Source organism: Rhinoderma darwinii, unplaced genomic scaffold (genome assembly GCF_050947455.1).
Source record: "Rhinoderma darwinii isolate aRhiDar2 unplaced genomic scaffold, aRhiDar2.hap1 Scaffold_55, whole genome shotgun sequence".
Lineage (NCBI taxonomy): Eukaryota > Metazoa > Chordata > Amphibia > Anura > Rhinodermatidae > Rhinoderma > Rhinoderma darwinii.
The window spans coordinates 239,562-527,919 of NW_027464100.1; the positions used below are offsets into that span (position 1 = coordinate 239,562).

General features: G+C 44.9%; 1 protein-coding gene and 2 long non-coding RNA genes across 5 annotated transcripts; 1 reads left to right on the forward strand and 2 right to left on the reverse strand.

Annotated features, from left to right (window-relative positions):
- Positions 1–8,569: 8,569 nt before the first annotated feature.
- On the reverse strand, positions 8,570–20,513 carry LOC142723479 (uncharacterized). Of its 2 annotated transcripts, none has more exons than XR_012875673.1 (4): positions 20,138–20,513; positions 16,703–17,162; positions 15,543–15,636; positions 8,570–9,077 (listed from the first exon to the last, which is right to left on the reverse strand). It is a non-coding gene; the product is annotated as an uncharacterized LOC142723479 (long non-coding RNA). The 2 variants fall into 2 exon arrangements; XR_012875672.1 differs by having other exon boundaries at positions 16,703–17,165.
- Positions 20,514–33,402: 12,889 nt separating this feature from the next.
- LOC142723481 (uncharacterized) lies at positions 33,403–155,678 on the reverse strand. The gene is made up of 3 exons (XR_012875674.1): positions 155,626–155,678; positions 153,979–154,090; positions 33,403–33,492 (listed from the first exon to the last, which is right to left on the reverse strand). It is a non-coding gene; the product is annotated as an uncharacterized LOC142723481 (long non-coding RNA).
- A 77-nt stretch (positions 155,679–155,755) lies between these two features.
- Positions 155,756–176,170, forward strand: LOC142723480 (EGF domain-specific O-linked N-acetylglucosamine transferase-like). 2 transcript variants are annotated; one of them, XM_075848927.1, is made up of 12 exons: positions 155,756–155,823; positions 157,369–157,473; positions 163,218–163,324; positions 165,725–165,828; positions 167,335–167,427; positions 168,497–168,556; positions 168,666–168,752; positions 169,477–169,552; positions 169,725–169,779; positions 173,041–173,160; positions 174,707–174,809; positions 175,941–176,170. In XM_075848927.1, the coding sequence occupies exons 1-12, from the start codon at positions 155,771–155,773 to the stop codon at positions 176,085–176,087; spliced, it is 1,110 nt and encodes a 369-aa protein (XP_075705042.1). In that variant the 5' UTR covers positions 155,756–155,770; the 3' UTR covers positions 176,088–176,170. The 2 variants fall into 2 exon arrangements, with proteins under 2 accessions (XP_075705042.1, XP_075705041.1); XM_075848926.1 differs by lacking the exons at positions 155,756–155,823; positions 174,707–174,809; positions 175,941–176,170 and adding an exon at positions 156,177–156,490 and having other exon boundaries at positions 169,477–169,545; positions 169,737–169,779; positions 173,041–173,153.
- Positions 176,171–288,358: the final 112,188 nt, after the last annotated feature.

Genomic DNA, 288,358 nt, shown 5'->3' on the forward strand with positions numbered 1-288,358 from the left:
ACTCACACAAAGGACACATGCTGTACAGGCCACTGACACATAGGATACATGATGTACATGCCACTCACACATAGGATACATGCTGTACATGCCACTCACACATAGGATACATGCTGCACATGCCACTCACACATAGGATACATGCTGCACACGAAACTCACACATAGGATACACGCAGCACACGCCACTCACACATAGGATACATGCTGCATGCGCCACTCACACATATAATACATGCTGTACACGCCACTCACACATAGGATACATGCTGCACATGCCACTCACACATAGGATACATGCTGCACGCGCCACTCACACATAGGATACATGCTGTACACGCCACTCACACATAGGATACATGCTGTACACGCCACTCACACATAGGATACATGCTGTACACGCCACTCACACATAGGATACATGCTGCACACACCACTCACACATAGGATACATGCTGTGAATAGAAGTGTATGACGCTGACAAATCAGCATACACTTCTCATCGTTCCCACCCAGCTTCTTTCACTGCAGAAATACAGCGTGACATCACCCACAGATCCTTCAACCTTGTCATCGGACAAAGAAGATACATCGGCTCCAGGCGTCCAAAAGGTTAATATGCTCGTCTCTAGGGAGTTTGCTATGCTTACCTGCACATGGTGATGCTGCTGCAAATTCAACTGTACTCTGACACCTGGAGCGGATGTGTCTTCTCTCTTCCGACGCCAAGGTTGAAGGACCTGCGGGTGACGTCACACTGTCTGCAGTGAAAGAAGCTAGCTGGGAATGATGACGTCACCCACAGGTCCTTCAACCTTGGCGTCGGAAGAGAGAAGACACATCAGCACCAGGCGTCAGGGAGTACAGTGCAGGGTATGTGCAGGTAAGCATAGCAAACTCCCTAGAGGCGAGCATATTAACCTTTTGGACGCCTGGAGCCGATGTATCTTCTTTGTCCGACGACAAGGTTGAAGGACCTGTGGGTAACGTCACGCTGTATTTCTGCAGTGAAAGAAGCTGGGTGGGAACGATGAGAAGTGTATGATGCTGATTTGTCAGCGTCATACACTTCTATTCACAACGCCCAGTTGGTAAATCAAGTAAACACGCCCAGTTGGTAAAAACACAATACACACCCAGTTGGAAATACGAGAAAACACGCCCAGTTGTCCATTTAAATGCTCATTTGCATAAATATAAAATTGCTCATAACTTGGGCAAAAATTATTGTTTTTTTTAAAAAAAAAACAACGTTACTGTTTTCTACATTGCAGCGCTGATCACATGCATAGGGATTTGATAATCTGGTGACAGAGCCTTTTTAAGTTGTGAAGTGGCTTTGAGGGCCTTATATATTAGAAACCCCCAAAAAGTCACCCCATTTTAAAAACTTCACCCCTCAAAGTATTCAAAACAGCATTTAGAAAATGTCTTAACCCCTTAGTGACCAACAATACGCCTTTTTACGTTTGTCACTAAGGGGCCTTAGGCTAGGCTGACACCTTTTCACGTGAGCCTAGCCTAAGTCCTGCACGGGTCTCCCGTGCAGGCTGGAGCCGGGGCTCAGCTGTGTGATGACAGCTGAGCTCCTACTCCAACACCCGCGATCGAAGTTTACTTCGATCGCGGCCGTTTAACCCGTTAAATGCCGCCGTCAATAGCGACCGCGGCATCTAACTTTGTTTACAGAGGGAGTGAGCTCCCCGTCAGCCATTGGCGGCTTGATAAAAGCTCCCAGGTCTGCCCTGGACACATGCCTGTTAGGACGTGCCGGAGGCACGTCCTAACAGATTGCCTGTCAGATTTACACTGACAGGCAATAATGCTCTGGTATACGAAGTATACCAAAGCATTATAGCAGCGATCTGAAGATCGCACAGTAAAGTCCCCTAGTGGGACTAATAAAAGAAGTAATCAATGTGAAAAAAAGATTATTAATAAAAAGTACAGTAAAAAAATAAATAAAACCATTTTTTTCCATAAAAAGTGGTTTTATTTAGTAAAAGTGTAAAAAAATAATAACAGTACACATATATGGTATCACCGCGACCGTAATGACTCAATTAATAAAGTTAATATGTAATTTAAACCGCAAAGTGAACACCGTAAAAAAAAAATGCAAAAAACAATGGCGAAATTGCATTTTTTTTCCATTGCCCCCCCAAAAAGTCATAATAAAAATGAATCAATAAGTCCCATGCACCCCAAAACAAAACCAATCAAAACCACGTCTCGTCCCGCAGAAAACAAGCCCAAACAATCAATACATTGATGAAAAAATTAAAAAGTTATGGCCCTTGGAAAGCGACGATGCAAAACAAATAATTTTAGTTCAAAAGTGTTTTTATTGTGCAAAAGTCGTAAAACTTAAGAAACCTCTACATATGTGGTATCGGTGTAATCGTACCGACCCATAGAATAAAGGTAACATGTTATTTACGTCGCACAGTGAACGGCGTCAATTTAAAAACGCATAGAACAATGGCGGAATTTCAGTTTTTTTTTATAAACCCCCCAAAAAAAGTTAATAAAAAAATTATATGTACCCAAAAATGGTGCTATTAAAAAGTACAACTAATCCCGCAAAAAAACAAGTCCTCATACAGCTATGTAGACGAAAAAATAAAAAAGTTATAGCTCTTTGAATGCGACTATGGAAAAACAAATAAAATAGCTTGGTCATTAGGGCTTAAAATGGGCTGGTCACTAAGGGGTTAACCCTTTAGACATTTCACAGGAATTAAAGCAAAGTAGAGGTGAAATTTACAAATTACATATTTTTTAAAATACATTTTTAATACAATTTTTTTTATAACACAGAAGGTTTTATCAGAGAAATGCAACTCAATATTTATTGCCCAGGTTCTGCAGTTTTTGGAAATATCCCACATGTGGCCGTAGCGTGCTACTGGAATGAAGCACTGGCCTCAGAAGCAAAGGACCACCTAGAGGATGTTGGGGCCTTACTTTTATTAGAATATATTTTAGGCACCATGTCAGGTTTGAAGGGCTCTTGAGGTGCCAAAACAGTGAAAATCCCCCAAAAGTGACCCCATTTGGGAAACTACACACCTCAAGGAAATTATCTAGGGGTATAGTGAGCATTTTGACCGCACAGGTTTTTTACAGAAATTATTGGAATTAGGCCGTGAAAATTAAAATCTAAATTCTTTCAAAGAAAATGTAGGTTTCCACAAGGACTAAAGGAGAAAAACCACTGCAAAATTTGTAAAGCAATTTCTCCCGAGTAAAACAATACCCCACATGTGGTAATAATTGGCTGTATTGAGACACGGCAGGGCTTAGAAGGGATGGAACGCCATTTGGCTTTTGGAGCTCAAATTTAGCAGGAATAGTTTGCAGAGGCCATGTCACAATTACAAAGCCCCTGAGGGGATAAAACAGTGGAAACCCCCCCCACAAGTGACCCCATTTTGGAGACTACACCCATTGAGGAAATTATCTAGGGGTATAATGAGCGTTTGGACCCCACAGGTCTTTGCTGAAATTATTGGAACTAGGCCCTGAAAATAAAAATCTATATTTTTTCAAAGAAAATGTAGGTTTAGCTAATTTTTTCTCATTTCCACAAGGACTGAAGGAGAAAAAGCACTGCAAAATTTGTAAAGCAATTTCTCCCGAGTAAAACAATACCCCACATGTGGTAATAAGTGGCTGTTTAGACACACAGCAGGGCTTAGAAGGGAAAGAGCGCTATTTGGCTTTTGGAGATCACATTTAGCAGGAATGGTTTGCAGAGGCCATGTCACATTTGCAAAGCTCCTGAGGGGACAAAACAATGAAAACGCCCAAAAGAAACTACACCTCTTGAGGAATTCATCTAGGGGTGTAGTAAGCATTTTGACCCCACAGATGTTTCATAGAATTTATTAGAATTGGGCAGTGAAAATAAAAACAATCCTTTTTCTTCAATAAGACGTAGCTTTAGCGCAAAATTTTTCATTTTCCCAACAAATAAAGGAAAAAAAGAACACATTTGTAAAGAAATTTCTCCCGAGCACGGCAATACCCCATATGTGGTCATAAACTGCTGTTTGGGCACACGGCAGGGCTCAGAAGGGAAGGAGCGCCATTTGGAGTGCAAATGTTGCTGGATTGGTTTCTGGGCGCCTATGGGCCCAAAACAGTGGAAACCCCCCGGAAGTGACTCAATTTTGGAAACTACACCCCTCAATGCATTTACCTAGGGGTGTAGTAAGCATTTTAACCCTGCAGGTGTTTTGTAGAATTTAGTGTGCACTCGATGTTGCAGAGTGAAAATGGGAGTTTTTCCATAGATATGCCAATATGTGGTGCCAAGCTTGTGCCACCATAACAAGACAGCTCTCTAATTATTATGCAGTGTTTCCCGGTTTTAGAAACACCCTACATGGGGCCCTAATCTTTTGCCCTGACATTCGACCAGGCTCAGGAGTGAAAGTGTACCATGTAAAATTGAGGCCTAATTTGTCGATTTACAAAGTATTGGTTCACAACTGCAGAGGCTCAGATGTGGAATAATAAAAAGAAACCCCTGAGAAATGACCCCATTTGGAAACTACACCCCTCAAGGCATTTATTAAGGGGTGTAGTGAGCATTTTCACTCCACAGGTCTTTTCCATAAATGATTGCAATGCGGATGGTGCAAATTAAAAATTAATATTTTTCCCTAGATATGCCATTTCAGTGACAAATATGTCATGCCCAGCTTATGCCACTGGAGACACACACCCCAAAAATTGTTAAAAGGGTCTCCCGGGTATGAAGATGCCATATATGTGGAAGTAAACTGCTGTTTGGGCACATTGTAGGGTTCAGAGCGGAGGGAGCGCCATTTGGCTTTTTGAGAGCGGATTTTGCTTGGTAGTAGATTTGTTTGATTATTGCTGGTGTTTCCATTTATAATGTGGGGCATATGTAAGCTGGGCAGAGTACATCAGGGACATAGTCAGGTGGCATAATAATGGGGTAAAAAAGCAATAAAATGATCCATAGATGTGTGTTACGCTGTGAAGCAATCCTTTCTGCACAGGCCGGTGTCGCACTGATATATGGCATCCTTTCTTATCCCCCTTTTGGTCCACACTCTGCACCTTTGCAGTTTGGGGAATTTTGCTGGGAAAGTGTTGTCCTGGTATAATACGGGCACCCTCGCTTCCAGCAGATATGTTTGGGCCCTGCCCTTCCTGGTTCCCTAATTTTAGGTCCTTGGTAAATCGCCTCTTGAAACAGAAGAAATGTTCCCCTCGGGCCGGCACAACTGCATATTTTTTCTTTCCTGACTTATTGGAGCATTAACTACTTTTATTTTTTCATAGACGTATTGGTATGAGGGCTGTTTTTTTGCTGGACGAGCTGTAGTTATTATTGGTACCATTTTGAGGTACATGTGACTTTTTGATCACCTTTTATCCTATTTTTTGGGAGGCCAGGTAAACAAAAAAATACAATTCTGCCATAGTTTTTTTTTAGGTTTTTTTTACACAGCGTTCACCAAGCATTATAAATTACATGTTAACTTTATTCTGCGGGTCCGTACGATTCTGGCGATACCTAATTTCTAGCACTTTTTTATGTTTTACATTTTTTTGCACAATAAAATTACTTTTGTAAAAAGAATGTATTTTTTCTGTCGCCAAGTTGTGAGAACCATAACTTTTTTACTTTTTTGTCGACGGAGCTGTATGAGGGCTTGTATTTTGCGAGACGAGCTATAGTTTTTATAGGTACCATTTTTGGATACGTGCGACTTTTGATCACTTTTTATTCCAATATATGTAGGTCAAAGTGACCAAAAAACATAAACTCTGGTACGTTTTTTTTTTACGTTGTTCACCGTGTGCAATAAATAATATTATATTTTGATACCTCAGGTCGTTACAGTCCCGGCGATACCAAATACGTATGGTTTATTATTATTTTTCAATAATAAAGGACTTGATAAGTGAAAAAGGGCGATTGTGTTTTATTTTATTACTTGAAACTTTTATTGTTTTCAAACTTTTATTTTTTTCACTTTTTTTAGACACTTTTTTTTACACTTTTTCTCAAGTCCCACTAGGGGACTTGACGGTCCAACTGTCAGCTTTAGTTTTTTTCTAATACATTGCACTACCTACGTAGTGAAATGTATTAGATCTGTCAGTTATTCACTGACAGCAAGCCGATTAGGCTTCGCCTCCCGGCGGGGCCTAATCAGCTTCCGTAATGGCAGAGCAGGAGGTCATTGTGTCTCCTGTTGCCATAGCAGCAGTCGCAAGTCCTGATTGCCTGTCAGGGCTGGCGATCTGCTAGCAACCGCTAAGATGCAGCAATCGCTTTCGATTGCTGCATCAAAGGGGTTAATGGCAGGGATCGGATCCTACCATTTCATGTGGATGTCAGCTGTAATATACAGCTGACCTCCACCGCTGATGACGCTGGATCAGCTCCTGAGTCGGCGCCATCTTGCCGGCGGCTACGGAAGCCGATCAGGCTCCGCCGCTGTACGGATCTTGACCGGCTTCCGTGCTAGGCAGACTGGGAGGCCAGTATTAGGCCTCCGGTTGCTATTGCAGCCACCGGAACCCCGGCAATTTCATTGCTGTGGTTCCAATGAGCTGCAAACAGGTTAAATGTAGCGATCACGTTTGAACGCTGCATTGAAGGGGTTAATGGCGGGGATCGAAGCTAATTTTGGTCCCCGCCATTACAGCCGGATGTCAGCTGTCAGATACAGCTGAGATCCGGCGATGATGGCACCGACTCAGCTTCTGAGCCGGTGCCAATTATTTGGCGTAAGTATATGACATTTTGCGGGAAGCACTGGCTTTCCATGTCGTATACTTACGACAAATGTCGGGAAGGGGTTAAGCTTTCTATGCATTTAAACGTCTTTTCTCCTATCCATATGGGACTGTTAATCAGTGGATACAACAACTGGGGTAATACTATCATTTTAATTACGGCTATTCGATCTGCCATAGAAAGGGGTAACCTATTCCATATCTTAATTTTTGGGTGAGAATTTTGTAGCGGGTGTCGATCCACGTAGGGTAGTCTCTTCAATCAACCCATCGGGTTGACCACCAGATCATGGGTGCAGGGGATTTAACAGGTGAGTAATGGCTGTTTTTTTCATTTCAAAACATTCCATGCAACTAGTTTAATTTCTCGGACATTCCTTTTAAGGAAATATTTATCGGGGCACAATGCACCATTTCTGGGCGCTGTATCCAATGTTTATCTGGACAGTCGCCTGGTTATATTTCTGGACTTTGTATGCACTATTTACCTGGATGCTGGGTAATAATTATGTGAGTTAGAAACAGGAGGACCTGCAATCTCATCAACATTGTCCTTTTCTCATAAAATGTTCTTCTTGAGACATCTGATGGATTACTCTGAAAATATGGCGTAGATGCCAATCAAGGTCCAAAGGTTGACATACTCAATGGCCTCCAGGATCTGAATTTTACCTTTTTCTTTCACTAACCCATTTCTCTAGGAGTCATATATAAAGGTTGGGTCTATGGAGCCCAGATGAGCTACATTAGCAACTTTGAAAGAGCAGCCTCAGAGACATTCAGCTCCAGGATGGTCTGTGCCAGATAAGTAGTGGTTCAGAATGCACTGGACGATGTAGGTGCACGAATAGGGTCCCAACCCAATCGTAGTCAAAATAAGTATTTGGCACACAAAGCTGAAGTTTAAAGAAGAAATCTTGATTTTTTTCAAGTGGTTGTAGATGCCAGAGGCTTAGTGCGACGCTTCGGTCATTACATGACCTTCATCAGGCACTGTGCCGTTCTGGTTGCTGGTACATCCAGTAGTTGGCGCTTCGTTCCGAATGGCGGCTGACCGCTGTAGTTGGCGCACTTGAGATTTCTTAAAACTTTGGCTTTGAGTGCCGAATACTTATTTTGGTCTGTGTCAGATGTTAGGGATGAAGTCTACAACTGGCCAGACCACCTATCTTTCCTTCGCTCTGGAAATATAGGACAGTCCACGAGGCAGCACATCATGTCTGGTCAATTCCCCTACTACTCTGTACACTAACATCTTCAAAAGAGAAGAGGAAGGTGCAGATGTGACGTTCAGGTTAGGTATTTGCAGTATTGAAGTTGTATTGTGCTCCCCTTGGAGCGCTGTGCAAAGGCAAAACTCCTTTATTGGAATGATGTGTAGATGGTTGGTACTCTATTTGGGTGCGCAGGCTTAGTTTGTTGTGTGCTCACTTGGCTAGGTCGGCATTAATGAGTGAAATGTATACAGTACCTTAGGAAAATACAGTGTGAGACAAAGATGATAACAGGAGCGCTCCCTAGAGTAATACCTTGAAAAAAAATGTCAATTAGTCTTCTCACCTTTTAAACCTCTATGTTGATAAGAACATCGACTGGATGCAGTTGTCTCTCTTTTTGTAGCTTCTTGTTCTTCTGACACGGAGTACAGTATGTCTCAGGCTGGGGGATTTCTTTGCTGGACTTCAATGAATCAGTGACCATGTCCACAATTGATTACACAGGTATAATATAGATTTTATGAAAGTTCTTTGGAATTAAAACAAATTATTTTTATGTATTTGTCTATCCATTTTTATTAGAAATACAATAAATACATTGAGGTATGTTTTTATTGACATGTGTTGCTATCAGCCAGACAGGAAAAAAATATGGATGGCCTTGGGAATCTGTAGAGGCAGCTGTTCTACAGGAAAGGGAGTGCAGAGACCCTACCAAACAGGACGAGGGGAGGAAGTCCATTGCCGGGCATCTGAAGAGACTTGCCATTAAACACCCAAAACCATTGTACTTCACCGCAGCCCTGCGAATCATGGACAAGGCTTCATTTTCAAAGACTTCTGGACAGTTGTCTTTTAATTGGATGGATCTTAAAAACCCCTTCTGGACAGTGGGGGATGGGAAGGAGGAGGTGTGGACGGATGACGTTCCGGCATTCTTAGATGGACATTAGTGGTTCATATCTGCTGCCTCTTTAGCGTAGAGACCTTGATCTGGCACATCCCTTTCCATGGCTGACGTTCTCGACACCAGGGCTTCCTCCTGCTGATGTTGTACGGTACATTCCCTTCAGTTCTGAAACAAGAATAAATAAAATGTCCTAGTGAAGAGTTGCTCTCTTGAAGATATTCCCCGTGACCCACACCAAGACCCTTTATCTGCCAGGTAGGTAGATAGTGTGTTCTATGTTCAACTAAGATACAAAATTCACAAGTAAATCTGCTCAACTAAGATGCGGTTAACACAAAGGTTTCAAAACGGGGACAGATAGGGCGCCAAGCGATGGTAGAATTTTATTTAAATACGCGTTTCTGGCACGACTTGTCCCTTTATCTGATCTTGGGATAAAGAGAGAAAAAGCACGGCGCCACCTTGTGCAGATCAGTCGGTAAAGGTGAGACAAAAGATGCCGTACTGCAGGTAATATGCTCACCTAGGTACGGGGTTAATAGGCGTGTAAATTAAAACCACAGTGCTGCTGCCAGATCCGTATCGGCATCCAAAAGGACCGCTTAGGAGGAGAAATATGCAGGAGAAAAGAGGATCATTCCAGGGGCGCTGCTGTGTGGTGATAATGATAGGATCAAAGTCCGGAGATAATAATAATAATAAAATGAATTTATTCGAATGAGTGGCTACGCGTTTCGACGATGAACAATCGTCTTCATCAGGCCATATGCATAATACATTAGACACGTCTTATATAACATCATGGTTCACAAATGACACGAGTGAAAAAAACCGCCAAATCTGTAGAGGTCAGGGTGCGTTCGTGACGTCACACCCGGCTTTTTACCATTGTCACCAATCACACCGTGGATCAGTGAATAGATAAATGTGTTCAGTACATCAATCATACACAATGAGAATGTTACATAACATAAGAATAAAAAGGGATTTAGGATATTCATAAAAGTGGTGTCGACGTATAGGATAATAAAAACCAGGCATAAAACAAATGGTTAAAATGGACACAATAAGTGGAAGTAAAAGGGACTGCGCTACAGACCAGTGGGTTGTTAGGTAACAACGAGGGACGCCAGGACGCGAACTTGGTAACCAGGGCAACCAGGCCGAGAACAGCGCAGCAGAGCATAGGGGGATATGCGTCTGCTGTGGATACTTTGTAAAAGTTAAATTCTTTATTGAGAATACGTATAAAATATAATGCTCTTTATTGCCTAGGTAGATTTTTCGGGATTTTGTGCGGCTCTAACAAAAGCGTTGCCAGGCAACAAAAAAACACACAGGACGGGAACAGCGAACAGACAGAAATATCAGCGCTCGCTGTGAATAGACCAAAAGAAGACCGCTTCGGGACAGGTTTGGTAAACATATGTATAATATTAGTTATATAGTATTCTTTACACACAGATAAAATATAGTTTGCAATAATCTGTGCCGTTGTGATTTGAGGAGGGAAAGTCGATGTATTTTTGTATATTGTCATTGAATGCACAGCGTATTTTTTGGCTCTGGTATTATATTGTATCAGCGGAATATTCACTTTACAGAAGATGATTTATAAGGAATGTTGGTTCTGACATGTATGAAATTATGTTAATAGACAACCAGTACGTGGCAAGTGGCATAGGGGGATCAAGGAGATCGGGGACTGCATATACCACGGGAGAGTTAATGAAAATTCATTACGTATACAATAATTGGACTAAAAGGGAAAAGTCACAACCTGTTGGACTTTATAAATAGAAAGAAATCGAATTGTCGGATCCTACTCATTGTTTATTATTTATTATTTATTATTTCGAGTAGTACTTTCACATTTGGAAAATTAAGGCTTATGGTTAATCAAGTGTTGATTCAGAGATATCATTTAAGCCCCCTGGGTATAAAGTCTGTAATTTGAAGATCCAATAGTTTTCCCTCTGTTTAAGTTTATTGTATCTGTTGGGGACATCGTGGTGTATGTCTTCGATGGGTGTAACTGTGATTTGGTTAAATTGACATTTGTGTGCATAGGTGAAGTGTCGAGACACACTATGCTTCAAAAAACCTGTGTTCACATTGGATCTGTGTTTATTAATTCTGGATCTCAAAAGTTGTGTGGTTCGGCCGACGTATTGGAGTTGACATGTACATTCCATTAGGTAGATAACGTAGGAACTGCTGCAACTTAGGGATGACTTAATTGGGAAGGATTCTTTTGTCACAGTTGATGTGTATGTATATTTTTTGTTGCTGATACTATTGCAGCATAGACATCTTGGGTGGCCACATTTGTACGAACCATTGGGTCTGGATAAGAAAGTAGTAGTTGGTAATGTTTTCAGTTTTCGGATTCTGCTAGGGGCCAGAATAGTGCAATATTTTAGAGAAAAGATTCAGAGAGAAGAATTTTCCATTAAAACTAATCCAAGATGCTAGATCTAAAGCCTCAGAATTATCTCAAAACTCCTGTCTAAACCCGGTACAGAAGAATAAACTAGAACAAAATAAATACCACACTAATTTTATAACCACTTACAATCAAGGGAACAAGACAGTTAGAGCAATTTTGAACAAACATTGGCACATTATAAAAAGCGACCCCTACCTTAAAGATGCGATACCATCCCATCCGAGCATCACCTTTCGCCGCTCCTTAACTCTGAGAAATATTCTGGCCCCTAGCAGAATCCGAAAACTGAAAACATTACCAACTACTACTTTCTTATCCAGACCCAATGGTTCGTACAAATGTGGCCACCCAAGATGTCTATGCTGCAATAGTATCAGCAACAAAAAATATACATATACATCAACTGTGACAAAAGAATCCTTCCCAATTAAGTCATCCCTAAGTTGCAGCAGTTCCTACGTTATCTACCTAATGGAATGTACATGTCAACTCCAATACGTCGGCCGAACCACACAACTTTTGAGATCCAGAATTAATAAACACAGATCCAATGTGAACACAGGTTTTTTGAAGCATAGTGTGTCTCGACACTTCACCTATGCACACAAATGTCAGTTTAACCAAATCACAGTTACACCCATCGAAGACATACACCACGATGTCCCCAACAGATACAATAAACTTAAACAGAAGGAAAACTATTGGATCTTCAAATTACAGACTTTATACCCAGGGGGCTTGAATGATATCTCTGAATCAACACTTGATTAACCATAAGCCTTAATTTTCCAAATGTGAAAGTACTACTCGAAATAATAAATAATAAATAATAAACAATGAGTAGGATCCGACAATTCGATTTCTTTCTATTTATAAAGTCCAACAGGTTGTGACTTTTCCCTTTTAGTCCAATTATTGTATACGTAATGAATTTTCATTAACTCTCCCGTGGTATATGCAGTCCCCGATCTCCTTGATCCCCCTATGCCACTTGCCACGTACTGGTTGTCTATTAACATAATTTCATACATGTCAGAACCAACATTCCTTATAAATCATCTTCTGTAAAGTGAATATTCCGCTGATACAATATAATACCAGAGCCAAAAAATACGCTGTGCATTCAATGACAATATACAAAAATACATCGACTTTCCCTCCTCAAATCACAACGGCACAGATTATTGCAAACTATATTTTATCTGTGTGTAAAGAATACTATATAACTAATATTATACATATGTTTACCAAACCTGTCCCGAAGCGGTCTTCTTTTGGTCTATTCACAGCGAGCGCTGATATTTCTGTCTGTTCGCTGTTCCCGTCCTGTGTGTTTTTTTGTTGCCTGGCAACGCTTTTGTTAGAGCCGCACAAAATCCCGAAAAATCTACCTAGGCAATAAAGAGCATTATATTTTATACGTATTCTCAATAAAGAATTTAACTTTTACAAAGTATCCACAGCAGACGCATATCCCCCTATGCTCTGCTGCGCTGTTCTCGGCCTGGTTGCCCTGGTTACCAAGTTCGCGTCCTGGCGTCCCTCGTTGTTACCTAACAACCCACTGGTCTGTAGCGCAGTCCCTTTTACTTCCACTTATTGTGTCCATTTTAACCATTTGTTTTATGCCTGGTTTTTATTATCCTATACGTCGACACCACTTTTATGAATATCCTAAATCCCTTTTTATTCTTATGTTATGTAACATTCTCATTGTGTATGATTGATGTACTGAACACATTTATCTATTCACTGATCCACGGTGTGATTGGTGAAAATGGTAAAAAGCCGGGTGTGACGTCACGAACGCACCCTGACCTCTACAGATTTGGCGGTTTTTTTCACTCGTGTCATTTGTGAACCATGATGTTATATAAGACGTGTCTAATGTATTATGCATATGGCCTGATGAAGACGATTGTTCATCGTCGAAACGCGTAGCCACTCATTCGAATAAATTCATTTTATTATTATTATTATCTCCGGACTTTGATCCTATCATTATCACCACACAGCAGCGCCCCTGGAATGATCCTCTTTTCTCCTGCATATTTCTCCTTTATCTGATCTTAACCTGACGAAGGGATCAGTCAAGTTTAGTCCCGGACCAGTCCGGTCCAGAAATACAGTCAAAATAAAATGGGTTTTACTTTACTGTCCACGTGTGAAGTATTTGTGTTACCCGCCGCTTACCAATTTTTAAAGGGGAACTCCAAGAAAAATTTGTCATGCAATCAAAGGCGCAGTGCCCACCCAAACTACATCGCAGGATTTTATTAAAATAATTGGCTGTTATCTATTGGATTACTCCAATATGTAAAGGCCAATATCACTAACAGCTCCTGGCTCAGCCAGCAGAGGTGGGGTCCGGAGCCGAATGGGACCCAGAGCTGCTGAAGGAGCGGGAAGTACATAAAGGGGATTTGTCTGGGGGTCTGAATACATTTTAGGGTTTTCCAGGCTTTATAAAAATTGTAATTCAAACTGAAAATTGCACCATTTAGCAAATACCCACCTTCTAATTCTCTGCGGCTCCAGTGCCGGCGGTTCACAATCCCCTGCCGGCCTGTTTACATAGGCTGGACCAGTGATGTCCCGTATCGGCACATGATCGAACTAGTCAATCACTGGCCACAGTGGTCACGTGCCATACTTACTTAGATCACTTCTGCAGGCGATACCCTCCCTCTATACTGTCCTTACTGCAATGTTTTTATAGTGAGGACAGAATACAGGGAATATCTGGTACACAAAGTGTATTCTCACTAACCCTGCCCCATGACAAGCCATGCCCAATGAACCACGTTCTGTCAAAGGTAGGCCCTGTCAAGTCCTGTCTCAAGCCATCTGAAACCGAAGTGTCCCTAGAAAGAAATTCCAAATATTGTCAACTATGCTCTATTAGGGTATAGTATGAAGAATCAGTGCAGTAGGGTCTATATACTACTATATACACAAAGCTGCCATGTGCTGAACATTGCAAAACACACTTTTCATAAAAGAGCGTTAATTCCAGTCCTGCAGTCACCCTGATGACCTTATACTGTGCCAGTACTTGAGGTAGGTGTGCCCCTTTATATATTACTTGCAGCCAGAATTGGCACCGGGATTATCAGCTCATTGACGAATTCTTGAGGTCACATTTGTGTCTTGATGTCACCAGTCTGAACCAATCCTACGCCACTTGCTCTTTATAGAATTTGCAGAAAAAAAAATACCCCTAGCAATAAATACTGCATGTAAATAATATTCTCATTACAGTACAACAACAAATAAATGGAAAAAGCGCCATATCCCTATTAGGTCCCGCGGACATCATAGAGGTGGTCCTTGACTTCCAGTCCTGCAGTCACCATGAAGACTTTGTGCTGTCAGTGCAGGCAGAATAAAGCTGACATGGTGACAATGTAATGTTTTATATGTACTACTACTCCCTGTACTGACTGATAGTAGAGAGAATGGACTAAGCTGAAGGATTCCCGACTCTTATCAATTCTTTAAATAGGGAATATGCCCTGAATACTAACCCCAAATTTATATTACATTTATAGTAGGACAGATTTACTATTCAAATTGAGCCAGAATTATGGCGTACATGTTGTGCGCCATATTTATTAATTGTTTTAGACACATTTTGCGGCGTGCTTGACAAGGGGCGTGGCCTAGAATAAAGGGGCGTGTCTTAAACTAAGCCAACCAAGAGGTGGTATAAGGAAGAGAAAAGTGTCTAACATGTCTAGCAAAATCTATCATACATCGTGCACCACTGTGATGAATTTGGCGCAATTTCTGACTTCCTTGTATCAGTTTACACTGTGTAAAACTCAGATAGTTTTAGGCCCCATGCACACGAACGTATTTTTGCGGCCGCAATTCACCCGCAAATCTGCAGGTGAATTGCGACCCCATTCATTTCAATGGGCCCATGCACACGACCTTGGTTTCCACGGTCCATGCATTGCCCAGGAACCTGGACCGCAAAAACAACGGACATGTCTTATTACGGTCGTGTTTTGCGGTACAGGCTCATAGAAAATAATGCACGCGGTCATATGCACGGCCCGTGATTTGAGGGTGGCCGCGGGTGACACTCCGCGGACGTACGAGCCGTAAGTCACGGTCAATGCACCTCACTATGGTCGTGTGCATGAGGCCTTAGTAAATCTGCCCCATGGTAATACCAGTGACAGCCGCTCTTTCCCGGGGGGGTACAGTCCTCCGCACATCTTCATCCACGTCTCATCTTGTATGTGCCGGATACTTTTCTCCTTATACCTGAGAAGTAACAAAAATAACATCAGAAACTAAAAAAACACAATTCCAAGTATTTCTCCCCATTTCTAAAAATAACATTTCCTGCAAGTGAATAATGGAAAATATAAAGATATAAATATATTCAGGCCTATGTGTCTGTCCAGGGGGTCAGTGAGGGTCCTGCCTGTTATATGTGGGGAGGTCGTGCTGCACAATAACGGAGGGGAAAATGTCTGTACATCAATATATATCTGTCTCTAGGAGCCCCTACAAAGTCTCAGTGAGGGCCCTGTCTGTTATACGTGGGGAGCTTGTATACAGCGTTAGTAACAGGCATGTCACTCCAGTATAGATATTTTGGGTGCGGGTTCTTCGACCCCACTGTCCATAGTTTAATTAAACACCTTAAGAAAATGGATCATCACTAAGAAGTTTTATTTAAAGGGGTACTCCCATCTTACTATTTCTCTGGGACTCACACCTATGTGGAAAACGGAGGTCTCTCCCTGACCCTGTCCTGCTTTGTTCCCACATCCCTGTCCTGTCTAATGGCTGCTGATTCCAGGTGGAGAATGACTTGGGAAAGGCCTCGCACGTCCCTCTCTCTATTCTGTTCTATGGAAGTTTCGGAAACAGCTGAGCGCTGTTGAACTATTTGTGTAACTCCCATAGTACAGAACGGAGAGAGCTGTGTGCATGAGCATAGGTGGATATCACATAAACGTCTGAGATGGAGAAAACCCTCTAAAGAGATTATTTCATTAAAGGGGTTGTACATAATTAGAAAAATAGAGCTGCTGTCTTCCAAAAACAGAGCCACACCTGTCCACAGGTGATGTGCGATGTGTGGACAGCTTAGCCCTATACATTTCAATACAGAAAAGCTGCAATACCACACACAGCCTCTGGACAGAGGTGGCGCAGAGCTTCCATTTGGGTCATAGAGAGGGTCTCCAGCGTGATACCCCCCTCTATGATATCTAAATACCCTTATAGGGCATTTCAGGTGTAACCAGAAGTTAAGGTGATACAAAAAAATATTCCATACATGAGATTTCCTTAATGGAGATATTGTAACAATAATTACTGAAAATATGTAATTGACTTTTTCCTCCATTGTAGGAATAGAACCCGAGAAGTGACGTTTTGGACTACGGAACAGTCGATCCTCCGGATGAAATGCTGTGTGGTTGGAGCGCAGTCCCAGGAGCGCTGGTGTTGTTGTGCTGATCCATGTTCTTCTTATCTGGAGCTTGTATACAGAACACGCGATCCTTCTGGTCCGACCTACTAACATATATAAGCACAGCCTAAACACACACGTAATGATATATAATAACATAACATTAACATAACATTACTATGTATCAGCCCTGATACGTCAGTGTCATCATATTTCTGGGGTCCCCGCACACAGGATATACGTTACCTCCTGTGATGATGTCACTTCCCTGTATTTCCTGTATGACATGGCTGCTCTTCCTCTTCCTGTTTCCATTTCTGATGTATTTCCTCTTCCTGTGTGATAAGACGTGTGCTGTTGCCTCCTGCTGTGTATAACACAAGATGCAACATGTCTTATAAAACATGTAAATAATAATCGCAGAAAGCGAAAAAGATTTTGTTCATTTCCATTCACATCAATGGTTATTTGTTTGCAGCCGTTTTTCTGAGCCATACTTGTCTGTTTTTAGAATCAACTACAGGGAGATTTGAGATGTGGTTTGAGAATTTCTTTCCTATGTAAACCCCACCGATAAGGACAGCTAAGAAGCCTCAGTTATCAGCGAGCAACCCCATAATTAGACTAAGCAGAGTGCCCCCATACAGTGCCAGCAGAGTATTGTCCCTTAAACAGTGCCAGTATACTGCCCCCTCATAAACAACACTACCAGCAGAGACCCCCTAAATAAACCATATTGCCAGCAAAGTGCCTCCAATAATTAGTGCCAGCAGACTGCCCCCAATAACCACTACAAGCAGAGTTCCCCCTCACAAATAGTCCCAGCAGAGTGCCTTCCTTTATGCAGCTACATCATGTAAGATCTTCCCTAGTTTGGAAGTCTCCAGGACAATCTGGGAGAGAAGACAAGTGTGATGTAACCTGGTTGCAGTGTGTAAATGTAGCCTGAAACATCACGTGTAGCCCCTAAGTCTATGTTCACATGTTACATATTTATTGCAGATTTCCATGGTCAAATTGACACATAAAGTATGAATGTGAATAGGGTTCTAGAAAACTGCATAAACTTGCAGCAGTAACAATCTGCAGTAGATTGTAATGCAAAGGATGCACAGCCAAATATGCTGCAAAAGCCACATGTAATATATGGAGAAATATTAGGCCTAGTTCACACAGAGTTTTTTTGGAGCGTTTTTTTAAGTGGAAAACGCATCGAAAACCGCACCAAAAAACGTCCGAAAACTAATCTTATTGATTTCAATGGGATGCAGAGGCGTTTTTCCCACGAGAAAAAAACACTCACAGGAAAAAGCAGCGTCAAGCCCTTTCTTCAAGCGTTTCCGTCTCTGACCTCCCATTGCCATCAATGGGAGGCAAAGAAAATGGTTTTCGCAGCATTTTTGCCTGCGGTGCTCAATGGCCGTGGTCGAAAAATGCGTAAAAAAAGCGGCAGAAGGAATTTTGAGGCAGATTTTTCCACCTGCAAAAAACTTGGTGTGTAAATAGGGACTTCGTGTCCACATGTGACCTACTCTATCCAATCACAGCTGTAATTCCAGCCAAGGCTGCCTAAGATTATGTTCACACCCCCCACTTCTCCTGCGGTTTGGCCGCTGCAGCCCGATGAGGAGGGATTATAACTAGAAATTGTGGATATAAAGAACATGCAGAGGTTTCTGTGTGACAGTCTAAGGGCATGACCAGACGTGGCGGAGTTCTGCATACACTGTCCGCATCAATGCCGCACAGAATCTGCGTTGCAGATTCTGTCGCGGCTTTGCCTAAAATGGGCATTAAATTGATGCGGACTGGCCGTTGCGTATTGAGGGGGAAAGGGCTTCCCTTCTCTCTATCAGTGCAGGATACAGAGAAGGGACAGCCCTTTCCCTAGTAAAAGAAAAACAAATTCATACTTACCCGGCCGTTGTCTTGGTGACGCGTCCCTCTTTCGACATCCAGCCCGACCTCCCTGTATGACGCGGCAGTTCATGTGACCGCTGCAGCCTGTGATTGGCCTGTGATTGGCTGCAGCCGTCACTTGGACTGAAACGTAATCCCGGGAGGCCGGACGGGAGGAAGAAGCAGGGAGTTATGGGTAAGTATGAACTTCTATTTTTTTTACAGGCTGATGTATATTGTGATCGGATGTCACTGTCCAGGGTGCTGAAACAGTTACTGCCAATCGTTTAACTCTTTCAGCACCCTGGACAGTGACTATTTACTGACATCGCCTATTAACGCTCCTGTAATTACGGGTGCACACACGTAATCACCCGTAATTACGGGAGCCCCATTGACTTCCTCAGTCTGGCTGTAGATCTAGAGATACATAGGTTTAGCCAGAATGAAGAACTATCATGTTAGTAAAACCAGTACGCTCCGCAGCACACATAACATCTGCGGACTTCATTGCGGAATTTTCACTCTCCATTGAAGTCAATGGAGAAATTCCGCAATGAGTCCGCAACAAGTCCGCTACACGTCCGCAACAGCCAGTGTATGCTGCGGACACCAAATTCCGCACCACAGCCTATGCTCCGCAGAATTGTCCGCAACGTGTAAACGAACCCAACTAAAAAGCTGTGGAAAGCAATGGAGAAACGTGTACGCTGCGGATTTCCGCTGCGGACTATCCGCAGCGGAATTGCAGAGCAATTCCGCCACGTCTGGTCATGCCCTAAGGCTCTGTTCACATCTGCATTGGGGTCCCGTTCTGACGTTCCCGTCAGAGGTTTCCGTCAGAACAGGACCCTGAGCAGACACAAACTGACACCGACGGAAACCAGGGGTTTCCGTTTCCATCACCATTGATTTCAGTAGTCGACTAAGCTATTGCTTCCGGCAAAACGAAGGGTCCGGTGCACAAAAGAGACAAATGGAAACCACGGGCACCGGCTCCGTCACCATTGAAATCAATGGTGATGGAAACGGAAACCCCTGGTTTTCGTCGGTGTCTGCTCAGGGTCCCGTTCTAACGGAAACCTCCGACGGAACGTCAGAACGGGACCCCAACGCAGATGTGAACAGAGCCTAATATGGATGAGAAAGGGGAGGTGGGACTACTCATTTATTATGCCCGGATACTGAACTGGTATTACTAGTATTATACCCTGTTCTATGAACTCTACCCGCTGGAGAACCCCAAAGATGCTTGTACCACTGATCGAGGTGCTATGTGTTTTGTAGTAAAATTAAATTGGTATTTGATTATTTTTTTTACAGTTAATATTTATTAAAAATTCTGTTTTAAAGTTTTTTGCCTGGCAGTGATAGTTTGATATTTGTCCAAAACCTATTTATTTCCATATTTCATGGATATTATGAGGTGGGACTACTCACCTAACCAGTATGTTCCTGACGGGAGCTGCATGCGTCCATCTCATCAAGTCTCCGATCTCCTGGCAGCTCCACTTTGTACAGATCCTACAATGAAAATCTATGCAAAAAGTTTACACCAAAAAAACAGAAAATTCTACTGCGGAACCAGGATTGTTGTTGTGTGGCAGGGCTGCACCTCGCCCTTCTGCTGCCGGAGGTAAACAGTGAAATAGCGCCACCACCTGCATCACCATAGAGTGGCCATGTGGGGTAGAGAAAAGATAGCAAAGAAAATATAGAAAACCTTTATGTTTACATGTAGTAGAAATCTATTTAATACAAGTGAATAATATTTATAAAAATCGTAATCACATGCTGCGTTAGACCTCATTCCCACGACAGGGTTTCCCGGCCGGGTGCCGGCCGTTCATAAATCGGCCGGCACCCGGCTGCATTAGGAATAATAGACCCCTAATGGGGCTATTCACACGACCGATTTTTTGACGGCCGGGGAAACCGGCCGTCAAAAAATAGGACATGCTCTATCTTCGGCCGGGTACCCGGCCGCCCGGCTCCCATAGAAGTCTATGGGGCCGGGTAATACCCGGCCATCACCGGGATGTGTCCCGAGTGATGGCCGGGTTTTCCGGCGCTTGCGCTCTGTCTCCTCCTCCTCACAGCGCAGAGTGCATGTGAGGAGGAGGAGTTGATGCCATTCTGACGAATGGCATCGCTGTACACTGTGTTGCAGGGCCGGGGTGTACAGCAGGTGGAAGGGAGCGCTGCGCTGGCTCCCTTCCCCTGGTTGTTTTAAAAGCACCCTGGCCCGGCGACACCTTCGATGGCGCCGCTAGCAGCTGCTGCGGCTGCTACTACTGCAGCGACGCCACTATCGCAGAGCAGGGAGGTATCTCCCCGCTCTGCTATGTGCTAGCCGCACTTTAGCTCCTTGAAGGAGCGGAATCCCCGTGTTTTCGGGGATTCCGCTCCTGGACAGAGCGCTTGATGTCTCTGTCCATATCTGGGCAGTGACATCAGGGGAAACTCCTGAAGCGGAATCCCCGAACACATGGGGATTCCCCTTCAGGAGTTGCCGCTGATGTCACTGTCCAGATCTGCCCGGCCCGGATGCAAAGCTTTATGCAAACCGGCCGGGCAGAATGGCCGATTTTACCGGCCGGCACTCGGGCTCGGGCGCGACCCGGTTGTGTGAATCCCGCCTTAGGCCTCATTCACACGACAGGGTCCGAGTGTCGGCCGGGAAAATCGGCCGTTTTTGGCCGATTTTCCCGGCCGGTTTGCATCCGTTCCGACTCCGTTCCGGGGCGTGTTGCTGTTTTTACCGGCCGATTTGGACCCGATTTGCATCCGGTTTTTTCCCTGACCGTTTTTTAATCGGATTAATTTTTTGCACTTTACTTATTTTTTTATTATTATGTTCTGTCCCTCAAAGGTCAAAAAATACCTTTTTGGAACTTTTAATATTTTTTTTCTTTCTTTTACACCATGTTTTTCCCTGTAACTGGAGCTGCACAGCAGCCCCAGTTACAGGGGAAATCAGCCCTCTCACAGTGACGATTGTCACTAATAGGATTGTGCTAGGTCTAGTAAGACCCAGCAGCAGTCTGTCACTAACGGCACCCGGCGATCATGTGACCAGTCACATGATCACCGGGAGGAATAGAGACAGCACCGCTGCTGTCTCTATTTCTATACACAGCGTTCATTGAGCGTTGTGTAAAAAGACATCGTAGAAGACAGAAGCAGTGAAAGCTGCTTCTATCCTCTCCTCAGGGTCCCCGGCAGTCACGGACAGCCGGAGACCCGACATTCAGCTGCCCGATCGCGCGGGCAGCAAGTTAAAACCCGAGCCGTAAAAAGTCTATGGCTCGGGTTTTAAGGACCCTGACCGCTGGCCGTAAAAACACAGCCAGCGGTCGGGAACCGTAACAAGCAGGGGAAGGGAGCCAGCGCAGCTCTCCCTTCCACCTGCTGTACACCCCGACCCTGCCACATAGTATCACCAGCGTAGCCATTCGTCCGAATGGCATCAACTCCTCCTCCTCACATGCACTCTGCACTGTGAGGAGGAGAGAGTGCGCGAGTGACGGTTGACCCGGCCATCACTCGGGACACATTCCGGTGATGGCCGTGTATTACCCGGCCCCATAGACTTCTATGGGAGCCGGGCGGCCGGGTACCCGGCCGAATATAGGGCATGTCCTATTTTTTGACGGCCGGTTTTGCTGGCCCGTCAAAAAATCGGTCGTGTGAATAGCCCCATTAGTGGTCTATTATTCCTAATGCAGCCGGGTGCCGGCCGATTTATGAACGGCCGGCACCCGGCCGGGAAACCCTGTCGTGTGAATCCCGCCTTAATTCTGCAGTGTATTACTGACATACCTACCTACCTGCACTCATTATATTACACTCATCCATTATATACCTACCTGCACTCATTATATTACACTCATCCATTATATACCTACCTGCACTCACTACATTACACTCATACATTATATACCTACCTGCACTCATTATATTACACTCATACATTATATACCTACCTGCACTCATTATATTACACTCATCCATTATATACCTACCTGCACTCATTATATTACACTCATCCATTATATACCTACCTGCACTCATTATATTACACTCATATATTATATACCTACCTGCACTCATTATATTACACTCATCCATTATATACCTACCTGCACTCACTATATTACACTCATCCATTATATACCTACCTGCACTCTTTATATTACACTCATCCATTATATACCTACCTGCACTCACTACATTACACTCATACATTATATACCTACCTGCACTCATTATATTACACTCATACATTATATACCTACCTGCACTCATTATATTACACTCATCCATTATATACCTACCTGCACTCATTATATTACACTCATCCATTATATACCTACCTGCACTCATTATATTACACTCATATATTATATACCTACCTGCACTCATTATATTACACTCATCCATTATATACCTACCTGCACTCACTATATTACACTCATCCATTATATACCTACCTGCACTCTTTATATTACACTCATCCATTATATACATACCTGCACTCACTATATTACACTCATCCATTATATACCTACCTGAACTCACTATATTACACTCATCCATTATATACTTACATGCTGGCCCTTTAAGAAACGGCCTGGGCCTGCGCGCACTTGGGATCCGGCTGCCGTGAGCAGGAGACATCAGTGGACGTTAGCGACCTCGTGGTGGAGGAGGCTGTCAAGCAAGGTACAGGATCCAGCGACGGCGACCACTGGCAGGAGAGGGACCTGCCGCCAGCGTTACAATAACTTTACCCCAGTCCTCTGCAGTCCAATCAATATACTTAAAACAGGATGTCAGTCTGTCCTTGATGTTTTTCTTGCAGAAGTGGCTTCTTTGCAGCTCTTCTTGACACCAGTCCAGCCTCCAAAAGCCTTCACCTCACTGTGCGTGCAGATGCACTGACAGATGTCTGAGGAAGCTCTGCACTGCTGTTGAACCGATCCCATAGCTGAATCCTCTTTAGGAGAAGGTCCTGGTACTTGCTGGAATTTCATGGACACCCTGAAGCCTTCTTCATAGCAAATGAACCTCTCTCCTTGAAGTACTGGATGATCCGATAAATGGTTCATTTTGGGGTAATCTTACAAGCAGCAATGTCTTTGCCTGTAAGGCTCTTTTGATGCAAAGCAATGATAAGCAAGTTAACGACATCCACCGGGATCCGTTATATGTCAATGTGGTGATGTATCTAGACGACATCAAGATTTTCTCACCCGCTTTGACTACACATTGGAAACGTGTTCGACAGGTCTTTCAACGGTTGCTGGAGAATAAGCTCTGTGCAAAGTTGGAGAAGTGGGTCTTCCAGAAATCCTCCCTTCCCTTTCTAGATTATATAGTCTCTGACCAGGGATTGAAGATGGACACCAACAAAACATCTGCTGTGTTGAACTGGCTTTGTTCTCAGGGTCTCCGTGCAATTCAACGCTTTCTGGGATTTGCACATTTCTACCGGCAGTTTATTCCCCACTACTCTTCATTACTGGCGCCTATTTCAGCTCTTACAAAGAAAGGAGTGAATGCCAAAAATGAGACCCAAGAGACCAAATTGGCATTTCTTCAACTCAGTCTGTCTCTGCCGCCCCTATATTGCAGCATCCGGACATCTCCAAGCAATTCTTCTTTGAGGTGGATGCCTCTACTATCGATGCAGGTGCAGACCTGACGCAAAAAGGTCTTACCGGCAAGACTGTCACCTGCGGCTTCTTCTCCTAGTTATTTTCTCCTGCCGAGAAGAATTACTCTTAGAGATCAGGAGCTTCTGGCCATTGAATTGGCATTGGAAGAGTGGAAACATCTGCTAGAAGGGGTCATGCATCCTGTAATTATTTTCAGACCACGAATATTTGGTCTATCTACAGACCGCTCAGCGGTTGAATCCGCGCCAGGCCAGGTGGGCGCTCTTCTTTGCCTGATTTGAAATTCTGTTACATTTCCGTCCTGCCGAAAGGAATACTAAGGCTGACGCTCTGTCTCGGTGAATTGAAATTAACTTGGTTTTTATTTTTCCAAAGTACAATACAAAAGTATACAACATCCCAATGATACAGTCTCACATTGTTGTATACAGAACACAGAAAAAGCTTGCACCTTTAGATATCAGAAACGTGCCTCGGACGTTGACATACTGATATATTAACAGACAAACAAACATAAAAACAGACATACAAAGAGTGGTGGTGATAAATACAAGCAATTATACATATGAGATGTCAAAAAGGAACAGGATGATGCAGGATACGAAAACCATGTATAAGTTAGCACAGATACATTCACAGAGTGACAGAGTTCTTGCGGAGCAGAAGTTGAACATGGGGTAACTCCGTCCAAGGGGCCCATTGAGACAAACATTTCTGCCTATAACCTTTAGATGTAGCAAAGTGCAATACGTAATAGAAGTGAAGATAAACCCTGTTTAGCACCTCCGAGAGATTCAGAGCCTCAGCTGTTTTCCATCTCTTGGCTATATGGAATCTGGAAGCGATAAGAATATGGCTTATTGGCCACCTATATTCTAAAGGGATCTCATCCATCTGCATATCCAATAAAGCCAATGCAGGGGAAGGTAAAAGTTCTGCTCCCATTAATTCTGATATGTAGCGGAAGATAAGCTTCCAGAATGGGTAGACTGATTTACATGTCCACCATAGATGAAATAATGTGCCCCTTGCTCCACATTCCCTCCAACACAAAGGAGAAGCCCTGGCTTGCATATGTTGTAACAGGTGTGAGGTACCAACGAAACTGAATTTTCCTAACGGCTTCTATATGATTGACACATTTGGATATCCTATGTGAGTGATGTAAAGCAGCCCTCCAGTCCTCCTCCGAGAACTCCCGACCCATATCCGTCTCCCACTGAGACATGTATTTCAATTTGAGAAATGAGCTGTGGGTGTTTAAGGACAAGTAAGCTGAGGCCAAACCTTTCAGCGATGTAATATCCGAATCTGTCTCGGTGATTTGATGACTCTGATCAAGTGAAACATATTATATCGATCCTTCTCGCATCATTCTGGTGGCTCCGGTCCTACTGAAGGATATCCATCATCGTAAAACCTTTGTTCCCTCAGCCAGAAGAAGGACAGTGCTTTCCTGGGGACATAACCCTAAACTGGCCGGTCACGCAGGAGTGCGTAAAACCAGAGAGCTCATTTCTCATCAATTTTGGTAGCCAGCCATGGTCCAGGATGTTCAGGACTATGTGGCTTCCTGTTCCTTCTGCTCCCAGAACAAGACCTCCAAGTCCAGACCACCTGGTCTTCTTCTACCTCTTCCAGTCCCTGATTCTCTGTGGCAACATATTGCGATGGACATTGTGAGGGATCTACTCCTTTCATCCAAATGCAATACCATCTGGCCGGTGGTAGATCGCTTATTCAAAATGGCACATTTTGGTCTTTTGTCTTGTTTGCCTTCTGCTCCTCATCTTGCCGGTCTCTTTATACAGCATATATTTCGCCTGCATGTTCTTTCCCATCATATTGTTTCAGGCCACGGTGTACAGTTCACCTAAAGATTTTGGAGAGCTCTGTGTGGCCTGCTGGAAGTCAAGTCAGATCTTTCTTCTGAATACCATCCACAGTTCAATGGCCAAGTGGAGAGGGTCAACCAGATCCTAGAGAACTTTCGACACCATTTCAGGCAACGTGTCCGCTAGTATCAATTGTATCAGTTATTACAAAATGTTTCTTCACATTTAAGTGTTTTATCTGCTGCTGGGGCGCAATCGCCACCTCCTCAATTTGCTGCCTTCAGTCCTGGATTGCATCTTCCAACTCCTCCACGTTACAAAGGCGACTCCAAGCCTTGTAGAGGATTAAATCAATGCACAATCCGTTTTGAGCTAGTAGCGCAGCAATTAGCTTCCGACCACGCTAAGGTAGCCAACATCTTGTCTCTACTGTCTGGTGAGGCGCAGGCCTGGGCTTCACCTCTATGGAAAAGGAAAAACCCATCATCTTTGTTATCCAAGAATTTTTCACGACTTTTAAAAAAGTCATCATCTGCTTCTTCGTCACTACTCCAGTAGGACAATATACCATCCAGTTTTGCACATTATCCACAGAGTTACAGTGGAACATTGATTCTCTTGTCGCTATGTTTTGGAAAGGTCTGGCAGACCGCATCAAGGATGAACAGGCCCTGTATTAACTACCGAGGTCTTAATGAAATCACGATAATAAAAAAAAACACGTTCATTTCCAAGCTCTTTGACTGACTGCAAGGTGCTAAGATTTTCACCAAGCTAGACTTACGTGGTACTTACAATTTGATTCACATCTGTGAAGGGAATGAGGGAAAAATCATGTTTAACACTAGAGATGGAAACCATGAATATCTAATTGTGCTTTTTGGTCTCAGAAATCCCCCGGCTGTCTTTCAAGAACATGTTAACGACATTTTGCAAGATCTATTATACGGCTGTGTTTTGTTATATTTGGATGCCATTTTTGTTTTCTCCCCAGACCACTATACTCATCGCAAGCAATAGAGTCTTGTTCTGCACCGACTTACAGAGAATCATCTATATGCCAAGCTTAAAAAATTGCTTTTTGAGTGATCCAGACTGTCTTTTGTAGGATATATCTCTGATCAAGGAATTCAAATAGATCCAGCAGTACTTAAATTGTCTAGTCCCCATGGACTCAAAGCCATACAACGACTTCCTGAAGTTACTAATTATGATCGACAATTAATTCCTACATTTTCTTACCTGGTGGCACCCATCTCTGCTATCACCAAAATGGGTTTCATTGCCAAAATTCGGACTTCTAAAGCTGTTTCTGCTTTCCTCAGCCTTAAACAGGCCTTCTTCTCTGCCTTAGTTCTCCATGGACCGGACTACAGTAAAACCTCCATCTTGGAGAAGCAGGTCTCATCTGTAAGGAGTGCGTGCTGTTCTTTTTCAAAAAAATGATAAAGCAAAAACACTTTCCTGTGGATTCTTCTCCAATGCCTTGTCCCCTACCCAGAAAAATGATGGCATTGGAGATCAGGAACTCTTGGCCATAAAATTAGCTCTCGAAGAATGGAGACGTTTGCTAGAAGGTGCTCATTATGCCATCATTGTCTACACCGACCACAAAAATGTATTGTATCTGCAAACGGCATATAAACTAAACCCTCATCAAGCAGGTTGGACTTGGCTTACCAAGTTGCTCTGGTTGTACTGTAATCTGGTTCGTAGTTGACTGTTTTTTGAAGATGGCACACTTTATTCCTCTGACCGGCCTTTCTTCTGCTAAAAGTCTGTCTAATCTCTTCAGTAAACACATTTTTCATCTGCGATGACTCCCTAAGCATATCGTGTTCGATAGAGGAGTGAAATTTACTTCAAAGTTCTAAAGGCCACTCTGCAAGTTGTTTGAAGTTAACTTGGATTTTCTTTCCGCCTACCACCATTAATCTAATGGAGAATTGGAATGGTTCAACCAGGTTTTGGAAAACTTTTTCAGCAATTTTGTGTCCGCACTTCAAGATGACTGGACTAGTCTCCTTCCCTGGGCAGAGTTTGCTTATAATAACTACACCTGGGAATTCACACCTTTTTTCTTGATTTATGGACAGCATCCAAGAATCCCTCTGCCAGTTCCAACACTGTCCAAAGTTCCAGCAGCCAGTTTCACTCAATTTTTGCACAAAGGGCAGGAGGCCAAGGAGTCTATAAGTAAAGGAGTAGGCCGATTGAAGGGAAATGCATACAAGAAGTATAGAGTTCCTCCACAATTCCACCCAGGAGACAAGGTCTAGTTATCCACCAAGTACATTTGTTTGAGGACCCACTGTTTTAAATTGGATCCTTGGTTTTCTACAAGCTCCAACTCCCACAGTCTTTGAAAACTCCCAAATGTTTTCATGTGCCTCTTCCCAAGTCTCTGTTCCGGAATCACTTCTCCAAGAAGTTTCCTCGTTCTCCTGCTTCCTCCACTCCTGATAGAGAGTATGAAGTCAACGGGATTCTGGGCACCAAGAGGTCCAGAGGGAAGCTCCGGTACCTGGTCAATTAGAAAATCTTTGGTCTGAGGAGAAATCTTGGGAACCTGAGGAAAATGATCATGCTTCATCTCTCCTCTGGAAATGTTGTCTTCACTTTCCCCACAAGGCTAAAAAGAGGGGGCATAAGGCTCTCTGTGGCTGCCATATACTTACCTCTACATGACGTCCTCTGGCTCCTGGCCACCACCACATACCTCCATCACTACGTGACATACACCTACTAACCCACACTTACTATATTGCACACATCCATTACATACCTACCTTCCTACCTGCACTCACTATATAACACTCATCCATTATATACCTACCTATCTGCACTCACTATATTACACTCATCCAATATATACCTACCTATCTGCACTCACTATATTACACTCATCGATTATATACCTACCTATCTGCACTCACTATATTACACTCATCGATTATATACCTACCTACCCAAACTCACCAATTTACACTCATCTATTATATACTTCTTTGCACTCACTAAATAACACACTTCCATTTTACACAAACCTACCCACACTCACTATATTATACTCATCCATTACCATTTATTTTAGCCTCTTTAGGGCTCTATGTGCTCTGACCCTTTTCTAGGGCATCTGTTTTTGGCCCCACACAGGCACCATTTCAGTGGTCCTCGGGCACTATTTATATAGTCCTTACTCGGGAACCATTTCTATGGTCTTCATCTAGGTACCATTTATTTTGCCTCTTTAGGGCTCTCTTTGTTTTGGCCCTTTTCTAGGGCATCATCTGTTTTTGGCCACACGCAGGCACCATTTCAGTGGTCCTCGGGCACTATTTATATGGTCCTTTCTCGGGCACCATTTCTATGGTCCTCATTTGGGTACCATTTATTTTGGCCTCTTTAGGGCTCTATTTGTTTTGACCCTTTTCTAGGGCATCTGTTTTTGGCCACACGCAGGCACCATTTCAGTGGTCCTCGGGCACTATTTATATAGTCCTTTCTCAGGAACCATTTCTATGGTCTTCATCTAGGTACCATTTATTTGGCCTCTTTAGGGCTCTCTTTGTTTTGGCCCTTTTCTAGGGCATCATCTGTTTTTGGCCACACGCAGGCACCATTTCAGTGGTCCTCGGGCACTATTTATATGGTCCTTTCTCGGGCACCATTTCTATGGTCCTCATTTGGGTACCATTTATTTTGGCCTCTTTAGGGCTCTATTTGTTTTGACCCTTTTCTAGGGCATCTGTTTTTGGCCACACGCAGGCACCATTTCAGTGGTCCTCGGGCACTATTTATATAGTCCTTACTCAGGAACCATTTCTATGGTCTTCATCTATGTACCATTTATTTGGCCTCTTTAGGGCTCTCTTTGTTTTGGCCCTTTTCTAGGGCATCATCTGTTTTTGGCCACACGCAGGCACCATTTCAGTGGTCCTCGGGCACTATTTATATGGTCCTTTCTCGGGCACCATTTCTATGGTCCTCATTTGGGTACCATTTATTTTGGCCTCTTTAGGGCTCTATTTGTTTTGACCCTTTTCTAGGGCATCTGTTTTTGGCCACACGCAGGCACCATTTCAGTGGTCCTCGGGCACTATTTATATAGTCCTTACTCGGGAACCATTTCTATGGTCTCCATCTAGGTACCATTTATTTGGCCTCTCTAGGGCTCTCTTTGTTTTGACCCTTTTCTAGGGCATCATCTGTTTTTGGCCACACGCAGGCACCATTTCAGTGGTCCTCGGCCACTATTTATATAGTTCTTACTCAGGAACCATTTCTATGGTCCTCATTTGGGTACCATTTATTTGGCCTCTTTAGGGCTCTCTTTGTTTTGGCCCTTTTCTAGGGCAACATCTCGTTGTAACCTTTCATCTACAGCGTAATCTCGCGAGATTACGCTGTGCTCTACTGTAACTACCATAGACACATTAACGAAGTGCAGGGATTGTGAATAGACATCCCGTGGAATGTCTATTCACTGTCAAAACTGTCTTCGGTATTGTTAATGTGTTAGTATAAGACAGCACATAGCGATCTAAAAGAATCCCTATGTGCTGCCTAAATGAATGGAGAGGAGTGCATGACGCTGATTGGTCAGCGTCATACACTCCTCTGTACAACGCCCACTTGGTCTGAAGTAAAAACACGCCCACTTGGGCATTAAGACACTCATTAGCATAAATCTAAAATCGCTAATAAAGTGGTGAAAATAGATCGTTTTTTTTAAAATAGAAAGCATTACTGTCACCTACATTACAGCGCCGATCTCCTAATGTATGAGATTGGGCACTTATAATGTGGTGACAGAGCCTCTTTAATCCCCTCCCGCTGTGGCCACTTTTGACCTTCCTGACAGAGCCTCATTTTTCAAAGCTGACATGTTTCACTTATGTGGTAATAACTCCAGAATGCTTTTACCTATCCAAGCGATTCTGAGGTTGTTTTCTCGTGACACATTGGACTTTATGTTACTGGCAAAATTTCCCCGATACATTCAGTATTTAATTGTGAAAAACACCAAAATTAGCATTTTTCTCAATTTGAATGTATCTGCTTGTAAGACAGGCAGTTATAACACACAAAAATTTTGCTAATTAACATCCCCCATATGTCTACTTTAGATTGGCCTCTGTTTTTGAAAATCCTTTTATTTTTCTAGGACGTTACAAGGCTTAGAAACTTAGCAGCAATTTCTCACATTTTCAAGAAAATTTCAAAAGGCTATTTTTACAGGGGCCAGTTCAGCTGTGAAGTGGCTTTGAGGTCCTTATATATTAGAAACCCCCAATAAGTCACCCCATTTTAAAAACTGCACCCCTCAAAGTATTCAAAACAGCATTTAGAAAGTTTCTTAACCCTTTAGACATTTCACAGGAATTAAGGCAAACTAGAGGTGAAATTTACAAAGTTCATTATTTTTTTCCAGAAATTCAATTTGAATCCATTTTTTTTGTACCACAGAAGGTTTTACCAGAGAAATACAACTTAATATTTATTTCCCAGGTTCTGCAGTTTTAGGAAATATCCCACATGTAGCTCTAGTGTGATAAAGGACTGAAGCACCGGCCTCAGAAGCAAATTAGCACCTAGTGGATTTTGGGCCTCCTTTTTATTAGAATATATTTTAGGCACCATGTCAGCTTTGAAGAGGTCTTGTGGAACTAAAACAGTGGAAACTCCCCAAAAGTGACCCCATTTGGGAAACTACACCCCTCAAGGAATTTATTTAGGGGTGTAGCAAGCATTTTGACCCGCCAGTTTTTTTGCAAAAATTTTTGGAACTAAGCCATGAAAATTAAAATCTACATTTTTTACCACAACATTTGTAGAGCAATTTCTCCCGAGTAAAACAATACCCCACATGTGGTAATAAACGGTTGTTTGGACACACGGCAGGGCTGAGAAGGGAAAGAGCACCATTTGGCCCTTGGAGCTCAAATTTAGCAGGAATGGTTTGCGGAGGCCATGTCTCATTTGCAAAGCCCCTGAGGGGACAAAACAGTGGAAACCCCCAACAAGTGACCCCATTTTGGAAACTACACCCCATGAGGAAATTATCTAGGGGTATAGTGAGCATTTTGACCCCACAGGTTTTTTGCAGACATTTTTGGAAGTAGGCTGTGTAAATGAAAATCAAATTTTTTTCAAATAAAATGTAGGCTTAGCTATTTTTTTTTTCATTTCCACAAGGACTAAAGGAGAAAAAGCACCATAAAATTTGTAAAGAAATTTCTCCCGAGTAAAACAGTACCCCACATGTGGTAATAAATGGCTGTTTGGACACACGGCGAGGCTGAGAAGGGAAAGAGCGCCATTTGGCTTTTGGAACTCAAATTTAACAGGAAGGCCATGTTGCATTTGCAAAGCCCCTGAGGGGACAAAACAGTGGAAACCCCCAACAAGTGACCCCATTTTGGAAACTACACCCCATGAGGAAATTATCTAGGGGTACAGTGAGCAGTTTGACCCTACAGGCGTTTTACAGAACTTATTGGAAGTAGGCCGTAAAAATGAAAATCTACATTTTTTCAAAGAAAATGTAGGTTTAGCTAATTTTTTTTCATTTCCACAAGGACTTAAGGAGAAAAAGCATTTGTAAAGCAATTTCTCCCGAGTAAAACAATACCCCACATGTGGTCATAAACATCTGTTTGGACACACGGTAGGGATCAGAATGGAAGGAGCACCATTTGGATTTTGGAATGGTTTCTGGGCGCCATGTCACATTTGCTGAGCCCCTGTAGTACTAGTAGTCATTTGTGTTGCACATGATTAGAAATTCCCATGTAGCCCCAACCTAAAGCATAAAGTTCCTTCATGGGCAAAGCTGCCAACAAAAATAGGTATTTCCCATGATGCAGTAAAGTGATTTGGAAGGATATGGGGGCTGTAGATGGGATCTGCTCCCAATCGTACACGCATTCTCATATGTCTCACTATAGAGACTCTCTTCATGTAAGGGGCAGACATTACAAGATATCTGCAACCCCGGCATTATTCCCCATGTAGAAGATCATTCCCACAAAAATCCTTCATGTGTCTACAACTGTCCATAAAAGAGAGTCATTCATTCCTAAATATGTCACCAATCTTTCCTGATTACGCCATTTTATGGGTGCAACACGTCCGGCCATGTGTAGCAGTATACATATATACTCTATGTGAATAACGCAGACAATACATTCATATTAAATAGTCACCTACCTCTTGTAACTTACCTGTTCACCACATAGGAGTAGGACTGATGACATCATATGAAGACACGTCATCTCTAAAAAGGGAAGAAAAAACAGTAAATAGATTGTAAATAAAAATAATAATTCTCAGTTAGACCCCGTTTACACAGAGTTTTTTTGCAGGCAGAAAAATCTGCCTCAAAATTCATTCAGGAATGGAAAATCTGCCTGCAAATTCTTGCCGCTATTTTCGTGGCCTTTTTCGCTGCATTTTTCGGGTAAAAAACGGCGGAAAGAAAGAGTATGCCGCTTTTTTGTAACACAAGCGGCTGAAAGCCGCCGCGGAAAAAAACGCCTCCGCCTCCCATTGAAATCAATGGGAGGTGGTTTGGGACTTTTTTTTACACTAAATCTGATACGGTTTCCGCATAAAAAAAACTTTGTGTGAACTGGGCCTTACAGATGTGTTAACCCTTAACTTGCATCAAGTTATACAATGTATCATAATACCAATTCAATACAATCTCGTGCCATCTAGCAAAAAAAAGCAACATACACTTGTTTTTAACATGGGAGTCTATGGGCGACATATGGCATCCGTCGGAGTAAATACTTTCTTTTACATCGTCGTTTAACATCTCGCGCCATATATCTCGGGTTAGGCCCCATGCACATGACCGTATTTTCATCTATCCGTAAATACTGTCGGTAAATACGAATCCGTAGTCATCCGTATATATATGGAACGATATCCGCAAATACGGTCTGTAGTGCATCCGTATTTGATCCGTATATACGTATACGTAAAAAAAAAGGGAGGCTGCAAATGATGTCACTAACATGTTGCTTAGCAACGCTTCTGTAAATACGGATGGTTTATGCATACACATCCGTAGCCGTCCATATATACGGAAGCGCCCATAGGCTTCTATGGGAGAGTGGCAGGTTCTATCATTTTTTCAGCAAAAATACAGAAAGGTGTCCGTGGCCAATAGAAATGAATGGGTCCGTAATTACGGATGAAAAATACGGTCGTTTGCATGGGGCCGAAGACATAAGTTAAAGAGGCTCTGTCACCAGATTTTGTAATCCCTATCTGCTATTGCAGCAGATCGGCGCTGCAATGTAGATTACAGTAACGTTTTTATGTTTAAAAAAACGAGCATTTTTGACCAAGTTATGACCACTTTTGTATTTATGCAAATGAGGCTTTCTAAAGTCCAACTGGGCGTGTTTACAGTAAAAGTACAACTGGGCGTGTATTATGTGTGTTACATCGGGGCGTGTTTACTTCTTTTACTAGCTGGGCGTTCTGACGAGAAGTATCATCCACTTCTCTTCACAACGCCCAGCTTCTGGCAGTGCAGACACAGCGTGTTCTCGAGAGATCACGCTGTGTCGTCACTCACTTCCTGCCCCATGTCCTGCATCGTGTCGGACGAGCGAGGACACATCGGCACCAGAGGCTACAGTTGATTCTGCAGCAGCATCGGCGTTTGCAGGTAAGTCGATGTAGCTACTTACCTGCAAACGCTGATGCTGCTGCAGAATCAACTGTAGCCTCTGGTGCCGATGTGGCCGACACGATGCAGGACCTGGGGCAGGAAGTGAGTGACGTCACAGCGTGATCTCTCGAGAACACGCTGTGTGTCTGCACTGCCAGAAGCTGGGTGGTAACGAAGAGAAGTGGATGATGTTGATTCGTCAGCATCATACACTCCCATTCCTAACGCCCAGCTAGTAAAAGAAGTAAAAACGCCCAGATGTAACACACATAATACACGCCCAGTTGTACTTTTACTGTAAACTCGCCCAGTTGTACTTTTGCAAGCCTCATTTGCATAAATACAAAAATGGTCATAACTTGGCCAAAAATGCTCGTTTTTTTAAAAATAAAAACGTTACTGTAATCTACATTGCAGCGCCGATCTGCTGCAATAGCAGATAGGGGTTGCAAAATCTGGTGACAGAGCCTCTTTAAGGAAGGACACTTCTGTATATCTGCCCAGAGAAAACCCAGACAACTGTTGTCACCCAAATCGTCCACACTCCTGAATGGCAAGACTGCTTAGTAATGTAACGCTACAGTATGGTGAGGTGACATATCACTTCATAACTAGACAGATTTACTATTTATATAGAGATGTGATAAAATCAATGCTACGGGGGCTGAAGGGAGGCAGAAAAGAAGAACGTTTTGCTTCTGAGTTATTTCCTGTTAACCCTTTCCTGTCGCTGCACTGGCTATTTATGTAAAGGAAAGGGTATTTAAATATGGCGCCTGCTCAGAAGCAGAGCGGGCGTCATAGCCGCTGGGTCTCTGCTGTGTAACACCGGCTCACACGCGGCAAGATGGTGGGAGCCGGTGTGTTCCTCTAGCAGCTGGCCGCCTTGTGAACGCTCCCAGCCCTGCTATAGGAAGATTGCTATTAGGACCTGCCTGTGGCAGGTCTCAATAACAAAGTACTGATTTCACCATAGACTGCAATACTGTGATATTGCAGTCTATGGCACAAGCGATCCAATGATCGCAGGTACAAATCCCCTAGAGGGGCTAAAAAACAATAAAAATAATTCCCTAGATCACAATATAAAAATAAACATAAACACATTAGGTATCCCTGCGTCCGAAAATACCCAAACTATAATAATATAAAAATATTTATCCAATATGGTGAACACCGTAGCGTGAAAAAAAAAATGTCTGAATCGCTATTTTTTTGCCATTACAACCGCCCACAAAATTGAATGAAGTGTTTGAAATGCCCGATATTCCCCAAAATGGTATCAATAAAAACCACATCTTTCCACGTACAAAAAGACGCCTTACACAGCCCTGTACACAGAAATATAAAAACGTTATTATGGGGGTCACAATATGGTGCAAATATTTTTTTCAAACTTTGTCGTTTTTTTAAAGGTAATAAAACATAACAAAAACTATATAAATTTGGTATCACCGCGATCGTACTGACCCTCAGAATAAAGGTAACACGTCACTTTCACTGTACAGTGAACACCGTATAAACGAAATCCATAAGAAAATGCCGGCCTGCTGTTTTTTTCCAATTCCACTCCATTCTAAAAAAAAAATTCCAGCTTCCCAGTACATCACACATAATATTAACCCCTTCCCTCTTTAGCCACTTTTGACCTTCCTGACAGAGCCTCATTTTTCAAATCTGACATGTTTCCCTTTATGTGGTAATAACTTCGGAATGCTTTAACCTATCCAAGCGATTCTGAGATTGTTTTCTCATGACACATTGGACTTTATGTTACTGGCAAAATTTGCTCGATACATACAGTATATAAATGTGAAAAACACCAAAATGTAACGAAAAATTGCAAAAATTAGCATTTTTCTAAATTTAAATGTATCTGCCTGCAGATAGTAATACCACACACAATTATTGCTAATTAACATCCCCCATATGTCTACTTTAGATTGGCCTCGTTTTTTGAACATCCTTTTATTTTTCTAGGATATTACAAGGCTTAGAACTTTAGCAGCAATTTCTCACATTTTCAAGAAAATTTCAAAAGGCTATTTTTACAGGGGCCAGTTCAGTTGTGAAGTGGCTTTGAGGTCCTTAGATCTTAGAAACCACCAAAAAGTCACCCCATTTTAAAAACTTCACCCCTCAAAGTATTCAAAACAGCATTTAGAAAGTTTCTTAACCCTTTAGACGTTTCACAGGAATTAAACAAAAGTAGAGGTGAAATTTACAAACTAAATTTTTTGTTGTTGCAGAAATTAATTTTTAATCCATTTTTTTTGTAACACAAAGTTTAACCAGAGAAACGCAACTCAATATTTATTGCCCAGGTTCTGCAGTTTTAGGAAATATCTCACATGTGGTCCTAGTGTGCTAATGGACTGAAGCACCGGCCTCAGAAGCAAAGGAGCAACTAGAGGATTTTGGGGTCTCCTTTTTATTAGAATATATTTTAGGCTTCACGTCAGTTTTGAAGGGCTCTTGTGGTACCAAAACAGTGGAAACCCCCCAAAAGTGACCCCATTTGGGAAACTACACCCCTCGAAGGAATTTATTTAGGGGTATAGTGAGAAATTTGACAAGACAGTTTTTTTGCAGAAATTTTTTGGAAGTAGGCTGTGAAAATGAAAATCTACATTCTTTCAAATAAAATGTAGGTTTAGCAATTTTTTTTTTATTTCCAAAAGGACTAAAGGAGAAAAAGCACCGCAACATTTGTAGAGCGATTTCTCCCGAGTAAAAGAATACTCCACATGTGGTCATAAACGTCTGTTTGGACACATAGCAGGGCTTAGAAGGGAAAGAACGCTATTTGACTTTTGGAGCTCAAATTTAGCAGGAATGGTTTGCGGAGGCCATGTCGCATTTGCAAAGCCCCTGAGGGACCAAAACAGTGGAAACCCCCCACAAGTGGCCCCATTTTGGAAACTGCACCCCTTGAGGAAATTATATAGGGGTATAGTGAGCATTTTGACACTGCAGGTTTTTTGCAGAAATTATTGGAAGTAGGCCGTGAAAATGAAAATCGATATTCTTTCAAAGAAAATGTAGGTTTAGCTAATTTTTTCTCATTTCCACAAGGATTAAAGGAGAAAAAGCTCCACAAAATTTGTAAAGCAATTTCTCCCGAGTAAAACAATACCCCACATGTGGTAATAAATTGCTGTTTGGACACACGGCAAGGCTTAGAAGGGAAAGAACTCCATTTGGCTTTTGGAGCTCAAATTTAGCAGGAATGGCCAGGACACATTTTCAGAGCCCTTGAGGGGACAAAACAATGAAAACGCCAAAAAAGTGACCCCATTTTGGAAACTACACCCCTTGAAGATCTACGTGTGTGGTGATCATTTTGACCCCCACAGGTGTTTCATAGAATTTATTAGAATTGGGCAGTGAAAATAAAAACAATCCTTTTTCATCAATAAGATGTAGCTTTAGGTCAACATTTTTAATTTTCTCAACAAATAAAGGAAAAAAAGAACCCCCCCCCCCCCAATATTTGTAAAGCAATTTCTCCTGAGTACGGCAATACCCCATTTGTGGTCATAAACTGCTGTTTGGGCACATGGCAAGGAACAGAAGAGAAGGAGCGGCATTTCGCTTTTGGAGCCCAGATATTGCTGGATTGGTTTCTTGACACCATGTCACTTTTGCAAAGCCCCTAAGGTACCAGTACAGTGGAAACTACCCAAAAGTGACTCCATTTGTGATACTACACCCCTTCAGGAATTAATCTAGGGGTGTAGTGAGCATTTTGACCCCACAGCTGTTTCATAGATTTTATTTGAATTGGGCAGTGAAAATAAAAATTACATTTTTTTTCCCAATAAGACGTAGCTTTAGCTCAAAAATTTTCATTTTCTCAAAAAATAAAGTAGAAAAAGAACCCAAAATTTGTTAAGCAATTTCTCCCGACTACGGCAATACCCCATATGTGGTTATAAACTCATTTTTGGGCACACAGCAGGGCTCAGAAGGGAAGGAGCGCAATTTAGCTTTTGGAGTACAGATTTTGCTGGATTGGTTTCTGGTCGTTATGTCGCATTTGCAAAACCCCTGTGGGACCAAAACAGTGGAAACCCCCCCAAAAGTGATCCCCATTTTGGAAACTACACCCCTCAATGCATTTACATAGTGGTGTAGTGAGCATGTTAACTCTGCAGCTGTTTTGCATAAATTAGTGTGCACTCGATATTGCAGAGTGAAAATGGGATATTTTCCATAGATATGCCAATATGTGGTGCCCAGCTTGTGCCACCATAACAAGACCGCGTTCTAATTATTATGCTGTGTTTCCCGGTTTTAGAATCACCCTACATGGGGCCCTAATCTTTTGCCTGGACATTTGACAGGGCTCATTGCGAGAGTACCATGCGAAATTGAGGCCTAATTTGGCGATTTACACAGAATTGGTTCACAATTGCAGAGGCTCAGATGGGAAATAATAAAATAAACCCCCTAGAAGTGACCCCATTTTAGAAACTACACCCCTCGAGGCATTTAGTAAGGGGTGTAGTGAGCATTTTCACCCCACAGGTTTTTTCCATAAATAAATGTGCTGCGTATGGTGCAAAGTAAAAATTAAATTTTTTCCCCAGAATTGCCAATTCAGTGGCAAGTATGTCGTGCCCAGCTTAGGACACTGTAGACACACACCCCAAAAATTGTTAAAAGGGTTCTCCCGGGTATGGCGGCGCCATATATGTGGAAGTAAACTGCTGTTTGGGCACACTGTAGGGCTCAGATGGGTGGGAGCGCCATTTGGCTTTTGAAGCGTAGATTTTGCTTGGTAGTAGTTTTGTTTGAGTATTACTGGTGTTTCCATTTATAATGTGGGGGTACATGTAAGCTGGGCAGAGTACATCAGGGGCATAGTCAGGTGGCATAATAATGGGGTAAAAAAACAATAAAATGATCCATAGATGTGTGTTACGCAGTGAAGCAATCCTTTCTGCACAGGCCGGTGTCGCACTCATATATGGCGTCCTTTCTTATCCCCCTTTGGTCCACACTCCGCACCTTTGCAGTTTGTGGAATTTTGCTGGGAAGTGTTGTCCTGGTATAATATGGGCACCCTCACTTCTAGCAGATATGTTTGGGTCCCCCCTTCATGGTTCAATAATTTGAGGGCCCTGATAAATCGTATCTTGAAACAGATGAAATGTTCCCCTCTGATCTGCACAACTGCATACTTTTTATTTCCTGACTTATTGGAGCCATAACTAATTAGATTTTTTCATAGACATAGTGGTATGAGGGCTGTTTTTTTGAGGGACAAGCTGTAGTTATTATTGGTACCATTTTGGGGTACATGCGACTTTTTGATCACCTTTTATCCTATTTTTTGAGAGGCAAGGTGACCAAGAAACAGCAATTCTGCCATAGTTTTTTTAGTTTTTTTTTATACAGTGTTCACCATGCGTTATAAATTACATGTTAACTTTATTATGCGGGTCGGTACGATTCCGGCAATACCTAATTTATGGCACTTTTTTATGTTTTACAACTTTTTGCACAATAAAATTACTTTTGTAAAAAGAATGTATTTTTTCTGTCGCCAAGTTGTGAGAACCAAATATGTATGCTTTATTTATTTTTTTCAATAATAAAGGACTTGATAAGGGAAAAAGGGCGATTGTGTTTTATTTTATTACTTAAAACTTTTATTATATTTTTTACAACTTTTTTTACACTTTACTTTAGTCCCGATAGGGGACTTGAAGGTCCAACTGTCAGATTTTTTTTTCTTATACATTGCACTACCTACGTAGTGCAATGTATTAGATCTGTCAGTCATTCACTGACAGCAAGCCGATTAGGCTTCGCCTCCGAGCGGGGCCTAATCGGCTTCCGTAATGGCAAACAGGAGGCCATTGTTAGGTCTCCTGGTGTCATAGTAGCAGTCGGCAGTTGTGCGATTGCAGGGCACAGCTGCCGATCTGCTAGCAACCACAAAGATCCAGCGATCGGATCTGATCGCTGCATCTGAGGGGTTAATGGCAGGGATCAGCGCTAGCTCCAGTTCCTGCCGTTACATGTGGATGTCAGCTGTAACATAAAGCTGATATCCACCGCTGATGGCTCCGGCTCATCTCCTGAGCCGGCGCCATCTTGCCGGCAGCTACGGAAGCCTTTCAGGCCACGCCTCCGGGCGGAGGCTGGAAGTTTTCCGTGCTAGGCACACCGGGAGGCCACTATTAGGCCTCCGGTTGCCATTGCAGCCACCGACACCCCAGCGATTTCATTGCTGGGGTGTCGATGAGATGCAAACACCTTTAATGTAGCCATCGCTTTTGACGGCTGCATTTAAGGGGTTAATGTCGGGGATCGAAGTTAACTTCGGTCCCGCCGTTACAGCAGGATGTCAGCTGTCAGATACAGCTGACATCCGGGGATGATGGCACCGACTCAGCTTCTGAGCCGGTGCCAAACATTTGGCGTAAGTATACGACATTTTGCGGGAAGCACTGGCTTTCCATGTCGTATACTTACGACAAATTCGGGAAGGGGTTAAATAGCACCATTAGAAAGTACAACTTGTCCCATAAAAATGAAACCCACACATGGCCGTGTCAACGAAAAAATAAAAAAGTTATTACTCTTGGAAGGCAGGGCGGAAAAAAAAAGCATAACAACGAATATCAGTCTGGTCCTCAAAGGGTTAAAGGGCTATTCCAGTTTCTGCGAATAAAAATTATTTTTTGTATAAAGGAAAGATATAACATTTTTCAATATACTTTCTGTATTATTTCCTTACGATTTTAAGATCTCTTATTGCTGTCATTGAATAGTAATGTACATTTTTTTTACTTACATTGGATAAAAATCTGTCAGATGTCAGCCTCCAAAATTAAATTCAGACCCCAGACCAGAACCCTAAATTAATTCAGAACCTGATATTAAGGGCATGACCACACATGGCGGAATTCCTCCGCAACTGTCCGCATCAATGCCGCACAGAATCTGCGTTGCAGATTCTGCAGCGGATCTGCACAAAATGTGCAGAAAATTGATGCGGACTGGCCGCTGCGGACTGCAGGAAAAGTGCTTCTCTTCTCCCTATTCAGTGCAGGATAGAGAGAAGGGACAGCACTTTCCCTAGTGAAAGTCAAAGAAATTCATACTTACCGCCCGTTGTCTTGGTGACGCGTCCCTCTTTCGGCATCCGGCCCGACCTCCCTGGATGACGCTCCAGTCCATGTGACCGCTGCAGCCTGTGCTTGGCCTGTGATTGGCTGCAGCCGTCACTTACACTGAAACGTCATCCTGGGAGGCCGGACTGGAGACAGAAGCAGGGAGTTCTCGGTAAGTATGAACTTATATGTTTTTTACAGATACATGTATATTGAGATCGGTAGTCACTGTCCCGGGTGCAGAAACAGTTACTGCCGATCGCGTAACTCTTTCAGCACCCTGGACAGTGACTATTTACAGACGTCTCCTAGCAACGCTCCCGTCATTACGGGAGCCCCATTGACTTCCTCAGTCTGGCTGTAGACCTAGAAATACATAGGTCCAGCCAGAATGAAGAAATGTCATGGTAGTAAAAACAATACGCTCCGCAGCACACATAAGATCTGCGGACTTCATTGCGGAATTTTGACTCTCCATTGAAGCAGGGGGGGCTGCTCTGTGTAATGACGGCCATGTGGTGTAATAGAGTATATGGACAGGGGGTGTATAAAGCAGACAGACCCTATAAGTGAGCAGGTGAGAGGGGTAAAGACAAGGAGAATTGTGGGTAAACCAGTGGGCGGACAGGTGTGAAGCTCCACCCCCGCTCTCACCTGTCTTACAGGAAACCTCCGGCCACAGATGAAGACTTCCCAGCGCTCCTGAATCCTCCGCTGCGGTATCTGGGTGACATCTTTCTGTTCAGGGCTCGGCCGTTTGCTGTACTGACGTCTCCTGCCTCCTAATGCAGAAGCATGACCTGCCTAGGTAGAGTCGTGTGTTAACCTTAAACCATACTATCCCCCACCCCCATTTAGTAACGACACATGACACCGAGGTTGGATGTGAAATGGCCACAGCAGCCGTTTATTAATTTCACAGTTTTATAAAAACAATTTAAATCCGAAACATTCGGATAACTAGTTAGGAATCCACCAGAGAATTCCTCCTAATAATTCACATGACCCAACATGGGTCAGAATCATAAATAACAATTAAACGTTAACATTAACCCGAGCAGAGGAAGTCCTTGAAGCCCCTTCAGATGTTCCTTTCAAGAACACACCGAATTAGCCATCTGCAAACCACTAATTACCTCCAGCCGTAAACCAGCTCGGAAGCACCGTTCACCTCTGCAGATGGCTCCAACCACTAGAAGTCCACTTCAAAGGGATAACACCCGATGAAGCCCTCAAGTGATATACCGACCACTAGAAGTCCACTTCAAAGGGATAACACCCGATGAAGCCTTCAAGTGACATACCTTCTACCAGAAGACCACTTCAAAGGGATAACACCCGATGAAGTCTTCAACCATGTACCTTTTTTGGGGGACGCATACCCCCGATGCGACCCCCCCACCATTTTGTACTGACTGGCCTCAAGGACTCCCCCCGCCAGCTGCCATGACAACAGAACCTACTCCGGAAAAAAGAAAAACATGTTAAATAAGCACACAAAATAAAACACAACGCTCATAGACAGACGTACATAAGACCTAAGGAGTAACACAACAAGGGTGGGAGGGTGGGAGCTTTGCTTAATGTGTGTTACTCCTCCCGCTGCTTCCGGCTCAATGCCGAGAAACAGCGGGAAGCGCAGTAACGGCCCCCCCGCCCCCCTTAACTCCTCCCCGTCCCTCCTTCAGCTCCTTCAACTTTCCCTGACCTCGTAACATTAACCCTTTCCCTACCAGGACGGTCATGTCGGCTTCCCTTAAGCCTGCAGCTGCGTCCAGCCTCTTCTTGACCTGCCTAGGTAGAGTCGTGTGTTAACCTTAAACCATACTATCCCCCACCCCCATTTAGTAACGACACATGACACCGAGGTTGGATGTGAAATGGCCACAGCAGCCGTTTATTAATTTCACAGTTTTATAAAAACAATTTAAATCCGAAACATTCGGATAACTAGTTAGGAATCCACCAGAGAATTCCTCCTAATAATTCACATGACCCAACATGGGTCAGAATCATAAATAACAATTAAACGTTAACATTAACCCGAGCAGAGGAAGTCCTTGAAGCCCCTTCAGATGTTCCTTTCAAGAACACACCGAATTAGCCATCTGCAAACCACTAATTACCTCCAGCCGTAAACCAGCTCGGAAGCACCGTTCACCTCTGCAGATGGCTCCAACCACTAGAAGTCCACTTCAAAGGGATAACACCCGATGAAGCCCTCAAGTGATATACCGACCACTAGAAGTCCACTTCAAAGGGATAACACCCGATGAAGCCTTCAAGTGACATACCTTCTACCAGAAGACCACTTCAAAGGGATAACACCCGATGAAGTCTTCAACCATGTACCTTTTTTGGGGGACGCATACCCCCGATGCGACCCCCCCACCATTTTGTACTGACTGGCCTCAAGGACTCCCCCCGCCACCGCGAAACAGGCCTTGACCACCTTAAGCCTGTGAGTTCCTCCACACCACCACCGCCCTTTCTATGCCTTCTGCTATAGCCAAGCTCCAAATATCAATGCCAACCTCGGTCAGATGAACCCCGTCACTCCTCCAGAAATTCCCCAATCCTGACTCCAAATCCCTATGCCTCACGCAAATGCCCCCGTTCTTCGCCACAAAACGGGACACCGCCCGGTTAACTTTTATCCGAGCCTTATTGACTCTCTCCACCGATCTAGCTAACCGCCAATGCTTCCTTGGGACTATGTCCGACCACACTACCACCAACTTGGGATAAGATACCCACAAACACAACAAATCATGTTTGATATCCCGCACCAACTCACGAAAAGGGCGGACTCCTAAGTCATTCCCACCCACGTGCAACACTAAAACCTCCGGAACCCTATCAAGCCGCACATATGTCTGGAATTCCGCCAACACCCTGTTCCACGACATACCTCTAAACCCCAGCCAATGCACAACCGCATCCTGTCGCGGAATGCGCAACTGGCGACCATCCGGGCGGACGTCCGCCCTCAAAGCCCCCCAGTGCACGTACGAATGACCCATCAACCACACCAGACAAGGAGGCGAATCTGAAACGGAAAACACAGTTAGGCACCACCATATAACATTTGCAAGCATAAACAACAAAATTACAACATATGGGGGCGGACATAAGACTTAAACCTTTTAGACTCCCAACGACCAATACGCCTCACCCCCTCATCATCCAACCCCCAGCGCCCTGCTTCCGTTGCTGCGCCAATCCGGAAGGAATGAGATGAATATGAGCCTGCCGCAACCCCAACCGCCGTCAAACATTTTTTAAAAACAGCTCCAAACTGAAACCTGGACAAGAACGACCCGTCCACATGACGTAACAAAGGCAAATCTGGAGGCCCCCTGTTTTTTGTAAAACCCCGCATGCACTCTACTGGGCACATGACCGACCCCGGGAGAGCGAACAAAACTATCAGTTTTCCCTTCCCTAATTGGTCAGTTTTTGATCTACGCAACCATACCTCCAACCGATCTGCAAAAAGGCTCACCTCCCCAGATCTCAGCCCCCCTGCCTGTTTAGTACTTGGCGACACCAACTCACCTATTCTAAATGCTCCGAAGAACGCCAACGAGAAAGCCAACCGAAACAAATCCATTTCATCTGAAGAACGACATACCGATGCCAATGAACCGCCCAACAAGCCCAGCAAAGCAAACGACACCGGCCTTCTACTATCCGCCTCCACCCTACCTCTGCGCAACCCCTTCAAAGCCTGCGATACCAGAAATTCCTTCGATACATCCCGCAAGCCCCGCAACTTAAGCCCAAACGCCACCGCGGATATAAACCGGTTCACCTTCGCTACTGAAAACCCCCCCTCCCAGGCATCCCCTAACCAATACAAAAGTGCCACCAACCTGTCTCTATCCGTATTGACATCACCCAACTCTCTTACCCACTCCTCCCACTGCCTCCAACAAGCAGCATAAGCCCTCCACGTCGTGCGCGCCAAAGACCTTTGTAACAGCTGCTCTACGGGACCGATACCAGATCCCATAGATGATCCGGACAAGCCAAACCGAGACGTTCCGCTCCCGGGGCCAATTGCCGAAACCGGTCCCACTGCGAGCGAGAAAGAGCATCAGCAACACAATTCCGTACACCCGGGACATGCACCGCCACCACCCACGCGTTCAACGACAAACACACCAACACTAAATGTCGCAACAATTGAACTACCGGAGGAGAGGACGCCGTGATGTTATTAATGGCAAGCACCACCCCCATGTTGTCGCAGTAAAAACGGACCTTCTTATCCCTGAGCCTGTCCCCCCAAATGGTAGCCGCCACCACGATGGGAAACAGCTCGAGCAGGGCCAGATTCCGCGTCAATCCACTGGACACCCAGCTAGCCGGCCATTGACCTGCGCACCACGGACCTCCCCCGTAAGCTCCAAAGCCACCCGCCCCAGCCGCATCCGTGAAAATATTCAGATCACTCGTATCCTGCGCTGGGGCCATCCATAGCGAGCGACCATTGTACTGGCCCAAGAAGTCATCCCAAACCTGAAGATCAGCTCGGTGCTCCTCCTTGAGCCTCACAAAATGATGCGGCGCCCGCACTCCCGCCGTTGCCGCCGCCAACCTTCTACCAAACACCCTCCCCATCGGCATAATCCGGCAGGCGAAATTCAACTTCCCCAGCAGCGACTGAAGCTCCCTCAGCGACATTTTCTTCCTTCTACAAGCCCGTCGCACCTCCAGCCTCAAAGCACCCAACTTATCCGCCGGGAGCCGACACTCCATTGCCACCGAGTCAATTTCGATTCCCAAGAAACAAATCGTCGCTACCGGGCCCTCCGTTTTTTCCGGCGCCAAAGGGATCCCAAAATCCCTCGCCACCTTCTGCAGGGCATGAAGCAAGTTACCGCAAACCGGCGAACCCCCCGGGCCAACGCACAAAAAATCATCTAAGTAATGGATCAACGAATCGACCCCGGATACTCCCCTCGTTACCCACTCCACGAAGCTACTAAACGCCTCGAAGTATGCACAAGAAAGAGAACACCCCATCGGAAGGCACCGATCCACGTAAAAGGCCCCATTCCAAAAACAACCCAACAGCCGTTGGCTTTCTGGATGCACCGGCAACAACCTGAACGCCGCCTCGATGTCGGTTTTTGCTAGCAGCGCCCCCGGACCCGCAGCCCGCACTAACCCCACCGCCTTATCGAATGAGGTATAAACTACGGAACACAACTCGTGATCAATCCCGTCATTTACCGACGAACCTTTGGGATACGATAAATGTTGAATCAAACGAAACTTTCCGGGCTCGCGTTTAGGGACAATACCCAAAGGGGACACAACTAAATCTTTCACCGGCGACTCCACAAATGGCCCCGACATGCGCCCCAACGAAACTTCTTTTAACAACTTTTCCGACACGACTTCCGCATGCAAGTAAGCCGATTTTAAATTTCTCCGCGTAACCGGAACCTCATAAGGAGGCGGAGGAATAACAAAACCAACACTAAACCCTTCATAAAGCAACTTAGCTGCCGCCCTATCCGGATACTCATTTAGATAAGGGGCCATCCTTTCCACCCTCACCGGCGACACCCCCTTGACCAGCCCCGTGCTGGTTCCCGGACCTCTTTTTCCGCAGACATTTTGCCGCCCCGTGTGATGCACCATTACACTCGGAGCACACGTGCTTGAACTTGCACGTGGCCCCAAACTTGCACTGGCCTTCATTGAATTGCCAGCAAAACCCCGCCTTTCCCCCGCCGCTTGGTCCACTCTGACTAGACTGGCCTCCCTGGCCACCGCTCCCGGGAAAGGGCTGCCTAACCGGAGCCGTAACCCGTAACCAGAGAGCAATATCCTTCTGGTCCCACCGAATCGCCGGCCGAACCGCCTTCCGCTGACGGAATTGCTCATCATATCGCAGCCACGCCTGACCCCCATACGCCCTATGAGCCTCCCCAATAGCATCAAAATAACAAAATAACGCCGAACAATTTTCCGGCGCCTTTTCCCCTATCACACTAGCCAATATGGCGAACGCCTGCGACCAATTAACGAACGTCTGCGGGATAAGCCTATACCGCCGCCGTTCCTCCTCGTCCTTTTTACTCTCATCCCGCTTGCTCTTATCCAAATTGAATTTAGCCAGCGGCAAGAGAGAAAAAATTTCAACATATTCATCTTTCCAGATCCGATCACGCACCTCCTGCTTTAAATGCGCCCCCAACGGACCCTCAAAACAAACATACACCTCCCCCCGAGCACGATCGTCCATGCGCACTCGATCGCCGTCCTTCTGTGAGTCAGTCTGCACCGACACCGCGACCGCCTCTCTAACCGCCACCACAGGACGCGCCTGCAACGATCCCACGTCCCTGGGGCCTTCCCAAACTACCGCAGGGGACACTTCCGTTACTACCGGCGCCGCGGCCCTATCCAGGCGCCCCACCAGCTCCCGTAAGCAACCCACTAAATCTGCCAAACCCGCTCCGTCGCGTCCGCCCGCGCCACTACCGGCCCCCGATGCTATGCTAGCAGCCCCCCCGCCGACACCCGACATAAAAATCGCTGGATAAGACAATAATGGAGTTATACACTCACCGGGCTGCACAGGCGCTGTGTTCCCGTCAGCCGGACCATCCTGACCTCGACGATAGACGTCCAGTTCACCTTCCTCCAGTTCTTCTCTCGCCGACGACTGTCCCTCCCAACGACATCTTCGAAAAGGGGATGAGGACGCGCTGACCGATGGGCCGGCAACCTGCCGCCCGACCGCCGGGACCCAGACTTCCGACCGGACCTGTTGCCTCGACGTCGCTGCAGATCTAGTCGTCCGTCTAGACGATCCTGACGAAGCCTGCCCCCTGGCCGGAACATCACCATGCGGGGCGGCCGTACCTTGCTCTCGACATCTTCCATCTGATGGGGGAGGGGTGACAGGGAGCCCAGCCTGCGACTCCCTGCTTACCGCCGGACCCCGTCGCGGCCTGGGATTCCTGCCAGGACGCAGGGCCTGGGAAGGGGCGGTCCTCCCAGCTGCCTGGCCTGCAGCGTCCGGGATCGGGCTCCCTCTGCGACGCCGTGTCCGCGGGACTACCTCCGGACTAGAGGTCGGGACCGCCGAGAGGGACGGGTCGACACAGCCTGCATCGCCGTCACCCCTGCCACCGCTCTCTGCCTGCCCAGCGCAGGAGCGGTTGTTGCCGACTCCCCCCCCCGCCGCCATAGCCATGCTCGTAGGGGGGCCGGGGGAGGGGAGCCTGTCCCTTACAACAGACCCCGAACGCCGTGCCCGACGTGGCGAAACGGCGTCCGGGATCCGCGTTAATGCAGCCACGGTCTCCTCCAGCCATCCGGGACCGTGGTGCACAGCAGCGGCGCGCAGCCGCTCTAAAATCAGGGCCTCTGCCATCACTAAAAAACCGGGCAACGGGGAGCTTTGCTTAATGTGTGTTACTCCTCCCGCTGCTTCCGGCTCAATGCCGAGAAACAGCGGGAAGCGCAGTAACGGCCCCCCCGCCCCCCTTAACTCCTCCCCGTCCCTCCTTCAGCTCCTTCAACTTTCCCTGACCTCGTAACATTAACCCTTTCCCTACCAGGACGGTCATGTCGGCTTCCCTTAAGCCTGCAGCTGCGTCCAGCCTCTTCTGGAGGGTCTGTCACACGGGAGGACTTGATGGAGGGGCTGCTCGGTCCTCTGGTCTGGACGCTGCTGCCGTCCCCTCGTCCTCATTTTCATGGAGTGATTGACACCCCCAGAGTCATGGAACTGCTGAATAGTGACGTCACTGGGAGGTCCTGAAGCTCCGGCGTCTGCAGAAATGGAGGGATCGCAGGTCCTTGTGCAGCTTCACTCAGATCCAGATAAGATAAAACCGCTCTCCTGCAGGAGTGTCCCCATAATCCAGCGCTTTTATTATCTCCCCTGTGGACATGTCCTGGCGTCTTCTTGTTATAGTCACCGGACGTCTGATTTACCATCTAACACTGAGATGTCGGCTTCTGATCAGAGTTATGGCGCTCTACCTGCCCCCGATATGTCACCTGAATGGCGCCGTTCTGGAGATCCCCCGCTGTCCTCTACTAGGCCGCAGCTGAAGCCGGTAATAACCATGACAACAGAGCAGCGTTGCCATGAGCCACCCAGGAGCTCGTATAGGAAATATTACAACTGCCATTACCAGTGAGCGGAGATATTGGAAGAGATTTATTATTAGTGTCATGAGGAACATTGTACATAATAAATGACTTGTGACGTTTCTCTTCTTTACGACACCTCATGACTGACATTTATATGCACCCCAAAAAATTGGACAGCTGCGTGTATGGTAAAATAAAAAAAGCCCATAGTCCCCTGGAAATTCCCCGCTGCTCCAGCGCCGATGACCCTGTGGTCTCCCGCCAGTCTCTGTTTTATTTCCTCAAAACCTGGACAACCCCTTCATTTGTGAGAATTGAGAACCTCCAAGAAGAAAGGCCGAAATAAAGCGCTTAAAGAGGCTCTGTCACCACGTTATAAGTGGCCTATATTGTACGTGATGTGATCGGCGCTGTAATGTGGATCACAGCAGTGGTTTTTATTTCGAAAAACGATCATTTTTGACGGAGTTATGACCTATTTTAGCTTTATGCTAATGAGTCTCTCAATGGACAACTGGGCGTGTTTTACTATATGACCAAGTGGGCGATCACATCATGTACAAGATAGACCACTTATAATGTGGTGACAGCGCCTCCTTAAGGTTTGTCTCATGAAGAACAGCCTCTTCTGCAATCAGGGTATGATCACACGGAGTGTTTTCAGGCGTATTTTGGGGCGTTTACGCATCGAAAAATGGCTGAAAAAAATGGAAGAACGCCTACAAACATCTGCCCATTGATTTCAATGGGAAATACGGCGTTCTGTTCCAACCGGGCGTTTTTTTACGCCTCGTTTTCCAAAATAAGGGTATTCCTTTAACATGGAATATGCTGCGATCACTTTTTGAGTCATACCTGCCATACCTGCCCACAGGTTGTGTGTGTTATTGCAGCCCTGCCTCTTTTACTACAATGAAGCTGAGCTGCAATACCAGGCACGACCCATGGACAAGTGTGGCGCTGTTTTTGGAAGAAAGCAGCCATGTTTTTCTAATCCTGGACAACTTCTTTAACCCTTCCCTGTCAAGATGGGAATCTCATACGTCCCGGCAGGAAGGCACCTTGGTAGACAAGGACGAATAAATCAGGAACCAACATGAAGTTTAACCCCTTCCCGACATTTGACGTATCCATACGCCAAAGTCGGGAAGGGGAAGTATGGAACAGGCTCACGGAGTGAACCCGCTCCATACGATGCCGGTGTATATGTATATGACACTCGTGCACGATCCCGCTTGTTTAACTCGTTAAATGCCGCGGTCAATAGCGACCACAGCATTTAAATCGTTAGAAAGAGGGGGCGACCCCCTCTAACAGCTCATCACGCCCCCCCGCAATGCAATCGTGGAAAGCGGCAGTTATGGGAGCACTCGTTGGCACTTTTATAGGAGCACTGGATGGCAGTGTTATGGGAGCACTGTGGTTGGCACTGTTATGGGAACACTGTACTTGGCACTGCTGTGGGAGCACTGTGGTTGGCACTGGTATGGAGACACTGTGGCTGTCATTTATTATGAGGGCAATGTGGTATTTCGTTGCACTGTGAATGTCCTTAACCCCTTCCCGCTCCTGGACGTACTATTAGGTCATGGTAGCTGTATCGTTCGCGCTCCATGACCTAATAGTACGTCTCGGGAGTAACGGCTATTTCGGCAGTCCTCCCGACACATACAAGAGCTGTGACAGCTGCTGTGTCATACAGCAGCTGCCGCAGCTCCTACAGCGGCGACCGATCGCTGTGTCCCCGCTGATTAACCCCTTAAAAGCCGCGTTCAATAGGGATCGCGGCTTTTTAGGGGTTAAGCTACAATCGCCGGCCTGCTACACGATAGCGGCCGGCGATTGTAACTATGGCAACCGGACACCAAACAATGGCGTCCGGCTATGCCATCGACAAAGTCAGGACCCACTATGCTTGCTGTCAGTGAGTAGATGACAGCTCTAATACACTGCACTACGCATGTAGTGCAGTGTATTAGAATAGCGATCAGGACCTCCTGCCCTCATGTCCCCTAGTGGGACAAAGTAATAAAGTTAAAAAAAAGTACAAAAAGATGTGTAAAAATAAGAAAATAAAAGATGCAAAAGTAATAAAAGTAAAAATCCCCCTTTTTACCTTATCAGTCCTTTATTATTAATAAAAATAGATAAATAAACAAATAAACTATACATAATTGGTATCGCCGCGTCCGTAACGGCCTGAACTACAAAATGATTTCATTATTTATCCCGCGTGGTGAACGCCGAAAAGAAAATAATAATAAACCGTACCACAATCACAATTGTTTGGTCACTTCACCTCCCAAAAAATGGAATAAAAAGAGATCAAAAAGTCGCATGTACCTAAAAATGGTACTGATGGAAACTACAGTTCGTTACGCAAAAAATAAGTCCTCGCACGGCTTTATTGATGGAAAAATATAAAAGTTCTGGCTCTTAGAATAAGGTAACACAAAAAGTGAATGATTTTTTACAAAACGTATTTTATTGTGCAAACGCCATAAGACATAAAAAAAAACTATAAACATCTGGCATCGCCGTAATCGTATCGCCACGCAGAATAAAGTGAATATGTCATTTATAGCGCACGGTGAACGCTGCAGAAACTATAAACATCTGGTATTGCCGTAATCGTATCGCCCCGCAGAATAAAGTGAATATGTCATTTATAGCGCACGGTGAACGCTGTAAAAAAAATAGAATAAAAAAACAATAGTAGAATTGCTGTTTTTTAGTCACCGCGCCACTTAAAAATAGAATAAAAACTGATCAAAAAGCCGCATGCACCCCAAGAAAACTACAATGGATTCCTCAAGGGGTCTAGTATCCAAAATGGGGTCATTTTTGGGGGATTCCGCTGTTTTGGCACCACAAGACCTCTTCAAACCGGACATGGTGCCTAATAAAAAAGAGGCCTCAAAATCCACTATTTTATTGCTTCAGAGGCCGGTGCTTCAGTCCATTACCACCCGAGGGCCACATGTGGGATATTTCTCAAAACTGCAGAATCTGGGCAATAAATATTGAGGTTTCTCTGGTAAAACCTTTTGTGTTATAGAAAAAAAAGGTATAAAAATGATTTTCTGACAAAAATAAATATGTCAATTTCACCTCTACTTTGCTCTAAATTCCTGTGAAACACCTAAAGTGTTCATAAACTTTCTAAATGCTGTTGTGAATACTTTGAGGGGTCTAGTTTCTAAAATGGGGTGTCTAATATATAGGCCCCTCAAAGCAACATCAGAACTGAACTGGAACCTAAAAAAAATAAAATCCTAATGAGCATTGGCTACTCCAAGATGACCCCAGTTTTGACCGTTTGTATAAACGGAGACCCCTATTAGACCGTTTCAGTGCCCGGTTTTCCCAAGCATACACCCCCGAGAAGTGTATTTCTATTGATGAGTCCTTGGTACATTTTAAAGGGAGGATTCAATTCCTCGAGTACCTGCCGGGTAAGAGGGCAAGGTATGGCGTGAAGATGTGTAAGCTGTGAGAGAGCATCAGGGTATACCTACAGATTTAGGATACATGAAGGGAAGGACACCAGTATTCAGCCCCCAGAATGCCCCCCCCCTTACTGGGAGTTATGCAAAAATTGTGTGGGATTTGGTGCACCCACTGCTGGACCAGGGTTACCACCTCTACCTGGATAATTTTTATACCAGCGTCCCACTCTTCAAGTGCCTCGCTTCCAGAAGTCCGGCGGCATGCGGCACTGCTAGAACAAATCTGAGAGGCCTCCCTAAGACTCTGCAGGGCAAACACTCAGAAGGGGTGAGAGCAGGGCACAATCTAGCAGCAACAGATTGTGTGTCAAGTACAAGACAAGAGAGATGCCACACCAGTACCCATGTACCTGTACGAGGTACCAGTACAGAGACCCCCAAACCAGACTGCATCCTGGACTACAATAGGTACATGGGAGGGGTGGACTTGTCAGATCAAGTCCTGAAGTGCACATCATACAGATGGCATTGTACAATGCGTACGTGCTACATCCATGTACAGGCCAGACGGGAACTTTCCTGGAATTTCAAGAGGTGGTTATCAAGAAACTAATTTTTAGGGACCAAGAAGGGGGGACACCCAGTACTTCTGGAAGCAAGGCCACACGCATCGTACCAGGGCAACACTTTCCAGGAGAAGTTCCCCAAACTGGCAAGAAAGGAAAAAGTCAAAAGAGGTACAAAGTCTGCTATAAGAGGGGGATAAGGGATGACACAATATATCAATGTGACGTGTCCCGAAAAACTAAGGCTCCGTATGAAAGAGTGCTTCAAAATGTATCATACATCACTTGATTTTTAATCTACCCCAGTTTTACTTACCCTGATGCACTCCGCACAGATTATCCCCCTTATCTTTCCCTTCTGAGCCCTGCCGTGTGCCCAGGCAGCTGATAACAGCCACATTGAGGGTATTGCCATATCCGTGAGAACCCACATTACAGTTTATGGGGTGTATGTCCCGGTAAAAATGCTCACTACACCTCTAGATCAATGCCTTAAGGGTGTAGTTTTTAAAATTGGGTCACTTCTCAGAGGTTTCAACTGTACTGGTACCTCAGGGGCTTCTGCATACATGACTTTGCACCAGAAAATCCCCAGTAGGCCAAATGGTGGTCCTTTCCTTCTGAGCCCTCCCATGAGCCCAAATGTCAGTTTATCACCACAAATTGGGCATTGCCGCACTCAGGACAAATTGGGCAACAAAATTGGGTATTTTATTTCTTGTGAAAATAATATATTTTGAGCTAAAAAAAACATATTATTGGAAAAAATTATATTTTTTTAAATTCCCAGCCCAATTCAAATAAGTTCTGTGAAGAAACTATGGGGGTCTAAATGGTCACATAACCCATCATTTAATTCCTTGAGGGGTGTAGTTTCCAAAATGGGGTCACTTCTGGTGGGTTTCCATTGCTTTGATACCTCTGGGGCTCTGCAAATGCGACATGGCACCCAAAAACCAAACCAGCAAAATCTGGACTCCAAAGAACACACAGCGCTCCTTCCCTTCTGAGGCCTCCCATGGGCTCAAACGGCAGTTTATCTCCACAAATGGGGTATTGCTGCACTTAGTAGAAATTGGGCAACAAAATGGTGTATTTTGTTCCCTGTGAAAATAAGAAATTATGATAAAAAATTACATGTTATTGGAAAAAAATTCATTTTTTTTATTTCACAGCCCAATTCAAATAGGTGCTGTGAAAAAACTGTGCAGTCTAAATGGTAAAAACAACCATAAATGAATTCCTTGAGAGGTGTAGTTTCCAAAATGGGGTCACTTCTGGTGGTTTTCCATTGCTTTGATACCTCTGGGGCCAGGGCCGATTCTAGCTTTTCTGCTGCCTGAGGCGAAAATGGAAATGGCGCCCCCCCCCCCCCCTCCACACAAAAAAAAAAAAAAAATGTAAGTAAGAAACAACTTGTAAAACGAAACAAAAAAAATAAAGCTGTGTGAACAAAAAAATACATTAGGGCCTGTTCACATCACCGTTCGCTTCTGTTCCGAGGGTCTGTCGGGTGAACCCCGCAACGGAAAGTGAAAGTGACAGCACAGCTTCCGTTTCAGTCACCATTGATCTCAATGTTGATGGAAACATTGCTAATGGCTTCCGTTCGTCACCATTCCGGCTGGTTTCCGGTTTTCCGACGGAATCAATAGCGGAGTCGACTACGGAACGGAACGGAATCGAACGGTGATGTGAACAGGCCCTTATTGAACATCATTGTTATAAACTGCAAGGTCTCATAATGCTACAGGCAATTGTGTAGTAAATATCCCTATATTGCCCCAGCTATAAATACTAGTAAAATGACCAGGGCAACGTGTATCCAAAATTCAAACACAAAAATGAAAGAACAATGTCAGTGTTCAAACTTGTGTCAGGGCTCCTTTAACGGCTCTTTACAGTCAGTATAGTAACACATGCGGCACTTTACAGTCAGTATAGTAACACATGCGGCACTTTACAGTAAGTATAGTAACGCACGCTGCACTTTACAGTCAGTATAGTAACGCATGCGGCACTTTACAGTCAGTATAGTAACGCATGCGGCACTTTACAGTCAGTATAGTAACACATGCGGCACTTTACAGTAAGTATAGTAACACATGCGGCACTTTACAGTCAGTATTGTAACACATGCTGCTCTTTACAGTCAGTATAGTAACACACGCGGCACTTTACAGTCAGTATAGTAACGCACGCTGCAATTTACAGTCAGTATACTAACACATGCGGCACTTTACAGTCAGTATAGTAACACATGCGGCACTTTACAGTCAGTATAGTAACACATGCGGCACTTTACAGTCACTATAGTAACACATGCGGCACTTTACAGTCAGTATAGTAACACATGCTGCTCTTTACAGTCAGTATAGTAACACATGCGGCACTTTACAGTCAGTATAGTAACACATGCGGCACTTTACAGTCAGTATAGTAACACATGCTGCACTTTACAGTCAGTATAGTAACACATGCTGCACTTTACAGTCAGTATAGTAACACATGCGGCACTTTACAGTCAGTATAGTAACACATGCTGCTCTTTACAGTCAGTATAGTAACACATGCTGCACTTTACAGTCAGTATAGTAACACATGCGGCACTTTACAGTCAGTATAGTAACACATGCGGCACTTTACAGTCAGTATAGTAACACATGCAGCACTTTACAGTCAGTATAGTAACACATGCGACACTTTACAGTCAGTATAGTAACACATGCGGCACTTTACAGTCAGTATAGTAACACATGCGGCACTTTACAGTCAGTATAGTAACACACGCGGCACTTTACAGTCAGTATAGTAACGCACGCTGCACTTTACAGTCAGAATAGTAACGCATGCGGCACTTTACAGTCAGTATAGTAACACATGCGGCACTTTACAGTCAGTATAGTAACACATGCGGCACTTTACAGTCAGTGTAGTAACGCATGCGGCACTTTACAGTCAGTATAGTAATGCACGCTGCACTTTACAGTCAGTATAGTAACGCATGCAGCACTTTACAGTCAGTATAGTAACGCATGCGGCACTTTACAGTCAGTATAGTAACACATGCGGCACTTTACAGTCAGTATAGTAACACATGCGGCACATTACAGTCAGTATAGTAACACATGCGGCACTTTACAGTCAGTATAGTAACACATGCGGCACTTTACAGTCAGTATAGTAACACATGCTGCACTTTACAGTCAGTATAGTAACACACGCGGCACTTTACAGTCAGTATAGTAACACACGCGGCACTTTACAGTCAGTATAGTAACGCACGCTGCACTTTACAGTCAGTATAGTAACACATGCGGCACTTTACAGTAAGTATAGTAACACATGCGGCACTTTACAGTCAGTATAGTAACACATGCGGCACTTTACAGTCAGTATAGTAACCCACGCTGCACTTTACAGTCAGTATAGTAACACATGCGGCACTTTACAGTCAGTATAGTAACACATGCGGCACTTTACAGTCAGTATAGTAACACATGCGGCACTTTACAGTCAGTATAGTAACACATGCGGCACTTTACAGTCAGTATAGTAACACATGCGGCACTTTACAGTCAGTATAGTAACACATGCGGCACTTTACAGTCAGTATAGTAACACATGCGGCACTTTACAGTCAGTATAGTAACACATGCGGCACTTTACAGTCAGCATAGTAACACATGCGGCACTTTACAGTCAGTATAGTAACACATGCGGCACTTTACAGTCAGTATAGTAATACATGCGGAACTTTACAGTCAGTATAGTAACACATGCTGCTCTTTACAGTCAGTATAGTAAAGCATGCTGCACTTTACAGTCAGTATAGTAACACATGCGGCACTTTACAGTCAGTATAGTAACACATGCGGCACTTTACAGTCAGTATAGTAACACATGCGGCACTTTACAGTCAGTATAGTAACACATGCGGCACTTTACAGTCAGTATAGTAACACATGCGGCACTTTACAGTCAGTATAGTAACACATGCGGCACTTTACAGTCAGTATAGTAACGCACGCTGCACTTTACAGTCAGTATAGTAACGCAAACGGCACTTTACAGTCAGTATAGTAACACACGCGGCACTTTACAGTCAGTATAGTAACACATGCGGCACTTTACAGTCAGTATAGTAACACATGCGGCACTTTACAGTCAGTATAGTAACCCACGCTGCACTTTACAGTCAGTATAGTAACACATGCGGCACTTTACAGTCAGTATAGTAACACATGCGGCACTTTACAGTCAGTATAGTAACCCACGCTGCACTTTACAGTCAGTATAGTAACACATGCGGCACTTTACAGTCAGTATAGTAACACATGCGGCACTTTACAGTCAGTATAGTAACACATGCGGCACTTTACAGTCAGTATAGTAACACATGCGGCACTTTACAGTCAGCATAGTAACACATGCGGCACTTTACAGTCAGTATAGTAACACATGCGGCACTTTACAGTCAGTATAGTAACACATGCGGCACTTTACAGTCAGTATAGTAATACATGCGGAACTTTACAGTCAGTATAGTAACACATGCTGCTCTTTACAGTCAGTATAGTAAAGCATGCTGCACTTTACAGTCAGTATAGTAACACATGCGGCACTTTACAGTCAGTATAGTAACACATGCGGCACTTTACAGTCAGTATAGTAACACATGCGGCACTTTACAGTCAGTATAGTAACACATGCGGCACTTTACAGTCAGTATAGTAACACATGCGGCACTTTACAGTCAGTATAGTAACACATGCGGCACTTTACAGTCAGCATAGTAACACATGCGGCACTTTACAGTCAGTATAGTAACACATGCGGCACTTTACAGTCAGTATAGTAACACATGCGGCACTTTACAGTCAGTATAGTAACACATGCGACACTTTACAGTCAGTATAGTAACACATGCGGCACTTTACAGTCAGTATAGTAACACATGCGGCACTTTACAGTCAGTATAGTAACACATGCGGCACTTTACAGTCAGTATAGTAACACATGCGGCACTTTACAGTCAGTATAGTAACACATGCGGCACTTTACAGTCAGTATAGTAACACATGCGGCACTTTACAGTCAGTATAGTAACGCACGCTGCACTTTACAGTCAGTATAGTAACGCAAACGGCACTTTACAGTCAGTATAGTAACACACGCGGCACTTTACAGTCAGTATAGTAACACATGCGGCACTTTACAGTCAGTATAGTAACACATGCGGCACTTTACAGTCAGTATAGTAACACACGCGGCACTTTACAGTCAGTATAGTAACGCACGCTGCACTTTACAGTCAGTATAGTAACGCATGCGGCACTTTACAGTCAGTATAGTAACACATGCAGCACTTTACAGTAAGTATAGTAACACATGCGGCACTTTACAGTCAGTATTGTAACACATGCTGCTCTTTACAGTCAGTATAGTAACACATGTGGCACTTTACAGTCAGTATAGTAACGCACGCTGCACTTTACAGTCAGTATAGTAACACATGCGGCACTTTACAGTCAGTATAGTAACACTTGCGGCACTTTACAGTCAGTATAGTAACACATGCGGCACTTTACAGTCAGTATAGTAACACATGCGGCACTTTACAGTCAGTATAGTAACACATGCAGCACTTTACAGTCAGTATAGTAACACATGCGGCACTTTACAGTCAGTATAGTAACGCACGCTGCACTTTACAGTCAGTATAGTAACGCACGCGGCACTTTACAGTCAGTATAGTAACACATGCGGCACTTTACAGTCAGTATAGTAACACATGCGGCACTTTACAGTCAGTATAGTAACACATGCGGCACTTTACAGTCAGTATAGTAACGCACACTGCACTTTACAGTCAGTATAGTAACGCATGCGGCACTTTACAGTCAGTATAGTAACACATGCGGCACTTTACAGTAAGTATAGTAACACATGCGGCACTTTACAGTCAGTATTGTAACACATGCTGCTCTTTACAGTCAGTATAGTAACACATGCTGCACTTTACAGTCAGTATAGTAACACATGCTGCTCTTTACAGTCAGTATAGTAACACATGCTGCACTTTACAGTCAGTATAGTAACACATGCAGCACTTTACAGTCAGTATAGTAACACATGCGGCACTTTACAGTCAGTATAGTAACACATGCGGCACTTTACAGTCAGTATAGTAACACATGCGGCACTTTACAGTCAGTATAGTAACACATGCGGCACTTTACAGTCAGTATAGTAACGCATGCGGCACTTTACAGTCAGTATAGTAACGCACGCTGCACTTTACAGTCAGTATAGTAACACATGCGGCACTTTACAGTCAGTATAGTAACACATGCGGCACTTTACAGTCAGTATAGTAACACATGCGGCACTTTACAGTCAGTATAGTAACACATGCGGCACTTTACAGTCAGTATAGTAACACATGCTGCTCTTTACAGTCAGTATAGTAACACATGCGGCACTTTACAGTCAGTATAGTAACACATGCGGCACTTTACAGTCAGTATAGTAACACATGCTGCACTTTACAGTCAGTATAGTAACACATGCTGCACTTTACAGTCAGTATAGTAACACAAGCGGCACTTTACAGTCAGTATAGTAACACATGCTGCTCTTTACAGTCAGTATAGTAACACATGCTGCACTTTACAGTCAGTATAGTAACACATGCGGCACTTTACAGTCAGTATAGTAACACATGCGGCACTTTACAGTCAGTATAGTAACACATGCGGCACTTTACAGTCAGTATAGTAACACATGCGGCACTTTACAGTCAGTATAGTAACACATGCGGCACTTTACAGTCAGTATAGTAACACACGCAGCACATTACAGTCAGTATAGTAACGCACGCTGCACTTTACAGTCAGTATAGTAACACATGCGGCACTTTACAGTCAGTATAGTAACACATGCGGCACTTTACAGTCAGTATAGTAACACATGCGGCACTTTACAGTCAGTATAGTAACACATGCGGCACTTTACAGTCAGTATAGTAACACATGCTGCTCTTTACAGTCAGTATAGTAACACATGCGACACTTTACAGTCAGTATAGTAACACATGCGGCACTTTACAGTCAGTATAGTAACACATGCTGCACTTTACAGTCAGTATAGTAACACATGCTGCACTTTACAGTCAGTATAGTAACACATGCGGCACTTTACAGTCAGTATAGTAACACATGCTGCTCTTTACAGTCAGTATAGTAACACATGCTGCACTTTACAGTCAGTATAGTAACACATGCGGCACTTTACAGTCAGTATAGTAACACATGCGGCACTTTACAGTCAGTATAGTAACACATGCGGCACTTTACAGTCAGTATAGTAACACATGCGGCACTTTACAGTCAGTATAGTAACACATGCGGCACTTTACAGTCAGTATAGTAACGCATGCGGCACTTTACAGTCAGTATAGTAACGCACGCTGCACTTTACAGTCAGAATAGTAACGCACGCGGCACTTTACAGTCAGTATAGTAACGCACGCTGCACTTTACAGTCAGTATAGTAACGCATGCGGCACTTTACAGTCAGTATAGTAACACATGCGGCACTTTACAGTCAGTATAGTAACACATGCGGCACTTTACAGTCAGTATAGTAACACATGCGGCACTTTACAGTCAGTATAGTAACACATGCGGCACTTTACAGTCAGTATAGTAACACATGCGGCACTTTACAGTCAGTATAGTAACGCATGCTGCACTTTACAGTCAGTATAGTAACACACGCGGCACTTTACAGTCAGTATAGTAACGCACGCTGCACTTTACAGTCAGTATAGTAACGCATGCGGCACTTTACAGTCAGTATAGTAACGCATGCGGCACTTTACAGTCAGTATAGTAACACATGCGGCACTTTACAGTAAGTATAGTAACGCACGCTGCACTTTACAGTCAGTATAGTAACGCATGCGGCACTTTACAGTCAGTATAGTAACGCATGCGGCACTTTACAGTCAGTATAGTAACACATGCGGCACTTTACAGTAAGTATAGTAACACATGCGGCACTTTACAGTAAGTATAGTAACACATGGGGCACTTTACAGTCAGTATAGTAACACATGCTGCTCTTTACAGTCAGTATAGTAACACATGCTGCTCTTTACAGTCAGTATAGTAACACATGCGGCACTTTACAGTAAGTATAGTAACACATGCGGCACTTTACAGTCAGTATAGTAACACATGCGGCACTTTACAGTCAGTATAGTAACACATGCTGCTCTTTACAGTCAGTATAGTAACACATGCGGCACTTTACAGTCAGTATAGTAACACATGCGGCACTTTACAGTCAGTATAGTAACACATGCTGCACTTTACAGTCAGTATAGTAACACATGCTGCACTTTACAGTCAGTATAGTAACACATGCGGCACTTTACAGTCAGTATAGTAACACATGCTGCACTTTACAGTCAGTATAGTAACACATGCGGCACTTTACAGTCAGTATAGTAACACATGCGGCACTTTACAGTCAGTATAGTAACACATGCAGCACTTTACAGTCAGTATAGTAACACATGCGACACTTTACAGTCAGTATAGTAACACACGCGGCACTTTACAGTCAGTATAGTAACGCACGCTGCACTTTACAGTCAGTATAGTAACACATGCGGCACTTTACAGTAAGTATAGTAACACATGCGGCACTTTACAGTCAGTATAGTAACACATGCGGCACTTTACAGTCAGTATAGTAACACATGCTGCACTTTACAGTCAGTATAGTAACACATGCGGCACTTTACAGTCAGTATAGTAACACATGCTGCTCTTTACAGTCAGTATAGTAACACATGCTGCACTTTACAGTCAGTATAGTAACACATGCGGCACTTTACAGTCAGTATAGTAACACATGCGGCACTTTACAGTCAGTATAGTAACACATGCGGCACTTTACAGTCAGTATAGTAACACACGCGGCACTTTACAGTCAGTATAGTAACGCACGCTGCACTTTACAGTCAGTATAGTAACACATGCGGCACTTTACAGTCAGTATAGTAACACATGCGGCACTTTACAGTCAGTATAGTAACACATGCGGCACTTTACAGTCAGTATAGTAACACATGCGGCACTTTACAGTCAGTATAGTAACGCATGCTGCTCTTTACAGTCAGTATAGTAACACATGCGGCACTTTACAGTCAGTATAGTAACACATGCGGCACTTTACAGTCAGTATAGTAACACATGCTGCACTTTACAGTCAGTATAGTAACACATGCTGCACTTTACAGTCAGTATAGTAACACATGCGGCACTTTACAGTCAGTATAGTAACACATGCTGCTCTTTACAGTCAGTATAGTAACACATGCTGCACTTTACAGTCAGTATAGTAACACATGCGGCACTTTACAGTCAGTATAGTAACACATGCTGCACTTTACAGTCAGTATAGTAACACATGCGGCACTTTACAGTCAGTATAGTAACGCACGCTGCACTTTACAGTCATTATAGTAACACACGCGGCACTTTACAGTCAGTATAGTAACGCACGCTGCACTTTACAGTCAGTATAGTAACGCATGCGGCACTTTACAGTCAGTATAGTAACACATGCGGCACTTTACAGTAAGTATAGTAACACATGCGCCACTTTACAGTCAGTATTGTAACACATGCTGCTCTTTACAGTCAGTATAGTAACGCGCGCGGCACTTTACAGTCAGTATAGTAATGCACGCTGCACTTTACAGTCAGTATAGTAACACATGCGGCACTTTACAGTCAGTATAGTAACACATGCGGCACTTTACAGTCAGTATAGTAACACATGCGGCACTTTACAGTCAGTATAGTAACACATGCGGCACTTTACAGTCAGTATAGTAACACATGCGGCACATTACAGTCAGTATAGTAACACATGCGGCACTTTACAGTCAGTATAGTAACACATGCGGCACTTTACAGTCAGTATAGTAACACATGCTGCACTTTACAGTCAGTATAGTAACACATGCGGCACTTTACAGTCAGTATAGTAACACACGCGGCACTTTACAGTCAGTATAGTAACGCACGCTGCACTTTACAGTCAGTATAGTAACACATGCGGCACTTTACAGTAAGTATAGTAACACATGCGGCACTTTACAGTCAGTATAGTAACACATGCGGCACTTTACAGTCAGTATAGTAACACATGCTGCACTTTACAGTCAGTATAGTAACACATGCGGCACTTTACAGTCAGTATAGTAACACATGCTGCTCTTTACAGTCAGTATAGTAACACATGCTGCACTTTACAGTCAGTATAGTAACACATGCTGCTCTTTACAGTCAGTATAGTAACACATGCGGCACTTTACAGTCAGTATAGTAACACATGCGGCACTTTACAGTCAGTATAGTAACACATGCTGCACTTTACAGTCAGTATAGTAACACATGCTGCACTTTACAGTCAGTATAGTAACACATGCGGCACTTTACAGTCAGTATAGTAACACATGCTGCTCTTTACAGTCAGTATAGTAACACATGCTGCACTTTACAGTCAGTATAGTAACACATGCGGCACTTTACAGTCAGTATAGTAACACATGCGGCACTTTACAGTCAGTATAGTAACACATGCGGCACTTTACAGTCAGTATAGTAACACATGCGGCACTTTACAGTCAGTATAGTAACACATGCGGCACTTTACAGTCAGTATAGTAACACACGCGGCACTTTACAGTCAGTATAGTAACGCACGCTGCACTTTACAGTCAGTATAGTAACACATGCGGCACTTTACAGTCAGTATAGTAACGCACGCTGCACTTTACAGTCAGAATAGTAACGCATGCGGCACTTTACAGTCAGTATAGTAACACATGCGGCACTTTACAGTCAGTATAGTAACACATGCGGCACTTTACAGTCAGTATAGTAACACATGCGGCACTTTACAGTCAGTATAGTAATGCACGCTGCACTTTACAGTCAGTATAGTAACGCATGCGGCACTTTACAGTCAGTATAGTAACGCATGCGGCACTTTACAGTCAGTATAGTAACACATGCGGCACTTTACAGTCAGTATAGTAACACATGCGGCACATTACAGTCAGTATAGTAACACATGCGGCACTTTACAGTCAGTATAGTAACACATGCGGCACTTTACAGTCAGTATAGTAACACATGCTGCACTTTACAGTCAGTATAGTAACACATGCGGCACTTTACAGTCAGTATAGTAACACACGCGGCACTTTACAGTCAGTATAGTAACGCACGCTGCACTTTACAGTCAGTATAGTAACACATGCGGCACTTTACAGTAAGTATAGTAACACATGCGGCACTTTACAGTCAGTATAGTAACACATGCGGCACTTTACAGTCAGTATAGTAACACATGCTGCACTTTACAGTCAGTATAGTAACACATGCGGCACTTTACAGTCAGTATAGTAACACATGCTGCTCTTTACAGTCAGTATAGTAACACATGCTGCACTTTACAGTCAGTATAGTAACACATGCGGCACTTTACAGTCAGTATAGTAACACATGCGGCACTTTACAGTCAGTATAGTAACACATGCGGCACTTTACAGTCAGTATAGTAACACATGCGGCACTTTACAGTCAGTATAGTAACACATGCGGCACTTTACAGTCAGTATAGTAACACAAGCGGCACTTTACAGTCAGTATAGTAACACATGCTGCTCTTTACAGTCAGTATAGTAACACATGCTGCACTTTACAGTCAGTATAGTAACACATGCGGCACTTTACAGTCAGTATAGTAACACATGCGGCACTTTACAGTCAGTATAGTAACACATGCGGCACTTTACAGTCAGTATAGTAACACATGCGGCACTTTACAGTCAGTATAGTAACACATGCGGCACTTTACAGTCAGTATAGTAACACACGCAGCACATTACAGTCAGTATAGTAACGCACGCTGCACTTTACAGTCAGTATAGTAACACATGCGGCACTTTACAGTCAGTATAGTAACACATGCGGCACTTTACAGTCAGTATAGTAACACATGCGGCACTTTACAGTCAGTATAGTAACACATGCGGCACTTTACAGTCAGTATAGTAACACATGCTGCTCTTTACAGTCAGTATAGTAACACATGCGACACTTTACAGTCAGTATAGTAACACATGCGGCACTTTACAGTCAGTATAGTAACACATGCTGCACTTTACAGTCAGTATAGTAACACATGCTGCACTTTACAGTCAGTATAGTAACACATGCGGCACTTTACAGTCAGTATAGTAACACATGCTGCTCTTTACAGTCAGTATAGTAACACATGCTGCACTTTACAGTCAGTATAGTAACACATGCGGCACTTTACAGTCAGTATAGTAACACATGCGGCACTTTACAGTCAGTATAGTAACACATGCGGCACTTTACAGTCAGTATAGTAACACATGCGGCACTTTACAGTCAGTATAGTAACACATGCGGCACTTTACAGTCAGTATAGTAACGCATGCGGCACTTTACAGTCAGTATAGTAACGCACGCTGCACTTTACAGTCAGAATAGTAACGCACGCGGCACTTTACAGTCAGTATAGTAACGCACGCTGCACTTTACAGTCAGTATAGTAACGCATGCGGCACTTTACAGTCAGTATAGTAACACATGCGGCACTTTACAGTCAGTATAGTAACACATGCGGCACTTTACAGTCAGTATAGTAACACATGCGGCACTTTACAGTCAGTATAGTAACACATGCGGCACTTTACAGTCAGTATAGTAACACATGCGGCACTTTACAGTCAGTATAGTAACGCATGCTGCACTTTACAGTCAGTATAGTAACACACGCGGCACTTTACAGTCAGTATAGTAACGCACGCTGCACTTTACAGTCAGTATAGTAACGCATGCGGCACTTTACAGTCAGTATAGTAACGCATGCGGCACTTTACAGTCAGTATAGTAACACATGCGGCACTTTACAGTAAGTATAGTAACGCACGCTGCACTTTACAGTCAGTATAGTAACGCATGCGGCACTTTACAGTCAGTATAGTAACGCATGCGGCACTTTACAGTCAGTATAGTAACACATGCGGCACTTTACAGTAAGTATAGTAACACATGCGGCACTTTACAGTCAGTATAGTAACACATGGGGCACTTTACAGTCAGTATAGTAACACATGCTGCTCTTTACAGTCAGTATAGTAACACATGCTGCTCTTTACAGTCAGTATAGTAACACATGCGGCACTTTACAGTAAGTATAGTAACACATGCGGCACTTTACAGTCAGTATAGTAACACATGCGGCACTTTACAGTCAGTATAGTAACACATGCTGCTCTTTACAGTCAGTATAGTAACACATGCGGCACTTTACAGTCAGTATAGTAACACATGCGGCACTTTACAGTCAGTATAGTAACACATGCTGCACTTTACAGTCAGTATAGTAACACATGCTGCACTTTACAGTCAGTATAGTAACACATGCGGCACTTTACAGTCAGTATAGTAACACATGCTGCACTTTACAGTCAGTATAGTAACACATGCGGCACTTTACAGTCAGTATAGTAACACATGCGGCACTTTACAGTCAGTATAGTAACACATGCAGCACTTTACAGTCAGTATAGTAACACATGCGACACTTTACAGTCAGTATAGTAACACACGCGGCACTTTACAGTCAGTATAGTAACGCACGCTGCACTTTACAGTCAGTATAGTAACACATGCGGCACTTTACAGTAAGTATAGTAACACATGCGGCACTTTACAGTCAGTATAGTAACACATGCGGCACTTTACAGTCAGTATAGTAACACATGCTGCACTTTACAGTCAGTATAGTAACACATGCGGCACTTTACAGTCAGTATAGTAACACATGCTGCTCTTTACAGTCAGTATAGTAACACATGCTGCACTTTACAGTCAGTATAGTAACACATGCGGCACTTTACAGTCAGTATAGTAACACATGCGGCACTTTACAGTCAGTATAGTAACACATGCGGCACTTTACAGTCAGTATAGTAACACACGCGGCACTTTACAGTCAGTATAGTAACGCACGCTGCACTTTACAGTCAGTATAGTAACACATGCGGCACTTTACAGTCAGTATAGTAACACATGCGGCACTTTACAGTCAGTATAGTAACACATGCGGCACTTTACAGTCAGTATAGTAACACATGCGGCACTTTACAGTCAGTATAGTAACGCATGCTGCTCTTTACAGTCAGTATAGTAACACATGCGGCACTTTACAGTCAGTATAGTAACACATGCGGCACTTTACAGTCAGTATAGTAACACATGCTGCACTTTACAGTCAGTATAGTAACACATGCTGCACTTTACAGTCAGTATAGTAACACATGCGGCACTTTACAGTCAGTATAGTAACACATGCTGCTCTTTACAGTCAGTATAGTAACACATGCTGCACTTTACAGTCAGTATAGTAACACATGCGGCACTTTACAGTCAGTATAGTAACACATGCTGCACTTTACAGTCAGTATAGTAACACATGCGGCACTTTACAGTCAGTATAGTAACGCACGCTGCACTTTACAGTCATTATAGTAACACACGCGGCACTTTACAGTCAGTATAGTAACGCACGCTGCACTTTACAGTCAGTATAGTAACGCATGCGGCACTTTACAGTCAGTATAGTAACACATGCGGCACTTTACAGTAAGTATAGTAACACATGCGCCACTTTACAGTCAGTATTGTAACACATGCTGCTCTTTACAGTCAGTATAGTAACGCGCGCGGCACTTTACAGTCAGTATAGTAATGCACGCTGCACTTTACAGTCAGTATAGTAACACATGCGGCACTTTACAGTCAGTATAGTAACACATGCGGCACTTTACAGTCAGTATAGTAACACATGCGGCACTTTACAGTCAGTATAGTAACACATGCGGCACTTTACAGTCAGTATAGTAACACATGCGGCACATTACAGTCAGTATAGTAACACATGCGGCACTTTACAGTCAGTATAGTAACACATGCGGCACTTTACAGTCAGTATAGTAACACATGCTGCACTTTACAGTCAGTATAGTAACACATGCGGCACTTTACAGTCAGTATAGTAACACACGCGGCACTTTACAGTCAGTATAGTAACGCACGCTGCACTTTACAGTCAGTATAGTAACACATGCGGCACTTTACAGTAAGTATAGTAACACATGCGGCACTTTACAGTCAGTATAGTAACACATGCGGCACTTTACAGTCAGTATAGTAACACATGCGGCACTTTACAGTCAGTATAGTAACACATGCTGCTCTTTACAGTCAGTATAGTAACACATGCTGCACTTTACAGTCAGTATAGTAACACATGCTGCTCTTTACAGTCAGTATAGTAACACATGCTGCTCTTTACAGTCAGTATAGTAACACATGCGGCACTTTACAGTCAGTATAGTAACACATGCGGCACTTTACAGTCAGTATAGTAACACATGCTGCACTTTACAGTCAGTATAGTAACACATGCTGCACTTTACAGTCAGTATAGTAACACATGCGGCACTTTACAGTCAGTATAGTAACACATGCTGCTCTTTACAGTCAGTATAGTAACACATGCTGCACTTTACAGTCAGTATAGTAACACATGCGGCACTTTACAGTCAGTATAGTAACACATGCGGCACTTTACAGTCAGTATAGTAACACATGCGGCACTTTACAGTCAGTATAGTAACACATGCGGCACTTTACAGTCAGTATAGTAACACATGCGGCACTTTACAGTCAGTATAGTAACACACGCGGCACTTTACAGTCAGTATAGTAACGCACGCTGCACTTTACAGTCAGTATAGTAACACATGCGGCACTTTACAGTCAGTATAGTAACGCACGCTGCACTTTACAGTCAGAATAGTAACGCATGCGGCACTTTACAGTCAGTATAGTAACACATGCGGCACTTTACAGTCAGTATAGTAACACATGCGGCACTTTACAGTCAGTATAGTAACACATACGGCACTTTACAGTCAGTATAGTGATGCACGGTGCACTTTACAGTCAGTATAGTAACGCATGCGGCACTTTACAGTCAGTATAGTAACGCATGCGGCACTTTACAGTCAGTATAGTAACACATGCGGCACTTTACAGTCAGTATAGTAACACATGCGGCACATTACAGTCAGTATAGTAACACATGCGGCACTTTACAGTCAGTATAGTAACACATGCGGCACTTTACAGTCAGTATAGTAACACATGCTGCACTTTACAGTCAGTATAGTAACACATGCGGCACTTTACAGTCAGTATAGTAACACACGCGGCACTTTACAGTCAGTATAGTAACGCACGCTGCACTTTACAGTCAGTATAGTAACACATGCGGCACTTTACAGTAAGTATAGTAACACATGCGGCACTTTACAGTCAGTATAGTAACACATGCGGCACTTTACAGTCAGTATAGTAACACATGCTGCACTTTACAGTCAGTATAGTAACACATGCGGCACTTTACAGTCAGTATAGTAACACATGCTGCTCTTTACAGTCAGTATAGTAACACATGCTGCACTTTACAGTCAGTATAGTAACACATGCGGCACTTTACAGTCAGTATAGTAACACATGCGGCACTTTACAGTCAGTATAGTAACACATGCGGCACTTTACAGTCAGTATAGTAACACATGCGGCACTTTACAGTCAGTATAGTAACACATGCTGCACTTTACAGTCAGTATAGTAACACATGCGGCACTTTACAGTCAGTATAGTAACACATGCTGCTCTTTACAGTCAGTATAGTAACACATGCTGCACTTTACAGTCAGTATAGTAACACATGCAGCACTTTACAGTCAGTATAGTAACACATGCGGCACTTTACAGTCAGTATAGTAACACATGCGGCACTTTACAGTCAGTATAGTAACACATGCGGCACTTTACAGTCAGTATAGTAACACATGCGGCACTTTACAGTCAGTATAGTAACACACGCGGCACTTTACAGTCAGTATAGTAACACACGCTGCACTTTACAGTCAGTATAGTAACGCATGCGGCACTTTACAGTCAGTATAGTAACACATGCAGCACTTTACAGTAAGTATAGTAACACATGCGGCACTTTACAGTCAGTATTGTAACACATGCTGCTCTTTACAGTCAGTATAGTAACACATGTGGCACTTTACAGTCAGTATAGTAACGCACGCTGCACTTTACAGTCAGTATAGTAACACATGCGGCACTTTACAGTCAGTATAGTAACACTTGCGGCACTTTACAGTCAGTATAGTAACACATGCGGCACTTTACAGTCAGTATAGTAACACATGCGGCACTTTACAGTCAGTATAGTAACACACGCGGCACTTTACAGTCAGTATAGTAACGCACACTGCACTTTACAGTCAGTATAGTAACACATGCGGCACTTTACAGTCAGTATAGTAACACATGCTGCACTTTACAGTCAGTATAGTAACACATGCGGCACTTTACAGTCAGTATAGTAACACATGCTGCTCTTTACAGTCAGTATAGTAACACATGCTGCACTTTACAGTCAGTATAGTAACACATGCAGCACTTTACAGTCAGTATAGTAACACATGCGGCACTTTACAGTCAGTATAGTAACACATGCGGCACTTTACAGTCAGTATAGTAACACATGCGGCACTTTACAGTCAGTATAGTAACACATGCGGCACTTTACAGTCAGTATAGTAACACACGCGGCACTTTACAGTCAGTATAGTAACGCACGCTGCACTTTACAGTCAGTATAGTAACACATGCGGCACTTTACAGTCAGTATAGTAACACATGCGGCACTTTACAGTCAGTATAGTAACACATGCGGCACTTTACAGTCAGTATAGTAACACATGCGGCACTTTACAGTCAGTATAGTAACACATGCTGCTCTTTACAGTCAGTATAGTAACACATGCGGCACTTTACAGTCAGTATAGTAACACATGCGGCACTTTACAGTCAGTATAGTAACACATGCTGCACTTTACAGTCAGTATAGTAACACATGCTGCACTTTACAGTCAGTATAGTAACACATGCGGCACTTTACAGTCAGTATAGTAACACATGCGGCACTTTACAGTCAGTATAGTAACACACGCGGCACTTTACAGTCAGTATAGTAACACACGCTGCACTTTACAGTCAGTATAGTAACGCATGCGGCACTTTACAGTCAGTATAGTAACACATGCAGCACTTTACAGTAAGTATAGTAACACATGCGGCACTTTACAGTCAGTATTGTAACACATGCTGCTCTTTACAGTCAGTATAGTAACACATGTGGCACTTTACAGTCAGTATAGTAACGCACGCTGCACTTTACAGTCAGTATAGTAACACATGCGGCACTTTACAGTCAGTATAGTAACACTTGCGGCAATTTACAGTCAGTATAGTAACACATGCGGCACTTTACAGTCAGTATAGTAACACATGCGGCACTTTACAGTCAGTATAGTAACACACGCGGCACTTTACAGTCAGTATAGTAACGCACACTGCACTTTACAGTCAGTATAGTAACGCATGCGGCACTTTACAGTCAGTATAGTAACACATGCGGCACTTTACAGTAAGTATAGTAACACATGCGGCACTTTACAGTCAGTATTGTAACACATGCTGCTCTTTACAGTCAGTATAGTAACACATGCTGCACTTTACAGTCAGTATAGTAACACATGCTGCTCTTTACAGTCAGTATAGTAACACATGCGGCACTTTACAGTCAGTATAGTAACACATGCAGCACTTTACAGTCAGTATAGTAACACATGCGGCACTTTACAGTCAGTATAGTAACACATGCGGCACTTTACAGTCAGTATAGTAACACATGCGGCACTTTACAGTCAGTATAGTAACACTTGCGGCACTTTACAGTCAGTATAGTAACGCATGCGGCACTTTACAGTCAGTATAGTAACGCACGCTGCACTTTACAGTCAGTATAGTAACACATGCGGCACTTTACAGTCAGTATAGTAACACATGCGGCACTTTACAGTCAGTATAGTAACACATGCGGCACTTTACAGTCAGTATAGTAACACATGCGGCACTTTACAGTCAGTATAGTAACACATGCGGCACTTTACAGTCAGTATAGTAACACATGCTGCTCTTTACAGTCAGTATAGTAACACATGCGGCACTTTACAGTCAGTATAGTAACACATGCGGCACTTTACAGTCAGTATAGTAACACATGCTGCACTTTACAGTCAGTATAGTAACACATGCTGCACTTTACAGTCAGTATAGTAACACATGCGGCACTTTACAGTCAGTATAGTAACACATGCTGCTCTTTACAGTCAGTATAGTAACACATGCTGCACTTTACAGTCAGTATAGTAACACATGCGGCACTTTACAGTCAGTATAGTAACACATGCGGCACTTTACAGTCAGTATAGTAACACATGCGGCACTTTACAGTCAGTATAGTAACACATGCGGCACTTTACAGTCAGTATAGTAACACATGCGGCACTTTACAGTCAGTATAGTAACACACGCAGCACTTTACAGTCAGTATAGTAACGCACGCTGCACTTTACAGTCAGTATAGTAACACATGCGGCACTTTACAGTCAGTATAGTAACACATGCGGCACTTTACAGTCAGTATAGTAACACATGCGGCACTTTACAGTCAGTATAGTAACACATGCGGCACTTTACAGTCAGTATAGTAACACATGCTGCTCTTTACAGTCAGTATAGTAACACATGCGGCACTTTACAGTCAGTATAGTAACACATGCGGCACTTTACAGTCAGTATAGTAACACATGCTGCACTTTACAGTCAGTATAGTAACACATGCTGCACTTTACAGTCAGTATAGTAACACATGCGGCACTTTACAGTCAGTATAGTAACACATGCTGCTCTTTACAGTCAGTATAGTAACACATGCTGCACTTTACAGTCAGTATAGTAACACATGCGGCACTTTACAGTCAGTATAGTAACACATGCGGCACTTTACAGTCAGTATAGTAACACATGCGGCACTTTACAGTCAGTATAGTAACACATGCGGCACTTTACAGTCAGTATAGTAACACATGCGGCACTTTACAGTCAGTATAGTAACACATGCGGCACTTTACAGTCAGTATAGTAACGCACGCTGCACTTTACAGTCAGAATAGTAACACATGCGGCACTTTACAGTCAGTATAGTAACGCACGCTGCACTTTACAGTCAGTATAGTAACGCATGCGGCACTTTACAGTCAGTATAGTAACACATGCGGCACTTTACAGTCAGTATAGTAACACATGCGGCACTTTACAGTCAGTATAGTAACACATGCGGCACTTTACAGTCAGTATAGTAACACATGCGGCACTTTACAGTCAGTATAGTAACACATGCGGCACTTTACAGTCAGTATAGTAACGCATGCGGCACTTTACAGTCAGTATAGTAACGCATGCTGCACTTTACAGTCAGTATAGTAACACACGCGGCACTTTACAGTCAGTATAGTAACACATGCGGCATTTTACAGTCAGTATAGTAACGCACGCTGCACTTTACAGTCAGTATAGTAACGCATGCGGCACTTTACAGTCAGTATAGTAACACATGCGGCACTTTACAGTAAGTATAGTAACGCACGCTGCAATTTACAGTCAGTATACTAACACATGCGGCACTTTACAGTCAGTATAGTAACACATGCGGCACTTTACAGTCAGTATAGTAACACATGCGGCACTTTACAGTCAGTATAGTAACACATGCGGCACTTTACAGTCAGTATAGTAACACATGCTGCTCTTTACAGTCAGTATAGTAACACATGCGGCACTTTACAGTCAGTATAGTAACACATGCGGCACTTTACAGTCAGTATAGTAACACATGCTGCACTTTACAGTCAGTATAGTAACACATGCTGCACTTTACAGTCAGTATAGTAACACATGCGGCACTTTACAGTCAGTATAGTAACACATGCTGCTCTTTACAGTCAGTATAGTAACACATGCTGCACTTTACAGTCAGTATAGTAACACATGCGGCACTTTACAGTCAGTATAGTAACACATGCGGCACTTTACAGTCAGTATAGTAACACATGCGGCACTTTACAGTCAGTATAGTAACACATGCGGCACTTTACAGTCAGTATAGTAACACATGCGGCACTTTACAGTCAGTATAGTAACACATGCGGCACTTTACAGTCAGTATAGTAACACATGCGGCACTTTACAGTCAGTATAGTAACACATGCGGCACTTTACAGTCAGTATAGTAACACATGCGGCACTTTACAGTCAGTATAGTAACACATGCTGCTCTTTACAGTCAGTATAGTAACACATGCGGCACTTTACAGTCAGTATAGTAACACATGCAGCACTTTACAGTCAGTATAGTAACACATGCGGCACTTTACAGTCAGTATAGTAACACATGCGGCACTTTACAGTCAGTATAGTAACACATGCGGCACTTTACAGTCAGTATAGTAACACTTGCGGCACTTTACAGTCAGTATAGTAACGCATGCGGCACTTTACAGTCAGTATAGTAACGCACGCTGCACTTTACAGTCAGTATAGTAACACATGCGGCACTTTACAGTCAGTATAGTAACACATGCGGCACTTTACAGTCAGTATAGTAACACATGCGGCACTTTACAGTCAGTATAGTAACACATGCGGCACTTTACAGTCAGTATAGTAACACATGCGGCACTTTACAGTCAGTATAGTAACACATGCTGCTCTTTACAGTCAGTATAGTAACACATGCGGCACTTTACAGTCAGTATAGTAACACATGCGGCACTTTACAGTCAGTATAGTAACACATGCTGCACTTTACAGTCAGTATAGTAACACATGCTGCACTTTACAGTCAGTATAGTAACACATGCGGCACTTTACAGTCAGTATAGTAACACATGCTGCTCTTTACAGTCAGTATAGTAACACATGCTGCACTTTACAGTCAGTATAGTAACACATGCGGCACTTTACAGTCAGTATAGTAACACATGCGGCACTTTACAGTCAGTATAGTAACACATGCGGCACTTTACAGTCAGTATAGTAACACATGCGGCACTTTACAGTCAGTATAGTAACACATGCGGCACTTTACAGTCAGTATAGTAACACACGCAGCACTTTACAGTCAGTATAGTAACGCACGCTGCACTTTACAGTCAGTATAGTAACACATGCGGCACTTTACAGTCAGTATAGTAACACATGCGGCACTTTACAGTCAGTATAGTAACACATGCGGCACTTTACAGTCAGTATAGTAACACATGCGGCACTTTACAGTCAGTATAGTAACACATGCTGCTCTTTACAGTCAGTATAGTAACACATGCGGCACTTTACAGTCAGTATAGTAACACATGCGGCACTTTACAGTCAGTATAGTAACACATGCTGCACTTTACAGTCAGTATAGTAACACATGCTGCACTTTACAGTCAGTATAGTAACACATGCGGCACTTTACAGTCAGTATAGTAACACATGCTGCTCTTTACAGTCAGTATAGTAACACATGCTGCACTTTACAGTCAGTATAGTAACACATGCGGCACTTTACAGTCAGTATAGTAACACATGCGGCACTTTACAGTCAGTATAGTAACACATGCGGCACTTTACAGTCAGTATAGTAACACATGCGGCACTTTACAGTCAGTATAGTAACACATGCGGCACTTTACAGTCAGTATAGTAACACATGCGGCACTTTACAGTCAGTATAGTAACGCACGCTGCACTTTACAGTCAGAATAGTAACACATGCGGCACTTTACAGTCAGTATAGTAACGCACGCTGCACTTTACAGTCAGTATAGTAACGCATGCGGCACTTTACAGTCAGTATAGTAACACATGCGGCACTTTACAGTCAGTATAGTAACACATGCGGCACTTTACAGTCAGTATAGTAACACATGCGGCACTTTACAGTCAGTATAGTAACACATGCGGCACTTTACAGTCAGTATAGTAACACATGCGGCACTTTACAGTCAGTATAGTAACGCATGCGGCACTTTACAGTCAGTATAGTAACGCATGCTGCACTTTACAGTCAGTATAGTAACACACGCGGCACTTTACAGTCAGTATAGTAACACATGCGGCATTTTACAGTCAGTATAGTAACGCACGCTGCACTTTACAGTCAGTATAGTAACGCATGCGGCACTTTACAGTCAGTATAGTAACACATGCGGCACTTTACAGTAAGTATAGTAACGCACGCTGCAATTTACAGTCAGTATACTAACACATGCGGCACTTTACAGTCAGTATAGTAACACATGCGGCACTTTACAGTCAGTATAGTAACACATGCGGCACTTTACAGTCAGTATAGTAACACATGCGGCACTTTACAGTCAGTATAGTAACACATGCTGCTCTTTACAGTCAGTATAGTAACACATGCGGCACTTTACAGTCAGTATAGTAACACATGCGGCACTTTACAGTCAGTATAGTAACACATGCTGCACTTTACAGTCAGTATAGTAACACATGCTGCACTTTACAGTCAGTATAGTAACACATGCGGCACTTTACAGTCAGTATAGTAACACATGCTGCTCTTTACAGTCAGTATAGTAACACATGCTGCACTTTACAGTCAGTATAGTAACACATGCGGCACTTTACAGTCAGTATAGTAACACATGCGGCACTTTACAGTCAGTATAGTAACACATGCGGCACTTTACAGTCAGTATAGTAACACATGCGGCACTTTACAGTCAGTATAGTAACACATGCGGCACTTTACAGTCAGTATAGTAACACATGCGGCACTTTACAGTCAGTATAGTAACACATGCGGCACTTTACAGTCAGTATAGTAACACATGCGGCACTTTACAGTCAGTATAGTAACACATGCGGCACTTTACAGTCAGTATAGTAACGCACGCTGCACTTTACAGTCAGTATAGTAACGCACGCGGCACTTTACAGTCAGTATAGTAACACATGCGGCACTTTACAGTCAGTATAGTAACACATGCGGCACTTTACAGTCAGTATAGTAACACATGCGGCACTTTACAGTCAGTATAGTAACACACGCGGCACTTTACAGTCAGTATAGTAACGCACACTGCACTTTACAGTCAGTATAGTAACGCATGCGGCACTTTACAGTCAGTATAGTAACACATGCGGCACTTTACAGTAAGTATAGTAACACATGCGGCACTTTACAGTCAGTATTGTAACACATGCTGCTCTTTACAGTCAGTATAGTAACACATGCTGCACTTTACAGTCAGTATAGTAACACATGCTGCTCTTTACAGTCAGTATAGTAACACATGCTGCACTTTACAGTCAGTATAGTAACACATGCAGCACTTTACAGTCAGTATAGTAACACATGCGGCACTTTACAGTCAGTATAGTAACACATGCGGCACTTTACAGTCAGTATAGTAACACATGCGGCACTTTACAGTCAGTATAGTAACACACGCGGCACTTTACAGTCAGTATAGTAACGCACGCTGCACTTTACAGTCAGAATAGTAACGCATGCGGCACTTTACAGTCAGTATAGTAACACATGCGGCACTTTACAGTCAGTATAGTAACACATGCGGCACTTTACAGTCAGTATAGTAACACATGCGGCACTTTACAGTCAGTATAGTAATGCACGCTGCACTTTACAGTCAGTATAGTAACACATGCAGCACTTTACAGTCAGTATAGTAACGCATGCGGCACTTTACAGTCAGTATAGTAACACATGCGGCACTTTACAGTCAGTATAGTAACACATGCGGCACATTACAGTCAGTATAGTAACACATGCGGCACTTTACAGTCAGTATAGTAACACATGCGGCACTTTACAGTCAGTATAGTAACACATGCTGCACTTTACAGTCAGTATAGTAACACACGCGGCACTTTACAGTCAGTATAGTAACACACGCGGCACTTTACAGTCAGTATAGTAACGCACGCTGCACTTTACAGTCAGTATAGTAACACATGCGGCACTTTACAGTAAGTATAGTAACACATGCGGCACTTTACAGTCAGTATAGTAACACATGCGGCACTTTACAGTCAGTATAGTAACGCACGCTGCACTTTACAGTCAGTATAGTAACACATGCGGCACTTTACAGTCAGTATAGTAACACATGCGGCACTTTACAGTCAGTATAGTAACACATGCGGCACTTTACAGTCAGTATAGTAACACATGCGGCACTTTACAGTCAGTATAGTAACACATGCGGCACTTTACAGTCAGTATAGTAACACATGCGGCACTTTACAGTCAGTATAGTAACACATGCGGCACTTTACAGTCAGTATAGTAACACATGCGGCACTTTACAGTCAGTATAGTAACACATGCGGCACTTTACAGTCAGTATAGTAACACATGCGGCACTTTACAGTCAGTATAGTAACACATGCGGCACTTTACAGTCAGTATAGTAATACATGCGGAACTTTACAGTCAGTATAGTAACACATGCTGCTCTTTACAGTCAGTATAGTAACACATGCGGCACTTTACAGTCAGTATAGTAACACATGCGGCACTTTACAGTCAGTATAGTAACACATGCGGCACTTTACAGTCAGTATAGTAACACATGCGGCACTTTACAGTCAGTATAGTAACACATGCGGCACTTTACAGTCAGTATAGTAACACATGCGGCACTTTACAGTCAGTATAGTAACACATGCGGCACTTTACAGTCAGTATAGTAACGCACGCTGCACTTTACAGTCAGTATAGTAACGCAAACGGCACTTTACAGTCAGTATAGTAACACACGCGGCACTTTACAGTCAGTATAGTAACACATGCGGCACTTTACAGTCAGTATAGTAACACATGCGGCACTTTACAGTCAGTATAGTAACACACGCGGCACTTTACAGTCAGTATAGTAACGCACGCTGCACTTTACAGTCAGTATAGTAACGCATGCGGCACTTTACAGTCAGTATAGTAACACATGCAGCACTTTACAGTAAGTATAGTAACACATGCGGCACTTTACAGTCAGTATTGTAACACATGCTGCTCTTTACAGTCAGTATAGTAACACATGTGGCACTTTACAGTCAGTATAGTAACGCACGCTGCACTTTACAGTCAGTATAGTAACACATGCGGCACTTTACAGTCAGTATAGTAACACTTGCGGCACTTTACAGTCAGTATAGTAACACATGCGGCACTTTACAGTCAGTATAGTAACGCACGCTGCACTTTACAGTCAGTATAGTAACGCACGCGGCACTTTACAGTCAGTATAGTAACACATGCGGCACTTTACAGTCAGTATAGTAACACATGCGGCACTTTACAGTCAGTATAGTAACACATGCGGCACTTTACAGTCAGTATAGTAACACACGCGGCACTTTACAGTCAGTATAGTAACGCACACTGCACTTTACAGTCAGTATAGTAACGCATGCAGCACTTTACAGTCAGTATAGTAACACATGCGGCACTTTACAGTAAGTATAGTAACACATGCGGCACTTTACAGTCAGTATTGTAACACATGCTGCACTTTACAGTCAGTATAGTAACACATGCTGCACTTTACAGTCAGTATAGTAACACATGCTGCTCTTTACAGTCAGTATAGTAACACATGCTGCACTTTACAGTCAGTATAGTAACACATGCAGCACTTTACAGTCAGTATAGTAACACATGCGGCACTTTACAGTCAGTATAGTAACACATGCGGCACTTTACAGTCAGTATAGTAACACATGCGGCACTTTACAGTCAGTATAGTAACACATGCGGCACTTTACAGTCAGTATAGTAACGCATGCGGCACTTTACAGTCAGTATAGTAACGCACGCTGCACTTTACAGTCAGTATAGTAACACATGCGGCACTTTACAGTCAGTATAGTAACACATGCGGCACTTTACAGTCAGTATAGTAACACATGCGGCACTTTACAGTCAGTATAGTAACACATGCGGCACTTTACAGTCAGTATAGTAACACATGCTGCTCTTTACAGTCAGTATAGTAACACATGCGGCACTTTACAGTCAGTATAGTAACACATGCGGCACTTTACAGTCAGTATAGTAACACATGCTGCACTTTACAGTCAGTATAGTAACACATGCTGCACTTTACAGTCAGTATAGTAACACAAGCGGCACTTTACAGTCAGTATAGTAACACATGCTGCTCTTTACAGTCAGTATAGTAACACATGCTGCACTTTACAGTCAGTATAGTAACACATGCGGCACTTTACAGTCAGTATAGTAACACATGCGGCACTTTACAGTCAGTATAGTAACACATGCGGCACTTTACAGTCAGTATAGTAACACATGCGGCACTTTACAGTCAGTATAGTAACACATGCGGCACTTTACAGTCAGTATAGTAACACACGCAGCACATTACAGTCAGTATAGTAACGCACGCTGCACTTTACAGTCAGTATAGTAACACATGCGGCACTTTACAGTCAGTATAGTAACACATGCGGCACTTTACAGTCAGTATAGTAACACATGCGGCACTTTACAGTCAGTATAGTAACACATGCTGCTCTTTACAGTCAGTATAGTAACACATGCGGCACTTTACAGTCAGTATAGTAACACATGCGGCACTTTACAGTCAGTATAGTAACACATGCTGCACTTTACAGTCAGTATAGTAACACATGCTGCACTTTACAGTCAGTATAGTAACACATGCGGCACTTTACAGTCAGTATAGTAACACATGCTGCTCTTTACAGTCAGTATAGTAACACATGCTGCACTTTACAGTCAGTATAGTAACACATGCGGCACTTTACAGTCAGTATAGTAACACATGCGGCACTTTACAGTCAGTATAGTAACACATGCGGCACTTTACAGTCAGTATAGTAACACATGCGGCACTTTACAGTCAGTATAGTAACACATGCGGCACTTTACAGTCAGTATAGTAACACATGCGGCACTTTACAGTCAGTATAGTAACGCACGCTGCACTTTACAGTCAGAATAGTAACACACGCGGCACTTTACAGTCAGTATAGTAACGCACGCTGCACTTTACAGTCAGTATAGTAACGCATGCGGCACTTTACAGTCAGTATAGTAACGCATGCGGCACTTTACAGTCAGTATAGTAACACATGCGGCACTTTACAGTCAGTATAGTAACACATGCGGCACTTTACAGTCAGTATAGTAACACATGCGGCACTTTACAGTCAGTATAGTAACACATGCGGCACTTTACAGTCAGTATAGTAACACATGCGGCACTTTACAGTCAGTATAGTAACGCATGCTGCACTTTACAGTCAGTATAGTAACACACGCGGCACTTTACAGTCAGTATAGTAACGCACGCTGCACTTTACAGTCAGTATAGTAACGCATGCGGCACTTTACAGTCAGTATAGTAACACATGCGGCACTTTACAGTAAGTATAGTAACGCACGCTGCACTTTACAGTCAGTATAGTAACGCATGCGGCACTTTACAGTCAGTATAGTAACGCATGCGGCACTTTACAGTCAGTATAGTAACACATGCGGCACTTTACAGTAAGTATAGTAACACATGCGGCACTTTACAGTCAGTATAGTAACACATGCGGCACTTTACAGTCAGTATAGTAACACATGCTGCTCTTTACAGTCAGTATAGTAACACATGCTGCTCTTTACAGTCAGTATAGTAACACATGCGGCACTTTACAGTAAGTATAGTAACACATGCGGCACTTTACAGTCAGTATAGTAACACATGCGGCACTTTACAGTCAGTATAGTAACACATGCTGCTCTTTACAGTCAGTATAGTAACACATGCTGCTCTTTACAGTCAGTATAGTAACACATGCGCCACTTTACAGTCAGTATAGTAACACATGCGGCACTTTACAGTCAGTATAGTAACACATGCTGCACTTTACAGTCAGTATAGTAACACATGCTGCACTTTACAGTCAGTATAGTAACACATGCAGCACTTTACAGTCAGTATAGTAACACATGCTGCTCTTTACAGTCAGTATAGTAACACATGCTGCACTTTACAGTCAGTATAGTAACACATGCGGCACTTTACAGTCAGTATAGTAACACATGCGGCACTTTACAGTCAGTATAGTAACACATGCAGCACTTTACAGTCAGTATAGTAACACATGCGACACTTTACAGTCAGTATAGTAACACATGCGGCACTTTACAGTCAGTATAGTAACACATGCGGCACTTTACAGTCAGTATAGTAACACATGCGGCACTTTACAGTCAGTATAGTAACGCACGCTGCACTTTACAGTCAGAATAGTAACGCATGCGGCACTTTACAGTCAGTATAGTAACACATGCGGCACTTTACAGTCAGTATAGTAACACATGCGGCACTTTACAGTCAGTATAGTAACACATGCGGCACTTTACAGTCAGTATAGTAATGCACGCTGCACTTTACAGTCAGTATAGTAACGCATGCAGCACTTTACAGTCAGTATAGTAACGCATGCGGCACTTTACAGTCAGTATAGTAACACATGCGGCACTTTACAGTCAGTATAGTAACACATGCGGCACATTACAGTCAGTATAGTAACACATGCGGCACTTTACAGTCAGTATAGTCCTTGTTTTTATCTGTTTTGTCTGTACATCAGGAGCTTTTCGCTCCAGTTAGGGACTCGCAAGTCTGGGGATCCTTGTCGTGGATTGCGAGCTTGCGTCCTTTTGGCCAAAATGATCACTAATACCCCAGGTATTTTTCATTATTACTTATATTCGCTTCTTTTGGACACAGCCAGGTCTTTGATGCTGGGAGAGCATGGTGTGTTGTTGTTTGGCCTAGCAAGCAGGGTAGCCCGCTCTATGAATTATCAAGGCGTCACAAATAGGCTTCTACCTGGCTAGTCACGTTGCGCCTCATGACTTACACACTATTCCTCCATGTTTCACACACTTGCATCCCATTATTCATTTATTTTTTAGGCACTTCACTCATTACTGCCCCCTATATTTCACTCACATTATTACACTTGCACATACACTATTCATTTATTATTTCTTACTACACATCCCATGCACCACATACCACTCCCCTCAAGACTAGTGGGAGTGGCTATTATTATTTAAAGCACCTGCTCACTCGCCTTCATCAGCGTTTCAGACCTGGCTGTGTCCATTTGTAAGTATGGCCTTTTTCGGTGTTTTTGAATAAATGTCCTTGTTTTTATCTGTTTTGTCTGTACATCAGGAGCTTTTCGCTCCAGTTAGGGACTCGCAAGTCTGGGGATCCTTGTCGTGGATTGCGAGCTTGCGTCCTTTTGGCCAAAATTATCACTAATACCCCAGGTATTTTTCATTATTACTTATATTCGCTTCTTTTGGACACAGCCAGGTCTTTGATGCTGGGAGAGCATGGTGTGTTGTTGTTTGGCCTAGCAAGCAGGGTAGCCCGCTCTATGAATTATCAAGGCGTCACAAATAGGCTTCTACCTGGCTAGTCACGTTGCGCCTCATGACTTACACACTATTCCTCCATGTTTCACACACTTGCATCCCATTATTCATTTATTTTTTAGGCACTTCACTCATTACTGCCCCCTATATTTCACTCACATTATTACACTTGCACATACACTATTCATTTATTATTTCTTACTACACATCCCATGCACCACATACCACTCCCCTCAAGACTAGTGGGAGTGGCTATTATTATTTAAAGCACCTGCTCACTCGCCTTCATCAGCGTTTCAGACCTGGCTGTGTCCATTTGTAAGTATGGCCTTTTTCGGTGTTTTTGAATAAATGTCCTTGTTTTTATCTGTTTTGTCTGTACATCAGGAGCTTTTCGCTCCAGTTAGGGACTCGCAAGTCTGGGGATCCTTGTCGTGGATTGCGAGCTTGCGTCCTTTTGGCCAAAATGATCACTAATACCCCAGGTATTTTTCATTATTACTTATATTCGCTTCTTTTGGACACAGCCAGGTCTTTGATGCTGGGAGAGCATGGTGTGTTGTTGTTTGGCCTAGCAAGCAGGGTAGCCCGCTCTATGAATTATCAAGGCGTCACAAATAGGCTTCTACCTGGCTAGTCACGTTGCGCCTCATGACTTACACACTATTCCTCCATGTTTCACACACTTGCATCCCATTATTCATTTATTTTTTAGGCACTTCACTCATTACTGCCCCCTATATTTCACTCACATTATTACACTTGCACATACACTATTCATTTATTATTTCTTACTACACATCCCATGCACCACATACCACTCCCCTCAAGACTAGTGGGAGTGGCTATTATTATTTAAAGCACCTGCTCACTCGCCTTCATCAGCGTTTCAGACCTGGCTGTGTCCATTTGTAAGTATGGCCTTTTTCGGTGTTTTTGAATAAATGTCCTTGTTTTTATCTGTTTTGTCTGTACATCAGGAGCTTTTCGCTCCAGTTAGGGACTCGCAAGTCTGGGGATCCTTGTCGTGGATTGCGAGCTTGCGTCCTTTTGGCCAAAATTATCACTAATACCCCAGGTATTTTTCATTATTACTTATATTCGCTTCTTTTGGACACAGCCAGGTCTTTGATGCTGGGAGAGCATGGTGTGTTGTTGTTTGGCCTAGCAAGCAGGGTAGCCCGCTCTATGAATTATCAAGGCGTCACAAATAGGCTTCTACCTGGCTAGTCACGTTGCGCCTCATGACTTACACACTATTCCTCCATGTTTCACACACTTGCATCCCATTATTCATTTATTTTTTAGGCACTTCACTCATTACTGCCCCCTATATTTCACTCACATTATTACACTTGCACATACACTATTCATTTATTATTTCTTACTACACATCCCATGCACCACATACCACTCCCCTCAAGACTAGTGGGAGTGGCTATTATTATTTAAAGCACCTGCTCACTCGCCTTCATCAGCGTTTCAGACCTGGCTGTGTCCATTTGTAAGTATGGCCTTTTTCGGTGTTTTTGAATAAATGTCCTTGTTTTTATCTGTTTTGTCTGTACATCAGGAGCTTTTCGCTCCAGTTAGGGACTCGCAAGTCTGGGGATCCTTGTCGTGGATTGCGAGCTTGCGTCCTTTTGGCCAAAATGATCACTAATACCCCAGGTATTTTTCATTATTACTTATATTCGCTTCTTTTGGACACAGCCAGGTCTTTGATGCTGGGAGAGCATGGTGTGTTGTTGTTTGGCCTAGCAAGCAGGGTAGCCCGCTCTATGAATTATCAAGGCGTCACAAATAGGCTTCTACCTGGCTAGTCACGTTGCGCCTCATGACTTACACACTATTCCTCCATGTTTCACACACTTGCATCCCATTATTCATTTATTTTTTAGGCACTTCACTCATTACTGCCCCCTATATTTCACTCACATTATTACACTTGCACATACACTATTCATTTATTATTTCTTACTACACATCCCATGCACCACATACCACTCCCCTCAAGACTAGTGGGAGTGGCTATTATTATTTAAAGCACCTGCTCACTCGCCTTCATCAGCGTTTCAGACCTGGCTGTGTCCATTTGTAAGTATGGCCTTTTTCGGTGTTTTTGAATAAATGTCCTTGTTTTTATCTGTTTTGTCTGTACATCAGGAGCTTTTCGCTCCAGTTAGGGACTCGCAAGTCTGGGGATCCTTGTCGTGGATTGCGAGCTTGCGTCCTTTTGGCCAAAATGATCACTAATACCCCAGGTATTTTTCATTATTACTTATATTCGCTTCTTTTGGACACAGCCAGGTCTTTGATGCTGGGAGAGCATGGTGTGTTGTTGTTTGGCCTAGCAAGCAGGGTAGCCCGCTCTATGAATTATCAAGGCGTCACAAATAGGCTTCTACCTGGCTAGTCACGTTGCGCCTCATGACTTACACACTATTCCTCCATGTTTCACACACTTGCATCCCATTATTCATTTATTTTTTAGGCACTTCACTCATTACTGCCCCCTATATTTCACTCACATTATTACACTTGCACATACACTATTCATTTATTATTTCTTACTACACATCCCATGCACCACATACCACTCCCCTCAAGACTAGTGGGAGTGGCTATTATTATTTAAAGCACCTGCTCACTTGCCTTCATCAGCGTTTCAGACCTGGCTGTGTCCATTTGTAAGTATGGCCTTTTTCGGTGTTTTTGAATAAATGTCCTTGTTTTTATCTGTTTTGTCTGTACATCAGGAGCTTTTCGCTCCAGTTAGGGACTCGCAAGTCTGGGGATCCTTGTCGTGGATTGCGAGCTTGCGTCCTTTTGGCCAAAATGATCACTAATACCCCAGGTATTTTTCATTATTACTTATATTCGCTTCTTTTGGACACAGCCAGGTCTTTGATGCTGGGAGAGCATGGTGTGTTGTTGTTTGGCCTAGCAAGCAGGGTAGCCCGCTCTATGAATTATCAAGGCGTCACAAATAGGCTTCTACCTGGCTAGTCACGTTGCGCCTCATGACTTACACACTATTCCTCCATGTTTCACACACTTGCATCCCATTATTCATTTATTTTTTAGGCACTTCACTCATTACTGCCCCCTATATTTCACTCACATTATTACACTTGCACATACACTATTCATTTATTATTTCTTACTACACATCCCATGCACCACATACCACTCCCCTCAAGACTAGTGGGAGTGGCTATTATTATTTAAAGCACCTGCTCACTCGCCTTCATCAGCGTTTCAGACCTGGCTGTGTCCATTTGTAAGTATGGCCTTTTTCGGTGTTTTTGAATAAATGTCCTTGTTTTTATCTGTTTTGTCTGTACATCAGGAGCTTTTCGCTCCAGTTAGGGACTCGCAAGTCTGGGGATCCTTGTCGTGGATTGCGAGCTTGCGTCCTTTTGGCCAAAATTATCACTAATACCCCAGGTATTTTTCATTATTACTTATATTCGCTTCTTTTGGACACAGCCAGGTCTTTGATGCTGGGAGAGCATGGTGTGTTGTTGTTTGGCCTAGCAAGCAGGGTAGCCCGCTCTATGAATTATCAAGGCGTCACAAATAGGCTTCTACCTGGCTAGTCACGTTGCGCCTCATGACTTACACACTATTCCTCCATGTTTCACACACTTGCATCCCATTATTCATTTATTTTTTAGGCACTTCACTCATTACTGCCCCCTATATTTCACTCACATTATTACACTTGCACATACACTATTCATTTATTATTTCTTACTACACATCCCATGCACCACATACCACTCCCCTCAAGACTAGTGGGAGTGGCTATTATTATTTAAAGCACCTGCTCACTCGCCTTCATCAGCGTTTCAGACCTGGCTGTGTCCATTTGTAAGTATGGCCTTTTTCGGTGTTTTTGAATAAATGTCCTTGTTTTTATCTGTTTTGTCTGTACATCAGGAGCTTTTCGCTCCAGTTAGGGACTCGCAAGTCTGGGGATCCTTGTCGTGGATTGCGAGCTTGCGTCCTTTTGGCCAAAATGATCACTAATACCCCAGGTATTTTTCATTATTACTTATATTCGCTTCTTTTGGACACAGCCAGGTCTTTGATGCTGGGAGAGCATGGTGTGTTGTTGTTTGGCCTAGCAAGCAGGGTAGCCCGCTCTATGAATTATCAAGGCGTCACAAATAGGCTTCTACCTGGCTAGTCACGTTGCGCCTCATGACTTACACACTATTCCTCCATGTTTCACACACTTGCATCCCATTATTCATTTATTTTTTAGGCACTTCACTCATTACTGCCCCCTATATTTCACTCACATTATTACACTTGCACATACACTATTCATTTATTATTTCTTACTACACATCCCATGCACCACATACCACTCCCCTCAAGACTAGTGGGAGTGGCTATTATTATTTAAAGCACCTGCTCACTCGCCTTCATCAGCGTTTCAGACCTGGCTGTGTCCATTTGTAAGTATGGCCTTTTTCGGTGTTTTTGAATAAATGTCCTTGTTTTTATCTGTTTTGTCTGTACATCAGGAGCTTTTCGCTCCAGTTAGGGACTCGCAAGTCTGGGGATCCTTGTCGTGGATTGCGAGCTTGCGTCCTTTTGGCCAAAATGATCACTAATACCCCAGGTATTTTTCATTATTACTTATATTCGCTTCTTTTGGACACAGCCAGGTCTTTGATGCTGGGAGAGCATGGTGTGTTGTTGTTTGGCCTAGCAAGCAGGGTAGCCCGCTCTATGAATTATCAAGGCGTCACAAATAGGCTTCTACCTGGCTAGTCACGTTGCGCCTCATGACTTACACACTATTCCTCCATGTTTCACACACTTGCATCCCATTATTCATTTATTTTTTAGGCACTTCACTCATTACTGCCCCCTATATTTCACTCACATTATTACACTTGCACATACACTATTCATTTATTATTTCTTACTACACATCCCATGCACCACATACCACTCCCCTCAAGACTAGTGGGAGTGGCTATTATTATTTAAAGCACCTGCTCACTTGCCTTCATCAGCGTTTCAGACCTGGCTGTGTCCATTTGTAAGTATGGCCTTTTTCGGTGTTTTTGAATAAATGTCCTTGTTTTTATCTGTTTTGTCTGTACATCAGGAGCTTTTCGCTCCAGTTAGGGACTCGCAAGTCTGGGGATCCTTGTCGTGGATTGCGAGCTTGCGTCCTTTTGGCCAAAATGATCACTAATACCCCAGGTATTTTTCATTATTACTTATATTCGCTTCTTTTGGACACAGCCAGGTCTTTGATGCTGGGAGAGCATGGTGTGTTGTTGTTTGGCCTAGCAAGCAGGGTAGCCCGCTCTATGAATTATCAAGGCGTCACAAATAGGCTTCTACCTGGCTAGTCACGTTGCGCCTCATGACTTACACACTATTCCTCCATGTTTCACACACTTGCATCCCATTATTCATTTATTTTTTAGGCACTTCACTCATTACTGCCCCCTATATTTCACTCACATTATTACACTTGCACATACACTATTCATTTATTATTTCTTACTACACATCCCATGCACCACATACCACTCCCCTCAAGACTAGTGGGAGTGGCTATTATTATTTAAAGCACCTGCTCACTCGCCTTCATCAGCGTTTCAGACCTGGCTGTGTCCATTTGTAAGTATGGCCTTTTTCGGTGTTTTTGAATAAATGTCCTTGTTTTTATCTGTTTTGTCTGTACATCAGGAGCTTTTCGCTCCAGTTAGGGACTCGCAAGTCTGGGGATCCTTGTCGTGGATTGCGAGCTTGCGTCCTTTTGGCCAAAATTATCACTAATACCCCAGGTATTTTTCATTATTACTTATATTCGCTTCTTTTGGACACAGCCAGGTCTTTGATGCTGGGAGAGCATGGTGTGTTGTTGTTTGGCCTAGCAAGCAGGGTAGCCCGCTCTATGAATTATCAAGGCGTCACAAATAGGCTTCTACCTGGCTAGTCACGTTGCGCCTCATGACTTACACACTATTCCTCCATGTTTCACACACTTGCATCCCATTATTCATTTATTTTTTAGGCACTTCACTCATTACTGCCCCCTATATTTCACTCACATTATTACACTTGCACATACACTATTCATTTATTATTTCTTACTACACATCCCATGCACCACATACCACTCCCCTCAAGACTAGTGGGAGTGGCTATTATTATTTAAAGCACCTGCTCACTCGCCTTCATCAGCGTTTCAGACCTGGCTGTGTCCATTTGTAAGTATGGCCTTTTTCGGTGTTTTTGAATAAATGTCCTTGTTTTTATCTGTTTTGTCTGTACATCAGGAGCTTTTCGCTCCAGTTAGGGACTCGCAAGTCTGGGGATCCTTGTCGTGGATTGCGAGCTTGCGTCCTTTTGGCCAAAATGATCACTAATACCCCAGGTATTTTTCATTATTACTTATATTCGCTTCTTTTGGACACAGCCAGGTCTTTGATGCTGGGAGAGCATGGTGTGTTGTTGTTTGGCCTAGCAAGCAGGGTAGCCCGCTCTATGAATTATCAAGGCGTCACAAATAGGCTTCTACCTGGCTAGTCACGTTGCGCCTCATGACTTACACACTATTCCTCCATGTTTCACACACGCGGCACTTTACAGTCAGTATAGTAACACATGCGGCACTTTACAGTCAGTATAGTAACACATGCTGCACTTTACAGTCAGTATAGTAACACATGCGGCACTTTACAGTCAGTATAGTAACACATGCTGCTCTTTACAGTCAGTATAGTAACACATGCTGCACTTTACAGTCAGTATAGTAACACATGCGGCACTTTACAGTCAGTATAGTAACACATGCGGCACTTTACAGTCAGTATAGTAACACATGCAGCACTTTACAGTCAGTATAGTAACACATGCGGCACTTTACAGTCAGTATAGTAACACACGCGGCACTTTACAGTCAGTATAGTAACACACGCGGCACTTTACAGTCAGTATAGTAACGCACGCTGCACTTTACAGTCAGTATAGTAACACATGCGGCACTTTACAGTCAGTATAGTAACACATGCGGCACTTTACAGTCAGTATAGTAACACATGCGGCACTTTACAGTCAGTATAGTAACACATGCGGCACTTTACAGTCAGTATAGTAACACATGCTGCTCTTTACAGTCAGTATAGTAACACATGCGGCACTTTACAGTCAGTATAGTAACACACACGGCACTTTACAGTCAGTATAGTAACGCACGCTGCACTTTACAGTCAGTATAGTAACACATGCGGCACTTTACAGTCAGTATAGTAACACATGCGGCACTTTACAGTCAGTATAGTAACACATGCGGCACTTTACAGTCAGTATAGTAACACATGCGGCACTTTACAGTCAGTATAGTAACACATGCTGCTCTTTACAGTCAGTATAGTAACACATGCGGCACTTTACAGTCAGTATAGTAACGCACGCTGCACTTTACAGTCAGTATAGTAACGCATGCGGCACTTTACAGTCAGTATAGTAACACATGCAGCACTTTACAGTAAGTATAGTAACACATGCGGCACTTTACAGTCAGTATTGTAACACATGCTGCTCTTTACAGTCAGTATAGTAACACATGTGGCACTTTACAGTCAGTATAGTAATGCACGCTGCACTTTACAGTCAGTATAGTAACACATGCGGCACTTTACAGTCAGTATAGTAACACTTGCGGCACTTTACAGTCAGTATAGTAACACATGCGGCACTTTACAGTCAGTATAGTAACACATGCGGCACTTTACAGTCAGTATAGTAACACATGCGGCACTTTACAGTCAGTATAGTAACACATGCGGCACTTTACAGTCAGTATAGTAACGCACGCTGCACTTTACAGTCAGTATAGTAACGCACGCGGCACTTTACAGTCAGTATAGTAACACATGCGGCACTTTACAGTCAGTATAGTAACACATGCGGCACTTTACAGTCAGTATAGTAACACATGCGGCACTTTACAGTCAGTATAGTAACACATGCGGCACTTTACAGTCAGTATAGTAACACATGCTGCACTTTACAGTCAGTATAGTAACACATGCTGCACTTTACAGTCAGTATAGTAACACATGCGGCACTTTACAGTCAGTATAGTAACACATGCGGCACATTACAGTCAGTATAGTAACACATGCGGCACTTTACAGTCAGTATAGTAACACATGCGGCACTTTACAGTCAGTATAGTAACACATGCTGCACTTTACAGTCAGTATAGTAACACATGCTGCACTTTACAGTCAGTATAGTAACACATGCGGCACTTTACAGTCAGTATAGTAACGCACGCTGCACTTTACAGTCAGTATAGTAACACATGCGGCACTTTACAGTAAGTATAGTAACACACGCGGCACTTTACAGTCAGTATAGTAACGCACACTGCACTTTACAGTCAGTATAGTAACGCATGCGGCACTTTACAGTCAGTATAGTAACGCATGCGGCACTTTACAGTAAGTATAGTAACACATGCGGCACTTTACAGTCAGTATAGTAACACATGCTGCTCTTTACAGTCAGTATAGTAACACATGCTGCACTTTACAGTCAGTATAGTAACACATGCGGCACTTTACAGTCAGTATAGTAACACATGCGGCACTTTACAGTCAGTATAGTAACACATGCGGCACTTTACAGTCAGTATAGTAACACATGCAGCACTTTACAGTCAGTATAGTAACACATGCGGCACTTTACAGTCAGTATAGTAACACACACGGCACTTTACAGTCAGTATAGTAACGCACGCTGCACTTTACAGTCAGTATAGTAACACATGCGGCACTTTACAGTCAGTATAGTAACACATGCGGCACTTTACAGTCAGTATAGTAACACATGCGGCACTTTACAGTCAGTATAGTAACACATGCGGCACTTTACAGTCAGTATAGTAACACATGCTGCTCTTTACAGTCAGTATAGTAACACATGCGGCACTTTACAGTCAGTATAGTAACACATGCGGCACTTTACAGTCAGTATAGTAACGCACGCTGCACTTTACAGTCAGTATAGTAACGCATGCGGCACTTTACAGTCAGTATAGTAACACATGCAGCACTTTACAGTAAGTATAGTAACACATGCGGCACTTTACAGTCAGTATTGTAACACATGCTGCTCTTTACAGTCAGTATAGTAACACATGTGGCACTTTACAGTCAGTATAGTAATGCACGCTGCACTTTACAGTCAGTATAGTAACACATGCGGCACTTTACAGTCAGTATAGTAACACTTGCGGCACTTTACAGTCAGTATAGTAACACATGCGGCACTTTACAGTCAGTATAGTAACACATGCGGCACTTTACAGTCAGTATAGTAACACATGCGGCACTTTACAGTCAGTATAGTAACACATGCGGCACTTTACAGTCAGTATAGTAACGCACGCGGCACTTTACAGTCAGTATAGTAACACATGCGGCACTTTACAGTCAGTATAGTAACACATGCTGCTCTTTACAGTCAGTATAGTAACACATGCGGCACTTTACAGTCAGTATAGTAACACATGCGGCACTTTACAGTCAGTATAGTAACACATGCTGCACTTTACAGTCAGTATAGTAACACTTGCTGCACTTTACAGTCAGTATAGTAACACATGCGGCACTTTACAGTCAGTATAGTAACACATGCTGCTCTTTACAGTCAGTATAGTAACACATGCTGCACTTTACAGTCAGTATAGTAACACATGCGGCACTTTACAGTCAGTATAGTAACACATGCGGCACTTTACAGTCAGTATAGTAACACATGCGGCACTTTACAGTCAGTATAGTAACACATGCGGCACTTTACAGTCAGTATAGTAACACATGCGGCACTTTACAGTCAGTATAGTAACACATGCGGCACTTTACAGTCAGTATAGTAACACATGCGGCACTTTACAGTCAGTATAGTAACGCACGCTGCACTTTACAGTCAGAATAGTAACACATGCGGCACTTTACAGTCAGTATAGTAACGCACGCTGCACTTTACAGTCAGTATAGTAACGCATGCGGCACTTTACAGTCAGTATAGTAACACATGCGGCACTTTACAGTCAGTATAGTAATACATGCGGCACTTTACAGTCAGTATAGTAACACATGCGGCACTTTACAGTCAGTATAGTAACGCACGCTGCACTTTACAGTCAGAATAGTAACACATGCGGCACTTTACAGTCAGTATAGTAATGCACGCTGCACTTTACAGTCAGTATAGTAACGCATGCGGCACTTTACAGTCAGTATAGTAACACATGCTTCACTTTACAGTCAGTATAGTAACACATGCGGCACTTTACAGTCAGTATAGTAACACATGCGGCACTTTACAGTCAGTATAGTAACACATGCGGCACTTTACAGTCAGTATAGTAACACATGCGGCACTTTACAGTCAGTATAGTAACACATGCGGCACTTTACAGTCAGTATAGTAACGCACGCGGCACTTTACAGTCAGTATAGTAACGCACGCTGCACTTTACAGTCAGTATAGTAACGCACGCGGCACTTTACAGTCAGTATAGTAACGCATGCGGCACTTTACAGTCAGTATAGTAACGCATGCGGCACTTTACAGTCAGTATAGTAACACATGCGGCACTTTACAGTCAGTATAGTAACACATGCGGCACTTTACAGTAAGTATAGTAACACATGCGGCACTTTACAGTCAGTATTGTAACACATGCTGCTCTTTACAGTCAGTATAGTAACACACGCGGCACTTTACAGTCAGTATAGTAACGCACGCTGCAATTTACAGTCAGTATAGTAACACATGCGGCACTTTACAGTCAGTATAGTAACACATGCGGCACTTTACAGTCAGTATAGTAACACATGCTGCACTTTACAGTCAGTATAGTAACACATGCGGCACTTTACAGTCAGTATAGTAACACATGCGGCACTTTACAGTCAGTATAGTAACACATGCGGCACTTTACAGTCAGTATAGTAACACATGCGGCACTTTACAGTCAGTATAGCAACACATGCGGCACTTTACAGTCAGTATAGTAACACATGCGGCACTTTACAGTCAGTATAGTAACGCACGCTGCACTTTACAGTCAGTATAGTAACGCATGCGGCACTTTACAGTCAGTATAGTAACACATGCTGCACTTTACAGTCAGTATAGTAACACATGCAGCACTTTACAGTCAGTATAGTAACGCACGCTGCACTTTACAGTCAGTATAGTAACGCATGCGGCACTTTACAGTCAGTATAGTAACGCATGCGGCACTTTACAGTCAGTATAGTAACGCACGCTGCACTTTACAGTCAGTATAGTAACGCACGCTGCACTTTACAGTCAGTATAGTAACACATGCGGCACTTTACAGTCAGTATAGTAACACATGCGGCACTTTACAGTCAGTATAGTAAGGGCATGACCACACGTGGCGGATTTCCTCCGCAACTGTCCGCATCAATGCCGCACAGAATCTGCGTTGCAGATTCTGCTGCGGATCTGCACAAAATGTGCAGAAAATTGATGCGGACTAGCTGCTGCGGACTGCGGGAAAAGTGCTTCCCTTCTCCCTATCAGTGCAGGATAGAGAGAAGGGACAGCACTTTCCCTAGGGAAAGTAAAAAAATTTCATACTTACCGGCCGTTGTCTTGGTGACGCGTCCCTCTTTCGGCATCCAGCCCGACCTCCCTGGATGACGCACCAGTCCATGTGACCGCTGCAGCCTGTGCTTGGCCTGTGATTGGCTGCAGCCGTCACTTAGACTGAAACGTCATCCTGGGAGGCCGGACTGGAGACAGACGCAGGGAGTTCTCGGTAAGTATGAACTTATATGTTTTTTACAGATACATGTATATTGAGATCGGTAGTCACTGTCCCGGGTGCAGAAACAGTTACTGCCGATCGCTTAACTCTTTCAGCACCCTGGACAGTGACTATTTACAGACGTCTCCTAGCAACGCTCCCGTCATTACGGGAGCCCCATTGACTTCCTCAGTCTGGCTGTAGACCTAGAAATACATAGGTCCAGCCAGAATGAAGAAATGTCATGGTAGTAAAAACAATACGCTCCGCAGCACACATAAGATCTGCGGACTTCATTGCGGAATTTTGACTCTCCATTGAAGTCAATGGAGAAATTCCGCCATGAGTCCGCCACTGCTCCGCAACAGACAGAGCATGCTGCGGACACCAAATTCCGCTCCGCAGCCTATGCTCCGCAGCGGAATTTTACGCCTTGTCTAAACGAACACTGCTAAATTAAAGTGTAAGTCAATGGACAAATGGCACCGCTGCGGATTAACGCTGCGGACTGTCCGCAGCGGAATTTAAGTGAAATTCCGCCACGTGTGAACCCGCCCTAACACATGCAGCACTTTACAGTCAGTATAGTAACACATGCGGCACTTTACAGTCAGTATAGTAACACATGCAGCACTTTACCGTCAGTATAGTAACGCATGCTGCACTTTACAGTCAGTATAGTAACGCATGCTGCACTTTACAGTCAGTATAGTAACACATGCGGCACTTTACAGTCAGTATAGTAACGCACGCTGCACTTTACAGTCAGTATAGTAACACATGCGGCACTTTACAGTCAGTATAGTAACACATGCGGCACTTTACAGTCAGTATAGTAACACATGCGGCACTTTACAGTCAGTATAGTAACACATGCAGCACTTTACAGTCAGTATAGTAACACATGCTGCACTTTACAGTCAGTATAGTAACACATGCGACACTTTACAGTCAGTATAGTAACACATGCAGCACTTTACAGTCAGTATAGTAACACATGCGGCACTTTACAGTCAGTATAGTAACGCACGCTGCACTTTACAGTCAGTATAGTAACACACGCGGCACTTTACAGTCAGTATAGTAACGCACGCTGCACTTTACAGTCAGTATAGTAACGCATGCAGCACTTTACAGTCAGTATAGTAACACATGCGGCACTTTACAGTAAGTATAGTAACACATGCGGCACTTTACAGTCAGTATTGTAACACATGCTGCTCTTTACAGTCAGTATAGTAACACATGCGGCACTTTACAGTCAGTATAGTAACGCACGCTGCACTTTACAGTCAGTATAGTAACACATGCGGCACTTTACAGTCAGTATAGTAACACATGCGGCACTTTACAGTCAGTATAGTAACACATGCTGCACTTTACAGTCAGTATAGTAACACATGCTGCACTTTACAGTCAGTATAGTAACACATGCGGCACTTTACAGTCAGTATAGTAACACATGCGGCACTTTACAGTCAGTATAGTAACACATGCTGCACTTTACAGTCAGTATAGTAACACATGCAGCACTTTACAGTCAGTATAGTAACGCATGCTGCACTTTACCGTCAGTATAGTAACGCATGCTGCACTTTACAGTCAGTATAGTAACGCATGCTGCACTTTACAGTCAGTATAGTAACGCATGCTGCACTTTACCGTCAGTATAGTAACGCATGCTGCACTTTACAGTCAGTATAGTAACGCATGCTGCACTTTACAGTCAGTATAGTAACACATGCGGCACTTTACAGTCAGTATAGTAACGCACGCTGCACTTTACAGTCAGTATAGTAACACATGCGGCACTTTACAGTCAGTATAGTAACGCATGCTGCACTTTACAGTCAGTATAGTAACACATGCGGCACTTTACAGTCAGTATAGTAACGCACGCTGCACTTTACAGTCAGTATAGTAACGCACGCTGCACTTTACAGTCAGTATAGTAACGCATGCAGCACTTTACAGTCAGTATAGTAACACATGCGGCACTTTACAGTAAGTATAGTAACACATGCGGCACTTTACAGTCAGTATTGTAACACATGCTGCTCTTTACAGTCAGTATAGTAACACATGCGGCACTTTACAGTCAGTATAGTAACGCACGCTGCACTTTACAGTCAGTATAGTAACACATGCGGCACTTTACAGTCAGTATAGTAACACATGTGGCACTTTACAGTCAGTATAGTAACACATGCTGCACTTTACAGTCAGTATAGTAACACATGCTGCACTTTACAGTCAGTATAGTAACACATGCGGCACTTTACAGTCAGTATAGTAACACATGCGGCACTTTACAGTCAGTATAGTAACACATGCGGCACTTTACAGTCAGTATAGTAACGCACGCTGCACTTTACAGTCAGTATAGTAACACACGCGGCACTTTACAGTCAATATAGTAACGCACACTGCACTTTACAGTCAGTATAGTAACGCATGCGGCACTTTACAGTCAGTATAGTAACACATGCGGCACTTTACAGTAAGTATAGTAACACATGCGGCACTTTACAGTCAGTATTGTAACACATGCTGCTCTTTACAGTCAGTATAGTAACACACGCGGCACTTTACAGTCAGTATAGTAACGCACGCTGCACTTTACAGTCAGTATAGTAACACATGCGGCACTTTACAGTCAGTATAGTAACACATGCGGCACTTTACAGTCAGTATAGTAACACATGCGGCACTTTACAGTCAGTATAGTAACACATGCGGCACTTTACAGTCAGTATAGTAATACATGCGGCACTTTACAGTCAGTATAGTAACACATGCGGCACTTTACAGTCAGTATAGTAACACATGTGGCACTTTACAGTCAGTATAGTAACGCACACTGCACTTTACAGTCAGTATAGTAACACATGCGGCACTTTACAGTCAGTATAGTAACGCACGCTGCACTTTACAGTCAGTATAGTAACGCATGCGGCACTTTACAGTCAGTATAGTAACACATGCTGCACTTTACAGTCAGTATAGTAACACATGCGGCACTTTACAGTCAGTATAGTAACACATGCGTCACTTTACAGTCAGTATAGTAACATATGCGGCACTTTACAGTCAGTATAGTAACACATGCGGCACTTTACAGTCAGTATAGTAACACATGCTGCACTTTACAGTCAGTATAGTAACACACGCGGCACTTTACAGTCAGTATAGTAACGCACGCTGCACTTTACAGTCAGTATAGTAACGCATGCGGCACTTTACAGTCAGTATAGTAACGCATGCGGCACTTTACAGTCAGTATAGTAACGCATGCTGCACTTTACAGTCAGTATAGTAACGCATGCGGCACTTTACAGTCAGTATAGTAACACATGCAGCACTTTACAGTCAGTATAGTAACACATGCGGCACTTTACAGTCAGTATAGTAACACATGCGGCACTTTACAGTCAGTATAGTAACACATGCTGCACTTTACAGTCAGTATAGTAACACATGCTGCACTTTACAGTCAGTATAGTAACACATGCGGCACTTTACAGTCAGTATAGTAACACATGCGGCACTTTACAGTCAGTATAGTAACACATGCGGCACTTTACAGTCAGTATAGTAACGCACGCTGCACTTTACAGTCAGTATAGTAACACACGCGGCACTTTACAGTCAGTATAGTAACGCACACTTCACTTTACAGTCAGTATAGTAACGCATGCGGCACTTTACAGTCAGTATAGTAACACATGCGGCACTTTACAGTAAGTATAGTAACACATGCGGCACTTTACAGTCAGTATTGTAACACATGCTGCTCTTTACAGTCAGTATAGTAACACACGCGGCACTTTACAGTCAGTATAGTAACGCACGCTGCACTTTACAGTCAGTATAGTAACACATGCGGCACTTTACAGTCAGTATAGTAACACATGCGGCACTTTACAGTCAGTATAGTAACACATGCGGCACTTTACAGTCAGTATAGTAACACATGCGGCACTTTACAGTCAGTATAGTAATACATGCGGCACTTTACAGTCAGTATAGTAACACATGCGGCACTTTACAGTCAGTATAGTAACGCACGCTGCACTTTACAGTCAGTATAGTAACGCATGCGGCACTTTACAGTCAGTATAGTAACACATGCTGCACTTTACAGTCAGTATAGTAACACATGCGGCACTTTACAGTCAGTATAGTAACACATGCGGCACTTTACAGTCAGTATAGTAACACATGCGGCACTTTACAGTCAGTATAGTAACACATGCGGCACTTTACAGTCAGTATAGTAACACATGCTGCACTTTACAGTCAGTATAGTAACACATGCGGCACTTTACAGTCAGTATAGTAACGCACGCTGCACTTTACAGTCAGTATAGTAACGCATGCGGCACTTTACAGTCAGTATAGTAACGCATGCGGCACTTTACAGTCAGTATAGTAACGCACGCTGCACTTTACAGTCAGTATAGTAACACATGCGGCACTTTACAGTCAGTATAGTAACACATGCAGCACTTTACAGTCAGTATAGTAACACATGCGGCACTTTACAGTCAGTATAGTAACACATGCGGCACTTTACAGTCAGTATAGTAACACATGCTGCACTTTACAGCCAGTATAGTAACACATGCGGCACTTTACAGTCAGTATAGTAACACATGCAGCACTTTACAGTCAGTATAGTAACACATGCGGCACTTTACAGTCAGTATAGTAACACATGCGGCACTTTACAGTCAGTATAGTAACACATGCGGCACTTTACAGTCAGTATAGTAACGCATGCTGCACTTGCTTTCTGTCCACGTCTGTTGGATCTGTACAACCAATCCGTAATATTTGTAAACCGAAACTGCACAGACCAGACTAGGAATGAATGTGATCATCGAGCCAGTAATATAATCTGAAAACTATTCACTCCATGTTCAGGTCTTAAAGAGGCTCTGTCACCAGATTTTGCAAACCCTATCTCCTATTGCAGCAGATCGGCGCTGCAATGTAGATAAGAGTAATGTTTTGTTTTGTTTTAAAAACTTGCATTTTTGGCCAAGTTATGACCGTTTTTATATTTATGCAAATGAGGCTTTCTAAAGTACAACTGGGCGTGTGTTATGTGCGTACATCTGGGCGTTTTTACTTCTTTTACTAGCTGGGCGTTGTGTATAGAAGTGAATGATGCTGACGAATCAGCATCATCCACTTCTCTTCACAACACCCAGCTTCTGGCTGTTCACAGACACACAGCGTGTTCTCGAGAGATCACGCTGTGTCGTCACTCACTTCCTGCCCCAGGTCCTGCATCGTGTCGGACGAGCGAGGACACATCGGCACCAGAGGCTACAGTCGATGTAGCTACTTACCTGCAAACGCTGATGCTGCTGCAGAATCAACTGTAGCATCTGGTGCCGATGTGGCCGACACGATGCAGGACCTGGGGCAGGAAGTGAGTGACGTCACAGCGTGATCTCGCGAGAACACGCTGTGTGTCTGCACTGCCAGAAGCTGGGTGGTAACGAAGAGAAGTGGATGATGCTGATTCGTCAGCATCATACACTCCCATTCCCAACGCCCAGCTAGTAAAAGAAGTAAAAACGCCCAGATGTAACACACAATACACGCCCAGTTGTACTTTTGCAAGCCTCATTTGCATAAATATAAAAATGGTCATAACTTGGCCAAAAATGCTCGTTTTAAAAAATAAAAACATTACTGTAATCTACATTGCAGCGCCGATCTGCTGCAATAGCAGATAGGGGCTGCAAAATCTGGTGACAGAGCCTCTTTAAAGGGGTTGTCCCAAGATTAAATGTTATCCCCTCTCTACAGGATAGGAGATAACATGCTGATCAGTGGGGGTCCCTCGTACCCCTGAGTTAATGACGATGGAGGTCAAGCATACACCCTGCCGCTCCAGTTACTCAGGGGTACAAGGGACCACCGTTCCAGTTATCAGTGGGGGTCCCAGTGGTCAGACCCCCACCGATCAGCATGTAATGTCCTGTCCTGTAGACAGGGGATAACATTTAATCTTGGAACAACCCCTTTAACTGCAAGGGGCAAAAATGTATATTTAGAAAAAATGGCATATGGAACAGAAGCAAAGCAAAAAATAAACTGCGCACAACCTATAAATAAATATGTACCAGCAGTGTATATATCGCTCTGATCCATATATAGCAGCAGTGAATATACCGCACAGATCCATATATAGCAGCAGTGTATATACCGCACAGATCCATATATAGCAGCAGTGAATATACCGCACAGATCAATATATAGCAGCGGTGAATATACCGCACAGATCCATATATAGCAGCAGTGAATATACCGCACATATAAATATATACCAGCAGTGAATATACCGCACAGATCCATATATAGCAGCAGTGACTAGCAAGGAGGGAGGTTGTGTGTTTGGGAGCTGCTGTGTGTGTGTGTGTTGAGTGGACCACACCCGGAATCCAGGGAGTTTCCTTTCTTTCACCAGCCCAGGTTTCTATCACCTGCCTGGGCTAAGGAAGCTTCCCTGAAGGAGGCTCCATTCATACATGGAGCCTCAGACCTCTACCCCCTGGAGCATGCAGGCGGGGGGTAGGGGGTCTTCCCAACCTGCTGGGAGCGTGCAGCCAGCATCAGGGGTGAGAAGGTCATCCCGTGTAAAGAGCTGTGCGGCCCCCCCTGATGCTGGGGCTCTGGAAGGAGCCAGGAGGAGAGACATGGAGGATCATCATCCAGGTGGAGGACCAGAAGGCCCAGCGAGGCCAGATGCCCGACCAAGGGACCAGAGCACGGTTGAGGAGTGGGGGCTACTTCGGTCAGGAGAGTCTGTGGAGACGTTCAGCTCCCGCCTAGCTGCTCGGCTGGAAGAATACCGGGACCTCGGTAAGTCCCTGCGGCGGCTGCGGGAAGATCTGGCGGCCGCAAGGGGACGAGCAGCTAAAACATCAGGCGCCAAGAGGTCCCGGTATAACCTACAGGTAAAGGAAATACTGGAAGAAATTAATATGGTGGAGGAGAGAAAGATGGAGATTGTGGTCGGTGGGGGAGCCTTCGGGGAGAAATTGCAGAATGATGAAAGGTTTTCCCTGATGGCGTCCCCCACGCAAAGTAATGAAACCCCCTGCAAAAGGGGAGTAAAGGCATTGGCTGCTAAAAGTGCAGAGGCAGTGGAGGCCGCAAAAGTGGAGGCCGCAAAAGTGGAGGCCGCAAAAGTGGAGGCCGCAAAAGTGGAGGCCGCAAAAGTGGAGGCCGCAGAAGTGGAGGCCACAGAAATGGAGGATAGCGTGGAGGTGGAGAGGACGCCTACCCGGGAGGAGACGGGCTCGGAGGACCCCTGGGAGGGCAGTAATGGAGGGGCAAGTGGGGAACTTTCCTGCAGCCAAGGTGTGCAAAACATTGAATCGGGCAGTGGGCACCCCCCGGGGTTGCTCACGCAAATACGGCTGCAGGAGTCCCCAGTGTCCCTCCAGAACTTTACTTTTGGAGCTGAGTTGCCACCAGAGGAGGACAAAGTACAGAAGAAGAAGCTTTGGAAGTTAAGGCGGAAGAAAACAAAGGCGAAGACAGGTGGGGTATCCTATAAATATTCCTACCTGTCTTCCTTGCGTTCCGGACCGGGTGAGAGCTCGGTTCGGGACGCAAACCCCGCAAATCCCCCAGCTCCGGCCTCTGCAGTGGGGTCGTGGCGGGTATGTGGGCAGAAAAATATGGTGCTGGTTTTGAGCAATGTGGCCAAGATGGCGCCAGATGCCGTCTCCTGTAAAGGAGGTGGTGTCGATGGCCACGTGGCGCTAGGGGGCGTGTCCCCGTGTCCGGCGGATGGGGAACCTCAGAAGCCGGTCTCTGGCGCAAGCCGGAGGCCGGGGGACGGGGGGAACCGGAAACCGGATGTGGCGCCGGAAAACCGGAAGTCCGCTGGTCATGTGACTCGGCCGGCGGACGCACCAAAAAGTGTTGCGGCAGCGAGTGGTGGCGGTAGGAGAGGCTCCGGCACTGCTGGCCATCCCCCGACGGGAGGGGGGGTTGGTTTGGTGCCGGGAGCGGCTCTAGCGGTGCCTGCGGCCCCTCCATCTGCATCGCCGCAAGGCGGTGGGAGGGGTTTAGCGGGCACGGGGGGTGACGGCACCCCTCCTCCCGAACATTGTATTAGTGGCGCAGCAGATATGGAGGTCGGTGAAGCGGAGGGTGCTGAGGGATTGCCGCCTGAGATATCCGGCGGCGCCCCAGAAGTAGCGGCACCTGATGATGTGGAGACCCCAAAAACAACATATATAAAGCCTATGGACAAAAGGAAGAACTCCGTTACCAGCCTGGCCGGTATGAAAGTTGTGGAGAGGAATGTAAGTGAAAATGTAAATATTAATGGTAATGTTAGTAGTGTTGGTAATATTGTTGGTGGTGGTAATGTTGTGGATGTTAATGTGGGTTGTAATATTGTGGGGGGAGTGTCAACCATTGGCGGGCCGGTTGCTCCTTCTGCCAGAGCGCCCGGCAGGTCGTATGCGGGCGTTGTGGTGGGGGGACCGTCGGCCCACCCATCCTCATCTTCTGGGCCCGGGGACGGCAGTTTGCAACAGCGCCTCCTAGAAGCCTTAAGGGAGGGGAAGCAGACGATAACAGTAGGGGGAGTGCAGAAGGACCTATCCTTTTGGATAAATAGGTATGGTCTGGATGCCTTCCGAGAGAGACGGGGAGATCAGTGGTCGCTCCCAACAACCGGGCCGGCCGTGGCCAGGAGGAATGTGGTCCGTCTCCAGTGGCGTGGCAATGATGCGTGCCCTCCTCGTAAGAGGGTGGTGGAGCTGCTGCTGGAGATGGGCTTCAAGGCGAGTGACATCTACGCCTTGATACATCCTCATGGTACGGCTGAGTTTGACATCAGCTTTGTTCAGCCGGGGGGCCTTGAGGTCTTCTGGGGGAACTATGAGCTGGTGAAAAGCGAGCCCGGCTGGCGAGGGTTTGCTGCGCAAGCAATCTCTCGCCAGAATGGTCTCAGGAAAGTGACCGTTCTTACCCGTAACGAGTCGCTTTCCTGTGTGGACATCATGACCTGGTTGGGAAGATACGGTGAGGTAGCAGAGATGCCACGGAAGAACTGCGATGAGTTTGGCATCTGGTCGGGAGCCTGGACGTTTATGGTTAAACTTAAGCGTCTGGGGCAGACGGTGTCCCACATACCATCATCTGCTTTCTTGGGAAGAGATCGAATCCTTGTCTTCTACCAGGGGCAGCCGAAGCTGTGTCACCGGTGTGGCGACCCCTCACACTTGAGCGCAAGCTGCACTGTGCAGAAGTGCGCTCATTGTGGGGGGGTAGGCCATCTGGCCGCATCGTGTGAGCAGATTAGGTGTAACCTGTGTGGTGACCTAGGTCACCCTTTCAGTCGGTGTCCGCGCTCAGTCGTCAATGTCTGTTCCAACCCTACGGAGAATGTAAGGAGGGAGGTCTCCGTGGGCGAGGGGGCGGACAGAGACGATAGAGCCCAAGAGCAAAGGACGAACGCCAGGAGGGGACCCCCTTCTCGTCAGAGAAGGGTGGAAAAACGCAGAAGGGAACGAGAGCTGAGGAGGACCCAGGAAACTGGGGACTCCTCTGGCTCGGACCTGGATGCCCCCCAGGATACTGATGCTCTTGGGGGGGCCGTACTGGACGAGGAGATAAGGAGGATAGAGAGAGAGCAGAGGGCTGAGGACTCCCAGTCCTCCCACTATGAAAGTGTGGAAGAGGAAGGGAGGCCACAGCCTAAAACAAAACAGGGGACACCGGGTAACATCAAAACAGGGCTAAAAACATCTGGCCCTGCCCCGGCCAAGGAAGGCAAAACCTGCACCCCCCTGGTGTGCTCCCCCAACCGATACCGTGTTCTCATGGATATTCCAGACCCCCAGGACGGGGGGGAGAGCACGGTAGGGAGTCTAGGTGTCGTTGAGCCTCCTCTTCTGCGGGGGCCACTGTCCCCGGGGGAGGGGGTCGGCCCGGACCCAGGAGATGAGAATGGGAGGGGGGTGGTGGAGGTTATGGACTCCTCAAAAACAAAAAAAAGAGGTAAAGAGGGTGAGGGGTCCTCCTCAGAGGAGAAAGCAAGGGGTGGGAAGAAGAAAACCGTCTAACTCAATCATTTATGATGGCGGCACCCACTCCGTTGACGCTGGCATCGATTAACGTTGCCAGCATTAAGTCGAATATGGCTAGATTTGCAGCCTTTGATTTTCTCGGCCGGGTTGAAGCTGACATTTTGTTTTTGCAGGAGACCAGACTGTCACTTTTGGCAGAGGTCGTGAAAGCTAGGAGGGAGTGGCGACGTGGGCCCTCCTACTGGTCTCTTGCGGCTGAGCCATATAGCGGGGTGGCGGTACTTTTTACCGCACCGGTCACATGCCGGCGGATGATCGAGTTAGAAATGGGGCGGTGCTTGATCTTAGATGTTCTCATGAGGGGACAAGAACTAAGACTCATTAACATCTACGGTCCCCAGACAAAGTGGGACCGGAAAAGTCTCTTCATGAGGATTAAGCCCTTCCTTTTTACAGGCCGACAAGTCATTTTTGGAGGGGACTTTAACACTGTCGTTAGGCCCCAAGACAGAGGAGGTTCCAGAAAGGTACTGGCCTATGATAGTGTCGAGTTGAATAGAATAGCTAGTGATGCTCGCCTGGAGGACATCCACATTCGGTATACCCCAGGCCACTCGGGATTTACCTATCATAGTGGTAGTCGTAGATCCAGAATAGACAGGTTTTTTTTAAAGGAGGACGCCATCTCTTCGGCAGTGTCCGTCGTTGAGGTGGAGTTCTCCGATCACTGTATGATTATGTTTTCTTTGAATGTTGCAGAGTCCCTCCAGATGGGAAGAGGTATATGGAGGCTGAATTCTACTCTCCTGGAAGAAGCAGAGATAAGACAGGCCTTCGAGGATTTTCTTCAGAGCCAGGTACCTTTATTGGATCTAGGTGGTACTAAGTCTGAGTGGTGGGAGGTGTTCAAAGAACGGGTGGCTGAGTTTTTCCGTCAGATCTCGTGCCTCAGGTCTATGAGCAGGTATCGCCTGTATCAAGACATGAGGAGGAAACTCGAACATCTAGTCTCAACCGGAGGTAGCCGTGAGGAAATCTCCGTGGTGAAAGCTCTGCTCAAAAGATGCCAATATGATAGGCACACGTCTTTGGTTCTTGAACGGGATTTCGGGAGGTACCGCTCGCCCGACCCTTACAAGAACTGCAAGATGTCAGTGAGTCGTAAGGTGGTGACAGGACTGGTAGATAGTACAGGCTCCCTGATGAGATCCAAATCAGGGATCCTGGAGGTCATCAGATCCTTTTATTCGCAGCTTTTGGGTGAGCAGGATCTAAACCGAGACGAAATGTCGGCTTTCCTGGCTGAAACCATCCCTGAGCCAGGAGCAGACCCCTCGCTTGGTGTTTTGACAGAGTCGATCAAGGAAGAGGAAGTGATGCTGGCGATTGATGGGTTGGCCATCAAAAAGTCGCCAGGCCCAGATGGCTTAACATCTGAGTTTTATAAGGCTTTTAAGGGAACCTTAGTTCCCCTCTTGACTGCGGTTTTTAATGAGTGCCTCTCCTCGGGCGCTCTTCCAAAGTCAATGGGCAAGTCGGCCTTGATCATTCTGTCAAAGGGTAAGGATTCGACACGTATTGAGAACTGGCGTCCCATAGCGCTCCTCAATACGGACAGAAAGGTTCTCGCAAAAGTACTGTTTAATCGGCTGGTGAAGTTTGCACCCCGGCTCCTTTCGTCGGCCCAGCATTGCTCTGTTCCAGGCCGCAGCACCTTTAGTGCTGTCCTCAGTGTCAGAGAGGCAGTGGAGCAGGGACATTCTGGCCGATGGGAGGGGTACATGCTGTCCTTGGATCAGGCCAAAGCTTTTGACCGGGTGAATCACAAGTACCTTTGGTCAGTCCTTCTGAGGTATGGCCTACCGGGTGAGTTCGTTAATTGGCTCCAGACCCTATACGCTGGGGCTGAGTCTTTTGCACTGGTGAACGGTTGGACTGGAACCCCCTTTGAGGTTGGGTCTGGTGTCCGCCAGGGTTGTCCCTTAAGCCCCTTGCTGTATGTTTTCGCGATCGACCCCTTTCTTAGGCGGCTCGATCGTGGGCCATTGGCGGGGGTGGGGATGGACTTGGAGGAGCCGGAAGCCACTCAGAGGGTGGTTGCGTACGCGGATGACGTCACTATCTTTGTCTCCTCGAGAGGGGGGGCAGAGTGGGTGATGTCAGAAGTTGAGCGCTACTCACGGGCATCTGGGTCCAGGATCAACCGGGACAAGTGTGAAAGTCTCTGGCTGGGGGGAGGGGATCCTAGTTTTGATCTCCCGGACACCCTCCCAGAGCCCAAAGGGTCTGCTAAAATCTTAGGCATTGAATTTGGCCCGGGTGATTACCCCATGAAAAACTGGGAAGGTAGGCTATCAATAGCTGCCCAGAAGGTTGGCCAATGGAAGGGATGGTCTTTGTCCCTTAGGGAAAGGGTTCACCTGGCCAAGGCTTACCTGATGCCCATGTTGCTCTACCTTGGCAGCGTGTGCATGTTGCCAGAACCTCTCTGGACTCGGGTCTATAGCCTGTTCTTCCAACTGTTATGGGGAAACAGGCTTAACCTAATCAAGAGGGAGGTTACTTACCTACCGAGGAAACTAGGTGGGTTAGGTATGGTTAACCCAGTGGTGTTTCTAGTAAACACCTTCATTAAAATTAATTTGGCAAACCTCTTTGAAAGAGAAAGGGCTCCTCTGTGGATATCCTCCTGCAGGGGATGGTTTCGGCCTTTCTTCCAGGAATGGGAGACAGGAGGCCAAGCGAAAGACCTGCGTGTACCCCATGGGCACCTCCCGGCTTATGCCGCCCCGGTTCTGAAGGTTGTTCGTCGGTGGGGTCTGGAGGCGAGGGAGATCAAGACCATGTCGAGAAAATTTCTTGACAGAAAGGTCTTGTTGACCTGCTTCCAGAAGCCCCTGGCGCTCAGGGACTGCCCAAGTAGCGACCTCGGGGTGGGATTAAAACTTTTAAACTCTGTGAGGATTCCCCAGAAGTTTTGGGATCTGGCTTGGCGCTGCTTCCATGGGAGGCTGTATGTAAGGGGCAATCTGAAGTACAGAAACTCCGATGAAAGAGGTTGTCCTCGGGAGGAGTGCGATGACACGCTGGAAAGCATGGACCATTTCTTGCTTCAGTGTCCCTTCAATGCAGAGGTTTACAAACGGGTGGGTGCCTCCATCGGTTGGCCCGGTCTGACCAACCTCTCCTACGCTGGTTGGGCCTATGGGGCATTCGGAGACCTGGGTGGAAGGGATCATTGCACTTCTTTTTTAGTTAGTTTAGTGATCAGGTATTTCACGTGGAACGCACGGTGCTTAGTATCGACTCAGTGTAAAATCCTCCTGGAGGACGAGGTGTGTAGGAATATCATGGGTGACCTGGTGAAGGTCCGGTCTCTGGAGGTTGAGAAACTGGGTGCATCCAAGGCCTCTCGACTTTGGAGGGGCTTCAATTTTAGGGTGCCCTAGGTGGAACCAACCTTCAGGGGGAGGGGAGGGAGTGCCCCTGGGTATTAGACTGGAGGTGGGGGTCTGCACCTGGCCATGACACCGGGAAATAGCGATAGGGACAGAATGAGAGACAGCAGGAGGGACAGATTAGTTTATAAAGTAATAAGGGATAGAGATAGGGCAAGCAGCATAGGTTTAGCGATAGGGACCGGGGTGGTGGTTGGGGGTTGGCTTTGGCCTCTGGGCTGGTGCTCTAGGGGGGCTTTCCTCTCTCTCTCCTCTGGTGATGGGCTGAGTAAGCACAAGTAGGTTTTTGTTTTGAGCTTTTTGGAGACAGAAAAAGGGCTTACAAGCAGCCAAACTTAGGTTTTCGGGTTATTGTATACAGTATGATATTTTGTTATAGTTATGTGTCGGTATGATTATATGGTGTATAGGTGTATGCATGGGTTTGAGTGAATGTTTAGATAAGATGGGCAGTAGATAGGTGGGGTGGGGGGCCTGGGGGTGTGCCCATCCCGATTCTGGACTACGTGGACGTGAGGAGGACATGAGACGTGGGATCGGGCTGGGTGGGTGATGTGTTGGGTGGTGGGGGCCAGCATCTGAACTATGCGGACATGGAAGGACATGAGGCGTGATGCTGGTTGGGGGAGGTGATGGGTGGTGATGGATAAGTTAGTGTGTACAGGGTTAGGTATGAATGTGGATAAGTTAATAAAATAAAATAAAAAAAAGTAAAAAATATATAAAAAAAAAAAAAAAAAAAAAAAAAATAATAATTGAAAAAAATTAGAAAAAAATAAATAAATATATATATATATATTTTTGTTTTTTGTGTTTTGTTCTTTTCTTTTCATTTACATGGTGCACTGGAGTAAGTGCACCATGGGATGGTAACTTTTATTTTCAGAGTTTATTATTATTATTATTATTATTATTATTTTGTTTATATTATTATTGTGATTATTATTTTTTTGTTTTATATATGTCTTGATTTTTTTTTTAGGGGGCCATTGGTTGGCACATGGTTTTTAAGAGTATGTTGTATATAGTGTTATAGTTATGTTTTCTTGGGGTTAGGGGGGTTTAGGTGTGTGTATGAATGAGTATGGGATTATAGTTATGTATGCATGGGGATTTATGTAAGAAGGGCCAGGCTGGGTAAATTGTACAGAAATGTACATAAGTTTTGTTTTGTTGTGTTTGTTTTGTAAATACCGTTTATTTTGTAATGTTTTATATTTTTCTATTAAAAGAGTAGCAGCAGTGTATATACCGCACAGATCCATATATAGCAGCAGTGAATATACCGCACAGATCAATATATAGCAGCGGTGAATATACCGCACAGATCCATATATAGCAGCAGTGAATATACCGCACATATAAATATATACCAGCAGTGAATATACCGCACAGATCCATATATAGCAGCAGTGACTAGCAAGGAGGGAGGTTGTGTGTTTGGGAGCTGCTGTGTGTGTGTGTGTTGAGTGGACCACACCCGGAATCCAGGGAGTTTCCTTTCTTTCACCAGCCCAGGTTTCTATCACCTGCCTGGGCTAAGGAAGCTTCCCTGAAGGAGGCTCCATTCATACATGGAGCCTCAGACCTCTACCCCCTGGAGCATGCAGGCGGGGGGTAGGGGGTCTTCCCAACCTGCTGGGAGCGTGCAGCCAGCATCAGGGGTGAGAAGGTCATCCCGTGTAAAGATCTGTGCGGCCCCCCCTGATGCTGGGGCTCTGGAAGGAGCCAGGAGGAGAGACATGGCGGATCATCCAGGTGGAGGACCAGAAGGCCCAGCAAGGCCAGATACCCGACCAAGGGACCAGAGCACGGTCGAGGAGTGGGGGCTACTTCGGTCAGGAGAGTCTGTGGAGACGTTCAGCTCCCGCCTAGCTGCCCGGCTGGAAGAATACCGGGACCTCGGTAAGTCCCTGCGGCGGCTGCGGGAAGATCTGGCGGCCGCAAGGGGACGAGCAGCTAAAACATCAGGCTCCAAGAGGTCCCGGTATAATCTACAGGTAAAGGAAATACTGGAAGAAATTAATATGGTGGAGGAGAGAAAGATGGAGATTGTGGTCGGTGGGGGAGCCTTCGGGGAGAAATTGGAGAATGATGAAAGGTTTTCCCTGATGGCGTCCCCCACGCAAAGTAATGAAACCCCCTGCAAAAGGGGAGTAAAGGCATTGGCTGCTAAAAGTGCAGAGGCAGTGGAGGCCGCAAAAGTGGAGGCCGCAAAAGTGGAGGCCGCAAAAGTGGAGGCCGCAAAAGTGGAGGCCGCAAAAGTGGAGGCCGCAGAAGTGGAGGCCACAGAAATGGAGGAAAGCGTGGAGGTGGAGAGGACGCCTACCCGGGAGGAGACGGGCTCGGAGGACCCCTGGGAGGGCAGTAATGGAGGGGCAAGTGGGGAACTTTCCTGCAGCCAAGGTGTGCAAGACATTGAATCGGGCAGTGGGCACCCCCCGGGGTTGCTCACGCAAATACGGCTGCAGGAGTCCCCAGTGTCCCTCCAGAACTTTACTTTTGGAGCTGAGTTGCCACCAGAGGAGGACAAAGTACAGAAGAAGAAGCTTTGGAAGTTAAGGCGGAAGAAAACAAAGGCGAAGACAGGTGGGGTATCCTATAAATATTCCTACCTGTCTTCCTTGCGTTCCGGACCGGGTGAGAGCTCGGTTCGGGACGCAAACCCCGCAAATCCCCCAGCTCCGGCCTCTGCAGTGGGGTCGTGGCGGGTATGTGGGCAGAAAGATATGGTGCTGGTTTTGAGCAATGTGGCCAAGATGGCGCCAGACGCCGTCTCCTGTAAAGGAGGTGGTGTCGATGGCCACGTGGCGCTAGGGGGCGTGTCCCCGTGTCCGGCGGATGGGGAACCTCAGAAGCCGGTCTCTGGCGCAAGCCAGAGGCCGGGGGACAGGGGGAACCGGAAACCGGATGTGGCGCCGAAAAACCGGAAGTCCGCTGGTCATGTGACTCGGCCGGCGGACGCACCAGAAAGTGTTGCGGCAGCGAGTGGTGGCGGTAGGAGAGGCTTCGGCACTGCTGGCCATCCCCCGACGGGAGGGGGGGGTGGTTTGGTGCCGGGAGCGGCTCTAGCTGTGCCTGCGGCCCCTCCATCTGCATCGCCGCAAGGCGGTGGGAGGGGTTTAGCGGGCACAGGGGGTGACGGCACCCCTCCTCCCGAACATTGCATTGGTGGCGCAGCAGAAATGGAGGTCGGTGAAGCGGAGGGTGCTGAGGGATTGCCGCCTGAGATATCCGGCGGCGCCCCAGAAGTAGCGGCACCTGATGATGTGGAGACCCCAAAAACAACATATATAAAGCCTATGGACAAAAGGAAGAACTCCGTTACCAGCCTGGCCGGTATGAAAGTTGTGGAGAGGAATGTAAGTGAAAATGTAAATATTAATGGTAATGTTAGTAGTGTTGGTAATATTGTTGGTGGTGGTAATGTTGTGGATGTTAATGTGGGTTGTAATATTGTGGGGGGAGTGTCAACCATTGGCGGGCCGGTTGCTCCTTCTGCCAGAGCGCCCGGCAGGTCGTATGCGGGCGTTGTGGTGGGGGGACCGTCGGCCCACCCATCCTCATCTTCTGGGCCCGGGGACGGCAGTTTGCAACAGCGCCTCCTAGAAGCCTTAAGGGAGGGGAAGCAGACGATAACAGTAGGGGGAGTGCAGAAGGACCTATCCTTTTGGATAAATAGGTATGGTCTGGATGCCTTCCGAGAGAGACGGGGAGATCAGTGGTCGCTCCCAACAACCGGGCCGGCCGTGGCCAGGAGGAATGTGGTCCGTCTCCAGTGGCGTGGCAATGATGCGTGCCCTCCTCGTAAGAGGGTGGTGGAGCTGCTGCTGGAGATGGGCTTCAAGGCGAGTGACATCTACGCCTTGATACATCCTCATGGTACGGCTGAGTTTGACATCAGCTTTGTTCAGCCGGGGGGCCTTGAGGTCTTCTGGGGGAACTATGAGCTGGTGAAAAGCGAGCCCGGCTGGCGAGGGTTTGCTGCGCAAGCAATCTCTCGCCAGAATGGTCTCAGGAAAGTGACCGTTCTTACCCGTAACGAGTCGCTTTCCTGTGTGGACATCATGACCTGGTTGGGAAGATACGGTGAGGTAGCAGAGATGCCACGGAAGAACTGCGATGAGTTTGGCATCTGGTCGGGAGCCTGGACGTTTATGGTTAAACTTAAGCGTCTGGGGCAGACGGTGTCCCACATACCATCATCTGCTTTCTTGGGAAGAGATCGAATCCTTGTCTTCTACCAGGGGCAGCCGAAGCTGTGTCACCGGTGTGGCGACCCCTCACACTTGAGCGCAAGCTGCACTGTGCAGAAGTGCGCTCATTGTGGGGGGGTAGGCCATCTGGCCGCATCGTGTGAGCAGATTAGGTGTAACCTGTGTGGTGACCTAGGTCACCCTTTCAGTCGGTGTCCGCGCTCAGTCGTCAATGTCTGTTCCAACCCTACGGAGAATGTAAGGAGGGAGGTCTCCGTGGGCGAGGGGGCGGACAGAGACGATAGAGCCCAAGAGCAAAGGACGAACGCCAGGAGGGGACCCCCTTCTCGTCAGAGAAGGGTGGAAAAACGCAGAAGGGAACGAGAGCTGAGGAGGACCCAGGAAACTGGGGACTCCTCTGGCTCGGACCTGGATGCCCCCCAGGATACTGATGCTCTTGGGGGGGCCGTACTGGACGAGGAGATAAGGAGGATAGAGAGAGAGCAGAGGGCTGAGGACTCCCAGTCCTCCCACTATGAAAGTGTGGAAGAGGAAGGGAGGCCACAGCCTAAAACAAAACAGGGGACACCGGGTAACATCAAAACAGGGCTAAAAACATCTGGCCCTGCCCCGGCCAAGGAAGGCAAAACCTGCACCCCCCTGGTGTGCTCCCCCAACCGATACCGTGTTCTCATGGATATTCCAGACCCCCAGGACGGGGGGGAGAGCACGGTAGGGAGTCTAGGTGTCGTTGAGCCTCCTCTTCTGCGGGGGCCACTGTCCCCGGGGGAGGGGGTCGGCCCGGACCCAGGAGATGAGAATGGGAGGGGGGTGGTGGAGGTTATGGACTCCTCAAAAACAAAAAAAAGAGGTAAAGAGGGTGAGGGGTCCTCCTCAGAGGAGAAAGCAAGGGGTGGGAAGAAGAAAACCGTCTAACTCAATCATTTATGATGGCGGCACCCACTCCGTTGACGCTGGCATCGATTAACGTTGCCAGCATTAAGTCGAATATGGCTAGATTTGCAGCCTTTGATTTTCTCGGCCGGGTTGAAGCTGACATTTTGTTTTTGCAGGAGACCAGACTGTCACTTTTGGCAGAGGTCGTGAAAGCTAGGAGGGAGTGGCGACGTGGGCCCTCCTACTGGTCTCTTGCGGCTGAGCCATATAGCGGGGTGGCGGTACTTTTTACCGCACCGGTCACATGCCGGCGGATGATCGAGTTAGAAATGGGGCGGTGCTTGATCTTAGATGTTCTCATGAGGGGACAAGAACTAAGACTCATTAACATCTACGGTCCCCAGACAAAGTGGGACCGGAAAAGTCTCTTCATGAGGATTAAGCCCTTCCTTTTTACAGGCCGACAAGTCATTTTTGGAGGGGACTTTAACACTGTCGTTAGGCCCCAAGACAGAGGAGGTTCCAGAAAGGTACTGGCCTATGATAGTGTCGAGTTGAATAGAATAGCTAGTGATGCTCGCCTGGAGGACATCCACATTCGGTATACCCCAGGCCACTCGGGATTCACCTATCATAGTGGTAGTCGTAGATCCAGAATAGACAGGTTTTTTTTAAAGGAGGACGCCATCTCTTCGGCAGTGTCCGTCGTTGAGGTGGAGTTCTCCGATCACTGTATGATTATGTTTTCTTTGAATGTTGCAGAGTCCCTCCAGATGGGAAGAGGTATATGGAGGCTGAATTCTACTCTCCTGGAAGAAGCAGAGATAAGACAGGCCTTCGAGGATTTTCTTCAGAGCCAGGTACCTTTATTGGATCTAGGTGGTACTAAGTCTGAGTGGTGGGAGGTGTTCAAAGAACGGGTGGCTGAGTTTTTCCGTCAGATCTCGTGCCTCAGGTCTATGAGCAGGTATCGCCTGTATCAAGACATGAGGAGGAAACTCGAACATCTAGTCTCAACCGGAGGTAGCCGTGAGGAAATCTCCGTGGTGAAAGCTCTGCTCAAAAGATGCCAATATGATAGGCACACGTCTTTGGTTCTTGAACGGGATTTCGGGAGGTACCGCTCGCCCGACCCTTACAAGAACTGCAAGATGTCAGTGAGTCGTAAGGTGGTGACAGGACTGGTAGATAGTACAGGCTCCCTGATGAGATCCAAATCAGGGATCCTGGAGGTCATCAGATCCTTTTATTCGCAGCTTTTGGGTGAGCAGGATCTAAACCGAGACGAAATGTCGGCTTTCCTGGCTGAAACCATCCCTGAGCCAGGAGCAGACCCCTCGCTTGGTGTTTTGACAGAGTCGATCAAGGAAGAGGAAGTGATGCTGGCGATTGATGGGTTGGCCATCAAAAAGTCGCCAGGCCCAGATGGCTTAACATCTGAGTTTTATAAGGCTTTTAAGGGAACCTTAGTTCCCCTCTTGACTGCGGTTTTTAATGAGTGCCTCTCCTCGGGCGCTCTTCCAAAGTCAATGGGCAAGTCGGCCTTGATCATTCTGTCAAAGGGTAAGGATTCGACACGTATTGAGAACTGGCGTCCCATAGCGCTCCTCAATACGGACAGAAAGGTTCTCGCAAAAGTACTGTTTAATCGGCTGGTGAAGTTTGCACCCCGGCTCCTTTCGTCGGCCCAGCATTGCTCTGTTCCAGGCCGCAGCACCTTTAGTGCTGTCCTCAGTGTCAGAGAGGCAGTGGAGCAGGGACATTCTGGCCGATGGGAGGGGTACATGCTGTCCTTGGATCAGGCCAAAGCTTTTGACCGGGTGAATCACAAGTACCTTTGGTCAGTCCTTCTGAGGTATGGCCTACCGGGTGAGTTCGTTAATTGGCTCCAGACCCTATACGCTGGGGCTGAGTCTTTTGCACTGGTGAACGGTTGGACTGGAACCCCCTTTGAGGTTGGGTCTGGTGTCCGCCAGGGTTGTCCCTTAAGCCCCTTGCTGTATGTTTTCGCGATCGACCCCTTTCTTAGGCGGCTCGATCGTGGGCCATTGGCGGGGGTGGGGATGGACTTGGAGGAGCCGGAAGCCACTCAGAGGGTGGTTGCGTACGCGGATGACGTCACTATCTTTGTCTCCTCGAGAGGGGGGGCAGAGTGGGTGATGTCAGAAGTTGAGCGCTACTCACGGGCATCTGGGTCCAGGATCAACCGGGACAAGTGTGAAAGTCTCTGGCTGGGGGGAGGGGATCCTAGTTTTGATCTCCCGGACACCCTCCCAGAGCCCAAAGGGTCTGCTAAAATCTTAGGCATTGAATTTGGCCCGGGTGATTACCCCATGAAAAACTGGGAAGGTAGGCTATCAATAGCTGCCCAGAAGGTTGGCCAATGGAAGGGATGGTCTTTGTCCCTTAGGGAAAGGGTTCACCTGGCCAAGGCTTACCTGATGCCCATGTTGCTCTACCTTGGCAGCGTGTGCATGTTGCCAGAACCTCTCTGGACTCGGGTCTATAGCCTGTTCTTCCAACTGTTATGGGGAAACAGGCTTAACCTAATCAAGAGGGAGGTTACTTACCTACCGAGGAAACTAGGTGGGTTAGGTATGGTTAACCCAGTGGTGTTTCTAGTAAACACCTTCATTAAAATTAATTTGGCAAACCTCTTTGAAAGAGAAAGGGCTCCTCTGTGGATATCCTCCTGCAGGGGATGGTTTCGGCCTTTCTTCCAGGAATGGGAGACAGGAGGCCAAGCGAAAGACCTGCGTGTACCCCATGGGCACCTCCCGGCTTATGCCGCCCCGGTTCTGAAGGTTGTTCGTCGGTGGGGTCTGGAGGCGAGGGAGATCAAGACCATGTCGAGAAAATTTCTTGACAGAAAGGTCTTGTTGACCTGCTTCCAGAAGCCCCTGGCGCTCAGGGACTGCCCAAGTAGCGACCTCGGGGTGGGATTAAAACTTTTAAACTCTGTGAGGATTCCCCAGAAGTTTTGGGATCTGGCTTGGCGCTGCTTCCATGGGAGGCTGTATGTAAGGGGCAATCTGAAGTACAGAAACTCCGATGAAAGAGGTTGTCCTCGGGAGGAGTGCGATGACACGCTGGAAAGCATGGACCATTTCTTGCTTCAGTGTCCCTTCAATGCAGAGGTTTACAAACGGGTGGGTGCCTCCATCGGTTGGCCCGGTCTGACCAACCTCTCCTACGCTGGTTGGGCCTATGGGGCATTCGGAGACCTGGGTGGAAGGGATCATTGCACTTCTTTTTTAGTTAGTTTAGTGATCAGGTATTTCACGTGGAACGCACGGTGCTTAGTATCGACTCAGTGTAAAATCCTCCTGGAGGACGAGGTGTGTAGGAATATCATGGGTGACCTGGTGAAGGTCCGGTCTCTGGAGGTTGAGAAACTGGGTGCATCCAAGGCCTCTCGACTTTGGAGGGGCTTCAATTTTAGGGTGCCCTAGGTGGAACCAACCTTCAGGGGGAGGGGAGGGAGTGCCCCTGGGTATTAGACTGGAGGTGGGGGTCTGCACCTGGCCATGACACCGGGAAATAGCGATAGGGACAGAATGAGAGACAGCAGGAGGGACAGATTAGTTTATAAAGTAATAAGGGATAGAGATAGGGCAAGCAGCATAGGTTTAGCGATAGGGACCGGGGTGGTGGTTGGGGGTTGGCTTTGGCCTCTGGGCTGGTGCTCTAGGGGGGCTTTCCTCTCTCTCTCCTCTGGTGATGGGCTGAGTAAGCACAAGTAGGTTTTTGTTTTGAGCTTTTTGGAGACAGAAAAAGGGCTTACAAGCAGCCAAACTTAGGTTTTCGGGTTATTGTATACAGTATGATATTTTGTTATAGTTATGTGTCGGTATGATTATATGGTGTATAGGTGTATGCATGGGTTTGAGTGAATGTTTAGATAAGATGGGAAGTAGATAGGTGGGGTGGGGGGCCTGGGGGTGTGCCCATCCCGATTCTGGACTACGTGGACGTGAGGAGGACATGAGACGTGGGATCGGGCTGGGTGGGTGATGTGTTGGGTGGTGGGGGCCAGCATCTGAACTATGCGGACATGGAAGGACATGAGGCGTGATGCTGGTTGGGGGAGGTGATGGGTGGTGATGGATAAGTTAGTGTGTACAGGGTTAGGTATGAATGTGGATAAGTTAATAAAATAAAATAAAAAAAAGTAAAAAATATATTAAAAAAAAAAAAAAAAAAAAAAAAATAATAATTGAAAAAAATTAGAAAAAAATAAATAAATATATATATATATATATATTTTTGTTTTTTGTGTTTTGTTCTTTTCTTTTCATTTACATGGTGCACTGGAGTAAGTGCACCATGGGATGGTAACTTTTATTTTCAGAGTTTATTATTATTATTATTATTATTATTATTATTATTAGTATTAGTATTATTATTATTTTGTTTATATTATTATTGTGATTATTATTTATTTTGTTTTATATATGTCTTGATTTTTTATTTTTTTTAGGGGGCCATTGGTTGGCACATGGTTTTTAAGAGTATGTTGTATATAGTGTTATAGTTATGTTTTCTTGGGGTTGGGGGGGTATAGGTGTGTGTACGAATGAGTATGGGATTATAGTTATGTATGCATGGGGATTTATGTAAGAAAGGGCCAGGCTGGGTAAATTGTACTGAAATGTACGTAAGTTTTGTTTTGTTGTGTTTGTTTTGTAAATACCGTTTATTTTGTAATGTTTTATATTTTTCTATTAAAAGAGTAGCAGCAGTGACCAGCAAGGAGGGAGGTTGTGTGAGTGAGAGCTGCTGTGTGTGTGGAGTTGAGTGGACCACACCCGGAATCCAGGGAGTTTCCTTTCTTTCACCAGCCCAGGTTTCTATCACCTGCCTGGGCTAAGGAAGCTTCCCTGAAGGAGGCTCCATTCATACATGGAGCCTCAGACCTCTACCCCCTGGAGCATGCAGGCGGGGGGTAGGGGGTCTTCCCAACCTGCTGGGAGCGTGCAGCCAGCATCAGGGGTGAGAAGGTCATCCCGTGTAAAGATCTGTGCGGCCCCCCCTGATGCTGGGGCTCTGGAAGGAGCCAGGAGGAGAGACATGGCGGATCATCCAGGTGGAGGACCAGAAGGCCCAGCAAGGCCAGATACCCGACCAAGGGACCAGAGCACGGTCGAGGAGTGGGGGCTACTTCGGTCAGGAGAGTCTGTGGAGACGTTCAGCTCCCGCCTAGCTGCCCGGCTGGAAGAATACCGGGACCTCGGTAAGTCCCTGCGGCGGCTGCGGGAAGATCTGGCGGCCGCAAGGGGACGAGCAGCTAAAACATCAGGCTCCAAGAGGTCCCGGTATAATCTACAGGTAAAGGAAATACTGGAAGAAATTAATATGGTGGAGGAGAGAAAGATGGAGATTGTGGTCGGTGGGGGAGCCTTCGGGGAGAAATTGGAGAATGATGAAAGGTTTTCCCTGATGGCGTCCCCCACGCAAAGTAATGAAACCCCCTGCAAAAGGGGAGTAAAGGCATTGGCTGCTAAAAGTGCAGAGGCAGTGGAGGCCGCAAAAGTGGAGGCCGCAAAAGTGGAGGCCGCAAAAGTGGAGGCCGCAAAAGTGGAGGCCGCAAAAGTGGAGGCCGCAAAAGTGGAGGCCGCAGAAGTGGAGGCCACAGAAATGGAGGAAAGCGTGGAGGTGGAGAGGACGCCTACCCGGGAGGAGACGGGCTCGGAGGACCCCTGGGAGGGCAGTAATGGAGGGGCAAGTGGGGAACTTTCCTGCAGCCAAGGTGTGCAAGACATTGAATCGGGCAGTGGGCACCCCCCGGGGTTGCTCATGCAAATACGGCTGCAGGAGTCCCCAGTGTCCCTCCAGAACTTTACTTTTGGAGCTGAGTTGCCACCAGAGGAGGACAAAGTACAGAAGAAGAAGCTTTGGAAGTTAAGGCGGAAGAAAACAAAGGCGAAGACAGGTGGGGTATCCTATAAATATTCCTACCTGTCTTCCTTGCGTTCCGGACCGGGTGAGAGCTCGGTTCGGGACGCAAACCCCGCAAATCCCCCAGCTCCGGCCTCTGCAGTGGGGTCGTGGCGGGTATGTGGGCAGAAAGATATGGTGCTGGTTTTGAGCAATGTGGCCAAGATGGCGCCAGACGCCGTCTCCTGTAAAGGAGGTGGTGTCGATGGCCACGTGGCGCTAGGGGGCGTGTCCCCGTGTCCGGCGGATGGGGAACCTCAGAAGCCGGTCTCTGGCGCAAGCCAGAGGCCGGGGGACAGGGGGAACCGGAAACCGGATGTGGCGCCGAAAAACCGGAAGTCCGCTGGTCATGTGACTCGGCCGGCGGACGCACCAGAAAGTGTTGCGGCAGCGAGTGGTGGCGGTAGGAGAGGCTTCGGCACTGCTGGCCATCCCCCGACGGGAGGGGGGGGTGGTTTGGTGCCGGGAGCGGCTCTAGCTGTGCCTGCGGCCCCTCCATCTGCATCGCCGCAAGGCGGTGGGAGGGGTTTAGCGGGCACGGGGGGTGACGGCACCCCTCCTCCCGAACATTGCATTGGTGGCGCAGCAGAAATGGAGGTCGGTGAAGCGGAGGGTGCTGAGGGATTGCCGCCTGAGATATCCGGCGGCGCCCCAGAAGTAGCGGCACCTGATGATGTGGAGACCCCAAAAACAACATATATAAAGCCTATGGACAAAAGGAAGAACTCCGTTACCAGCCTGGCCGGTATGAAAGTTGTGGAGAGGAATGTAAGTGAAAATGTAAATATTAATGGTAATGTTAGTAGTGTTGGTAATATTGTTGGTGGTGGTAATGTTGTGGATGTTAATGTGGGTTGTAATATTGTGGGGGGAGTGTCAACCATTGGCGGGCCGGTTGCTCCTTCTGCCAGAGCGCCCGGCAGGTCGTATGCGGGCGTTGTGGTGGGGGGACCGTCGGCCCACCCATCCTCATCTTCTGGGCCCGGGGACGGCAGTTTGCAACAGCGCCTCCTAGAAGCCTTAAGGGAGGGGAAGCAGACGATAACAGTAGGGGGAGTGCAGAAGGACCTATCCTTTTGGATAAATAGGTATGGTCTGGATGCCTTCCGAGAGAGACGGGGAGATCAGTGGTCGCTCCCAACAACCGGGCCGGCCGTGGCCAGGAGGAATGTGGTCCGTCTCCAGTGGCGTGGCAATGATGCGTGCCCTCCTCGTAAGAGGGTGGTGGAGCTGCTGCTGGAGATGGGCTTCAAGGCGAGTGACATCTACGCCTTGATACATCCTCATGGTACGGCTGAGTTTGACATCAGCTTTGTTCAGCCGGGGGGCCTTGAGGTCTTCTGGGGGAACTATGAGCTGGTGAAAAGCGAGCCCGGCTGGCGAGGGTTTGCTGCGCAAGCAATCTCTCGCCAGAATGGTCTCAGGAAAGTGACCGTTCTTACCCGTAACGAGTCGCTTTCCTGTGTGGACATCATGACCTGGTTGGGAAGATACGGTGAGGTAGCAGAGATGCCACGGAAGAACTGCGATGAGTTTGGCATCTGGTCGGGAGCCTGGACGTTTATGGTTAAACTTAAGCGTCTGGGGCAGACGGTGTCCCACATACCATCATCTGCTTTCTTGGGAAGAGATCGAATCCTTGTCTTCTACCAGGGGCAGCCGAAGCTGTGTCACCGGTGTGGCGACCCCTCACACTTGAGCGCAGGCTGCACTGTGCAGAAGTGCGCTCATTGTGGGGGGGTAGGCCATCTGGCCGCATCGTGTGAGCAGATTAGGTGTAACCTGTGTGGTGACCTAGGTCACCCTTTCAGTCGGTGTCCGCGCTCAGTCGTCAATGTCTGTTCCAACCCTACGGAGAATGTAAGGAGGGAGGTCTCCGTGGGCGAGGGGGCGGACAGAGACGATAGAGCCCAAGAGCAAAGGACGAACGCCAGGAGGGGACCCCCTTCTCGTCAGAGAAGGGCGGAAAAACGCAGAAGGGAACGAGAGCTGAGGAGGACCCAGGAAACTGGGGACTCCTCTGGCTCGGACCTGGATGCCCCCCAGGATACTGATGCTCTTGGGGGGGCCGTACTGGACGAGGAGATAAGGAGGATAGAGAGAGAGCAGAGGGCTGAGGACTCCCAGTCCTCCCACTATGAAAGTGTGGAAGAGGAAGGGAGGTCACAGCCTAAAACAAAACAGGGGACACCGGGTAACATCAAAACAGGGCTAAAAACATCTGGCCCTGCCCCGGCCAAGGAAGGCAAAACCTGCACCCCCCTGGTGTGCTCCCCCAACCGATACCGTGTTCTCATGGATATTCCAGACCCCCAGGACGGGGGGGAGAGCACGGTAGGGAGTCTAGGTGTCGTTGAGCCTCCTCTTCTGCGGGGGCCACTGTCCCCGGGGGAGGGGGTCGGCCCGGACCCAGGAGATGAGAATGGGAGGGGGGTGGTGGAGGTTATGGACTCCTCAAAAACAAAAAAAAGAGGTAAAGAGGGTGAGGGGTCCTCCTCAGAGGAGAAAGCAAGGGGTGGGAAGAAGAAAACCGTCTAAGTCAATCATTTATGATGGCGGCACCCACTCCGTTGACGCTGGCATCGATTAACGTTGCCAGCATTAAGTCGAATATGGCTAGATTTGCAGCCTTTGATTTTCTCGGCCGGGTTGAAGCTGACATTTTGTTTTTGCAGGAGACCAGACTGTCACTTTTGGCAGAGGTCGTGAAAGCTAGGAGGGAGTGGCGACGTGGGCCCTCCTACTGGTCTCTTGCGGCTGAGCCATATAGCGGGGTGGCGGTACTTTTTACCGCACCGGTCACATGCCGGCGGATGATCGAGTTAGAAATGGGGCGGTGCTTGATCTTAGATGTTCTCATGAGGGGACAAGAACTAAGACTCATTAACATCTACGGTCCCCAGACAAAGTGGGACCGGAAAAGTCTCTTCATGAGGATTAAGCCCTTCCTTTTTACAGGCCGACAAGTCATTTTTGGAGGGGACTTTAACACTGTCGTTAGGCCCCAAGACAGAGGAGGTTCCAGAAAGGTACTGGCCTATGATAGTGTCGAGTTGAATAGAATAGCTAGTGATGCTCGCCTGGAGGACATCCACATTCGGTATACCCCAGGCCACTCGGGATTCACCTATCATAGTGGTAGTCGTAGATCCAGAATAGACAGGTTTTTTTTAAAGGAGGACGCCATCTCTTCGGCAGTGTCCGTCGTTGAGGTGGAGTTCTCCGATCACTGTATGATTATGTTTTCTTTGAATGTTGCAGAGTCCCTCCAGATGGGAAGAGGTATATGGAGGCTGAATTCTACTCTCCTGGAAGAAGCAGAGATAAGACAGGCCTTCGAGGATTTTCTTCAGAGCCAGGTACCTTTATTGGATCTAGGTGGTACTAAGTCTGAGTGGTGGGAGGTGTTCAAAGAACGGGTGGCTGAGTTTTTCCGTCAGATCTCGTGCCTCAGGTCTATGAGCAGGTATCGCCTGTATCAAGACATGAGGAGGAAACTCGAACATCTAGTCTCAACCGGAGGTAGCCGTGAGGAAATCTCCGTGGTGAAAGCTCTGCTCAAAAGATGCCAATATGATAGGCACACGTCTTTGGTTCTTGAACGGGATTTCGGGAGGTACCGCTCGCCCGACCCTTACAAGAACTGCAAGATGTCAGTGAGTCGTAAGGTGGTGACAGGACTGGTAGATAGTACAGGCTCCCTGATGAGATCCAAATCAGGGATCCTGGAGGTCATCAGATCCTTTTATTCGCAGCTTTTGGGTGAGCAGGATCTAAACCGAGACGAAATGTCGGCTTTCCTGGCTGAAACCATCCCTGAGCCAGGAGCAGACCCCTCGCTTGGTGTTTTGACAGAGTCGATCAAGGAAGAGGAAGTGATGCTGGCGATTGATGGGTTGGCCATCAAAAAGTCGCCAGGCCCAGATGGCTTAACATCTGAGTTTTATAAGGCTTTTAAGGGAACCTTAGTTCCCCTCTTGACTGCGGTTTTTAATGAGTGCCTCTCCTCGGGCGCTCTTCCAAAGTCAATGGGCAAGTCGGCCTTGATCATTCTGTCAAAGGGTAAGGATTCGACACGTATTGAGAACTGGCGTCCCATAGCGCTCCTCAATACGGACAGAAAGGTTCTCGCAAAAGTACTGTTTAATCGGCTGGTGAAGTTTGCACCCCGGCTCCTTTCGTCGGCCCAGCATTGCTCTGTTCCAGGCCGCAGCACCTTTAGTGCTGTCCTCAGTGTCAGAGAGGCAGTGGAGCAGGGACATTCTGGCCGATGGGAGGGGTACATGCTGTCCTTGGATCAGGCCAAAGCTTTTGACCGGGTGAATCACAAGTACCTTTGGTCAGTCCTTCTGAGGTATGGCCTACCGGGTGAGTTCGTTAATTGGCTCCAGACCCTATACGCTGGGGCTGAGTCTTTTGCACTGGTGAACGGTTGGACTGGAACCCCCTTTGAGGTTGGGTCTGGTGTCCGCCAGGGTTGTCCCTTAAGCCCCTTGCTGTATGTTTTCGCGATCGACCCCTTTCTTAGGCGGCTCGATCGTGGGCCATTGGCGGGGGTGGGGATGGACTTGGAGGAGCCGGAAGCCACTCAGAGGGTGGTTGCGTACGCGGATGACGTCACTATCTTTGTCTCCTCGAGAGGGGGGGCAGAGTGGGTGATGTCAGAAGTTGAGCGCTACTCACGGGCATCTGGGTCCAGGATCAACCGGGACAAGTGTGAAAGTCTCTGGCTGGGGGGAGGGGATCCTAGTTTTGATCTCCCGGACACCCTCCCAGAGCCCAAAGGGTCTGCTAAAATCTTAGGCATTGAATTTGGCCCGGGTGATTACCCCATGAAAAACTGGGAAGGTAGGCTATCAATAGCTGCCCAGAAGGTTGGCCAATGGAAGGGATGGTCTTTGTCCCTTAGGGAAAGGGTTCACCTGGCCAAGGCTTACCTGATGCCCATGTTGCTCTACCTTGGCAGCGTGTGCATGTTGCCAGAACCTCTCTGGACTCGGGTCTATAGCCTGTTCTTCCAACTGTTATGGGGAAACAGGCTTAACCTAATCAAGAGGGAGGTTACTTACCTACCGAGGAAACTAGGTGGGTTAGGTATGGTTAACCCAGTGGTGTTTCTAGTAAACACCTTCATTAAAATTAATTTGGCAAACCTCTTTGAAAGAGAAAGGGCTCCTCTGTGGATATCCTCCTGCAGGGGATGGTTTCGGCCTTTCTTCCAGGAATGGGAGACAGGAGGCCAAGCGAAAGACCTGCGTGTACCCCATGGGCACCTCCCGGCTTATGCCGCCCCGGTTCTGAAGGTTGTTCGTCGGTGGGGTCTGGAGGCGAGGGAGATCAAGACCATGTCGAGAAAATTTCTTGACAGAAAGGTCTTGTTGACCTGCTTCCAGAAGCCCCTGGCGCTCAGGGACTGCCCAAGTAGCGACCTCGGGGTGGGATTAAAACTTTTAAACTCTGTGAGGATTCCCCAGAAGTTTTGGGATCTGGCTTGGCGCTGCTTCCATGGGAGGCTGTATGTAAGGGGCAATCTGAAGTACAGAAACTCCGATGAAAGAGGTTGTCCTCGGGAGGAGTGCGATGACACGCTGGAAAGCATGGACCATTTCTTGCTTCAGTGTCCCTTCAATGCAGAGGTTTACAAACGGGTGGGTGCCTCCATCGGTTGGCCCGGTCTGACCAACCTCTCCTACGCTGGTTGGGCCTATGGGGCATTCGGAGACCTGGGTGGAAGGGATCATTGCACTTCTTTTTTAGTTAGTTTAGTGATCAGGTATTTCACGTGGAACGCACGGTGCTTAGTATCGACTCAGTGTAAAATCCTCCTGGAGGACGAGGTGTGTAGGAATATCATGGGTGACCTGGTGAAGGTCCGGTCTCTGGAGGTTGAGAAACTGGGTGCATCCAAGGCCTCTCGACTTTGGAGGGGCTTCAATTTTAGGGTGCCCTAGGTGGAACCAACCTTCAGGGGGAGGGGAGGGAGTGCCCCTGGGTATTAGACTGGAGGTGGGGGTCTGCACCTGGCCATGACACCGGGAAATAGCGATAGGGACAGAATGAGAGACAGCAGGAGGGACAGATTAGTTTATAAAGTAATAAGGGATAGAGATAGGGCAAGCAGCATAGGTTTAGCGATAGGGACCGGGGTGGTGGTTGGGGGTTGGCTTTGGCCTCTGGGCTGGTGCTCTAGGGGGGCTTTCCTCTCTCTCTCCTCTGGTGATGGGCTGAGTAAGCACAAGTAGGTTTTTGTTTTGAGCTTTTTGGAGACAGAAAAAGGGCTTACAAGCAGCCAAACTTAGGTTTTCGGGTTATTGTATACAGTATGATATTTTGTTATAGTTATGTGTCGGTATGATTATATGGTGTATAGGTGTATGCATGGGTTTGAGTGAATGTTTAGATAAGATGGGCAGTAGATAGGTGGGGTGGGGGGCCTGGGGGTGTGCCCATCCCGATTCTGGACTACGTGGACGTGAGGAGGACATGAGACGTGGGATCGGGCTGGGTGGGTGATGTGTTGGGTGGTGGGGGCCAGCATCTGAACTATGCGGACATGGAAGGACATGAGGCGTGATGCTGGTTGGGGGAGGTGATGGGTGGTGATGGATAAGTTAGTGTGTACAGGGTTAGGTATGAATGTGGATAAGTTAATAAAATAAAATAAAAAAAAGTAAAAAATATATAAAAAAAAAAAAAAAAAAAATAATAATTGAAAAAAATTAGAAAAAAATAAATAAATATATATATATATATTTTTGTTTTTTGTGTTTTGTTCTTTTCTTTTCATTTACATGGTGCACTGGAGTAAGTGCACCATGGGATGGTAACTTTTATTTTCAGAGTTTATTATTATTATTATTATTATTATTATTATTTTGTTTATATTATTATTGTGATTATTATTTTTTTGTTTTATATATGTCTTGATTTTTTTTTTAGGGGGCCATTGGTTGGCACATGGTTTTTAAGAGTATGTTGTATATAGTGTTATAGTTATGTTTTCTTGGGGTTAGGGGGGTTTAGGTGTGTGTATGAATGAGTATGGGATTATAGTTATGTATGCATGGGGATTTATGTAAGAAGGGCCAGGCTGGGTAAATTGTACAGAAATGTACATAAGTTTTGTTTTGTTGTGTTTGTTTTGTAAATACCGTTTATTTTGTAATGTTTTATATTTTTCTATTAAAAGAGTAGCAGCAGTGACTAGCAAGGAGGGAGGTTGTGTGTTTGGGAGCTGCTGTGTGTGTGTGTGTTGAGTGGACCACACCCGGAATCCAGGGAGTTTCCTTTCTTTCACCAGCCCAGGTTTCTATCACCTGCCTGGGCTAAGGAAGCTTCCCTGAAGGAGGCTCCATTCATACATGGAGCCTCAGACCTCTACCCCCTGGAGCATGCAGGCGGGGGGTAGGGGGTCTTCCCAACCTGCTGGGAGCGTGCAGCCAGCATCAGGGGTGAGAAGGTCATCCCGTGTAAAGATCTGTGCGGCCCCCCCTGATGCTGGGGCTCTGGAAGGAGCCAGGAGGAGAGACATGGCGGATCATCCAGGTGGAGGACCAGAAGGCCCAGCAAGGCCAGATACCCGACCAAGGGACCAGAGCACGGTCGAGGAGTGGGGGCTACTTCGGTCAGGAGAGTCTGTGGAGACGTTCAGCTCCCGCCTAGCTGCCCGGCTGGAAGAATACCGGGACCTCGGTAAGTCCCTGCGGCGGCTGCGGGAAGATCTGGCGGCCGCAAGGGGACGAGCAGCTAAAACATCAGGCTCCAAGAGGTCCCGGTATAATCTACAGGTAAAGGAAATACTGGAAGAAATTAATATGGTGGAGGAGAGAAAGATGGAGATTGTGGTCGGTGGGGGAGCCTTCGGGGAGAAATTGGAGAATGATGAAAGGTTTTCCCTGATGGCGTCCCCCACGCAAAGTAATGAAACCCCCTGCAAAAGGGGAGTAAAGGCATTGGCTGCTAAAAGTGCAGAGGCAGTGGAGGCCGCAAAATTGGAGGCCGCAAAATTGGAGGCCGCAAAATTGGAGGCCGCAAAATTGGAGGCCGCAAAATTGGAGGCCGCAGAAGTGGAGGCCACAGAAATGGAGGAAAGCGTGGAGGTGGAGAGGACGCCTACCCGGGAGGAGACGGGCTCGGAGGACCCCTGGGAGGGCAGTAATGGAGGGGCAAGTGGGGAACTTTCCTGCAGCCAAGGTGTGCAAGACATTGAATCGGGCAGTGGGCACCCCCCGGGGTTGCTCACGCAAATACGGCTGCAGGAGTCCCCAGTGTCCCTCCAGAACTTTACTTTTGGAGCTGAGTTGCCACCAGAGGAGGACAAAGTACAGAAGAAGAAGCTTTGGAAGTTAAGGCGGAAGAAAACAAAGGCGAAGACAGGTGGGGTATCCTATAAATATTCCTACCTGTCTTCCTTGCGTTCCGGACCGGGTGAGAGCTCGGTTCGGGACGCAAACCCCGCAAATCCCCCAGCTCCGGCCTCTGCAGTGGGGTCGTGGCGGGTATGTGGGCAGAAAGATATGGTGCTGGTTTTGAGCAATGTGGCCAAGATGGCGCCAGACGCCGTCTCCTGTAAAGGAGGTGGTGTCGATGGCCACGTGGCGCTAGGGGGCGTGTCCCCGTGTCCGGCGGATGGGGAACCTCAGAAGCCGGTCTCTGGCGCAAGCCAGAGGCCGGGGGACAGGGGGAACCGGAAACCGGATGTGGCGCCGAAAAACCGGAAGTCCGCTGGTCATGTGACTCGGCCGGCGGACGCACCAGAAAGTGTTGCGGCAGCGAGTGGTGGCGGTAGGAGAGGCTTCGGCACTGCTGGCCATCCCCCGACGGGAGGGGGGGGGTGGTTTGGTGCCGGGAGCGGCTCTAGCTGTGCCTGCGGCCCCTCCATCTGCATCGCCGCAAGGCGGTGGGAGGGGTTTAGCGGGCACGGGGGGTGACGGCACCCCTCCTCCCGAACATTGCATTGGTGGCGCAGCAGAAATGGAGGTCGGTGAAGCGGAGGGTGCTGAGGGATTGCCGCCTGAGATATCCGGCGGCGCCCCAGAAGTAGCGGCACCTGATGATGTGGAGACCCCAAAAACAACATATATAAAGCCTATGGACAAAAGGAAGAACTCCGTTACCAGCCTGGCCGGTATGAAAGTTGTGGAGAGGAATGTAAGTGAAAATGTAAATATTAATGGTAATGTTAGTAGTGTTGGTAATATTGTTGGTGGTGGTAATGTTGTGGATGTTAATGTGGGTTGTAATATTGTGGGGGGAGTGTCAACCATTGGCGGGCCGGTTGCTCCTTCTGCCAGAGCGCCCGGCAGGTCGTATGCGGGCGTTGTGGTGGGGGGACCGTCGGCCCACCCATCCTCATCTTCTGGGCCCGGGGACGGCAGTTTGCAACAGCGCCTCCTAGAAGCCTTAAGGGAGGGGAAGCAGACGATAACAGTAGGGGGAGTGCAGAAGGACCTATCCTTTTGGATAAATAGGTATGGTCTGGATGCCTTCCGAGAGAGACGGGGAGATCAGTGGTCGCTCCCAACAACCGGGCCGGCCGTGGCCAGGAGGAATGTGGTCCGTCTCCAGTGGCGTGGCAATGATGCGTGCCCTCCTCGTAAGAGGGTGGTGGAGCTGCTGCTGGAGATGGGCTTCAAGGCGAGTGACATCTACGCCTTGATACATCCTCATGGTACGGCTGAGTTTGACATCAGCTTTGTTCAGCCGGGGGGCCTTGAGGTCTTCTGGGGGAACTATGAGCTGGTGAAAAGCGAGCCCGGCTGGCGAGGGTTTGCTGCGCAAGCAATCTCTCGCCAGAATGGTCTCAGGAAAGTGACCGTTCTTACCCGTAACGAGTCGCTTTCCTGTGTGGACATCATGACCTGGTTGGGAAGATACGGTGAGGTAGCAGAGATGCCACGGAAGAACTGCGATGAGTTTGGCATCTGGTCGGGAGCCTGGACGTTTATGGTTAAACTTAAGCGTCTGGGGCAGACGGTGTCCCACATACCATCATCTGCTTTCTTGGGAAGAGATCGAATCCTTGTCTTCTACCAGGGGCAGCCGAAGCTGTGTCACCGGTGTGGCGACCCCTCACACTTGAGCGCAAGCTGCACTGTGCAGAAGTGCGCTCATTGTGGGGGGGTAGGCCATCTGGCCGCATCGTGTGAGCAGATTAGGTGTAACCTGTGTGGTGACCTAGGTCACCCTTTCAGTCGGTGTCCGCGCTCAGTCGTCAATGTCTGTTCCAACCCTACGGAGAATGTAAGGAGGGAGGTCTCCGTGGGCGAGGGGGCGGACAGAGACGATAGAGCCCAAGAGCAAAGGACGAACGCCAGGAGAGGACTCCCTTCTCGTCAGAGAAGGGCGGAAAAACGCAGAAGGGAACGAGAGCTGAGGAGGACCCAGGAAACTGGGGACTCCTCTGGCTCGGACCTGGATGCCCCCCAGGATACTGATGCTCTTGGGGGGGCCGTACTGGACGAGGAGATAAGGAGGATAGAGAGAGAGCAGAGGGCTGAGGACTCCCAGTCCTCCCACTATGAAAGTGTGGAAGAGGAAGGGAGGTCACAGCCTAAAACAAAACAGGGGACACCGGGTAACATCAAAACAGGGCTAAAAACATCTGGCCCTGCCCCGGCCAAGGAAGGCAAAACCTGCACCCCCCTGGTGTGCTCCCCCAACCGATACCGTGTTCTCATGGATATTCCAGACCCCCAGGACGGGGGGGAGAGCACGGTAGGGAGTCTAGGTGTCGTTGAGCCTCCTCTTCTGCGGGGGCCACTGTCCCCGGGGGAGGGGGTCGGCCCGGACCCAGGAGATGAGAATGGGAGGGGGGTGGTGGAGGTTATGGACTCCTCAAAAACAAAAAAAAGAGGTAAAGAGGGTGAGGGGTCCTCCTCAGAGGAGAAAGCAAGGGGTGGGAAGAAGAAAACCGTCTAACTCAATCATTTATGATGGCGGCACCCACTCCGTTGACGCTGGCATCGATTAACGTTGCCAGCATTAAGTCGAATATGGCTAGATTTGCAGCCTTTGATTTTCTCGGCCGGGTTGAAGCTGACATTTTGTTTTTGCAGGAGACCAGACTGTCACTTTTGGCAGAGGTCGTGAAAGCTAGGAGGGAGTGGCGACGTGGGCCCTCCTACTGGTCTCTTGCGGCTGAGCCATATAGCGGGGTGGCGGTACTTTTTACCGCACCGGTCACATGCCGGCGGATGATCGAGTTAGAAATGGGGCGGTGCTTGATCTTAGATGTTCTCATGAGGGGACAAGAACTAAGACTCATTAACATCTACGGTCCCCAGACAAAGTGGGACCGGAAAAGTCTCTTCATGAGGATTAAGCCCTTCCTTTTTACAGGCCGACAAGTCATTTTTGGAGGGGACTTTAACACTGTCGTTAGGCCCCAAGACAGAGGAGGTTCCAGAAAGGTACTGGCCTATGATAGTGTCGAGTTGAATAGAATAGCTAGTGATGCTCGCCTGGAGGACATCCACATTCGGTATACCCCAGGCCACTCGGGATTCACCTGTCATAGTGGTAGTCGTAGATCCAGAATAGACAGGTTTTTTTTAAAGGAGGACGCCATCTCTTCGGCAGTGTCCGTCGTTGAGGTGGAGTTCTCCGATCACTGTATGATTATGTTTTCTTTGAATGTTGCAGAGTCCCTCCAGATGGGAAGAGGTATATGGAGGCTGAATTCTACTCTCCTGGAAGAAGCAGAGATAAGACAGGCCTTCGAGGATTTTCTTCAGAGCCAGGTACCTTTATTGGATCTAGGTGGTACTAAGTCTGAGTGGTGGGAGGTGTTCAAAGAACGGGTGGCTGAGTTTTTCCGTCAGATCTCGTGCCTCAGGTCTATGAGCAGGTATCGCCTGTATCAAGACATGAGGAGGAAACTCGAACATCTAGTCTCAACCGGAGGTAGCCGTGAGGAAATCTCCGTGGTGAAAGCTCTGCTCAAAAGATGCCAATATGATAGGCACACGTCTTTGGTTCTTGAACGGGATTTCGGGAGGTACCGCTCGCCCGACCCTTACAAGAACTGCAAGATGTCAGTGAGTCGTAAGGTGGTGACAGGACTGGTAGATAGTACAGGCTCCCTGATGAGATCCAAATCAGGGATCCTGGAGGTCATCAGATCCTTTTATTCGCAGCTTTTGGGTGAGCAGGATCTAAACCGAGACGAAATGTCGGCTTTCCTGGCTGAAACCATCCCTGAGCCAGGAGCAGACCCCTCGCTTGGTGTTTTGACAGAGTCGATCAAGGAAGAGGAAGTGATGCTGGCGATTGATGGGTTGGCCATCAAAAAGTCGCCAGGCCCAGATGGCTTAACATCTGAGTTTTATAAGGCTTTTAAGGGAACCTTAGTTCCCCTCTTGACTGCGGTTTTTAATGAGTGCCTCTCCTCGGGCGCTCTTCCAAAGTCAATGGGCAAGTCGGCCTTGATCATTCTGTCAAAGGGTAAGGATTCGACACGTATTGAGAACTGGCGTCCCATAGCGCTCCTCAATACGGACAGAAAGGTTCTCGCAAAAGTACTGTTTAATCGGCTGGTGAAGTTTGCACCCCGGCTCCTTTCGTCGGCCCAGCATTGCTCTGTTCCAGGCCGCAGCACCTTTAGTGCTGTCCTCAGTGTCAGAGAGGCAGTGGAGCAGGGACATTCTGGCCGATGGGAGGGGTACATGCTGTCCTTGGATCAGGCCAAAGCTTTTGACCGGGTGAATCACAAGTACCTTTGGTCAGTCCTTCTGAGGTATGGCCTACCGGGTGAGTTCGTTAATTGGCTCCAGACCCTATACGCTGGGGCTGAGTCTTTTGCACTGGTGAACGGTTGGACTGGAACCCCCTTTGAGGTTGGGTCTGGTGTCCGCCAGGGTTGTCCCTTAAGCCCCTTGCTGTATGTTTTCGCGATCGACCCCTTTCTTAGGCGGCTCGATCGTGGGCCATTGGCGGGGGTGGGGATGGACTTGGAGGAGCCGGAAGCCACTCAGAGGGTGGTTGCGTACGCGGATGACGTCACTATCTTTGTCTCCTCGAGAGGGGAGGCAGAGTGGGTGATGTCAGAAGTTGAGCGCTACTCACGGGCATCTGGGTCCAGGATCAACCGGGACAAGTGTGAAAGTCTCTGGCTGGGGGGAGGGGATCCTAGTTTTGATCTCCCGGACACCCTCCCAGAGCCCAAAGGGTCTGCTAAAATCTTAGGCATTGAATTTGGCCCGGGTGATTACCCCATGAAAAACTGGGAAGGTAGGCTATCAATAGCTGCCCAGAAGGTTGGCCAATGGAAGGGATGGTCTTTGTCCCTTAGGGAAAGGGTTCACCTGGCCAAGGCTTACCTGATGCCCATGTTGCTCTACCTTGGCAGCGTGTGCATGTTGCCAGAACCTCTCTGGACTCGGGTCTATAGCCTGTTCTTCCAACTGTTATGGGGAAACAGGCTTAACCTAATCAAGAGGGAGGTTACTTACCTACCGAGGAAACTAGGTGGGTTAGGTATGGTTAACCCAGTGGTGTTTCTAGTAAACACCTTCATTAAAATTAATTTGGCAAACCTCTTTGAAAGAGAAAGGGCTCCTCTGTGGATATCCTCCTGCAGGGGATGGTTTCGGCCTTTCTTCCAGGAATGGGAGACAGGAGGCCAAGCGAAAGACCTGCGTGTACCCCATGGGCACCTCCCGGCTTATGCCGCCCCGGTTCTGAAGGTTGTTCATCGGTGGGGTCTGGAGGCGAGGGAGATCAAGACCATGTCGAGAAAATTTCTTGACAGAAAGGTCTTGTTGACCTGCTTCCAGAAGCCCCTGGCGCTCAGGGACTGCCCAAGTAGCGACCTCGGGGTGGGATTAAAACTTTTAAACTCTGTGAGGATTCCCCAGAAGTTTTGGGATCTGGCTTGGCGCTGCTTCCATGGGAGGCTGTATGTAAGGGGCAATCTGAAGTACAGAAACTCCGATGAAAGAGGTTGTCCTCGGGAGGAGTGCGATGACACGCTGGAAAGCATGGACCATTTCTTGCTTCAGTGTCCCTTCAATGCAGAGGTTTACAAACGGGTGGGTGCCTCCATCGGTTGGCCCGTTCTAACCAACCTCTCCTACGCTGGTTGGGCCTATGGGGCATTCGGAGACCTGGGTGGAAGGGATCATTGCACTTCTTTTTTAGTTAGTTTAGTGATCAGGTATTTCACGTGGAACGCACGGTGCTTAGTATCGACTCAGTGTAAAATCCTCCTGGAGGACGAGGTGTGTAGGAATATCATGGGTGACCTGGTGAAGGTCCGGTCTCTGGAGGTTGAGAAACTGGGTGCATCCAAGGCCTCTCGACTTTGGAGGGGCTTCAATTTTAGGGTGCCCTAGGTGGAACCAACCTTCAGGGGGAGGGGAGGGAGTGCCCCTGGGTATTAGACTGGAGGTGGGGGTCTGCACCTGGCCATGACACCGGGAAATAGCGATAGGGACAGAATGAGAGACAGCAGGAGGGACAGATTAGTTTATAAAGTAATAAGGGATAGAGATAGGGCAAGCAGCATAGGTTTAGCGATAGGGACCGGGGTGGTGGTTGGGGGTTGGCTTTGGCCTCTGGGCTGGTGCTCTAGGGGGGCTTTCCTCTCTCTCTCCTCTGGTGATGGGCTGAGTAAGCACAAGTAGGTTTTTGTTTTGAGCTTTTTGGAGACAGAAAAAGGGCTTACAAGCAGCCAAACTTAGGTTTTCGGGTTATTGTATACAGTATGATATTTTGTTATAGTTATGTGTCGGTATGATTATATGGTGTATAGGTGTATGCATGGGTTTGAGTGAATGTTTAGATAAGATGGGCAGTAGATAGGTGGGGTGGGGGGCCTGGGGGTGTGCCCATCCCGATTCTGGACTACGTGGACGTGAGGAGGACATGAGACGTGGGATCGGGCTGGGTGGGTGATGTGTTGGGTGGTGGGGGCCAGCATCTGAACTATGCGGACATGGAAGGACATGAGGCGTGATGCTGGTTGGGGGAGGTGATGGGTGGTGATGGATAAGTTAGTGTGTACAGGGTTAGGTATGAATGTGGATAAGTTAATAAAATAAAAAAAAGTAAAAAATATATAAAAAAAAAAAAAAAAAAAAAAAAAAAAATAATAATTGAAAAAATTAGAAAAAAATAAATAAATATATATATATATATATTTTTGTTTTTTGTGTTTTGTTCTTTTCTTTTCATTTACATGGTGCACTGGAGTAAGTGCACCATGGGATGGTAACTTTTATTTTCAGAGTTTATTATTATTATTATTATTATTATTATTATTATTTTGTTTATATTATTATTGTGATTATTATTTATTTTGTTTTATATATGTCTTAATTTTTTTTTTAGGGGGCCATTGGTTGGCACATGGTTTTTAAGAGTATGTTGTATATAGTGTTATAGTTATGTTTTCTTGGGGTTGGGGGGGTATAGGTGTGTGTACGAATGAGTATGGGATTATAGTTATGTATGCATGGGGATTTATGTAAGAAGGGCCAGGCTGGGTAAATTGTACAGAAATGTACATAAGTTTTGTTTTGTTGTGTTTGTTTTGTAAATACCGTTTATTTTGTAATGTTTTATATTTTTCTATTAAAAGAGTAGCAGCAGTGACCAGCAAGGAGGGAGGTTGTGTGAGTGAGAGCTGCTGTGTGTGTGGAGTTGAGTGGACCACACCCGGAATCCAGGGAGTTTCCTTTCTTTCACCAGCCCAGGTTTCTATCACCTGCCTGGGCTAAGGAAGCTTCCCTGAAGGAGGCTCCATTCATACATGGAGCCTCAGACCTCTACCCCCTGGAGCATGCAGGCGGGGGGTAGGGGGTCTTCCCAACCTGCTGGGAGCGTGCAGCCAGCATCAGGGGTGAGAAGGTCATCCCGTGGAAAGATCTGTGCGGCCCCCCCTGATGCTGGGGCTCTGGAAGGAGCCAGGAGGAGAGACATGGAGGATCATCCAGGTGGAGGACCAGAAGGCCCAGCGAGGCCAGATGCCCAACCAAGGGACCAGAGCACGGTCGAGGAGTGGGGGCTACTTCGGTCAGGAGAGTCTGTGGAGACGTTCAGCTCCCGCCTAGCTGCCCGGCTGGAAGAATACCGGGACCTCGGTAAGTCCCTGCGGCGGCTGCGGGAAGATCTGGCGGCCGCAAGGGGACGAGCAGCTAAAACATCAGGCGCCAAGAGGTCCCGGTATAATCTACAGGTAAAGGAAATACTGGAAGAAATTAATATGGTGGAGGAGAGAAAGATGGAGATTGTGGTCGGTGGGGGAGCCTTCGGGGAGAAATTGGAGAATGATGAAAGGTTTTCCCTGATGGCGTCCCCCACGCAAAGTAATGAAACCCCCTGCAAAAGGGGAGTAAAGGCATTGGCTGCTAAAAGTGCAGAGGCAGTGGAGGCCGCAAAAGTGGAGGCCGCAAAAGTGGAGGCCGCAAAAGTGGAGGCCGCAAAAGTGGAGGCCGCAAAAGTGGAGGCCGCAAAAGTGGAGGCCGCAAAAGTGGAGGCCGCAAAAGTGGAGGCCGCAAAAGTGGAGGCCGCAAAAGTGGAGGCCGCAAAAGTGGAGGCCGCAAAAGTGGAGGCCGCAAAAATGGAGGCCGCAGAAGTGGAGGCCACAGAAATGGAGGAAAGCGTGGAGGTGGAGAGGACGCCTACCCGGGAGGAGACAGGCTCGGAGGACCCCTGGGAGGGCAGTAATGGAGGGGCAAGTGGGGAACTTTCCTGCAGCCAAGGTGTGCAAGACATTGAATCGGGCAGTGGGCACCCCCCGGGGTTGCTCACGCAAATACGGCTGCAGGAGTCCCCAGTGTCCCTCCAGAACTTTACTTTTGGAGCTGAGTTGCCACCAGAGGAGGACAAAGTACAGAAGAAGAAGCTTTGGAAGTTAAGGCGGAAGAAAACAAAGGCGAAGACAGGTGGGGTATCCTATAAATATTCCTACCTGTCTTCCTTGCGTTCCGGACCGGGTGAGAGCTCGGTTCGGGACGCAAACCCCGCAAATCCCCCAGCTCCGGCCTCTGCAGTGGGGTCGTGGCGGGTATGTGGGCAGAAAGATATGGTGCTGGTTTTGAGCAATGTGGCCAAGATGGCGCCAGACGCCGTCTCCTGTAAAGGAGGTGGTGTCGATGGCCACGTGGCGCTAGGGGGCGTGTCCCCGTGTCCGGCGGATGGGGAACCTCAGAAGCCGGTCTCTGGCGCAAGCCGGAGGCCGGGGGACAGGGGGAACCGGAAACCGGATGTGGCGCCGAAAAACCGGAAGTCCGCTGGTCATGTGACTCGGCCGGCGGATGCACCAGAAAGTGTTGCGGCAGCGAGTGGTGGCGGTAGGAGAGGCTTCGGCACTGCTGGCCATCCCCCGACGGGAGGGGGGGGTGGTTTGGTGCCGGGAGCGGCTCTAGCTGTGCCTGCGGCCCCTCCATCTGCATCGCCGCAAGGCGGTGGGAGGGGTTTAGCGGGCACGGGGGGTGACGGCACCCCTCCTCCCGAACATTGCATTGGTGGCGCAGCAGAAATGGAGGTCGGTGAAGCGGAGGGTGCTGAGGGATTGCCGCCTGAGATATCCGGCGGCGCCCCAGAAGTAGCGGCACCTGATGATGTGGAGACCCCAAAAACAACATATATAAAGCCTATGGACAAAAGGAAGAACTCCGTTACCAGCCTGGCCGGTATGAAAGTTGTGGAGAGGAATGTAAGTGAAAATGTAAATATTAATGGTAATGTTAGTAGTGTTGGTAATATTGTTGGTGGTGGTAATGTTGTGGATGTTAATGTGGGTTGTAATATTGTGGGGGGAGTGTCAACCATTGGCGGGCCGGTTGCTCCTTCTGCCAGAGCGCCCGGCAGGTCGTATGTGGGCGTTGTGGTGGGGGGACCGTCGGCCCACCCATCCTCATCTTCTGGGCCCGGGGACGGCAGTTTGCAACAGCGCCTCCTAGAAGCCTTAAGGGAGGGGAAGCAGACGATAACAGTAGGGGGAGTGCAGAAGGACCTATCCTTTTGGATAAATAGGTATGGTCTGGATGCCTTCCGAGAGAGACGGGGAGATCAGTGGTCGCTCCCAACAACCGGGCCGGCCGTGGCCAGGAGGAATGTGGTCCGTCTCCAGTGGCGTGGCAATGATGCGTGCCCTCCTCGTAAGAGGGTGGTGGAGCTGCTGCTGGAGATGGGCTTCAAGGCGAGTGACATCTACGCCTTGATACATCCTCATGGTACGGCTGAGTTTGACATCAGCTTTGTTCAGCCGGGGGGCCTTGAGGTCTTCTGGGGGAACTATGAGCTGGTGAAAAGCGAGCCCGGCTGGCGAGGGTTTGCTGCGCAAGCAATCTCTCGCCAGAATGGTCTCAGGAAAGTGACCGTTCTTACCCGTAACGAGTCGCTTTCCTGTGTGGACATCATGACCTGGTTGGGAAGATACGGTGAGGTAGCAGAGATGCCACGGAAGAACTGCGATGAGTTTGGCATCTGGTCGGGAGCCTGGACGTTTATGGTTAAACTTAAGCGTCTGGGGCAGACGGTGTCCCACATACCATCATCTGCTTTCTTGGGAAGAGATCGAATCCTTGTCTTCTACCAGGGGCAGCCGAAGCTGTGTCACCGGTGTGGCGACCCCTCACACTTGAGCGCAAGCTGCACTGTGCAGAAGTGCGCTCATTGTGGGGGGGTAGGCCATCTGGCCGCATCGTGTGAGCAGATTAGGTGTAACCTGTGTGGTGACCTAGGTCACCCTTTCAGTCGGTGTCCGCGCTCAGTCGTCAATGTCTGTTCCAACCCTACGGAGAATGTAAGGAGGGAGGTCTCCGTGGGCGAGGGGGCGGACAGAGACGATAGAGCCCAAGAGCAAAGGACGAACGCCAGGAGAGGACTCCCTTCTCGTCAGAGAAGGGCGGAAAAACGCAGAAGGGAACGAGAGCTGAGGAGGACCCAGGAAACTGGGGACTCCTCTGGCTCGGACCTGGATGCCCCCCAGGATACTGATGCTCTTGGGGGGGCCGTACTGGACGAGGAGATAAGGAGGATAGAGAGAGAGCAGAGGGCTGAGGACTCCCAGTCCTCCCACTATGAAAGTGTGGAAGAGGAAGGGAGGTCACAGCCTAAAACAAAACAGGGGACACCGGGTAACATCAAAACAGGGCTAAAAACATCTGGCCCTGCCCCGGCCAAGGAAGGCAGAACCTGCACCCCCCTGGTGTGCTCCCCCAACCGATACCGTGTTCTCATGGATATTCCAGACCCCCAGGACGGGGGGGAGAGCACGGTAGGGAGTCTAGGTGTCGTTGAGCCTCCTCTTCTGCGGGGGCCACTGTCCCCGGGGGAGGGGGTCGGCCCGGACCCAGGAGATGAGAATGGGAGGGGGGTGGTGGAGGTTATGGACTCCTCAAAAACAAAAAAAAGAGGTAAAGAGGGTGAGGGGTCCTCCTCAGAGGAGAAAGCAAGGGGTGGGAAGAAGAAAACCGTCTAAGTCAATCATTTATGATGGCGGCACCCACTCCGTTGACGCTGGCATCGATTAACGTTGCCAGCATTAAGTCGAATATGGCTAGATTTGCAGCCTTTGATTTTCTCGGCCGGGTTGAAGCTGACATTTTGTTTTTGCAGGAGACCAGACTGTCACTTTTGGCAGAGGTCGTGAAAGCTAGGAGGGAGTGGCGACGTGGGCCCTCCTACTGGTCTCTTGCGGCTGAGCCATATAGCGGGGTGGCGGTACTTTTTACCGCACCGGTCACATGCCGGCGGATGATCGAGTTAGAAATGGGGCGGTGCTTGATCTTAGATGTTCTCATGAGGGGACAAGAACTAAGACTCATTAACATCTACGGTCCCCAGACAAAGTGGGACCGGAAAAGTCTCTTCATGAGGATTAAGCCCTTCCTTTTTACAGGCCGACAAGTCATTTTTGGAGGGGACTTTAACACTGTCGTTAGGCCCCAAGACAGAGGAGGTTCCAGAAAGGTACTGGCCTATGATAGTGTCGAGTTGAATAGAATAGCTAGTGATGCTCGCCTGGAGGACATCCACATTCGGTATACCCCAGGCCACTCGGGATTCACCTATCATAGTGGTAGTCGTAGATCCAGAATAGACAGGTTTTTTTTAAAGGAGGACGCCATCTCTTCGGCAGTGTCCGTCGTTGAGGTGGAGTTCTCCGATCACTGTATGATTATGTTTTCTTTGAATGTTGCAGAGTCCCTCCAGATGGGAAGAGGTATATGGAGGCTGAATTCTACTCTCCTGGAAGAAGCAGAGATAAGACAGGCCTTCGAGGATTTTCTTCAGAGCCAGGTACCTTTATTGGATCTAGGTGGTACTAAGTCTGAGTGGTGGGAGGTGTTCAAAGAACGGGTGGCTGAGTTTTTCCGTCAGATCTCGTGCCTCAGGTCTATGAGCAGGTATCGCCTGTATCAAGACATGAGGAGGAAACTCGAACATCTAGTCTCAACCGGAGGTAGCCGTGAGGAAATCTCCGTGGTGAAAGCTCTGCTCAAAAGATGCCAATATGATAGGCACACGTCTTTGGTTCTTGAACGGGATTTCGGGAGGTACCGCTCGCCCGACCCTTACAAGAACTGCAAGATGTCAGTGAGTCGTAAGGTGGTGACAGGACTGGTAGATAGTACAGGCTCCCTGATGAGATCCAAATCAGGGATCCTGGAGGTCATCAGATCCTTTTATTCGCAGCTTTTGGGTGAGCAGGATCTAAACCGAGACGAAATGTCGGCTTTCCTGGCTGAAACCATCCCTGAGCCAGGAGCAGACCCCTCGCTTGGTGTTTTGACAGAGTCGATCAAGGAAGAGGAAGTGACGCTGGCGATTGATGGGTTGGCCATCAAAAAGTCGCCAGGCCCAGATGGCTTAACATCTGAGTTTTATAAGGCTTTTAAGGGAACCTTAGTTCCCCTCTTGACTGCGGTTTTTAATGAGTGCCTCTCCTCGGGCGCTCTTCCAAAGTCAATGGGCAAGTCGGCCTTGATCATTCTGTCAAAGGGTAAGGATTCGACACGTATTGAGAACTGGCGTCCCATAGCGCTCCTCAATACGGACAGAAAGGTTCTCGCAAAAGTACTGTTTAATCGGCTGGTGAAGTTTGCACCCCGGCTCCTTTCGTCGGCCCAGCATTGCTCTGTTCCAGGCCGCAGCACCTTTAGTGCTGTCCTCAGTGTCAGAGAGGCAGTGGAGCAGGGACATTCTGGCCGATGGGAGGGGTACATGCTGTCCTTGGATCAGGCCAAAGCTTTTGACCGGGTGAATCACAAGTACCTTTGGTCAGTCCTTCTGAGGTATGGCCTACCGGGTGAGTTCGTTAATTGGCTCCAGACCCTATACGCTGGGGCTGAGTCTTTTGCACTGGTGAACGGTTGGACTGGAACCCCCTTTGAGGTTGGGTCTGGTGTCCGCCAGGGTTGTCCCTTAAGCCCCTTGCTGTATGTTTTCGCGATCGACCCCTTTCTTAGGCGGCTCGATCGTGGGCCATTGGCGGGGGTGGGGATGGACTTGGAGGAGCCGGAAGCCACTCAGAGGGTGGTTGCGTACGCGGATGACGTCACTATCTTTGTCTCCTCGAGAGGGGAGGCAGAGTGGGTGATGTCAGAAGTTGAGCGCTACTCACGGGCATCTGGGTCCAGGATCAACCGGGACAAGTGTGAAAGTCTCTGGCTGGGGGGAGGGGATCCTAGTTTTGATCTCCCGGACACCCTCCCAGAGCCCAAAGGGTCTGCTAAAATCTTAGGCATTGAATTTGGCCCGGGTGATTACCCCATGAAAAACTGGGAAGGTAGGCTATCAATAGCTGCCCAGAAGGTTGGCCAATGGAAGGGATGGTCTTTGTCCCTTAGGGAAAGGGTTCACCTGGCCAAGGCTTACCTGATGCCCATGTTGCTCTACCTTGGCAGCGTGTGCATGTTGCCAGAACCTCTCTGGACTCGGGTCTATAGCCTGTTCTTCCAACTGTTATGGGGAAACAGGCTTAACCTAATCAAGAGGGAGGTTACTTACCTACCGAGGAAACTAGGTGGGTTAGGTATGGTTAACCCAGTGGTGTTTCTAGTAAACACCTTCATTAAAATTAATTTGGCAAACCTCTTTGAAAGAGAAAGGGCTCCTCTGTGGATATCCTCCTGCAGGGGATGGTTTCGGCCTTTCTTCCAGGAATGGGAGACAGGAGGCCAAGCGAAAGACCTGCGTGTACCCCATGGGCACCTCCCGGCTTATGCCGCCCCGGTTCTGAAGGTTGTTCGTCGGTGGGGTCTGGAGGCGAGGGAGATCAAGACCATGTTGAGAAAATTTCTTGACAGAAAGGTCTTGTTGACCTGCTTCCAGAAGCCCCTGGCGCTCAGGGACTGCCCAAGTAGCGACCTCGGGGTGGGATTAAAACTTTTAAACTCTGTGAGGATTCCCCAGAAATTTTGGGATCTGGCTTGGCGCTGCTTCCATGGGAGGCTGTATGTAAGGGGCAATCTGAAGTACAGAAACTCCGATGAAAGAGGTTGTCCTCGGGAGGAGTGCGATGACACGCTGGAAAGCATGGACCATTTCTTGCTTCAGTGTCCCTTCAATGCAGAGGTTTACAAACGGGTGGGTGCCTCCATCGGTTGGCCCGGTCTGACCAACCTCTCCTACGCTGGTTGGGCCTATGGGGCATTCGGAGACCTGGGTGGAAGGGATCATTGCACTTCTTTTTTAGTTAGTTTAGTGATCAGGTATTTCACGTGGAACGCACGGTGCTTAGTATCGACTCAGTGTAAAATCCTCCTGGAGGACGAGGTGTGTAGGAATATCATGGGTGACCTGGTGAAGGTCCGGTCTCTGGAGGTTGAGAAACTGGGTGCATCCAAGGCCTCTCGACTTTGGAGGGGCTTCAATTTTAGGGTGCCCTAGGTGGAACCAACCTTCAGGGGGGGGGGAGGGAGTGCCCCTGGGTATTAGACTGGAGGTGGGGGTCTGCACCTGGCCATGACACCGGGAAATAGCGATAGGGACAGAATGAGAGACAGCAGGAGGGACAGATTAGTTTATAAAGTAATAAGGGATAGAGATAGGGCAAGCAGCATAGGTTTAGCGATAGGGACCGGGGTGGTGGTTGGGGGTTGGCTTTGGCCTCTGGGCTGGTGCTCTAGGGGGGCTTTCCTCTCTCTCTCCTCTGGTGATGGGCTGAGTAAGCACAAGTAGGTTTTTGTTTTGAGCTTTTTGGAGACAGAAAAAGGGCTTACAAGCAGCCAAACTTAGGTTTTCGGGTTATTGTATACAGTATGATATTTTGTTATAGTTATGTGTCGGTATGATTATATGGTGTATAGGTGTATGCATGGGTTTGAGTGAATGTTTAGATAAGATGGGCAGTAGATAGGTGGGGTGGGGGGCCTGGGGGTGTGCCCATCCCGATTCTGGACTACGTGGACGTGAGGAGGACATGAGACGTGGGATCGGGCTGGGTGGGTGATGTGTTGGGTGGTGGGGGCCAGCATCTGAACTATGCGGACATGGAAGGACATGAGGCGTGATGCTGGTTGGGGGAGGTGATGGGTGGTGATGGATAAGTTAGTGTGTACAGGGTTAGGTATGAATGTGGATAAGTTAATAAAATAAAAAAAAGTAAAAAATATATAAAAAAAAAAAAAAAAAAAAAAAAAAAAAAATAATAATTGAAAAAATTAGAAAAAAATAAATAAATATATATATATATATATATATATATATATATATATTTTTGTTTTTTGTGTTTTGTTCTTTTCTTTTCATTTACATGGTGCACTGGAGTAAGTGCACCATGGGATGGTAACTTTTATTTTCAGAGTTTATTATTATTATTATTATTATTATTATTATTATTATTATTATTATTATTATTATTATTATTTTGTTTATATTATTATTGTGATTATTATTTATTTTGTTTTATATATGTCTTAATTTTTTTTTTAGGGGGCCATTGGTTGGCACATGGTTTTTAAGAGTATGTTGTATATAGTGTTATAGTTATGTTTTCTTGGGGTTGGGGGGGTATAGGTGTGTGTACGAATGAGTATGGGATTATAGTTATGTATGCATGGGGATTTATGTAAGAAGGGCCAGGCTGGGTAAATTGTACAGAAATGTACATAAGTTTTGTTTTGTTGTGTTTGTTTTGTAAATACCGTTTATTTTGTAATGTTTTATATTTTTCTATTAAAAGAGTAGCAGCAGTGACCAGCAAGGAGGGAGGTTGTGTGAGTGAGAGCTGCTGTGTGTGTGGAGTTGAGTGGACCACACCCGGAATCCAGGGAGTTTCCTTTCTTTCACCAGCCCAGGTTTCTATCACCTGCCTGGGCTAAGGAAGCTTCCCTGAAGGAGGCTCCATTCATACATGGAGCCTCAGACCTCTACCCCCTGGAGCATGCAGGCGGGGGGTAGGGGGTCTTCCCAACCTGCTGGGAGCGTGCAGCCAGCATCAGGGGTGAGAAGGTCATCCCGTGGAAAGATCTGTGCGGCCCCCCCTGATGCTGGGGCTCTGGAAGGAGCCAGGAGGAGAGACATGGAGGATCATCCAGGTGGAGGACCAGAAGGCCCAGCGAGGCCAGATGCCCAACCAAGGGACCAGAGCACGGTCGAGGAGTGGGGGCTACTTCGGTCAGGAGAGTCTGTGGAGACGTTCAGCTCCCGCCTAGCTGCCCGGCTGGAAGAATACCGGGACCTCGGTAAGTCCCTGCGGCGGCTGCGGGAAGATCTGGCGGCCGCAAGGGGACGAGCAGCTAAAACATCAGGCGCCAAGAGGTCCCGGTATAATCTACAGGTAAAGGAAATACTGGAAGAAATTAATATGGTGGAGGAGAGAAAGATGGAGATTGTGGTCGGTGGGGGAGCCTTCGGGGAGAAATTGGAGAATGATGAAAGGTTTTCCCTGATGGCGTCCCCCACGCAAAGTAATGAAACCCCCTGCAAAAGGGGAGTAAAGGCATTGGCTGCTAAAAGTGCAGAGGCAGTGGAGGCCGCAAAAGTGGAGGCCGCAAAAGTGGAGGCCGCAAAAGTGGAGGCCGCAAAAGTGGAGGCCGCAAAAGTGGAGGCCGCAAAAGTGGAGGCCGCAAAAGTGGAGGCCGCAAAAGTGGAGGCCGCAGAAGTGGAGGCCACAGAAATGGAGGAAAGCGTGGAGGTGGAGAGGACGCCTACCCGGGAGGAGACAGGCTCGGAGGACCCCTGGGAGGGCAGTAATGGAGGGGCAAGTGGGGAACTTTCCTGCAGCCAAGGTGTGCAAGACATTGAATCGGGCAGTGGGCACCCCCCGGGGTTGCTCACGCAAATACGGCTGCAGGAGTCCCCAGTGTCCCTCCAGAACTTTACTTTTGGAGCTGAGTTGCCACCAGAGGAGGACAAAGTACAGAAGAAGAAGCTTTGGAAGTTAAGGCGGAAGAAAACAAAGGCGAAGACAGGTGGGGTATCCTATAAATATTCCTACCTGTCTTCCTTGCGTTCCGGACCGGGTGAGAGCTCGGTTCGGGACGCAAACCCCGCAAATCCCCCAGCTCCGGCCTCTGCAGTGGGGTCGTGGCGGGTATGTGGGCAGAAAGATATGGTGCTGGTTTTGAGCAATGTGGCCAAGATGGCGCCAGACGCCGTCTCCTGTAAAGGAGGTGGTGTCGATGGCCACGTGGCGCTAGGGGGCGTGTCCCCGTGTCCGGCGGATGGGGAACCTCAGAAGCCGGTCTCTGGCGCAAGCCGGAGGCCGGGGGACAGGGGGAACCGGAAACCGGATGTGGCGCCGAAAAACCGGAAGTCCGCTGGTCATGTGACTCGGCCGGCGGATGCACCAGAAAGTGTTGCGGCAGCGAGTGGTGGCGGTAGGAGAGGCTTCGGCACTGCTGGCCATCCCCCGACGGGAGGGGGGGGTGGTTTGGTGCCGGGAGCGGCTCTAGCTGTGCCTGCGGCCCCTCCATCTGCATCGCCGCAAGGCGGTGGGAGGGGTTTAGCGGGCACGGGGGGTGACGGCACCCCTCCTCCCGAACATTGCATTGGTGGCGCAGCAGAAATGGAGGTCGGTGAAGCGGAGGGTGCTGAGGGATTGCCGCCTGAGATATCCGGCGGCGCCCCAGAAGTAGCGGCACCTGATGATGTGGAGACCCCAAAAACAACATATATAAAGCCTATGGACAAAAGGAAGAACTCCGTTACCAGCCTGGCCGGTATGAAAGTTGTGGAGAGGAATGTAAGTGAAAATGTAAATATTAATGGTAATGTTAGTAGTGTTGGTAATATTGTTGGTGGTGGTAATGTTGTGGATGTTAATGTGGGTTGTAATATTGTGGGGGGAGTGTCAACCATTGGCGGGCCGGTTGCTCCTTCTGCCAGAGCGCCCGGCAGGTCGTATGCGGGCGTTGTGGTGGGGGGACCGTCGGCCCACCCATCCTCATCTTCTGGGCCCGGGGACGGCAGTTTGCAACAGCGCCTCCTAGAAGCCTTAAGGGAGGGGAAGCAGACGATAACAGTAGGGGGAGTGCAGAAGGACCTATCCTTTTGGATAAATAGGTATGGTCTGGATGCCTTCCGAGAGAGACGGGGAGATCAGTGGTCGCTCCCAACAACCGGGCCGGCCGTGGCCAGGAGGAATGTGGTCCGTCTCCAGTGGCGTGGCAATGATGCGTGCCCTCCTCGTAAGAGGGTGGTGGAGCTGCTGCTGGAGATGGGCTTCAAGGCGAGTGACATCTACGCCTTGATACATCCTCATGGTACGGCTGAGTTTGACATCAGCTTTGTTCAGCCGGGGGGCCTTGAGGTCTTCTGGGGGAACTATGAGCTGGTGAAAAGCGAGCCCGGCTGGCGAGGGTTTGCTGCGCAAGCAATCTCTCGCCAGAATGGTCTCAGGAAAGTGACCATTCTTACCCGTAACGAGTCGCTTTCCTGTGTGGACATCATGACCTGGTTGGGAAGATACGGTGAGGTAGCAGAGATGCCACGGAAGAACTGCGATGAGTTTGGCATCTGGTCGGGAGCCTGGACGTTTATGGTTAAACTTAAGCGTCTGGGGCAGACGGTGTCCCACATACCATCATCTGCTTTCTTGGGAAGAGATCGAATCCTTGTCTTCTACCAGGGGCAGCCGAAGCTGTGTCACCGGTGTGGCGACCCCTCACACTTGAGCGCAAGCTGCACTGTGCAGAAGTGCGCTCATTGTGGGGGGGTAGGCCATCTGGCCGCATCGTGTGAGCAGATTAGGTGTAACCTGTGTGGTGACCTAGGTCACCCTTTCAGTCGGTGTCCGCGCTCAGTCGTCAATGTCTGTTCCAACCCTACGGAGAATGTAAGGAGGGAGGTCTCCGTGGGCGAGGGGGCGGACAGAGACGATAGAGCCCAAGAGCAAAGGACGAACGCCAGGAGAGGACTCCCTTCTCGTCAGAGAAGGGCGGAAAAACGCAGAAGGGAACGAGAGCTGAGGAGGACCCAGGAAACTGGGGACTCCTCTGGCTCGGACCTGGATGCCCCCCAGGATACTGATGCTCTTGGGGGGGCCGTACTGGACGAGGAGATAAGGAGGATAGAGAGAGAGCAGAGGGCTGAGGACTCCCAGTCCTCCCACTATGAAAGTGTGGAAGAGGAAGGGAGGTCACAGCCTAAAACAAAACAGGGGACACCGGGTAACATCAAAACAGGGCTAAAAACATCTGGCCCTGCCCCGGCCAAGGAAGGCAGAACCTGCACCCCCCTGGTGTGCTCCCCCAACCGATACCGTGTTCTCATGGATATTCCAGACCCCCAGGACGGGGGGGAGAGCACGGTAGGGAGTCTAGGTGTCGTTGAGCCTCCTCTTCTGCGGGGGCCACTGTCCCCGGGGGAGGGGGTCGGCCCGGACCCAGGAGATGAGAATGGGAGGGGGGTGGTGGAGGTTATGGACTCCTCAAAAACAAAAAAAAGAGGTAAAGAGGGTGAGGGGTCCTCCTCAGAGGAGAAAGCAAGGGGTGGGAAGAAGAAAACCGTCTAAGTCAATCATTTATGATGGCGGCACCCACTCCGTTGACGCTGGCATCGATTAACGTTGCCAGCATTAAGTCGAATATGGCTAGATTTGCAGCCTTTGATTTTCTCGGCCGGGTTGAAGCTGACATTTTGTTTTTGCAGGAGACCAGACTGTCACTTTTGGCAGAGGTCGTGAAAGCTAGGAGGGAGTGGCGACGTGGGCCCTCCTACTGGTCTCTTGCGGCTGAGCCATATAGCGGGGTGGCGGTACTTTTTACCGCACCGGTCACATGCCGGCGGATGATCGAGTTAGAAATGGGGCGGTGCTTGATCTTAGATGTTCTCATGAGGGGACAAGAACTAAGACTCATTAACATCTACGGTCCCCAGACAAAGTGGGACCGGAAAAGTCTCTTCATGAGGATTAAGCCCTTCCTTTTTACAGGCCGACAAGTCATTTTTGGAGGGGACTTTAACACTGTCGTTAGGCCCCAAGACAGAGGAGGTTCCAGAAAGGTACTGGCCTATGATAGTGTCGAGTTGAATAGAATAGCTAGTGATGCTCGCCTGGAGGACATCCACATTCGGTATACCCCAGGCCACTCGGGATTCACCTATCATAGTGGTAGTCGTAGATCCAGAATAGACAGGTTTTTTTTAAAGGAGGACGCCATCTCTTCGGCAGTGTCCGTCGTTGAGGTGGAGTTCTCCGATCACTGTATGATTATGTTTTCTTTGAATGTTGCAGAGTCCCTCCAGATGGGAAGAGGTATATGGAGGCTGAATTCTACTCTCCTGGAAGAAGCAGAGATAAGACAGGCCTTCGAGGATTTTCTTCAGAGCCAGGTACCTTTATTGGATCTAGGTGGTACTAAGTCTGAGTGGTGGGAGGTGTTCAAAGAACGGGTGGCTGAGTTTTTCCGTCAGATCTCGTGCCTCAGGTCTATGAGCAGGTATCGCCTGTATCAAGACATGAGGAGGAAACTCGAACATCTAGTCTCAACCGGAGGTAGCCGTGAGGAAATCTCCGTGGTGAAAGCTCTGCTCAAAAGATGCCAATATGATAGGCACACGTCTTTGGTTCTTGAACGGGATTTCGGGAGGTACCGCTCGCCCGACCCTTACAAGAACTGCAAGATGTCAGTGAGTCGTAAGGTGGTGACAGGACTGGTAGATAGTACAGGCTCCCTGATGAGATCCAAATCAGGGATCCTGGAGGTCATCAGATCCTTTTATTCGCAGCTTTTGGGTGAGCAGGATCTAAACCGAGACGAAATGTCGGCTTTCCTGGCTGAAACCATCCCTGAGCCAGGAGCAGACCCCTCGCTTGGTGTTTTGACAGAGTCGATCAAGGAAGAGGAAGTGACGCTGGCGATTGATGGGTTGGCCATCAAAAAGTCGCCAGGCCCAGATGGCTTAACATCTGAGTTTTATAAGGCTTTTAAGGGAACCTTAGTTCCCCTCTTGACTGCGGTTTTTAATGAGTGCCTCTCCTCGGGCGCTCTTCCAAAGTCAATGGGCAAGTCGGCCTTGATCATTCTGTCAAAGGGTAAGGATTCGACCCGTATTGAGAACTGGCGTCCCATAGCGCTCCTCAATACGGACAGAAAGGTTCTCGCAAAAGTACTGTTTAATCGGCTGGTGAAGTTTGCACCCCGGCTCCTTTCGTCGGCCCAGCATTGCTCTGTTCCAGGCCGCAGCACCTTTAGTGCTGTCCTCAGTGTCAGAGAGGCAGTGGAGCAGGGACATTCTGGCCGATGGGAGGGGTACATGCTGTCCTTGGATCAGGCCAAAGCTTTTGACCGGGTGAATCACAAGTACCTTTGGTCAGTCCTTCTGAGGTATGGCCTACCGGGTGAGTTCGTTAATTGGCTCCAGACCCTATACGCTGGGGCTGAGTCTTTTGCACTGGTGAACGGTTGGACTGGAACCCCCTTTGAGGTTGGGTCTGGTGTCCGCCAGGGTTGTCCCTTAAGCCCCTTGCTGTATGTTTTCGCGATCGACCCCTTTCTTAGGCGGCTCGATCGTGGGCCATTGGCGGGGGTGGGGATGGACTTGGAGGAGCCGGAAGCCACTCAGAGGGTGGTTGCGTACGCGGATGACGTCACTATCTTTGTCTCCTCGAGAGGGGAGGCAGAGTGGGTGATGTCAGAAGTTGAGCGCTACTCACGGGCATCTGGGTCCAGGATCAACCGGGACAAGTGTGAAAGTCTCTGGCTGGGGGGAGGGGATCCTAGTTTTGATCTCCCGGACACCCTCCCAGAGCCCAAAGGGTCTGCTAAAATCTTAGGCATTGAATTTGGCCCGGGTGATTACCCCATGAAAAACTGGGAAGGTAGGCTATCAATAGCTGCCCAGAAGGTTGGCCAATGGAAGGGATGGTCTTTGTCCCTTAGGGAAAGGGTTCACCTGGCCAAGGCTTACCTGATGCCCATGTTGCTCTACCTTGGCAGCGTGTGCATGTTGCCAGAACCTCTCTGGACTCGGGTCTATAGCCTGTTCTTCCAACTGTTATGGGGAAACAGGCTTAACCTAATCAAGAGGGAGGTTACTTACCTACCGAGGAAACTAGGTGGGTTAGGTATGGTTAACCCAGTGGTGTTTCTAGTAAACACCTTCATTAAAATTAATTTGGCGAACCTCTTTGAAAGAGAAAGGGCTCCTCTGTGGATATCCTCCTGCAGGGGATGGTTTCGGCCTTTCTTCCAGGAATGGGAGACAGGAGGCCAAGCGAAAGACCTGCGTGTACCCCATGGGCACCTCCCGGCTTATGCCGCCCCGGTTCTGAAGGTTGTTCGTCGGTGGGGTCTGGAGGCGAGGGAGATCAAGACCATGTCGAGAAAATTTCTTGACAGAAAGGTCTTGTTGACCTGCTTCCAGAAGCCCCTGGCGCTCAGGGACTGCCCAAGTAGCGACCTCGGGGTGGGATTAAAACTTTTAAACTCTGTGAGGATTCCCCAGAAGTTTTGGGATCTGGCTTGGCGCTGCTTCCATGGGAGGCTGTATGTAAGGGGCAATCTGAAGTACAGAAACTCCGATGAAAGAGGTTGTCCTCGGGAGGAGTGCGATGACACGCTGGAAAGCATGGACCATTTCTTGCTTCAGTGTCCCTTCAATGCAGAGGTTTACAAACGGGTGGGTGCCTCCATCGGTTGGCCCGGTCTAACCAACCTCTCCTACGCTGGTTGGGCCTATGGGGCATTCGGAGACCTGGGTGGAAGGGATCATTGCACTTCTTTTTTAGTTAGTTTAGTGATCAGGTATTTCACGTGGAACGCACGGTGCTTAGTATCGACTCAGTGTAAAATCCTCCTGGAGGACGAGGTGTGTAGGAATATCATGGGTGACCTGGTGAAGGTCCGGTCTCTGGAGGTTGAGAAACTGGGTGCATCCAAGGCCTCTCGACTTTGGAGGGGCTTCAATTTTAGGGTGCCCTAGGTGGAACCAACCTTCAGGGGGAGGGGAGGGAGTGCCCCTGGGTATTAGACTGGAGGTGGGGGTCTGCACCTGGCCATGACACCGGGAAATAGCGATAGGGACAGAATGAGAGACAGCAGGAGGGACAGATTAGTTTATAAAGTAATAAGGGATAGAGATAGGGCAAGCAGCATAGGTTTAGCGATAGGGACCGGGGTGGTGGTTGGGGGTTGGCTTTGGCCTCTGGGCTGGTGCTCTAGGGGGGCTTTCCTCTCTCTCTCCTCTGGTGATGGGCTGAGTAAGCACAAGTAGGTTTTTGTTTTGAGCTTTTTGGAGACAGAAAAAGGGCTTACAAGCAGCCAAACTTAGGTTTTCGGGTTATTGTATACAGTATGATATTTTGTTATAGTTATGTGTCGGTATGATTATATGGTGTATAGGTGTATGCATGGGTTTGAGTGAATGTTTAGATAAGATGGGCAGTAGATAGGTGGGGTGGGGGGCCTGGGGGTGTGCCCATCCCGATTCTGGACTACGTGGACGTGAGGAGGACATGAGACGTGGGATCGGGCTGGGTGGGTGATGTGTTGGGTGGTGGGGGCCAGCATCTGAACTATGCGGACATGGAAGGACATGAGGCGTGATGCTGGTTGGGGGAGGTGATGGGTGGTGATGGATAAGTTAGTGTGTACAGGGTTAGGTATGAATGTGGATAAGTTAATAAAATAAAATAAAAAAAAGTAAAAAATATATTAAAAAAAAAAAAAAAAAAATAATAATTGAAAAAAATTAGAAAGAAATAAATAAATATATATATATATATATATATATATATTTTTGTGTTTTGTTCTTTTCTTTTCATTTACATGGTGCACTGGAGTAAGTGCACCATGGGATGGTAACTTTTATTTTCAGAGTTTATTATTATTATTATTATTATTATTATTTTGTTTATATTATTATTGTGATTATTATTTTTTTGTTTTATATATGTCTTGATTTTTTTTTTAGGGGGCCATTGGTTGGCACATGGTTTTTAAGAGTATGTTGTATATAGTGTTATAGTTATGTTTTCTTGGGGTTAGGGGGGTTTAGGTGTGTGTATGAATGAGTATGGGATTATAGTTATGTATGCATGGGGATTTATGTAAGAAGGGCCAGGCTGGGTAAATTGTGCAGAAATGTACATAAGTTTTGTTTTGTTGTGTTTGTTTTGTAAATACCGTTTATTTTGTAATGTTTTATATTTTTCTATTAAAAGAGTAGCAGCAGTGTATATACCGCACAGATCCATATATAGCAGCAGTGTATATACCGCTCTGATCCATATATAGCAGCAGTGAATATACCGCACATATAAATATATACCAGTAGTGAATGTTATCAGCCACAGTCCGCCCTTCTCCTCCTCCTCTCATCCAATAACATGTGGAGGCCGAGGAGAGGTGCAGAGTTGCCATACTCACTCGTTAGACGCGCTCTCTGTATCGTGGTCCGCAGGGGCGTGCGCTTCTCCGCTGCAAGCTCTGTTGTGAACTTGTGATATTCTGCACACAGGGGCGGATATAGGACTGAAATCTAGGGCAGGGGTGGAAAAAACACAAACTGTGAACAGACCATATTTTACCCCCTCCTCCCCCTAACACCCCCCCCCCTATTGAACTCTGTCACCTGTTAACGGAAAAATCATCTGTCAGAAGGAAAAATGTTTCCCCGATGAGTACAAGAAAGCCCCACCTGGGAATTAGACTTTCTTGTACTCCACAATGGGGAAACATTTTTTCCCTCTGGCGGCTAACTTTTCAGTTGACAGGAAGCAGAGTTACATGAAGGGAAATTATTTTTCCTTGACCTCTAGTTTCTATTGTGGCGCAGGGGAGTATAAAAAAGTATAGGTTTTATATTTGTAATACTGCTAACTTTTATTTTTTTGCCATGTTCGGCTGGACCATTTAGACTAAGGGTATGTGCACACGTAGTGACCAAAAACGTCTGAAAATACCGAGCTGTTTTCAAGGGAAAACAGCCCCTGATTTTCAGACGTTTTTTGAGCAACTCGCGTTTTTCGCAGCGTTTTTTACGTCCGTTTTTGGAGCTGTTTATGGAGTCTATGAGAAAACGGCTCCAAAAACGTCCCAAGAAGTGCCCTGCATATAATGTATATAAGTGTCCTGCACTTCTTTTGACGAGACAGTCATTTTACGCGTCGTCGTTTGACGTAAATGACAGGTCGTCTGCACAGTACGTCGGCAAACCCATTCAAATGAATGGGCAGATGTTTGCCGACGTATTGGAGCCGTATTTTCAGACGTAAAACGAGGCATAATACGCCTCGTTTACGCCTGAAAATAGGTCGTGTGAACCCAGCCTTAGTCATGGATTAGTTGGACTACTTCGATAATGTACGTTTTTTTTTTTTATAAAATGGTGAAAGAGGGTTGTGCGGGGGAGTTTTTATTTCAATAAAAAATGTTTTCTTATGTCTTTGTTTTTTTTTTTAATTATATTGCCGGCCGGCCTTAGGTTGGATGGCGCACTGTGCGGGGGACTCTATTGCTGCCCTCTACAAATACAGGCAAATATACACATACACACACACACACACACACACACACACACACACACACACACACATAAAGCATGTTAACCTATACAGACACATATATATATATACACACACACACACACACACACACACATATACAGACAGACAGGCACAAGGCATGTATGCATATACAGACACATACATACACACACACACCATGTATACATATAGAGACACATATATACACACACACACACACACATACAGTCAGACACAAGGCATGTATACATATACAGACACATATATATACACACACACACACACACACACACACACACACACACAGCATGTATACATATAGAGACACATATATACACACACATAGACAGACAGTCAGACACAAGGCATGTATACATATACACACACACACACACACACACACACACACACACACACACACACACACAAAGCATGTATACATATAGAGACACATATATACACACACATAGACAGACAGTCAGACACAAGGCATGTATACATATATACACACACACTCACAGGAACTTACCATCTCTCCAGCTGCACTGTGGGCGGAGCTTCCTCCTCGGCTCTGCACTTGCTTCCTCAGTGTGTGTAACGAGGAGCAGAGAATATAGAGTCCAAAGCACGGCCTGCACAGTTGCGCCCCCTACATGGTGGGAGGATGCAGCACCATGTCGCACACATCTAAGGCTGCCCAATGCAGTCAGTCAGATGCCCCCCTCTTGTCAGTATGGTAGCAGCCCATCACTTTTAAATTAGTGAGGGCAGGAGGCTGAGCGCAGTAATTGGCACTCTGCCGCTCTAGTCTTTATCAACGACTCAGCCTCCTGTCCTCAACTCATTACTTACCAGCTGCTTTTCTTTTCTTCAGGAGAGAGCGTTCGGCCGCTCCTCCCGAAGTCCTCCAGGTTCCCTATGCTCCTCTCTCGCAGCGCGTGCAGCGTCACAGAGGGGGAGTGTACTAGCAGACGTGCGCCTATCGTGCTGCACGTCTACTAGGTAAAGTACTCTCCCCTGCCTTCCCCACGCATCCCCCCTGGCCCTGCCACAATATTCCGCCCCCCCCCCCCCCGTTTTTAGCTCGGTGGCGCCGCCTGAGGCCGCTGCCTCACCTTGCCTCATGGCAGATGCGGCCCTGATGAAGGGCAGTGGCAGCAATCCAGGGAAGTCCTGCGGAATCCGCAACATTTTAAATACCGCATAATTAAGCAATGAAACCAACATTCCGCTGATCATGTGACTGGTGTCTGCCGAGACCTGGTACTACCAGCGCTGTATGTGTCAAACAGAGGAGAGATGAGATGAGCAGCAGAAAGACCTTGCAGAGGAGCTACAGTGAGAGGAGGAGAACAAGCAGGGGGTGAGAGCAGCGAGAAGGAGGAGCAGCCAAGGTGTGTGCAGGAGAGGAAGGAAGATGGACCTTAAAACAAGGAGCTAACTGGAGATGTTATTGCTAAATATTATTACTCAAAAATGAGTGATCAAATAATGTTCTGCGCTCGAGAAAGAAAAACGTTGCCTGTGCCATTTAAAAATGTGCCGTTTTTTGGTGGATATTTCCCAGATCTCACTTGCGTCAGGAAAAAGAAAGAGAAAATTAGTAAATTTGGACCTAGTGATAAAATTGCATAACCTGGACAAGATTAGGATATTCCGTCCCTTCCGTACGGGTCTGACCTCTGGGACCCAAACAGTCCTGAGAATGAAGGGGCTGCAATGATGATTTAGTTCCTCTGTCCCCTTCACTGTTTCTCCCCTCCTTTGAGCGGGACGGAGAGCTAAATTATTGCTGCAGCCCTTTCATTCCTGGGATCTGTGGGGGTCCCATAGGTCCAACCCCCACCAATCATAAAGTGATGGCATATCCCATCATTATCCTATCTCAATTTATAAGCTGGGAATGGCCCTTTAATAGAGATTTTTACATAATATATATATTTATTTTTTTGTTTTATGCACAAATTGCAACTTTTCTATTCCAACTGGTGAAGATCATGAGATTATTTACCCCCTTACGAGTCCTACGATTAATTTTTTTAAACCGCCGTACATTGAGAAGCACAACTTGAAATCTGTTTTTAAGCATTCTGGAGGCTGGAAGATCCTTTTTTATTGTTTGTTTTCCTCTTGCGTTTGAGCTTAATTTGTTTCTTCTGGGATATTGTCCTCATCGAGATTTTGAGATTTTGTTACTTATTTAAAAAATAAAAAAAATCGACAATAAAAGGAGGAGAAGGAATATTTACATTTCTTTTTCTCTCTCTTACAGATTTAAAGAAGACTTTATACAGGAAGGGGAAATGGGAGGACATTGTGACCTTGACTTACAGAAGCTGCTCTCTCAAGGTGATCGCAAGAGCCCCCTGCAGTCTTGGTATGTGTTCTCTTCCCAGTCTTCATAAGTGATGGCATGTTTAGTAATGACTTGCTGACTGTCAAGGATCTGACCACATGGCCCCACCGATCATGAAAACAAAGGGGCTGAGTAGCAGAACCTCCACGGCGCCTGGAAGGCAGCGCCGCTGTGCAGGGGAAAATCACAACAATCTCCACAAAGAACCGGGGCCGCTTCAATCGAGTAATCGTTGGGGGTTGAAGTGGTCAGATCCGCCTACATCCGCTAATGACCGCATATCCTAGTACTATGCATCTCCTGGTAACATTGCAAAACTCTTTTAGGCCTCACATTTAATAAGAGTTTTACAGCTCTTGGGTCATGACACTGCGGGGCTTTAAATGTGCCCATAAAGGGCAAAAACAGCGGGCATCCTGTGCCAATCCGGGTATCCCAGTGCTCTCAAACCCTCTTTATGGGCATTTTAGAGAAGAGGTAGAGAACCTCTAGGTACACGGTGCATGTGATCATCAAATATGCCACCATTACCTTGATTTTTATATAGGGGAGTCTCGTCATTGCTCGTCTATGCTGGGCTATTGGACGTCCGATTAAAGGAATTTTCTCTTCTCACTTAATAACATATAATTAAACTCCAGCAATATAAATCACAGTCAGACAACAGAGGCCGTTATTATTGTATTCACACGTCCTACGGACCGAATCGATGGGAGTGTTTGGCGTCTCGCTTTAGCGGGCATTGATTGTGGAAATTGCCAACTGCTACATTACCGGCTGCAAACAAATATTTAGGAAACTAAGAATTACTTTCCATGCGCTCAAAGCATAAAATACCGGAGTCGTGCCGATCTTTGCAAACTGCTTTATTACAGGATTCCCAGCAGAAAAATAATCCTATAAAGTATCACCGCTGGGGTCATGTCGTAGGAAGTTCTTCATTCAGCCTTGGATGACATTTGGGTTTCCTATTGGTCTGTTGATGCCGGTATTGGCTGGCAGCCATGATGGTTTCTAGGACTAATGGCGCTTAAGGGACATGTTTTATAAAGTTGATGATTCCACTGAGACGTATGAAAATCAAATTAATGCGATTCTGGGAATCTCTGAATCTTTTCTGGTTATTTTTCCTTTGTTTATATAAAATAATACATTAGGACGTGGAGTCATGCAAGTTATTTAAGAGATTAAAATATTAACTATACAGGGAACCAGCGACATGATTGTCAATACAATTTTACGGCCTTCAAGATCCCAGCGCACATAACTCCTATAAGGGCCTGTTCACATCACCATTCGCTTTCCGTGCCGGGGTTCCGTCGGAGGTTTCCGTCGGGTGAACCCCGTAACGGAAAGTGAAAGTGAAACCACAGCTTCCGTTTCAGTCACAATTGATATCAATGGTGACGGAAACATCGCTAATGGTCTCCGTTCGTCACCATTCCGGCAGGTTTCCGGTTTTCCGACAGAATCAATAGCGGAGTCGACTGCATATGGCAGTGAGAAATAACTGTTGGCAGCGCCATCACGTCTCTCCCATCCCCTCAACAGAAAAATCTAACTGATTTTTTTTTTTAAATGACCTGTGCTGTTGACCAGTTCAATGTGCACTACAGATCCCAGCATGCTCTACTGCCAGAAGGAAATTAATTACATGGGTGTATTTAGAATTTTGAAACCATAACATCTCTATTGGCTCCTCATCGAACAGAGAAGGTGGGAGAAACACACATTGGGTACAATCTGTCCATGCCAATCTATGCACATTTTTATTTTCTAACCTACAACTTGTACAGTGAGAGCTAGAATCTGATTGGATGCCATGGGCAGCACCACTTAGGACCTTGTTGCCATGGACTGCATCACAGAAGCGTCGTCATCCAGTCACGGAATTCTCAGCAGGAACGGTCAGTGCGAGGCAGATATCGAGGAGAGAGGAGCGGCTAAGCACTACTGCGATTATCCCGGCTGGGTTCTTGTTTCTTTTGTTTCTATTTGAATTTTTTTGTTTGTTTGTTTTTGGATCTACCTTCCAGACCCACACTTCCGAGTGTGTGGAGGAAGAGGCAGCCAGATGGCTGCATCGGGGGCTGGTGGAAAGTTCCAGCCCCGGAGATATCTCCATCGTCCCGGGAAGACCCCGTACAGCCGGGAGCCTGAGAGACATCAGAGGCAGACTGGCTTTTTTGGACGTCTAACGGCAGCATTGGGGATCGTGCCATTTCTTAAAAATCTGTGGAGAACACCAGATAAAGAATCGGGCCGATACCTCAAGCTGAAGACTCCACCACCACCACCAGCATCTGCAGCCCCCACCTGCTCAGCAATGAAGGAACATCAGGTGCCAAAACCCACCATAACATCAGGTGAGGTCCCGGCCCCTGCCCCATTGCCCAGGAGACCATCTGCCTGGGAGCTGCCACCAACAGCTGCAGTCCCTACCCGTGCAGCAAGGGAGGAACATCCGGTGCCCATACCCACCATACCATCAGGTGAGGACCAGACCACTGCCCCATCTCCCAAGAGACCAACTGCCTGGGAGAAGTTTCTGGCAAGAAAGCCACTAGTCTCTGCCACAAACAGGGGGTCACCAGTAGTGGCTCGAAAATCCAGGGTCCGCAGTGCACCTTATGTGTTACCACCGCGCATTAAAGTGACTGCCAGACAGGTGCATGAGACCCCACTATGGGACACTATGGGTGGTGCATCACGCAGGATGCTGAGAGCCATGCTGAACACGCCATTGGCAGATGATTGCAGGTGCTATGTCAGCGATGAGGGAGACTATGTGCGGTACACCTTCTCCAGAGACACCATCTATCCGGAGAAGGAGTTCCACGGGGAAATTTCATTTCGCTGCAAGAAGATCTAGTGGTGGAGTCTCCTGCAGCGTGCCGGTAACATCAGGGCACTCGCTGCGATTTCATATGATTGATTTTCTGGTTTTGACATTTGGCTTGTTTATTGGACTACTCTTTCTGACTGCCGCCTGCCCTGACCTATGCCTGTTTATTTTACTACGCTTGTTTGCTGCCTGCCCTGACCCCGGCCTGTCCATCGACTACGCTTGTTTGCTGCCTGCCCTGACCTTTGCTTGACCAGCGACTATTCTTCTGCCTGACGATTTGGTACCTTGTGGTCTGTAGATGTGGGTCATTGCCGTGTTACTTTTCAGGGTGATCCCCGCTACATACCTTTAGTGCCCCCCTGCTTTTAAGGCAGGCCTGCACTGATGATCCCCCGTTCTCTCACAGAGTGCTAACCATTACACTATGGAACGTGCTTCAGGTCGTAACCCTTAAACCAGACTCCAAGTCTCCCACTAGAACTCCCCTTTGTATGTTCCCAAGGGTCCTCCTAGCACACGGGTACTTTCAGTGTCCCCTGATTTTCACTGTTGGCCCGCCCTGATTATCCTTGGTTCCCTCCTGCTGATGCTGCTGATGGACAGTCTGGCCGAGATTCAGAGTGCTAACCATTACACTATGGAACCTGCTTCAGGTCATAATCCCTAAACCAGACTCCAAGTCCCACACCAGAACTCCCCACTACTCCCTGGTGTCCTGCTTAATTGGAGCCTCCATGTCTTGCTGATAAGGGGTGAAGGGATAAATCAATCCCCAGGACAATGGGAAGTTATTTTATTAAAGGGGTATTCCTAATGTAAAGGACCTGAATAATAATATAATAATAATTAATAATGCTCCCCATGTGCAGGGTGATGTCAAAACCAATGTTGAGAGTGGTACCTGGCGGTTTTAAAAGAATTATGCAGATTTTACCTTTTGCTCCAACTGGGGTCTTGGTCAGAGACCTCCTCTCCCTCTGACAGTCTGTTATCTGATGTAGGAGACTCCCTCATCCCTGCTTGCCTATCACAAACTGTCTTCTGATCCTCACCCATCTGCCAAGTATCATCTGCCAGTGCCTGTACCCTCGGCGTGCTTCACCGTTGTATTCTGGTCCGCTGGGCCAGCCGCTACTCACACCGGGACCACCTCAAGAGGTAGCGACCTGGTAGTCTCCCCGCAGCGAAGTCCAGATCCCCGTACGGGGGTTAAAGGGTGAAGACTGGGGAGGCTACTTAGACAACGCCCTTAGAGGTGGCCCTAAGCCAAACCGGTGGAGTAGCACAGTGGGTCCACAACCCGCTGGTCATAACACTCGCTGCCTCTTCCTCTGATCAATGAGAGATGGAAATGTCCTATATTGATGTTCTGACTCTTGAATGGCCCATGCCTATCCCTGGGACAACTTACTCTGGTAATTGACTCTACTCTGGGCCTCAGTACTGGGATAACTACATCTAATAAGATAGAAGAGGCATCCTTTCCCTCTCACAGTATTCCAGCTGATGGAGTAGACTTGTTTATCCCGGAATCCTCTGCTGACTGAGGAGTTCATGAAGCATCTGTTAAGGACGCAACTAGGACAATGTAATAGAAATTGTCGACTCTCTAAAAAAGGAATTGCTCCAATCAGAGACCATTGCCAAATCACAGAATGAACTGATTAATAAAAATGAGGAAATGGAGAAAAACAATTCTGGACATAGGAGACCGATCCCTTCTCAACCACAATTGACTTTGAGGAATCCTGGATTTGGTCTCTAAGTCACCGACTTCATGAGATTTCTGCCTCCAGATGTCTCCACCGTAGAGAAAACACTGGCCCCAAAGCTGAAAAATCTTCCCCCAGAGTTGGACAACTTTACACAATCTTATCATCACATCGAGATCATTGCCTACAAATGGAGATTCCCATCAAACTAGTAATGTCCAAAAACATCCATCATTATGTCTTCACAACACGGCCTGCAGCTCTGAAAGTCTGAGAGAAATGGAAACTCCTGTCCCATCACCACCGAGATCCTCCGTCACCACCAACATAAAAGAATAATCCCGGAAACTCAATCATGAATGGATTATAGCTGGACGGGGATGGTAAGTCTAAATACTCACTGCTTTCCTGATGATAATTTAGGATGTGCTAATACTCGTTACATGATGTCTCTGCAGGATTCTGTCGTCTGAATACAAGTTCACACGACCACTCTCATTGTTTTACCTTGACCTTTTAGGCTGTGTTCACACGTTGCAGTCATGTCACTGTTTTTCCAAGACTCCATGGCAAAAATGCTTTTTTTTTTTTTTTTTTTGCAACACCCCTGTGTTCTTGCTGTCACGTAGTGCAAACTGCAGAAAAAAATCTGTGATATGACCGCAATGTATGACATCCCCTTTAAGACTATCAAACATTCCTCCTTGGTACTGCCGCTGATCTGCAGATGTCTGTATTCTTTGGTTATGTATTTATTATATTTCAATATTAATCTTCAGATTGTCGCTGGTAGAAGATGGCGGCAAGTACAGATAAATAAATGCTAGTCTTATACGCAGCCTCTAGTTAGTTAGTTAGTTAGCTAGTTATACCTGTTTCTTGGAAAGCTGAGTGACTACTAATATTACCAGTATTAAAATTCCCATAACACTTGGGTCCCAAATGGCAAATGTGTCTCATCATCGAGCATTACAGGGGAAGAAGTGTAGAACATGGCAGATTTACCTGTCAGGAGTTTGGGAAAGCTGGGTGACATGCCAGTTAAGATTTGTAATGGAGATCTTATTGGTTATGGCCGAGCTTTCTGTTTTATAATAATAATCTACAGAATGTTGGTTTTGGTCGCCTCCGCTCAGAGTTTATAAGATTCCTGATTGAACTTGCTCTGAAATGTTGTGAATATTTCTGGTTTCTTGTAATTCCAGGTTTGCGGAGCTGCAGACATTCGGCTCCCTGACGTTCAGACCCATAGAAGATGGACATTGTGACGTCGTCGTCGAGAGGCCGACGTATATCATGAAGTTAGATGCAGGTAATGTGTACATCTGATTAGGATTGTCACGACTCGCGATACCAGAATTTGGACTTCGATACCGATACTTTGTGTAGTGTTGCGACTCTTGATACCAAAACGATACTTTGCCAACTGTAATAAAAAAAAAAAAGTTCCATTCACTGATGTGAGGCTCGGGGTGTGAAGCATTTTGAACCTCCATGTGCCGCACATTAAGTATTTCACATTACTTAATTTTTTTAATTTTTTAAACTTTAATGTACTGGCATATATCTATCTATATACCAGTACATTAGCCTGTGTACTGATGGGTATGACCTAACAACTGCCTGTTTACTAAGTATGCCCTAACAACAGGAATATACGTTCAGACAGCCTTGGTGTCCTTCAATGGACCCTGGATTGTCTGCCCATATATGGTATGTCCCTCAAGCATCACAGGGATTCCCTGTGACGCAATCCACGGGGCATCCCCTTCTCGTTTCCCCCTTCAATGCTGCGATCATCTTCGATCACAGCATTCAAGGGAATAGCATCGCAGATCAGAAATTTCTCTGATCTCTGGCAATAGAGCGGGGCTGCGGCTGTGTAATACAGAAATTGCACCGCTCCTGACATCAAGTGTACGCACAGTCAGCATGAGGTGATGCGACCAGCTAATGAGCGGCGGCGCCGGGACTGAAGACCGAATATGGGGGTGTTTTGCAGTGCGCCCGCCATGTTCTCTGTATTCAGTGCCGGCGCTCATTAGTGCAGCTCTGGCCGCATGCTGACCCCACGTGCACACTTGTCAGGAGCGGGGCAATGGCTGTATTACACGTGTATTACACAGCCGCAGCCCTGCTCTGACTACATTTATGTGAAATAACGTGTAGCACACTGACCCATTGATTTCAATGGGGCTATTCAGACATGCCTGAATTTTCACACCTCGAGTGTCCGTTGCGTGGAACTCCCTGCTTGTCCTATATTGGTCCGTGTTTGCAGAACTTGTCGCCTATTAATGTCTATGAGTGCATGAAAACCACGAACAGCACACGGACGACATCCGTGTTCTGTCTGTGTTTCACAAATCAATTACATAGAAATACTGATGCCAATACGCAACGCACACAGACATGAAATGTAGAAAAAACGCTGCGTTTTTAACGTGCACAAATCGGACACGCTCATCTGAATGTAGCCTTAGGCTCATTCACATATCCTTGTGCTTTTATATGGCTGCAATAAACTGACTGCATACAGATGGCTTCCATGGGCAGCCCGTTTTTTTTATTTTTTTTTCACGGACTCCTAGACCAGAATGGGTGAGACCGATCTGCAAATACTGACCGGGATAGGACCTGCCCTGAGTTTTTCAGATTGAGAACGCGGATCCCTGAAAAAAACAGATAGCACACTGAAGAAATTAACTGATGTGTGCATGAGCCCTAAGGCCCTGTTCACACAAAGATTTTTGGCCCTGATTTTGATGAGGAAACCGCATAGCAATCAGCGCCAAAAAACTGCAGAAATCGCCCCCGATGATTTCAATGGAAGGCAGAGCGTTTTTTTCCCGAGCAGCTTTTGGCCGCTCATGGGTTAAAAAAGAGCAGCATGTCCTTTCTTGCCACGGTTCCGCCTCTGACCTCCCATTGAAATCAAAGGGAGGCAGAAAAATTCTGCAGCGTTAGATTCCGAGAAAACCGCGTCAAAAAAGCGCAGGCAGGTCAAGATCTGCCTCAAATACACAGATTTTTTTTCTGCCTGCAAAAAACTGTGTGAACAGGGCCTACGGTTTCTTCCATGTAGCATCTCAACAATCTCCGGGTACTTGCTGTTCTCGGTAGGGGGGAAATGGGATGCGCCAAATGTTTACTGCACTCCAATCCCTTTATTTATATTCTAGGAAGGATTTTTAGAAGTGTAGTTCACAAGTCTTATGTAGCCTGGGAGGCGGCCGGCAGGGCATGTGCCAGGGGGTGCTAACCATTTACGAGGCTAGGGCAGAAAACGGAATGTTTGCCCCAGATGAAGAGCAGCCGAGGTTATGTCTAGTGACCGCGCAGTCACGGCCTGTGAATAAATCTGTCTAAAACATAATACAGTCAAATTCCTGTAATCCGCCATCTGATAATCTAGAAAGTCTGATGATCCTGCCCTTGTTTCCGGCACAGAGCTGCAGAATAACCAGGAATATAACAAGGCTGGACTGGTTAAAAGACATGGACACGGCTGCTAGGATTAGATTGTTTCCTTTATTCAGCCCTGGAAATGAGTTTTTTATATTATTGTGTGACTGTCCAATAATCCAGAATGTCTGATAATCCAGTTTTGTTGATTTTTATATGTTCACAGGAAGAGATGGTAGATTTTAGGAAGCAAATGTGAGTTTATTGTTACTAATATTTTAATTATTTTATTTTTCGTTGTTCCCAGGTGTAAATCTCTATCACCACTTCTGGGATTTTGTCAATCTCTATATTACACAACATATTAACAACTCCTTCAGCACCGACGTCCATATTGTCATGTGGGACACAGTAAGTATTTTTTTTTTTCTTTCTTAAAGGGGTATGTGTTATAAAAATGGAGGCGGTGGGGTCCCTTTGTTGACCCTCCCCCTCCTCTGTTGGTCTGAATGTAGCAGTACTGTAACCTGTCATACGTGGATATCCATAGCTTGGCATTGCCAGCATGGAAACTTATCCTCTTTGGACAATTCCTTTTTGTTACAGGACCCTCCAGCAATCATCTGTGAACCTGATGCCAAGTCAGTAAAAAAAACGCTCCAAAAACGTCACAAGAAGTGTCCTGCACTTCTTTTGACGAGCCGTTATTTTACGCGCCGTGTTTTGACACCAACGCATAAAATAAAGGCTTGTGGGAACAGAACATCGTAATTCCCATTGAAATCAATGGGCAGATGTTTGTAGGCGTATTAGGGGCGGTTTTTCAGGTGTAATACGAGGCGTAAAACACCCGAATTACATCTGAAACCACTGCGTGTGAACATACCCTTAGAAGTCCAACACACTGAAATGTAATGGGTTGTATGGACTGTATTATAGTCCAGAGCTGCATTCACGATTCTGCTAATTGTCAATGGAATGAGTCAACAAGCTTGTCGACAGACCCACCCCTCAGGGTATGTGCACACACACTAATTACGTCCGTAACTGACGGACGTATTTCGGCCGCAAGTACCGGACCGAACACAGTGCAGGGAGCCGGGCTCCTAGCATCATAGTTATGTACAACGCTAGGAGTCCCTGCCTCGCTGCCGGACAACTGTCCCGTACTGTAATCATGTTTTCAGTACGGGACAGTTGTCCTACAGCGAGGCAGGTACTCCTAGCATCGTACATAAGTATGATCCTAGGAGCCCGGCTCCCTGCACTGTGTTCGGTCCGGTACTTGCAGCCTAAATACGTCCGTCAATTACGGACGTAATTAGTGTGTGTGCACATACCCTGACAGTTTAGCTCCTATAATACAATGGAGCAGTTAGTCTTCTCTACATCAGATCCTGGTATAAGATGACCCTTCCCAGAGTGTAAATCACTATAGGCTCTACAGCAATCTCTGTGCAGACACTGAGCTGACAAGTGGTAGTCTGCAGAATTATGAATGCAGCTCTGGACTATAATACAGGTTGTAATTCAGATTGGCTGGACTTCAGAAATTAGCATATCCTATTTTCCTGAAAAGTTTAGGGATTTGGATTAGGATCTTTGCCAATGTGCCTTCTGAGAGGCTTCTGACAGAGATCAGCATTGACTCCGCTGGTTATTCTATATAGTACAGAGGTGCCTCTTACTTCCTGAGTGAAATTGCCTCCCCTACTTTCCAAATTGAAGATGAGAAGATTCAGGGATGTCTGCCAAGTCCCCTGCAGTCAGAGAAGGGTCCTGTCTGAGGTGAACTTCTCATCTTGCCGCATGGATGGTGCACCCCTGTCTGCACAGTAATTATTCAGCAGAGTTTTTGGTGCAATGTAGAGAATTTGGGATTAGATGCCTTTGTACTAAACACGTTTTTTTCTGCAGAGCTTCTATGGCTATGGCGATTTGTTCAGCGAGACGTGGAAAGCTTTTACAGATTACGAAGTTACACACTTGAAAACGTACGATTCTAAACGGGTAAGATGTTCCAAATGTATTTCTCTTTGTTGTTTTATCATTTTTAAAGTTTTTTTTGTTTTATAGTTTATTGTTGTTTTAATGAAAAGTTTGGTAACTTTATAATATACTTGCTGCTTCAGTTCTTCCCCATTTTTTTTAAGATCCCTGCTTACTGTCAGTGAATAGGAATATTCTCGTTTACATCCAAAAGCTGAAACCTCATCGTATGTAACTGACACAGGTGCAGGGCTATTTCATTGTACCAGAGCTTTCTCTTGTAATAAGCCATCCTGCTGTGCCATCTAGATGTGATCATAACAGGTTTTCAGCCTCTGGATGTTTACTGTTTTCATTCACTGAAAGCAAGGAAAGACCATGAAAATGAAGAAGAATTGAAATACAAAGTACTGTAGAAAGTTGCTGATTTTCAGCAGGAAGACAGCAGAGAACGTTAAGAAATGCCACAGTGATCAGGCCATGGAGGGTCCGGACAAAACAGAAATGTTAAATTACCATTCCAAGGATATCCTACTATTTTGAGTTTACAGCTCCTATTCAGTCCTATGTGTCTCCATGGTTACAGGCTACAAGTAAACGCTCTGTAGTTGGATCCTGCAGTCATATTGCAATCCATCTGTCCCCTACTTGCTTGCATATACTTGGCAGGAACAGCAAGAAGTAGGGGACAGTTATTTGCAGGATCTGACAGCACATTGTTTGTTTGTAGTCTGTAACCATGGAAACACAATTCTTCATTGGAGCTGTAGATCCAAAACATTAGGAGATTTTTAATCAAGACTATTTGCAATGTTAATTCATTTTTTATTTTGCATGCAATGGGGGAAATTAATATTAATGGTTACAAAGGTGGACAAGTGACTGTTTTTAATTTAAAGGGGAAGTGCTCTATAATCACGAGCATGCGTGACTGCCAGTAATGTGTGTTATCTGTATTTTGCACTAAAAAATTGCAACTGCTCCAATTGGGAATGGTGATGTATAAAACAAAGTTAGACTTGGGGGTCATTAGTCATGTTTTTCTGGACATATTTGGTAATATCCCCTTTTGTATTTATGTTCCTTTAAGGACGCTGTGTTTGCGCTACTGCCCAGAATGAGATACAGGTTATTTTACAACACGCCGCTGGTAAGCTCGTTATCCGGAGATGTGACGGGTGACAGAAGAAGTATTGTTTGAAGACAGGAGATGCGTGCTTTATTAGTGCAGTCAATTTCAGCGCTTTTTCTTTCTCTAGATCTCAAATTGCCGCAGCACGGGATTGTTCAGAGCGTTTTCACAACATGTGCTTTTCCGGCTGAATATTTCCCAGGAAACTTTAAAGGTGCGCTATAAATCAACATGAGGGTTTGTTCCCGGGCACAGTTCATTACAGTCATATATATATATATTTTTTCTTTTTTAAAGCCTTCTGTAGGGATAAAGTAGAGCGCCACCATTCTCGTAAATTATATATGTATACAATTATTCATAGCCTGCCAACAATATATGGAGTACTTTTTCTTTTGTCAGACTGTTCAGGAACATATAACGTTAGATGGGAGGCCGGAGACTATAAAAGAGGTGCTGTCCTTATTGCTGCATTCCTCTATTGAAGCGAATGGGCCATCAGGCCTTGTACCCACTTTTATGCCCTTATTTGCATAGCCCTCGGTGCAATAAAAATGGAATAAGAGTCGGTAACTTCTAAACTGATGCAACATGAAAGCCAGTCTGGTTACAAGCTGATCCAATGATTTCTTCCAGTGCAGTCTTCGGCATACCTGACCCCTACTGGTGGGTATTGAGGAAGGCACTTGAAGTGGGGAAAAGCATAAAGATTACATATACAAGATTAGAAAATAATGGCTGCTATTAAAACAGCGCCATCTTGTCCACAGGCTGTGTCTGGTATTGCAGCTCATTCGAGTTCATGGAGCTGAAGTGCAATACCAGGCACAGCCCATAGACGAGTGGTGTTTTTTTTTTTTGTCTTGCAAAAAATGTCATTTGACCACAACGTGTGATTAGATCCATTATTAACTGATTTACTTTCATTTTGGCTCTAGGAGGAGAACATTCGAGTCACCATTCTTATACGCAGCACAGAGTTTCGAAAAATACTGAACTTAGATGAGGTAATCATTACCTTTCTGTGGGTGGCGATGCCCTGGGGTCATTTCTAACCACAGACGCTTCGTCTTTGCTCTGTGATCATCGGAAATAACATTGTGGCAACGAGTCTCCCAGGAAATCCGTAAAATAAAAATACAAATTAGCCAAATGGATAATAACGCTAAACATATTTCTTACTGATGTTCTCCCTCAGCTGGTCCATGCCTTGAAGTCACTGTGGTGGATTACAAATATAGGTACGTAATATTATGTTTATAATATCCGAGAACGAGCTGATAATGCTTATCCAAGGTGAAATACACTGCGGGACGAATCCTAAATGAGGCCACGTGATCTGGAACCCCATATGGGAATAATAGATGGTCGGTCCGTTGATGAAAGGTGAAGTTTCATGAGGACATCAGGGCATCTAGACTTCATAGGGGGGGCACTTTGGACCCCTTCTATGAGCCAGAGCCGGCCCGTCTATGTATTACGTGGTCGGCCACTCATTTTAATGGCGGCCATGTAATACTACATTTTCCCGGCAGAGACCTCTTGTAGGGGAAATATCTGTCCGGATGCCGATAACCGCAGATCACTGGGGGTTTCTAAATCTGTTGCCGTACAGCAGGTTTTTCACCAGGATTTTTATATATTTTGTTGCATTAAAGGGATATTTCTACAGAACACATTTATAGCATATCCATAGGACAACATATAATTGGCCGCTTAGGGCATGACCACACGTGGCGGATTTCCTCCGCAACTGTCCGCATCAATGCCGCACAGAATCTGCGTTGCAGATTCTGCTGCGGATCTGCACAAAATGTGCAGAAAATTGATGCGGACTAGCTGCTGCGGACTGCGGGAAAAGTGCTTCCCTTCTCCCTATCAGTGCAGGATAGAGAGAAGGGACAGCACTTTCCCTAGGGAAAGTAAAAGAATGTCATACTTACCGGCCGTTGTCTTGGTGACGCGTCCCTCTTTCGGCATCCAGCCCGACCTCCCTGGATGACGCACCAGTCCATGTGACCGCTGCAGCCTGTGCTTGGCCTGTGATTGGCTGCAGCCGTCACTTAGACTGAAACGTCATCCTGGGAGGCTGGACTGGAGACAGAAGCAGGGAGTTCTCGGTAAGTATGAACTTATATGTTTTTTACAGATACATGTATATTGAGATCGCTAGTCACTGTCCCGGGTGCAGAAACAGTTACTGCCGATCGCTTAACTCTTTCAGCACCCTGGACAGTGACTATTTACAGACGTCTCCTAGCAACGCTCCCGTCATTACGGGAGCCCCATTGACTTCCTCAGTCTGGCTGTAGACCTAGAAATACATAGGTCCAGCCAGAATGAAGAAATGTCATGGTAGTAAAAACAATACGCTCCGCAGCACACATAAGATCTGCGGACTTCATTGCGGAATTTTGACTCTCCATTGAAGTCAATGGAGAAATTCCGCCATGAGTCCGCCACTGCTCCGCAACAGACAGAGCATGCTGCGGACACCAAATTCCGCTCCGCAGCCTATGCTCCGCAGCGGAATTTTACGCCTCGTCTAAACGAACACTGCGAAATTAAAGTGTAAGTCAATGGACAAACGGCACCGCTGCGGATTAACGCTGCGGAGTGTCCGCAGCGGAATTTCAGTGAAATTCCGCCACGTGTGAACCCGCCCTTACAGACCTGCGACCGACTACAATGTGGAAATCCGTGCACATTCACAGCCCCATTCTCCCTGCAGTGGCCAGTTCGCTCCGACACGTAAACTGAGACCATGGGATCCCATTCTCCTAACAGCTGGGGGTCCAAGAAGTGGGGTGTAGTCCTATGGATATGCCATAAATGTATCTTATTGAAATACCCATTGAATTCACCTTCAAGGGCCTGCTGTAGGGATTGGCAGGGTCCCAGTGGTCAAACCTCCACCAATCAGTAAGTACTACTTTGCTGAGACTGCTATTTGCAAGAAAACACCTTACAGGATAGGTGATAATTTTCTCATCGCTGGGGGCTCCACCGAACACTCGTTCTTCCTCACTGCTGAACCGCAGGAGGACATTAAATGTAGCGGTGGTCGAACATGCGCTGCCGCTCTATTCAAAGTCTATGGGAATGACCGAAACAGCCGAGTACAGCTGTTCCCATTATTTTCATAGACCGTGAATGAAGCGGCAGGCGCATGCTCGATCGCTGATCCATTCAAGCTCATCCTCACTGAAGGGGATGCGGTGAGGAGGATCTATGGGTCTGGGACCCCCGTTCTCATGATTGAAGGGGTTCCTAGCAGTGGTGCCCCCAGCGATCAGAAAATCGTCACCTGACCTGTGGATAGGTGATAATTTATGATTCTGGGTAAACACAATAAGACCGTAAAGGACAAGTTTTATTAATTACCGTTATCAGGACATTGGTTCCTTCAGTCATAACAGATTGAGCACTATACAGTGAATGTCCGCCCTTCAACCATTTTGTTATTGTAATCTAAACAGGTCCAAAATGATGCTGATTATTTCTTAAAGAGCAACTAAACGTTCAACAAACTTCTCACATGTCATAGTTTCACGTCAGAAGTTTTGATTGGTTGGGTGTCTGAGCACTGAGACCCCCACCAATCGCTAAAATGAAGCGGCAGAAGCGCTAAGCAGGTTCATTTCTGTTTGGCTTTTTCCGGAAAGCCGATGTAGCGGTGTACGGGCTCATAGACGTTCTATTGAGTCTGTACACCGCTACATCGATTTCCAGAAAGAGCCGAACAGACATGAAGGGGCTGAACGCTGACACGAGAACTTCTGCCGCTTCGTTTTAGCGATTGGTGGGGGTCTCAGTGCTCGGACCCCCACCAATCAAAACTTCTGACATGTCACTATGACATGTCAGAAGTTTGAACATTTACTTACCCTTTAATATATATTAATGGTGTTTTTTCTGATACAGAGCTCCAAATCTCCTGCAAAGACATAATATTTCTTTATTTTCACTTTCTTTTTCATTTTAAATTCTTTATTAAATATCAATAAAAGAAAACAAACATTATCGTATCCAGTACTTACAGACACCATGACACTTTAACAAGTTGTGTAGACAACTCCTTCAGACAACATATCAATTCGACTGCGCTATTGATGCTGCCAAAAAAACGGAAACCTTAAGGAACGGAGACAAACGGAAACCATTAGCAACGGAAGCGTTACCATTGAAATCACTGGTAAGGCTAACGGAAAGCTATGGTTTCCGTCCGGTTTCCGTTCGTGGGTTCTCCTGACGGAAAGGTTTGACGGAACCACGAATGGAACCCCGAGGCAGATGTGAACGAAGCCTCACTTCAATGGAGGTTTACTGCAATACCAGACACAACCTATGGCCAGGTGTGGCGCTATTTCTGGGAAAAAGCAGCCATGATTTTCTAATCCTGTATAACCCCTCTCTGTCTATGTAGCAATTTGAAATTCTAAAAGGCAATGTATTGATAGTTCTCTCCATAACTGCAAACCCTTCATTGTATGTTTCTCTAGATCTCTTGGATTCCTTGAACAGCTGAAGATCACACATAACTCTGACATATTTATTGGGCTTCACGGGGCCGGACTGACTCATTTACTCTTTTTACCAAACTGGGCAGTTATATTTGAGCTGTAAGTCATTGTCTGTGTTCTCATGTGTAATATGGTTGCCTCTCCTAGAATGTCTTCTCCTTTTGCATTAGGAAATTGCATGACTAGCAATTCCTTCATATATTGTTATTGTCATCGTCTTCTATTCGGGTGAGGGGCCCTGTGCTGCAAATACAGGGAGTGTGAGTCCCTGAAGGGTCCTGATTGGATTGCACCAGTTTGTAAAGGGAGAGTTTTCCATAACAACATTATATTTAAGAATTACTATGTGTGTCTGACTGCAGAAAGTCGGCCTTCATTGCTATACTAGACAATTGTTAATGTCTATTGCGCAACAACTAGTGGCGTACCTACTGTAGAGGCAGACCCTATGACCACGCTAACGGGCCCATGGTAAAAGAGGGCCCGGAACTGAACAACTTCTACGGCTTCCTTTAAAACACTGTCTCAGTGTTTGCTTGCAGCCACCACTAGGGGGAGCTCACTGCATATAGATTTATACAACTCCCATTGAGTTCAATACATATACAGTGAGCTCCCCCTAGTGGCGGTAGGGGAAGCAGGGAATTTGGAGTTTGTGAAAAGCAGAGCCCTAACCCCTATTTTCAAAAGAACAGTGAACATTAACTTTAAAAAAAAATAGTTGGAGCTTTCAGTAGGGGGGAGGGAATTCTGAATTTAGATATGGGGCACTATGGTTTCTGTGTATGCCCCTGATGATGACATTATACTAATGGTCCTGTTGGTGCAAATGTTTCAGCAGTACAGCTTTTAGAGCTAGTTTTTTTTTTTTTTTAAGCAAGCGTGCTGATCTGTCCATATATTCACATTTCTAGAAATGGCCTACCATGACGACACCGAATGGAATTTTCAATAAATATTTATAGACTTTAAAAATAAAAGCTAAGTTCTTTTCCCACGAGTCATTTGTGCAAGGTCAGCTCGGCATTCACGCAGCCCATATCTGTATGTGGATTATCAGAATCTGCGTATACCAGCGTCCATTAATCACAATGACAATGTCCCAGATCCATTAGTACATGTGCACCTCTGACTTGGTGTATTAGTAATCTTACCCTATTAATCGGGCACTTCAGAACAGAAGGGTTATATCAAATATTTAGAATAGGCATGATGAGAATTTAACATGTTGTATTGATACACATAGCATTTAATATACAAGACAAAACGTATAGAACCGCTAATTTTGAGAATTTTAGGAAGATTGCAGGACCAACCTTTGCCATTATGTATTTGTATCGAAATTCATGCACGGTAAACACGTGGCATTGCAGTATAAAAGCCATTTTTGTTTTTGAAAACTCATTCAGTGGGTGCGTGGCATAACTAATACACCTCCAGCATACGTTGTGCTGTGCGCCCTCTAGAGGGGTGAATGGGTAAAATGTTGCCTTTAGATTCAGGCATGTTAGTAGCGAATAATGCAGAGTACAAGTGTGAACAGGGCAGATAATAGTTTTGTCTTCTACCATATTATTGCATGTGTTTACCCTGCAGGGGGCGCCGTTGCGTAGAATACTGTACATGTGTGATCTTCTTTCCCTAGGTATAATTGTCAGGATGAGAGCTGTTACTTGGACTTGGCTCGACTTCGAGGAATTCACTACATCACATGGGAGAAAGCAGATACAATTTTCCCTCAGGACAAGGTTAGTCCTGCTCACGATACCAGGGGTATTACCCGATCAGAGGGTTTACATTAAAAATGACTCATTTAGCCAGCTGAGGTCTTGTTAAGGGCTGATATACCATAGAGAGAGCCTAAGCAGCTGCTATGGGGCCCTAAGAGAAAGGGGGCCCTGGGTTGGTTGGTCCCATCTCTTCGCTACTGGGTGTCGAGAACCTGTGTAGGACTCCCCTCTCCAGAGGAACTGAATTTTTAGCAGCAGGAAAGTGGGCATTGGCCCAAGTGTCATGGAAAGGATGTGGAGGGGAAACAAACTGTTCTTTTTGTCCTGGGTGGCAAAACCAGCACCATATTAAGGGCCCATTTCGATCTTTGCTATGGGGTCTGCTTTCTTCTATGTTTCATTGACAACATTTTTGCTGCTCATGACCATGGACAGATATTTTTTTATCTCCTGCAAGTAAATGACGGTTTCTATTGTAGGACAGCATGCAGAGATCTTAAAACCGGGAGAAACTGATACATAAAGTATATTGGAAAATTATATAATTTTTCATTATACAAAGAATAAGGGTCAAATACTGTGGGGTTTCTGCAACGGAATTCGTTGCGGAAAATCCACAGCGTAATACGGTAGCGGCAAAGTGGATGAGATTTAAACAAATCTTTACGCTGTGTCACTTTACGCAGCGTATTCGCCCTGTGTGAACTCAGCCTAAAATTTATTTGCAGAAACCGAATACCCCTTTTTAATTTTTGAGTAGTGATTTTACGAGAATATTCGGACATGAAGCCCTCGCTCTTGTGTGTTACTCCCCGCACGTTGTTCACATGGTGTCGCTCTTGACTCTTTCCATTCACACTTTTTTTTTTTTTGTTAGATTATATTGTTCTCTCCCATTATTAGGCTTCTTCCATTGAGTTGTGACACATTTCAGGCTGTGGCAGGATCAAAAGTAAATTAATTGGTCATTAGTTCAACCTGTCAATAATTCCCCCCGTGTCCCGTGTAGAAAAAAAAACAGATCAATATGTCCTGGGGGCTTTAAATGAAAGTTGTTTTCTGTAACCAGAATTATCTAATTAACTTGTCCTTCAATGGAGAGAATAACGTGCCCGAGAATGACAAAGCTTGTTATGCCGTCTAATTAAGGGACATCACCCTACTTTGGGAGAACACCCAAAATTCACCAATTACGCCTTCGATGTTGCGGAATTTTTCCGGCTGGTCAGCACTGCGGCAGAGTACGTGTCTCGTCATCCTGAGTGGCCGCTCCGAAGAGGTCGTGATGAACTGTAATCGTAAAAAGAAGGAATTACCTACAAGAATATGTCCTCGGTTCTATTTTATAACATAATAAATTATTTATTTATTATAAAAAAGTTTTTTTAATTATAATTGTTGGAATTTGGTGAGTTTGAAGTAAATGCATTAAATCCATTTTAGCTTCTATTTACCAGTTTTTATCATTTTCTTTTATTTTTTTGCTCCCCTCACGTTCATTCATCCAGAACAGGCAGTATTGTACATGCGTTATTTTCTACACAAGCCGAAATTCAACATGCATCAGTAAAATTCATAACCATTTTCCTAAAGTACAGCAGATAGGTTAAAAAAATCCACTTACCTATAAGTTATAACTAAAGGGATTGTCTCCTCTCGACAACCAATCCCCATTTTGCCTATTAGGCCCTATTGACGTTATAGAGGGATGGGACCCTGCTCGAGACCCCTTATATGATCTAGAACAGAGAGCTTCTGACAAGCTGACTGACCCAGTCATCCATGTATCACAAGGAAGGCCATTCATTTGATTGGCTAGATGTAATACTTAATTTCACCTGTAGTGGCCGCTGCCGGGGAAGTGAGCAGCCGACGGTAACCTCCCTTAGCAAAATCTGCTACGTGTCGGGGAGCCAGACCCACTCTCATAGTAATGAGACAACACAACCCCTTTAAATATTTTGTGCTAGATTTACCATTGGTCCTGTATCATCCAGTGGCTTTAGAACCATTGAGAGATATGGGCACATGACCACGACCATTGTGTTTATCTGCCCCATAGGATTTAATAAGGGGGAGGGGTGCCTTTTTTTTATTTTTTTTAAATGTTTCTATTCAGAAAAAAACTATATTAAAAAAAAAAATCTTCCAATTTCATGTTTTTAACAAGTCCTGGATTCAGCTCTGTCCGATAATATATACGTATAGCTAAAAAAAACACTTATGGGAGGCTGGTCATATGATTATTATTGGTCGATTTTGTAATAAAAAATAATAAATCATGTTTTTATTAAGTGGAAATCATTTTGTAAAATGAAAAAACTTCCTAAAAAAGTGATTGTTTTGTAAGACATCTTTGTGAATAAAGCATGATTAAATGGTAACAAAAACGTCATAGTGACGTGTCAGAAGTTTTGATCGGTGGGGGTCTGAGCACAGAGCCCCCCACCGATTGCTAAAATGAGGCGGCAGAAGTGCTACGGTGAGTTCTGAGCTGCTTCGTTTCTGATTGGCTTTTCTCGGAAAGCCAAGCAGTTGGTGTACGGGCTCATAGACTTTCTATTGTGACCGTACACCAATTTCTCATCTTGCCGACAAAAGCCGATCAGAAACGAAGTGACTCAGCGCTCACCCGAGCGCTTCTGCTGCTTCATTTAAGTGATCGGTGGGGGGCTCAGACCCCACTGATCAAAATTTCTGACTTGTCACTATGACATGTCGGAAGTTTTTTGAAAGTTTAGTTAGCTTTTGATATATCTCGTACTTTTGCTCAATGAATTGGTGTCAGTCACGTCAACATCTGACTAAGTCCTCATGCACATGGCACTATCAAAAGTGTATAGCATACCCTTAAAGATCCCTTTGTCAAAGAAAGATACAGATTTGCAGTTAAGCAAAATAAGAGAAAAGTGCCTTTATTTCCAGTCAAGCTATAGTAATATGTAATGTATATGTTATTAAAATATAACTTTTAATGGTTAGGATTAAATACAGTTAGGGCAAAGTCAAAGAATCTAAAATTTAGCCGGAGTTCACTGACAGATGGATTTTGCATCGATCCGATACAATCAGTATATGGTGTGGACTATCTGCCTTTGTGTCTCCTACGGCGTCTGCAGAGCACCGGGCGACACAATCGAGTGGCGTCTATGTCTCAGTCAGTGAGAACTCTGAGATTAAAAGTAATAGCGAAGCCCCCCCGACATGTTTCGCTGCATACGCAGCGTCTTCAGGGGTTCAAATGGGGCAACTGACGGCGCATGGAAAGTCCGTCCCTCTTAAGCCCTCGGGCCGCCATGACAGTGGGCGTGGCCTGTAAGGGACCAATTAGAGAGGTCAACACAGTCTGGCCATGATATGTATGACTGACAGCCAAGCCGGCCATACAGAAATTAGAAAAGAAAGCACCAATCACGCTGGAGCCTGCGCGCCGGCGCGGTTGGTGTTAGGATGCGATGAGAGAAGTTTAGACTAAGTGTGGGGAAACGAAACTGCGCATGTCGCCGCACTTAGAAAATCGGAAGATAAATGCAGATTGTCAGCAATACATTTAAGAGGAAATGTACAAGAGGGCACATTACCTGTGTGTCTAAGGGATATAGGAAGGACCATATAATAAATAAAAATAATGCTGAGTGTGAATGTAAATAAAAAATATTATGACAATAAACGCTAAAAAGGTATTAACCCTTTCACGACCAAGGACGAAAATGCACGTCCTGGTCGGCTGCTAGTTCCCGCACCAGGACGTGCATTTTCGTCCGCATTTCAAACTGTCACTCTGTGTAAACACAGAGTGACAGACCCGCGCTGACAGCTGAGACATCAGTCTTGCCGGACAGCGGTCCATCGCCGCTGCTTTCGGCAGTTAACCCCTTAAGTGCGGCGACGGATTGCCGTCGCCGCATTTAAGTAGTTTGAAGTATATCGGCAGCCCCCACGAAGTGATCGTGGGGGCTACCGATGCTTGTCACGGCAATCGGAGGTCAGATAATGACCTCCGGGTTGCCATGTACGGAAGCCTTGGAGGAACAGCCTCTGGCCGTTCCTCCTCTGCTTCCTGTCAGTGTGACAGTCACGTCACAATGACAGTTGGAGTACATTACACTACGTGTGTAGTGTAATGTACTCTAGCAGCGATCAAAGCTGCAAGACTAATGTAAAAAAAGTAATAAAAATGTTTTAAAAAAAGTGTAAAAATAAAAGTTCTAAGTTCTATAAACACTAAATGCTTTTTTTCCTATAATAAGACTTTTATTATAGAAAAAAAATGAACACGTTAAAAAAGTACACATATTTGGTATCACCGCGTTCGTAACGACCCCAACTATAAAACTGTAATGTTATTTTCCCCGCACGATGAACACGCCAAAAAAAATCAATAAAAAACTACGACAGAATCGCAATTTTTTGGGTCACCACCGCTTTCTAAATAAAGAATAAAAAGTGATCCAAAAGTCGCATGTTCCCAAAAATAGTACCAATAAAAACTTCTATCCGTCCCGCAAAAAACAAGCCCTTACACAGCTTTTTTGACTAAAAAATTATGGCTCTCTGAATATGGTGACACAGAAATTTTTTTTGTTTATAAATAAGTCATTTTATTGCGCAAATGCTAAAAAAAAGGACCAAACCTATATACATATGGTATCGCCGTAACCGTACCAACCCGCAGAATAAAGTAAAAATGTCACTTATAGCGTACGGTGAGCGCCGCAAAAAGAAAACATAAAAAACGGTGTCAGAATTCCTGTTTTTTGCTCAGGATTGCAATAAAATGGAACAAAAAGTGCTAAAAAAAAAAATCGCATGTACCCCAAAATGATTCCAATGAAAACTACAGATTGTCCCGCAACAAATAAGCCCTCACATGACTCCAGTGGTGAAAAAATAAAAAAGTTCTGGCTCTCAGAATATGGCGATGCAAAATGTTCCAAAAGCGGATAAGATCGGGCGCCATTTATCAGTGCGACACCGGCCACACATCTATGAATTATTATTTATTTACCCCATTATTATACCCTCTTATTATACCCTGATGTACCCCGCACAGATTACATATACCCTGATGTACCCCGCACAGATTACATTTACCACTGATGTACCCCGCACAGATTACACATGCCCCCCACATTATAAACTGAAATACCAGCGAAACCCAAATCAGAAAAACTACCAAGCAAAATCTGCGCTCCAAAAGCAAAATGGCGTCCCTCCCTTCTGAGCCCTGCAGCGTGCCCAAGCAGCAGTTTGCGCCCACACATACGGCGTCGCCATACCCGAGAGAACCCGCTTAACGTTTTATGAGGTATTTGTCTTCTGTGGCACAAACTGGGCACATCATATTATGCACTAAAATGGCATATCAGTGGAAAATTGCAATTTTCACTTTGAACCATCCGCTGCGCATTAACCCCTTTGCGCACTATGACTTAATTGCCCGTCATGGTGCGGCGGTTGATGTATGGAGCCGGCTCACGTTCTGAGCCCGCTCCATACGCTGCGGGTGTCGGCTGTGTATTACAGCAGCCCCCCTCGGTACTAACGGACAGGTACAGCGATCGCTCTGTTACAGAAGCCTGTATGAATAACAATATACTGCAATACATTAGTATTGCAGTGTATTGTACCAGCGATCCAATGATCGCTGGATCAAGTCCCCTAAGGGGATTGATTAATAAAATGTGTAGAAGAATTATAGTTATTAGTAGTGAGAATTTTTTTTTTTAAAGTTAAAAAAACAAAACACCTTTTAGCATTTTTCTTCTAAAGTAATGTAAAAAAATGAACAAAATTGGTATCGCTACGTCCGTAAAAGTCCGAACTATTACAATATACCATTATTTAATTTGCACAGTGCACACCTTAAAAAAATTTAATAATTGAAACCGCCAAAATCTCAGTTTGTTTTTTTTGTCACCTTCGCTCTAAAAAAAATGTAATACAACTTTTGAATCACTTTTTATGTACCAAAAAATGGTACCAATAAAAACTGCAGCTCCTCCCGCAAGAAATAAGCCCTCACACCGCTCTATTGATGGAAAAATAAAAAAGTTATGGCTCTTGGAAAGCGGGGAGGGAAAATCTAAAATAAGAAAGCAAAAACTGGATCAGTCCTGAAAGGGTTAATTCATTTCTAATGAAAAAACGTATGACAACATGTTGGGTATTTCCGTACTCGGGAGAAATTGCTTTATAAAAAATGGTTGTTTTTTTCCTCCTTTATCCCTTGTGAAAATGAGAAAATGCAACATTTTAGTGGAAAAAAATTTGATATTAATTTTCGCGCCCTAATTCTAATAAACTCTGCAAAAGACCCGTGGGGTGTAAATGCTCACTATACCCCTAGAAAAATTCCTTGAGGGTTTTTCCAAAATGGGGTCACTTTTGGGGGGTTTCCACTGTTTTGGTCCCTCCAGTGCATTGCAGATGCGACATGGCACCGAAAACCATTCCAGCAATATCATAAATCCAAATGTCGCTCCTTCCCTTCTGAGCCCTGCTGTGGGTCCAAACAGCAGTTTATTACCACATATGGGGTATTGTCGTAATCCGGAGACATTGCTTTACAAATGTTGGGGTGCATTTTCTTCGTTATTGCTTGTAAATAATAAAAATTTCTATGTTTCAGAAAAAAAGTACATTTTAATTTTTACAGACTAATTCCAATATATTTAGCGAAAAACCTGTGTGGTCAAAATGCTAACTATACCCCTAGATAAATACCTTAAGGGGTCTAGTTTTCGAAATGGGGTCGTTTATGGGCAGTTTCTATCGTTCTGGCAGCTCAAAGCTTCTCCAAATGTACAGTGGGGCCTAAAACATTTTCAAGCAAAATATGAGTCCTGAAAGCCTCCGGGTGCTCCCTTCCTTTGGGGCCCTGCCGTGTGTCCAAACAACGCATTAGGGCCACAATGTGGGTATTTTTGAAAACAGAAGAAAGAGGGTGATAGATTTCGGGGTGTGTTTCTTCATTTTCATGTTCGCTTTACAAAGAAATCGGTCTTCAAACAAATACTTTTATGAAAAAAGTGAAATTGTATTTTTTTTCACCTGATATGCATTAAATTTAGCAAAGAACTGTGGGGTCAAAATAATTACTATACACCTAAATAATTACGTTATGGGGTCTAGTTTTCGAAATGGGGTCGTTTATGGGGAGTTTCTATCGTTCTGGCAGCTCAAAGCCTCTCCAAATGTACAGTGGGGCCTAAAACATTTTCAAGCAAAATATGAGTCCTGAAAGCCTCCGGGTGCTCCCTCCCTTTCGGGGCCTGTCGTGTGTCCAAGCAATGCATTAGGGTCACAATGGGGGCATTTTTGAAAACAGGAGAAACAGGGTGATATATTTTGGGGTGTGTTTCTTCATTCTCATGGTTGCTTTACACAGAAATCGGTCTTCAAAGTGATACTTTTATGAAAAAAGTGTTTTTTGTTTTTTTTTCACCTGCTATGCATTAAATTTAGCAAAAAACTGTGGGGTCAAAGTATGCACTGCACCCCTAGATAAATACCTTAAGGGGTCTAGTTTTCTAAATGGGGACGTTTATGGGGAGATTCTATCGCTCTGGTAGCTCAAAACCTCTCCAAATGTACAGTGGGGCCTAAAACATTTTCAAGCAAAATATGAGTCCTGAAAGCCTCCGGGTGCTCCCTCCCTTTCGGGCCCTGTCGTGTGTCCAAGCAATGCATTAGGGTCACAATGGGGGCATTTTTGAAAACAGGAGAAACAGGGTGATATATTTTGGGGTGTGTTTCTTCATTCTCATGGTCGCTTTACACAGAAATCGGTCTTAAAGTGATACTTTTATGAAAAAAGTGAAATTATATTTTTTTACGCCTGCTTTGCATGAATTCTTACAAAAAAACTGTGGGGTCAAAATACTTACAACACCCCTTAATAAATACCTTAAGGGGTGTAGTTTTCAAAATGGGGTCACTTGTGGGGGTTTCCACCATTCTGACACCTATGAGCCTCTGAAAACCTGGCTTGGTGCAGGAAAACAAAATGTACTTCAAAATGTATAATATCATTACTAAATTTGTAAGTCTTCCAAATTGCTCAAAAAAATAATTTTTTTTTCAAAAGTGCTGACAAAATAGAGTAAAGAGATGGAAATATATATTTAATTAAAAAAATTGTGCAGTATGTGTGTACATATGTGACATATTGCAGTTAAAAATAAGGAAAAATGATAATTTTTACAAAATTTCTTCAATTTCTCTATTTTTTTATTAATTTCCGCAAATCGTATCAGTCTACTTTTACCACTAAAATAAAGTACAACATGTGACGAAAAAACAATGTCAGAATTACTTGGATATTCAAAACTTTCACAGAGTTATTCTCTGATAAAGTCACACATACCAGATTTGACAAATCTGGCTTGGTCATTAAGGTACAAACATGCCCGGTCATTAAGGAGTTAAGGAACGCTAAAAGTGTGTGTAAGGAATGGCTTTTAATAAATATATAGGTGTGACAAAATTTAATTAAGTTGGTATGGTGGAGAGAAATTACCATGTGGTATGGTGTATACTAAGAAAAATACTATGCAGTGCTGACGAATGAAGAGATAGAGTGACTATTGTGAGGACAAGTTGTAAAATATATTAAGAAGAATACAGGAGATAAGTGTCGTATATTGTAAATAAGTGGTCCTAAAGAGATCCCACAGAATTACTGCTGGCATAAACAAAGGAACATTTGAATATGAAAATAATAAAAATAAATATAAAAATAAATTGATGAAAATGACTGAGGTTAAGAAGAGGGACATTGTAAGTAATACATAAGGCTGAATAGCAAATGGAATACGCCGTATTGATAAAAATTCGAAAGTATTATCCATGTTGTCTAAGTATTAGTTCATAAGTAACAATATTTATTAGCTGTAGAGTCACAGATATATGAAAATGTATATAAATGGCGATCTGAAGGGAATTTTTCCCCAAATAAGGTAAGTATTGAATTAAGGGTATAGTACCTATCAGAGAAAAGCTGTGTAGTTGAAGCCTTCATTAAGACCAAGGGGGCTCAATGAGCTCAGCCTATGGATCCAACGGGCTTCTTCTTGAAGTAATTTCCTATCAAGATTACCGGCTCTGGGTCCCAATTGTAATTGGGTAATTCCCCAAATTTGGAGATTCTTGATATTTCCATTATGTATGGATCTGATGTGTCTGGAGAGTGGAGTGTCCTCATCATTGACAACTGTACTTAAATGTTTTGAAATCCTTCTTCGTAGTTGCTGGATGGTTTTGCCTATATACAATTTCGGACAGGGGCATTGTATAGCGTAAACAACTCCACTGCTTTGGCAGTTGATGAATTGTCTAATGGTATAGGATTTGCCATCAACAGGATTGATAAAGGACTTGGTGGTTGGCATCAGAGGGCAAAACGAACATCTGCCACAGGGATGAGAGCCTTTGGTAGGGGGAGGAAGCCAAGTGCTTTTTGGAATAGATGGTTTGGAAAAATGACTATGCACAAGATACTCTCTTAGATTTTTACCCCTACGATAGGTTATGTTAGGTGTATTCGAAATAACATTGGCAAGATCAGGATCAGCCTGAAGGATAGGCCAATGCTTTTGGAGTATCCTAAAGACGTGTGGGGAGCACACGTCAAAATTCCCTATACATCTAATGGTGGATGTAGAGATGTCTTTTACTTTACTCCTTCCATGAAGTAGCTCTTCTCTAGTGGTCGCTCGGGCCCTGGCATATGCCCTGTGTAGAAATTTCTTGGGATACCCCCTCGCGCGAAATTTATGATAAAGCTTATCACATTCTAATTGAAACGACACCTCTTCAGAGCAATTGCGCTTGGCTCTGAGGTACTGTCCTATCGGTATGTCCCTTTTCAGAGCTGGAGGATGGTAGCTTTCCCAATGAAGGAAATTATTAGTGGCGGTGGTCTTACGGTAGATGTCGGTGTGGACACTACCACCAGGATCCAGGGAAATCCTAAGGTCAAGAAAATTAATCTCTTGTTCGTGTATTTCAGATGTAAATTTCATGCCTATATCATTAACGTTAAGAATCTCCATGAATTCTCGAAAAAGTGCTTTATCCCCATCCCAAAATATGAGAATGTCGTCAATATACCTGCCCCAAAAGGTAATGTGACAGGTAAAATTAGACAAATTATCAATGAAGACACAAGTATCTTCCCACCAGCCTAGGAAAAGGTTGGCGTACGTGGGTGCGCATACTGTGCCCATGGCCGTGCCTTTAATTTGCTGATAAAATTTCCCATCAAAAATGAAATAATTGTGAGATAGAAGGAATTGGAGTAACGAAATAATAAGTGCATTATGTGCTTTAAACTGAATACCCTTAGTGCTCAAAAAGTGTTGGACCGCAATTAAACCCAGATCATGTCTAATGTTTGTATATAGAGACTCAACGTCAATGCTGGCTGTTAGAGTGGAAGGTGTTACGGAAATTCCCTGGATCCTGGTGACAGCGTCCTTAGTGTCTCTAAGATATGAGGGTAGGGTAGAGACAAAGGGTGCAAGCATCTCATCAACATATGAGCTTATCCCCTGCGTAAGATTATCGTTACCTGAAACGATAGGCCTACCCGGTATGGGACGAGTTGTTTTATGGACCTTGGGTAAGGCATAAAAGGTGGACAAAGTGGGGTTGGCATCATACATCCTTTTGAACTCATCCATGGAGATAAGATCCTGGGACTTCGCTTGAGTTAACAGAAAATGTAGCTCTTTGAGAAAAACTTCAGTGGGGTTCTTTTTAAGAATGGTGTAGGTAGATCCATCGTCCAGGAGTCTATGGACCATATTTATATAGTCCGCCCTATCCAAGATGACAATGTTTCCCCATTTGTCCGATGGCTTTATGACAATGGATTCATTCTTGTTGAGTTGAGCCAAAGCAGCCTGCTCCATCTTATTAAGGTTACCTAGGACTTTAGATTTATTGAATTTTAATTTGTGTAAGTCAGCACTAACCATTTTGACAAAGATGTCTATATGTCCATACTGGGAGAAGGATGGTGTCATGCGTGACTTCGGTCGCAGGGATGAAAAGGGGCCAGTGGCTGCAATGGCTCCGAATTCATTCTCATCAAGAAGTGCCTCTAGATCAGTCAGGGTTCTCAGCTCATTATAAGTAGATGAGGAGATAGGAGAGGAATTGGTCCCAAAAAGTTTATGCAAGGCTAATTTTCGCGCAAATAGATTCACATCTTTGGTCCAATTGAATTAATTAAATCAAGGAGTAGGGGTATATGACAGACCCTTCTGTAAAAGTGTCATTTGATAAGGATTTAATTTATAAGATGAAAGGTTATAAATTTGCATACCACCTTCACATGTGGTTGAGATAATGGAGTCAGGGTTATTTAGTTTGTCTGGTTCCAATTCATGTTGGGTGGTCCTAAAAAAGGAGAAGGGGTATGTAAGGCAGCTGATGTCCTCCCAATCCCGCTTGATGTAGATGTATTTATCCCCAATATACCCATGTTCTTTCCTGCTGTTAAGGGTGCAGCAAGAGCACTGGTAGTGAACATGGTGGGTAAAGCAAAGGATGAAGTAGAGGAGGGCGCCAGAACAGGTGCTCTGGATATGTTCTCTTGTCCTATTGGGCCGGGACATGTTTGTCTATTTCCCTTTGGTGGCAAAAAGGTTCTTTTAGGGGGATTGTATCTCTTATTATTGGTTTTGCGCTTGGTCCCTAGTCTTTTATCGTCAAAAGAAGGTCTAGAATCGTCAGTACCGGAGACGTCAGACTCAGAATAGTCTGTAGATCTAGCCTCTCTATAGGTACCAGTAGGGATATGTCTGCGAAACGTATATGCTTGTCCTGTTTCGAAATCTTTGCGATCACGTATATATTTGCGATGTTTTCGCTCTTTTATGTCCCTTTGCAAATTTTCAATATTCCTCTGTAATTTGATTTCGCAGTCATTAAACTCAGGTGTTGTACCAAAAAATTTTATATCCTCAATCTCTTTGGAGAGCTGCAGTTTGATTGTTTCAAACGCACATTTTTCAAAGTCAAGAAGGTATTGTAACATACGCAAGGAGTTATCCGTCAATAGGTCTTCCCAACCTTTGAGAAAAATGCTATCATTGCGAAGTGCATTAGGTATGATATTAATGCGTAGACCTCTGTAAACGATTTTTTGTTGGACATATGTATCTAGGCTAGCAATCTCCCAATAAGATCTTACATATTGTTTATATGTTTTCTGAAGGTCCTTGAAAGCAGTATTTACATCAAGGTGGTGAAAAGGTAAGTTGTCAATGGAAAAGACACTGGCCACTTCAGCAGAAAAGTCACCAGAGTGTAATTTTTGAGATAGGAAACTCGCCATCCCCTATTTAATTGATCAAATTGGGGAAACACAAGAAATGACTAAATCCTCAGTGAGGAGTGGGTCAGGAAAGGGTAATTAACCCAAAATGATCTAGCAGGTATAGATAGAAGGAGACCCAGCAGGCTGGCAGGCATTGAATTGTCAAAGAAAGATACAGATTTGCAGTTAAGCAAAATAAGAGAAAAGTGCCTTTATTTCCAGTCAAGCTATAGTAATATGTAATGTATATGTTATTAAAATATAACTTTTAATGGTTAGGATTAAATACAGTTAGGGCAAAGACAAAGAATCTAAAATTTAGCCGGAGTTCACTGACAGATGGATTTTGCATCGATCCGATACAATCAGTATATGGTGTGGACTATCTGCCTTTGTGTCTCCTACGGCGTCTGCAGAGCACCGGGCGACACAATCGAGTGGCGTCTATGTCTCAGTCAGTGAGAACTCTGAGATTAAAAGTAATAGCGAAGCCCCCCCGACATGTTTCGCTGCATACGCAGCGTCTTGTTGCCCCATTTGAACCCCTGAAGCCGCTGCGTATGCAGCGAAACATGTCGGGGGGGCTTCGCTATTACTTTTAATCTCAGAGTTCTCACTGACTGAGACATAGACGCCACTCGATTGTGTCGCCCGGTGCTCTGCAGACGCCGTAGGAGACACAAAGGCAGATAGTCCACACCATATACTGATTGTATCGGATCGATGCAAAATCCATCTGTCAGTGAACTCCGGCTAAATTTTAGATTTCTTGTCTTTGCCCTAACTGTATTTAATCCTAACCATTAAAAGTTATATTTTAATAACATATACATTACATATTACTATAGCTTGACTGGAAATAAAGGCACTTTTCTCTTATTTTGCTTAACTGCAAATCTGTATCTTTCTTTGACAATTCAATGCCTGCCAGCCTGCTGGGTCTCCTTCTATCTATACCTGCTAGATCATTTTGGGTTAATTACCCTTTCCTGACCCACTCCTCACTGAGGATTTAGTCATTTCTTGTGTTTCCCCAATTTGATCAATTAAATAGGGGATGGCGAGTTTCCTATCTCAAAAATTACACTCTGGTGACTTTTCTGCTGAAGTGGCCAGTGTCTTTTCCATTGACAACTTACCTTTTCACCACCTTGATGTAAATACTGCTTTCAAGGATCTTCAGAAAACATATAAACAATATGTAAGATCTTATTGGGAGATTGCTAGCCTAGATACATATGTCCAACAAACAATCGTTTACAGAGGTCTACGGATTAATCGTTTACAGAGGTCTACGGATTGCGTATGTTACAATACCTTCTTGACTTTGAAAAACGTGCGTTTGAAACAATCAAACTGCAGCTCTCCAAAGAGATTGAGGATATAAAAAATTTTGGTACAACACCTGAGTTTAATGACTGCGAAATCAAATTACAGAGGAATATTGAAAATTTGCAAAGGGACATAAAAGAGCGAAAACATCGCAAATATATAGGTGATTGCAAAGATTTCGAAACAGGACAAGCATATACGTTTCGCAGACATATCCCTACTGGTACCTATAGAGAGGCTAGATCTACAGACTATTCTGAGTCTGATGTCTCCGGTACTGACGATTCTAGACCTTCTTTTGACGATAAAAGACTAGGGACCAAGCGCAAAACCAATAATAAGAGATACAATCCCCCTAAAAGAACCTTTTTGCCACCAAAGGGAAATAGACAAACATGTCCCGGCCCAATAGGACAAGAGAACATATCCAGAGCACCTGTTCTGGCGCCCTCCTCTACTTCATCCTTTGCTTTACCCACCATGTTCACTACCAGTGCTCTTGCTGCACCCTTAACAGCAGGAAAGAACATGGGTATATTGGGGATAAATACATCTACATCAAGCGGGATTGGGAGGACATCAGCTGCCTTACATACCCCTTCTCCTTTTTTAGGACCACCCAACATGAATTGGAACCAGACAAACTAAATAACCCTGACTCCATTATCTCAACCACATGTGAAGGTGGTATGCAAATTTATAACCTTTCATCTTATAAATTAAATCCTTATCAAATGACACTTTTACAGAAGGGTCTGTCATATACCCCTACTCCTTGATTTAATGAATTCAATTGGACCAAAGATGTGAATTTATTTGCGCGAAAATTAGCCTTGCATAAACTTTTTGGGACCAATTCCTCTCCTATCTCCTCATCTACTTATAATGAGCTGAGAACCCTGACTGATCTAGAGGCACTTCTTGATGAGAATGAATTCGGAGCCATTGCAGCCACTGGCCCCTTTTCATCCCTGCGACCGAAGTCACGCATGACACCATCCTTCTCCCAGTATGGACATATAGACATCTTTGTCAAAATGGTTAGTGCTGACTTACACAAATTAAAATTCAATAAATCTAAAGTCCTAGGTAACCTTAATAAGATGGAGCAGGCTGCTTTGGCTCAACTCAACAAGAATGAATCCATTGTCATAAAGCCATCGGACAAATGGGGAAACATTGTCATCTTGGATAGGGCGGACTATATAAATATGGTCCATAGACTCCTGGACGATGGATCTACCTACACCATTCTTAAAAAGAACCCCACTGAAGTTTTTCTCAAAGAGCTACATTTTCTGTTAACTCAAGCGAAGTCCCAGGATCTTATCTCCATGGATGAGTTCAAAAGGATGTATGATGCCAACCCCACTTTGTCCACCTTTTATGCCTTACCCAAGGTCCATAAAACAACTCGTCCCATACCGGGTAGGCCTATCGTTTCAGGTAACGATAATCTTACGCAGGGGATCAGCTCATATGTTGATGAGATGCTTGCACCCTTTGTCTCTACCCTACCCTCATATCTTAGAGACACTAAGGACGCTGTCACCAGGATCCAGGGAATTTCAGTAACACCTTCCACTCTAATAGCCAGCATTGACGTTGAGTCTCTATATACAAACATTAGACATGATCTGGGTTTAATTGCGGTCCAACACTTTTTGAGCACTAAGGGTATTCAGTTTAAAGCACATAATGCACTTATTATTTCGTTACTCCAATTCCTTCTATCTCACAATTATTTCATTTTTGATGGGAAATTTTATCAGCAAATTAAAGGCACGGCCATGGGCACAGTATGCGCACCCACGTACGCCAACCTTTTCCTAGGCTGGTGGGAAGATACTTGTGTCTTCATTGATAATTTGTCTAATTTTACCTGTCACATTACCTTTTGGGGCAGGTACATTGACGACATTCTCATATTTTGGGATGGGGATAAAGCACTTTTTCGAGAATTCATGGAGATTCTTAACGTTAATGATATAGGCATGAAATTTACATCTGAAATACACGAACAAGAGATTAATTTTCTTGACCTTAGGATTTCCCTGGATCCTGGTGGTAGTGTCCACACCGACATCTACCGTAAGACCACCGCCACTAATAATTTCCTTCATTGGGAAAGCTACCATCCTCCAGCTCTGAAAAGGGGCATACCGATAGGACAGTACCTCAGAGCCAAGCACAATTGCTCTGAAGAGGTGTCATTTCAATTAGAATGTGATAAGCTTTATCATAAATTTCGCGCGAGGGGGTATCCCAAGAAATTTCTACACAGGGCATATGCCAGGGCCCGAGCGACCACTAGAGAAGAGCTACTTCATGGAAGGAGTAAAGTAAAAGACATCTCTACATCCACCATTAGATTTATAGGGAATTTTGACGTGTGCTCCCCACAGGTCTTTAGGATACTCCAAAAGCATTGGCCTATCCTTCAGGCTGATCCTGATCTTGCCAATGTTATTTTGAATATACCTAACATAACCTATCGTAGGGGTAAAAATCTAAGAGAGTATCTTGTGCATAGTCATTTTTCCAAACCATCTATTCCAAAAAGCACTTGGCTTCCTCCCCCTACCAAAGGCTCTCATCCCTGTGGCAGATGTTCGTTTTGCCCTCTGATGCCAACCACCAAGTCCTTTATCAATCCTGTTGACGGCAAATCCTATACCATTAGACAATTCATCAACTGCCAAAGCAGTGGAGTTGTTTACGCTATACAATGCCCCTGTCCGAAATTGTATATAGGCAAAACCATCCAGCAACTACGAAGAAGGATTTCAAAACATTTAAGTACAGTTGTCAATGATGAGGACACTCCACTCTCCAGACACATCAGATCCATACATAATGGAAATATCAAGAATCTCCAAATTTGGGGAATTACCCAATTACAATTGGGACCCAGAGCCGGTAATCTTGATAGGAAATTACTTCAAGAAGAAGCCCGTTGGATCCATAGGCTGAGCTCATTGAGCCCCCTTGGTCTTAATGAAGGCTTCAACTACACAGCTTTTCTGTGATAGGTACTATACCCTTAATTCAATACTTACCTTATTTGGGGAAAAATTCCCTTCAGATCGCCATTTATATACATTTTCATATATCTGTGACTCTACAGCTAATAAATATTGTTACTTATGAACTAATACTTAGACAACATGGATAATACTTTCGAATTTTTATCAATACGGCGTATTCCATTTGCTATTCAGCCTTATGTATTACTTACAATGTCCCTCTTCTTAACCTCAGTCATTTTCATCAATTTATTTTTATATTTATTTTTATTATTTTCATATTCAAATGTTCCTTTGTTTATGCCAGCAGTAATTCTGTGGGATCTCTTTAGGACCACTTATTTACAATATACGACACTTATCTCCTGTACTCTTCTTAATATATTTTACAACTTGTCCTCACAATAGTCACTCTATCTCTTCATTCGTCAGCACTGCATAGTATTTTTCTTAGTATACACCATACCACATGGTAATTTCTCTCCACCGTACCAACTTAATTAATTTTTGTCACACCTATATATTTATTAAAAACCATTCCTTACACACACTTTTAGCGTTCCTTAATACCTTTTTAGCGTTCCTTAATACCTTTTTAGCGTTTATTGTCATAATATTTTTTATTTACATTCACACTCAGCATTATTTTTATTTATTATATGGTCCTTCCTATATCCCTTAGACACACAGGTAATGTGCCCTCTTGTACATTTCCTCTTAAATGTATTGCTGACAATCTGCATTTACCTTCCGATTTTCTAAGTGCGGCGACATGCGCAGTTTCGTTTCCCCACACTTAGTCTAAACTTCTCTCATCGCATCCTAACACCAACCGCGCCGGCGTGCAGGCTCCAGCGTGATTGGTGCTTTCTTTTCTAATTTCTGTATGGCCGGCTTGACTGTCAGTCATACATATCATGGCCAGACTGTGTTGACCTCTCTAATTGGTCCCTTACAGGCCACGCCCACTGTCATGGCGGCCCGAGGGCTTAAGAGGGACGGACTTTCCATGCGCCGTCAGTTGCCCCATTTGAACCCCTGAAGACGCTGCGTATGCAGCGAAACATGTCGGGGGGGCTTCGCTATTACTTTTAATCTCAGAGTTCTCACTGACTCAGACATAGACGCCACTCGATTGTGTCGCCAGGTGCTCTGCAGACGCCGTAGGAGACACAAAGGCAGATAGTCCACACCATATACTGATTGTATCGGATCGATGCAAAATCCATCTGTCAGTGAACTCCGGCTAAATTTTAGATTCTTTGTCTTTGCCCTAACTGTATTTAATCCTAACCATTAAAAGTTATATTTTAATAACATATACATTACATATTACTATAGCTTGACTGGAAATAAAGGCACTTTTCTCTTATTTTGCTTAACTGCAAATCTGTATCTTTCTTTGACAATTCAATGCCTGCCAGCCTGCTGGGTCTCCTATCTATACCTTAAAGATCCCTTTGGCACCTCTCCTGCACAACAAGGCCACCGTCCACCCGCAAGCAGGGAACGGAAACATCTCCATTCAAGTGAAGTGGACTGTGCTCCACCGTTTAGGAAGTGATGGCCTATCCTATCCCTATTTTTAATGCTTTTTAACATAAAGTTTTTATTTTCTTTGTTTACACCTCAAATATTTCCATCCATGTAAAAAAAAAAAAATGAAAAAAATTGCATAGAATGGAAGGATCCCAGACCATAAGGAGGGATCCACATGGGATTATAGTCATCCCTTATGTGGATTTCTTATGATTTTGGCGGGAATTTTCCCGCCAATTTTGCTGTTCTCTGGTCAGATATGCCCAGGGTAGCAACAGCTGGCTATTGGATGCTGCTGGGGTCTCATGTGACCCAGCAACAAGGGAAGATCTTCCCTGGTACCCAGTAACCGGTAGGTCATTGGGCTTCTTTTGCTCATGTGACCTACCTGTTTGGGTTTAAATTGTGGCTTGTATCCAACCCGCAGCCTAAAGAAGGCGATACTTGGAAGCACCACGCCTATCCTCCCTTATGTTATATATTTGTTATGTCACGGCTTTTTATTAGACTGGGGGTAAAATCAGTCTTTGAAGTAGATTGTTTTATGGATTGATTTTATGTCTGAGTTATATGATGTGTGTTTTATATTTATATATATATATATGTAATTTTATAAAATGTTTTCCTTTTTATAATGTTTTAATTAATAAAGAAGGCCATGTTTTACCACCCAGGTTGTCTATCTCTTTTATTTGATTTTGTTGCATGGTTGTAATTTATTGGGTAATGTATGATTTATATTCCCGTGTTTGTACTATATAATGTCCTAAACGGGTTCAGAGTGTGATGGATGCAATAGATGGAAAATGGAAGTAAGTAGATAGTCCGACAGCTAGAGATTGGATAGATATAAATATTAGGCCCTCTTCACACAGTTTTTTTGGTGCCGATTTTGACGAGGAAATTGCGTCGGAATCCGTGCCAAAAAATTTCCCAAATCTTCTCCCATTGCTTTCAATGGGAATGAGAGGTGGGGTTCGCTCACGGTAAAAAAAGCAACATGTCCTTTCTTGAGGTGTTTTCCGCCTCAAAAACCCCCTTAAAATCAATGGGAGAGTGAAAAAACCGCCACAGTGGTTTCGATGAGATAGGTATGCGGGATAGATATAGAGATCGATTTGGATAGATAGACAGATTAGACCAATATAGATACATGAGATACATACATTGTGGATCATTAATGGATTAGTAACGTTATTCTTTCCAGTTCACTTTTCTTCTACGGTCAGAGATGTGTTCACAAACAATTTAAACAACCTAAAGAAAGTATATAAAATCCCAGCGATCTCCAAGGACATCATGAAATGAATTATGGAGTTCACTTTCACCAGGAAGACTAACCTTACCCCACAAAAATGTGGAAGAGCTTCTGGTTGCTGTAGATCAGATGAATGTGTTCGGGTATGTTCACATGATCACACGCCCTATTTACGGACGTAATTCAGGCGTTTTACGCCTCGAATTACGTCCGAAAAAATGGCTCCAAACTTTTTTTTTACGCGCCGCTGTCGGTGTGTAAAAAGACACCCGCCTCAAAGAAGTGCATGTCACTTCTTGGGACGTAATTGGAGCTGTTTTTCATTGACTCCAATTAAAACCATCTCCAATTACGTCCGTAAAAGACGCCGCGAAAAACGGGTGCACTTGTCAAAACGTCTGAAATTCAGGAGCTGTTTGCGCCTGAAAACAGCTCTGTAATTTCAGACGTAATTGGTGTTGCCGTGTACACATACCCTTAGGCTGGAGTCACACGAGCATGTTCGGTCCGTATAGGACGGAACGTATTTCGGCCGCAAGTCCCGAACCGAACAAACTGCAGGGAGCCGGGCTCCTAGCATCATAGTTCTGTACGACGCTAGGAGTCCCTGCCTCTCTGCAGGACAACTGTCCCGTACTGTAATCATGTTTTCAGTACGGGACAGTAGTTCCACGGGGAGGCAGGGACTCCCAGCGTCGTACATAACTATGATGCTAGGAGCCCGGTCCCTGCAGTGTGTTCGGTCCGGGATTTGCGGCCGAAATACGTTCAGTCCTTTACGGACCGAACATGTTTGTGTGAATCCAGCCTTAGGCCGGATTCACACGAGCGTGTGCGTTTTGGGCGCGCAAAAGGTCCATAAAAGCTCCATGTGTCAGCAGCATACGATGCGCGGCTGCGTGATTTTCTCTGTTTTTATGTTTGTAAACAGAAAAGCACGTGGTGCTTTTCTGTTTTCGTTCATAGTTTTGACTACTGTAGCGCGCATCACGAGCGGCACACGGAAGTGCGTCCGTGTGCCGTGCGCGGTTTTCACACACCCATTGACTTCAATGGTTGCGTGATGCGCTAAAAACGGGCAAATATAGGACTTGTCGTGAGTTTTACGCAGCGGACATATTCTGCGTGAAAATCACTGACAATCTGAACGGCCCCATTGACTAACATAGGTCCGTGCGACGCGCGTGAAAATCACGCGCGTTGCACGGACGTATTATACGTTCGTCTGAATAAGCCCTTAGAGATCATGGAGCTGTGCAGTAAAATGTTGAGACCTGTCCTGAACTTCACCACACAGCGTTATTGAACATCCGAGGAATAATTAGAACTATCAGCGATGGAAATTCCCTCAAGAAATCCACCAGCCTGAGACATACTGTACTCCGTGTCAGAAGAACAAGAAGCTAGAAAAAGAGAGACAACTGCATCCAGTCGATGTTCTTATCAATTAAGAGGTTCACAAGGTGAGAAGACTAGTTTACATTTTTTTTCAAGGTATTACTCTAGGGAGCGCTCCTGTTAACATCTTTTTCTCACACTGTATTTTCCTAAGGTACTGTATACATTTCACTTATTAATGCCGACCTAGCCAAGTGAGCACACAACAAAGTAAGCCTGCGCACCCAAATAGAGTACCAACCATCTACACATCATGCCAATTAAGGAGTTTTGCCTTTGCACAGTGCTCCAAGGGGAGCACAATACAACTTCAATACTGCAAAAACCTAACCTGAACGTCACATCTACACCTTCCTCTTCTCTTTTGAAGGTGTTAGTGTACAGAGTAGTAGGGGAATTGACCAGACATGATGTGCTGCCTCGTGGACTGTCCTATATTTCCAGAGCGAAGGAAAGATAGGTGGTCTGGCCAGTTGTAGACTTCATCCCTAACATCTGACACAGACCAAAATAAGTATTCGGCACTCAAAGCTAAAGTTTTAAGAAATCTCAAGTGCGCCAACTACAGCGGTCAGCCGCCATTCGGAACGAAGCGCCAACTACTGGATGTACCAGCAATCAGAACGGCACAGTGCCTGATGAAGGTCATGTAATGACCGAAGCGTCGCACTAAGCCTCTGGCATCTACAACCAGTTGAAAAAAATCAAGATTTCTTCTTTAAACTTCAGCTTTGTGTGCCAAATACTTATTTTAACTACGATTGGGTTGGGACCCTATTCGTGCACCTACATCGTCTAGTGCGTTCTGAACCACTACTTATCTGACTCAGACCATCCTGGAGCTGAATGTCTCTGAGGCTGCTCTTTCAAAGTTGCTAATGTAGCTCATCTGGGCTCCATAGACCCAACCTTTATATATGACTCCTAGAGAAATGGGTTAGTGAAAGAAAAAGGTAAAATTCAGATCCTGGAGGCCATTGAGTATGTCAACCTTTGGAGCTTGATTGGCATCTACGACATATTTTCAGAGTAATCCATCAGATGTCTCAAGAAGAACATTTTATGAGGAAAGGACAATGTTGATGAGATTGCAGGTCCTCCTGTTTCTAATTCACATAATTATTACCCAGCATCCAGGTAAATAGTGCATACAAAGTCCAGAAAAATAACCAGGTGACTGTCCAGATAAACATTGGATACCGCGCCCAGAAATGGTGCATTGTGCCCCGGTAAATATTTCCTTAAAAGGAATGTCCGAGAAATTAAACTAGTTGCATGGAATGTTTTGAAATTTAAAAAAACAGCCATTACTCTCCTGTTAAATCCCCTGCGCCCATGATCTGGTGGTCAACCCGATGGGTTGATTGAAGAGACTACCCTACGTGGATAGACAACCGCTACAAAATTCTCACCCAAAAATTAAGATATGGAATAGGTTACCCCCTTCTATGGCAGATCGAATAGCCGTAATTAAAATGATAGTATTACCCCAGTTGTTGTATCCACTGATTAACAGTCCCATATGGATAGGAGAAAAGACGTTTAAATGCATAAAAAGTTTAACCCCTTCCCGACATTTGTCGTAAGTATACGACATGGAAAGCCAGTGCTTCCCGCAAAATGTCATATACTTACGCCAAATGTTTGGCACCGGCTCAGAATCTCAGTCGGTGCCATCATCGCCGGATCTCAGCTGTATCTGACAGCTGACATCCGGCTGTAATGGCGGGAACAAAAATTTGCTTCGATCCCCGCCATTAACCCCTTCAATGCAGCATTCAAACATGATCGCTACATTTAAGCTGTTTGCAGCTCATCGGAACCACAGCAAGGAAATTGCCGGGGTTCCGGTGGCTGCAATAGAAAACGGAGGCCTAATACTGGCCTCCCAGTCTGCCTAGCATGGAAGCCGGTTAAGATCTGCCCGGCGGCGGAGCCTGATCGGCTTCCGTAGCCGCCGGCAAGATGGCGCAGACTCAGGAGCTGATCCGGCGTCATCAGCGGTGGAGGTCACCTGTATATTACAGCTGACATCCACATGAAATGGCAGGAACCGGAGCTAGCTCCGATCCCTGCCATTAACCCCTTTGATGCAGCAATTGAAAGCGATTGCTGCATCTTAGCGGTTGCTAGCAGATCGCCAGCCCTGACAGGCAATCAGGACTTGCGACTGCTGCTATGGCAACAGGAGACACAATGGCCTCCTGCTCTGCCATTACGGAAGCCGATTAGGCCCCGCCGGGAGGCGAAGCCTAATCGGCTTGCTGTCAGTGAATAACTGACAGATCTAGTACATTGCACTACGTAGGTAGTGCAATGTATTAGAAAAAAACTAAAGCTGACAGTTGGACCGTCAAGTCCCCTAGTGGGACATGAGAAAAAGTGTAAAAAAAAGTATCAAAAAGTGTAAAAAAAAGTGAAAAACAATAAAAGTTTGAAAACAATAAAAGTTTCAAGTAATAAAATAAAACACAATCGCCCTTTTTCACTTATCAAGTCCTTTATTGTTGAAAAATAATAATAAACCATACGTATTTGGTATCGCCGGGACTGTAACGGCCTCAGGTATCAAAATATTATATATTGCACACTGTGAACAACGTAAAAAAAAAACGTAAAAAACTTTACCAGAGTTTCTGTTTTTTGGTCACTTTGACCTACATAAATTGGAATAAAAAGTGATAAAAAAGTTGCACGTATCCAAAAATGGTACCTAGAAAAACCATAGCTCATCTCGCAAAAAACAAGCCCTCATACAGCTCCGTCGACAAAAAAGTAAAAAAGTTATGGTTCTCACAACTTGGCGACAGAAAAAATACATTCTTTTTACAAAAGTGATTTTAATGTGCAAAAAGTTGTAAAACATAAAAAAGTTCTATAAATTAGGTATCACCAGAATCGTAAAGACCCGCAGAATAAAGTTAACATGTAATTTATAGCGCATGGTGAACACTGTATAAAAAAAACTAAAAACACTATGCCAGAATTGTATTTTTTTGTTTACCTGGCCTCCCAAAAAATAGGATAAAAGGTGATCAAAAAGTCGCATGTACCTCAAAATGGTACCAATAATCGCTACAGCTCGTCCAGCAAAGAAACAGCCCTCATACCGCTACGTCTATGAAAAAATAAAATTAGTTATGGCTCCAATAAGTCAGGAAAGAAAAAATATGCAGTTGTGCCCGAGGGGAACATTTCTTCTGTTTCAAGAGGCGATTTACCAAGGACCTAAAATTAGGGAACCAGGAAGGGGAGGGCCCAAACATATCCGCTGGAAGCGAGGGTGCCCGTATTATACCAGGACAACACTTTCCCAGCAAAATTCCCCAAACTGCAAAGGTGCGGAGTGTGGACCAAAAGGGGGATAAGAAAGGACATTTATCAGTGCGGCCTGTGCAGAAAGGATTGCTTCACAGCGTAACACACATCTATGGATCATTTTATTGTTTTTTTACCCCATTATTATGCCACCTGACTATGCCACTGATGTACTCTGCCCAGCTTACATATGCCCCACATTATAAATGGAAACACCAGCAATAATCAAACAAATCTACTACCAAGCAAAATCCGCTCTCAAAAAGCCAAATGACGCTTCCTCCGCTCTGAACCCTACAATGTGCCCAAACAGCAGTTTACTTCCACATATATGGCATCTTCATACCCGGGAGAACCCTTTTAACAATTTTTGGGGTGTGTGTCTCCAGTGGCATAAGCTGGGCATGACATATTTGTCACTGAAATGGCATATCTAGGGAAAAATATAAATTTTTAATTTGCACCATCCGCAGTGCAATCATTTATGGAAAAGACCTGTGGGGTGAAAATGCTCACTACACCCCTTAATAAATGCCTTGAGGGGTGCAGTTTCCAAATGGGGTCACTTCTCAGGGGTTTATTTTTATTATTCCACATCTGAGCCTCTGCAGTTGTGAACCAATACTTTGTAAATCGACAAATTAGGCCTCAATTTTACATGGTACGCTTTCACTCCTGAGCCTGGTCGAATGTCCAGGCAAAAGATTAGGGCCCCATGTAGGGTGTTTCTAAAACCGGGAAACACTGCATAATAATTAGAGAGCTGTCTTGTTATGGTGGCACAAGCTGGGCACCACATATTGGCATATCTATGGAAAAAATCCCATTTTCACTCTGCAACATCGAGTGCACACTAAATTCAACAAAACACCTGCAGGGTTAAAATGCTTACTACACCCCTAGGTAAATGCAGTTTCTGACCACATATGGGGTATTGCCGTACTCGGGAGAAATTTCATTACAAATGTTGTGTTCTTAAATTCCTTTATTTGTTGGGAAAATGAAAAATGTTGCGCTAAAGCTACGTCTTATTGAAGAAAAAGGATTGTTTTTATTTTCACTGCCCAATTCTAATAAATTCTATGAAACATCTGTGGGGTCAAAATGCTTACTACACCCCTAGATGAATTCCTCAAGAGGTGTAGTTTCCTAAATGAAGTCACTTTTTGCGCGTTTTGATTGTTTTGTCCCCTCAGGAGCTTTGCAAATGTGACATTGCCTCCGCAAACCATTCCTGCTAAATGTGATCTCCAAAAGCCAAATAGCGCTCTTTCCCTTCTAAGGCCTGCCGTGTGTCCAAACAGCCGGTTATTACACATGTGGGGTATTTTTTTACTCGGGAGAAATTGCCTTACAAATTTTGTGGTGCTTTTTCTCCTTCAGTCCTTGTGGAAATGAGAAAATATTTGCTAAACCTACATTTTTTTTTTTTTAAATGTAGATTTTTATTTTCAGGGCATACTTCCAATAATTTCTGCAAAAAAAAACTGTGTGGTCAAAATGCTCACTATACCCCTAGATCATTTCCTCAATGGGTGTAGTTTCCAAAATGGGGTCACTTGTGGGGGGTTTCCACTGTTTTGTCCCCACAGGGGCTTTGTAAATGTGACATGGCCTCTGCAAACTATTCCTGCTAAATTTGAGCTCCAAAAGCCAAATGGCGCTCCATCCCTTCTAAGCCCTGCCGTGTGTCCAAACAGCCAATTATTACCACATGTGGGGTATTGTTTTATTCGGGAGAAATTGCTTTACAATTTTTGCAGTGCTTTTTCTCCTTTAGGCTGGGTTCACACGACCTATTTTCAGACGTAAACGAGGCGTAATATGCCTCGTTTTACGTCTGAAAATAGGGCTACTATACGTCGGCAAACATCTGCCCATAATAATCATTTGAATGGGTTTGCCGACGTACTGTGCAGACGACCTGTCATTTACGTGTCGTCGTTTGACAGCTGTCAAACGACGACGCGTAAAAATACAGCCTCGTCAAAAGAAGTGCAGGACACTTCTTTGGACGTTTTTGGAGCTGTTTTCTCATAGACTCCAATGAAAACAGCTCCAAAAACGGATGTAAAAAACGCAGCGAATACGGCGCGAAAAACGCTGCGAAAAAAGCGAGTTGCTCAAAAAACGTCTGAAAATCAGGGGCTGTTTTCCCTTGAAAACAGCTCTGTATTTTCAGACGTTTTTGTCACTACGTGTGCACATACCCTTAGTCCTTGTGGAAACCTACATTTTCTTTGAAAAAATGTAGATTTTAATTTTCACGGCCTATTTCCAATAATTTCTGTAAAAAACCTGTGCAGTCTAAATGCTTACTATACCCCTAGATAATTTCCTTGAGGTGTGTAGTTTCCCAAATGGGGTCACTTTTGGGGGATTTCCACTGTTTTGGCACCGCAAGAGCCCTTCAAACCTGACATGGTGCCTAAAATATATTCTAATAAAAATAAGGCCCCAAAATCCTCTAGGTGGTCCTTTGCTTCTGAGGCCAGTGCTTCATTCCAGTAGCACGCTACGGCCACATGTGGGATATTTACAAAAACTGTAGAACCTGGGCAATAAATATTGAGTTGCATTTCTCTGGTAAAACCTTCTGTGTTATAAAAAAAATTGTATTAAAGATGTATTTCTGCAAAAAAATATGAAATTTGTAAATTTGACCTCTACTTTGCTTTAATTCCTGTGAAATGTCTAAAGGGTTAAGACATTTTCTAAATGCTGTTTTGAATACTTTGAGGGGTGAAGTTTTTAAAATGGGGTGACTTTTTGGGGGTTTCTAATATATAAGGCTCTCAAAGCCACTTCACAACTTAAAGAGGCTCTGTCACCAAATTATCAAATCCCTATCTCCTATTGAATGTGATGGGCGCTGCAATGTAGATAACAGTAACGTTGTTTTTTTTTTTTTAAATGATCATTTTTGCCCAAGTTATGAGCAATTGTATATTTATGCAAATGAGCATTTCAATGGACAACTGGGCGTGTTTTCTCGTGTTTCCAACTGGGCGTGTTTACTTGTTTCACCAACTGGGTGTTGTGAATAGAAGTGTATGACGCTGACAAATCAGCATCATACACTTCTCATTGTTCCAACTTAGCTTCTTTCACTGCAGAAATACAGTGTGACGTCACCCACAGGTCCTTCAACCTTGTCGTCGGACAAAGAAGATACATCGGCTCCAGGCGTCCAAATATGCTCGTCTCTAGGGAGTTTGCTATGCTTACCTGCACATACCCTGCACTGTACTCCCTGATGCCTGGTGCTGATGTGTTTTCTCTCTTCCGACGCCAAGGTTGAAGGACCTGTGGGTGACGTCATCATTCCCAGCCAGCTTCCCTTCACTGCAGACACAGCGTGACGTCACCCACAGGTCCTTCAACCTTGGCGTCGGAAGAGAGAAGACACATCCGCTCCAGGCGTCAGAGTACAGTTGAATTTGTAGCAGCATCACCATGTGCAGGTAAGCATAGCAAACTCCCTAGAGACAAGCATATTAACCTTTTGCACGCCTGGAGCTGATGTATCTTCTTTGTCCGACGACAAGGTTGAAGGATCTGTGGGTGACGTCACGCTGTATTTCTGCAGTGAACGAAGCTGAGTGGGAACGATGAGTAGTGTATGATGCTGATTTGTCAGCGTCATACACGTCTATTCACAATGCCCAGTTGATAAAAACACAATACACGCACATTTGGTAAAAACACAATACACGCCCAGTTGGAAATACGAGAAAACACGCCCAGTTGTCCATTGAAAAGCTCATTTGCATAAATATAAAATTGCTCATAACTTGGGCAAAAATTATCGTTTAAAAAAAAAAAAAAAAAAGGTTACTGTTATCTACATTGCAGCGCCCATCACATGCAATAGGAGATAGGGATTTGATAATCTGGTGACAAAGCCTCTTTAACTGGCCCCTGTAAAAATATCCTTTTGACATTTTCCTGAAAATGTGAGAAATTGCTGCTAAAGTTCAAAGCCTTGTAACGTCCTAGAAAAATAAAAGGATGTTCAAAAAACGATGCCAATCTAAAGTAGACATATGGGGGATGTTAATTAGGAACAATTGTGTGTGTTATAACTGCCTGTCTTACATTCAGATACATTTAAATTGAGAAAAATGCTAATTTTTGCAATTTTTGCTAATTATTGCAATGAAGTTAAAATACTTGATGGATAGAGGAGAAGAGGGTGGACTGGCAGTACCTGACTTGAGAATATATTTTTTGTCAGGACAGTGGAGAAATATTTTGAGTGGGAAACAATCTCCGTTTATACAAAATATTAGTAAGTCTAGTAGGGGCCATCTTCAGAATATACTTGAGGTAATGGAGTCCGGGCAATTGAGAAATTGTAAGGAGTATCCAACAATATAAACAGAAACTGTGGGAGGGATCCTCCAGCTCACCTTTGATGCAGGTTTTCTGCGCTCTGCACCTGGATCTCCGTGACGGCTCACGGTGTTGAAGACAGGGAAAACGAAAGAATAGAGGATCCAGCGCAATTAGTTAAAATAGAACATTGTTCCAATTTTATTTTGGGTATTTAAAACAAGATCAGTCCCGAGTGTAATGCTTAGCGATAGATAGATAGATAGATAGATAGATAGATAGATAGATAGATAGATAGATAGATAGATAGATAGATAGGTGCCTACGCGTTTCAGACGCACACCACGTCCTTCCTCATGGCTTTTTGTTAAATGACAAACTATCAGGGGGAGGTTTATATCCGGTTACCTACAGGTGGTAATTAAAACTAGTAGCTGAAACTAGTTCAGCAAAGTAATGCTGTTGGTTCAGCAAAGTGATGCTGTCCAGCATATTGGTTTTTAAACACAAGAGGGCGCACAACTGGCTTGAGAAATTTATGAATGGAAGCTATGTATCGTAATGGAGCTGTCCAGCAGAATGGTGCTGAACTGAAACGCCGGTGAAGTGTTATGTTGTTATTCTATAGTAGTTATCATGTTTATCATATTATTGACACTGAAAATGTCCAAAATGATGGGGATACCAAATGTTCTAGTTGTAGCTTAATGAAATGGTATTTCATTTGTAAGGCTGACGGATATAAACCTCTTTTATGCTCACATCGAGAAATTAAAAATATGTATTATAGGCTAAAAAATACAATATTTGAAACAATTTAAAATAAGTTCTGAACTGAAAAGATTACTATAATTAAGTATTTGGGGCAGATATCAGTATTATTTTCTTACTCATGGATACTATGACAGGTGGAAATAAAGTACATCGTACAGAATAGTATGACCCGACAAATACATGAAGCCAATCAGATGGCACTATAGTTACAGTATTGCTTTATTAGCCAAGCTTTTGATATTTTTAGTTTGGTATTAATTATTCTATATTATTTTTGTTCATTATTTTTGTTCATTACTCACAATTAGGAAATGATACACATTATGAAGAATAATATATCCCGACAAACGCATATGGTCGTTTAGATAGCGTTGTAATATTACTTTGTTGACCAATGTTTTAAAGTTCCTAAATTTGTGTTACTGGGTCTATATTATTTTTATTCATTAGAAATGGAACATAAGTTCTTTTCTGAAGTTTAATCCATCGGGGATCCTCGTTTTTAGAGTGAATATCCAGTAGGGTTCTCGTGATAAGATTTTGTGTTTTATGTTCCCCCCTCTAATTGGTGATTTTACTTTTTCTATGGCATAACATTGAAGGCTTGTAGTGGATCTATTATGTTGGGTTATAAAATGTCTTGCAACATTGGAAATGTTTGCAATGTTTGGATTTTTAATATAACCATATGTTCCAATATTCTCACTTTAAATTTACGGCTAGTACATCCTATGTACATGAGATTGCATGTGTTGCACTCTATAATGTAAATTAGTGCTTCACTATTACAATTGATGTGATTTTGGATTGTGAAATTCTTTACATTATCTGAATCTCTGAAAGTTTTTGTTGGTCTAGCATATGAGCAAAAGTTACAGGGATGTGAGCCGCATCTAAAGAAACCCGCATAATGAAGCCAAGTAGGTTTTAAAGTATTTAGCGGAAGAACAGAGGGAGAAAGAACATCACCTAAAGAGGGAGCTTTTCTGGGTACTACTTGACAGCCATCCTTCAGAATATCTGACAAGATGTCGTCATCCATAAGGATAACTAAATTTCTTTGGACAATTTTCTTAATGGCTTTGAACTGAGTACTGTACTGTAACACCAGGGTGGGTATATTTCGAATGGTATTTATATTGCATTTTGGTTCAAAAAGTCGATTTCTAGATTTATTCTCTACAATGGAGGATGCTCTTTTTAAGGTCCATTCTGGGTACCCTCTTTTTCGTAGTCTCCTTTCTATTTGTTGTTGTTCCACTTGGTAATTGCTATCGTTACTACAATTTATTTTCGCCCGGTACATCTCACCCACAGGGATTGATGATATGGTCTGTTTAGGATGGCTGCTTGTTGCATGCAGGATGGTGTTTCCTGAGATGGGTTTGCGATAGGTTTTAGTGTTAATTATTTCTCCTGATTGGCCTGTGAGTTCTAGATCTAAGAACTGAATAGTGTTTTTTTGGACCAAATGAGTAAATTTTAAGTTAAATTGGTTGTCATTCAGATAGTATATAAAGTTAGCGATGTCTGATATATTACCCTCCCATATAAATAGCAGGCCATCAATGTATCTTGAATACCAATTGATGAATCTGCCAAAGGGATTAACAGTAGAAAAAAGAAACAGTTCTTCCCACCAGGCCATCACAAGATTTGCCACGGAGGGGGAGAACTTGGCTCCCATTGATACTCCTTTCAGTTGTAAATAGAATGTACCATCGCATTTAAAAAAATTGTGTGTCATAAGAAAAGTAAGTGCCTCAAGTATGAAAGATTGTAATTCATAGCTATAGGCACTGTGTCTGAATAGATGATGTTCTAATGCCCTCTGAGCTATATGCAGTGCCGCATCTGCCATGAGGCCAGGTGAGCCGACGGCCTCAGGCGGCACCACCTACCCATAGGGGGGGAGCAGCATTTTCAGCCCGGGACGGACTGGACCGGGGGGAGGGGCCATGCAGACGCACATAGCAGACGTGCCGAACGTCTGTAACACTCCTCCTCCTCTCTGACGCTGCACACAGCACATGCAGCCAGAGAGGAGCAAGTCTGCAGGAGGAGCACGAGCAGCACGAGGTAAGTTCCTGCCTTGCTGGGACCGTGACCCGTGACGTGACTATACTGCAAGGGGGGGTCTGGGCATTTTACCGACAGCAGAGGGCTCTATGGGGCTAGAATAATCCACCCCATAGAGCCCTCACATCACTATAATGGAAGGATTAGTGTAGGTGGGGGAGGGTCTGAGCGTCTAACTGCAGAGAGCTCTATAGGGGGGGATTCTGCCCCCCCCTTTAGAGCAGTCAGTCAGATGCTCAGACCCCCCTAACATTTCAATATAGTAACTAGTCAGGGCTCTATGGTGGGGGGATAATTCCCCCCTATAGAGCCCTCTGCTGTCAGTAAAACGCCCCCCCCCCCCCCCACTTGCAGTATACTCCTGGCTTTGTAGCTTTCCTGTGCTCAATTAGCATGGGAAAGCTACAATCAGAGCTGTGACTGGTGAGTCTCACAGTCACTCACAGTGCACACTGCATGCAGCAGCTGCGGCAGCCAGTCTGACTGTGAGTCTCTGACCAGTCACCACCCACACACAGCAGAGAGAGGAGAGACTAATAGTAAACCCTCAACTACTACAGTTTCACAGGCATTGATTATGACAGCTTCTATAGAGTAGTGATTAGCTTGTCTGCCTTACACATGAAGGTTGCTGGTTCAAATCCCTGCTGGGTTTTTTTATTTTTATTTTATTTTTTATTAATATTAATATCTTGTATTGGGCCTTGTTCACACTAGCATTAATATACGTTTACCTCTCTTCCGTCAGAGGGAGAGGATCGATACGTTAAACGGAAAGCAACGGTTCCTTTAGAATTACCATTGCTTTCAATGGTAATTCTTTTGTATCAGTTGCTTTCTGTTTGTCTCCGTTCGCTAGGTTTTCGTTCTTTTGAACGGAAATAAAAGTTCTGCAGACTGCCCTTTTGTTTCCTTTAAAAAAAAACGGAAACTTAGCGAACGGAGACAAACGGAAAGCAACTGATACATTAGAATTACCATTGAAAGCAATGGTAATTCTAATGGAGCCGTTGCTTTCCGTTTAACGTATTGATCCTCTCTTCCTCTGACGGAAGAGAGGTAAACGTATATTAATGCTATTGTGAAAGAAGCCTTAGGGCCTGTTCACATCAGCGTTGGCTTTCCGTTCTGGGATTCCGTTGGAGGTAACCCCGCAACGGAAAGTCAAACTAAAACCACAGCTTCCGTTTCCGTCACCATTAGCGCAGTCAACTGCGCTATTGATTCTGTCACAAAAACGGAAACCTGCCGGAATGGTGACGAACGGAAACCATTAGCAATGTTTCCGTCACCATTGATTTCAATGGTGACTGAAACGGAAGCTGTGGTTTCAGTTTGACTTTCCATTGCGGGGTTCACCCGACGGAAACCTCCCACGGAACCCCGGAACGGAAAGCCAACGCTGATGTGAACAGGCCTTAATCCTTCCCCATAAACCTGCCCCCGCTAATTAAAATAAATATATTATATAATGTATATCGCGCTGTATCCTGTATTCAGTGTCAGCGAGTCCTGCAGGATCGAGCTGTTACCGATCACATCTAAGTTCATAACTTAGATGTGATCAGTAATAGGCGACCTAATGGATTCAGGTCTCAGCGCTATATACAGCTGCTCTGTATACAGGATACAAAGCAGCTGTATCTCAAAAAGTGCAAATCATTTTCAATAAAAAGTAATTAAAACTTGCACCAATCGCATTAATAGATATCTTTATATATCATACTGACATGTCCGAAGTTTTCATCGGTGGGGGACTGAGCACTGAGGCCCCCACTGATCGCTAAAACGAAGCAGCAGAAGTGCTCGGGTGAGCGCTGTGCCGCTTCATTTATGATCGACTTTCAGCCGAGTGAGCGGTGTACGGACTCCTAGACTTTCTATTGAGCCCGTACACTGCTCTAAGGAAAGCCAAACAGAATTGAAGCGGCACACCGCTTACCCGAGCTCTTCTGCTGCTTCGTTTTAGCGACTAGTGGGGGGTCTCAGTGTTCGGACCCCACTGATCAAAACTTCTGACATGTCAAAAGTTTTTAAAAAAGTTGTTACACTTTAAAGAGAATCTTTCACCTGCCCACAGATTTGCATTTGAGTGCAGCATGTAATGGTCAGGGCTGCACAAACTCTGGGGCACTTTATATTTTTTTTCCTACCCTCTTTCTTTACTTAGATATTGGTGCTGTAATACTTGACGCCCGATATTTAAATAACCCCATAAACTGCAAATGGGGCGGTAATTGGCAAGGGGACGTGTAACATCGCTGTGACACAATCCACTACGGACAATGTCAACAGCAAGAGCTGGAGAGAGGAGATCATGTGCGCGCATACGCTCTCACTCTTCAGCACTCGGCAGGCAAGTACAAGACTGTGATCTCAGGTGAGAGATCAGTCTTGTCGTCCTTGTCTGCCGTGAGCTAAAGAGTGAGAGCGTGCGTGCGCGCACAGCTCCGATGCCATGGAACTAAGAAGAAGAATTCACACTCTTCTACTCCTCTTGTGTTCCTTAGTGGTGGCGGAGCTGCGCGCACCCGCTCTCTCCAGCTCTTGCTGTAACGCTGACCGTAGCTGATTGGACAGTGTCACAGCGATGTTACACGCCCCCTTGCCAATTACCTCCCCATTGACAGTTCATGGGGTTATTTAAATATCGGGCGCCAAATATTACAGCACTGATATCTAAATAGCGAAGGAGGCTAAGAAAAAAATGTAAAGTGCCCCAGAGTTTGTGCAGCCCTCCCCATTACATGCTGAACTCCGCTGTACATGTATGGGGAGGTGAAAGGTTCTCTTTAAAAGAAAGGTGTTCTAATTTTTTTTATTTTATTTGATATGTTTTATTTTATGGGCCTAATTTTTCTAATTATTTTAATATGTTTCCGAAGGTAGCTATTTATTCATATGTTTGTACGTCTGTGGGGGCAGCCATCTTTATTTTTATTTTTCATACTGCTAATTTTTGTTTTGCAGGTTCCGCTGGACCATTTGGGCTATGTCGTAGATTCGTTGGACTACTTCGCTGATGTAAGCTTTTTTTCTTTAAGAGTTGTCATTTCAATAAAATAAATGTCTTTATGTCTCTGTTTTTTAATACTTCATTACCGCCTTAGTAATGGCTGCTGTCTGATTGAGAGCGTCCATTACTAAGAAGGGGCTTAGTGTTAGCCAGTAATAAGGCTATCACTAACCCCTATTATTACCCCGGCACCCACCGACACCAGGAGTACCGGGAAGAGCTGGGTACGATCCAGCACCCGACTGTCTGAAGAGAAGGGCGGGTACTGGGGTGGCCGCAGGCTGGTACTATCAAGCTCGGAATGGCCAAAAACCCTTTCCACCCTGGTGATGCTAGGCTGCTGCTGCTTTATTGTATCTGGCTGGTTATGAAAAATGGAGGGGCTCTCACGTAATTTTTTTTCTATTTATTTTTTTTAAAAGACGTGGGGTTCCCGCTATTTTTAACAACCAGCCAGATACAATAAAGCAGCTGCAGCCGAGCATTCCCAGGGTGGGAAGGGCCATGTTTTTTATCCCTTCCCAGCCTAGTAAAACCAGCCTGTGACCGCCCTGCTGCCTTACCGTCGCTTCAGATGGTCGGGTACTGGATCGTACTCCCCTCGCGGCAGTGAGAACTGGGGTAATAATAGGGGTTAGTGATAGCCTTCTTACTGGCTAACACTAAGCCCCTTCTTAGTAATGGACGCTCTCAATCAGACAGCAGCCATTACTAAGGACATAATAAAGTATTAAAAAAAACAGACAAGAAAAACTTTTATTGAAATCTAAATTCCCCCATGCAACCCTCTTTCACCATTTTTTTTTTTTAAAAGTAGATCATCGGAGTAGTCCAATGTATCTACGACGTAGTCCAAACGCTCCAGCGGAACCTACCAAAAAAAAGAAGTATACAAATTTTAAAAACTTAAAAATTTGCCACAATAGTCACTCAATATAACTATACTGTAATCACTTATATGGTTTGCAGATATCTTGTGTATAACTGGCAACTACCTCTATAAGGTCACTATATGGTGGTAATATTGGTCTATATATAGTGTGATTTATTCACTAACAGTATGGTGGGTTTTTTATGACACTATGTTGTAGTAATATGTGATCATGGTTTGGTAGTTTTATTCAGTAACAGTATGGAGGTATTATTCAGTAACAGTATGGGGGTATTATTCAGTAACAGTATGGAGGTATTATTCAGTAACAGTATGGGGGTATTATTCAGTAACTGTATGGGGGTATTATTCAGTAACAGTATGGGGGTATTATTCAGTAAAAGTATGGAGGTATTATTCAGTAACAGTATGGAGGTATTATTCAGTAACAGTATGGAGGTATTATTCAGTAACTGTATGGAGGTATTATTCAGTAACAGTATGGGGGTATTATTCAGTAACAGTATGGAGGTATTATTCAGTAACTGTATGGAGGTATTATTCAGTAACAGTATGGGGGTATTATTCAGTAACAGTATGGGGGTATTATTCAGTAACAGTATGGGGGTATTATTCAGTAACAGTATGGGGGTATTATTCAGTAACAGTATGGGGGTATTATTCAGTAACTATATGGAGGTATTATTCAGTAACAGTATGGAGGTATTATTCAGTAACTGTATGGGGATATTATTCAGTAACAGTATGGGGGTATTATTCAGTAACAGTATGGAGGTATTATTCAGTAACAGTATGGGGGTATTATTCAGTAACAGTATGGGGGTATTATTCAGTAACAGTATGGGGGTATTATTCAGTAACAGTATGGAGGTATTATTCAGTAACAGTATGGGGGTATTATTCAGTAACTGTATGGAGGTATTATTCAGTAACAGTATGGAGGTATTATTCAGTAACAGTATGGGGGTATTATTCAGTAACAGTATGGAGGTATTATTCAGTAACAGTATGGGGGTATTATTCAGTAACTATATGGAGGTATTATTCAGTAACAGTATGGAGGTATTATTCAGTAACAGTATGGAGGTATTATTCAGTAACAGTATGGGGGTATTATTCAGTAACTGTATGGAGGTATTATTCAGTAACAGTATGGAGGTATTATTCAGTAACAGTATGGGGGTATTATTCAGTAACTGTATGGAGTTATTATTCAGTAACTGTATGGGGATATTATTCAGTAACAGTATGGAGGTATTATTCAGTAACAGTATGGGGGTATTATTCAGTAACAGTATGGGGGTATTATTCAGTAACAGTATGGAGGTATTATTCAGTAACAGTATGGGGGTATTATTCAGTAACTATATGGAGGTATTATTCAGTAACAGTATGGAGGTATTATTCAGTAACAGTATAGAGGTATTATTCAGTAACTGTATGGGGATATTATTCAGTAACAGTATGGAGGTATTATTCAGTAACAGTATGGGGGTATTATTCAGTATCAGTATGGGGGTATTATTCAGTAACTGTATGGAGTTATTATTCAGTAACTGTATGGGGATATTATTCAGTAACAGTATGGAGGTATTATTCAGTAACAGTATGGGGGTATTATTCAGTAACAGTATAGGGGTATTATTCAGTAACTGTATGGTGGTATTATTCAGTAACAGTATGGATGTATTATTCAGTAGCAGTATGGGGGTATTATTCAGTAACAAAATGGGGGTATTATTCAGTAACAGTATGGGGGTATTATTCAGTAACAGTATGGAAGTATTATTCAGTAACTGTATGGAGGTATTATTCAGTAACAGTATGGAAGTATTATTCAGTAACCGTATGCAGGTATTATTCAGTAACAGTATGGAGGTATTATTCAGAAACAGTATGGAGGTATTATTCAGTAACAGTATGGGGGTGTTATTCAGTAACAGTATGGGGGTATTATTCAGTAACTGTATGGAGGTATTATTCAGTAACAGTATGGAAGTATTATTCAGTACCAGTATGGGGGTATTATTCAGTAACAATATGGGGGTATTATTCAGTAACAGTATGGAAGTATTATTCAGTAACTGTATGGAGGTATTATTCAGTAACAGTATGGAAGTATTATTCAGAAACCGTATGCAGGTATTATTCAGTAACAGTATGGGGGTATTATTCAGTAACAGTATGGAGGTATTATTCAGTAACAGTATGGAGGTATTATTCAGTAACAGTATGGAGGTATTATTCAGTAACTGTATGGAGGTATTATTCAGTAACAGTATGGAAGTATTATTCAGTAACTGTATGGGGATATTATTCAGTAACAGTATGGAGGTATTATTCAGTAACAGTATGGAAGTATTATTCAGTAACAGTATGGGGGTATTATTCAGTAACAGTATGGAGGTATTATTCAGTAACTGTATGGAGGTATTATTCAGTAACAGTATGGGGGTATTATTCAGTAACAGTATGGAGGTATTATTCAGAAACCGTATGCAGGTATTATTCAGTAACAGTATGGGGGTATTATTCAGTAACAGTATGGAGGTATTATTCAGTAACAGTATGGAGGTATTATTCAGTAACAGTATGGAGGTATTATTCAGTAACTGTATGGAGGTATTATTCAGTAACAGTATGGAAGTATTATTCAGTAACTGTATGGGGATATTATTCAGTAACAGTATGGAAGTATTATTCAGTAACAGTATGGAAGTATTATTCAGTAACAGTATAGGGGTATTATTCAGTAACAGTATGGGGGTATTATTCAGTAACAGTATGGAGGTATCATTCAGTAACAGTATGGGAGTATTATTCAGTAACAGTATGGAGGTATTATTCAGTAACATTATGGAAGTATTATTCAGTAACAGTATTGAGGTATTATTCAGTAACGGTATGGAGGTATCATTCAGTAACAGTATGGGAGTATTATTCAGTAACAGTATGGAGGTATTATTCAGTAACATTATGGAAGTATTATTCAGTAACGGTATGGAGGTATTATTCAGTAACGGTATGGAGGTATTATTCAGTAACGGTATGGGGGTATTATTCAGTAACGGTATGGAGGTATTATTCAGTAACAGTATGGAGGTATTATTCAGTAACAGTATGGAGGTATTATTCAGTAACAGTATGGGGGTATTATTCAGTAACTGTATGGAGGTATTATTCAGTAACAGTATGGAGGTATTATTCAGTAACATTATGGAAGTATTATTCAGTAACGGTATGGAGGTATTATTCAGTAACGGTATGGAGGTATCATTCAGTAACAGTATGGGAGTATTATTCAGTAACAGTATGGAGGTATTATTCAGTAACATTATGGAAGTATTATTCAGTAACGGTATGGAGGTATTATTCAGTAACGGTATGGAGGTATTATTCAGTAACGGTATGGGGGTATTATTCAGTAACGGTATGGAGGTATTATTCAGTAACTGTATGGAGGTATTATTCAGTAACAGTATGGAGGTATTATTCAGTAACAGTATGGAGGTATTATTCAGTAACAGTATGGGGGTATTATTCAGTAACAGTATGGGGGTATTATTCAGTAACAGTATGGGGGTATTATTCAGTAACAGTATGGGGGTATTATTCAGTAACAGTATGGGGGTATTATTCAGTAACAGTATGGGGGTATTATTCAGTAACTGTATGGGGGTATTATTCAGTAACTGTATGGGGGTATTATTCAGTAACAGTATGGGGGTATTATTCAGTAACAGTATGGAGGTATTATTCAGTAACAGTATGTGGATATTATTCAGTCACTATGTGGTTATGGTGTGGCGGTATTATTCAGTCACTATGTGGTTATGGTGTGGCGGTATTATTCAGTAACAGTATGGAGGTATAATTCAGTAACAGTATGGGGTATTATTCAGTATCAGAATGGGGGTATTATTCAGTAACAGTATGGAGGTATTATTCAGTAACAGTATGGAGGTATTATTCAGTAACAGTATGGGGGTATTATTCAGTAACAGTATGGGGGTATTATTCAGTAACAGTATGGAGGTATTATTCAGTAACAGTATGGAGGTATTATTCAGTAACAGTATGGGGGTATTATTCAGTAACAGTATGGAGGTATTATTCAGTAACTGTATGGGGGTATTATTCAGTAACAGTATGGGGATAGTATTCAGTAACAGTATGGGGGTATTATTCAGTAACAGTATGGAGGTATTATTCAGTAACAGTATGGAGGTATTATTCAGTAACAGTATGGGGGTATTATTCAGTAACAGTATGGGGTATTATTTAGTAAGAGTATGGGGGTATTATTCAGTAACAGTATGGGGTATTATTGGTAATGTAGGTCTTACAATCTATGTACATTACTGTGGTGGGGGCTGTGGGGAAGTGTGAGTGGCAGCAGATGATCAGGCTAAGAGACAGTCTGCAGAGTGGCATGTGATGTACTTTGACATGTAGGTGATACTTACGTGTAGGTTGTGGGCACATAACTTGTGTACAGCCCAGGGCCTAAGATCATATTAATCCACCACTGGCATCGAGCCAGCACAGGCAGACCACAACAATACAGCAGGTAGAGAAAAGAAACCGGCCCAGGATGTGCCACTTCAAAACAGCACTAAGCGCGATCCGTCCTGGACTGGCCTGAATGTAATTGCAGAGAGGGACGGCACAAATGAGACTGGCTGCCGAGGAAAGATATGGGGCAGTGCAGGGCAGACTGTACTATTTGCACTGCACTGATTGGCAGTAAGAATAATTCTTTAAATATTTTCCATACTTCAAACAGCACTTTAACCCCTTAATGACCGGGCATGTTTGTACCTTAATGACCAAGCCAGATTTGTCAAATCTGGTATGTCTGACTTTATCAGAGAATAACTCTGTGAAAGTTTTGAATATCCAAGTAATTCTGACATTGTTTTTTCGTCACATGTTGTACTTTATTTTAGTGGTAAAAGTAGACTGATACAATTTGCGGAAATTAATTAAAAAATAGAAAAATGGAAGAAATTTTGTAAAAATTACCATTTTCCCCTTTTTTTTAACTGCAATATGTCACATATGTACACACATACTGTACAATTTTTTTAATTAAATATATATTTCTATCTCTTTACTCCATTTTGGCAGCACTTTTGAAAAAATAAAATAAATTTTCAGCAATTTAGAGGACTTACAAATTGAATAATAATTTTATAAATTTTGAAGTACATTTTGTTTTCCTGCACCAAGCCAGGTTTTCAGAGGCTCATAGGTGTCAGAATGGTGGAAACCCCCACAAATGACCCCATTTAGAAAACTAGACCCCTTAAGGTATTTACCTAAGGGTATAGTAAGTATTTTGACTCCACAGTTTTTTGCTAAATTTAATACATAGCAGGTGAAAAAAAAAATAATTTCACTTTTTTTCATAAAAGTATCAGTTTGAAGACCAATTTCTTTGTAAAGCGACCATGAGAATGAAGAAACACACCACAAAATCTATCACCCTGTTTCTCCTGTTTTCAAAAATACCCATATTGTGGCCCTAATGCGCTGCCTGGACACACGGCAGGACCCAAAAGGAAGGGAGCACCGGGAGGCTTTCAGGACTCATATTTTGCTTGAAAATGTTTTAGGTCCCACTGTACATTTGGAGAGTCTTTGAGCTGCCAGAACGATAGAAACTCCCCATAAACGACCCCATTTAGAAAACTAGACCCCATAACGTAATTATTTAGGCATATAGTAAGTGTTTTGACCCCACAGTTCTTTGCTAAATTTAATGCATATCAGGTGAAAAAAATAATAATTTCACTTTTTTCATAAAAGTATTAGTTTGAAGACCGATTTCTTTGTAAAGCGAACATGAAAATGAAGAAACACACCCCAAAATCTATCACCCTCTTTCTCCTGTTTTCAAAAATACCAACATTGTGGCCCTAATGCGCTGCCTGGACACACGGCAGGACCCAAAAGGAAGGGAGCACCCGGAGGCTTTCAGGACTCATATTTTGCTTGAAAATGTTTTAGGCCCCACTGTACATTTGGAGAGGCTTTGAGCTGCCAGAACGATAGAAACTCCCCATAAACGACCCCATTTAGAAAACTAGACCCCATAAGGTATTTATTTAGGGGTATAGTAATTATTTTGACACCACAGTTCTTTGCTAAATTTAATGCATATCAGGTGAAAAAAATAATAATTTCACTTTTTTCATAAAAGTATTTGTTTGAAGACCGATTTCTTTGTAAAGCGACCATGAAAATGAAGAAACACACCTCAAAATCTATCACCCTCTTTCTCCTGTTTTCAAAAATACCCACATTGTGGCCCTAATGCGTTGTTTGGACACACGGCAGGGCCCCAAAGGAAGGGAACACCCGGAGGCTTTCAGGACTCATATTTTGCTTGAAAATGTTTTAGGCCCCAATGTACATTTGGAGAAGCTTTGAGCTGCCAGAATGATAGAAACTCCCCATAAACGACCCCATTTCGAAAACTAGACCCCTTAAGGTATTTATCTAGGGGTATAGTTAGCATTTTGACCACACAGGTTTTTCGCTAAATATATTTAAATTAGTCTGTAAGAATTAAAATGTACTTTTTTTCTGAAACAACATAGAAATTTTTATTATTTACAAGGAATAACGAAGAAAATGCACCCCAACATTTGTAAAGCAATGTCTCCCGATTACGACAATACCCCATATGTGGTAATAAACTGCTGTTTGGACCCACAGCAGGGCTCAGAAGGGAAGGAGCGCCATTTGGATTTATGATTTTGCTGGAATGGTTTTCGGTGCCATGTCGCATTTGCAATGCACTGGAGGGACCAAAACAGTGGAAACTCCCCCAAAAGTGACCCCATTTTGGAAAAACCTTCAAGGAATTTTTCTAGGGGTATAGTGCGCATTTACACCCCACGGGTCTTTTGCAGAGTTTATTAGAATTAGGGCGCAAAAATTAATATCAACATTTTTTCCACTAAAATGTTGCATTTTCTCATTTTCACAAGGGATAAAGGAGGAAAAAAACAACCATTTTTTATAAAGCAATTTCTCCCGAGTACGGAAATACCCAACATGTTGTCATACGGTTTTTCATTAGAAATGAATTAACCCTTTCAGGACTGATCCATTTTTTGCTTTCATATTTTAGATTTTCACTCCCCGCTTTCCAAGAGCCATAACTTTTTTATTTTTCCATCAATAGAGTGGTGTGAAGGCTTATTTGTTGCGGGACAATCTGTAGTTTTCATTGGTACCATTTTGGGGTACATGCGATTTTTTTTGATCACTTTTTATTCAATTTTTTTGCAATCCTGAGCAAAAAACAGGAATTCTGACACCGTTTTTTATGTTTTCTTTTTGTGGTGCTCACCGTACGCTATAAATGACATTTTTACTTTATTCTGCGGGTTGGTACGGTTACGGCGATACCATATGTATATAGGTTTGGTCCTTTTTTTTAGAATTTGCGCAATAAAATGACTTATTTATAAAAAAAAAAAATTCTGTGTCACCATATTCTGAGAGCCGTCATTTTTTAATTTTCTAGTCAAAAAAGCTGTGTAAGGGCTTGTTTTTTGCGGGACGGATAGAAGTTTTTATTGGTACTATTTTCGGGTACATGCGACTTTTTGATCACTTTTTATTCTTTATTTAGGGAGCGGTGGTGACCCAAAAAATTGCGATTCTGTCGTAGTTTTTTATTGATTTTTTTTGGGGTGTTCATCGTGCGGGAAAAACAACATTATAGTTTTATAGTTGGGGTCGTTACGAACGCGGTGATACAAAATATGTGTACTTTTTTAACGTGTTCATTTTTTAAAAGTCTTATTATAGGAAAAAAAGCATTTTGTGTTTATAGAACTTATAACTTTTATTTTTACACTTTTTTTAAAACATTTTTATTACTTTTTTTTACTTTTTTAACTTGTCCCACTAGGGGACACTTAGTCTTGCAGCTTTGATCGCTGCTAGGGTACATTACACTACACACGTAGTGTGATGTACTCTAACTGTCATTGTGACGTGACTGTCACACTGACAGGAAGCAGAGGAGGAACGGCCGGACGCTGTTCCTCCGAGGCTTCCGTGCATGGCAACCCGGAGGTCATTATCTGACCTCCGATTGCCGTGACAAGCATCGGTAGCCCCCACGATCACTTCGTGGGGGCTGCTGATGTGCTTCAAACCACTTAAATGCGGCGACGGCAATCCGTCGCCGCACTTAAGGGGTTAAGTGCCGAAATCAGCGGCGATGGTCCGCTGTCCGGCAAGACTGATGTCTCAGCTGTCGGGGACAACTGTCAGCGCGGATCTGTCACTCTGTGTTTACACAGAGTGACAGTTTGAAATGTGGATGAAAATGAACGTCATGGTGCGGGAACTAGCACCCGACCATGACGTTCATTTTCGTCCTTGGTCGTTAAGGGGTTAAGGCTATGTTCACACGGAGTATTTTGCAGGAGGAATATCTGCCTCAAAATTGCGTTTGGAAGTTTCAGGCAGATTTTCCTCTCCCAGCACGCCGATTTTCGCAGAGTTTTTCGCCCGCGGCCATTGAGCGCCGCGGGCATAAAACACCGTGAAATACGCTTTCTCTGCCTCCCATTGAAGTCAATGGGAGGTCAGAGGCGGAAGCTCCCGAAGATAGGGCATGTCGCTTCTTTTTCCCGCGAGGCAGTTTTACTGCTCGCGGGAAAAAGACGACGACGCCTCCCATTGAAATCAATGGGAGGCATTTTCGGGCCGTTTTTGCCGAGTTTTGCGACGCGGTTTTCGTGTCAAAAAACTCTGCAAAATACTCCGTGTGAACATAGCCTAAGGCTATGTTCACACTGAGTTTTTTGCAGGAGGAAAATTCTGCCTGAAAATTCTGTTTGGGATTTTGAGGCAGATTTTGTCCTTCCTGCACGTCGTGTGCCGCGATTTTCATCGCGTTTTTCGCTCACGGCTATTGAGTGCTACGGGCAAAAAACTCTGCGAAATACCCTTTCTCTGCCTCCCATTGATGTCAATAGGAGGTCAGAGGCATAAACGTGCGAAGATAGGGCATGTCCCTTCTTTCTCGGGAGGCATTTTCGGCCGGTTTTTGACGAGTTTTGCGGAGCGGTTTCCGTGCCCAAAAACTCGTCAAAATACTCTGTGTGAACAGGGCCTAACAAATAAACATCAAATGCTTTCCTATTTAAAAAATTTATATATTGCGTGTTTGATGTGTACAGCTAGGAATGAGAAAACTCTGATAGATTTGGGGGGGGGCGCCTTTTTATAGTTCGCCTCAGGCGGCAGACGGGCTAGGTTCACCCCTGGCTATATGGTGAGGGATACTGGTATAAAGAGAGGTCATGTCACAACTCAACCATGTGAATTCATCTTTCCACTTTTTATCTACAAATGAGCATAAAACATCTCTTGTGTCACGTAAATGACCCGGGGTTTTTACTGCTAGAGGTTGTAGCAGGGAGTCTAACCATTCCGAGAGATTGTCTGTCATTGAACCTATCCCTGACACTATGGGACGCATGGGAGGAGGAACTATACCTTTATGTGTTTTGGGTAATGCGTGCATGATTGGGATAGTAGGGCATTGTACAGTAATATATTCTGATTGTTTTTTTTGTCAGTACACCACTATTTAGCCCATCACTTATAAGTTTATCAAGTTTCAGAACTTATTTTAAATTGTTTGAAATATTGAATTTTTTAGCCTATAATACATATTTTTAATTTCTCGATGTGAGCATAAAAGAGGTTTATATCCGTCAGCCTTACAAATTAAATACCATTTCATTAAGCTACAACTAGAATATTGTGGTATCCCCATCATTTTGGACATTTTCAGTGTCAATAATATGATAAACATGATAACTACTATAGAATAACAACATAACACTTCACCGGCGTTTCAGTTCAGCACCATTCTGCTGGACAGCTCCATTACGATACATAGCTTCCATTCAGAAATTGCTCAAGCCAGTTGTGCGCCCTCTTGTGTTCAAAAACCAATATGCTGGACAGCATCACTTTGCTGAACCAACAGCATTACTTTGCTGAACTAGTTTCATCTACTAGGTTTAATTACCACCTGTAGGTAACCGGATATAAACCTCCCCCTGATAGTTTGTCATTTAACAAAAAGCCATGAGGAAGGACCTGGTGTGCGTCTGAAACGCGTAGGCACCTTCTATCTATCTCTAAGTATTACACTCGGGACTAATCTTGTTTTAAATACCCAAAATAAAATTGGAACAATGTTCTATTATAACTAATTGCGCTGGATTCTCTATTCTTTCGTTTTCCCTATCCAACAATATATATGATGCATGAAATTGGGGTTAAATTAAGAAAAATCTTTCATTTAAATGGAGCATTGAGCTTCACAACATTATTTGTCAACTTTAATATATTAGAGGTTAATAAAATAACTGATTGGAGTGGATTGTCCGAATATGGACTCAGGTTGGTTAGACATTTTTTTTTTTCTAATGGCAATCTGAAAGATTGGGATACACTGAGTACAGAATTGAATATTCCTTCACATATGAGATGTAAATATTTGCAAATACATCACGCGGTGAGTGTGACTCGGGATAAAACTTGATTCCATTTGGAGTCTTCTGACTCGTTATGGAACTTATATCAATTTGGGAGGGGAAAAGGTTTACTAGAACGGATTTATAAGAAATTAAAATGCGAGTCTAGAGGGGAGGGGAATAAAAGAGGAAGGGGGAGTGGGAATATCTTTTTGGGATAATAGATGACAATGAATGGAGAAAAATAAGCAGATGCACTGGTAAATTTTAATTGAATAGATTCCATAGAATGACATAATATTTTATTATACACTATTTGTATTTAACGCCAAAGAAAATGAAAAGGTTTACGGGAAAAAATTGCGGGAAATGCATCAGATGTGGGATATCAGAGGCAGATGTCTCGCACTTGTTTTGGAATTGTCCTATGGTTCACCAATTCTGGGTAAGCATGACACAGAATAATACTAAGGAATATAAACATGGAGTTTGGATATTATAATAGCAAAAATAGAAACTTTACATTTGAACAACTATGGGAACCATGGATCAAGAGCATGACAGATGAACAAAGGGTTATGTTCAACTCAAGGATGACAATTGGGTAAAGATGTGAGGGTGCTCGGAGAGCTACGTATGGGAGAGAGTTGAAGGTTTTTGCTTTTTTTAAACTAATAATACATATGTATACGCTTAAAATGCACTTTGTTATGTATAAGTAAGGTTTTTGTATTAGGATTAGGTTGGGGGAGGGGTCGGGATTGTTTTTTGTTATATGTATTAATATCTTATTATCTTATTAATATCTTATTTCCGCTTATCTGGATTCTGGAGCGACTGCGAATTTCATCCAACAGGCCTTAGTAGACCGTCTCTATTTGCCCACGACGCCTTTGGAGAAACCTCTAGCTGTCGCTTCTGTGAATGGTCAACCTCTGCTAGACCCAATTCTTTCCATTACTGAACCTAGTGAAAACATGCCGTACATCCATGTGAACACTGCAGCCAATCACTGCTCTCAGCGGTCATGTGCTGTACATGCTAGCGTCACTGCTGAGGTCAATGACTGGCTGCAGTGGTCTTGTGGATGTACGGCATATGTCTAATGTATGAGTGGTGTGTACAGCATGTATCCTATGTGTGAGTGACGTGTACAGCATGTATCCTATGTGTGAGTGGCGTGTACAGCATGTATCCTATGTGTGAGTGGCGTGTACAATATGCATCCAATGTGTGACTGGCGTGTACAGCATGTATCCTATGTGAGTGGTGTGTACAGCATGTATCCTATGTGCGAGTGGTGTGTGCAGCATGTATCCTATGTGTGAGTGGCGTGTACAGCATGTATCCTATGTGTGAGTGGCGTGTACAGCATGTATCCTATGTGTGAGTGGCGTGTACAGCATGTATCCTATGTGTGAGTGGCGTGTGCAGCATGTATCCTATGTGTGAGTGGCGGGTGCATCATGTATCCTATGTGTGAGTGGCGTGTGCAGCATGTATCCTATGTGTGAGTGGCGTGTACAGCATGTATTCTATGTGTGAGTGGCGCATGCAGCATGTATCCTATGTGTGAGTGGCGTGTGCTGCGTGTATCCTATGTGTGGGTAGCGTTTGCAGCATGTATCCTATGTGTGAGTTTCGTGTGCAGCACGTATCCTATGTGTGAGTGGCGTGTGCAGCATGTATCCTATGTGTGAGTGGCGTGTGCAGCATGTATCCTATGTGTGAGTGGCCTGTACAGCATGTATCCTATGTGTGAGTGGCGTGTACAGCACGTATCCTATATGTGAGTTGCGTGTACAGCATGTATCCTATGTGTGAGTGGCATGTACATCATGTATCCTATGTGTGAGTGGCCTGTACAGCATGTGTCCTTTGTGTGAGTAGCGTGTACAGCAGGTATCTTATGTGTGAGTGACGTGTACAGCATGTATCCTATGTGTAAGTGGTGTGTGCAGCATGTATCCTATGTGTGAGTGGCGTGTACAGCATGTATCCTATGTGTGAGTGGCGTGTGCAGCACGTATCCTATGTGTGAGTGGCCTGTACAGCATGTGTCCTATGTGTGAGTGGCGTATGCAGCATGTATCCTATGTGTGAGTGGCATGTACAGCATGTATCCTATGTGTGAGTGGCGTGTATAGCATGTGTACTATGTGTGAGTGGCGTGTACATCATGTATCCTATGTGGGAGTGGTGTGTACAGCATGTATCCTATGTGTGAGTGGTGTGTACAGCATGTATCCTATGTGTGAGTGGTGTGCACAGCATGTATCCTATGTATGAGTGGTGTGTGCAGCATGTATCCTATGTGTGAGTGGAGTGTGCAGCATGTATCCTGTGTGAGTGGCGTGTACAGCATGTGTCCTATGTGTGAGTAGTGTGTACATCATGTATCCTATGTGTGAGTGGCGTGTGCAGCATGTATCCTGTGTGAGTGACGTGTACAGCATGTGTCCTATATGTAAGTGGTGTGTACAGTATTTTTCCTATGTGTGAGTGGCGTGTGGTGTGAGTGGCGTGTACAGCATGTGTACTATGTGTGAGTGGCGTGTACAGCATTTATCCTATGTGTGAGTGACATGTACAGCGTGTGTCCTATGTGTGAGTGGCGTGTGCAGAAGGTATCTTATGTGTGAGTGACATGTACAGCATGTGTCCTATGTGTGAGTGGCATGTACAGCATGTATCCTATGTGTGAGTGGTGTGTGCAGCATGTGTCCTATGTGTGAGTGGCGTGTACAGCATGTGTACTATGTGTGAGTGGCGTGTACATCATGTTTCCTGTGTGAGTGGCGTGTACAGCATGTATCCTATGTGTGAGTGGTGTATGCAGCATGTATCCTATGTGTGAGTGGTGTGTACATCATGTATCCTATGTGTGAGTGGTGTGTACAGCATGTATCCTATGTGTGAGTGGTGTGTACAGCATGTATCCTATGTGTGAGTGGTGTGTGCAGCATGTATCCTATGTGTGAGTGGTGTGTGCAGCATGTATCCTGTGTGAGTGGCGTGTACAGCATGTATCCTATGTGTGAGTGGCGTGTGCAGCATGTATCCTATGTGTGAGTGGCGTGTATAGCATGTGTACTATGTGTGAGTGGCGTGTACATCATGTATCCTATGTGGGAGTGGTGTGTACAGCATGTATCCTATGTGTGAGTGGTGTGTACAGCATGTATCCTATGTGTGAGTGGTGTGCACAGCATGTATCCTATGTATGAGTGATGTGTGCAGCATGTATCCTATGTGTGAGTGGAGTGTGCAGCATGTATCCTGTGTGAGTGGCGTGTACAGCATGTGTCCTATGTGTGAGTAGTGTGTACATCATGTATCCTATGTGTGAGTGGCGTGTGCAGCATGTATCCTGTGTGAGTGACGTGTACAGCATGTGTCCTATATGTAAGTGGTGTGTACAGTATTTTTCCTATGTGTGAGTGGCGTGTGGTGTGAGTGGCGTGTACAGCATGTGTACTATGTGTGAGTGGCGTGTACAGCATTTATCCTATGTGTGAGTGACATGTACAGCGTGTGTCCTATGTGTGAGTGGCGTGTGCAGAAGGTATCTTATGTGTGAGTGACATGTACAGCATGTGTCCTATGTGTGAGTGGCATGTACAGCATGTATCCTATGTGTGAGTGGTGTGTGCAGCATGTGTCCTATGTGTGAGTGGCGTGTACAGCATGTGTACTATGTGTGAGTGGCGTGTACATCATGTTTCCTGTGTGAGTGGCGTGTACAGCATGTATCCTATGTGTGAGTGGCGTATGCAGCATGTATCCTATGTGTGAGTGGTGTGTACATCATGTATCCTATGTGTGAGTGGTGTGTACAGCATGTATCCTATGTGTGAGTGGTGTGTACAGCATGTATCCTATGTGTGAGTGGTGTGTGCAGCATGTATCCTATGTGTGAGTGGCGGGTGCATCATGTATCCTATGTGTGAGTGGCGTGTGCAGCATGTATCCTATGTGTGAGTGGCGGGTGCATCATGTATCCTATGTGTGAGTGGCGTGTGCAGCATGTATCCTATGTGTGAGTGGCGTGTGCAGCATGTATCCTATGTGTGAGTGGCGTGTACAGCATGTATTCTATGTGTGAGTGGCGCATGCAGCATGTATCCTATGTGTGAGTGGCGTGTGCTGCGTGTATCCTATGTGTGAGTAGCGTTTGCAGCATGTATCCTATGTGTGAGTTTCGTGTGCAGCACGTATCCTATGTGTGAGTGGCGTGTGCAGCATGTATCCTATGTGTGAGTGGCGTGTGCAGCATGTATCCTATGTGTGAGTGGCCTGTACAGCATGTATCCTATGTGTGAGTGGTGTGTACATCATGTGTCCTATGTGTAAGTGGTGTGTGCAGCTTGTATCCTATGTGTGAGTGGCATGTACAGCACGTATCCTATATGTGAGTTGCGTGTACAGCATGTATCCTATGTGGGAGTGGCATGTACATCATGTATCCTATGTGTGAGTGGCTTGTACAGCATGTATCCTATGTGTGAGTGGCCTGTACAGCATGTGTCCTTTGTGTGAGTAGCGTGTACAGCAGGTATCTTATGTGTGAGTGACGTGTACAGCATGTATCCTATGTGTAAGTGGTGTGTGCAGCATGTATCCTATGTGTGAGTGGCGTGTACAGCATGTATCCTATGTGTGAGTGGCGTTTGCAGCACGTATCCTATGTGTGAGTGGCCTGTACAGCATGTGTCCTATGTGTGAGTGGCGTATGCAGCATGTATCCTATGTGTGAGTGGCATGTACAGCATGTATCCTATGTGTGAGTGGCGTGTATAGCATGTGTACTATGTGTGAGTGGCGTGTACATCATGTATCCTATGTGGGAGTGGTGTGTACAGCATGTATCCTATGTGTGAGTGGTGTGTACAGCATGTATCCTATGTGTGAGTGGTGTGCACAGCATGTATCCTATGTATGAGTGGTGTGTGCAGCATGTATCCTATGTGTGAGTGGAGTGTGCAGCATGTATCCTGTGTGAGTGGCGTGTACAGCATGTGTCCTATGTGTGAGTAGTGTGTACATCATGTATCCTATGTGTGAGTGGTGTGTGCAGCATGTATCCTGTGTGAGTGACGTGTACAGCATGTGTCCTATATGTAAGTGGTGTGTACAGGATTTTTCCTATGTGTGAGTGGCGTGTGGTGTGAGTGGCGTGTACAGCATGTGTACTATGTGTGAGTGGCGTGTACAGCATTTATCCTATGTGTGAGTGACATGTACAGCGTGTGTCCTATGTGTGAGTGGCGTGTGCAGAAGGTATCTTATGTGTGAGTGACGTGTACAGCATGTATCCTATGTGTGAGTGGTGTGTGCAGCATGTGTCCTATGTGTGAGTGGCATGTACAGCATGTATCCTATGTGTGAGTGGCGTGTACAGCATGTGTACTATGTGTGAGTGGCGTGTACATCATGTTTCCTGTGTGAGTGGCGTGTACAGCATGTATCCTATGTGTGAGTGGCGTATGCAGCATGTATCCTATGTGTGAGTGGTGTGTACATCATGTATCCTATGTGTGAGTGGTGTGTACAGCATGTATCCTATGTGTGAGTGGTGTGTACAGCATGTATCCTATGTGTGAGTGGTGTGTGCAGCATGTATCCTATGTGTGAGTGGTGTGTGCAGCATGTATCCTGTGTGAGTGGCGTGTACAGCATGTATCCTATGTGTGAGTGGTGTGTACAGCATGTATCCTATGTGTGAGTGGTGTGTACATCATGTATCCTATGTGTGAGTGGCGTGTGCAGCATGTATCCTGTGTGAGTGGTGTGTACAGCATGTGTCCTATATCTAAGTGGTGTGTACAGCATTTATCCTATGTGTGAGTGGCGTGTGGTGTGAGTGGCGTGTACAGCATGTGTACTATGTGTGAGTGGTGTGTACAGCATTTATCCTATGTGTGAGTGGCGTGTACAGCATGTATTCTATGTTTGAGTGGCCTGTACAGCATGTATCCTATGTGTGAGTGGCGTGTACAGCATGTGTCCTATGTGTGAGTGGCGTGTACAGCATGTATCCTATGTGTGAGTGGCGTGTACAGCATGTATCCTATGTGTGAGTGGCGTGTACAGCATGTGTCCTATGTGTGAGTGGCGTGTACAGCATGTGTCCTATGTGTGAGTGGCGTGTGCAGCAAGTATCTTATGTGTGAGTGACGTGTACAGCATGTATCCTATGTGTGAGTGGTGTGTACAGCATGTATCCTATGTGTGAGTGGTGTGTACAGCGTGTATCCTATGTGTGAGTGGTGTGTGCAGCATGTATCCTATGGGTGAGTGGCATGTGCAGCATGTATCCTGTGTGAGTGGCGTGTACAGCATGTATCCTATGTGTGAGTGGCGTGTACAGCATGCGTCCTATGTGTGAGTGGCGTGTATAGCATGTTTCCTATGCGTGAGTGGCGTGTACTGCATGTATCCTATGGGTGAGTGGCATGTACAGCATGTATCCTATGTGTGAGTGGTGTGTGAAGCAGGTATCCTATGTGCAGGGGCGTAGCTAGGATGGGGCAGGTGAGGCATGTGCCCCGGGCGCAACTAAGTTGTAGGGAAGGGAGGGGGCACCGCAGAGCAGCTGATCGCTGCTGATAGGCGCCCTCTATGTCGGACACCTGCAGCAGCTTTAGGAAGAGCCAGGAAATCACGCAGCGTCGTTCTGACTGAGGTATGTGATGGCCAGGGAGTGGATCAGTCCAATCACCCTACCTGTCACTTGACCTCACGTCAGTGACATGAGGTCAGATGACTCAGGTCAGGGGACTGGACTGGTCCACTCCCTTGCTGCACCCTCCCAGCATGTAGGGGGTGCCACTGGGCTTTGCCTCTACTCTGTGCTCTGCTGTTACACACACGGAGTAAATAACAGCCGAGAAGCAGAGGAGGAAGCTCCTGTCCTGAAAGAAACTTGTGATCCTGTCAGCAAGGATACATTGTGAGTGTCTGTGTGTATATGTGTGTGTGTAGTGTGTATACAGTACGTGTTTCTGTGTTTGTATGTGTATATGTTACAGTGTGTGTGTGTGTGTGTGTGTGTGTGTGTGTCTGTCTCTGTGTCTCTGCATGTGTTTGTCTCTTACATCTACTACATTATCTGTACTCAGAGAGTTATCACTGTGTTATCTGTGGTGTTACATAGGACTGCAGGTAACACTACTACATTATCTGTACTCCGTTATTACTGTGTTATCTGTGGTGTTACATAGGACTACAGGTAACACAGGGGCGTAGCTAGGGGGGGCAGGCGGGGCACGTGCCCCGGGCGCAGCTCCTTCACTATAATTGTACCTGTGTCGCAAGGACACAGGTACAATTAGAAGCAATGAATGACCGGGCACGTTCCATGCCCGGCCATTCAGCGCCTCTCTACGAATGAAGCGACTGGTACCTTTTGTACCAGTGACGCTTCCGTCGATGAAAGGCGCTGACTGACTGGCAGGGAAAGTCATCCTGCCCAGCCAGTCAGCGCCTTTCATAGACGCTGTGTTCAACCCCCTGGAGACCTGCGCAGAAGAGAGCATGTCTCCATGGCTGCCGGACGGCGTGGGAGCGGGAATAAGGTGAGTTTGAATATTTTTTATTTTTTTATAATTGTAATAGAAGTGTGTGGCTGTATCTGCGGGGGAGGGGGGATATATACTGGGGGACTATATCTACAGGGGGGGGCTATATCTACAGGGGGTGGGCTATATACAGGGGGACTATATCTACAGGGGGCTATATACAGGGGGACTATATCTACAGGGGGCTATATACAGGGGGACTATATCTACAGGGGGTGGGCTATATACAGGGGGACTATATCTACAGGGGGCTATATACAGGGGGACTATATCTACAGGGGGTGGGCTATATACAGGTGGACTATATCTACAGGGGGTGGGCTATATACAGGGGGACTATATCTACAGGGGGTGGGCTATATACAGGGGGACTATATCTACAGGGGGCTATATACAGGGGGACTATATCTACAGGGGGTGGGCTATATACAGGGGGACTATATCTACAGGGGGTGGGCTATATACAGGTGGACTATATCTACAGGGGGTGGGCTATATGCAGGGGGACTATATCTACAGTGGGCTATATACAGGTGGACTATATCTACAGGGGGTGGGCTATATACAGGGGGACTATATCTACAGGGGGGCTATATACTGGGTGGGCTATCTATGGAGCACCATATACAGGGGGGGCTATAGATACAGGGGGGGCTATATAGTATATAGCCCACCCCTGTAGATATAGCCCACCCCTGTAGATATAGCCCAGCCCTGTAGATATAGCCCACCCCTGTATATAGTCCCCCTGCAGATATAGCCCACCCCTGTATATAGTATCCCACAAATAGCTCCCCCTATAGTGCTCCACAGAAAGCCCACCCCTGTATATAGCCCCCTTGTACATATAGTCCACCCCTGTATATAGTGCTCCACAGATAGCCCACCCTTGTATATAGTATATACAGGGGTGGGCTATCTGTGGAGCACTATATACAGGGGTGGACTATCTAGTGGAGCACTATATACAGGGGTGGACTATATGTACAAGGGGGGCTATATACAGGGGTGGGCTATCTGTGAAACACTATATACAGGGGTGGACTATATGTGGAGCACTATATACAGGGGTGGGCTATACAGTGAAGGAAATAAGTATTTTATCCCTTGCTGATTTTGTAAGTTTGCCCACTGTCAAAGTCATGAACAGTCTAGAATTTTTAGGCTAGTTTAATTTTACCAGTGAGAGATAGATTATATATATATAAAAAAAAAAAATCACGTAGTCAAAATTATATATATTTATTTGCATTGTGCACAGAGAAATAAGTATTTGATCCCCTACCAACCATTAAGAGTTCCGCCTCCTCCAGACCAGTTACACGCTCCAAATCAACTTGGTGCCTGCATTAAAGTCAGCTGTCTTAAATGGTCACCTGTATAAAAGACTCCTGTCCACAGACTCAATTAATCAGTCTGACTCTAACCTCTACAACATGGGCAAGACCAAAGAGCTTTCTAAGGATGTCAGGGACAAGATCATAGACCTGCACAAGGCTGGAATGGGCTACAAAACCATAAGTAAGACGCTGGGTGAGAAGGAGACAACTGTTGGTGCAATAGTAAGAAAATGGAAGACATACAAAATGACTGTCAATCGACATCGATCTGGGGCTCCATGCAAAATCTCACCTCGTGGGGTATCCTTGATCCTGAGGAAGGTGAGAGCTCAGCCGAAAACTACACGGGGGGAACTTGTTAATGATCTCAAGGCAGCTGGGACCACAGTCACCAAATAAACCATTGGTAACTCGTTACGCCGTAATGGATTAAAATCCTGCAGTGCCCGCAAGGTCCCCCTGCTCAAGAAGGCACATGTACAGGCCCGTCTGAAGTTTGCAAATGAACATCTGGATGATTCTGAGAGTGATTGGGAGAAGGTGCTGTGGTCAGATGAGACTAAAATTGAGCTCTTTGGCATTAACTCAACTTGCCGTGTTTGGAGGAAGAGAAATGCTGCCTATGACCCAAAGAACACCGTCCCCACTGACAAGCATGGAGGTGGAAACATTATGTTTTGGGGGTGTTTCTCTGCTAAGGGCACAGGACTACTTCACCACATCAATGGGAGAATGGATGGAGCCATGTACCGTCAAATCCTGAGTGACAACCTCCTTCCCTCCACCAGGACATTAAAAATGGCCCGTGGCTGGGTCTTCCAGCACGACAATGACCCAAAACATACAGCCAAGGCAACAAAGGAGTGGCTCAAAAAGAAGCACATTAAGGTCAAGGAGTAGTCTAGCCAGTCTCGAGACCTTAATCCCATCGAAAACTTAAGGAGGGAGCTGAAGATCGGAGTTGCCAAGCGACAGCCTCAAAATCTTAATGATTTACAGATGATCTGCAAAGAGGAGTGGGCCAAAATTCCATCTAACATGTGTGCAAACCTCATCATCAACTACAAAAAAGTCTGACTGCTGTGCTTGCCAACAAGGGTTTTGCCACCAAGTATTAAGTCTTGTTTGCCAAAGGGTTCAAATACTTATTTCTCTGTGCACAATGCAAATAAATATATATAATTTTGACAATGGGATTTTCTGTTTTTTTTTTTTTTTATATAATCTATCTCTCACTGGTAAAATTAACCTAGCCTAAAAATTCTAGACTGTTCATGTCTTTGACAGTGGGCAAACTTACAAAATCAGCAAGGGATCAAATACTTATTTCCTTCACTGTATCTACAGGGGGGCTACATACATGGTTGGGCTATCTGTAGAGTACTATATACAGGGGTGGGCTATATCTACAGGGGGCTATATACAGGGGTGGGCTATCTGTAGAGCACTATAGAGGGAGTTATTTGTGGGACACTATACAGGGGTGGTCTGTATGGGGGCACTATCTACAGGGGCTCTTTGGCAGGCACTATCTATAGGGGGCACAGTGTGTGTGTGGGACATGGTGTATGGTGCTATTATAATTAGAGATGCAGTGTATGGCACTATTATATTTAGGGGCGTAGTGTGTGGTATAATGAGAACTTTATCTTTATTTATAGGTGCAGAAATGTTGGAAAAGTGAGAAGCTGAAGAAATGTGAGCGGCAAACTGCAGAAATGGGTTGTGACCGGGAGAAGTCATGGAGAAAAAGAACTAGAATCTGAGACGTCACCGGTGAGTCACTTAATGTAAATGTTTATTCTGCCTCTAATCTGTAATGTAGTCACTGTATGATGTGCAGCAAGATGATGGGTGGTATGATTATGATAAGATTTATTTTTTGTGAAACGGCATCTCCCAGCATATCCTTATCATTGTTTGGGCCATGCTGGGAGCTGTAGTTTTACGCCGTACATACCTATACGGCAGGGGTTGCACTAAATTGAGCTGTATTTTTGCTGGTGTTGTATAACTTACATCCCCCTGAGGAAGCACTACGTGGCGAAACGCGCGTCGGGGTCTATGTTACGGAGCGGACACCTCTCATTTCATACCACTTCATCCCATCTATGGGTAAGTCTGCATCTTAGTCATTTTTTGTTTGATTCAACTACCATCCAGTACGATATACACTGCACCCCTCTTCCACTCAAACTAGTTATTTATGGAGACATTGTTCTCCCTTCCTTACTCTTGAGCTAAATGGTGTATTGATTGTATACTTAATTGTGAATCTGGTACTCAGTCTAACATGTATGCAGCTACCCTTGGTTAATTGGTGGTTATAACACTCGGTGCGGTCTCCGCTTTTATACTAGAGTTCTCTTTGTGCTATTTTAGTATGTACATTGTCTGTATAATAAAGATTTAACTTTTTATATTATATACATTGGCGTTAAAGGCTCTTATTTTTCTCTTAGTGGTATATGTTGTATATATGTAGTGAGCTTGCTTCTGGGGATGTATATATGTAATGACCTTGATTCTGGTGTTGTGTATAGAACCATATTGCTTGTAAAATGTACAAATGTTTTTATGCTCGCGTTACATAAAAATAAATGACACGTCGATTGGTAGAGAAAACAAACACGGCGAGGGGGAAGGAGATATCGGGAAAGAGGTTGGGGGGGGGCGCCAAACTGAATCTTTGCCCCGGGTGCTGGAGAACCTAGCTACGCCTCTGGGTAACATCTACTGCATTATCTGTACTCAGAGAGCTATCACTGTGTTATCAGAGGTGTTACATAGGGCTGCATGTGAAATCTACAACAATATCTGTACTGGGTATATATGGGTCTGGAAAAAAGGGGAAAAAAGTTGATGGTCCAGCGCAGACAAGTTTAAAACAGAACGTAGTTCCAATTTTATTTGGATAGTTAAAACAAGATCATTCCCGAATGCAAGGGTGAAAATGTAGGAAAGGTGCCTACGCGTTTCAGGCGTATACCACATCCTTCCTCATGGCTTTAATGCTAACAACTAAATGTCAGAACGAGGTTTATATCCGGTTGCCAACAGGTGAAAATTAGTGATGTCACAGAAAAGTGGTGCTGTCCAGCATAGTAGTGTTGAACTAGGGAGACGCATATAGGGCATCAGCATTCTGTGAATAAAAGCTATCCAGCAGAAGTGGTGCTGAAACAGAGAGCCGGTGATAGAACATCACTGCTCCACTAGTAAGTTATGTGCTTACAGCATTGGTTGATAGATAGTAATAAATAATAAAATGAGGGATAACAATGATCCAAAACTATCCTAGAGTAGTGGATAGAATATTAATGCTATTTATTAGGCTGTCGGATATGAACCTCTGAAATACTCACATCGAAAAATTAAAACATAATTAGACGCTAAAAAATACATGATATTAAACAGTTTAAGACAATACATGAACTGGAAAAAAGGGGAATTATATAGTGGTCTTCAAGGATAATTAGTATTGGAAAATTTGTTTTCCTTTGTATACTAGACCGTCAATTGGTTAACGGGAAATCTGGTGGGGGAAGGACCCGTTGATATGGATAATTAGGTGTCATCTGTAAAAACTATGAACATTAACAAGTATTATTAATTATTAGGCCATATTAAATTCTGCCAATCATTTCATAAATTCTTTTGCTAATAGTGGAACATTAATTCTTTTTTTAGGTTCAGACATATAGACATTCCAGGTGTTGATATGTGTCCGCAACATAGGCATACTCAGTGAGGACGTGCCCATCCCACAGTGAGTGAGTATGTACATGTAGGCGGGCATATATTTACAGCCTGTAGTCACCCGATTTACATGTGGACCTTTCTCGTGTTTATGGAGGGGTAGTGAGAGATGCTGTTTGAGCATGAATCTCTATATGTACATATACCTATGGTTTGGGGGGGAATATTTTTGTATGTTTGGTTATTTTTCACTTTGTTTGTGTGATTGGGTAGTGTGTAGGAACCCTTAGGGACAGGTAAGGTACACACAAACCCTTGTAGGTATTTGCCACCTCAACCTGAGAACTGCTATGGTCAATATGATGATGGATTGAATGTCAGAGGGGAAATGGAAGGCAATGCTCCACCCCACAGTAGATTCCTGGGTACCAAGACCTCACCTCCTCCTCGGGGATGATAACCTGCCACGATAAAGACCTGGATATCGGCCCACAAAGATTGTTTCGTCTTCAATCAAGATGCTGGGAAAAGTTGGAAAAGTAATGGATCACGTACAAAAGGTTGTTGAAAGGCGGGCTAAGCCATTCCAAGGCTGACCATATGAGGGCACAAGTAGCCTTACACGGGTCGGCATGTTAAAATTAGATCAGCCACTGGAAAGACCTGCTGACGCCCCTCAAGAGGTAGAAACTCCAAGCAAGAAAGAAAAACAAGAAATCTGCTGTTCATGGACTTTGAGGTTTTCATATGAGCTTTGTTCGTTTGATGAGCTTTGAGGCTTCGTTCTATGGACTGTGAGTTTATTTCAACCCCGTTCTATGGACTATGAAGGTTTCTTCGTTCTATGGACTAAGAAGGTTTAATTTCAACTTTGTCTGATGAGCTTCGAGGCTTCGTTCTATGGACTGTGAGTTTTATCTCAACTTCGTTCTATGGACTAGGAGATTTAATTTCGTCTTCATTCTGTGAACTTTGAGGTTTCGTTTCTTTGGACACTAGACTCCAGAGTCAGAGGACTAGCGGGAAGGTGTCCTTGAGGAGATAGCCGATGTCGAGTATCTAGGTACAATAGTATACTTCCTTCCATCTCAGACCATTACCAGTAACCAGGGAGGTTGAGGGGGTAAATAGAACCCCACAAACACTTCCCCAAATTGCATTGTCGAGTCCCAGACAACAGGGGGATTGTAAAGGGAAGTGTCCCTATATATATATATATATATATATATATATACATATATGTATATATATATATATATATATATATATATAGTGTGTATATATATGTTTGTATATATACAGTGCATATGTATGTATATATACACACATATATATAATATATATGTGTGTGTATAATACATATAACGTATCATGAGCCAGGGCTGTAACAACAACAGCCCTGGTCATGAATGCGGTTCTAAGCGAAGCAGGACAATTAGCATGGCCCTACTTTGTTTGGAAACCATGGAGACAAGGGATAGTTATCCCCTGTCTCCATTTCAAGTCTCCCGCACGCACGGACTGTCTCGTGCGGGCGCTCATGAGTCGGCTGGTGATACATTATCACCATGCCGACCCATGCTAGCCAGGGGCAAGCGCCACATCCCCCACTACGAGCGTACCGACAGGGTTAAATAGCCCTGCGTCGGTACGCTCAGGAGCCGAAGCTAGCTGGAGCTAGCTGAAGATGACCTCACCACCAGCTGGGACCTGCATGCCTGCCTGCCTCCCACACGACCAGGAACTGGCTCACCTCCCCTGTCCTGTCTCTCTCCTCCAACGACCTGCTATGGCTCCTGCTTCTGCCACCAACGCTAAGTATGTCTGAATAGAGTCAGTTTCAGCTCCTCGGAACCTGATTCAATTGAAGTATTTAATGAAGCCTCAGATAGTGATAACTCTAGGAACCTATACTCCCAAAGATACCAACCAGTCAGCAAACCAAGGAAGTAAAAAAACGGGGAAGGAGGGGCGGTAGGAAACATCACCCAAACAGACCAGGAACAAAATCGTCGCCTACGGAACCGCAGGAATCCACACTCAGCATTAATGTGATCAACCTTTACTCATCCGAACTGACTCCACACAAGTCAAGGTTCTTTCGTTGGGCCTCAATTTTGCCCCTAATCGCATGTTCGATACTTTCAACACACTTCTGGACATTAATAGATTTGTAAGGAATTTAACAGTAAAGAGGCATTTTTATAATACGCTCTCAATGACAACAGACTCCGAAGATTTTTATCTCAGAGAATCCAATACAAACATCCATGACCATAGATCACTATCGTTTGAGGAACATAGGGCAATCCAATGCTTAGAGAGTCTGAACCCAGAACTTCCTATAAGAAATATCCATCTTTCTGCGGACTTTGTTACGAAAAATCCAAGCTTCTATCCTCTGGCATCTAGGACAGACTCTATGGACAGATTTCAATGGGCAATTGAAAAGGATCTCCAGCAACTATCTGAAAATTCGAAGTGTTGCAATAAGAACTTTAATATCTCTAAAGAGGTGAATATGGCAAAAAAAATCGTTAAAAAATAACAAGGATATTATTATTAAGAGGTCGGATAAAGGGGGTAGTATCACTGTGCTAGATAGGGAAATGTACAAAACCCAAATTTTGAAACTTCTAGCAGACACAGACACATATAAAAACTAACGTGTAATCCAACATCTATGTTCCAAAAAAAGCTCAACAAACTGATAAACGATGGTTTAGGTAGTGGCGTATTAACAAGTAAACAAGCAGAATATATTATTGTCCAATGTCCCTCAATTCCAATCATGCACGCATTGCCCAAGACACATAAAGGCATAAACCCCCCACCTATGCGCCCCATAGTATCAGGGATAGGATCACTAACAGAAAAACTATCTGAATGGCTAGACTCCTTGTTACAACCCCTTGCACTAAGAACCCCAGGCCATTTACGTGACACCAGAGATGTGTTATGCTCATTTCACAAAAAAGATGGGAAAATAAATTTACATGGCTGAGCTGTGATGTGACCTCACTCTATACTAGTATCCCACATGAAATAGCCCATAGGGCACTAGAATATCATCTTTTTAAAAACAGCAACTACAGCTTTGAGCTACAATCATATACACTAGAGGTCCTTGTCTTCCTGATGACACACAATTTCTTCCAGTTCGATGGGTTGTTTTACCTAAAACTACAGGGAGTATCAATGGGAGCTAAATTCTCCCCTTCTTTGGCTAATCTTGTGATGGCCTGGTGGGAGGAACTTTTCATTTTTTCTAGTGATAATCCTTTTGGCAGATCTATTAACTGGTATGCAAGGTATATAGACGACCTGCTATTTATATGGGAAGGCAATATGTCAGATATCCCAAATTTCATCAATTATCTTAATGACAACTAACTCAACTTGAAATTCACCTATTCTTCACAAAAAGATACTATCCAGTTTCTGGACCTAGAACTCACAGGTCATGCAGGGGAAATAATTGATACTAAAACATATTGTAAGCCTATCTCAGGAAACACCATCCTGCATGCAACAAGCGGTCACCCGAGACAAACCATCTCATCAATCCCAGTGGGAGAAATGTACAGAGCAAAAATAAATTGTAGTAACGACCCCAATTACCGGGTGGAACAACAGAAAATTTGTAGGAGACTACGCAAAAGAGGGTATGCAGAATGGCCCCTCAAAAGAGCAACCTCCATTGTAGAAACAAAGCCCCGATATATACTTCTAGAGCCAAAACATAATAGTAAAGATACTGGTCTAAACGTACCTACTTTGGTGTTACAACACAGTAGTCAGTTTAATGAAATAAAGAAAATCGTCCATAAAAATTTAGCCATCCTAATGGAAGACGAGGCCCTGTCAGATATTTTGAAAGATGGTTGCCGTGTTGTATCCAGAAAAGCTCCTTCCTTAGGTGATCTATTGTCTCCTTCTATATTTTCCTCAAACATTCCCAAACTGACATGGCTTCAATATACGGGTTTCTTTAAATGCGGCTCGCATCCATGTAAAATCTGTTCATATGCTAAGCCTACTAAGAACTTCAGAGATTCAGATAACAATACAAATTTTTCAATTCAAACTTACATTAATTGCAACAGTGAGGCAGTAATATACATTGTGGAGTGTTTGGAATGCAACCTAATGTATGTAGGTTGCACCAGCCGCAAATTTAAAACTAGGATACTAGAACATTTGGGCTATATAAGAAATCCTAACCTCACCAATATCTCCAATGTTGTAAAACATTTCATAACCTTCCATAATAGATCAATTACAAGTCTGAGATGTTATGCCATAAAAAAAGTCAAAACTCCAACCAGAGGGGGGAACATCAAACATAAAATCTTATCACGTGAAGCATACTGGATATTTACACTAAAAGCTAGATTTCCTAAAGGTCTGAACTTAAAAAAAGAATTAATGTTCCACTAATAGTAAAAGAATCTATGAAATGATCGGTAGAATCTAATATGGCCTAATAATCAATAATACCTGTTAATGTTCATGGCTTTTACAGATGACACCTAATTATCCATATTAACGGGTCCTTCCCCCATCAGATTTCCCGTTTGACGGTCTAGTATACAAAGGAAAACACATTTTCCAATACTAATTATCCTTGAAGACCAATACATAATTCCCCTTCTTTCCAGTTCATGTATTGTTTTAAACTGTTTAAATGATGTATTTTTTAGCGTCTATTCATGTTTTAATTTTTCGATGTGAGTATTTCAGAGGTTTATATCCGACAGCCTAATAAACAGATATTAGCATTAATATTCTATCCACTACTCTAGGATAGATTTGGGTCATTGTTATCCCTCATTTTATTATTTATAAATATTCATCAAACAATGCTATAAGCACATAACTTACTAGTGGAGCAGTGATGTTCTATCACCGGCTCTCTGTTTCAGCGCCACTTCTGCTGGACAGCTCCACCGTGCTGGATAGCTTTTATTCATAGAATACTGATGCTTTATAGGTGTCTCCCTAGTTCAGCACTACTATGCTGGACAGCACCACTTTTCTGTGTGACATCACTAATTTTCACCTGTTGGCAACCAGATATAAACCTCGTTCTGACATTTAGTTGTTAGCATTAAAGCCATGAGGAAGGACGTGGTATACGTCTGAAACGCGTAGGCACCTTACCTACATTTTCACCCTTGCATTCGGGAATGATCTTGTTTTAACCATCCAAATAAAATTGGAACTACGTTCTGTTTTAAACCTGACTGCGCTGGACCATCGACTTTTGTCTACTTAGGTCTACTTAGATACAACGGCTTAGCAGACAGTATCACACATGCTAGGCCCAATTAGAAGGTTAATTGTGAAAACATTTCTTATGGTGTTTTTCGATAAAGATCACTTGAACTGGTATCATTTAAACAGTTAACCGATGAATGGCGCTGTTTATGTAGAACTTACCCTGCGGCCTAATATACCATATAATGTATTTAAAAAAATGTAAAAAAAACTACATTTTGTGGGGTGAATTGAAAAAAAACCTGTAGTTCCACCATTTCTGTTTTGATTTTACAGTGTTCATCGGGTGGCATGAATTGCATGATAACTTGATTCTGCGGGTCGTTACGATTATGGCGATACCAAATTTATATAGTTTTCTTTTTTACAAAATAATTTGTTTTTGTGACGCTGCATTCGAAGATGAACTGCATAGTTTTTCAATGCAACAGCACTTCATAGGGCTATAAGGGGTTAAAACCCACTCTCTGAAGCCCCCCTTCAAGATACATTTAAACTAATCTGGTCCCCATGGCAGAAATATGTCTTTCCATCTGGCACCTCCAGCAGACTCCTTTCAGTCTAGTTTGATTTCTTTTACCTCAGAGTTCCTCTTTTTACCTTTTTTTAATTTCTTCTTTCCCTCTCCCCTTCTTCTCCTTCTCCACCCACTTTTTTTGAACTATTTCTAACAGGAGCTGTGCAGGATTAGAAAAATATGGCTGCTTTCTTCCAAAAACAGCACCACACCTATCCACAGGTTGTATCTGGTATTGCAGGTTAGCTCCATTGAAGAGAATGGTAATGAGCTGTAATACCACACACAACCTATGGACAGGTGTGGTGCTGGTTTTTGGAGAAAGTAGATAAGTTATGTTATCCTGGAGAACGCTTTGTCATGGATTGTTCTTGTGCGGAGATGCTCCCTGCATTATCCCTTTTCCTTATGGCTGCTGATATGTTCTATTCAGCTTTATGGCATCCGTGGTAAGTACACTGCCAGTCATTAAAGGGTTAACACTTCAGACCACTGTGGGTGACGTCACAATGTATGAGTTGTGCAGTGGTAATAAATTCCTGTAGTAATGATGATGAATGCGCTGATGTCATAAATACAAACGTTTATGACATAAAGAAGATTCCATATTAGAAGGTTTTACTGCCACATTCAGCGCCATATTGGATGGGACTGAGGACCTTGAGCTTGACTTCCCCACCAATACCGACCTGATGTAATTTGGAGGTTCTAGCAGGGAAACCCTTCACCCCAGAGCACTTCTTCATCACAGTGATGCCATCCTCTTCATACGGGTTGTCTGTAATAGAGGGGGGTTTCCAGCAGGAGATTCCCCTCTATTAGCCAGAGCGGAGACAGGTGCTACAAGGAGGCATCTGGAGGACCCGTCTCTACCGAGGATCGCCCATTAATTTTAATGGGTGCCCAGGAAGAGAGACCTCCGACTAGCCAACCAGATCAGCCGATTTATGTGTTTTATGTCGTTCGTTCATTGTATTGTCTTTCTGTTACAAATTATATTTTGGCACCTTCTAAGCCCAGAGGAAGGGCAATCCTCCAGCCATGGTTTCCCTAGAGGTTTCCCCCACAGGGGGTTTTTCCTTTCCTGCGTGCTGGAGGGTGACTCTTCGTGAGTCGGAGGTTTGCCATTTTGGGTTTGGTCATATAATATAATAAAAGTTTTGACCATTTAACACCCAATTATAATGTTTTGTGTCTTTATTTTGCATTCTTTGGTTTGGTGATTGGGATTCTGGGTCTATCACATATCACAAAATCATAAGGCCGGACATCTACTTCCCACACTGACATAGAATGGAGACAACAAGCGTTGCTGCACAATTAAGTGTACACATCCTTACATTAACCCCTTCCCGACATTTGCCGTATGGGTACGCAATGGAAAGCTATTACTTCCCGCAAATTGCCGTATCCATACACCAAATGTTTGGCACCGGCTCAGAAGCTGAGTCGATGCCATCATCCCCGGATCTCAGCTGTATCTTACAGCTGACATCCGGCTGTAATGGCGATGACCAAAATTAGCTTCGATCCCCGCCATTAACCCCTTAAGTGCAGCGCTCAAACGCGAGTGCTGCACTTAAGGTGTTTGCAGCTCATCGGAACCCCAGCAATGAAATTGCCGGGGTTCCGGTGGCTGCAATGGCAACCGGAGGCCTAATACTGGCCTCCCGGTCTGCCTAATACGGAAGACGGTCAAGATCCGCCCGGCGGCGGAGCCTGATCGGATTCCGTAGCCGCCGGAAAGATGGCATCCACCTGTAATGTCAGGAACCGGAGCTAGCTCCAATCCCTGCCATTAACCCCCTCGATGCAGCAATCGAAAGCGATTGCTGCATCGTAGTGGTTACTAGCAGATCACCATCCCTGACAAGCAATCAGGACTGGCGACTGCTGCTATGGCAACAGGAGACACAATGGCCTCCTGCTATGTCATTACGGAAGCCGATTAGGCCCCGCCGGGAGGTGAAGCCTAATCGGCTTGCTGTCAGTGAATAACTGACAGATCTAATACATTGCACTACGTAGGTAGTGCAATGTATTAGAAAAAAAACATCAGACAGTTGGAACTTCAAGTCCCCTAGTGGGACTTGAAATAAAGTGTAAAAGAAAGTATAAAAAAGTGTAAAAAAAAAATGAAGTTTGAAAACAATAAAAGTTTCAAGTAATAAAATAAAACACAATCGCCCTATTTCTCTTATCAAGTCTTTTATTATTAAAAAAAATATTATAAACCATACGTATTTGGTATTGCCGCGACCGTGACGACCTGAGGTATCAAAATATTATATTATTTATTGCACACGGTGAACAGCGTAAAAAAAAACCCGTAAAAATCTATACCCGAGTTTCTGTTTTTTGGTCACTTTGCCCTACAAATATTGGAATAAAAAGTGATAAAAAAGTCGCACGTATCCAAAAATGGTACCTATAAAAACTATAGCTTGTCTCGCAAAAAACAAACCCTCATACAGCTCCGTCGACAAAAAAATAGGAAAGATATGGTTCTCACAACTTGGCGACAGAAAAAATACATTCTTTTTACAAAAGCAATTTTAATGTGCAAAATGTTGTAAAACATAAAAAAGTTCTATAAATTAGATATAGCCGGAATCGTACGGATCCACATAATAAAGTTAACAGGTAATTTATAACGCATGGTGAACACTGTGTAAAAAATAAATAAAAAAGCTGTGCCAGAATTGCGTTTTTCTGTTTACCTGGCCTCCCAAAAAATAGGATAAAAGGTGATCAAAAAGTCGCATGTACCCCAAAATAGTACCAATAATCGTTACAGCTCGTCCTGCAAAAAAACAGCCCTCATACCACTACGTCTATGAAAAAATAAAATTAGTTATGGCTCCAATAAGTCAGGAAATAAAAAATATGCAGTTGTGCCCGAGGGGAACATATCTTCTGTTTCAAGAGGCGATTTATCAAGAATCTAAAATTAGGGAACCAGGAAGGGGAGGGCCCAAACATATCTGCTGGAAGCGAGGGTGCCCGTATTATACCAGGACAACACTTTCCCAGCAAAATTCCCCAAACTGCAAATATGCGGAGTGTGGGCCAAAAGGGGCATAAGAAAGGACGCCATATATCAGTGCGACACTGGCCTGTGCAGAGAGGATTGCTTCACAGCGTAACACACATAAATGGATTATTTTATTGTTTTTTTACCCCATTATTATACCCCCTGACTATGCCCCTGATGTACTCTGCCCAGCTTACATATGCCCCACATTATAAACGGAAACACTCCAAACAAAACTATTACCAAGCAAATTCCACGCTCCAAAAGCCAAATGACGCTCCCACCCATCTGAACCCTACAGTGTGCCCAAACAACAGTTTCCTTCCACATATATGGCATCGTCATACCCGGGAGAACCCTTTTAACAATTTTTGGGGTGTGTGTCTCCAGTGACATAAGCTGGGTATGACATATTTGCCATTGAAATGGCATATCTAGGGAAAAATATCAATTTTTACTTTGCACCATCCGCAGCGCAATCATTTATGGAAAATACTTGTGGGTGAAAATGCTCACTACACCCCTTAATAGATGCCTTGAGGGGTGCAGTTTCCAAATGGGGTCACTTCTCAGGGCTTTCTTTTTATTATTTCACATCTGAGCCTCTGCAATTGTGATCCAATACTTTATAAATCGCCAAATTAGGCCTCGATTTTGCATGGTACGCTTTCACTCCTGAGCCTGGTCGAATGTTCGGCAAAAGATTAGGGCCACATGAAGGGTGTTTCTAAAACCAGGAAACCCAGCATAATAATTAGAGAGCTGTCTTGTTATGGTGGCACAAGCTGGGCACCACATATTGGCATATCTATGGGGAAAAAAAATCCCATTTTCACTCTGCAACATCGAGTGCACACTAATTTCTACAAAACACCTGCAGGGTTAACATGCTTACTACACCCCTAGGTAAATGCATTGAGGGTGTAGTTTCCAAAATGTGGTCACTTCTGCGGGGTATCCACAGTTTTGGTCCCACAGGTGCCCAGAAACCAATCCAGCAAAATCTGCACTCCAAATGGCGCTCCTTCCTTTCTGAGCCTTGCCGTGTGCTCAAACAGCAGTTTATGACCACATATGGCGTATTGCCGTACTCGGGAGAAATTGCTTTACAAATGTTGTGTTCTTTTTTTCCATTATTTGTTGAGAAAACAAAAAAAATTGCGGTAAAGCTACGTCTTATTGAAGAAAAAGGATTGTTTTTATTTTCACTGCCCATTTCTAATAAATTCTATGAAACATCTATGGGGTCAAAATGCTCACAATACTCCAAGATGGATTCCTCAATGGGTGTATTTTCCAAAATGAGGTCACTTGTGGGGGGTTTACACTGTTTTATCCCCTCAGGGGCTTTGTAAATGTGACATGGCCTCCGCAAACCATTCCTGCTAAATGTGAACTCCAAAAGCCAAATGGTGCTCCACCGTTCTAAGCCCTGCCGTGTGTCCAAACAGCCGTTTATTACCACATGTGGGGTACTGTTTTACTCGTGAGAAATTGCTTTACAAATTTTGCGGTGCTTTTTCTCCTTCAGTCTTTGTGGAAATGAGAAAAAATTTGCTAAAACTACATTTTCTTTGAAAAAATTTAGATTTTTATTTTCAGGGCCTACTTCCAATAATTTCTCCAAAAAACCTGGGGGGTCAAAACGCTCAGTATACCCCTAGATAATTTCCTTGAGGTGTGTAGTTTCTCAAATGGGATCACTTTTGGGGGATTTCCACTGTTTTGGCACCGCAAGAGCCCTTGAAACCTGACATGGTGACTAAAATATATTCGAATAAAAATAAGGCACCAAAATCCACTAGGTGCTCCTTTGCTTCTGAGGCCAGTGCTTCAGTCCTGTAGCACGCTATGGCCACATGTGGGATATTTCCTAAAACTGCAGAATCTGGGCAATAAATATTGAGTTGCATTTCTATGGTAAAACTTTCTGTGTTCTAAAGAAAATTGGATTAAAAATTTATTTCTGCAAAAAAATATGAGATTTGTAAATTTCACCCCTACTTTGCTTTAATTCCTGTGAAAAGTTTAAAGGGTTAAGAAATTTTCTAAATGCTGTTTTGAATACTTTGAGGGGTGAAGTTTTCAAAAGGGGTGACTTTTTTTGGGTTTCTAATATATAAGGCCCTCAAAGCCACTTCACAAGTGAACTGGCCCCTGTAAAAATAGCCTTTTGAAATTTTCTTGAAAATGTGAGAAATTGCTGCTAAAGTTCAAAGCCTTGTAACGTCCTAGAAAAATAAAAGGATGTTCAAAAAACGATGCCAATCTAAAGTAGACATATGGGGTTGTTAGTTAGCAACAATTGTGTGTGTTATAACTGCCTGCCTTACAAGCAGATACATTTAAGTTGAGAAAAATGCAAATGTTTGCAATTTTTCGCTAAATTTTTGTGTTTTTCACAATTAAATACTGAACATATCGAGCAAGTTTTGCCAGTAACATCAAGTCCAATGTGTCACGAGAAAACAATCTCAGAATCGCTTGGATAGCAAAAAGCATTCCAACGTTATTACCACATAAAGTGACACATGTCAGATTTGAAAAATGAGGCTCTGTCAGGAAGGTCAAAAGTGGCTATAGAGGGAAGGGGTTAAGATATTGTATTACGGTCTGTAGCCTTTGGGGGGAATATATTAACCTTTCTACAACAGTTTACTAAAATGCACAAATGTTGACATTTTTGGGGTGCAAAAAATGGGCGGGGCTTCGCAGAAATGGCCAACATTTTTACTATAATTTACTCCAGTAACTGATGTAAATTATAGCAGAAATCTATATGTATAATGCGGCCCAGATTTATCTCTGAGGGGCGTAACAAGGCAAAGTTCCGTGCCAGACCCATACCTCCCCCCAATCATACTGTTTGCCCCCCAATCAGACAATAAAATACATTTTAAAAATGTACTTACCTCACCACTCCAATTCTCCCTCCCGGATTCCCTCAGGCTCTTACAGCAGGCCGCAGCACGTAGAAAGTACTGATGACAGGCCGCGTTGCAGCTAAAAGATGCGACACATTTATTAAGAGTCTTTCGCCTGTTAATAAATGTGTTGCATCTTACTCCAGCAAACTGTTTAATAGGACTGGTGTATGAAACGCCAGTATTAAAGGGAATGTGTCGCTAGAAATTTAATTTTATTTTTTTCAGTTAAACAGTTAGTACATAAGTAATTACACATTGTTTAAATTTTTTTAATTTTTTCACAAGTCAGGAAATATTATAAATTAGATTCTAATTTATAACATTTCCATGTGCTGGTCACTAGAGGGAGCAATTCCCAAAATTGCCGCATTGGCATGTGGTAAAGCAACCTCATTGCCTTATGCTGCAAATTTTTAGTAGACACACTCGCTCTAGTGTCCTCACAGAATCCCCCCTCCTTTATCCTGGCTAGTGGCAGGAGAAAGGAGGGGGTTGAATGTTCAAACCTCCTATACTGTGTGCCGCCATTTTCTGAGCGAATGCACAGTGTAGGAGGATTAGATACAGTGCTCAGCAGACAGTATAACACTGACATACACACACATCACATACACAAACATAACTTACCTGCTCCTGCCGCCGCCTCCGCCCTGCCGCTCCTAGTCCTTGCGTCTGCGCTGCCTTCAACATATGGCCGGAAGGCGCGACCGGAAGTCGTCATCTTACTGTCCGGCCGTGTCTTCCGGTCCACATGAAAATGGCGCTGGATGTCGCTCTACTAAAGACCTTCCTTTTGATCTGTGTGGGAGTGGCGCATGCGCCGTTCCCACACAGACGGCATACGCTATAATGAATGGAATGGTTCCCGTTCGCATTCTCTATGGGAATGTATGTGCCGTATTCCATCTCTGTATGTGTCGTTAATGGACAGATACAGAGATGAAAAAAAAAATTGCAGCCCCCATAGAGAAGTAAAAGAAGGAAAAAAGTAAAAAGTACAACAAAAAAACACAAATAAATACAATTTATTTTAATGACATACTAAAAGCAATATTATATATGTACCCTAAACACTTATTACATACGCACAAAATGAAAATTAAGACTATCCCTAGGGAATCATTGATGAAGACGTCCAAACACATCAAAAGTAAACAAATACCATTTATATCCACCTACAATGCGTTAAGTGGCAGTGTCTCTAGAATATTGAATAGACATTGGCCTATCATTAAAAATAGTATAAACCATATTTGCGAATTGAATAATCCGCCTCTAATGTCCTATCGTAGATCTAAGAATCTACGTGACAATCTTGTTAAAACCAGGGTTGGTGAGCTACAGCCTAAAGGGAAACAAACTCTGCTAAAATCTTTAAGACCAGGTAATTTCACACTTTTGAACATCCTGTGACACATAGAAACCACATGTGATTTTAAAACGAGATTGAATAACCATCGATACTCAATAAGGAAAAAGAAATGTGATTTACCTGTAGCAAAACATTTCACTGAATGTGGACACACTGAAAAGGATCTCAAATTTATGATCCTTGACTATATTCCTATATCCTGTAGGGATGGTGATCGACATACGGCACTACACAAATGTGAATTAAAATGGATCTTTTTTATTGAACTCTTTGCGACCTAATGGCCTTAATGTTGAATTTAATGTGTCTAGAGCTGTTCCTTGAGAGTGTTGCCTTCTGATATATTCTGACATCTGGCGCTGTCCTTCCTCTTTAAATGAAATTTGTGATACATGAACCTTTGACATAATTTTTAATAATGTTTTTTCTATTATAGATAAACATGGGACTGCAGGACCACTTCAGACCATTTATATTGATATAACGTTAAATCAATATAAGCTATATTTGTGATATGAATATGGAGGAAGTATGAATTGTTATCTTACTCACTGTGTCTGGTAATCAGTATATTTGATATTCCGTATATTTTCTCTTTTTTATGGTAGGGTGGTATCAACAGTACATTACTTTTCTTTTTATTTTTATTATTTTAAAGCACTTTGAGTCTGTTACACGAGTTATAGGGGATGTGGATTGGACCGCGTACACGACAGGTGTGTGCGTTTTTTTCCACGAAACTGAATGGTGGGTACCGCTAAACACGTCATGTGATCGGGGTCCCTCCTTCCTCGTGTGGACTCTATTGGTTTATTTATATATTATTATAAATGATCTTTTTGGTTTATGAATATTCATGTGCTTTTATACTACCCGTTCCATATATATATAACCTTTTGGTATATTTACCCTTTAGATGCTGATTACAGACATAATGTGCGATCTTCTAATCTATATTACATATAATCGTTTGCTCGTTGGTTTGCTTTTTATCAGCGATCGATATTTTAGTTACCAGAGCGATACGTCATTTCCGGTTCATACTGATCTATTACTCACTGTTGCGTGCTTAGGAGATTTTGTTTACCAAACTATCGGTATCCTAGTTACTAGAGCGAGACGTCATTTCCGGTCCGGACTGATCCGACGCATGCGTATTGGAGCCAGACAGACACAGGCTGTGAATGAAACGTTGCATTTGCCATGTTGGCACAATAAACTTCACTTTTTCATCTGGATCATCGGAGTGCTGCTGAATTTTCTTTCTTTTTGGATATATGTATGGTCTTTGGATCGGGACTATCAGCTGGCACCCTTCATTACTTGATCTCGTACTTGGAAACAGAGTGCTGCCGTCTTTCTACTGGTGTTTATATATATATATATATATATATATATATATATAAAATAATTTCCGTGACACCTTCCTTTTAAAAGGGTTTTCCACGTTCTGACAACTGATGACCTATCCACTGGATAGGTCATCAGTATATGATCGGTGCGTGTCCGACACCTGGACCCCGCACCGATCCGCCACTCCAGCTGCCTCTGGGCACCGGACAACACTGCCGGAAGTAGATGGCTCCGGTCAAAGAATAGAGGCCGAGCTGCAGTTCTGCCGAACGGCCGCTATGCAGTGGTCTGAGCAATCTGCTTCCGGCAGTGTTGTCCAGTGCCCGGAGGCAGCTGGAGTGGCAGATCGGTGCGGGGTCTGGTGTAGTAACGATTGTTTGCCCTCATACATTAACGATGATTGCTCCTTGTGATACGCTGTATCGTCGATTGGTGCTGGTTTTCATGGTCAGTATCGGTACGTCTAAAAGGACCTTTATTTCCTCAGACACCACCATAACTAGGCATTGGAACTAACCCTTCCACCTTAGCGGGTAAAGATTAACCTTCTAAAAGGTTCACTATGTACACATAAGGGCTAACAGTAAAAACACAGAGGTGCTCACCATATATCCAGCGTATAACTGTGTCCTCCAAATCTTACGGAGCAGGAGTTGTTCTAGATTCCTCTTTATATCCCAGACACGTCCAAACCATTTTAGACAATGAATCGACATATCGCAAACTTGTGGCGAAACCAAGCACCGCATGTAAGGAATCTTTAAAAAATCTGCTAGAAGAAGGAATTGGATTAGGAGTATTAGCCAAGAAACAGGCAGAATCCATAAATTTGCATGGTCTTGAAACTTGGGTTATCTGTGACGTAGTTGGCTAGTACTCCTGCAAACAGGCCTGCCATCAGGGTAGTACCGCTGGTACTACTGTCAGGGGCCTGGCCACAAAAGTAAAATGAAGTGGGCAGCCGCCGCTCATCAAGGTTATGATTAGCGGTAATTGGTTTGTAGAAAGGAATGGGACCTATGCAGGGGCCAGCTCCGCAACTTGGTGAGTGATTGTTTTAAAGCAGTAGATTCAGATTAATTATTTTTTTCATATTGCCCCTTCTCTCCCACCTTCCCACCGGTCTCTCTCCCCTTCCCCTCCCCAGACCCCAGTCAAGCGTCATATTCACTCTGGCCCAACTCCCGCCTCAGCCACTTTCCGTTCTCTTAGCCTACTCCTCCGTCTACATCCTGGTATAATAGCTATAGAAAATTACCTTATGAGGTTTAGAGTCAGTTAGTTATATGTAAAAATTTTGATCTAAGGTTTGCACACCATGACAGTCGGTAGTCATGTAGACCGGACACTTCCATGATTTGAATACGCTGTGACGTGGCACATTAGGTCACGGGAACGTGGTGTAAAGGATCTGCCAGACACAGCTTCTGTGTCGACGCCCGTGGTTAATCAGTCTGCACCTGCTCCTAGGTCTGATAGAGTGACTCGATCTGCTACCACTCAGGCTGATAGGCTCAGACGGTTCTAGCTCCTGGCCTTGGTCTATTTGTACCTTCATTTCCTGCTTCTCTTTGCCTGTGATTCTTTCCTGTTTTCTGGCTCTGCTGCTCCTGCTATTATTATTGACCTTGCTTCATTTTGACCCTGTCTTTACTGACTACGCTCCTGCTCTGCGCTTGGTACCTGGTACACTCCTGGTTTGACTCAGCTCGTTCACTACGCCTGTTGCTCACTGTGTTGCCGTGGGAAACTGCCCCATTTCCCTTAGCTTCTGTGTACCCTTGTCTGTTTGTCTGTTGTGCACATATTGAGCGTAGGGACCGTCGCCCAGTTGTACGCCGTCGCCTAGGACGGGCCGTGGAAGTAGGCAGGGACTGAGAGGCGGGTAGATTAGGGCTCACCTGTCTGTCTCCCTACCCCGTCATTACACGTGGTATCTAGGTTACATCAACACTTTCATGACGTATCTTGTGGTTCGCGCTTGGGCATTGGAGATGAAGGAGACTGGAAGAAGTCATCATGGCGTTCTGGGCCGGATGAAGAAGAAAAGAGAATGTGAATGACTCGAATCTGAGAAGATGTCACGTGTGAGTCACTGAATTTCACTGCACTGTATTCACTTATATGGTCTGCAGAATGCCTGTGTTGGACTGATATCTGTCACAATATGGTGGGAATATTGGTCTTTGTTTTACTACACACGTTTTTAGTACACAATTAAGAGTGTTCAAATTATTTCTATATAGTTGAAGTTTAGACCCAAAAGAATTATTTCCTTTGGTGGGTCCAAGGTACCTCAGTCAGACACTGAGTGTACAGATCCTTGCATTAAGATATTGTATTACTGTCTGTAGCCTTACAGGAGAATTTATTAACCTTGCTAAGCCACTAATCTGGCATTACACGTGGTATCTAGGTTACATCAACACTTTCATGACGTATCTTGTGGTTCGCGCTTGGGCATTGGAGATGAAGGAGACTGGAAGAAGTCATCATGGCGTTCTGGGCCGGATGAAGAAGAAAAGAGAACGTGAACGACTCTAAGATGTCACATGTGAGTCACTGAATTTCAATGCACTGTATTCACTTATATGGTCTGCAGAATGCCTGTGTAGGACTAACACCTGTCACAATATGGTGGGAATATTGGTCTTTGTTTTACTACACACATTTTTAGTACACAATTAAGAGTGTTCAAATTATTTCTATATAGTTGAAGGGTAGACCCCCCAATAATTATTTCCTTTGGTGGGTCCAAGGTACCTCAGTCAGACACTGAGAGTACAGATCCTTGCATTAAGATATTGTATTACTGTCTGTAGCCTTACAGGAGAATTTATTAACCTTGCTAAGCCACTAATCTGGCATAGAAAAGTCCCAAAAGTGCGGGAAAGTTTTTGGGCAGTTTATGCTGCGCTTGGCACATTTTGAAAAGTGTGTGGCGCTTTGCGGAAAGGGCAGACAATTTTACTATCATTTACGCCAGTAACGGGCGTAATGTAAAGCAGAAATCAATGCCAGCTCCAAGCTAGTGTACAATTTTACATTGAGTGCGTAACAAAAGGCCTAAGCCAGACCCTGTATCTCCCCCACTAATCAGACTGTCTTGTGCCACAAGAAATGTGTTTTGCTCACCCCCCTAAAAAAAAAAAGAAAATATATATATATATATATATATATATATATATATATCTGAGACAGCGTATCTATAAGAGTATATTCACAGGCTGTGTTTTTAGGCGTATTTCGGGGCGTAAACGCCTTGAAATACGCCTGAAAAATCGGTAGCCCAATGCCTACAAAAATCTGCCTATTGTATTTTAAAACGGCACGTAAAAAGAAGGAGCATGTCACTTCTTGAGCCGTTTTTGGGGATGTTTTTCATTGTGTCAATGGAAAAACAGCTCCAAAAACATCTAGAAAAAAACACCTTAAAAAACGTTTCCAGCTTCAAAAACGGCTGTAAATCAAAGGCTGTGTTCTCTGAAAACAGCTCTGTAATATTCAGCTATTTTTGACTTTGCGTGTGATCCCTAAGACTATGACACCTGATAGCTCTGCTACTTGATAGGAGACAGCGGCTCAGTAGACAGTATCACATATAATATGCTTAGATACAACGGCTTAGCAGACAGTATCACACATGCTAGGCCCAATTAAAAGGTTAATTGTGAAAAAATGTCTTATAGTGTTTTTCGATAAAGGTCACTTGAACTGGTATCAATTAAACAGTTAACCGATGAATGGCGCTGTTTACGTGGAATTTACCCTGCGGCCTAATGTACCATATAATGTGTTTAAAAAAAATGTAAAAAAAACTACATTTTGTGGGCTGAATTTAAAAAAAAACCTGTAATTCCGCCATTTCTGTTTTGATTTTACAGTGTTCATCGGGCGGCATGAATTGCATGATAACTTGATTCTGCGGGTTGTTACGATTATTGCGATACCAAATTTATATAGTTTTATTTTTTACAAATAATTTGTTTTTGTGACGCTGCATTCGAAGATGAACTGCATAGTTTTTCAATGCAACAGCACTTCATAGGGCAGGAAGGTGCTAAAACCCACTCTTTGAAGCCCCCCTTCAAGATACATTTCAACTAATCTGGTCCCCATGGCAGAAATATGTCTTTCCATCTGGCACCTCCAGCAGACTCCTTTCAGTCTAGTTTGATTTCTTTTACCTCAGAGTTCCTCTTTTTCCCTTTTTTTAATTTCTTCTTTCCCTCTCCCCTTCTTCTCCTTCTCCCCCCACTTTTTTGAACTATTTCTAACAGGGGCTGTGCAGGATTAGAAAAATATGGCTGCTTTCTTCCAAAAACAGCACCACACCTATCCACAGGTTGTATCTGGTATTGCAGGTTAGCTCCATTGAAGTGAATGGTAATGAGCTGTAGTACCACACACAACCTATGGACAGGTGTGGTGCTGGTTTTTGGAGAAAGCAGATAAGTTATCTCATCGTGGAAAACCCTTTGTCATGGATTGTTCTTGTGCGGAGATGCTCCCTGCATTATCCCTTTATGGCCGCTGATATGTTCTATTCAGCTTTATGGCATCTGTACATTGTACATTGCCAGTCATTAAAGGGTTAACACTTCAGACCACTGTGGGTGACGTCACAATGTATGAGTTGTGCAGTGGTAATAAATTTCTGTAGTAATGATGATGAAGGTGCTGATGTCATAAATACAAATGTTTATGACATAAAGAAGATTCCACATTAGAAGGTTTTACTGCCACATTCAGCGCCATACTGGATGGGACTGAGGACCTTGAGCTTGACTTCCCCACCAATACCGACCTGATGTAATTTGGAGGTTCTAGCAGGGAAACCCTTCAACCCAGACCACTTCTTCATCACAGTGATGCCATCCTCTTCATACGGGTTGTCTGTAATAGAGGGGGGTTTCCAGCAGGAGATCCCCCTCTATTAGCCAGAGCGGACACAGGTGCTACAAGGAGGCATCAGGAGGACCCGTCTCATCCGTGGATCGCCCATTAATTTTAATGGGTGCACAGGAAGAGAGACATCCGCCTAGCCAACCAGATCAGCCGATTTATGTGTTTTATGTCGTTCGTTCGTTCGTTCGTTCGTTCGTTCGTTCGTTCGTTCGTTCGTTCGTTCGTTCGTTCGTTCGTTCGTTCGTTCGTTCGTTGCATTGTCTTTCCTTGAAAATCTGAGAAAACGTACAAATTCTGTTACGAATTATATTTTGGCACCTTCTAAGCCCAGAGGAAGGGCAATCCTCCAGCCATGGTTTCCCTAGAGGTTTCCCCCACAGGGGGTTTTTCCTTTCCTGCGTGCTGGAGGGTGACTCTTCGTGAGTCGGAGGTTTGCCATTTTGGGTTTGGTCATATAATATAATAAAAGTTTTGACCATTTAACACCCAATTATAATGTTTTGTGTCTTTATTTTGCATTCTTTGGTTTGGTGATTGGGATTCTGGGTCTATCACATATCACAAAATCATAAGGCCGGACATCTACTTCCCACACTGACATAGAATGGAGACAACACGCGTTGCAGCACAATTAAGTGTACACATCCTTACATTAAGATATTGTATTACGGTCTGTAGCCTTTGGGGGGAATATATTAACCTTTCTACAACAGTTTACTAGCGTAGAAAATACCCAAAATGCGCAAATGTCGATATTTTTGGGGGCAAAAAATGAGCGGGGCTTCGCAGAAATGGCCAACAATTTTACTATAATTTACGCCAGTAACTGATGTCAATTATAGCAGAAATCTATATGTATAATGCGGCCCAGATTTATCTCTGCGGGGCGTAACAAGGCAAAGGTCTGTACCAGACCCATACCTCCCCCCAATCAGACTGTTTGCATCCCCAATCAGACAATAAAATACATTTTAAAAATGTACTTTAAATGTACAGCAGGCCGCAGCACGTAGAAAGTACTGATGACAGGCCGCGTTGCAGCTAAAAGATGCGACACATTTAATAAGAGTCATTCGCCTGTTAATAAATGTGTTGCATCTTACTCCAGCAAACTGTTTAATAGGACTGCTGTATGAAACGCCAGTATTAAAGGGAATGTGTCGCTCGAAATTATTATTTTTTTTTTTTTTCAGTTAACAGTTAGTATATAAATGATTACACATTGTTTTAATTTTTTTATTTTTTCACAAGTCAGGAAATATTATAAATTAGATTCTAATTTATAACATTCCCATGTGCTGGTCACTAGAGGGAACAATTCCCAAAATTGCAGCATTGGCATGTGGAAAAGCAACCTCATTGCCTTATGCTCAAATTTGGAGTAGAAACACTCGCTCTGCCCCAGCACACACCAGTAAACATACCTACCAACTTTCAAGTATCTAATCTAAGTAATCTCCGCCCACACATACCCAGATCAGCCCACTCAGTATTATGTTCCCATAGGACCCCCCACACAGTGTAATGACAAATATCTGCCCCATACAGTTTAATGCCCCCTTAGCTGCCCCTAGTACCAGTGCGCACATATAAAGCGCCAGTGCCCATATAGATAGTGTCACACACAGTGCCCATGTAGATGGTGCCACACCCCCCAGGGATTCCACTCCAGGAGGAGCCCCTGCCGTCACTGTCCATATATGGACAGTGAAGTAAGGCATTCCTTATATGAGTCGAGTCCCTGTCCAGAGCTTCGGCCACGCTGTGGCCAGGGATTGCACTCCAGGAGGAGACCTTGATGTAATTGGACAGTGACGTCAGGGGTTCCGTCTAGCAGCGGAATCCCCGGCCAGACCATCGGCAATTCTCTGGCAGTGGATTCCGCTCCAGGAGTAGTCCCCGACGTCAATGTCCATATATGGATAATGAGACAAGGGGCTCCGCACTTAAAGTAGCGCTGTGCCCGAGAATTCCTCGATGAGTGGTACTAATACTGAAGCAGGGAGCTGACGATCCCTTACATTAGCATTGGATTCAACTGTATCTGCACCCTGAGGACGCAGATACAGTTGACACCAAGACATACCACCGGCCACTTGGGACAGCGTAACACCGCCCGGAATCCTGGACTGTCCCGCTGTATCCGGGATCGTTAGGAGGTATGCAGTAAATAGGACCATGCACATGCGCAGATTTCACAGTAAATGCTTCTTCATGAGCCTGCAAAGGAGGAGCTGCTCGGTTTGCAATTAGGGTGATGACGGACGGATAAGGCCTCGTTCACATCTGCACTATTGTCTCTGGTAAAATCACGGCCCCCCGCCTGACGGAAAGCCAATGGAACCCACTAAAGTCAATGGGTTCTGTCAGCAGGTGGCAGTGTCCGTTGTGCGACGGAACCGTTGCTTCCGTTATTCCTTTGTTCTGCACCACTGACGGAGCAGAACAACGAAACACACACACCAACGCAGGTGTGAACAGGGCCTTAGAGAGATAACTGAATACAGCAGCTGGCCATAAACTGAAATACACTGCAGGTACAGAAGACAAATGGTAGACCAATTAGAAATGTGATTTATTTAGCAAAATACATACAAGGCAATTTTAAAAAAAAACAGTGCAAAGGTGTACATAGCCTTTAAGCAATCAGGAGGCATATTTTCAGATTCTGCTGGACTTCTCCCATATACCGGCGTTTCAGGCATTCTATTGGTCCACGGTGTCATCAATGCCCACCCCATTTACTTCTTGTTTAGCCACAATGCCCGCACGTCACACCAAGCTGACAGTGCCCGCCCTAATGGTATATACAGTGGTGATGGAGATTTTATACCGAGATAATGGTGGGCTGGTACATACACGGATAATGGTGGTTATATATGGGAATGATGGGAGTCCCTTATATAACCCCCATATCCCCTGTATATTACCCCCAAAACTCATGGAAAACTATTTTATGTTTCACCCATCCCACCCATCGCTGGATGTGGGTATACTACGACACATGACTAATATGATAATATTTTAATATATAATTGTACATCCTAGTATAATAGCTAAAGAAAATTAGCTTATGAGGATTAGAGTTAGTTATATGTCGAAATTTTGATCTAAGGTATGCGCACCGTGACGGGCAGTAGTCATGTAGACTGAACGCTTCCATGATTTGAATAAGCTGTGACGTGGCACATTGGGTCACGTGAACGTGGTATACAGGTTACATCAACACTTTTATGACATATCTTGTGGTTCGCGTTTGAGCATTGGAGATGAAGAAGACTGGAAGTCAACATGGCGTTCTCGGCCGGATGAAGAAGTAAAGAGAACATGAACGACTCCAATCTGAGAAGATGTCACCTGTGAGTCACTGAATTTCACTGCACTGTATTCACTTACACTACCGTTTAAAAGTTTGGGTTCACCCAGACAATTTTGTGTTTTCCATGAAAACTCACACTTATATTTATCAAATGAGCTGCAAAATGACTAGAAAATATAGTCAATACATTGACAAGGTTAGAAATAATGATTTTTATTTGAAATAATAATTTTCTCCTTCAAACTTTGCTTTCGTCAAAGAATGCTCCATTTGCAGCAATTACAGCATTGCAGACCTTTGGCATTCTAGCTGTTAATTTGCTGAGGTAATCGGGAGAAATTTCACCCCATGCTTCCAGTAGCCCCTCCCATAAGTTGGATTGGCTTGATGGGCACTTCTTGCGTACCATATGGTCAAGCTGCTCCCACAACAGCTCTATGGGGTTGAGATCTGGTGACTGCGCTGGCCACTCCATTACAGATAGAATACCAGCTGCCTGCTTCTTCCCTAAACAGTTCTTGCATAATTTGGAGGTGTGCTTTGGGTCATTGTTCTGTTGTTGGATGAAATTGGCTCCAATCAAGCGCTGTCCACAGGGTATGGCATGGCGTTGCAAAATGGAGTGATAGCCTTCCTTATTCAAAATCCCTTTTACCTTGTGTCACGGCACGGGGTGTGGACCCACTGGGCCGTACCGCATAGCGGGATAGCAGCTGGCCAACAAGGTACAAAACAATGTCTATAATTCTGAACGCGTACCTGAGGCAATGTAGACAGTGGCAGGAGCATGACTTGGCTCTCACAGTAGGTGACGCCACGGATGCAGCGGGAAGACACGACTTGGCTTTCACAGCAGGTAACCCCGCGGATGCAGCAGAAAGACACGTCTTGGCTTTCACAGCAGGTAACGATAGCACAGGATACAGGGTACAGGCAGCAGGAACGGGTAACACTGGGAACTGAAAAACACTGGGAAACCTTTAGCAAGACAAACTAGGGTATACAATAACGCTCAGGCACGGAACCCGTGGGCAGAGCCCATTTTTATAGTCCAGCAGCTATTTGGGCTGATAATTGATTTTTGACAGCTGGACGCGTACTGGCCCTTTAAGGCCGTGCACGCGAGGGCGCGCGCGCTCTGTGGGAAACAGCACGAGGACCCGGAAGAGAGTGCCGGCGTCTGCCAGGAGGAGGCCGAGCAGAGAGATGTCCATGGCTGGGATTGTCAGGGGGTGAGTTAGAACGGCGACCCCCGGCCATGGACGTAACACCTTGTACAAATCTCCCACTTTACCAGCACCAAAGCAACCCCAGACCATCACATTACCTCCACCATGCTTGACAGATGCGTCAGGCACTCTTCCAGCATCTTTTCAGTTGTTCTGCGTCTCACAAATGTTCTTCTGTGTGATCCAAACACCTCAAACTTCGATTCGTCTGTCCATAACACTTTTTTCCAATCTTCGTCTGTCCAATGTCTGTGTGCTTTTGCCCATATTAATCTTTTCCTTTTATTAGCCAGTCTCAGATATGGCTTTTTCTTTGCCACTCTGCCCTGAAGGCCAGCGTCCTGGAGTCGCCTCTTCACTGTAGACGTTGACACTGGCGCTTTGCGGGTACTATTTAATGAAGCTGCCAGTTGAAGACCTGTGAGGCGTCTATTTCTAAAACTGGAGACTCTAATGTACTAGTCTTGTTGCTCAGTTGTGCAGCGGGGCCTCCCACTTCTTTTTCTACTCTGATTAGAGCCTGTTTGTGCTGTCCTCTGAAGGGAGTAGTACATACCGTTGTAGGAAATCTTCAGTTTCTTGGCAATTTCTCGCATGGAATAGCCTTCATTTCTAAGAACAAGGTTAGACTGTCGAGTTTCACATGAAAGCTCTCTTTTTCTAGCCATTTGGAGAGTTTAATCGAACCCACAAATGTAATGCTCCAGATTCTCAACTAACTCAAAGGAAGGTCAGTTTTATAGCTCCTCTAAACAGCAAAACTGTTTACAGCGGTGCTAACATAATTGCACAAGGGTTTTCAGGTGTTTTCTAATCATCCATTAGCCTTCTAAGGGCGGATTTACACGAACGTGCAATACGTCCGTATCACCCGCGTGTTTTTCACGCGTGTGGCACGGACCTATGCAAGCCTATAGGGCAGTGCAGACTGTCCGTGATTTTTGCGCAGCGTGAGTCCACTGCGTAAAACTCATGACATGTCCTATATTTCGGTGTTTTTCGCGCATCACGGACCCATTGAAGTCAATGGGTGCGTGAAAATCACGCGCGCCCCACGGAAGCACTTCCGAGGGACGCGCATTATTCGCGCAACAGCAGTAAAAGAATGAATGTAAACAGAAAAGCACCACGTGCTTTTCTATTTACAAACATCCAAACGGAGTGTCACTATGATGTCGGATGCGTGAAAAGCATGCAGCCGCGCACCATATGAACATGACACAAGGAGCTGTTAAGTGCCTTTTGCGCACGCAAAACGCCACGTTTTTTGCGTGCGCAAAACGCACACGCTCGTGTAAATCCGCCCTAACACAGTTAGCAAACACAATGTACCATTAGAACACTGGAGTGATGGTTGCTGGAAATGGGCCTCTATACACCTATGTAGATATTGCATTAAAAACCAGACGTTTGCAGCTAGAATAGTCATTTACCACATTAACAATGTATAGAGTGTATTTCTAATTAATTTAACCCCTTCCCGACATTTGACGTAAATGTACGTCATGGAAAGCATTGACTTCCCGCAAAATGCCGTACATTTATGTCAAATGTTTGGCACCGGCTCAGAAGCTGAGTCGGTGCCATCATCGTCGGATCTCAGCTGTATCTTACAGCTGACATCCGACTGTAACGGCGAGGACCGAAATTAGCTTAGATCCCCGCCATTAACCCCTTAAGTGCAGCGCTCAAACGCGATCGCTGCACTTAAGGTGTTTGCAGCTCATCGGAGCCCCAGCAATGAAATTGCCGGGGTTTCCGGTGGCTGCAATGGCAACCGGAGGCCTAATACTGGCCTCCCGGTCTGCCTAGCACCGAAGCCGGTCAAGATCCGCCCGGCGGCGGAGCCTGATCGGCTTCCGTAGCTGCCGGCAAGATGGTGCCGGGTCAGGAGCTGATCCGGCGTCATCAGCGGTGGAAGTCAGCTGTACTGTACAGCTCACATCCACCTGTAACGGCAGGAACCGGAGCTAGCTCCGATCCCTGCCATTAACCCCTTCGATGCAGCAATCGAAAGCGATTGCTGCATCGTAGCGATTACTAGCAGATCGCCAGACCTGAGAGGCAATCAGGACTGGCGACTGCTGTTATGGCAACAGAAGACTCAATAGTCTCCTGCTCTGCCATTACGGAAGCCGATTTAGGCCCCGCCGGGAGGCGAAGCCTAATCGGCTTGCTGTCAGTGAATGACTGACAGATCTAATACATTGCACTACAAAAAAATCTGACCATTGGACCTTCAAGTCCCCTAGTGGGACTTGAGAAAAAGTGTAAAAAAAAGTATAAAAAAGTGTAAAAAAAAAGTGCAAAAAATAAAAGTTTGAAAACAATAAAAGTTTCAAGTAATGAAATAAAACACAATCCCCCTTTTACACTTATCAAGTCCTTTATTATTGAAAAATAATAATAAACCATATGTATTTGGTATCACCACGACCGTAACGACCGGAGGTATCAAAATATTATATTATTTATTGCACGCTGTGAACAGCGTAAAAAAAAAACGTAAAAAACGTTACCAGAGTTTCTGTTTTTTGGTCACTTTACCCTACAAATGTTAGAATAAAAAGTGATCAAAAAGTCGCACGTATCCAAAAATGATACCTGTAAAAACTATAGCTCGTCCCACAAAAAACAAGCCCTCATACACCTCCGTCGACAAAAAAATTAAAAAGTTATGGTTCTCACAACTTGGCGACAGAAAAAATACATTCTTTTTACAAAAGTAATTTTATTGTGCAAAAAGTTGTAAAACATAAAAAAGTCCTATAAAATAGATATCGCCGGAATCGTACTGACCCGCAGAATAAAGTTAACATGTAATTTATAACGCATGGTGAACGCTGTATAAAAAAAAACGAAAAAAGCTGTGCCAGAATTGCGTTTTTTTGTTTACCTGGCATCCCAAAAAATAGGATAAAAGGTGATCAAAAAGTCACATGTACCCCAAAATGGTACCAATAATAACTACAGCTCGTGCCGCAACAAACCAGCCCTCATACCGCTACGTCTATGAAAAATAAAATTAGTTATGGCTCCAATAAGTCAGGAAATAAAAAAATATGCAGTTGTGCCCGAGGGGAACATTTCTTCTGTTTCAAGAGGCGATTTATCAAGGACCTAAAATTAGGGAACCAGGAAAGGGAGGGCGCAAACATATCCGCTGGAATCGACGGTGCCCGTATTATACCAGGACACTTTCCCAGCAAAATTCCCCAAACTACAAAAGGTGCGGAGTGTGGACCAAAAGGGGGATAAGAAATGACACCATTTATCAGTGCGACACTGGCCTGTGCGGAAAGGATTGCTTCACAGCGTAACACACATCTATGGATCATTTTTTTTTTTATATACCACCTGACTATGCCCCTTATATACTTCGCCCCGCTTACATGTACCCCCACATTATAAAACACCAGCAATACTCAAACAAATATAGTACCAAGCAAAATCCGCTCTCCAAAAGCCAAATGGTGCTCCCTCGGCTCTGAACCCTACAGCGTCCCCAAACAGCAGTTTCCTTCAACATATATGGCATCGTCATACCCGGGAGAACCCTTTTAACAATTTTTAAAAATTTTATTCTTTTTATTATTTCACATCTGAGCCTCTGCAGTTGTGAACCAATACTTTGTAAATCGCCAAATTAGGCCTCCACTCCGCATGGTACTCTTCACTTCTGAGCCCTGTCATATGTCCAGACAAAAGATTAGGGCCACATGTAGGGTGTTTCTAAAACCGGGAAACACCGCATAATAATTAGAGAGCTGTCTTGTTATGGTGGCACAAGCTGGGCACCACATATTGGCATATCTATGGAAAAAAATCCCATTTTCACTCTGCAACATCGAGTGAACACTAATTTCTACAAAACACCTGCAGGGTTAAAATGCTTACTACAGCCCTTGGTAAATGCATTGAGGGGTGTAGTTTCCAAAATGGGGTCACTTCTGGGGGGTTTCCACTGTTTTGGGCCCACAGGCGCCCAGAAACCAATCCAGCAACATCTGCACTCCAAATGGCGGTCCTTCCCTTCTGAGCCCTGCCGTTTGCCCAAACAGCAATTTATGACCACATATGGGGTATTGCCGTACTCGGGAGAAATTGCTTTACAAATGTTGGGTTCTTTTTTTCCTTTATTTGTTGAGAAAATGAAAAAATTTGCGCTAAAGCTACGTCTTATTGAAGAAAAAGGACTGTTTTTATTTTCACTGCCTAATTCTAATAAATTCTATGAAACATCTGTGGGGTCAAAATGCTCACTACACCCCTAGATGAATTCCTCAAGAGGTGTAGTTTCCTAAATGGAGTCCCTTTTTGGGCGTTTTCATTGTTTTGTCCCCACAGGGGCTTTGCAAATGTGACCTGGCCTCCGCAAATCATTCCTGCTAAATGTGATCTCAAAAAGCCAAATAGTGCTCTTTCCCTTCTAAGCCCTGCCGTGTGTCCAAACAGCCGTTTATTACCACATGTGGGGTATTGTTTTACTCGGGAGAAATTGCTTTACAAATTTTGTGGTGCTTTTTCTCCTTCAGTCCTTCTGGAAATGAGAAAAAATGAGCTAAACCTAGATTTTTTTTGAAAAAATTTAGATTGTCATTTTCAGGGCCTATTTCCAATAATTTATGCAAAAAACCTGTTGCGTCAAAACGCTCACTATACCCCTAGATAATTTCCTCAATGGGTGCAGTCTCCAAAATGGGGTCACTTGTGGGGGGTTTCCACTGTTTTGTCCCCTCAGGGGCTTTGTAAATGTGACATGGCCTCCGCAAACCATTCCTGCTAAATGTGAACTCCAAAAGCCTAATAGCGCTCTTTTTCTTCTCAGCCACGCCGTGTCTCCAAACAACCGTTTATTACCACATGTGGGGTATTGTTTTACTCGGGAGAAATTGCTTTACAAATTTTGTGGTGCTTTTTCTCCTTCAGTCCTTGTGGAAATTATAAAAAATTAGCTAAACCTACATTTTCTTTGAAAAAATTTAGATTGTCATTTTCAGGGCCTATTTCCAATAATTTATGCAAAAAACCTGTTGCGTCAAAACGCTCACTATACCCCTAGATAATTTCCTCAATGGGTGTAGTTTCCAAAATGGGGTCACTTGTGGGGGGTTTCCACTGTTTTATCCCATCTGGGGCTTTGTAAATGTGACATTGCCTCCGCAAACCATTCCTGCTAAATTTGTGTTCCAAAAGCCAAATGGCGCTCTTTCCCTTCTCAGCCTCGCCGTGTGTCCAAACAGCCGTTTATTACCACATGTGGGGTATTGTTTTACTCGGGAGAAATTTCTTTACAAATTTTATGGTGCTTTTTCTCCTTTAGTCCTTGTGGAAATTTAAAAAAATTAGCTAAACCTACATTTTATTTGAAAAAATGTAGATTTTCATTTTCAGGGCCTATTTCCAATAATTTATGCAAAAAACCTGTTGCGTCAAAACGCTCACTATACCCCTAGATAATTTCCTCAATGGGTGCAGTCTCCAAAATGGGGTCACTTGTGGGGGGTTTCCACTGTTTTGTCCCCTCAGGGGCTTTGTAAATGTGACATGGCCTCCGCAAACCATTCCTGCTAAATGTGAACTCCAAAAGCCTAATAGCGCTCTTTTTCTTCTCAGCCACGCCGTGTCTCCAAACAACCGTTTATTACCACATGTGGGGTATTGTTTTACTCGGGAGAAATTGCTTTACAAATTTTGTGGTGCTTTTTCTCCTTCAGTCCTTGTGGAAATTATAAAAAATTAGCTAAACCTACATTTTCTTTGAAAAAATTTAGATTGTCATTTTCAGGGCCTATTTCCAATAATTTATGCAAAAAACCTGTTGCGTCAAAACGCTCACTATACCCCTAGATAATTTCCTCAATGGGTGTAGTTTCCAAAATGGGGTCACTTGTGGGGGGTTTCCACTGTTTTATCCCATCTGGGGCTTTGTAAATGTGACATTGCCTCCGCAAACCATTCCTGCTAAATTTGTGTTCCAAAAGCCAAATGGCGCTCTTTCCCTTCTCAGCCTCGCCGTGTGTCCAAACAGCCGTTTATTACCACATGTGGGGTATTGTTTTACTCGGGAGAAATTTCTTTACAAATTTTATGGTGCTTTTTCTCCTTTAGTCCTTGTGGAAATTTAAAAAAATTAGCTAAACCTACATTTTATTTGAAAAAATGTAGATTTTCATTTTCAGGGCCTATTTCCAATAATTTATGCAAAAAACCTGTTGCGTCAAAACGCTCACTATACCCCTAGATAATTTCCTCAATGGGTGTAGTCTCCAAAATGGGGTCACTTGTGGGGGGTTTCCACTGTTTTGTCCCCTCAGGGGCTTTGTAAATGTGACATGGCCTCCGCAAACCATTCCTGCTAAATGTGAACTCCAAAAGCCTAATAGCGCTCTTTTCCTTCTCAGCCACGCCGTGTCTCCAAACAACCGTTTATTACCACATGTGGGGTATTGTTTTACTCGGGAGAAATTGCTTTACAAATTTTGTGGTGCTTTTTCTCCTTCAGTCCTTGTGGAAATTATAAAAAATTAGCTAAACCTACATTTTCTTTGAAAAAATTTAGATTGTCATTTTCAGGGCCTATTTCCAATAATTTATGCAAAAAACCTGTTGCGTCAAAACGCTCACTATACCCCTAGATAATTTCCTCAATGGGTGTAGTTTCCAAAATGGGGTCACTTGTGGGGGGTTTCCACTGTTTTATCCCATCTGGGGCTTTGTAAATGTGACATTGCCTCCGCAAACCATTCCTGCTAAATTTGTGTTCCAAAAGCCAAATGGCGCTCTTTCCCTTCTCAGCCTCGCCGTGTGTCCAAACAGCCGTTTATTACCACATGTGGGGTATTGTTTTACTCGGGAGAAATTTCTTTACAAATTTTATGGTGCTTTTTCTCCTTTAGTCCTTGTGGAAATTAAAAAAAATTAGCTAAACCTACATTTTATTTGAAAAAATGTAGATTTTCATTTTCAGGGCCTATTTCCAATAATTTATGCAAAAAACCTGTTGCGTCAAAACGCTCACTATACCCCTAGATAATTTCCTCAATGGGTGTAGTCTCCAAAATGGGGTCACTTGTGGGGGGTTTCCACTGTTTTGTCCCCTCAGGGGCTTTGTAAATGTGACATGGCCTCCGCAAACCATTCCTGCTAAATGTGAACTCCAAAAGCCTAATAGCGCTCTTTTCCTTCTCAGCCACGCCGTGTCTCCAAACAACCGTTTATTACCACATGTGGGGTATTGTTTTACTCGGGAGAAATTGCTTTACAAATTTTGTGGTGCTTTTTCTCCTTCAGTCCTTGTGGAAATTATAAAAAATTAGCTAAACCTACATTTTCTTTGAAAAAATTTAGATTGTCATTTTCAGGGCCTATTTCCAATAATTTATGCAAAAAACCTGTTGCGTCAAAACGCTCACTATACCCCTAGATAATTTCCTCAATGGGTGTAGTTTCCAAAATGGGGTCACTTGTGGGGGGTTTCCACTGTTTTATCCCATCTGGGGCTTTGTAAATGTGACATTGCCTCCGCAAACCATTCCTGCTAAATTTGTGTTCCAAAAGCCAAATGGCGCTCTTTCCCTTCTCAGCCTCGCCGTGTGTCCAAACAGCCGTTTATTACCACATGTGGGGTATTGTTTTACTCGGGAGAAATTTCTTTACAAATTTTATGGTGCTTTTTCTCCTTTAGTCCTTGTGGAAATTAAAAAAAATTAGCTAAACCTACATTTTATTTGAAAAAATGTAGATTTTCATTTTCACAGCCTACTTGCAAAAATTTCTGCAAAAAACCTGTGGGGTCAAAATGCTCACTATACCCCTAGATAATTTCCTCAAGGGGTATAGTTTCCAAAATGGGGTCAATTGTTGGGGATTTCTATTGTTTTGTCACCTCAGGGGCTTTGTAAATGTGACATGGCCTCCGCAAACCATTCCTGCTAAATGTGAACTCCAAAAGCCAAATGGCGCTCTTTCCCTTTTCAGCCTCGCCGTGTGTCCAAACAACCGTTTATTACCACATGTGGGGTATTGTTTTACTCGGGAGAAATTGCTTTACAAATTTTGCAGTGCTTTTTCTCCTTTAGTCCTTGTGTAAATGAGAAAAAAAATCGCTAAACCTACATTTTCTTTGAAGAAATGTTGATTTTTATTTTCACGGCCTACTTCCAATAATTTCTGTAAAAAACCTGTGCGGTCAAAATGCTCACTACACCCCTAGATAATTTCCTTGAGGTGTCTAGTTTCCCAGATGGGGTCACTTTTGGGGGATTTTTACTGTTTTGTCAATGCAAGAGCCCTTCAAACCTGACATGGTGCCTAAAATATATTCTAACAAAAATAAGGCCCAAAAATCCCCTAGGTGTTCCTTTGCTTCTGAGGCCGGTGCTTCATTCCAGTAGCACGCTACGGCCACATGTGGGATATTTCCTAAAACTGCAGAAACTGGGCAACAAATATTGAGTTGCATTTCTCTGGTAAAACCTTCTGTGTTATAAAAAAAATTGTATTAAAAATTTATTTCTGCAGAAAAATATGAAATTTGTAAATTTCACCTCTACTTTGCTTTAATTCCTGTGAAATGTGTAAAGGGTTAAGACATTTTCTAAATGCTGTTTTGAATACTTTGAGGGGTGAAGTTTTTAAAATGGGGTGACTTTTTTGTGGTTTCTAATATATAAGGCCCTCAAAACCACTTCACAACTGAACTGGCCCCTGTAAAAATAGCCTTTTGAAATTTTCTTGAAAATGTGAGAAATTGCTGCTAAAGTTCTAAGACTTGTGAGGTCATAGAAAAATAAAAGGATGTTCAAAAAACGATGCCAATCTAAAGTAGACATATGGGTGATGTTAATTAGCAACAATTTTGTGTGGTATAACTGCCTGTCTTACAAGCAGATACATTTAAATTGAGAAAAATGCAAATTTTTGCAATTTTTTGCAAATTTTGGTGTTTTTCACAATTAAATACTGAACATATCGAGCAAATTTTGCCAGTATCATAAAGTCCAATGTGTCACGAGAAAACAATCTCAGAATCGCTTGGATAGGTGAAAGCATTCCAGAGTTATTACCACATAAAGTGACACATGTGAGATTTGAAAAATGAGGCTCTGTCAGGAAGGTCAAAAGTGGCTAAAGAGGGAAGGGGTTAATGTTATCTTCGTTGAAAAAAACTGGGCTTTTCTTTCAAAAAGAAGGAAATTTCTAAGTGACCCTAAACTTTTGAACGGTAGTGTATATGGTCTGCAGAATGCCTGTGTAGGACTGATATCTGTCACTATATGGTGGGAATATTGGTCTTTGTTTTACTACACACGTTTTTAGTACACAATTAAGAGTGTTCACATTAATTCTATATAGTTGAAGTGTAGACCCCCAAAAATTATTTCCTTTGGTGGGTCCAAGGTACCTCAGTCAGACACTGAGTGTACACATCCTTGCATTAAAATATTGTATTACTGTCTGTAGCCTTAGAGGAGAATTTATTAACCTTGCTAAGCCGCTTATCTGGCATAGAAAAGTCCCAAAAGTCGCAATTTGCGGGAAAGTTTTTGGTCAGTTTACTCTGCCTTTCGCACTTTTTTGAAAAGTGTGTGGTGCTTTGCGGAAAGGGCCGACAATTTTACCATCATTTATGACAGTAAAGGGCGTAATGTAAAGCAGAAATCTAGCTCCGAGCTAGTTTACAATTTTACATTGAGTGTGTAACAAAAGGCCTAAGCCAGACCCCGTATCTCCCCCACTAATCAGACTGTCCAATCAGACTGTCTTGTGCCACAAGACATGTTTTGCCCACCCCCCTAAAAAAAAAAACTAAAAAGATATATATATCTGAGACAGTGTATCTTTAAGGGTATATTTACACGCTTTTTTTTCCCGGCGTATTTCGGGGCGTAAATGCCTCCAAATACGCCTGAATAACACGGCCTATTGGATTTTAAAAAGGCACTTAAAAAGAAGGAGCATGTATCTTCTTGATCCATTTTTGGAGATGTTTTTCATTGTGTCAATGGAAAAACAGCTCCAAAAGCATCTAGAACTAAACACCTCAAAAAACGTCTTCAACTTCAAAAACGGCTGTAAATCAAAGGCTGTGTTCTCTGAAAACAGCTCTGTAATTTTCAGCCATTTTTTAATTTTCGTGTAAACCCTAAGACTATGTGTAAAGGGTTTGCCAGACACAGGTTCTGTGTCGACGCCCGGGGTTAATCAGCCTTCATCAGCTCCAAGGTCTGCTAGAGTGACGCGATCTGTTACCAGTCAGGCTGAGGAAAGGGAGAACCTATCACAGACTGGCCTGACGGTTCTAGCTCCCACCCTTGGTCTATTTTTACCCTCACTTGCAGTATGTTCCTTGCCTGTGATTGTCTAGTTTCCTGGCTCTGCGATTCTTCCTTATACCTTATTGACCGCTGTTACTTATTAACCCTGGCTTAACTGACTATTCCCCTGCTCTGATTTACTACTTCGTACTCTCCTGGTTTGTCTCGGCTCGTTCACCACTGCCTGTTGCTCATGGTGTTTCCGTGGGCAACTGCCCCTGCCTCCCCCTTTTTCTTCTGTGTGCCCTTGTCTTGTGTTGTCTGTCTTGCACTTATTGAGCGTAGGGACCGTCGCCCAGTTGTACGCCGTCACTTAGGACGGGCCGTGCAAGTAGGCATGGACTGAATTGCGGGTAGATTAGGGCTCACCTGTCCGTCTCCCTACCCCATTTCATGACATAATCACAGGCCCTATACCTTTTCTTACTCTGGTCCCTGACTCTACTATGGACCCCCTTGAGGCCCTGGCTCAGCAAATGCAGGGTCTCTCCCTACAGGTCCAAGACCTGGCTCAGAGGTTCAACCAGCGTGATGCTACCCAGGTAGAGCCCTTCACCTCACCTCTTGAACCCCACCTCAAGTTGCCTGACCGGTTCTCAGGGGACCCGAAGACTTTTTTCTCTTTCCGGGAGAGTTGTAGACTCTATTTCCAATTAAGACCCCACTCCTCAGGTTCTGAGAGCCAGCGAGTGGGAATAATTAGGTCCCGGCTCCAGGATGGCCCCCAGGAATGGGCCTTCTCCTTGGCTCCTGACGCCCCTGAACTTTCTTCTGTTGACCTTTTTTTTTCTGCTCTCGGGCTCATCTATGACGAGACTGACAAGTCTGCCTTTGCCGAGAGTCAGCTGGTGACCTTACGTCAGGGTAAGAGACCCGTTGAGGAGTACTGTTCTGACTTTAGGAAGTGGTGTGTAGCTTCTCGGTGGAATGACCCTGCCCTGAGGTGCTAGTTTAGATTGAGTCTGTCGAACGTCCTGAAAGACCTGTTAGTTAGCTATACCACTTCAGACTCTCTAGATCAGGCTATGGCTTTAGCGGTACGTCTTGACCGACGTCTCAGGGAACGACGACTTGAACGTTCTGGTGCCTTCACTTCTGGCTCTTTTATTATGGCTCCAGAGGTTCCGTTGCTTCGTTCTTCCACGAGAACTCGGATGAACAGATGCAACTTGGGGCCTCCGTGTCTCCCCAACAACGTAGATATTTCCGCAGAAAGAATAGTCTCTGCTTCTACTGTGGGGATGACAAGCATCTATTGAACTCCTGTCCCAGGCGCAAGAATAAGCAGCCGGAAAACTTCCGCGCCTAAGTGACCATCGGGGAGGTCGCTTGGGCGCACAGGTATTTCCCGCAAACATGAAGCCTAATAAAATCTTGCTTCCCTTTCAGGTCTCTTTTGATGGAAGGTCTGCCACCGGCAGTGCCTTTGTGGATTCAGGGTCTGCTACTAATATTATGTCTGTGGAATTTGCTATGTCTCTAGCTATGCCATTAATTGATTTGCCTAAACCTGTCCCGGTAGTGGGTATTGATTCCACTCCGCTTGCTAATGGTTATTTTATGCAGCATACCCCTGTTTTTGAACTCATTGTTGGCTCCATTCATTTGGAGCAGTGTTCTGTGTTAGTGATGCAGGGGTTATCGTCTGATTTGATTTTAAGCCTTCCTTGGTTGCAGACGCATAACCCACTTTTAACTGGAATGCTGGTGATCTTACTAAATGGGGTAATGAATGCATGACGTCATGTTTTTCTATTAATTTGGTTTCTCTCGTTAAGGAGGTGAACACTCTACCTGAGTTTATTCAGGACTTCGCTGATGTCTTTTCTAAAAGGGCCTCCGAAGAGTTACCTCCTCATAGAGAGTACGATTGCGCAATCGATTTGGTACCAGGAGCTAAGCTCCCTAAAGGTAGGATATTTCTCTTGTCCTGAACGTGAAGCCATGAGAGAATATATACAGGAAAGCCTGGCCAAGGGTTACATTCGCCCCTCAAGTTCTCCGGTAGGTGCTTGCTTCTTCTTCGTGGGGAAGAAGGATGGTGGTCTTAGGCCGTGCATCGATTACCGAAATTTAAATAAGATCACTGTAAGGAACCAATATCCCCTTCCTTTGATTCATGATCTCTTCAATCAGGTTCAGGGGGCCCAATGGTTCTCTAAGTTCGATATTCGGGGGGCTTATAACATTATCCGGATCAGAGAGGGGGATGAGTGGAAGACTGCGTTTAATACACCCGAAGGTCATTTTGAATATCTCGTCATGCCCTTTGGGTTGTGTAATGCTTCCAGAATTTCATAAATTAGATTTTAAGAGACTATCTGGGGGTATTTCTTGTAGTGTACCTTGATGATATACTTTTGTTTTCCAAGGACTGGTCCTCCCACATTGAGCATGTCAGGAAGGTGCTCCAGGCCCTTCGGAAAAACAAACTCTTTGCAAAAACCGAAAAATGTGTGTTTGGGGTGCAGGAGATACCATTTTTGGGTCAAATCCTCACTGCTAACGAATTCCACATGGACCCTGCCAAGGTTCAGGCCATGGCAGAATGGAGCCGCCCTGCCTTCCTGAAGGCCTTACAGTGTTCCCTGGGGTTTGCTAATTATTACAGGAGATTTATTGCTAACTTCTCGGTCATCGCTAAGCCTCTTACGGACCTCACTCGTAAAGGTGCTGATCTCCTCCACTGGCCTCCGGAGGCGGTCCAGGCTTTTGAGGTCCTTAAGAGGTGCTTTGTCTCTGTCCCAGTGCTGATTCAGCCTATCCAAATGGAGCCATTTATCATGGAGGTTGACGCCTCTGAGGTGGGAGTGTGTGCTGTCTTGTCCCAGGGTACTAGGTCTCTCACCCATCTCCGTCCCTGTGCCTACTTCTCCAGGAAGTTCTCCTCCACTGAGAGAAACTATGACGTTGGCAACCGCAAACTCTTAGCCATTAAATGGGCATTTGAAGAGTGGCGTCACTTCCAGGAGGGGGCTAGGCACCAGGTAACGGTCCTTAGTGACCACAAGAATCTGGTTTTCCTAGAATCTACTCGGAGGCTAAACCCGAGACAAGCTCGATGGGCGTTGTTTTTTTACGAGATTCAACTTTGTGGTTACCTATAGGGCTGGGTGAAAAAATATTAAAGCTGATGCTCTGTCGCATAGCTTCATGGCCAGCCCTCCTCCTGAGGAGGATCCCGCTTGTATTTTGCCCCCAGGTATAATCATATCCTCTGTGGATTCAGACTTAGTCTCCGAAATTGCGGCTGATCAAGCTTCTACTCCCGAGAACCTTCCTGAAAACAAGCTATTTGTTCCCCTGCAATTCCGGCTAAGGTTGCTCTGGGAGAATCATGACTCCGCACTATCTGGCCATCCAGGCATCCTGGGTACCAAGCACCTCATTTCAAGAACCTATTGGTGGCCTGGGTTTCTTAAAGACGTTAAGGCCTACGTCGCCGCTTGTGAAATTTGTGCTAGGTCCAAGACTCCCAGGTCCCGACCTGCGGGCTTACTATGTTCTTTGCCCATTCCCCAGAGACCTTGGACCCATATCTCCATGGATTTTTATCACCGATCTGCCTCTGTCCCAAGGCAAGTCAGTGGTGTGAGTTGCAGTAGACGGGTTCAGTAAGATGTGCCACTTTGTACCACTCAAGAAACTACCCAATGCCAATACGTTAGCTACCCTGTTTGTCAAACACATCCTGTGTCTTCATGGGGTTCCGGTCAATATTGTTTCTGACAGAGGGGTACAATTTGTTTCATTGTTTTGGAGAGCTTTCTGTAAGAAGCTGGAGATTGATCTGTCATTTTCCTCGGCCTTCCATCCTGAAACTAATGGCCAAACTGAAAGGACTAATCAGTCTCTAGGACAATACTTAAGGTGTTTTATCTCAGACTGTCAAGATGATTGGGTCTCCTTCATTCCCCTCGCCAAATTTTCTCTTAATAACCGGGTCAGTAACTCGTCAGGGGTTTCCCCCTTCTTCTGTAATTTTGGGATTAATCCACGGTTCTCCTCCGTTTCACCTGGTGGTTCCAACAATCCCGAGGTAGATGACGTTCATCGGGAACTGTGCACAGTCTGGGTCCAGGTTCAGAAGAACCTTGAGGCGTCCCAAAGCATCCAAAAGACACAGGCAGATAAAAGACGTTCAACTAACCCTCTGTTTGTGGTCGGGGATCTGGTGTGGCTGTCTTCTAAAAATTTGCGCCTTAAAGTTCCGTCCAAGAAGTTTGCTCCCCGGTATATAGGGCCGTACAAATCATTGAGGTCCTCAACCCTGTCTCCTTTCGGCTGGAGTTACCCCCGTCTTTTCCGATACACAACGTGTTCCATGCCTCCCTCTTGAAAAGCTGCTCCCCGTCCTTGGCTACATCGAGGAAACCTCCGGTCCCTGTTCTCACTCCGGATGGGGTAGAATTCGAGGTAGCCAAGATTGTAGACAGCAGGATGGTCCAAGGCTCCCTCCAGTACTTGGTCCATTGGAGTGGATACGGGCCTGAGGAGTGGACTTGGGTACCCGCCCGGGATGTTCACGCCGGTATATTGCTCAGGAAGTTCCATCTTCGGTTCCCCAACAAGCCAGGCCCACCTAGGAAGGGTCCAGTGGCCCCTCATAAAAGGTGGAATACTGTAAATGGTTTGCCAGACACAGGTTCTATGTCGATGCCCGGGGTTAATCAGCCTTCATAAGCTCCAAGGTCTGCTAGAGTGACGCGATCTGTTACCACTCAGACTGGCAGGCTGAGGAGAGGGAGAACCTATAACAGCCTGGCCTGATGGTTCTAGCTCCCGCCCTTGGTCTATTTTTACCCTCACTTGCAGCATGTTCCTTGCAACTGATTGTCTGGTTTCCTGGCTCTGCGATTCTTGCTATTTACCTTATTGACCGCTGTTACTTATTGACCCCGGCTTGACTGACTATTCTCCTGCTCTGTTTTGCTACTTCGTACTCTTCTGGTTTGTCTCGGCTCGTTCACCACTGCCTGTTGCTCACGGTGTTTCCGTGGGCAACTGCCCCTACCTCCCCTTTTTTCTTCTGTGTGCCCTTGTCTTGTGTTGTCTGTCTTGCACTTATTGAGCGTAGGGACCGTCGCCCAGTTGTACGCCGTCACTTAGGATGGGCCGTGCAAGTAGGCAGGGACTGAGTTTCGGGTAGATTAGGGCTCACCTGTCCGTCTCCCTACCCCGTTTCATTGCACTATGACACCTGATAGCTCTGCTACTTGATAGGAGACAGCGGCTCAGCAGACAGTATCACATATAATATGCTTAGATACAACGGCTTAGCAGACAGTATCACACATGCTAGGCCCAATTAGAAGGTTAATTGTGAAAAAATTTCTTATGGTGTTTTTCGATAAAAGGTCACTTGAACTGGTATCATTTAAACAGTTAACCGATGAATGGTGCTGTTTATGTGGAATTTACCCTGCGGCCTAATGTACAATATAATGTATTAAAAAAAATGTAAAAAAACCTACATTTTGTGGGGTGAATTGAAAAAAAACCTGTAATTCCGCCATTTATGTTTTGATTTTACAGTGTTCATCGGGCGGCATGAATTGCATGATAACTTGATTTTGCGGGTCATTACGATTATGGCGATACCAAATTTATATAGTTTTATTTTTTACAAAATCATTTGTTTTTGAGACGCTGCATTTGAAGATGAACTGCATAGTTTTTCAATGCAACAGCACTTCATAGGGCGGGAAGGGATTAAAACCCACTCTCTGAAGCCCCCCCTTCAAGATACATTTCAACTAATCTGGTCCCCATGGCAGAAATATGTCTTTCCATCTGGCACCTCCAGCAGACTCCTTTCAGTCTAGTTTGATTTCTTTTACCTCAGAGTTCCTCTTTTTACTTTTTTTTAATTATTTTCTCCCCCCTTTTTTTGAACTATTTCTAACAGGGGCTGTGCAGGATTAGAAAAATATGGCTGCTTTCTTCCAAAAACAGCACCACACCTATCCACAGGTTGTATCTGGTATTGCAGGTTTGCTCCATTGAAGTGAATGGTAATGAGCCGTAGTATCACACACAACCTATGGACAGGTGTGGTGCTGGTTTTTGGAGAAAGCAGACAAGTTATCTTATCCTGGACAACCCTTTGTTATGGGTTGTTCTTGTGCTGAGATGCTCCCTGCATTATCCCTTTTCCTTTATGGCCGCTGATATGTTCTATTCAGCTTTATGGCCTCTGTGGTAAGTACACTGCCAGTCATTAAAGGGTTAACACTTCAGACCACTGTGGGTGACGTCACAATGAATGAGGCGGCAGTGATAATAAACTCCTGTAGTAATGATGATGAATGCGCTGATGTCATAAATACAAATGTTTATGACATAAAGAAGATTCCATATTAGAAGGTTTTACTGCCACGTTCAGCGCCATATTGGATGGGACTGAGGACCTTGAGCTTGACTTCCCCACCAATGCTGACCTATGTGATTTGTAGGTTCTAGCAGGGAAACCCTTCACCCAAGACCACTTCTTCATCACAGTGATGCCATCCTCTTCATACGGGTTGTCTGTAATAGAGGGGGGGTTTCCAGCAGGAGATCCCCCTCTATTAGCCAGAGCGGAGACAGATGCTGCAAGGAGGCATCTGGAGGACCCGTCTCATTCGTGGATCACCCATTCATTTTAATGGGTGCCCAGGAAGAGAGACATCCGCCTAGCCAACCAGATCAGCCGATTTATGTGTTTTATGTTGTTCGTTCATTGTATTGTCTTTCCTTGAAAATCTGAGAAAACTTTGTTACAAATTCTATTTTGGCACCTTCTAAGCCCAGAGGAAGGGCAATCCTCCAGCCATGGTTTCCCTAGAGGTTTCCCCCACAGGGGGTTTTTCCTTTCCTGCGTGCTGGAGGGTGACTCTTCGTGAGTCGGAGGTTTGCCATTTTGGGTTTGGTCATATAATATAATAAAAGCTTTGACCATTTAACAGCCAATTATAATGTTTTGTGTCTTTATTTTGAATTCTTATTTTTGGTGATTGGGATTCTGGGTCTATCACATATCACAAAATCATAAGGCCGGACATCTACTTCCCACACTGACATAGAATGGAGACAACAAGCGTTGCTGCACAATTAAGTGTACACATCCTTACATTAAGATATTGTATTATGGGGGCGTGGCTTGGACATGGCGCTGACCAGACGTGCTGCTTGAGGAAGGAGATATCTCATCTGTCTCGGTGCAACAGGTTTCACATGCAGATTGTTTGGATCAACACTCCCACCAGATTCACATGCTTTTTAATATGTCGGAGGACCATGAAAACCGGAACCTTCGTAACAATATTAGGCTCCGGGGCTATCCTGAAGATGTTTCTCCTGTGCTACTTATACCCACTTTACAGTCGATGTTTAACTCCTTACTGGAGCGCCCTGCTGGTGATCCTCTGGTGTTGGATAGAGCTCACAGAACTCTTGGTCCTCGTAATCTAGATCCTGACAGGCCTAGAGATGTCTTAGGGTATGTGCACACGTAGTGACCAAAAACGTCTGAAAATACAGAGCTGTTTTCAAGGGAAAACAGCCCCTGATTTTCAGACGTTTTTTGAGCAACTCGCATTTTTCGCTGCGTTTTTCGCGCCGTTTTCGCGGTGTTTTTTACGTCCGTTTTTGGAGCTGTTTTCATTGGAGTCTATGAGAAAACAGCTCCAAAAACGTCCAAAGAAGTGTCCTGCACTTCTTTTTACGAGGCGTAATTTTATGCGTCGTAATTGCCGTACGACGCGTAAAATTACGCGTCGTGGGAACAATACAGCGTTATACCCATAGAAAGTAATGGGCAGATGTTTGACAACGTATTTGAGACGTATTTTCAGACGTAAAAGGAGGCAAAAAACGCCTCGTATACGTCTGAAAATAGGTCGTGTGAACCCAGCCTTATGCCGTGTTCACTTCTTCGCCCTCAAAGAACAGATTATGAGGAAGGCCCGTGATAAATGCAACGTTTTCTTGAATGGTGTCAAGATTCAACTCCTGTCTGATTTGTCTAGGATGACTTTAGACAAACGAAAAGTGCTGCGTCCTTTGCTGGATGTGTTGAGAGAGCATGAGATTTCTTACTCGTGTGGCCTCCCCTTTCAGTTACAGGTTCGGAAAGATGGCGGTTTGCTGATTGTTCGAGATCCCGGGGATATTCCAGATTTTTGTGCTGCTCTCCATTTGCCTCGAGTCTCTATACCTGAATGGCCTTATGTTCCACAGCCGCCCCAGCGTCCACGATCACGGAGGCGTGGCCGCTACCCTGCATCTCCTATGCGGCGTAATGGTGGTCGGGGCGCTGATTCGCTATGATCCCTTCCTGAAGTTTATTTTGCGGTCTGCTGTTGGTTCTTCAATTTGGCCTCCGCCCTGTGAGGCTGTTGTTTGCTGCTTACATGTTCCTATGATGAATCTGTTGCCTGCTTAATTTTCTCTTTATTTTAGGTGGACTTTATGTTCTTGCCATTTCTTGTTGATTTATGGCTCTTGTTGGTCTGTCGACATTAATCCCATGTGAATGTTTACTTCATGCTTTTATTTGCTTAAACGTATATTTATGTTATCCATGACTGTGTGCACACCGCTAATACCCCCATTTGGCTATGGGAAAAATATAAAGCCCTATAATAATAATAACAACACAACGAGGCTGCTTTATTTCAAACGTGGGTTGACACGAGGGTCGGCCACAGCTTTATTATAATTATATTTATTTATTTTTCTTTCTTTATTTATAACATTAACCAATTGCAACAAAAACCTGATTTATACCCGAATGCCAGCCCGCCTAGGGCGGGGCATGAAGCTCAGCTCTTTACCCAACACCGCCTGCTGTGACACCAGTATTTCCCCATACAAAAGACACGAAACAGATGGAAACATGAGTCAACAGGACAACAACGTCCTAGCACATTGACAATCAAAGGATCACATATCCACAAATCAACCACAAACGCCACGCAGGGCGTCACGAAAACCGTATATTCCTTTGTTCTTTCTTCTTTTTTTTTTTTTTGTATATATTTCCCTTTTTTTTTTTTTTTTTTAGAGGACCTCTTATTTTTTTTTTCACTAAATTATTCATTATTATAATTTTTATTTTATTTTATATAACAATACCTGCTAATACACTTTTTTTTTGGGAAATTATGAACATAACCGTCAATAGGGAGGGAGGGTGGGCAAAAGCCGGTCCAAAGAGGAAGATGCCCTCCCACCCTTGCCTTATAAACCCTAGCAAGGGGAGGAGGGCAAACACCGCCCATATTCCCCCCAAAACCGCCCTGTAGGAGGGACCCTACATTCCTATAGGCTACCCTGCCATTTCACCCAGAACGAAGACACAAAGGTGGGGGGAGGGAAGAGACCACCTTCCCCTAGCCCCGCTGTACCCATATTAACCCCTATATTGCCCACAGTCATAGTCCCTACGGCCAGGGCCGCCATCAGGGGGGTATTAGGGGTACTGGTGTGAGGGGCCCGGCCAAACCTAATTGAAAGGAGGGCCCCGCCAATTGGCGCGACTTGCCTTTGGTAGGAAAAAACGGGCCCCTACAATGGGGCCCGTTTTTTTCACCACAAGAATGTCGTGAGCTGCGGGGCCCCCCTCTAGTCATGGGGGGCCATCAAACCACCCGTGCGCGTGACCGATCGCGCGCACAAGGAAATTCCCACGCGCACCCGCGAACGCCCGCACTCGAGACCGCCCGCGCGCGCGCACCCGCGAACGCCCGGAAGCGCGCACCCGCGATCGCCCGCGCACCCGCGAATGAAGCGCGCGCAGCCGCGGACACACATGGACACAACTTACCTGGAGCCTGGCTGGAGGTGAAGGACTGGACGTCTTGACCAAAGACCTCGCCTGGAAGACATCGCCTGAAGAGGACTGGAGTGGGTCCAGCAGCTCTTCTGACACAGTGAGTAAAGTATCTCAAAGTGCTGCTTATGTATGGCCCTGTTCACACAGAGTATTTTGCAGGCAAAAAAAATCTGCCTCAAAATTCCTTAAAGAATTTTGAGGCAGATTTTGACCTGCCCACATTATCTTGCCGCATTTTTTTGCTGCGTTTTTTGCCCGCGGCGATTGAGGACAGCAGACAAAAAACGCAGCGAAAAATGCATTTTCTGCCTCCCATTGATTTCGATGGGAGGTCAGAGGCGGAACCGCGGCAAGAAAGGACGTGCTGCTTTTTCTTTTTTCCGCGACTGGCTCCCATTGATTTCAGATTAAATCAATGGGAGGCGGAATGTCTGCAGCTCACGACATTCTTTTGATGAAAAAAACGAGCCCCATTGCAGGGGCCTGTTTTTTTTTCTACCAAAGGCAAGTCGCGGCAGTTGCCGGGCCCCCCTTTCAATTATGTTTGGCCGGGCACCTCACATCAGTACCCCTAATACCCCCTGATGGCGGCCCTGGGTAGCATGATATAGTGCTGGACGGAGTACCGTTAACAGGCGGTGCCACGGTAGGGGGGCCCAGAAAATGTAGCTGTATGGGGCCCTGAAATTCCTGATGGCGGCCCTGCCTACGGCCAATAAGCCTGAGGGCCTGTAAGACTGTGTGTACACCGCTAATACCCCCATTTGGCTATGGGAAAAATATGAAGCCCTATAATAATAATAACACAACGAGGCTGCTTTATTTCAAACGTGGGTTGACACGAGGGTCGGCCTCAGCTTTATTATAATTATATTTGTTTATTTTTCTTTCTTTATTTATAACATTAACCAATTGCAACAAAAACCTGATTTATACCCGAATGCCAGCCCGCCTAGGGCGGGGCATGAAGGTCAGCTCTATACCCAACACCGCCACGAGGAGGGTGTGCATTCACCACTGCACACGCCTACTCCCCACGACCCCCCGGTCAACCTCTTCATAGCCTCCTCCATACCATCCTGGAGCCCGGACAAAAATATGTCCAAACCAATATCGGTCAAGTGCACCCCATCCGGCAGTAGCAGGTACCTGTTGTCTCCCTCAAGCTGCCTGTGCCTGATCACAACTCCACTACCAGCTCTAACAAACCGTGAGACCCTGGTATTCAAAAGGCGCCTGCCGCGCTCAATAGCATGCATATCTCTGGCCCCTTGCCAGACCGCCCTGGGTATTATTTCCGACCAAACTAAAACTAAATCCTGGAAAAAGGACGTGAACCTTTCCAAATCAGATTGTATGAGAGCGATCAGCTCCCCCAAGCAGACAGAACATAAATCATTGCCCCCAACATGGATCACCAACACTGTCGAAATAGAACGATTCCCGCTGATAGCTACTACCTCGGGCAGGACGTCCAACCATCTCAAGCCGCTGAGCCCCCCAAAGATCATCGACCCCCAGCAGACCCAGCGAGAGACCTCCTGGTCCTATGCCCGCTCTCTGCTCCACCCAAACCACATAAGAGTGCCCGAGGATCCAAATTGTGGGGCGTGAAGCTGAAACAAGAAACGCAACTTTAATGCAGGACCAAATCAGGGCGTATATACCCAGCAAAACAGTCAGTTCGCCAGCGACCAATACGACGGACTTCCTCATTTGTCAAGCCCAGGCCACTAGCATTGGTGGCTGCACCAATGCGGAATGAATGCGTCCCGAATTCTTTGGGCGGTAGGACCGCGGCCACTAGCGCCGATCTAAAAACTGACAAAAATTGGAACCTAGTAAGAGGTTTACTATCAACATGCCTAACCAAAAACCTCACACCAACTGAATGGCATGCAATGGGGTCCCTTTTAACAATTAAACCTAGAAACGAACCAATTGGGACATATCCCTGAAAGAAATATTGTACTCAATATGAAAAGTACAAAAAATATATCTTTATTAAATATAATGACAAAATAGCACAATAATAGGAAAAAGAGGAATGATACAACATATACGGAGACATAAACAGCAGGGTCAGATGTACAAGACCATGACCGACAGAATCAACCGTCCACTAATGACCTTAAACACGCTCAGATGATAATAAATAACACACAAGCCCAGGGGTGTATAATGTGACATATGGCACAATATTACTGCCAAAAAATACCAGTGTACAGAGATAATAACCTATACACAGACAGAACCTACACGATATATGATGGCATATAGAAAAAGCAATGTAAATGTGGCAATCTACATGTAATAATGCATCAAGGCCAGCACGGTAAATAAAGGGTGCATCTGTATAGGTATGCAACCAATGGAACGTGCAATGCTGGCACAAGAAACAATGCAGATACCAATGTATATCAGAAGGTGTAATAGAACGTGCAGTGCTGGCACAGGAAACAATGCAGATACTAATGCATATCAGAAGGTGTAGCAGCTCAGATAGCAAAAAAAGAGATAACTGCCATGGCTAGACCGAATGAACACATACCCTGAGACATGTTGAGGAGCGTGAGGGGTCAGAAGAACTGGATGGGTGAACAGACGCCTCAACGCGCGTTTCGCCCGATAAACCGGCTTCGTCAGGAGGGCTTGTGTGTTATTTATTATCATCTGAGCGTGTTTAAGGTCATTAGTGGACGGTTGATTCTGTCGGTCATGGTCTTGTACATCTGACCCTGCTGTTTATGTCTCCGTATATGTTGTATCATTCCTCTTTTTCCTATTATTGTGCTATTTTGTCATTATATTTAATAAAGATATACTTTTTGTACTTTTCATATTGAGTACAATATTTCTTTCAGGGATATGTCCCAATTGGTTTGTTTCTAGGTTTAATTACTATCAACATGCGACACATATTGAGAACCCACCACCCTGGAGCGCAGATAACAGGACACGGCCTCCACAGGGCATGCAGGGCCGGGTACTGGCCGCAGGGAAACCCAACAACCTCTGCCAAATACATCCGTCTTGGACCTGTGTATGCGAAAGCGGACCCCCGAGCTGGACACCGCTACACCATCAAATAGCAACCCCCCAGGTCGAGAAGAGCTAACTGCTATTAATTCCGAAATACGCAGCGCACCAAAAAAGGCTAAAATGAAGGCTGCAGCAAACAAGGAAACCTCGAATGGGGAGGAACATGTATCTGGAAGGACTGCCAACAATCTAAGAAGGATCGGATAAGAAACCGGCCACCTGGCTTCCCTCCTCACTGCAGACTTCTTCCACCCCTTCAAAGCCTGTGTAACAAAAAAGGATTTTGTGACATCTGGCCAGGCGCGCAATTTAAAGAAAAAGGCCAAACCGGCGAGGCGACGCTGCGCGCATATGCCGGAGACGCCACGGGCCAACAAGAGAGACAGATATTCCAGCACATATGTCAACAGGGGTGTTAGGGATCTGCCAGGTACTACGTCTAGGTATACTCCTGGGATTAATCAATCCACACCTGAGGCCAGACCTGTTCGACTGACACCATCTCCCACCAACCAGGGTGGCAGGCTCAGGAGTGGGAGAGCCTATCGCGGCCTGGTCAGTCGGAGTTAGCTCCGCCCCCTGTCCTTTATTACCTGCCGTGTTCTCTTCCTCAGTGCTTGTAATTCTTCTGGATTCCTGGCCTCACTGCTGCTTGCTCCAGCCTGCTTCTGCCGTGCTTCTGCCTTGCTGCAGTTCCGCTTAACCTGCTTTGCTTTGCCCCTGGCTTGCTTCCTTCTCCGTGCTCACTTTGGTATACTCCACTTCATCCTGGTCCTGACTACTCATTCACCGCTCCGTTTCCTCGCGGCGTTCCGTGGCTACTGCCCCTTCCCGTGCGTGTTCCCTGTTTGTTCTCCCGTGCACTTAGACAGCGTAGGGACCACCACCCAGTTGTACCCCGTCGCCTAGGGCGGGTCGTTGCAAGTAGGCAGGGACAGGGCGGTGGGTAGATTAGGGCTCACTTTCCCTTCACCTCCTTCCTGCTATTACATAATTACAAGCCCTTACCTAGTCTACCATTTCTCCTACGCTGACGCTATCATGGACCCCCTTGAGACCCTGACCCAGCAGATGCAGGGCCTCTCCCTACAGGTCCAGGCCCTGGCCCAGAGGGTCAACCAGGGTGACGCTGCCTTAGTAGTACCCCTCACCTCACCTCTAGAACCCGACCTCAAGTTACCTGACCGGTTCTCAGGGGACCGTAAGACGTTTCTCTCCTTCCGGGAGAGTTGCAGACTGTATTTCCGCCTAAAACCCCACTCCTCAGGTTCCGAGAGCCAGCGGGTGGGTATCATCATATCCCGACTCCAGGAAGGGCCCCAAGAGTGGGCCTTCTCCTTGGCTCCTGACGCCCCTGAACTTTCCTCTGTTGATCGTTTTTTCTCTGCCCTCGGACTCATTTATGACGAGACTGACAGGACTGCTTTAGCCGAGAGTCAGCTGGTGACCTTACGTCAGGGTAGGAGACCGGTTGAGGAATACTATTCTGATTTTAGAAAGTGGTGCGTAGCTTCTCGGTGGAACGATCCGGCCCTAAGGTGCCAGTTTAGGTTAGGATTATCTGACGCCCTGAAGGATCTGCTGGTTAGCTACCCCTCTTCTGACTCCCTTGACCAGGTTATGGCCCTAGCAGTACGACTTGACCGACGTCTCAGGGAACGTCAGCTTGAACGCTTCAATGTGCTCCCCTCTGACTTTTCTGCGATCCCCCCCGAGGTCCCGTCTCCTCGCCCCTCCACGGTGGACTCGGAGGTACCTATGCAACTCGGGGCCTCCATGTCCCCTCGACAACGTAGGGAGTTTCGCAGAATGAATGGTCTCTGCTTCTACTGTGGGGACGACAAGCATCTACTGAACACCTGTCCCAGGCGCAAGAATAAGAAGCCGGAAAACTTCCGCGCCTAAGTGATCATCGGGGAGGTCACTTGGGCGCACAGGTATTTCCCGTTAATGTGAAACGCAATAAAATTTTGCTTCCCTTTCAGGTCTCGTTTGCTGGCCGGTCTGCCACGGGCAGTGCTTTCGTGGATTCTGGCTCATCTGCTAATATCATGTCTGTGGAATTTGCTATGTCTCTAAAGATGCCTTTTATTGATTTACCTTATCCTATCCCTGTAGTAGGTATCGACTCAACTCCCCTTGCTAATGGTTATTTTACTCAGCATACTCCTGTTTTTGAACTCCTGGTTGGCTCCATGCATTTGGAGCAGTGCTCTGTACTGGTGATGCAGGGATTATCGTCTGATCTGGTATTAGGTCTTCCCTGGTTGCAGTTGCATAATCCCACGTTTGATTGGAATACTGGGGATCTCACCAAATGGGGTAGTGAATGTCTTATGTCATGTCTTTCTGTTAACTCTATTTCTCCCCGGGAGGAGGTAAACACGCTTCCTGAGTTTGTTCAGGACTTCGCTGATGTGTTTTCTAAGGAGGCCTCCGAGGTGTTGCCCCCCCCATAGAGATTATGATTGTGCCATCGATTTGGTGCCTGGTGCCAAGCTTCCTAAGGGTAGGATATTTAATCTTTCATGTCCTGAACGTGAAGCTATGAGGGTGTATATCCAAGAATGCCTGGCCAAGGGTTTCATTCGCCCCTCGACTTCTCCTGTAGGTGCTGGCTTCTTCTTTGTGGGGAAGAAGGATGGTGGTCTTAGGCCGTGCATTGATTATCGTAACCTGAATAAGGTCACCGTAAGGAACCAGTACCCACTTCCTTTGATTCCGGATCTTTTTAATCAGGTTCAGGGAGCCCAATGGTTTTCTAAGTTCGATCTACGGGGGGCATATAACCTTATCCGCATCAAAGAGGGGGATGAGTGGAAAACTGCGTTGAACACACCCGAGGGTCATTTCGAATACCTGGTCATGCCCTTTGGGTTGTGTAATGCCCCTGCTGTCTTCCAGAATTTTATTAATGAAATCCTGAGAGATTACCTGGGTAATTTTCTTGTTGTGTACCTTGATGACATACTGGTGTTTTCCAAGGACTGGTCCTCCCACGTGGAGCATGTCAGGAAGGTGCTCCAGGTCCTTCGGGAGAATAATCTGTTTGCTAAGACTGAAAAATGTGTCTTTGGGGTACAGGAGATACCATTTTTAGGGCAAATCCTCACTCCTCATGAATTCCGCATGGACCCTGCCAAGGTTCAGGCTGTGGCGGAATGGGTCCAACCTGCCTCCCTTAAGGCGTTACAGTGTTTTTTAGGGTTCGCCAACTATTACAGGAGATTTATTGCCAACTTCTCGGTCGTCGCTAAGCCTCTTACGGACCTTACTTGCAAGGGTGCTGATGTCCTCCATTGGCCCCTTGAGGCTGTCCAGGCCTTTGAGACCCTCAAGAAGTGCTTTATCTCGGCCCCCGTGCTGATTCAGCCCAACCAAGAGGAGCCATTTATTGTGGAGGTTGACGCATCCGAGGTGGGAGTGGGGGCCGTCTTGTCCCAGGGTACCAGCTCCCTCACCCATCTCCGCCCCTGTGCTTACTTCTCTAGGAAGTTTTCGCCCACGGAGAGTAACTATGATATTGGCAACCGCGAACTTCTAGCCATTAAATGGGCTTTTGAAGAGTGGCGGCACTTCCTGGAGGGGGCCAGACACCAGGTAACGGTCCTTACGGATCACAAGAATCTGGTTTTCCTAGAATCGGCCCGGAGGCTTAATCCTAGACAAGCTCGGTGGGCACTATTCTTTACCAGATTCAATTTCTTGGTTACCTATAGGGCTGGGTCCAAGAATATTAAGGCTGATGCTCTGTCACGTAGTTTCATGGCCAATCCTCCTTCCGAGAAGGATCCTGCTTGTATTTTACCCCCTGGTATAATCGTTTCTGCCACGGATTCTGATTTAGCTTCTGATATCGCGGCTGATCAGGGTGCAGCTCCCGGGAACGTCCCTGGGGACAAACTGTTTGTTCCCCTGCAATACCGGCTAAGGGTACTCAGGGAAAACCATGACTCCGCTCTATCTGGTCATCCTGGCATCTTGGGCACCAAACACCTCATTACCAGAAACTATTTGTGGCCTGGGTTGCCTAAAGACGTTAGGGCATACGTCGCCGCTTGTGAGGTTTGCGCTAGGTCCAAAACCCCTAGGTCCCGACCTGCGGGCCTACTACGTTCCTTGCCCATTCCCCAGAGACCTTGGACCCATATCTCCATGGATTTTATCACCGATTTGCCTCCATCTCAGGGCAAGTCGGTGGTGTGGGTGGTAGTCGACCGCTTCAGCAAGATGTGCCACTTTGTGCCCCTTAAGAAGCTACCTAACGCCAAGACGTTAGCTTCTTTGTTTGTGAAACACATCCTGCGTCTCCATGGGGCCCCAGTCAATATCGTTTCTGACAGAGGGGTACAATTTGTCTCCTTATTTTGGAGAGCTTTTTGTAAAAAGTTGGAGATTGATCTGTCCTTCTCCTCCGCCTTCCATCCCGAAACTAATGGCCAAACGGAAAGGACGAACCAATCCCTGGAACAATATTTAAGGTGTTTCATCTCTGACTGTCAATTCGATTGGGTCTCATTCCTTCCCCTTGCTGAATTTTCCCTGAATAACCGGGTCAGTAACTCGTCAGGGGTCTCCCCGTTTTTCTGTAATTTCGGGTTTAACCCAAGGTTCTCCTCCGTTTCCCCTGGTTGTTCCAATAATCCTGAGGTAGAGGATGTTCATCGGGAACTGTGCACTGTCTGGGCCCAGGTTCAGAAGAACCTAGAGGCGTCCCAGAGCGCACAAAAGATTCAGGCGGATAGTAGACGTTCTGCTAACCCCCGGTTTGTCGTAGGGGATTTGGTCTGGTTGTCGTCCAGGAACTTGTGCCTTAAGGTCCCGTCCAGGAAGTTTGCTCCCCGATTTATTGGACCTTATAAGATCATTGAAGTCCTCAACCCTGTATCCTTCCGTCTGGAGCTGCCCCCATCCTTTCGCATACATGACGTCTTCCATGCCTCCCTCCTTAAACGCTGCTCCCCGTCCTGGTCCCCCTCGAGGAAACCTCCTGTTCCCGTTCTCACCCCTGAGGGGGAGGAATTCGAGGTGGCCAAGATTATGGACAGTAGGATGGTCCAGGGCTCCCTCCAGTACCTCGTCCATTGGAGAGGATACGGGCCGGAGGAGAGGACTTGGGTACCTGCCCGTGATGTTCACGCTGGGGTATTGATCAGGAGGTTCCACCTTCTCTTCCCTACTAAACCGGGTCCTCTTAGTAAGGGTCCGGTGGCCCCTCATAAAAGGGGGAGTACTGTTAGGGATCTGCCAGGTACTACGTCTAGGTATACTCCTGGGATTAATCAATCCACACCTGAGGCCAGACCTGTTCGACTGACACCATCTCCCACCAACCAGGGTGGCAGGCTCAGGAGTGGGAGAGCCTATCGCGGCCTGGTCAGTCTGAGTTAGCTCCGCCCCCTGTCCTTTATTACCTGCCGTGTTCTCTTCCTCAGTGCTTGTAATTCTTCTGGATTCCTGGCCTCACTGCTGCTTGCTCCAGCCTGCTTCTGCCGTGCTTCTGCCTTGCTGCAGTTCCGCTTAACCTGCTTTGCTTTGCCCCTGGCTTGCTTCCTTCTCCGTGCTCACTTTGGTATACTCCACTTCATCCTGGTCCTGACTACTCATTCACCGCTCCGTTTCCTCGCGGCGTTCCGTGGCTACTGCCCCTTCCCGTGCGTGTTCCCTGTTTGTTCTCCCGTGCACTTAGACAGCGTAGGGACCGCCGCCCAGTTGTACCCCGTCGCCTAGGGCGGGTCGTTGCAAGTAGGCAGGGACAGGGCGGTGGGTAGATTAGGGCTCACTTTCCCTTCACCTCCTTCCTGCTATTACATAATTACAAGCCCTTACCTAGTCTACCATTTCTCCTACGCTGACGCTATCATGGACCCCCTTGAGACCCTGACCCAGCAGATGCAGGGCCTCTCCCTACAGGTCCAGGCCCTGGCCCAGAGGGTCAACCAGGGTGACGCTGCCTTAGTAGTACCCCTCACCTCACCTCTAGAACCCGACCTCAAGTTACCTGACCGGTTCTCAGGGGACCGTAAGACGTTTCTCTCCTTCCGGGAGAGTTGCAGACTGTATTTCCGCCTAAAACCCCACTCCTCAGGTTCCGAGAACCAGCGGGTGGGTATCATCATATCCCGACTCCAGGAAGGGCCCCAAGAGTGGGCCTTCTCCTTGGTTCCTGACGCCCCTGAACTTTCCTCTGTTGATCGTTTTTTCTCTGCCCTCGGACTCATTTATGACGAGACTGACAGGACTGCTTTAGCCGAGAGTCAGCTGGTGACCTTACGTCAGGGTAGGAGACCGGTTGAGGAATACTGTTCTGATTTTAGAAAGTGGTGTGTAGCTTCTCGGTGGAACGATCCGGCCCTAAGGTGCCAGTTTAGGTTAGGATTATCTGACGCCCTGAAGGATCTGCTGGTTAGCTACCCCTCTTCTGACTCCCTTGACCAGGTTATGGCCCTAGCAGTACGACTTGACCGACGTCTCAGGGAACGTCAGCTTGAACGCTTCAATGTGCTCCCCTCTGACTTTTCTGCGATCCCCCCCGAGGTCCCTTCTCCTCGCCCCTCCACGGAGGACTCGGAGGTACCTATGCAACTCGGGGCCTCCATGTCCCCTCGACAACGTAGGGAGTTTCGCAGAATGAATGGTCTCTGCTTCTACTGTGGGGACGACAAGCATCTACTGAACACCTGTCCCAGGCGCAAGAATAAGAAGCCGGAAAACTTCCGCGCCTAAGTGATCATCGGGGAGGTCACTTGGGCGCACAGTTATTTCCCGTTAATGTGAAACGCAATAAAATTTTGCTTCCCTTTCAGGTCTCGTTTGCTGGCCGGTCTGCCACGGGCAGTGCTTTCGTGGATTCTGGCTCATCTGCTAATATCATGTCTGTGGAATTTGCTATGTCTCTAAAGATGCCTTTTATTGATTTACCTTATCCTATCCCAGTAGTAGGTATCGACTCAACTCCCCTTGCTAATTGTTATTTTACTCAGCATACTCCTGTTTTTGAACTCCTGGTTGGCTCCATGCATTTGGAGCAGTGCTCTGTACTGGTGATGCAGGGATTATCGTCTGATCTGGTATTAGGTCTTCCCTGGTTGCAGTTGCATAATCCCACGTTTGATTGGAATACTGGGGATCTCACCAAATGGGGTAGTGAATGTCTTATGTCATGTCTTTCTGTTAACTCTATTTCTCCCCGGGAGGAGGTAAACACGCTTCCTGAGTTTGTTCAGGACTTCGCCGATGTGTTTTCTAAGGAGGCCTCCGAGGTGTTGCCCCCCCCATAGAGATTATGATTGCGCCATCGATTTGGTGCCTGGTGCCAAGCTTCCTAAGGGTAGGATATTTAATCTTTCATGTCCTGAACGTGAAGCTATGAGGGTGTATATCCAAGAATGCCTGGCCAAGGGTTTCATTCGCCCCTCGACTTCTCCTGTAGGTGCTGGCTTCTTCTTCGTGGGGAAGAAGGATGGTGGTCTTAGGCCGTGCATTGATTATCGTAACCTGAATAAGGTCACCGTAAGGAACCAGTACCCACTTCCTTTGATTCTGGATCTTTTTAATCAGGTTCAGGGAGCCCAATGGTTTTCTAAGTTCGATCTACGGGGGGCATATAACCTTATCCGCATCAAAGAGGGGGATGAGTGGAAAACTGCATTCAACACACCCGAGGGTCATTTCGAATACCTGGTCATGCCCTTTGGGTTGTGTAATGCCCCTGCTGTCTTCCAGAATTTTATTAATGAAATCCTGAGAGATTACCTGGGTAATTTTCTTGTTGTGTACCTTGATGACATACTGGTGTTTTCCAAGGACTGGTCCTCTAACGTGGAGCATGTCAGGAAGTTGCTCCAGGTCCTTCGGGAGAATAATCTGTTTGCTAAGACTGAAAAATGTGTCTTTGGGGTACAGGAGATACCATTTTTAGGGCAAATCCTCACTCCTCATGAATTCCGCATGGACCCTGCCAAGGTTCAGGCTGTGGCGGAATGGGTCCAACCTGCCTCCCTTAAGGCGTTA

What these genes read in the sequence shown, in the direction of transcription:
- LOC142723480 (XM_075848927.1), top strand. Translation starts at nt 155,771, where the DNA reads ATGTCGCACACATCTAAGGCTGCCCAATGCAGTCAGTCAGATGCCCCC. An exon ending in TATCATGAAGTTAGATGCAG is followed by an intron (nt 163,325 to 165,724) that starts GTAATGTGTACA and finishes CGTTGTTCCCAG; the next exon opens with GTGTAAATCTCTATCACCAC. An exon ending in AAACGTACGATTCTAAACGG is followed by an intron (nt 167,428 to 168,496) that starts GTAAGATGTTCC and finishes TGTTCCTTTAAG; the next exon opens with GACGCTGTGTTTGCGCTACT.